Source organism: Mus musculus, chromosome 19, assembly GCF_000001635.26.
Source record: "Mus musculus strain C57BL/6J chromosome 19, GRCm38.p6 C57BL/6J".
Lineage (NCBI taxonomy): Eukaryota > Metazoa > Chordata > Mammalia > Rodentia > Muridae > Mus > Mus musculus.
This window is the reverse complement of record NC_000085.6, coordinates 8,061,723-8,332,708: the sequence shown is the minus strand read 5'-3', so window position 1 is coordinate 8,332,708 and position 270,986 is coordinate 8,061,723. Positions and strand designations below refer to the sequence as shown.

Genomic DNA, 270,986 nt, shown 5'->3' with positions numbered 1-270,986 from the left:
AAAGAAATCTAGAAACATTGATGCAAGCATCAGCAAGACAATACAAGAGATGGAAGTGAGAATCTTAGGTGCAGAACATCCCATAGAGGACATCGGCACAACTATCAAAGAAAATACAAAATGCAAAAAGATCCTAACTCAAAACATCCAGGAAATCCAGGACACAATGAGAAGACCAAACCTTCGGATAATAGGAGTAGATGAGAATGAAGATTTGCAATTTAAAGGGCCAGCAAATATCTTCCACAAAATTATAGAGGAAAACTTCCCAAACCTAAAGAAAGAGATGCCCATGAACATACAAGAAGCCTACAGAACTCCAAATAGACTGGACCAGAAAAGAAATTCCTCCTGACACATAATAATCAGAACAACAAATGAACTAAATAAAGAATATTAAAAGCAGTAAGGGAAAAAGGTCAAGTAACATATAAAGGCAGGCCTATCAGAATTACACCAGACTTTTCACCAGGAACTATGAAAGACAGAAGATCCTGGACAGATGTGATACAGACCCTAAGAGAACAAAAATGCCAGTCCAGGCTACTATACCCGGCCAAACTCTCAATTACCATAGATGGAGAAACCGAAGTTTTCCACGAAAAAAACAAAATTCGCACATTATCTTTCCACAAATCCAGCCCTTCAAGGGGTAATAACAGAAAAAAAAACCCAATACAAGGACGGAAACCACGCCCTAGAAAAAGCAAGAAAGGAATCCCTCAACAAACCAAAAAGGAGACAGCCACAAGAACAGAATGCCAACTCTAAAACCAAAAATAATAGGAAGCAACAATTACTTTTCCTTAATATCTCTTAATATCAATAGACTCAATTCCTCAATAAAAAGACATAGACTAACAGAATGGCTACACAAACAGGACCCAACATTCTGCTGCTTACCGGAAACCCATCTTGGGGAAAAAGACAGACTCTACCTCAGAGTGAAAGGCTGGAAAACTATTTTCCAAGCAAATGGTCTGAAGAAACAAGCTAGAGTAGCCATTCTAATGTTGAATAAAATAGAATTCAAACCTAAATTTACCAAAAAAGACAAGGAGGTACACTTCATACTCATCAAAGTAAAATCCTCCAAGAGGAAATCTCAATTCTGAGTATCTATGATCCAAATGCAAGGGCAGCCACATTCATTAAAGAAACTTTAGTAAAGCTCAAAGCACATATTGCACCTCACACGATAATAGTGGGAGACTTCAACATACCACTTTCATCAATGGACAGATCGTGGAAACAGAAACTAAACAGGGACACAGTGAAACTAACAGAAGTGATGAAACAAATGAACTTAAAGATATCTACAAAACATTTTATCCTAAAACAAAAGGATATACCTTCTTCTCAGCACCTCATTCTACTTTCTCCAATATTGACCATATAATTGGTCAGAAAACATGTCTCAACAGATACAAAAATATTGAAATCGACCCATGCATCCTAACAGACCACCATGGACTAAGGCTGATCTTCAATAACAACATAAATAACGGGAAGCCAACATTCATGTGGAAATTGAACAACACTCTTCTCAATGATACCTTGGTCAAGGAAGGAATAAAGAAAGAAATTAAAGACTTTTTAGAGTTTAATGAAGATGAAGCCACAACATACCCAAACTTATGGTACACAATGAAAGCATTTCGGGAAACTCAAAGCTCTGAGTGCCTCCAAAAAGAAACTAGAAAGAGTAAAAACTAACAACTTGACAACACACCTAAAAGCTCTAAAAAAAGGAAGCAAATCCACCCAAGAGGAGTAGATGGCAGGAAATAATCAAACTCAGGGGCGAAATCAACCAAGTGGAAACAAGAAGAACTATTCAAAGAATTGAACAAACGAAAAGCGGGTTCTTTGAGAAAATCAACAAGATAGATAAACCCTTAGCCAGACTCACTAGAGGGCACAGAGACACCATCCTAATTAACAAAATCAGAAATGAAAAGGGAGACATATCAACAGACCGTGAAGAAATCCAAAACACTGATATTAAGAGATATTAAGGAAAAGTAATTGTTGCTTCCTTTTATTTTTGTTGTTAGAGTTGGCATTCTGTTCTTGTGGCTGTCTTCTGTTTGGTTTGTTGAGGGATTACTTTCTTGTTTGTTCTAGGGCGTGATTTCCGTCCTTGTATTGCTTCTTTTCTGTTATTATCCTTTGAAGGGCTGGATTCGTGGAAAGATATTGTGTGAATTTGGTTTTGTCGTGGAATACTTTGGTTTCTCCATCTATGGTAATTGAGAGTTTGGCCGGGTACAGTAGCCTGGGCTGGCATTTGTGTTCTCTTAGTGTCTGTATAACATCTGTCCAGGCTCTTCTGGCTTTCATAGTCTCTGGTGAAAAGTCTGGTGTAATTCTGATAGGCCTTCCTTTATATGTTACTTGACCTTTCTCCCTTACTGCTTTTAATATTCTATCTTTATTTAGTGCATTTGTTGTTCTGATTATTATGTGTCGGGAGGAATTTCTTTTCTGGTCCAGTCTATTTGGAGTTCTGTAGGCTTCTTGTATGATCATGGGCATCTCTTTCTTTATGTTTGGGAAGTTTTCTTCAATTATTTTGTTGAAGATGTTTGCTGGTCCTTTGAGTTGAAAATCTTCATTCTCATTCACTCCTATTATGCGTAGGTTTGGTCTTCTCATTGTGTCCTGGATTTCCTGGATGTTTTGAGTTAGGATCCTTTTGCATTTTGTATTTTCTTTGACTGTTGTGTCGATGTTCTCTATGGAATCTTCTGCACCTGAGATTCTCTCTTCCATTTCTTGTATTCTGTTGCTGATGCTGGCATCTATGGTTCCAGATCTCTTTCCTAGGGTTTCTATCTCCAGCGTTGCCTCGCTTTGGGTTTTCTTTACTGTGTCTACTTCCCCTTTTAGTTCTAGTATGGTTTTGTTCATTTCCATTACCTGTTTGGATGTGTTTTCCTGTTTTTCTTTAAGGACTTCTACCTGTTTGGCTGTGTTTTCCTGCTTTTCTTTAAGGGCCTGTAACTCTTTAGCAGTGCTCTCCTGTAATTCTTTAAGTGACTTATGAAAGTCCTTCTTGATGTCCTCTATCATCATCATGAAAAATGCTTTTAAATCTGGGTCTAGATTTTCAGTTGTGTTGGGGTGCCCAGGACTAGGTGGGGTGGGAGTGCTGCGTTCTGATGATGGTGAGTGGTCTTGATTTCTGTTAGTAGGATTCTTACGTTTGCCTTTCGCCATCTGGTAATCTCTGAAGCTAGCTGTTATAGTTGTCTCTGTTAAAAGCTTGTACTTCAGGTGACTCTGTTAGCCTCTATAAGCAGACCTGGGAGGGTAGCACTCTCCTTGGTTTCAGTGGGTAGAGTATTCTCTGCAGGAAAGAACTCTTCTTGCAGGGAAGGTACAAAGATATCTGGTGTTCGAACCGGACTCCTGGCAGAAGTTGTGTTCCACTCACTAGAGGTCTTAGGATCCCGTGAGGAATCCTGTGTGGGCCCTTGCGGGTGTCAGGCAACTCCGCTGGCCAGGAAGCCCTGGGCTGGAGTGGAGTGGAAGGGGCTTTTGTCCCGGGTCAGGCCCGGGCAGTCTGCTTCCCTATGTACCGCAGTCTCAGGTTCCGCGCGATTGGATTGGGGCCGGCGCTGTGTTCCACTCACCAGAGGTCTTAGGATCCCGTGGGGAATCCTGTGGGGGCCCTTGCGAGTGTCAGGAACTCCGCTGGATGGTTTTAGCTCCCTTGTCGAAGATCAAGGGACCATAGGTGTGTGGGTTCATTTCTGGGTCTTCAACTGTATTCCATTATTCTACTTATTTGTTGCTATACCAGTACCATGCAGTTTTTATCACAATTGCTCTGTAGTACAGCTTTAGGTCAAGCATGGTGATTCCACCAGAGGTTCTTTTATCCTTGAGAAGAGTTTTTGCTATCCTAGGTTTTTTGTTATTCCAAATGAATTTGCAGGTTGCTCTGTCTAATTTGTTGAAGAACTGAGTTGGAATTTTGATGGGGATTGCATTGAATCTGTAGATTGCTTTTGGCAAGATAGCCATTTTTACAATGTTGATCCTGCCATTCCATGAACATGGGAGATTTTTCCATCTTCTGAGATCTTCTTTAATTTCTTTCTTCAGAGACTTGAAGTTCTTATCATACATATCTTTCACTTCCTTAGTTAGAGTCACGCCAAGGTATTTTATATTATTTGTGACTATTGAGAAGGGTGTTGTTTCCCTGATTTCTTTCTCAGCCTGTTTATTCTTTGTGTAGACAAAAGCCATTGACTTGTTTGAGTTAATTTTATATACAGCTACTTCGCCGAATCTGTTTATCAGGCTTATGAGTTCTCTGGTGCAATTTTTAGGGTCACTTATATATACTATCATATCATCTGCAAAAAGTGATATTTTAACTTCTTCTTTTCCAGTTTGTATCCCCTTGATCTCCTTTTGTTGTCGAATTGTTCTGGCTAGGACTTCAAGTACAATATTGAATAGGTTGGGTGAAAGTGGGAAGCCTTGTCTAGTCCCCCTGATTTTAATGGGATTGCTTCCACCTTCTCAGCATTTACTTTGATGTTGGCTACTGGTTTGCTGTGGATTGCTTTTATCATGTTCAGGAATGGACCTTTAATTCCTGATCTTTCCAAGACTTTTATCATGAATGGGTGTTGGATTTTGTCAAATGCTTTCTCTGAATCTAAGGAGATGATCATGTGGGTTTTGTCTTTGAGTTTGTTTATATAATGGATTACGTTGATGGATTTCCATATATTAAACCATCCCTGCATCCCTAGAATAAAACCTACTTGGTCAGGATGGATGATTGCTTTAATGTGTTCTTGGATTCAGTTAGCGAGAATTTTATTGAGCATTTTTCAATCGATATTCATAAGGGAAATTGGTCTGAAATTCTCTATCGTTGTTGGTTCTTTCTGTGGTTTAAGTATTAGAGTAATTGTGGCTTCATAGAATGAGTGGGATAGAGTACCTTCTATTTCTATTTTGTGGAATAGTATGTGCAGAACTAGAATTAGATCTTCTTTGAAGGTCTGATAGAACTCTGCACTAAACCCAATTGGTCCTTGACTTTTTTTGGTTGGGAGACTATTAATGACTGCTTCTATTTCTTTAGGGTATGTGGGACTGTTTAGATCGTTAACTTGATCCTGATTTAACTTTGATACCTGGTATCTGTCTAGAAATTTGTCCATTTCGTCCAGGTTTTCCAGTTTTCTTGAGTATAGCTTTTTGTAGAAGGATCTGATGGTGTTTTTGATTTCTTCAGGATCTGTTGTTATGTCTCCCTTTTCATTTCTGACTTTGTTAAATAGGATGCTGTGCCTGTGCCCTCTAGTGAGTCTGGGTAAGGGTTTATCTATCTTGTTGATTTTCTCAAAACAAGCTCCTCATTTGGTTGATTCTTTGAATAGTTCTTCTTGTTTCCACTTGGTTGATTTCGCCCCTGAGTTTATTTCCTGCTGTCTACTCCTCTTGGGTGAATTTGCTTTCTTTTGTTCTAGAGCTTTTATGTGTGTTGTCAAGCTGCTAGTGTGTGCTCTCTCTAGTTTCTTTTTGGAGGCACTCAGAGCTATGAGTTTCCCTCTTAGAAATGCTTTCTTTGTGTCCCATAAGTTTGGGTATGTTGTGGCTTCATTTTCATTAAACTCTAAAAAGTCTTTAATTTCTTTCTTTATTTCTTCCTTGACCAAGGTATCATTGAGAAGAGTGTTGTTCATTTTCCACGTGAATGTTGGCTTTTCATTATTTATGTTGTTATTGATGATCAGCCTTAGTCCATGGTGGTCTGATAGGATGCATGGGACAATTTCAATATTTTTGTACCTGTTGAGGCATGTTTTGTGACCAATTATATGGCCACTTTTGGAGAAGGTACCATGAGGTGCTGAGAAGAACATGTATCCTTTTGTTTTAGGATAAAATGTTCTGTAGATATCTGTTGAGTCCATTTGTTTCATAACTTCAGTTAGTTTCACTGTGTCCCTGTTTAGTTTCTGTTTCAGCGATCTGTTCATTGATGAAAGTGGTGTGTTGAAGTCTCCCACTATTATTGTGTGAGGTGCAATGTGTGCTTTGAGCTTTACTAAATTTTCTTTAATGAATGTGGCATCCCTTGCATGTGGAGCTTAGATATTCAAAATTGAGAGTTCCTCTTGGTGGATTCTACCTTTGATGAGTATTAAGTGTCCTTCTTTGTCTTTTTTGATAACTTTTTTTTTTTGGAAGTCGATTTTATTCAATATTAGAATGGCTACTCCAGCTTGCTTCTTCAGACCATTTGCTTGGAAAATAGTTTTCCAGCCTTTTATTCTGAGGTAGTGTCTGTCTTTCCCCTGAGATGGGTTTCCTGTAAGCAGCAGAATGTTGGGTCCTGTTTGTGTAGCCAGTCTTTTAGTCATTGTCTTTTTATTGGGGAATTGATTCCATTGAGATTAAGAGATATTAAGGAAAAGTAATTGTTGCTTCTTATTATTTTTGTTGTTAGTGTTGGCATTCTATTTTTGTGGCTGTCTTCTTTTTGGTTTGTTGAAGGATTAATTTCTTGCTTTTTGTAGGGCGTGCTTTCTGTCCATGTTTTGGTTTTTTTCTGTTACTATCCTTTGAAGGGCTGGATTCATGCAAAGATAATTTGTGAATTTGGTTTTGTCGTGGAATACTTTGGTTTCTCCATCTATGGTAATTGAGAGTTTGGCTGGCTATAGTAGCCTGGGCTGGCATTTGTGTTCTCTTAGTGTCTGTATAACATCTGTCCAGGATCTTCTGGCTTTCATAGTCTCTGGTGAAAAGTCTGGTGTAATTCTGATAGGCCTGCCTTTATATGTTACTTGACCTTTTTCCCTTATTGCTTTTAATATTCTATCTTTATTTAGTGAATTTGTTGTTCTGATTATCATGTGTCGGGAGGAATTTCTTTTCTGGTCCAGTCTACATGGAGTTTTGTAGGCTTCTTGTTTGTTCATGGGCATGTCTTTCTTTAGGTTTGGGAAGTTTTCTTCTATAATTTTGTTGAAGCTATTTGTTGGCCCTTTAAGTTGAAAAATCTTCATTCTCATCTACTCCTGTAATCCGAAGGTTTGGTCTTCTCATTGTGTCCTGGATTTCCTGGATGTTTTGAGTTAGGATCTCTTTGCATTTTGTATTTTCTTTGATTGTTGTGCCGATGTTCTCTATGAAATCTTCTGCATCTGAGATTCTCACTTCCATCTCTTGTACTCTGTTGCTGATGCTTGCATCTATGATTCCAGATTTCTTCCCTAGGGTTTCTATCTCCAGCGTTGCCTCACTTTGTGTTTTCTTTATTGTGTCTACTTCCCTTTTTAGGTCTTGGATGATTTTATTCAATCCCATCACCTGTTCGGTTGTGTTTCCTGCAATTCTTTAAGGGATTTTTGTGTTTCCTCTTTAAGATCTTCTACTTGTTTAGCAGTGTTCTCCTGTATTTCTTTAAGTGAGTTATTAAAGTCCTACTTGATGTCCTCTACCATCATAATGAGATATGCTTTTAAATCTGGGACTATCTTTTTGGGTGTGTTGGGGTGCCCAGGATTGGGTGGAGTGGGATTGCTGTGTTCTGATGATATTGAGTGGTCTTGGTTTCTGTTAGTAATATTCTTCCGTTTGCTTTTCACCGTCTGGTAGTCTCTGGAGTTAGTTTTCATAGTTGTCTCTTGTTAGAGCTTGTTCCTCAGGTGATTATGTTAACCTCTATCAGCACTCCTGGGAGACTAGCTCTCTCCTGAGTTTCAGTGTTCAGATTACTGTCTGCAGACAATCTCTCCTCCTGCAGGAAAGGTGACCAGATATCTGGTGTTTGAAACTGCCTCCTGGCATAAGTTGTGATCCACTCACCAGAGGTCCTTAGATTCCGTGGAGAGTCCTGTGGTGACCTTGGGTTTGTGCCCAGACTCTGTGCTCAAGGTACCCCGGTGATGGTGTGGACTGGAAGGGACTTGTGACCCTGGGCAGTCCGGGTTTTCTGCTTTTCTAATTAGTGCAGTCTCATGTCCCACGTGATTGGATTGGAGCAGAAGTTGTGTTCCACTCCCCAGAGGTCTTAAGATCCCATGGAGAGTCCTGTGGGGATTTTGGGGGTGTCCGCACACTCCACACTTAAGGTGGGAAGGGACTTGTAACCCTGGTCCGGCTGGGTTTTCTGCTTTCCTAATTAAGGCAGTCTCAGATACCGCACATTTGGATTGGAGCAGAAGTTGTGTTCCATTCACCAGAGGTCTTAAGATCCCATGGAGGGTCCTGTGGGGACCTTGGGGTTGTCCACACACTATGCACCCAAGGTGCCCTGCTGGTGGAGCGGACTGGAAAGGACTTGTGACCCTTTTCAGGCTGAGTTTTCTGCTTCCCTAATTAATCCAGTCTCAGATCCCGCACGTTTGGATTGGAGCAGAAGTTGTATTCCACTCACCAGAGGTCTTAAGATCCCGTGGAGGGTCTTGTGATGACCTTGGGCATGTCCCCAGACTCTGTGCCCAAGGTGCCCCAGTGGTGGCACGAACCAGAAGGGACTTGTGAGCCTGGTCAGGCCGGGTTTTCTGCTTCCCTAATTAATGCAGTCTCAAGTCCCGAGCGATTGGATTGGAGCAGAAGTTGTGTTCCACTCACCAGAGGTCTTAAGATCCTGTGGATGGTCATGTGGGGACCTTGGGGGTGTCTGCAGACTCCACGTCCAAGGTGCCCCGGTGCTGGCGTGGATTGGAAGGCCTAATATAGCTTTACATTATGTAAGAAATTTTTATTGTCTCTGCTTCAATAAAGAAGCTGAGAGTTTGAATCTTTCAGCGTATATTGTTTCCTAAGTGGAAAGTATTTTATTAGCTAATGCCTCTAAAGGGAAGTTTACTTCAAATCTTTGCTTTCACGAAATGAGCTTTAAAGTTCTGTGGAGTAGTTGTTGCTCCATAAGATTCAGAATCAATATCTTGTTTAACATTTAGCGTTTTAGTTATACTAGAAAATTGTGGTACAGAAAAAAAATCTAAGAAAGAAAAATTGATTTGCTTCAAAATTTTATTTTCAAAAGCTTCCTGGAGATGTTAACAATTGGCTAAGTCCTTCTGAGGAGACTGATTTGGAGGAAGAGGCTGCCTGATATGGCAACTCTGATTGACCACCCATTGCGAACACCGTGGCACGTTCTAGGCCCCCTCATTACCCCTCTACTCCTGGACTTTGTGCACCTGTGGTCATTCCACAGCCTCCACAAAATGATTACCTTTTTACAGGCCAAATATCAGCTATCTAAACAAATTTCCGACCTTAAAGAGTTCCTAAATTTACATAAATAGTTTGCCCATCTCACCACAGAGCTCTCTTCTCTTCAGGAGACTGTGAGACAGACCATTTTCCCTGGTCTATTGATGGCTCCGGTCCCTTTCCCTGCCATCTCTGACAGCCATCAGGCTCATTGGATGGCTAGCTAGCCGCATTCTCACCCTAACAAAGCCTCACAAAAATCTTATTCTAATAAAACCTCCCAGAGAGTTAGTTCAAAAAAATCCTTGGCATTCCCTGTGTTAACCCACCAGAGTGCCAAAGTGTCTTCCTCATCAGAGGAGGACCCCGCCACTGATACAGAAAATGGCGATGAGGATAAAAAAGCAAGTGATTGTGAAACTGAAAATGCGACTCTGGCAGCAGCTCCTGAGGACCTGCCACGAGAGATGACTTAGTATAAAAGATTAAAGCTTAAGCCTCTTAAGGGTCTGAATACTGCAGTCAAAAATTATGGTCCTAATGAATCTTTTACTGTTTCCATGCTTGAAGCTCTCTCCAGAGGGGGATACCTTACTCCCACTGAGTGGTTTAGAGTAACCCAGGCAGGTTTGTCTCATGGACAGTTTTTGTCTTGGAAAGCTGATTTTCTAGATAGGTGCCAATTTCTCACAAGGCAGAACCAGAGAGACTCCAAAGCGCCTGTGACTGAGTGGACTCTTGATAAACTCAGCGGACAGGGGAAATATGTGTCTGAGAAGTGCCAACTTAAATTCCCCAGCAGACTCCTGTCACAGGTTAATGAGGCTGCCCTTGGGGCATGGCAGGCTGTCCCTTCAAAGGGCTCAATGACTACCCCATTGATCAAAATTATTCAGGGAGCTCAGGAGTCTTACAATGAGTTTGTGGGGAGACTCTTAGAAACTGCTGAAAAGATCCTATGCCCTGAGGAAAATAATAGCAAGTTTGTAAAACAGTTGTAAAACAATGAGAATGCCAATTCTGCCTGTAAGGCTGTTCTTCAAGGCCAGACTAAAAATAAGACTCTTGGTGACTTCATGATACTTTTCAGTGATGTAGATACCTTCACCCATAGGATTTCACAGAGCCTTTCTCAGAGTGTGAATTTGGCTGTGGGGGCTGCCTTGCAAGCTGTTGGCCCTTCCAAAAGTTGTTTTAAACGTGGAAAGCCTGGACATTTTGCCAAACAGTGCCCCCTGACACAGGGCGTATCGACTGCTATACCTTGGCCCACGGGGGCAACACCCCCAATGCCTAATACTGTGTGCTCCAGGTGAAAAAGAGGCAAACATTGGGCGAATCAATGTCGATCCAAGACAAATGGCATGGGCCATCCTCTGCCACCCCTTCAGGGAAATGGCTTGAATGGCCAGCCAGGGGCCCTGAGACCCATCCATTTCCTGCCAGCCTCGGGGACCAGTCAGCAGACAATAATGTCTCAGCCTGTGGCTGCTCCATTCAATTCTTCAGAACAGCTCCAGGGAGCGCAGGACTGGACCTCTGTACCTCTACTAGTACATTTTTAAAACCTGAAGATTGTGTTCAAGCCTTACCTACTGGTGTTTTTGGTCCTTCTCCCCGTAATATGTTTTTTTCTCATTCTGGGACATGCCTCATCCACCATCAAGGGCCTCATTGTTCACCCTTCGCTGGTTGATAATGACTTTACACGAGAAATTAAGATTTTAGCTAGTTCCAGCTCAGGGTCAATCTTACTCCCTCAAGGACAGTGGGTTGAGCAGGATTTGCCCCTCCCATTGAACACCATTGAGCTCAGGAGTCTTACAATGTGTTTGTGGGGGCAGAACCTGGTTATTGGGAGGCATTGGGGGCCTCTCAGCCAGGGTCCTTGGATCTTTTCTGGGTCCAGATGATGTCTAGAGAATGTCCTACACTAAGCCTTAAGTTAGAGGGGCGATGGTTTGAGGGCATTGTGGATACAGGGGCTGATGCCACCATCCTTGCAAAAAATTACTGGCCTTTGGCTTGGCCACTTCAACTTTCCCTTACACATTTACAGGGCATTGGCCAGTCTAAAAATACCTTACAGAGTTCTAAAAATTTGACATGGGAAGATTCAGAAGGGAATTCTGGCACAGTGCAGCCTTTTGTTGTTGAAGCCCTGCCAGTTAATTTGTGTGGAAGAGATATTCTCTCTCAGATGGAAGTAATTATGTGTAGTCCAAATGAGATTGTAACCCAACAGATGTTGTCTCAAGGCTTTTTGCCAGGACAAGGCCTAGGAAACGAGGGTCAAGGCATTCCTACACCCATAAGCATTTCACATAAGAGTGATCTCATTGGGCTAGGTTATCAGTTTTTCTTGAGGGCCATTGCTCCCCCTGCTGCTGCTGTTGTTGCTTCCCACATCAAAATTTTAATTATACCTGGGTGATACTGAATGGTGTGGGAGATGTTGCAACCTCCACCTCCCATATTGCCGCCTTGGCCCACCCTGGAGGTAGATCTTTGCCGATTGGTGTTCAGGGCCAGTCCTGACTGGGGGACACCTAATCATTTCCTCCCACAGCCCAGGGCACTTGAATTGAAGGATTCCAAAACTGACCCTGGTTGCAGTTATTCCATCAGGAAAGCTGCCCTTGCCCTTTTAAAGTGGGGACTTTATGTGTGCCCTGGTGGACATAGAGATCAGTCCCTGGCCAGAGGGTGTGTGAATGAAAAGGATTTTATTGTGCTTCCTGGGGGTGTGAGACTACTGGAGATATCTCCTGGAATCCAACTTCCTCTTGGGATCTCATTACAGTTCAGAGGCGGTATCCAGTACAAGGGGTTTACAGCTGGGGGTGGGGAGGAGGATGTCTTTAAATGCCAAGTGTGGGGCAGATTCAGACCTCCAGGGCTGGTGTAACTTTTTGTTAATTACTTTTACAGAGGAAGGAAAAGGGTTCACTTGAGAAAATTCCAGGGGTTGCAGAGTGAGGTCTCCACTTTTATAAAGATGGTCCTGATCATGGATTAATCTTTAAAATAAAATTGCTCAAAACCATCCCCAACCAAAAGCTGGTTGCCATAGGACTTAATCCTATGTTTCACCCCATGGTTCCTAAAGAACATGTGGCCCCTAAAGGGACCGTTTCATCTTATACCGATGTCCCTATTACCTTCTTTCAACCCACACTCCCTGTAGGCTTGCCCTCCTTGGCAGAACTTATTGTTACCATGATTAATGCCTCACTACAGGTCATTCATGAGGCCAATTCTACCATTCTAGAGATTGTTGGATTTGTTATTCGTCCCAGCCTCCTTTTTATGAAGGAATAGCCCTTTTTGGAGAGGTGATTGCCACCAATGATACTTCCTTTCTGAGATGTCATCCGGAGTCTAAAGAAGGGCTGACTCTTAGCCAAATATCTGGTATTGGTCTCTGTCTTTTGGGACCCCAGATGCTTCCCCCCTTGCCCCTGTTTGAAGTGTGTAATCAAACCCTGGTTGTTCATAATACCTTTCAATATGCTATGGCTCCTAATAATACTTATTTTGCTTAATCGTCTGGTTTAACTACCTTTATAGTTACTTCCACCTTTCTAAAAGGCAGAGAATATTGGGTTTTGACAAAATTTCTCCCTCACTTGACAGTACACCTGCCTGATGATTTTCTAAGATTCTGGGAGAGAGGGTCCACACTTCCATCGAGGCACAGGAGAGAGCCAATCACAGATGTAACCTTCTCGGTTCTCCTTGGATTAGGAGCTGTGGGGGTAGGAACAGGGATTGCCTCCTTAGTGACCTCCAATCAACAGTATACCCAACTTGGTATGGCTATAGATAGAGATCTTCAAGAGATGAAGGCTGAGTTAAAGAACCTTAAAGATTCTGTTACTTTACTTTCTAAGGTAGTGCTACAAAATAGAAGAGGGTTAGATTTGCTTTTCCTCCAACAAGGAAGACGGTGTTCTGCTTTAAGAGAGGAATGCTGTTTTTATACAGATAAGACAGTGTTAGTAGAAGATAGCCTGAAAAGAGTGTTTAGAAAACAGAAAAAGAGAACGAGAAAAAAGTCAATCCTGGTACCAGAATTGGTTTTCCACTTCTCCATGGCTTTCTACCTGTTGCTCAGTATTTTGGGTCCTGTGGTAGGACTACTTTTGCTCATATCCTTTGGACCCTGGACATTAAGAAAATTAACAGAGTTTGTCAAATCACAGGTTGATGCTGCCTTTGGGAGACCAGTGTAGGTCCATTATCATTGTCTGCCGGTCAGAGATATTGATGTTTGGTCTGTGATAAGGAGTCTTGCCGGCGAGGACACAAACACAGGACACACACTCAGATTCTTCTGCAGCAAAGCTTTAATGCATCTCGAGAGAAAGATCATCAGCTTCTGGGGAGGAGGAGACCTAGAGCACAGGAAACCTGTCCCTTTTATAGCCCACGAAGAGCGGTTGGAGACGTGCCTCGCCCTGATTGGCTGCTCACCATCAGCCCAGATGACGCCACGGGAAAGGCAGGGCACAAGGAATGGAAAAATACCCCAGCACATGTGCAGACTACTTGTTTACCAGTTAGAACACCGGATGTCAGTGCCATCTTGTAATGGTGATTGCAAGGGTGGCTCCTCACATCTCCCCCTTTTCTTTTATATAAGAGCAATAGGCCACCCATAATGAGAGTGGAGGTAGAGGTCAAATCTCCAGTGTGCAAGCAAAGGGGCCTAACACAAAACCTCCTCCCAGGCTTGTCACCCGGAGGGGTCCTGGTCTGGTCCCGTGTCGTTTTTCCTGGGGGAAGGGCACTTGGACACTCAACCTTCATACAAGATGACATGTCTCCCTAGAATAAGCTCATTTTATGCTGCAGAGCCTTTCTACTGCAGTGCTAAGCCATGCAACTCTCTCGGGCTGCTGTAGCACACTCACTCTATACCGTGCAATGAGACTAGCCTCGTGGGGTGCAAGAGCTGAGTAGCCAGCAACCTATTGCTTAAGCATAGATAACCATATACCAGGGGAGGAATCGTGTTCTAATGCTGCAAGTGCTTGGGTTATCACCATCTTGTCCCTTTTTGTTTGAGCTTTAAGCTTACAGACCATCCAGAGCAAAAGCAACGCTCCACCACCTATGATCATGGCAATCAATCCCACCCCCACCCATTCCTTGAAGTAGGAGAATGCAGAGGAAATCTAGGTGGAGAAGCCCTCCGTCAGTGAAAGGTCGAGACGCCTAGAATTCACTTGTAGAATAGCAACTCTCAATTCTCGAAGCATTTGTTCAAATTCCATAGTCCAATTCTGTAACATATAACGAGATAAAGCTTTTGACAAATTTGCTGCCCTTGTAAAATTTTCATATTGAACTGAAGTAACACAAAGACCAGGTTTTTGTATTCACAACCTAATTGAGCCAACTGCCAGAGAATATCCACCTGCTCTTGGACTAGGTCGATGCGCTGATTTATCAGCATCAACCCTCCTTGTATCTGTGAGTTGGCTGTGGCCTGTTTATCCAAGGCCGTTGTGACCATGATAGAAAGCTCATTAATAGTTTGTGTTGTTTGCACAGAAGTAGATAGAGCGAGTGCCGAGGCCGTGACAGAGGCTGCGACTGCCGCGGTGGCCACCAGTCCAACTATAATAGCAGAGATACCAAAATCTCTTTTTCCTGGAAACAAAGTCAAGCTATTAGGGGCATCTACAGTAACAGGAACAAATCTAGGCATGTGGGTAACTAAAGCAAAAGGATATTTCTTAGCATCCCAGCATAGGGCATAAAAACATTTTTCTTGTGAGCAATCTATCTCTATCTGATTTTGATTTAAGCTTTTGCTACTTACCACCCACAGAAACGGGGGCCATATACATACCGGGGTGGCAGTAAAATTTACCTCTTTTTGTATTTTATATTGAACTTTGGAAGTGGTCCATTTAAAGTTCGAACGCTGTTTTTCATTCCTGCGTTGGGTACCCTTCCAGTCAAAAGTCATTTCTCCTTTTTCACTAGAACCTCCTCCGATCATTGCCATAGGGGCAAGATTAGTACAGCTTCCATTAACTCCACAAAGTAGCCACTGATCAAAAGGATTAGTATTACTTCGAAGGGGGTCCATATGACTAAAATAATATCCTGCAAAGGTATCATTATACTCTCTACTTATGTATGGTGAAAAGGAAAAATATTTCTCTACTGCCCAAGTATATCTTTTAGCTTGGCAGCCTGTCTAAGGCAGCATTACATCTTCCATGGACCCTTCCCTGCAAGAGGGTGCCATTCTAGGTTGTGAAGGCGGCTTATTTTTAGATCTTCCACCTTTTCGACTGGGCCACCATCCTCTAATAACTATGGTGTCAGCCTTCATGTCAAAAGCCGCTCCACCAAAGGAGGCTTTTTTTAACCAAACTGCTGATTGATTATACAAGGATATACATTGAGTCTTATCTTGTAATGAGGAAATTAGCACAAAGCACGGGCTTCCCTGTATAAAAAAGGTTCTATTTTCTTGTAAAGCCTGAATCTGTTCATCTAAGAGTAAATAAGCAATTCCCAGTTTTTTATTTGTAGTGAAAAAACGTGGAAATATTTGTGCGTTGTGCATAACTGGCATAGGAAGAGGAAAAGTTGACATAATTCCCCATCTGAACTCTCCATTTATACTAGGAACCAGAATCTCCAGCATTACAAGTATGATCCATCGACATCTTGGGATCTTGTTCTTGTGATTCATCGTCTAAGAGCTGAATCCTTCGAGTGAGGCGCTCTGGAATCCAAAAGGGATTATCTTCCTCCTGTGGAAAAACACAAATAGCTCCCCTGGATCTTATTAAAATAGGATCTGGGCCTTTCCATTTTCCTGTCAAAACATCTTTCTACTTTGCCATTTCCTTAGGCCTATCAGGTTCTGAACAGTGACGTTCAGCCGCAGTATGGCCTTGAGCATCAAGATTTAAAAAATTAAGAGTGAAGAGTGCCATAGAAACAGCTACTCTTGGTACTGTGGGTAGAGCTTCCTCGACTCCCCTCTTTTGTTTAATTAGGTAGGACTTGAGGGTGCAATGGGCACGTTCCACAATGCATTGTCCTTGAGGATTATAAGGAAGGCCAGTCTGATGCGTCACATTCATCTGATGACAGAATTGTTGAAATTTTTGAGAAGTATAGGCTGGTCCATTATCTGTCTTAAGAATTTTAGGTTGTCCCCAAGCACTCCATGCCTCGAGGCAATGTTGAATTACATGTGAAGCCTTTTCTCCTGCTAGAGGTGTAGCAAATACAATACCAGAACAGGTATCTATAGAAACATGTAAATATTGAAGTCTTCCAAAGAATGAGATATGGGTAACATCCATTTGTCAGACCTGTAAAGGTCTTATGCCACATGGGTTTATTCCCACATGAGGAACAGGCAAAAATTTACAGCAATTTTGACATTGAGTAACAATTTTTTTAGCTTCTTTTCTAGTTAATGAAAAACGACAACGAAAAGTTTTAGCTGTCACATGAAAGCGCTTATGAAATTCTTTTTCAGCTTCTGTCTGAGAAGACAGAGCAACAGCCACAATCTTGGTAGCTTTGTCTGCCAAATCATTTCCCAAAGACATAGGACCAGGAAGGCCCGAATTCACTCTGACATGAGTAATATAAACAGGGAATCTTCTATTTAATAATACCGATTGTATTTGTTGAAAAATATTGACAACCTTGCTGGAAGGTTTTATTACTCTAGCTTTCTCAAGAAGATTAACTGCATTAACTACATAAGAAGAATCTGATACAATGTTAAGCGGCCCTGGAAAGATTTTAAGAACCTCCAGTACCACTAGACATTCTACGATTTGAGGTGAGGTTTCATTATATTGTTTTGATACTACCTTGTTATCAACCACATAGGCACCTATACCAGTTTTTGACCCATCAGTATATACTATAATCCCATTTCTAAGCGGATCCTTAACCGTCACTTGAGGAAACACAACAGCTTGATTCTGAGCAAATTGTAAAATTGGATGTTTTGGATAATGGTTATCAATCTGTCCTGAAAAGGAGGTGACTAAAACTGCCCAATCATCAGATGTAGCTGCCAAGGTTTGAACCTGCGCTGCAGTATAAGGCACGATTAAAAGATTAGGATCTCGTCCAAAATGAGTGATAGCCGCTTTTATTCCTCTAAGCACAAGCTGTGCAACTGCATCAGGATACCAATCTATTATTTTAGCAGGAGATGCATTTGGATGAACCCATAATAAAGGTCCATTTTGCCACAAGACTGCGGTTGGTAATTGGGCTGTCTTAAAGACACACAAATCAAAAAGTTGTGATTTATCAATGCGTTGTAATTGAGCCTTTTGTAAAGCACTCTCTACCTTTTGTAAAGCCTGATTAGCAGCAGGAATAAGGGTCCTAGGGGAGGAGATATGACGATCTCCTTCTAAAATATCAAATAAAGGTTCTAACTCAGCTGAAGAAATCTTTAAAAATGGTCTCAGCCAATTTATATCTCCTAATAATTTCTGAAAGTCATTTAAGGTGCATAAATGATCTCTGCGAATTTTCAATTTTTGAGGAGTTATACTAGTGGGAGATATAATGGTTCCCAGAAATGTGCCTACTTCTGAAATTTGCACCTTCTCTGCTGCTATTTGTAATCCCCATTGTTCTAAAATTTGTATCAAAAATGGGTAAGATTCTTGCAAAGTCACCAGGTCCTTATGTGAAAAGAGAATGTCGTCCATATAATGCAAGACAAGTAAGGTGGGGAACCGATGTCTCACCGGTTCCAGGGCTGCCTGTACAAAAAGTTGACACATGGTAGGACTATTTGCCATGCCCTGAGGAAGTACCTTCCACTGAAATTGTTTATCAGGCTCCATATGGTTAAGGGCTGGAACAGTAAAAGCAAACCGTGGCCTATCTTGAGGACATAAAGGTATAGAAAAAAAGCAATCTTTAATATCTATAATAACAACTTTCCAATGTCTGGGCAGGGCAGATAATAGGGGCAATCCCCGTTGAATGGAGCCAAAAAGTTTCATTTGGGCATTAATTGCTCTAAGATCATGGAGAAGCCTCCATTTTCCTGATTTTTTCTTAATTACAAAATAGGTGTATTCCAAGGTGAAGTAGAGGGCTCTAAATGACCCAAGCGTACCTGTTCCTTGACTATTTTAGTTACAGCTTCTAATTTTTCAGAGGATAGAGGCCATTGAGTAACCCATACAGCCTCCTCTGTAAGCCATGGTATAGGCAGAGACTTCTCAACGGCCCCTAGAAAAAACCCAGACCTTGTCTCCCTTTATTACCTTCTTGAGGGATAGGTTTAAGTCTACCCTGCTCTTCTTTTCCTAATCCCTTTCCTTTCTTATAACCCATTTTATTCATGATTTTAACAGCTTGTGTAGAGTGACACATGGTAGGACTATTTGCCATGCCCTGAGGAAGTACCTTCCACTGAAATTGTTTATCAGGCTCCATATGGTTAAGGGCTGGAACAGTAAAAGCAAACCGTGGCCTATCTTGAGGCCTGACCTTAACAAATGAGTATTCTCATTTGAGTATTCTCATTCTCATTGGTTTAAAATGACTTCTTCCTTTCAAACCATAAGGAGTCTCGCCGGCGAGAACACAAACACAGGACACACACTCAGATCCTTCTGCAGCAAAGCTTTAATGCATCTCGAGAGAAAGATCATCAGCTTCTGGGGAGGAGGAAACCTAGAGCACAGGAAACCTGTCCCTTTTATAGCCCACGAAGAGCGGTTGGAGACGTGCCTCGCCCTGATTGGGGGCTCACCATCAGCCCAGATGACGCCACGGGAAAGGCAGGGCACAAGGAATGGAAAAATACCCCAGCACATGCGCAGACTACTTGTTTATCAGTTAGAACAACGGATGTCAGCGCCATCTTGTAATGGTGATTGCAAGGGTGGCTCCTCACATTGATGAAGAGGTATATGCTGAGCCCCCAGACGCTCCTTCAGCAGGCTTAGATTTCACCGCCTTAGATACAAAAAGCAATCCTTGATGCTTTGGCAAGCTATGGAGACATCAAGGTTGGAAATAGCATGCTGCCACATACCAGAGGCACACCCATGATAGGCTGTAGAGCACCTCAATTATTGTGAGTCCATAATCCAGGGGCCCACTCTGAGATAAGAGTGCTGGATGTGGTGGCAACTCACATAGCCTAACACAGAGACTCTACTCTCAAAAATCAATCACTTTGGGTGGTGGTTGTGGATACACTTCATGTAGCCTAAGTCAAATGCTCCATCTACCCTATGGACAAAGGCTGAAATCTCCATCTATAATGTAAAAGAGGGGGAGATGTTGGAGACTGACATTGAACCATAAGCCAAAGTTCCCCTCCCTTCTTGAGAAACTTCTGACCTTTTGAGAGATGTTGGAAACAGACACTGAGTCATAAGCCAAAGTTCTGCTCCCTTCTGGAGAGACTTCCAACCTTTTGAAATGACATTGGAGAACATCAAGATCAGATAATAGTAACTGTAAACTTCCAGAAAGAACCACAGGATGTTCCCTGAGCTAAGAAAGATAGCATGCTCCCGGGCAGTTGTGCAGAATCACCCCTGCCCCCGGGCCGAGGCACAGGCAAGTTTCTCCCTCTTTACTTCCTCCTTCTTACCGCTTTTATTCTGTAACTTTACTCACAATAAACAGACCTTGATAGGATTGTCTACTTGGTCTCCCTTTTCGTTCCCGCCCTTTTCTCTTTCAGGCAAGGTCCCCCTCGGGTCTCCAAATAACTGGGTCCCACGGGTCAGGACACTATACAAACAAACTCAAAGAAAAAGACCACATGATCATCTCATTAGATGCTGAGAAAGCTTTTGACAAAATCCAACACCTGTGCATGATAAAAGTCTTGGAAAGATCAGGAATTCAAGGCACATACCTAAACATAATAAAATCAATATACAGCAAACCAGTAGCCAACATCAAACTAACTGGAGAGAAACTTGAAACAATACCAGTAAAATCAGAGACTAGGCAAGGATGTCCACTCCCTCCCTACCTATTCAATATAGTACTTGAAGTCCTAACCAGAGCAGTTCGACAACAAAAGGAGATCAAAGGAATACAAATTTGAAAGGAAGAAGTCAAAATATCACTATTTGCAGATGATATGATAGTATATATAAGTGACCCTAAAAATTCCACTAGAGAACTCCTAAACCTGATAAACAACTTTAGAGGGCTGGTGAGATGGCTCAGTGTGTAAGAGCACCCGACTGCTCTTCCGAAGGTCCAGAGTTCAAATCCCAGCAACCACATGGTGGCTCACAACCATCTGTAACAAGATCTGACTCCCTCTTCTGGAGTGTCTGAAGACAGCTACAGTGTATTTACATATAATAAATAAATAAATCTTAAAAAAAAAAAAAAAACTTTAGGAAAGTGGCTGGATATAAAATGAATACAATCAAGGCAGTGGCCTTTCTCTACACAAAGGATAAACAACCTGAGACAGTAATAAGGGAAACAACACCCTTCAAAATAGTCACAAATAATATATAACAGCTTGGTATGACTCTAACTAAGGAAGTGAAAGATATGTATGATAAGAACAAGTCTCTGAAGAAAGAAATCAAAGAAGATCTCAGAAGGTGGAAACATCTCCCATGCTCACGGATTGTCAGGATTAATATAGTCAAAATGGCTATCTTTTCAAAAGCCATCTACCTATTCAATGCAATCTCCATCAAAATTTCAACTCAGTTCTTCATATACTTAGAAAGAGAAATTTCCAAATTAATATGGAATAGCAAAAAACCTAGGACAGCAAAATCTCTTCTTAATGATAAAAGAATCTCTGGTGGAATCACCATAAATTGTGATAAAAAGCAATAGTGATAAATGCTGCACGGTACTGGTATAGTGACAGGATAGGTAGACCAATGGAATAGAATTAAAGACCCAGAAATGAACCCACACACTTATGGACACTTGATCTTTGACAAGGGAGCTAAAACCATCCAGTGGAAAAAAGACTGCATTTTCATCAAATGGTGCTGGCACAACTGGCGGCTATCATGTAGAAGAATACGAATTGATCCATTCTTATCTCCTTGTACTAAGGTGAAGTCTAAGTGGATCAAGGAACTCCACAGAAAACCAGAGACACTGAAACTTATAGAGGAGAAGGTGGGGAAAATCCTCGAAGATAGGGGTAAAGGGGAAAAATTCCTGAAAAGAACAACAATGGCTTGTGTTGTAAGATCAAGAATTAAGAAATGGGACCTCATAAAATTGCAAAGCTTCTATAAGGCAAAAGACACCGTCAATAAGACAAAAAGGCACTAACAGACTGGGACAGAGTCTTTACCAATCTTAATCAGATAGAGGATTAATATCCAATATATACATATAATGAACTCAAGAAGGTGGACTCCAGAAATTCAAATAAGTCCATTAAAAATGGGGTACAGAGCTACACAAAGAATTTTCAACTGAGGAATACCAAAGGGCTGAGAAGCACCTGAAAAAAAAATGTTCAACATCCTTAATCATTAGGGAAATACAAATCAAAACAACCCTGAGATTCCACCTTACACTAGTCACAATGGCTAAGATATAAAATTCAGGTAACAGCAAATGCTGGTGAGGATTTGGAGAAAGAGGACCACTCCTCCATTACTATTGGGTTTGCAAGCTTGTACAACCACTCTGGAAATCAATCTGGTGGCTCCTCAGATGATTGGACATAGTACTGGAAGATCCAGCAATACCTCTCCTGGGCATATACCCAGAAAATGTTCCAATTGGTAATAACGACATATGCTCCACTATATTCATATCAGCCCTATTTATAATAGCCAGAAGCTGTCCCTCCGTAGAGGAATGGATTCAGAAAATGTGGTATATTTACACAATGGAGTACTACTCAGCTATTAAAAACAATGAATTCATGAAATTCTTAGGCAAATGGATGCATCTGGAGGATATCATACTGAGTGAGGTAACCCAATCACAAAAGATGTCTCTTGACATGCACTCACTAAGTAGATATTAGCCCAGAAACTTAGCATACCCAAGATACAATTTGCAAAACACAAAAAAATCATGAAGACCAAAGTGTGGATACTTCATTCCTTCTTAGAATAGAATAGGAAATAAAATACACATGTAAGGAGTTACAGAGACAAAATTTGGAGCTGACATTAAAGGATGGACCATTCAGAGACTGCTCCACCCGGGGATCCATCCCATAATCAGCCACCAAATGCAGACACTATTGCATATGCCAGCAAGATTTTGTTGAAAGAATCCTGATATAGCTGTCTCTTGTGAGGCTATGCCAGTGCCTGGCAACTACAGAAGTGGATGCTCACAGTCTTCTATTGGATGGAACACAGGGCCCCCAATGGAGGAGCTAGAGAAAGAACCCAAGGAGCTGACATGGTCTGCAACCTTATAGGTGGACCAACAATTTGAACTAACCTGTAACTCCATAGCTCGTGTCTCTAGCTGCATATGTAGCAGTAGATGGCCTAGTCTTCCATCATTGGGAAGAGAGGCCCCTTGTTCTTGCAAACTTTATATGTCCCAGTACAGGGGAATGCCTGGGCCAAGAAGTGGGAGTGGGTGTGTAGGGGAACAGGGTGGGGGGAGAGTATAGGGGACTTTCGGGATAGCATTTGAAATGTAAATGAAGAAAATATCTAATAAAACAATTGAGAAAAAAAAAAAGATTTGATAAATGAAACCTCATGTACCTGGAAAGGACATAGCCAATAGGACAAATCAGCAACCTGCAGATTGAGAAAAAAAACAATCTTAACTATATTCATATCAGAAAGAGGGCTAATATCCTAAATATATAAAGAATCCAAGAAGCTAACCACAAAGAAACTTAACAACACAATCAATTAATGGGCTAAAGAGAGAATTTACTAAACAGAGAATTTACAATGGTGAATCTTGAATTGATTAGAAACACTTAAAGAAATGTTTAAAGTCCTTAGTAATCAGGGAAATGTTCATCAAAATAATCCTGAGATTCCACTTTACACCAGTGAGAATGATTAAGATCAAAACCTCAGGTGAGGATGTTGAAACACTCCTTCATTGCTGGTGGGATTGCATACTAGTAGATTAGCTCTGGAAATCAATCTGGAGTTTCCTCAGAAAAATGGAAATAGATCTCTCTGAAGACCTAGATCTATCATTCTTAGGCATATACCCAAAAGGTGCCTCTCATTGCCACAGGGGCACATGTTCAACTATGTTCATAGCAGCCTTATTTGTAATAGGCAGAAGCAGAAATCAATGCAGATGTCCCACAAGGGAAAAATGGATACATAAAGTGTGGTTAATTTCCACAATGGAATACTATTCAGCTATTAAGGAGGAAGATATCACGACTTTTGAAGGCAAATGGTTGGAACTAGAAAATATCATCCTCAGTCTCCAAAAGACAGACATGGTAAGTACTCACTAATCAGAGGATATTAGCCAAAAAAGTACAGAATACCCAGGATACAATCCACAGAACTCAAAAATTAACAAGCTGAAGTGCCCAAGTGAGGATGCCTCAATCTCATTTGGAAATGAGAAGAAAGCATTCACAGGATGGGGGAGGGAGTGAGGGAGGAACTTGGGTGGGAAAGGAGAGGGAGAGATGAAGAGGAGAACATGATCAAGTATTGGGTGGGGCAAACAGGACTGAACACCCTGGTGGTGTTTGTTTTAAGGGCATGAAGTGGGGTCATGGAAAGTAGCTGAGCCTTGGCACTGTGTGTCAGGGCAAGGCTTACAAAAGAGAGCCAAGAAGAGGGACCTTTGCCATTTTGGAAATGGTGATATTATGTGGCAGCTACTAGGAACAGCATCTGTGAATAAATGGAGCCATCTGGATCTTAGAAGTCAGACAATGTATGCTTCTGAGGCTGAGGCCAGAAAGGTGGGCCCCTCGAGGAAGCACAGAGGATTATGAATGAATCCCAGATATTGAGCCTTTGATTTGTTTGTACAGTTGGTATTTGATTTTGCCTTATTGAAGTTATGCCTTGCTTCTTACCTCTTAAATTTAAAAAGGGAGTGCTTTTAAAAGGACATTTTATTTTTAATATTACAGTAACCTACAGTTAAGAAGTCTTAAACTTCTTTAATTTCTCAGATCAGTTGTCCAAGCTACTGCTGTAATATTGGCATATTGTAATCTGGGCATGATTACCTTTAAGAAACCATCTGCTCATTTTATTTTTCAAAAATGTATAACTTAAAATATCCAGTGAATATACAATTTAACATGTGTAAATATAAGCTCAAATTCTAGTCTTCATTCAGCAATAACACCTCTCTATCCATTTCTATCACTAAGTTGGATAGCTTAGATGTTTAGAAACATGTAATGATTAACCCATACTTCCTCCTTGCTTCCTCCTTTTTTTCCATGTCTACTTTTTATCTGCTCACTTGTGATCTTAAGTTTTTATGACTAAATTCAGAAGTGAGAACAGTGATTTTTTTGGTTTATTGACAGCTTGTTATTTGAACTTGGAGTTACTCTTTCTGGTAGACATTTTCTTGACACATTGAAGCATCCTTGGCTAGATCTCTCTAATCATACCTCCATGGACTTGTGTGCACTTTTGTTTATTACTGCACTGACCAACACTTGACTCATATTTCTGAAAGTTCACACAACTTATGGATCCTTTGGCTCTCTGATAGAAGCTCCCTTTTAGAATCCTAACAGAATATTTGATTTTTTCCAATGAAACTTTGTATTATAAAATTGCAGTTCACAGAGAAGGGGGTGCAGATACTTCTTACTCCCCACCCTAACCTGTCACATCAGACAATTTTGCCTGGCCCCTCCACTCTTGGTTTTTATGCCTATGTTACTAAGTCAGTACATTTTCCTAATCCAGAAATCCACATTATTTCAAATAATTTTTGATCAAACAGACTCTCTTTAAGATTAAGATGAAATGTAGCCACCAGTGGCTACATGAACTGGGTTCCTGAAAGGAAAACTGGGGTTGTATGGGAGATAGGGCTAGAAAAGAATGAAACCCAGACAAAGTTTCTGATCAAGGCCCAATGTTTACTTTTTGAGTCTGAAAAGTGGGGGTGGAACCCATCCCCCACCACTCTAGAATCTCGTGGCTTGTCAGGATCAGCTCAGCCTTTCAGCAGGTAGTAGTGTCTTGGAGGAAGCTGCAGATGTAGGAGAACAATAGACTTTACCTAGGTTGGAAGACTCACCCTAGGTGAGCTAGCAGGCTGTGGCATAAACAAGGTCTAAATTAGCCTGTTTAAGGCTGGGGGAGGGCACAATTCCTCCCCTTTTATTTATTAAAAATTAGCTGGACTGGAGCATAAGATTTACTTATGCTCCATGGTTCTGCCTGGGAATTATGGTGGCTGATGGTTGCATCTGTCTTAGGACTGAATCTATTGGACTCTTTCTAACCCATCCTGGAGAAGACATGCTGCTTGTTTGTATTTATTTGCACAAACATGGCCTTTTAGTGTTATGAACAAAACTGGCCTCTTGGCACATGTCTCTGTCTTAGGTTGATAAGAGCCATAGACCTATAGCCCATCCTTGACTGCCAGTCCTCATAGGAAACCTTTTTCCCATTTAGACCAAAGCCATGATATGCACTAAATGCATCTCTTCATAGCAATAAATAGCTGCTATCTGAGCTTTGCTGAAGGTGCGCCAGTATGGAGGTAACAGACCTTCTTGAAATGCAAAGTCAGAAGTTAAAAGCAACAGGATTAAGGTTGTCTGTGGAGATGTCCCAGGAACTCAATTCAGTTTCGAATTAGCAACAATCAAACCCAAGCTTGGGTCTCCTGGCGTGGGGGAGGTGGCTTTGAGAAACAGCAGAAAAACCATTACTTCACAGGAAATAGTGGAGGCTATGCTCCATGTTAATAAAGAATTTTAGCCATCATCATGATTGGGATCACACTTATTTGAAAACTCGGGATCTGTGTCCACTTGAACCAATCTTTCAGGTAGCAATCTTGTTCTGTCTTCTTTTTGTGAGTAAATCACAAACAGAACCTCTCCCTCGTATTAAAATGGGGTCTGGATCATTCCACATATTAATTAGGGGGCCCTGCCATTTAACCATGGCATATGAACTGGAAGTGACTGGATACCAGTGGCAATCTGCTGCAGACTGACCTTCAGCATCAGTTTGCAAGAAAATTAAAACAAATATGACAAAAGCAAGGTATGCTTTTGGTGACCTTGGGGGTGTAATTCCCCCCTTTTTGTTTTTAAAAGCCAATTTTTCAGAGTCAATGCACACATTCAACAATTCCTTGTCCAATTGGGTTATAGGAATTCTAGGTTTATCTTCAGTACCAAATTCCTTACAAAATGAAATAAAATTGTTGCCAGTATAGGCTTACTCATTATCTGTCTTAATGACTTTAGGTAATCTCATAGCATTAAAGGCTGGTAAACAATGGTCAGTTACATTTTTAGAGCTTCTCTGTTGGGAGCTATTAAGACAATGCTATTGTCCTGATCTCTGAATTGGGCCTCTCCCCCGGAGAAGAAAAGGGGGTCAAAAGCTGGCCACTGACACACCGTTCTGAGAACAACCACAGAATGTTCCAGCCCTAAGTCAGCACCTATGTCCTGATCACACCCTGATACCACAAAGTTCCTGCTTCCCTGTGTAACTGCCTAAAGAAAAATTTCTACTGCCCCACCCCTCCCGCTGATAAGTACTTGTACTTCCCCTTTTGCTTGTGCATTTAAGCCTTGGGCCTTTCTCAATATAGCGAGACCTTGATGCTACTCATACTGCTTCCCTGTGTCATTCATTACACAGGGTTCTCGTCTCTCTCTACCCCCCATTTGGTTCTTAGGAGAAGGTCCCCTTGAGACCCTCGAATAACTGGACCTGCTGGATGGGTCAAGTGGCGCCAGTCGTGGGGCATGAGTTATGACCACCCTCTGGACAATGGATTCAAGAGGTACCGCGTAGACAGTGAGACAGTTCCCCGCTACTTCGCTCAAGTGTCACGGATGTCGAGAAGTAAGCCTGGGCATAAAATTGTTGTCCCATTCACCATGGGGAATGTTCTGTCCAAAGAGACAGTTTTTATTCAAGAGATGAAGGGGTCTCTTTAGGAGAGAGGGATAAGAGCTAAAAAAAAAAAAAGGATTTAATGAAATCTTTTTGTTTTGTGAACGAGAGATGTCCATGGCTGGTATTGAATGGTCCTGAAATACACCCTTTAACCTGGAATAAAGTAGGCAAAGAAGTCAATAGTTTAATAAAACAAGGAGAAGATGTCCCTGAGTCCTTTTTTAGTTATTGGGGAATCATCAGAGACCTCCTTGAGCAGGCAGAAAAGGGTGGAGAGGGCACCCGCCTCCTAGCCCTTACTGAAGATTTTTTAGAAAACTCCTGATCCCTGTCTCACAAAAGTGAAACTGAGCCTCCAGCGAATCATCAGTCTCAGCAGTCTTGGCCGTCATCAATTATTGATGCCCCGGCCCCTAAGGACTCCCTGCCTTCCCCTCTTTCTCCCAAAATTACATTAGATTCTAGAAAAGGGGCTACTGCTCGACCCTCAGTTAGACCAAAAAGGATTTACCCCATTTTGTATAAGGAGTTGTCAGATGAACCCCTTGATCCTGCCTCGGAGGCAGAATTGGATGAGGAAGCCTTCAAATATGAACAAGACCACTATGGTCCCGGGCCCGGTGCCCATCTTACCATCAAGCCCTTCAATTTTACCCTCTTCTTTATTTGCCCCCTTTCCCCCTAATCCTCAGCCTAATCCTCAAGATTATATAAGGGCCCTAAGAGTCCTATGCGTAGTTCATTGCAAGACTGAAGGAAGCAGCTGAGAGAATTTTGGGACCTGAGGAAAGTGAGAGTCTGTTGGTCTAACAACTTGCTCTTGAAAACACCAATTCAGCATGTAGGGCTGCCCTGAGAGGTAAAACCAAGAGTTTAGATATAAATGGTATGATCAAGCTTTGTAATGAGGTAGATGTGTTTTCTCAACAAGTTTCTAAGTCTATTAACCTGGCCATTGGGGCTGCTCTACAACTAAATAGAGGAGAAAAAACTTGCTATAGATGCAACCAACCTGGACATTTTGCTAGAGAATGCCCTACACAAAGACAGAGCACTCTAGTCTCAACAATGCCTGCTACCCAACAAATGTTTCCCCCCCTCCCCTGGCCTTTGCCCTAAGTGCAAGAGAGGCCAGCATTGGGCATGAGATTGCCGATCTAAGACTGATATCACTGGCCACCCACTACCTGCAGTCCAGGGAAATGGCCAGAGGGCCCCCCTGCTGGGCCTGTCTCCCCTGATAACAACTGCAAACAACGCCCTACCCCCCATGGGAGATTGTGCAGGGCCACGGCAGTGAATGCAGTGTTGGACCTGTGTTCCTCCACCAGGATTATAACTCCTGAGGAGGGAACAGTGGTCATTGAAACAGGTGAATTTGGGCCCCCTCCCCAAAAGACATTTTTTCTCATCATCGGCCTGGTATCCAGACTTTTACAAGGCCTAACGGTGACTCCTACAGTGGTCGACACCGACTACCATGGGGAGATAAAAATCTTAGTCACTGCCATGCAGGGATCACTTACCCTTAGGGCTGGAGAGCGTATAGCCCAAGCCCTACCACTCCCAGTATTCGACCATTTCCCTTATATGAAAGAGAAGCAAGGACCATCCTCCCCGGGATCCTCAGAAGTCTACTGGGCACAGAAAATAACCGATTCACAGCCCATGCTGACTTTGTTTCTAGAGGGCAAACAGTTTCAAGGGCTCCTGGATACTGGGGCAGATGCGATAGTAATTTCCTTAACACATTGGCCTACAGCCTGGCCCTTACAGCCCTCTGCCACTCATTTAAAAGGCATAGGTCAAACACAGGACACTTTACAAAGCTCTAAACTGCTAACATGGTCAGAGAAAGAAAACAATACTGGAACTGTTCGACTCTTTGTGGTCAAAGGCCTTCCCGTAAATCTATGGGGAAGAGACATACTCTCCCAAATGGGGATGATAATGTTTAGTCCCAACGAGACTTTCACCAATTTGATGCTAAAAACAGGGTACCTCCCAGGGAAGGGTCTAGGGAAAGATGAACAAGGAAGGATTTCTCCCATTATGCCCACAACCAAAAATAATAAAAAGGGTTTAGGGGCAGACGTTTTTTCTTAGAGACCACTGCTCCTCCTGCATTCCAGGCAGACAAAATATCTTGGAAGTCCAATGATCTTGTCTGGATTGATCAGTGGTCTATGCCTCAAGAGAAAGTTCAGGCAGCCTTACAGTTGGTTCAGGAACAATTGAGACTGTCACATCTTGAGCCTTCTACCTCCCCGTGGAACACACCGATATTTGTCATAAAAAAGAAAAGTGGAGCCTGGAGGCTGTTACAAGACCTTCGAGCTGTAAATAAGACCATGATGCCGATGGGGACACTTCAACCAGGCTTACCATCTCCTATCGCAATTCCCAGAGGTTATTCTAAAATTGTCATAGATATTAGAGATTGTTTCTTTTCTATCCCACTTCATCCCCAAGGTTGTGTCCGTTTTGCCTTTTCCATTCCCATTGTAAATCACGTGGGACCAAATCCCCATTTTCAATGGCGGGTTTTACCCCCAGGGAATGGCTAATAGCCCTACCTCATGCCAGAAATACGTGGCACAGATTATTAACCCTTTGAGACAAGAATTCCCTGATGCCTATATAATACACTATATGGATGACCTGCTCATTGCCACAAAAGAATTACTCTCAACCCATGTGGTTGCCCAGGCCGTGGTTAGGGCCCTCAAAAGGTGGGGATTTGTCATAGCTCTTGATAAAATTCAAGTTCAGTACCCTTTTATGTTTTTACATTTTCAATTAGAACCCATTAGAGTACATTCCCAGAAATTAACTATCCACACCTCACAGCTGAGGACCTTAAATGATTTCCAAAAGTTGCTAGGAGATATAAATTGGTTACATCCCTATTTAAAATTAACTACCGGAGATCTAACGCCCCTTTTTGATATACTCCGGGGAGATTCTGACCCAGACTCCCCGCGAAATTTATTTCCTGTGGCCCTAGAGGCTCTCCATAGGGTAGAGTCAGCCATTATTCAACAAACCATGGGCTATTATAACCCCCTTCAACCCCTGTCTTGGATAGTCTTTTCCACACCCTTTGCACCCACTGGCCTATTATGGCAAGATGATAATACCCTTTTCTGGATCCATTTGCCAGCCACACCTTCAAAGGTTCTCCCTGTTTATCCTTCTCTTATATGTCAGGTGATAATCAAGATGGCTACCCGTCATTTTGGAAAATCTCCTGATACTGTTATTTTACCTTATTCTTCCGAGCAGCTTTCTTGGTTACAGTCACAATTTGATGAGTGGACTATATTATTATCCTCCTTTCAGGGAACCTTTGATACACATTTACCAGCCAATAGGTTGGTTCAGTTTTTGCAAACCACCCCTTTTGTCTTCCTCAAGGTTACCCAGCTGTAGCCTATATCCAAATCCTTAAATGTGTTCATTGATGGGTCCAGTAATGAAAGGGCTGCTATCATTGTCGAAGGATAATGCCAAAACATTGAGACCGCCTACACCTCGGCCCAGCTGGTGGAGCTCCGAGGAGCTTTACAAGTGTTTGAATCGGTCTCATCTCCCTTTAACTTGTATTCAGATAGCCATTATGTGGTAAGGGCTTTGAGAGCTTTAGAGGTGGTCCCTAGTATTCAACCCACCACTGCCACTTTTCAGATGTTTCTTAAAATACAACTGCTCATAAGAGATCGAGCCTACCCGTTTTTTTTTGTGGGGTATATTCGAGCCCACACGGGACTTCCTGGACCCTTGTCCCGGGGAAATGATCTTGTTGATCAGGCCACTAGGCTTACATGCCTTACTATCGAGCGTGACCCACTGTCACAGGCTCAGACAGCCCATACTTTACATCATCTCAATGCACAGACACTCATACTACGATTCAACATAACCAGGAAACAAGCCAAATTGTTAAACAGTGTAAAAATTGTCTTACCCTGTTGCCAGAACCACATTTAGGAGTTAACCCACGAGGTCTTGTCCCCGGAGAACTCTGGCAAATGGATGTAATTCACATCCCATCTTTTGGGAAGCTTAAGTTTGTACATGTGTCCATCGATACCTTCAGTGGGTTTTTGTGTGCCTCTGCCCACACTGGAGAAGCTACCAAAGATGTTATAAATCATTCATTGTATGCCTTTTATGTCATGGGACAGCCCAAAATTATCAAAACAGACAATGGTCCTAGATATAGCAGTCTTCAGTTTAAAAAGTTTTGTGCACAATTACAGATCAAGCACATTACTGGAATTCCCTCAAGGGTAGGGAATTGTTGAACGGGCCCATCAGACCTTGAAGAATACCCTGACTAAGCTCAGGGCCCAAGAGACTATCTACACCCTTAAGGGAAATTCAAAACAGCTACTGTCTCATGCACTTTTTGTGCTTAACTTTTTAACTCTAGACATAAGTGGTCGCTCAGCAGCTGACCGACTTTGGCATCTTAAAACCAGTCTAGAATATGCTCAAGCACTATGGAAAGATCCCCTTAGAGGGATTTGGAATGGGCCAGACCCCATCATCATCTGGGCAAAAGGCTCAGCCTGCATCTATAATTCCAAGGAAGGGGGAGCCAGATGGCTCCCTGAAAGACTAATTAAGCCATTTAATACCACCCAGGGTGGCGCCTGAGAAGATGTTTCCAGTTTTCTCTTGTAGGATTGCCCATATTTATGATGCTGGTCATGATGGCGACAGCCAGGCAAGCCCAGACCTATCAGGTTTTTAACTATACCTGGATTATTCAAAATCAGGCTGTTAACTCCAGCTCCAAGATTAGTGCCGAGCCACATTGGCCCGAGTTAGAAGTAGACATCTGTGTCCTCGAATTGGGTGCACATGCCGCCTGGGGCACCCCTGATTATTATATGCCTCAATTAACAGCAGTTAACACAGGTGATAAAAAGATTGATCCAGGTTGCAGCAGTGATATATGTCATACTGCCCTGGCCTTATAAACTGCAGGTATATATATATATATATATATATATATATATATGCAGGTATATATGTCTGTCCAGGAACTCATCGAGATAGATCTCTAAATTATAAATGTGGCTATGAAAATGATTTTACAGCGCTTCTTGGGGCTGTGAAACCACTGGGGATACCTATTGGACCCCATCCTCCTCTTGGGATTATATTACAGTTAAACGACTTCACCCCAATTCCAAAGTCACCTCCCCTGGAAAACAACCCCTTAATAGCTATTGTTCCCCCAATTCTTCTAGACAAGGGTGGTGCAACCCATTACAAATTGGCTTTATAACAGCCGCAAGGACTGCTGACTGGACCAAGAGAGGATTCTCTTGGGGGTTGCGTATGTATAAAGAGGGCACAGATTGGGGATTGACATTCAAGATTAAACTACAAAAGAAAATCCCCAACAAATATAAAGCAAATATAGGACCTAACCCCCAATTACATCACCCTAATTCCTCAAACAGTACCCGACTTCCAGGTACCCGCCCCCCTGTTCCTGCCCCAGGGCGTACTATGACCCTATTTCAGCCCACTTTCCCTGCGGGGGTCCCCCCCTCTTCCACTGATTTACTGTGGTCTATATTGAATGCTTCTGTTTTAGACTTGTTGGATAAGACACAAAGAGATAATGCGTCAGAATGTGAAGATTGTTGGATGTACTTTTCTGCTTCCCCGCCCTTTTATGAGGGCATAGCCTTATTTGGAAATTTTATCTTGCTTTCAGATGCCAGGCAGCTTCCTTTTGAGTCAGTTCAGCTTACCTTGACAGAACTTTCTGGGATAGAAAGTTGTGTGTTGGGCCCAGGCATGATCCGCCGCGGCCCTTGCTAGAGATTTGCAATAACACGTTTAAAGTAAATAAAAATGGGTTTTCTTATCTTCTTCCCCAAATGATACCTTTTTGGCATGTTCCACAGGCCTTACACAGTACATTATTATACAAGATTTTATAAATAATAGAGATTATTGTGTCTTGGTTCAGCTTTTTCCAAATTTTAGTATTCATAAGTCAGATGACTTATTAAAGTTTTGGGACCGAGGTGTCTCCTTGCCATCCTGCCACAAAAGAGAGGCTATCTCGGAGGTGACTCTTGCAGTCCTTCTTGGCCTGGGTGCTGCTGGAACTGGGACCAGAATTGCAGCCCTTATGTCATCTCAACAGAATGAGCACAATTACCATCTGCTCAATGAGGCTATTAGCCAAGATATAGAGAATATAAAAAGGGGCCTAGATAATCTTACTGATTCCTTGGGCTCCTTTTCAGAAGTTGCCCTTCAAAATAGAAGGGGATTAGATTTGCTCTTTCTACAACAAGGAGGCTTATGTGCTGCACTTAAGAAAGAATGCTGTGTATATGTTGATAAAACTGGATTAGTTAAAGATAGCATTGCCAAGGTTACTGCCAGTTTAAAAAAAAAAAGAAAAAGAGAGAGAGAGAACAACAAGAGTCATGGTATCAAAATTGGTTTTCAACCTCCCCGTGGCTTTTGACCTTGTTGCCCTCCCTTTTGGGGCCCCTATTGGGACTCCTATTATTGATTTCCTTCGGTCCTTGGGCATTTCAGAAATTGACCCGATTTGTTAAATCTCAAATTGATTCATCTATTTCAAGTGCATTTGTTTCAGTTCATTACCATCAGCTGGACGTTGGTGATAGCAAGCAGGTTACTGGAGAAGAGTCAGACGTGGATACCGCTTCATCACCCTCGTCTCGGGGAGAGAGACTCAATTTCCATAAAATGCTTAAGTAAGATGATCCCCCTCCCCCCTAAATTCAGCCATCAGTTTCATGCCATGAATCATTTATAGATTGCCATAGTCTGTGCTTCCGACATGGTAATATATGTTCTTGCCACATTGGAAACTAAACAGTCATCCCAGGCTAGACACATCGAAAAATTGGAACTTGAAGCCGTCGCCGGTGAGAGTTGTGAGACTAAGTACTACACAGAGATTAGTCTGGAAGCTGTTAGACAGTCTCTAAGAGGCATGTCTGATTGCATGAAGGTTGAGTGCCCTAGGGTCCTTCCTCCAGGAAAAACGGCACAGGAGCAGGTCAGGATTACTCTGGGTAAAAATTTGTGGGCCTGAGAGTCAATCCTGTCCATGGCCCCCTAACATTGCACACTGGGGATCATACCTCTACCTCTACCCACGGAGCTTGCTTCGTTCCTAAATCCCTTGGCTAGCCCTGGTTATACCCAACAGACTGGTACCGTTAATTCAAGCCTCATAGATGACTTGTCCTTGTGTCCTTTGTGGTTTTAGAGAATCACCCGGTGAGCAAACAGACATTTAGGTGGTCGTTCAAAATGTGGCTACAAATTTATTATACAATATGCCTTTATAAAAATATTAAAACGGGGGAGATGTTGGGAGCTATTAAGACAACGCTATTGTCCTGATCACCGAATTGGGCCTCTCCCCCCGAGAAGAAAAGGGGGTCAAAAGCTGGCCACCGACACACTGTTCCGAGAACAACCACAGAATGTTCCAGCCCTAAGTCAGCCCCATGTCCTGACCACACCCTGATACCACAAAGTTCCTGCTTCCCTGTGTAACTGCCTAAAGAAAAATTTCTACTGCCCCACCCCTCCCGCTGATAAGTACTTGTACTTCCCCTTTTGCTTGTGCATTTAAGCCTTGGGCCTTTCTCAATAAAGGAAGACCTTGATGTTACTCAGACTGCTTCCGTGTGTCCTTTATTGCACAGGGTTCTCGTCTCTCTCTACCCCCCCCCCCAATTTGGTCCTTAGGAGAAGGTCGCCTCGGTACCCTCGAATAACTGGACCTGCTGGATGGGTCACTTCTCCCATATGTAGGGAAGCAAAGAGGAATCCTGAACAAGTGTCAATACAAACACGTATATATTTCAATTTTCCAAATTCTGCATAATGAGTTACATCCATTTGCCAAATATTATTAGGCATAAGGCCTCATGTATTAACCCCTAAATCCAGAAATGGAGATAATGTAAGACAGTTAGGGCATTGTTTTACAATCATTCTTACCTGCTCCTTAGCGATCTTATGTCAGAGTCTTAAGGTATGGCTAGAAAGATGAAATTTATCATCATCACGTCTAGACAATGCAACAGCATTTGAAACTAAGGCCTCTCCTTTTAGAATTCTATCAGTGCAATCATTACTTGCAGCTAAATGCTGAAGAAGACCAGAATGAGCTCATATATGACCAATTTAAACTGGATTTTTTTTTCAAGCAAGAATGATGTTTTGCAATTGTGAAAAGAGAGATCCTGCTGGCTTATTAAAATTAAATGTACCACAACTTTCCAATAAAGGAACCGACTGTGCTACATATAGATTATCAGTAAAAAGATTAAAAGCCTGCTGATAGAGGCTAACATAAACAACTGAGGAACAGGATCTAACCAGAGACAACTACAACAACTAACTCCAGAGATTACCAGATGGTGAAAGGCAAACATAAGGTTCTTACTAACAGAAACCAAGACCACTCACCATCATCAGAACGCAACACTCCCACCCCACCCAATCCTGGGCACCTCAACACACCCAAAAAACTAGACCTGGATTTAAAAGCATATCTCTTGATGATGGTAGAGGACATCAAGAAGGAGTATAATAACTCACTTAAAGAAATACAGGAGAACACAGCTAAAGAGGTAGAAGACCTTAAAGAGGAAGCACAAAATTCCCTTAAAGTATTGCAAGAAAACACAACCAAACAGGTGATGGAATTGAATAAAACCATCCAAGACCTAAAAAGGGAAGTAGACACAATAAAGAAAACCCAAAGTGAGGCAATGCTGGAGATAGAAAACCTTGGAAAGAAATCTGGAACTATAGATGCAAGAATCAGCAACAGAATACAAGAGATGGAAGAGAGAATCTCAGGTGCAGAAGATTCCATAGACAACATTGGCACAACAACCGAAGAAAACACAAAATGCAAAAAGATCCTAACTCAAAACATCCAGGAAATCCAGCACACAATGAGAAGACCAAATCTTTGGATTACAGGAGTAGATGAGAATGAAGATTTTCACCTTAAAGGACCGGCAAATATCTTCAACAAAATTATAGAAGAAAATTTCCCAAACCTAAAGAATGACATGCCCATGAACATACAAGAAGCCTACAGAACTCCAAATAGACTGGACCAGAAAAGAAATTCATCCTGACACATAATAATGAGAACAACAAATGCACTGAATAAAGATAGAATATTAAAAGCAGTAAGGGAAAAAGGACAAGTAACATATAAAGGCAGGCCTATCAGAAAAACACCAGATTTTCACCAGAGACCATGAAAGCCAGAAGATCCTGGACAGACGTTATACACACCTTAAGAGAACACAAATGCCAACCAAGGCTACTATACCCAGCCAAACTCTCAATTACCATTGATGGAGAAACCAAAGTGTTCCATGACAAAACCAAATTCACACATTATCTTTCCATGAATCCAGCCCTTCAGAGGATAATAACAGAAAAAAAAAAATACCAGGACAGAAATCACACCCTAGAAAAATCAAGGAAGTAATCCCTCAACAAGCCAAAAAGGAGACAGCCACAAGAACAGAATGCCAACTCTAACAACAAAAATAAAAGGAAGAAACAACTGCTTTTCCTTAATATCTCTTAATAACAATGGACTCAATTTCCCAATAAAAAGACATAGACTAACAGACTGGCTACACAACCAGGACCCAACATTCTGCTGCTTACAGGAAACCCATCTCAAGGATAAGACAGACACTACTTCAGAGTGAAAGGCTGGAAAGCAATTTTCCAAGCAAATGTTCTGAAGAAACAAGGTGGAGTAGCCATTCAAATATCGAATAAAATCGACTTTCAACCCAAAGTTATCAAAAAAGAAAATGTGGTACATTTACACAATTGAGTACTACTCAGCTATTAAAAAGAATGAATTTATGAAATTCCTAGGCAAATGGTTAGACCTGGAGGTCATTATACTAAGTGAGGTAACCCAATCACAAAAGAACTCAAATGATATGTACTCACTGATAAGTGGACATTAGCCCAGAAACCCAGAATGCCCAAGATAAAAGTGACAATTTGCAAAACCCATGAAACTCAAGAAGGAAGACCCAAGTGTGGACTCTTTGCCCCTTCTTAGAATTGGGAACAAGACACCCATGGAAGGAGTTACAGAGACAAAGTTTGGAGCTGTGACAAAAGGATGGACCATGTAGTGACTGCCACATCCAGAGATCCATCCCATAATCAGCCTCCAAACGCTGACACCATTGCATACACTAGCAAGATTTTGCTGATAGAACCCTGATATAGCTGTCTATGAGGAGACTATGCCCGGGCCTAGCAAACACATAAGTGGATGCTCACAGTCAGTTAAAAGATGGGTCACAGGGCCCCCAATTGAGGAGCTAGAGAAAGTACCCAAGGAGCTAAAGGGAACTGCAACCCTATAGGTGGAACAACATTATGAACTAACCAGTACCCCAGAACTCTTGACTCTAGCTGCATATGTATCCAAAGATGGCCTAGTCGGCCATCACTGGAAAGAGAGGCCCATTGGACTTGCAAACTTTATATGCCCCAGTACAGGGGAATGCCAGGGCCAAAAAGTGGGAATGGATAGGTAGGAGAGTGGGGGGAGGGTATGGGGGACTTTTGGGATAGCATGGGAAATGTAAATGAGGAAAATACCTAATAAAAAAGAAAAAAGGAAAAAAAAATAAAATAAAGTTAAAAAAAAGATTAAAAGCAGCATTTACAGACTAAAAACATTCAGTATCACTGTAGGTTCTACTAAATGAGCTGGGACCCCAGGAGCCTCTATGACTACCTATTGATTATTCATAAGAAATGTTCAACATCATTAGTCATCAGGGAAATGCAAATCAAAACAACCCTGAGATTCCACCGTACACCAGTCAGAAGGGCTAAGATAACAATTTCAGGAGACTTCAGATGCTGGTGAGGATGTGGAGAAAGAGGAACACTCCTTCATTGCTGGTGGGACTTGATGCAAACTGCAAGAGGATTTTTTATTCCAAGAGCCCTCGATGACCCACAGTCATACACCATGCAGGGGTAGAGGACCGTGGGCCCACAGTAGCTGGGTAAGAGGGTATTTAAAGGAAGGAACCACAACCCCAGGGAGTGGGGAGGGCATCGTTGGAAAATACCAAAAATACCAGTTAAGAGTCACCAGGAAGTGCAAAGTCACAAGAGTCACAAGGAATACCTGGTAATTGTGCAGGTTATTTCTCAAGACAGTTTCTATGAGTCTCTAACAATAGCACATTTGCATAGGGGGTTCCATGAATGGTCAGGGTGGTCCTTTTTGAACAAATACTCCCTGAACCCAGGAAGTAGGTGGGTTGAGGAATGTTGATATCTGTTTTATGATTAGAATGCCTTGGAGCATTGAGTCACAAAGGTCACATTCTCAAGCCTGGGCCTAAAGGCCTAGTTTTTATGTTTCGCTTTTTCAGACACATGTTCATAGTAGCCTTATTTATAAAAGCCAGAGGTTGGAAAGAACCCAGATATCCTTCAACAGCGGAATGGATACAGAGAATGTGGTACATTTACACAATGGAGTAATATTCAGCTATTAAAAACAATGAATTTATGAAATTCTTAGGCAAATAGATGGAACTAGAAAATCATCCTGAGTGAGGTAACCCAATTACAAAAAAACACACAGGGTATGCAATCACTGATAAGTGGATATTAGCTCAAAGGTCCAGCATTTTAACATTGAACAATGGAGTTCTGATAAACTGGAAAAGCACTGACTACTGTTACCAGTTATAAACTTAAGATTTTAAATTTCCTCTGATTATGTTCTGTAGCAGAATTTATCAGAACCATTGTACCTGGTATGAATTCCAGAGTGATGACAGCTAGGCTTTGAAAATAGACTTTTGTCAGTGACTGTTATCTAACTTTAAAAAATTATTTTATTTATTTACATTCCAGATGTTGCCCACCTCATTGTTCCCCCTATAGTTCCTCATCCCATTCCTTCTTTCCTGGAGCTTTAAGTTTCTCCAGGATTAGGTGCATCTTCTCACACTGAGGCTAGTTCATCCAGGTGTTCCTCTGCTATATATGTCATGGGGCCCCATGTCTGCTGTATGGTTGGTGGCTCAGTCTCTGGGAGCTCCCTGGGGTCCAGGTTATTTAAGACTGCTAGTCTTTCTATTGGGTTGCCCTACCCTTCAGCTTCTTCAATTCTTCCCCCAATTCAACTATAGAGGTCTCTGACATTAGTCCAATGGTTGTGTGTAATTATCTAAGTCTGCTTAAGTCAGCTGCTCTTAGGGCCTCTCAGAGGATAGCCATGGTAGGGCCCTGTCTATAAGCACATCATAGATACCATCAGTAACAGTGTCAGGTCTTGGTGTTCCCTAACCCCTACAAGATGGAGATTTTATAGAGCTATTATTTTGATGGATTCTCACAGCCTTTGCATAACTTAGTCTTGAGATATACCTGACAAACCAGAACATGTGAGACTTGCTTAAACTGATGGTTCTTTTAGGACAACGCCTAGACCAGATAAGAAGTTCTGATATGCAGAACTTGACTTGCTAAAGGTGCCTTTTGTGTAACAATTAAGAGGCTCTGCAAAAAGTGTTTGGAGTTCAGTCTTTGAGAGGCTGATTCCCTGCTACACGAGAAGGCTAAACTCATCCTGCAGTGTCTTTACTTCTTCGATCAACCAACTAATCAATCAATCAATCAATCAATCCCATGTAATGAAGAATAAGAAGAATCTTTCCATAATGGACTTAAAGATGCTTCTTATTGGGCTCAAACATCTCTTTCCATTTTATATACAGACATCTCTCAGTACAGAGAAAACTATGTTCATTCTTCATAACCCAAGGCATAGTTTGTGAGGAGTGGGTGTGGCAGCAGTCCCAAGAAGGAGCCAGGGACTGCAGCTAAGTCTTATGACTTGCACCTGACTTCCTCATACACCTGAAAATAAGCCACAACCATCGTGAGAGCTGCACAGGTGCACCAGGATACTGCTGAATCCATTTTGGTGGAGACATGCCCCTGCTGCCCTGATTAGCTGAAGCTGCATGCCTGGTGAGGTGACATGGCCTGCCGTGAGTGGATGAGGGCTGAGAGTATATAAGAGTGAGAGGCCCGGGTCAGGGAGAGAGAGAAAGATGGAGAGAGAGAAAGATGAAGAAATAAAGTTGAAGCGAGAGGGATGAAGACTGAAGTTTTCTGAATAAACTGCTGTTAGAAGGACTGGTGGTCATGTAGTTCTTGCTGGTTGAGAGCAGATGTGACAAATGGTGGCCCGTATGGGAAACTGACTCCCCCACAAACGAGTTCAGAACTTTCAGCAGTTAGTGTTTGCCGGCAGGGTAAGTTCATGGTAAGTGAAACTTACGACCCCAGGAGTTTGGGAAGGACCTCGGATAAAATAGAGGCAAATATAAAGTTGCCAGGAAGCAGGCACAAAGTAACCCAGGAGTTTTGGGAAGGACCTCGGATAAAATAGAGGTGAATATAAAGTTGCCAGGAAGAAGGCACAAAGTAAAAATGAAAACATGGGAGCGTCCTCATCGCATCCGATTTCTTTAGCTCTTCAGGAGCTCCTTAAGTCTAAAGGTTTAAAAATTCAAAGAATAACCATAGAAAAGTTTCTTGATGAGTGCAATACTGTCGTGCCTTGGTTCGCCGTCTCAGGCAACCTCACAGTTGCCTTCTGGGAGAAGCTAGGTAGGGACTTAGATGTTGCCTGGGAGCAGAGGATCTTGAAGGGAGGCATGAAGGCAGTGTGGAGGATAGTAAGAAGCTGTTTGGATGATGAACGCTGTTGCAGGGCGCTAGAAGGTAGCCAGCAAATTCTGGAGCAGTTAAAAGAGGAGAGGTTGTTACAATCTGAGAAGGCCGAGACATCGTCAAGCAGCTCAGAAAGTGAAACAGAAGAGGAATTAGAGCGATTGGCAAAGAGAGTGGAAAAAAACAAATTGTACCCTGACTTGGCTAGGCAAAAAGGGGAGAAGTCGAAGGAAGAGGGAAATGAGAATGAGAAAGGAGACACAGTATCATCAGGTGGACAGAAAGGACAAAACAAGAGTCAAGGCAGAGGAGGAATGTGAATTAGCTTCTGCTCCCCCTCCCTATGCCTCCTCGACAGCCGCCTATGGGCGGACCTTCTGTCTGGAGGTTTGGAGAGAGGTTAGACTCTCCTTGCTGGGATGTCCTATTTTCACCGACCAAGCAGGGCAATGAAATTTCACAGACCAATCATGAGCCTCTAGATTTCAAAGTAATCAGGAATTTGGCTGAGTCCGTGCGGACATACGGCCTAAGTGCCTCCTATACTGTGGCTCAAGTAGAGGCCTTGAATAGACACTGCATGATGCCGTCCAATTGGGCAGTCTTGGTGAAGGCATGCCTTTCACCTGGGCAGTATTTAGATTGGAAAGCCTTCCTTATTGAATTTACAATAAACAGGCAGTGGCTAACGTTGCTGCAGGAAATCCAGCATGGGATAGGGATATGCTGCTTGGTCAAGGTCGCTTTGCACAACAGACAGGATATCCAGTGCAGGTGTTTGAGCAGGTGAATCAGATTGCCATAAGGGTGTGAAAATCATTGCCCACTGGTGTTGACGGTGTTGCAGAACTCCAGAGAGGCAATGAGACGCTGAATCAGGTAAGAGAGGAGCGCTCTCAATTGGTTTGGGAGAGAGAGTCTGTTTGTGTGTTTCCACAGGACCAGATGGAACCTCTTTGGGTGCTGGAGAGGTTGGTGAGACGCTGCAAGAATGAGGCTCCTGATCCAGTTGTCCCTGTGGATGTGGTGGATGATCCCACAAGCACAAACGATGGAGCCGAGATGGGAAATCCTTTCAGTGTTCCAGAAGCTGATGCCAGTTCTACATGATGTTCAAGTTTTCCCACACTTTTTTGTTAGATCCCTGAATACCCCTTAAAGAGATAGCCCCTATAGAAGGCAATGTTAGTATTAAGTTAAAGGGTATTTTGTTTTTGTTTTTGTTTTTTTGTTGTTGTTGTTAATCAGAATAAGGAAAATAGTGATTGTGTTCAGCTTTATAATCAGTCTGCAACTTGGTTTGATAAGCCTGATTTTAATCATGGCTTTCTGGCTATCTATCCCTTGCTTCAGGGCTGATGAGCAGGGATGGGAGCCCTGGGATGTATGCTTGTAATAGTGTGTGTGTTGTGTGTTTGGCGTATGTGTCAGGTGCAGAGTGTGCAGGCCCGCACTTTTGCCATGGTAGCACAGGCTTTTGCCGCAGTGGAGGCGGGACAATTTCCTCAGATTCGGTTTGCCGCTCTAAAGAAATAATGCTGCGTTATGCCATGGGTTGCGAGGCTAAGCACTGCACAGAGGATAGCTTGCTGTTGGCATCCTGTGGAAGGCACGTCTGATTGCATGAAGGTTCAGTGTCCTAGTTCCCTTCCCCCAGGAAAAACACACGGGAGCTGGCCAAGACCTCTCTGGGTCATGAGCCCAAGGGATGGTTTTGTGTAGGGCCCCTATGTTTGCAAACTGGGGATCAGACCTCTACCTTCACCCATGAGGCTTGCTTGCAGCAATCAAGATCTGGCCATAGATTAATCAGCATCCTAGCCTTCTGATGCACCTGCTGCATGCAAACAGGACAATCTCCCCAGGTGTGGCTTGGCATGATAGAGAAGTAGTCAGTGACGGATAAGACTCCCTGGGCATGTCACCAACCTAAGACAGGGATCAAACCAATGCTGTTTTTTTCCCAAGGACGGGTAAGGGGCATTGCTGCAGGGGTCAATCCAAGACAGACATTCTCTCTGCCAAAAAAGAAAAAAGGAGGAGATGTGAGGAGCGGGTGTGGCAGCAGTCCCAAGAAGGCGCCAGGGACTGCAGCTAAGTCTTATGACTTGCACCTGACTTCCTGATACACCTGAAAATAAGCCACAACCATCGTGAGAGCTGCACAGGTGCACCAGGATACTGCCGAATCCATTTTGGTGGAGACATGCCCCTGCTGCCCTGATTAGCTGAAGCTGTGTGCCTGGTGAGGTGACATGGCCTGCCGTGAGTGGATGAGGGCTGAGAGTATATAAGAGTGAGAGGCCCGGGTCAGGGAGAGAGAGAAAGATGGAGAGAGAGAAAGATGAAGAGATAAAGTTGAAGCGAGAGAAATGAAGACTGAAGTTTGCTGAATAGAAGACTGAAGTTTGTTGTTAGAAGGACTGGTGGTCATGTTGTTCTTGCTGGTCGAGAGCAGATGTGACAATAGTTCTTTAAATAACTGGAAGATATGAGTCTATCCAGCTTTCTCACAGGCAGCTGTTAGTGACCTTTTCTACAATGTGGATTTCAGTATAGATTACAAAGAGGGGCAATGTTAATATACCTAAAACATTTATCTATTTTGTAAACTAAAATAAAAATCATGTAAACTTTATAGAGTCTAGGGAGACATAAACCTTGGGTCCCCCTCTCACAGATAAGACTGACTCCAGATAGGTGCTTTTTCTACAATGTGGATTTCAGTACAGACTACAAACAGTGGTTATGCTAATATACCTGAAGCTTCTATTTTTGCAAACTAAAACAAACAAACAAACAAACAAACAAACAACTTGTAAATTTTAGGGAGTCCAGGGAGTCTTAAGACTTAGAATCCACTCTTACAAATCAAATGGACTCCAGATAAGTGCAGCCTGTTTTCCCACCTGCCTATTCCTAAGGGTATGTATGATCTCTTACCACTCCCCTGTTCTTGGAACTCCTCCTTTCCCCAAACTACCAGAACTGTCACCTGAGAGCTTGAAATGCAACACTTTCCTTAAGTTCCTAAACTTTAATCTCTGTACCTAGTCAATATCTGCCTCAGCAGTTTTTCACTTGACCAACAGACTCTATCTAGGAATCAGTGTGGAGTACAAACTGTTTCAAATGTCTTCGAGCCCGATATTTGCTGAATGCTGAGGTGAACCAGTCTAGCTGATGTAATTGCTCCCCGTTTCTTCATCTGGATCATTGACCCAGATGCTTTTGATGAATGCTCAATTGCCTGAATCCCCTCCAAGTCTTTGACTAGCAATCCAGCTTTCAGTAGTAAATAGCTACAGAAGATAGTACATCATCCTTTATCCCTGAAATTCACTGGCATAGGGAACAAAATGTTCCCCTATAATGCTTATTGGTATTTAACAGGAAATGTACCTGTTAAGACCAAATAGACCCAGACCTATCAACAATATTTTTACAATTTGGAAACTTGTAGGGTGGGGTTCATGCTCCAAAGGCACCACTCTATTCCAATTTGCATTAGGCTTATCTTTAACCTTATACTGTTGAAAACAAGAGTAGGTTGCAATATTAAATCTTTTGGTGCTTTTTTGATACTCAAATTGCCCTTTCAGTATCTCCTTTTCTTTGCCTTTTCACTTTAGAATTTTACAACTGTGATCACTAATAACCATTGTTAAGGCACAGGCAATTCTACTTGCCTGCTCTCTAGGACCTAGCAATTGGTTCATCTGCCCCTGCTGCAAGAATGCCAGGTACAACAGGTGTTCTAGGTGTGTGCTGCAGATAAATCTACCATCAGTCATACCAGTTTTATTTCTTTGTGTTCCCTCTCTCTGTTGTCCCTGTGTGCCCTTTATGCCCCCTTTCTGTCCTCATAGCTCTCTCACTGCTGACTGTCTGTCTGTCTGCCTGCCTGCCTGCCTGCCTGTGTACACATCCACTTGTCTGCTTTTATTCTTTGCCAGGTCCTCACTCTCCTTTCCTCCATCAATAAATGTCTTTTGTATCAGATCTTTTGTATAGTGAATTTTTTCAGGCGTATATATGGATAGCCTGCCAAAGATACCCCCTAGCTGTATTATATTTCACAACAACCATGCAATAGAATCAATGTTAGGTTCTCTTGAAAACTCTGACAATGATATTAGTACAAAACCTTTGAATTTGACCTCTGGCAGATTTCTAGGTAAGGGCAGGAAACAGACACATTCTATGCAAAACATCAAAAGAATTGTCACTATCACAGTAGCTAATATTTTTGCCTTCTGTAACCTCTTGAGCTGAGCCTCCATAGTCCTCATTAATGTCAGCACTGTTGTCTTCCAAGCTTAAATATGAGCAAATACTAAGTGGAGCTTAGTAGATACTAAGATATGATATTTTCTAGTCCAAAGTCTCTCAAATTTTCCACAATTCTCCAAAAACCTGAATAACCAGGCCTGTGACAGAAATAAACCAACTTCTGCTAACAACTTTTGTCTTAATTAATTTTTATCCATGTGAAGCAACACCAGAACAAAGATAACCAATAGAACAACATATTTCATTTAGAGTTTGCTTACAATGTCAGGGCATGAGTCCACATTCATCTTGAAAGGAGCCTGGCACCATACTGGCAGGCAAAGCACTGGATCAATAATTAAGAGCTTATATCCTTATATGCAAGGCCAAGACACAGAGGGACAGAGAAAAGCTCATTAGAAAGGGAATGACCATTTTCAACCTCTAAACCAACCCCCAGTGAAAAATGTCCTCCAACAAGGTCACATATCTTAATTTCATCAAGTTCAATCTACTGAAAACCAACCATTCAAACATATGAATCTGGGAGGGGCATTCATATTTGAAACAGCATGTAGACCTTGTTTTACTATGGAGGAGTGTTTAACTAATTTAATTTTAATTTTTTTCTTAACTCTTTTAACAGTCTTCAATATTAAACACGATATACTGAATAAAAGTTAAAGTGGGTCAAGTTGGAGCCTTATAAATAGGATGTTCTGCAATGCATAAAATGTTATAGTTTAAGTTTTTATTTTCTGAGATTTGCAGATCAATGTCCATATTTGCCCATGAGGCATTGTTTAAACAAAATACTTTTAAAAGTAAATCTTTCATAAATTCATTCTTTTAATAGCTGGGTAGTACTCCATTGCATGAATGTACCACATTTTCTGTATCCATTCCTCTGTTGAGGGGCATCTGGGTTCTTTCCAGCTTCTGGCTATTATAAATAAGGCTGCTATAAACATAGTGGAGCATGTGTCCTTTTAAAAAAAATATTTCTTTTAGGTATTTTCCTCATTTAAATTTCCAATGCTATCCCAAAAGTCCCCCATAACCTCACCTCCACTCCCCTACCCACCCACTCCCACTTTTTGGCCCTGGCATTCCCCTGTACTAGGGCATATAAAGTTTGCAAGTCCAATGGGCCTCTCTTTCCAGTGATGGCCGACTAGGCCATCTTTTGATACATATGCAGCTAGAGTCAAGAGCTCCGGGATACTGGTTAGTTCATAATGTTGTTCCACCTATAGGGTTGCAGATCCCTTTAGCTACTTGGGTACTCTCTCTAGCTCCTCCATTGCAGGCCATGTGATCGATCCAATAGCTGACTGTGAGCATCCACTTCTGTGTTTGCTATGCACCGGCATAGTCTCACAAGAAAGAGCTATATCTGGGTCCTTTCAGCAAAATCTTGCTAGTGTGTGCAATGATGTCAGCGTTTGGAGGCTGAATATGGGATGGATCCCTGGATATGGCCGTCTCTAAATGGTCCATCCTTTTGTCTCAGCTCCAAACTTTGTCTCTGTAACTCCTTCCATGGGTGTTTTGTTCCTAAATTCTAAGAAGGGGCAAAGTGTCTACACTTTGGTCTTTGTTCTTCTTGAGTTTCATGCGTTTAGCAAATTGTATCTTATATCTTGGGTATCTTAAGTTTCTGGGCTAATGTCCACTTATCAGTGAGTACATATTGTGTGAGTCCCTTTGTGATTGGGTTACCTCACTCAGGATGATGCCCTTCAGGTCCATCCATTTGCCTAGAAATTTCACAAATTTATTCTTTTTAATAGCTGAGAAGTACTCCATTGTGTAAATGTACCACATTTTTTGTATCCATTCCTCTGTTGAGGGGCATCCGGGATCTTTCCAGCTTCTGGCTATTATAAATAAGGCTGCTATGAACATAGTGGAGCATGTGTCTTTTTTTTACCAGTTGGGACATCTTCTGGATATATGCCCAGGAGAGGTATTGCGGGATCCTCTGGTAGTACTATGTCCAATTTTCTGAGGAACTGCCAGACTGATTTCCAGAGTGGTTGTACAAGCTTGCAATCCCACCAACAATGGAGGAGTGTTTGTCTTTCTCCACATCCTCGCCAGCATCTGCTGTCATCTGAATTTTTTATCTTAGCCATTCTGACTGGTGTGAAATGGAATCTCAGGGTTGCTTTGATTTGCATTTCCCTGATGATTAAGGATGTTGAACATTTTTTCAGGTGCTTCTCTGCCATTCGGTTTTCCTCAGGTGAGAATTCTTTTTTCAGCTCTGAGCCCCATTTTTTAATGGGGTTATTTGATTTTCTGGAGTCCACCTTCTTGAGTTCTTTATATATATTGGATATTAGTCCCCTATCTGATTTAGGATAGGTAAAGATCCTTTCCCAATCTGTAGGTGGTATTTTTGTCTTATTGACGGTGTCTTTTGCCTTGCAGAAGCATTGCAAGTTATTCGGTCCCCTTTGTCGATTCTCGATCTTACAGCACAAGCCATGGCTGTTCTATTCAGGAACTTTTCCCCTGTACCCATATCTTCGAGGCTTTTCCCTACTTTCTCCTCTATAAGTTTTAGTGTCTCTGGTTTTATGTGAAGTTCCTTAATCCACTTAGATTTGACCTTAGTACAAGGAGATAGGAATCGATCAATTCGCATTCTTCTACATGATAACAACCAGTTGTGCCAGCACCATTTGTAGAAAATGCTGTCTTTTTTCCACTGGATGGTTTTAGCTCCCTTGTCAAAGATCAAGTGACCATAGGTGTGTGGGTTCATCTCTGGGTCTTCAATTCTGTTCCATTGGTCTACTTGTCTGTCACTATACCAGTACCATGCAGTTTTTATCACAATTGCTCTGCAGTACAGCTTTAAGTCAGGCATGGTGATTTCACCAGAGGTTCTTTTATTCTTGAGAAGAGTTTTTGCTATCCTAGGTTTTTTTGTTATTCCAGATGAATCTGCCGATTGCTCTTTCTAATTCGTTGCAGATTTGAGTTGGAATTTTCATGGGCATTGCACTGAATCTGTAGATTGCTTTTGGCAAGATAGCCATTTTTACTATATTGATCCTGCCAATCCATGAGCATGGGAGCTCTTTCCATCTTCTGAGATCTTCTTTAATTTCTTTCTTCAGAGACTTGAAGTTCTTATCATACATATCTTTCACTTCCTTATAGTCATGCCAAGATATTTTATATTATTTTTGACAATTGAGAAAGGTGTTGTTTCCCTAATTTCTTTCTCAGCCTGCTTATCCTTTGTGTACAGAAACGCCATTGACTTTTTTGAGTTAATTTTATATCCACCAACTTCATTGAAATTGTTTATCAGGCTTATGAGTTCTCTGGTGGAATTTTTAGGGTCACTTATATATGCTATCATATCATCTGCAAAAAGTGATATTTTGACTTCTTCCTTTCCAAATTGTATCCCCTTGATCTCCTTTTCTTGTCTAATTGCTCTGGCTAGGACTTCAAGTACAATGTTGAATATGTAGGGAAAAAGTGGACAGCTTTGTCTAGTCCCTGATTTTAGTGGGATTGCTTCCAGCTTCTCACCATTTACTTTGATGTTGGCTACTGGTTTGCTGTAGATTGCTTTTATCATGTTTAGGTATGGGCCTTGAAATCTTGATCTTTCCAAGACTTTTAATGTTTCCTGGTTCTTTAAATTGGAAAGCTTCACTCTCTTTATTTTTCTTTTTCTTTTTCTTTTTCTTTCTCTTTCTCTTTCTCTTTCTCTTTCTCTTTTTCTTTCTCTTTTTCCATTTTTATTAGATATTTTCTTTATTTACATTTCAAATGTTATCCCCTTTCCTAGCTTCCCCTCCAAAAATTCCACCATCCTCTCCCCCCCCCCGAACCCCGCTCCCCAACTCACCCACTCCTGCTTCCTGGACCAGACATTCCCCTCTACTGGGGCATAGAACCTTACTCCCATTGATGACTGACTAGGCCATCTTCAGCTACATATGCTGCTAGAGCCATGAGTCTCTCCTTGTATTTTCTTATTTGGTGGTTTAATCCCAGGGAGCTCTGGGGTTACTGGTTAGTTCTTATTGTTGTTTCTCCTAGGGGGGTTGCAAATCCCTTCAGCTCCTTGGGTACTTTCTCTAGATCCTTCATTGGGGACCCTGTGCTCTGTCTAATGGACAACTGTGAGCATCCACTTCTGTATTAGTCAGGCACTTGCAGAGCCTCTCAGATGACAGCTATATCAGGCTCTTGTCAGCAAGCTCTTGTTGGCATCTCCAATAGTGTCTGGGTTTGGTCGTTGTATATGGGTTGGGTGCCCTGGAGGGGCAGTATCCGGATTGTCACGCCTTCATTCTCTGCTCCAAACTTTGTTCTATAACTGCTTCTATGGGTATTTTATTTCCCCTTCTAAGAAGGATCGAGATGTCCAAACTTTGATCTTCCTTCTTCTTAAGTTTCATGTATTTTGCAAATTGGACCTTGGGTATTCTAAGCTCCTGGTCTAATATCCACGTATCAGTGAGTGCATATCATGTGTGTTCTTTTATGACTGGGTTGCCTCATTTAGGATGATATCCTCCCGGTCCGAACATTTATCTAAGAATTTCATGAATTCATTGTTTTTAATAACTAAGCAGTACTCCATTGTGTAAATGTACCATATTTTGTATCCATTTCTCTGTTGTGGGACATCTGGGTTCTTTCCAGCTTCTGGCTATTATAAATAAGGCTGCTATGAACATAGTGGAGCATGGGTTCTTATTACAAGTTGGAGCATCTTCTGGGTATATGCCCAGGAATGGTATTGCTGGATCTTCTGGTAGTATTATATCCAATTTTCAGATGAACCGCCAAACTGATTTCCACAGTGGTTGTACCAGCTTGCAATCCCACCATCAATGGAGGAGTGTTCCTCTTTCTCCACATCATCACCAGCATCTGCTGTGGCCTGAATTTCTTATCTTAGTCATTCTGACTGGTGTGAGGTGGAATATCTGGGTTTTTTGATTTGCATTTCCCTGATGATTAAGGATGTTGTCCATTATTTAAGGTGCTTCCCAGCCATTTGGTATTCCTTCATTGAGAATTCTTTGTTTAGCTCTGTACCCCATTTCTTAATAGTGTTATTTGGTTTTCTGGATTCCGGCTTCTTGAGTTCTTAATATATATTGGATATTAGTCCCCTATTGAATTTAAGACTGGTACTAAGTCTGTACCAGTACCATGCAGTTTTTATCACAATTGCTCTGTAGTACAGCTTGAAGTCAGGCATGGTGATTCTACCAGAGGTTCATTTATTGTTGAGAATAGTTTTTGCTATCCTAGGTTTTTGTTATTCCACATGAATTTGCAAATTGCTCTTTATCTTTGCCAATCTGTTGCTTGCCATTTTGTGTAATTTAATGTATCCTTTGCCTTACAGAAGATTTGCAATTTTATGAGGTTCCATTTGTCAATTCCTGATCTTACAGCACAAGCCATTGCTGTGGTCACCACTGTCAGGGCACTCACAGGTCACAGGTCAGCCTGTCACATTGGAGGCTAGCATGCTCTTGCAGCAGTCTGTGAAAAAAGCAGAAACATTCCCCCTTTTCCCCACATTAAGTATCTGAACAGGATCATGCCATGTGCCAATAAGTGGATCCCTTTATCTCATGAGTATGCCTGATTATAGGGTGCCATAGACACTCAGAGAGATGTTTGGCATTTAAATTAAAAAGATATAGATTTAATACTGTTTCCTTGAGAATTATAGAAATCTCAGTAACACGGATAACATTAAATTGTTGACAAAACATCTCAAATGCTTGGCTGTGATAGCCAGTTTTAATTTGATTTGGAACACCAACTTTAAGAAAAAATCAACACAGGCAATGACTAACTATACTTTTAGTTGCTTTTCTTGTTAAAGCAGTTGTAATTAGAAAGACTAAAAAGGTATCACTAGTCACATGTGCATAATTTTATTTTTCTAAAGTCAAAAATGAGCATCTATTTGCAATAATTGATTAAGTATAAGTCCTCAAGAATTAACACCAATGTTTGGAACAGGTAGAAACTGAGGACACTGAGAGCAAATCTTTACAATATGACATGCACCTTTATTTATTTATTTATTTATTTATTTATTTTAAATATCAAATTATTATTTCAAGCCATTACTATTTTGATGATGTAAAGAATGAGATTATATGGTTAATTATTTTTGTATAAGATCCATAATCTACCTGGGATATAAATCTAGCATGGCATTGCCTTAAGAGGTCTTTTCCAGGCAATCTTCAAGATTTTAAAACACCATCTACAGCACATAATTTAATTATCTGTGCTGGACCAGGTAGAAACTCAAAAGAATAAACATGTGATCCAATTCACATATATTTTTGTCCCATATAAGGGTTGTTTTTAAATACAGTAAATGGGATGCATGCATGTATGAATTTATAGAAGATACAAAAGCATGCATATAAGCAATTAACTTATTTTTAGGATGAATATCAATTTTATTTAAAATGATGGTATGCAATAGGTCAAATATCAATATTCTGCAATAACCAATTGCTGTTTGGAGCAAGGAATTCTTAATTCTTAATTAGCACCACAGCAGCCTTATAATAGGATGTTAAAACTTTGAGGTGAAGAAGGATTATTTTACATTAATGTTTATTCTTGCCAAAAATAGCTATGGACACATTTAATAACAATAACTAGAATATGTAGCTAATATTTGATTACCACCAATTACAATCGATACCAATAGATTACAGAAGTTTCCTCTACTTTCTGTTAAATCCTTTTTGATTCTCTCCAGTTAATTTGAATCTCACTTGATAGCACCTAACAAAGACTTAGTTTCTCCTGTGGTGAATTTAAGGTGAGGTCTTAGCCAATTAACATCTCCTGGAAGCTTTTGAAAATAAAATTTTGAAGTAAATTTGTACCAATTTTTCCAGTATAACTAAAACCCTAATTATTAAAAAAATATTGCCTCTGAATCTTATGAAGCAACAACTATTCCCCAGAAGTTTAAACTTTCCTTTAGAGACATTAGCTAATAAAATACTTTCCACTTAGGAAACAATATATACTGAAAGATTTAAACTTTTTGCTTCTTGTATTGAAGCTTGGACAATGAAAATTTCTTACATAATATAAGACTATATTAGCCATACCTAGGGGCAAAAACCTCTAATAGTCACTAGTTTACTAGAAGTAAACTCTTTACAAATAGAAAAAATAAACTTTCAAATCTATAATAATTTTATATGAAGTAGGCAAGCTATCTTGTAATGCCTTTTTAAGTTTTATAGCCTGATTGACCTTTTATAAATCTTGAATTTAGACTTTATTATAAACAACACCTGGGTAGATCTGAAAGGAAAATGTTGTTTAGCAACCTCCCTGAAGGCAGGGAGGGGTGAAGTTTCAAGAACTTCCCTAGGCTCAGTCTGCAAAACACAAGAAACTTTGCACAAATTTCCCTGAGGCTGCTCTAAGCTTTGTATCAACCCAAATGTATATATTTTCTAATCTGAGCATCTTGACCCTCCTGCAATGAGGACAGATTCCAGAGGAACAATTTAACTGTCTGTTGATGCCTCTGGTTTTGGACAATCTTTCTTAAGATGACTTATACCTTAAACATTTTCTTTTATGACCTTTTATGGTCCTGCAAGGCCGCAACCATAGCCAAACTGATTGTGTGAGGGTCTAATTTCTGCACAAAGACGAATATATCTAGTTAACTCTGCCTTGCTTTGTATGGCTGAATGGCCAAAGTGAGCAGCATTAGCACTCTTATAAGATGATTACTCTTGTAATAATCTTAATTATGAGTGAGTTAAAAATCTTAAGCTTTTGATTAAACTGCAAACTGCAGTCAATGGGACACTGGCCATTTTAACCATAATTTTTAAGTTTCCGTTGCAATATTAGAATATATCTCTAACTTTTGGTAAGTAAGACCCAATTTTAACAATTTATTCTCCTTAAAATCAATACTAGAAACATCACGATCACGTTATAAAGTTTGGCTGCCAATTCATTAATGCATGACAGTTTAAATTTTAATGTTCCATTAAAGAGACATTGTTTTAAAATCTTATCTCTATAAGTCTACTTTTTAGGATGAGAATTACATAAAATATTATCTCAATTTAGAAGTATCTTTAGAGGAATAGTTTTCTGGGCTGGTTTATGTCAGGTGCTTTTGTTTGAAAATGACTCTAGCCCTGAGTTACTACTTTTAAGTTAACTTTGTAACCAGTGTTACATCTTTTTAATCATACCCAAATAACTTATAAGCCAATTCTCTATGACCAAGATATGCAGATCATATTTATACCTTTAAGACCAATCAAAACCAAATGAAGTGGCTACAGGAATCTTATAAATTTAGATCAATCAAAGAATTTTACGTTTTATAGCTATACTTATAAGATAAAAAAGCGATTCGTCATTTGCTAAACACAATAATCACAAACTTGCAGAGAATTTTTTAGGAAAAAATGACTATCAGCTTATTTGCCTTAGAACTAAGAGGTTGCAGATTCCTTTTCTTTAAAAAACAGTTTTTTTTTTTTAAAGCAGGACCTCTCTTGCTGTGCTTGATTTATGGCTAAAGTAAGGGGCCTCTCTCAGCTTCCTTTGTGCAAACTGAGAGTGAATCAGCAGGTAAAGTTTTAACCATTTATTTTTATTTTATTTTTTCAACATGAAACATAAAATAGTCAGTCATTCAGACAACGAAATAATCATTCAGATAACTAAACAAAGGACATACATGAATTGACACGTGATTGGTGCACCAAACATTAGACAATTTAAAGAGGGTAGAGAATTTCTCCTGTAGGTGCCAGAGAGAATAAAACAGGGCGTCCCCCGATTTCTCTCTGTCCCTGGGAGAGTTCTAAAATCCATTTTCTTTTATCCTTTCCTTTCCTTTCTTGCTTGTAAGAGGCAGGTTGTCAAACCAAGATTAAAATCCAAAATTTTCTAACAGCTTCTGGCAAGCATCCAAAACTAATTTATTTAATCTGAGGGCAAATTTTTGAGAAAACACACAATCTCTATACACTAAATGTCTCAAGTAGCCTAAAAGTTTACCATGCTGAATCTTTTTGAAGCCATCATCAGTCCAAACTTAGTCATATATTTTGTAGCCATCTGCAAAAATGCTCTCTATTTTCTGCAACCAGCAAAAATACCATTTATAGAATGAATTATATATGTTTTAGGAGATGACTTCACTTCCAATAAAGCCTTTTCTACGAATTTTTAGCACAATGTAGGTTTGGGAAATTGTAAATAAGGTAACAGTAAGAAGTGACCTATATTTTGACCTTTATGAAGTCTCTTTTTATTGTTTGACCATAATTTAACCATAACTTTTAATTTTACCTAAAGTATCAGAATCCACAACTAGAGGTTTTTCTTATAACTGGAGCTGTGTCCTATAATGAGCTCCACAGTTTCTGGACGGGGCTAAGAGACTGCCCCTTTAGTTTTTTGTCTTACCTGCTTCTTAGTGAGCAGAGTCCCATCCTTATGGGACTTTGATTTACATTCAATTTTCCAGTGTTTGTCACAATGCTGGGAGGGACCCAAAGGAATGCTCTTCTTGTCTCCTGAGAGACTTTTACAATCTTTTCCCAGGTACCCCGGTTTTTTCCAACCAAAACATGTAATTCCATAAGTAGCGCCGAACTTCTTCTCTTTCCTTGCTACAGCATAAGCTATCCCCTGAATTATGGCTGGTGAGGTATCTATACATGCTTTAATATAATCTTGTAGGGAACTTGTCTTACAGATTGGTCTGTTCAGGACTTGGCACAAGGTATTCATGTTTTCCCAAGCCAATTGTTTTATTAATATATCAGTCCCTTCTGAGGGAGGAAGTATCCTACCTGCTTGCTTCCAATCCTCCAATGTTAAGCTTCCCTCCTCTGGAAACCAGGAACTGATTTTTTGCACGAAATTATAAAATTTATCCGAGACCTTTAGGCTTCTGCCAGACAACATGTGCTTAAAGACTGACAGAAACAATGTCTTCCCTTTTAACTTTTACTGACCCATAATAAAACTTACTCATCTCTTAACTGATGTACGAATCAGTTCGTCTGCAGCACGGTCACGACGAGATCCTATCTTTGCCTGAGAAAATAAAGAATAGAAAGAAAAAAGAAAGAAAAATGAGTAAAGACTAACCTGCTTTGGTGTCCCTTGTTCAGGCGCCAAACCTGCCGCAGACCCTCGGGGTCCCTGTGTCTGCGTGGAACGGGTCTCTCGAGCAGGTGGGCAAAGCGTAGGAATTGACAAATAGATGCACACAGGAGAGGTTGTGTAGAATCTGAATGTAATGTCTGGTCGAGCATTAGACTGTTTTATATTACAGCGAATTATCAGGAGCTACAAATCACAATAAGACAAGGTACACTGAAATTTACCAGATACAACAGAAAGGAATTTGTAGGAACTAGAAAAATGTTTACAATAGAGATTACCAGCCCTGCCTAGGATCAGCCTAATGCCAGGCAAGAATTTCACACTTTAGTGTTAATAGCACCAGGGGGTTTTAACTCTTGACAGACCTCAAGAATAATGTAGTACCACGGACCCCTAAATTCTTAGGCCTTGTAAAACCTTATCTTGTCTGGAGAATTCCCCATATATCAGGATAGTATATCAACTTGCTCTTGGCATGGAATGTAGCCTGTACTAAAGAGTTTTATCTCAGTGAGATTCCCAGGCTCTTTCTGCAGACCAATTGAGTTAATGGCTCTGTCTATTGTAATGCTTAATTAGTTACTGAGTAGGTTAAACTATGTTGCTGTAAACTGGGATCTTGGAACACTGGGAGAGGCTTTAGCTATGTCAAAATTCAATCTTAAAAGGCACTTATAATAGGGCAATGCTTAATAGAGGGCACGTGGATCCATACACTAGACTAACGCGGGAGTGGAAAATTAATTTTATGGGTTAGGGGGCTCGCCAGACTCCAGGAGGGAGTTTCCTTGAAACTCTTTTCCTCATGGTCAGCTTCCAAGCTTCCGCTTGTCAAACTGACTCCACCAGAGTACGTGGCAGAGACAGGGTTTCTCTGTATAGATAGCCCTGGCTGTCCTGGAACTCACTTAGTAGACCAGGCTGGCCTCGAACTCAGAAATCCACCTGCCTCTGCCTCCCAAGTGCTGGGATTAAAGGTGTGTGCCACCACCTCCCAGGGAGTACATTGTTATTAGTGCCTTAAAAACAGAATAGTGACTGTCCTTTTTATAGGACTGGGAATTAAATACTTTTGTGGGTAGCATTTGAAATCTAAGAGGTGCATGCATGTTTTTTAGAGAGTAATTTTAGAGACAGTTAACAAAATATGTTCATTATGGATATAATATTTTGCTTGGTCTTACCTATCCCCTGGGAATTGCTCATGATGTAAGTTATATTTAGTAAAGTTAATTAAATCATAGTAAAATCTTTACATTGATGGCAACAAAGGCTGTGATTTCTGGAAACAAGAAAGTTGAAGTATGGTTTATATGCACCTGGCATCTTGTCCAGCATTCATTGCTAGGAAGTAGAAATGGAATTAATTGTTTATCAAATTTCTATCAATGATACCAGTTCAGTGCTCAGAAAAATCTTAGTCACCATTCAAAGATGTTAAGATAATTTAACCTGCTTTGATATAGCAGCAGATTTTAAATTTCAGTGTATACATTGTATGTACATACACACGTGTGCACACACACATTTAAAGAAGTTGATTTTTGTGTTTGGGAAAGATGCTTTAGACAATGTGGCAAGTGACTATAAGTGAAGGATTTCAATCTGGTTTTCATGTAGAGGGTGGAAACCACAGTTTAATGCCATGGTAAACCAGGATAGTTCAATCCATATGAGTAGTCTAAGAATCCCAAATTTATTGCTAAAAGTTGTATGTTAAACTCTAGTCTGTGCTTTTTTTTCTGCTAGCTTCATTCAAGTCTCAGTGTGTTTTGTTTGACCATGAGTAGAAGTCCTCATTCCTAGAAAAGTAGAATTCAGGCAGGAAAGGAGATTGATGCTCCCAAGGTTTACCTTGGGTCATCTATCATTAATTTATTATTAGCATCCCCAAAAGAGTTATACAGCGAGTATACAATATTTCATGTTTGACTTATCAACATTAACCCTAAGATACATCAAAGCTGAAGAAAATGATGTAATAAGTAATCAAAATACTGACAAATGTTGGGAGCATTATTTTTCAAATGCTAAAAATATTTAGTGCAAACCAAAAATACTAATGAGATTTACAGGCACTGTATATATAATATGCAAAGGTTTGTAAAGGCTTTCTGGGATTTTTTGTGTTTTAAAAAACTATCAAATATATTTCTTACAAATATAAAGCTTCCTTCTCCCATCTAAGAGCAATTAAAAATCTTTGAAGTTTATCAAAACTCAATACAGAACACAGGTGAAACAGACAAATTCATTTTCGTTCTGGAAAAGAATAACAACTCAGTGTTTAAGATGTCAAAAGACATAACAAATACCACTGTCTAGAAACCATTCGGAAAATAACTGTCATCAATGCCTTTGTTCTTCAAAAGTCACCATCCACAGCTGAACAATTTCTATTCAGATACCCTATTGAAGAATGGGTCAGAATCCATCGTTGTTCAAATTCATTAACTGTGTCTTGCATCTTCATTAGCCTTTGTCTTGGACACTTCCTCTGTCTTGGAAGAGTCCTTTATTTTCTCTCTATCCTTGGATGCTTTGGAAGTTGAAGTCTTCTTGCTCTTCTCCTTTGCTGTATTCTTTGAGGTCTCTGTAGTTGAGGGGCAGCCACCCAAATCTTCTGAGAGGGCATCAATGGGGTCCCGGTCCTGATCAGGTTTCTCTGTTTTCTTAGTCAGTGGCTTCTCTGGTTTGTCCTTCCCATCATTATCCAAGAGATGCCTATATTCAGGGGGGATGGTGTCGTCTCTTTCTCCCAGTTTCTCGCTTTCTCTGCTTTGACTTTTTTCCTTCACTTTATCATCTAGTGGTTTCTTCTCATCTAGATCACGCTGTCTTTATCCAAGACTGTCAAAAAGTACAACCAAGGCATCATCGAGTCTTTATCTCTCTGCTCAGTTCCAGGCAGTGGGACTGCTGCATGGGTGCTTGGAGCAGGTGTCTGGGAAACACTTCAGAAATGGCAGCAGAAAGTTTGGCATCTTCAAATTCAAGAGACGATATATTTGCCAGACTGGAGAAGTCCTGAGATGACACATCAAGAAGGAAGTCATCGTTTAAGGGTGCAAGTTGTTCCTGGGATTCTTTGGGCAGGAGTGGTTTTCCATCCTTATCCTTGACTTCTTCTAGTCAATAATCAGGAGGCACCGTTTCTTCTTTTCCACCAAGTTTTTCGTGCTCTTCTTCTTTAGCTTTCTCCTTGACATTATCCTCCACAGATTTTTCATATTCTGGATCTGCTTCCTTTGTCCCCAGGCTTTTAGCCAAGGCTTCAACAGCATCTTCTGGCACCAAGCCCTTCAAGGATTCTAGTTTGTGTGGTGCTGACAGTATACTGCACATGGAGGCCCAAGGCACAGTCTCCCTCAGAGGAGTTTGGGATGTGTCATTAGATTTCTTTTCAGCTGGCATAGATGGTTTGTCTTGATATGTAGATCAGCCAAAATCTGCTGAAAGCTCCCCAATCAGCACTGACTCACTCAGGCACGTAGATGTTTCTTCAGGCTCTGGCAATAGCGGTTTTCCATCTTTATCCTTTGCTGGTTTTAACCTGTACTCAGCTGGGGCTGTGTCCTCATCTTCACCACACTTCTCCTGTCTTTCTTCTTTTGCTTTTGCCCCTTTGACTTGTTCAGCTTGGCTAAAGTGGCTCTGAGGATGTGGCTGCTGGGTGCCCAGTGAATCTGACAGAGCCTGAAGAGCTTGATCATTTATGACCCCCTCTTCCACTTTCCTTTTCTTCTCCTCGGGGGGAACAGAACTTCTGGTCACTCCTACAGACTGAGCTTTGAAAATTTCCCCAGTAGACTTCTCTTTCTCACTTTGCTTTCCAGTTGAAGAATTATAGGTGAAATCAGATGACAAGGCATCTATAGCATGGTCAGACTCCATAGGTTTAAGAGAGTCTGGAAGAGGTCATGTGATCCCTTCATCTTTTTCTAAAAGTTTCCTATACTCTGGAGGAATAGTCCCTTCTTTTATACCCAATGCCTCAAGATAGGTAGAATCCATTGGGTCTAAAACTACTGGTCCAGTATATGGTGGATCATCTTTGTTAGTATCTTCACGTTCACCTAAGGTGTATATCAGGTCATCCAAGACAGCATCCATGCCTGACTTGTCAGATGGCTTGCTCAGTGTGGAGTGCATAGGTAAAGCTGGTGTGAATGATTCATGTTCTTTTTTCTTACCAACCACGTTGTACAAGGCAGTGGCCACAGTCCCACCTCCAGCCACAGTCTCTCCAGCAGCAGAAGGAACACTTGAAATTTTGTCTTTGATTCTGATGGTTTCTCTGACACCATCTGTTCATTTGATCTGGAAAGTGCTTTTTCTTTATGAGCATGCTTACTTCCTTTATTTGATGTGTGCTTGGAAAGATTTTTGGGCTCTGACCCTTCCTTTGACCATCCTTTTGACTTTTTCTCATAAACCACAGGTGGCAGGCAATCTCCTCTGCTTGACTTTACCTCTTTTGTTCCTTTCTCACTTGATTGTGACTTCTCAGACTCTGTTTTCACAGTCTTAGCTTCTGTGGTACTGATACTGGGAGAATTGCTGGTGGCAGCAGAGGAAGCTGTCACCTCTTTGGATCCTTTTTTTTCTCCTGGTTTAGAAGATGATCCAATATTCTTTTCATTAACATGTGTCTTGTACCACCAACTTGCAAATGCCATGGTGACAACTCTGACTTGCTCTTCTGGGAACCTCTCGAGAAAGCAAAACGTGCACCACGATGACTCTCCTCTTAGCTGAGACCTCTATTTGTGACTATTTTGAATGGTGTTGTTTCCCTAATTTATTTTTCAGCCTGTTTATCCTTTGTGTAGAGAAAGGCCACTGACTTATTTGAGTTAATTTTATATCCAGCTAATTCACTAAAATTGTTTATCAGGTTTAGGAGTTCTCTGGTGTAATTTTTGGGATTACTTATATAATCTATCAGATCATGTGTAAATGTGATATTTTGACTTCTTCCTTTCCAATTTGTATTCCTTTAATCTCCTTTTGTTGTCTAGTTGCTCTGTCTAGGACTTCAAGTACTATATTGAATAGATAGTGAGAGAGTGGGCAGCCTTGTCTAGTCCCTGATTTTAGTGGGATTGCTCTAAGTTTCTCTCCATGTGGTTTGAGGTTGGCTATTGGTTTGCTGTAGGCTACTGGTTTTCTGTATATTGCCTTTATTATGTTAAGCATGGACTTTGAATTCCTGATCTTTCTAACTTTTATTATGAATGTGTGTTGGATTTTGTAAAATGCTTTCTCAGCATATAATGAGATGGTCATGTGGTTTTTGTCTTTAGTTTGTTTATATAGTAGATTAGTTTGTTGGATTTCTCTATATTGAACCATGCCTGAATCCCTGGGATGAAGCCAACTTGATCTTGATGGATAATTGCTTTGTTGTGTTCTTGGATTCAGTTTGCTAGACTTTTATTGAGTATTTTTGACTTGATATTCATAAGGGAAATTGGTCTGAAGTTCTTTTTGTTTGTTGGGTCTTTGTGTAGTTTAGGTGTCAGAGTAATTGTGGCTTCATAGAATGAATTGGGTAGAGCACCTTCTGTTTCTATTTTGTGAAATAGTTTGAGAAGTTTGAAGGTCTGATAGAACTATGCACTAAACCCATATGGTCCTGGGCTTTTTTTTGTTGGGAGACTATTAATGACTCTTTCTATTTCTTTACAGGATATGGGACTGTTTAACTCGTTAATCTGATCCTGATTTAACTTTGGTAACTGGTATCTGTCTAGGAAGTTGTCCATTTTATCCAGGATTTCCAGTTTTGTTGAGTATTGGCTTTTGTAGTCAGATCTGATGATTTCTTTGGATTTCCTCAGATTCTGTTGTTACACCTCCTTTTTTATTTCTGATTTTGTTAATTAAGATACTGTCCCTGTGCCTTCTATTTAGTCTGGCTAAGGGTTTATCTATCTTGTTGATTTTCTCAAAGAACCAGCTCCTGGTTTGGTTTATTCTTAGTACAGTTCTTTTTGTTTCTATTTGGTAGAATCCAGCCCTGAGTTTGATTATTTCCTGAAGTGTACTCCTCTTGGGTGAATTTACTTCCTTTTGTTGTAGAGCTTTTAGGTGTGCTGTCAAGCTGTCCATGTATGCTCTCTCTAGTTTGCTTTTGGAGGCACTCAGAGCTATGAGTTTTCCTCTTTGGACTGCTTTCTTTGTGTCCCATAAGTTTGGATATGTGGTGACTTCATTTTCATTAAACTCTAAAAGTTTTATTTCTTTCTTTACTTCTTCTATGACTCAATTATCATTGAGTAGACTGTTGTTCAGCTTCCACATGTATGTGGGTTTTGTCTTATTTATGTTGTTTTTGAAGATCAGCCTCAGTCCATGGTGATCTGATAGAATGCATGAGGTTATTTCAATATCTTTGTATCTGTTGAGGCCTGATTTGTGACAGGTTTTATGGTCAATTTTGGAGAAGGTACCATGGGGCATTGAGAAAAAGGTATATCCTTTTGTTTTAGAATAAAATGTTTTATAGATATCAGTTAAATCTCTTTGTTCCATAACTTCTGTTAGTTTCATTGTGTCTCTGTTTAGTTTCTGTTTCCATGATCTGTCCATTGATGAGAGTGAGGTGTTGAAGTCTTCCACTATTATTGTGTGCAGTGCAACATCTGTTTTGAGGCTTACTAAAGTTTCTTTAATGAATGTGGACACCCTTGCATTTGGATTCTAGATGTTCAGAATTGAGAGTTCATCTTGGTAAATTTTACCTTTGATGAGTATGAAGTTTTCCTCCTTATCTTTTTTGATAAATTTAGGTTAAAAGTCAATTTTATTCAATATTAGAATGGCTACTCCAGCTTGTTTCTTGGGACCATTTGCTTGGAAACTTGTTTCCTATCCTTTTACTCTGAGGTAGTGTCTGTCTTTGTCCCTGAGGTTGGTTTCCTTTATGCAGCAAAGTGTTGGGTCCTGATTACATAACCAGTCTATCAGTCTATGTCTTTTTATTGGGGAATTGAGTCCATTGATATTAGGAGATATTAAGGAAAAGTCATTGTTGCTTCTTGTTATTTTTGTTGTTAGATATGGAATTTTGTTCATGTGGCTATCTTCTTTTAGGTTTGTTGAAAGATTACTTTCTTGATTTTTCTAGTGCATAGTTTCCCTCCTGCTATTGGAGTTTCCCTTTATTATCCTTTGAAGGGCTGGATTTGTGGAAAGATATTGTGTATATTTCATTTTGGCATGATATGCCTTGGTTTTTCTGTCTGTGATAATTGAGAGTTTTGCTGGGTATAGTAGCCTGGGCTGGCATTTGTGCTCTCTTAGGGTCTGTATGACCTCTGTCCAGGATCTTCTGGCTTTCATAGTCTCTGGGGAGAAGTCATGTGTAATTCTGATAGGTCTGCCTTCCTATGTTACTTGACTTTTCCCCCTTACTGCTTTTAATACTCTTTGTTTTGTGCATTTGGTGTTTTGATTATTATGTGTCGGGAGGAATTTCTTTTCTGGTCCAGTCTATTTGGAGTTCTGTAGGCTTCTTGTATGTTCATGGGCATCTCTTTAGGTTGGGGGAATTTTCTTCTATAATTTTGTTGAAGATATTTACTGGCCCTTTAAGTTGACAATCTTCATTCTCATCTATACCTATTATCCATAGGTTTGGTCTTCTCATTGTGTCCTGGATTTCCTGGGTGTTTTGGGTTAGATTCTTTTTGCATTTGGCATTTTCTTTCATTGTTGTGTCAATGTTTTCTATGGTATCTTCTGCACCTGAGATTCTCTCTTCTATCTCTTGTATTCTCTTTGTTATGCTTGCATCTATGGCTCCTGACTTCTTTCCTAGGTTTTCTATTTCCAGAGTGACCACTTTGGATTTCCTTATTGTTAATCCTTATTTCCTTATTGTATAATCCCTTTGTGATTTCCTTATTGTTTCTACATCCATTTTTAGATCCTGGGTGGTTTTGTTCAGTTCTTTCACCTGTATGTATGTGTTCTCCTGTATTTCTTTAAGGAAGTTATTTATGTCTGTCTTATAGTCCTCCATCATCATCATGAGAAGTGACTTTAGATCCATATCTTGCTTTTCTAGTGTGATGATGTATCTAGGACTTGCTTGTTTTCTATCGTATCTTCTACACCTGAGATTCTTTCTTCTATCTCTTGTATTCTGTTGGTGATTCTTGCATCTTTGAGTCCCAATCATTTTCTCAGGTTTCCTATCTCCAGCATTGTCTAACTTTGTGATTTCTTTTTTGATTGTACTTCCATTTTTAGATCCTGGATGGTTTTGATCAATTCCTTCACCTGTTTATTTGTGTTTCTTTAAGGGATTTTTGTGTTTCCTCTTTAAGTGCTTCTACCTGTTTACGTGTATTCTCCTCTATTTCTTTTATTGAGTTATTTATGTCCTTCTTAAAGTCCTCTATCATCGTCATGAGATCTGGTGTTAGATCATAATCTTGCTTTACAGGTTTGTTAGGGTATTTAGGACTTGGTATGGTGGCAGAACTGGGTTCTTATGAAGTCAAGTAGCCTTGGTTTCTGTTGCTTATGTTCTTGTGCTTGCCTTTATCCATCTGTTTATCTCTGGTGTTAGCTGGACTTGCTGTCTCTGATTAGAGCTTGTTCCTCCTGTGAGCCTGTGAGCCTATCACCTTGGGTGTCTCCACACTCCTTGAGGACACGTTTTCTCTGGGCAGTATTGGTGTGCAGAAAACTATGGCATAGTTAAGCTCCTGGGCACCGATGGAAACTGGAAGGATACTGTCCCCAGCTGCTCTGTAGGTTCTGCATCTGGAAATTCTGTTCTTATAAAACCTACTAACTTATGATAAATTGTTAAAGATGATTAAGACATGAAACTTAATAGTTACCTTAGAAATGATTAAATTATTTATTGTGTTCATAACTATACTAGTCAAGCCAAGTTAAACTGTAATTACAAGAATAAGCTTTATTTAGCCTACGACATATGTTTTCAAGGTGAAGCTGAATAAAATTAGTATGAAATCAGATATACTTAATAGATTATACTCCTTAAATTTTCCTGAGATCTTCTGATTGTGACATTTAACATTTTAAATGGAAGAATCTTCCTGAGATAGAAATGTCAGATCCTACAGGGAATCCAGGGAATCCTAAGATCACCCTAACAGTCAAGGTGGCACTGACTATTCCACCTATATTTTGGTATTACTAACTACTGGGGAAATCTTCCTCATGTCTCACCTTCTACCAGGGCTCTGCACAAGCTGTGGACACTGTTGAGTTGATTGCTCTACTTTGCCTGGTTCTCCAAGTTTCTCCTCCATAGGAAAATCTCTCATACCTATGTCTGAGAGCTACTGTGTGTGGCAGCTGAAGATCAAATTATCTTCTATATAACAACCAAAGACTGATCACTTCTCTTGATATAGCCATAGAGACAATGGTAGCCAAATCCACCATCTAGATAGTAGATAAGTTTCTATCATTTTAATTGACACACAGGCTTTTGGATTATACTTCCTGCTATAACTTATTCTTGTCAGAACTCTGATGGCAGTGATAGCTAGGCTAACTATCTTTGTAAGTTTAACAACACCAAGAAACCAGCTCTTTTCCCCAAAGCTGCAACTATCTTGTTACTTCATTTCATTATGTACCTTCAGGCCTTGCTTTTTCTAGAGCTACTATGTCTTCAGCTGAGAAAACCAGACAGGTTTGCCTTGCTAACTGGCTTGATATTAAAGATGGTAAACAGGTTTCAGATGTAACTTTTTACTATGTCTATTCAAAAGAACTTGCTTTGCAATGATTACTCTTAGTAATAACTACTTTATCTCTGGTAAGTGGTTAAAACTGTTTTAAGTTTATGTAAGTTCAGAGGGTCTAAGAAAGTGTTTTAAGGAACATAAATGCAAGTTTTAATGGTATAAGAAAGTGCTTTAAGGAAATAAAATGTTTCAGATTTACTCCCCTTTTTACATTATTGTTATAGTAATATTTCAAAAGTTCCAAGTTTTAACATTGATCAATGGAGTTCTGATAAACTGGAAAAGCACTGACTACTGTTATCAGTCACAAACCTGAGATTTTAAATTTGCTTTGGATGTGTTCTGTAGCAGAATTCATCAGATCCATTGTACCTGGTATGAATTCTAGAATGGTGGCATCTAGGCTTTCAAAATACAGTTTTGTTGGTGACTGCTATCTGTGTTTTAAAAAATATTTTGTTCACTTACAGTTCTCCTGTAGCTCATGTCCTGGTTCCCCCTCAAATAGTCACTCATTCCATTCCTTCTCTGCGTTGTCTCCGAGTGGGTGCTCCCCCTCAAGAGGCATTCCCACTTCCCTGGGGCCTCAAGTCTCTTGGGGATTAGGTGCATCTTCTCCCACTGAGGTCAGTCCAGGCAGTCCTCTGCCTTATATGTGCTGGGGGTCTTTCACCAGGCCATGTATGCTGTCTGATTAGTGGCTCAGACTCTGGGAGCTCCCAGGGGTCCAGGTTAGCTGAAAATGATGGTCTTCCTATGGGATTGCCCTACCTTACAACTTCTCTAATCCTTCCCCTAATTCAACCACAGGGGCCCCTAACTTCAGTCCAATGGTTGGGTGTAAGTATCTATGTCTGTCTCAGTCTACTGCTGGTAGAAACTCTCAGAGGACAACCATGCTAGGCTCCTGTCTGTAAGCATATCATAGCATCAGTAAGTTTCAGATCTTAGTACCCCCTAACCACCACGAGATGGAGATTTTATAGAGCTATTCCTTTGAAGAATTCTCATAGCCTTTACATAACTTAGTCTTGAGACATGCCTGGCAAACCAGGAAATGTGAGAGTTGTTTAAGGTGATGGTTCTTTTAGGACAAAACCTAGACCAGATAAGAAGTTCTGATATGCAGAAATTGACTTGATAAAGGTGCCTTTTTGTATAAAAACAAAAAGGCTCTGCAAAGAGGGTTCAGGGTTCAGTCTTTGAGAGGCTGATTCCCTGCTGCATGAGGAGGCTAAACTCATCCCAATTGTCTTCCTTTTTTCAACCAACCAACCAACCAACCAACCAACCAACCAACCATCTCATCCCATGTAATGAAGAATAACAACAGCCTTTTAATCATGGACTTAAAGGTGCTTCTCATTGGGCTAAAAACATCTCTGACACACACACACACACACACACACACACACACACACACACACACACACACATGTATATATACATATATGTGTGTGTATATGTATATGTATATATATATGTACATATCCAGCCCTCAGTACATAAAAAACTATGTTCCTTCTTCATAACCCAAAGGCATAGCTTTTTAAATAACTTAATGGCATGAACCTATCTAGCTTTCTTACCGACAGCTGTTAGTTGCTTTTTCAACAATGTGGATTTCAGTGGATTCCAAGGAGTGTAATGCTAACATATCTAAAAGATTTATCTATTTTGTAAATTAAAAAATCATGTAAACTTTAGGGAGCCCTGGCAGTCATAAGCCTTGGATCCACCTCTCACAGATCAAATGGACTCCAGATAAGCACAGCCTAAGTCTTCCCATCTGTCTATTCCTCAGCGTTTGATCTCTCACTCCCTCTCTCCCCTGGTCTTAGGACTCCTTCTCTACCCAAATTATCAGAACTGTGAACCTGAGAGCTCGAAATGTAACATTTTCCTTAAAGTTGTTAAACTTTAACTTCTGTACCCAGGCAATATCTCTCTGAGCAGTTTTCCACTTGACTGACAGACTCTATTCAGGAATCAGTGTGGAGTACAAATTGCTTCAAATAGCTTCAAGCTTTGAATTTTCTGAAAGCTGAGGTGAACTAGTGCAGCCGATGTGATTGCTCCCCATTTCTTCATCTGGGCCATCAAATCAGATGCTTTAGATGAATGCTTGATTTCCTGAATCCCCTCCCAGCCTTTGACTAACAATCCAGCCTTCCTTAGCCCTGGCGATTTCAGCAGTAAATAGCTACAGAAGTTTGTACATCACCCTTTAACCCTGAAATGCTGGAATGTCAGTTCATAAGGAAACTCATTTAGGCACAGGGAACAAAATAGCTCCCTATAGTACTTATTTATGTAACAGGAAATGTACCTGTTAAAACCAAATAGGCCCAGACATATCAACAATATTTTTACAACTTGGAAACTTGCAGGTTGGGGTTCATGCCCCAAAGGCACCACTCTATTCCATTTTTCATCAGGCTTATCTTTATCCTTATATCTTTGAGAACAAGAGTTGGTTTCAATAGTAGATGCTTTTCTGATACTCAAACTGCACATCTTGTATCTACATTCCCTTCCTTTTTCACTTTAGAATTTTGCAAGTGTGGTACTAATAAATATTGTTAGGGTAAAGGCAGTTCTACTGGCCTCTTCTCAAATGCTGGAATGTCAGTTCACAAGGAAACTCAGTTAGGCATAAGCAACAAAATGCCTTCCTATAGTACTTATTTATATAACAGGAAATGTACCTTTTAAAACCAAATAAACCCAGACCTAGATTTGAAAACTTGTAGGGTGGGGTTCTTGCTCCAAAGGCACCACTCTATTCCATTTTGCATCAGCAATTGGTTCACCTGCCCCTGCCATGAGGATTCCAGGTACACATGGTGCATAAGATGTGTGCTCCAGAAAAAACTACCATCAGTTTATTTTTTATGTTTCCTCTCTCTGTTTTTTCTGTGTGACCCCCTATAGCCCCTCCCTCTGTCTTCATGATCTCTCAGTGCTGTCTGTCTGTCTGTCTGTCTGTCTATCTGCCTGTGTGCACATCCACTTTTCTAACTTTATTCTTACCCCAGGTCCTGACTCCCCTCTCCTCCATCAATAAAGCTCTTTTGTACCAGATCTTTTGCATGCTCAATGTTTTTCAGGGGTTCATCTTGGTAGATCCTGACAAAGGTACCCCTGGCTATATTATATTTCATAACAGTCAGGCAATAGAATCAAAGTTGGGCTCTCTTAAAATCTCTGCCAATGAAATTAGTCCCAAACCTTTGAATTTGGCCACTGGCAGATTTCTAGGACAAGGACAGGAAGCAGGCACATTCTCTGCAAAATATCACAAGAATGGTCACTATCCCAGTTGCCAATATTATTCCCTTCTGTAACCTCTTGAGCTGAGCCTCCATAGTCATCATTAATGTCAGCACTGTTGTCTTCCAAGCTTAAATATGAGCAAATACTAAGTGGAGCTTAGTAGATACTAAGAAATGATGTTGTACCACTTTCTAGTCCAAAGTACCCAAATTTTCCGTATTTTTCCAAAAACTGCATATCCAGCCCCATAACAGGGATAAAACACCCTCTGATACCAATTTTTGTTATAATAAATTTTGTATCCCTGTGAAGAGAAACCAGAACAAACACAACCTATAAAACAACATATTTAATTTAGGGCTTGTTTACAATGTCAGGGCATGAGTCCACGTTCATAAAAAGAGCTTGGCAACAATACTGGCAGGCAAAACACTGAAGTACTAGTTACAAGCTTATATTGTTATATGCAAGGTGGAGGCAAAGAGAGAGAAAAGCTAAGTAGTCATGGAATGCACATTTTAAACTAGTCCTAGTGACAAACGTCCTTCACCAAGGCCACTCCTCTTAATTTCATCAACAATTTCCATACACTGAGAACCAAGCATTCAAACAAATGTGTCTGGGAGGAACATTCTTATTTGAAACAGCTTTTGTATGGTGTTTTGCATTAACTAATTTAACTTTAATTCTATTCCTTAACTCTTTTAGCAAGCTTTAATATTAAACACAATACATTGAATAAAAAATAAAATGGGTCACCTTGGAGCCTTTTAAATTGCATGTTCTGTAAGGCATAACATGTTATAGTTTAACTTTTTTGATTCCTGAGATTTGCAGATCAATGTCCATATTTGACCACGGAGCATTGTGTAAACAAAATACCTTTTAAAATAAATCTTTAACAAGTTCAATTGCTGAAATAGAAACAATGGTAGGAAGCTTGTTGACTTTAGAAGAAGCTAAAGAGAGAGAAGTTCATTACTAATGGCACGGACATTTTAAACTTTTGTTAGCTCACTAAAGGATAATTTTTCTATGACAGCAATGCAGAAGTTAGTAGGGACACATGAAGAACAGCTCAGGATCAACACTATTTAGGGTGTCTTTGTTAAATATAATTTTTAAATGCTTTGTACTAATACTTTTCTATAGGAAAGTATTATTTGTCCCTCTTTGTAGATAGTTATTCAGCTTCGATGGCCTTTCAAGAATTCATGAATCAAGTGGGAAGCTTAGGGAGATTCTAGATCTTTCATATAATTTTTCATTTCCTCCTCAATGCTATTGTGACACCTCATATTGCAATGGAGAACTTTACTGCGGCCATTCCTAGTCATCGCTGCTGAATCCCCATCCTTGACAATGACACTGCCTCTGATAATGACAGTAGGATCCTGAGCCAAGATGACCTCAGGATCTCTATTCCCCTGGACTCCGACCTGAGACTGGAGAAATGTCATCATTTTGCCCAACCACAGTGGCATCTTCATTTGAATAGCATGTTTTCCATATGTGACAGAGCCAGACACTGAGCCCTGTGTGGATGGATGGGTGTATAACAGGAGCAACTTCTTATCCACTGTGATAGAGGTAAGGCATTCCCCAAAATGGTTTCATTGTGGGGTTTTAGCAATAGTACAAATAGTGGATATTCAATTAGCTCAGTCTTCAACTTTAAGCCAACATTAATTACTGATATATTAAATGTGAACATTTCTCATTCTTCTAATATTTTATTCTAAGGTTGACCACAGTTTATGAATTAATTTATTTATCAGTGTTTTCTAGAATCTAAGTATGTGGACCACCTGTGTGCTTGGTACACTAAGAAGTAAGAAGAGGGTGTTGTATCCTAGGAAACTGAAATTAGAGATGTTTGTGAGCCACTATGTATGTGCTAAGAACTGAATTCTGGTTCTTTGCAGCAGCAGTAAGTGCTCTCTATTGTTTAGGTATCTCTTCAACCTAAATCTCTTCAATGAATTATTAATTCATTTTTAGCAAATCCTTATGTGCCTTCTTGGACATGTTATGACAGGACAGTGTTATTCAGCCTCAATTTAAAATTTAAAAGAAATGGGTGATTATATAAAACCACAAGGTCAGCTAAGGCTATTGCTCAAAGGAAGAGTGATTATGTTTCATGTGTGTGACTCAGGATCCTTTATCAGCCTTGTCTAAGAAAAGATATTATATTTTACCTCTATAACAGGATAGAATGTTTCTCATTGTTAGAACACTATATCACTTAGTTAAATACTCATTCTACCAAAAGTAACAAAAGAAAATAGGAAAAAAATAAGAGAGGGATGAAGAGAGAGGTGAGAGGCAGTCATTCAGGCTCTGTCAACAGCTAGTGAAATAATGTCAGAGTTTATATACTAGTATATAGGATCCCGAAAATTCCTTAAGTCAGATTGCATCAAGTATCTCTTCAATTAATTTGCTATTTTATTTAATCATTTATTGATTTATTTATTGTTTTACACTCCAGATTTTATTCCCTTCCTATCAGTACACATCACATAAATTTTCCCTATGCTCCTGTCTCCAGGATGTCCTCACCCTCTACCTGCCACCTATCCAGACCTCTAAACTCTCTGGGGCTGTTGTTTGCTGGTTCCAACCACAGCCATTTGGCACACTAGGCATACTCCAAATGAGAAATCCATAGAAATTGGGCTTTGAATGTGGTACAACAACAGCTAGGTAGGGAGTGTCAAAAATATGGTTTTATGCAGTCTCTTGCAAGTTAGGTGCATCTTCTCAGACTAAGCCCAGACCCAGCAATCCTATGCTATATATGTGTGTTGGGGGCCTCATATCAGCTGGTGTATGCTGCCTGGTTGGTGGTCCAGGATCTGAGAGATCTCTGGGGTCTAGGTTAATTAAGACTGCTGGTCCTCTTGCAGGGTCACCCTCTTCAGTTTCTCCCAGATTTTCCCTAATTCAAGCACAGAAATCAGCTGCTTCTGTACATTGGTTAGGTGCAAATATCTATATCTGACTCTTTCAACTGCTTCTTGGGTCTTTCAGAGGGCAGTCATGATAGGTCTCTTTTTGTGAGTGCTCCATAGTAATAGTGTCAGGCCTTGGGAACTCTCCTTGAGCTGGACCCCACTTTGGGCCTGTTGCTGGACCTTCCTCAGGCTCCTTTCCATTTCCATCCCTGTAATTCTTCCAGACAGAAACAGTTATGGGTCAGAGTTGTAACTGTGGTATGGGAACCTCCTCCCTCACTTGATACTCTGTCTTCCTGCTGGAGGTGGGCTCTATAAGTTCCCTCTCCCTACTGTAGGTCATTTCATCTAAGATCCCTCCATTTGATTACTGACAGTCCCTCGCCTCCCTGGTCTCTGGTGCATTCTTGAGGGTCCCCCCAACCTCCTACCTCCTGAGGTTGCCTGTTTCCATTATTTCTGCCTGTCCTCAGGGCTTCAGTCCTTTTCTCATACCCAGTACCAGATAAGATGCCCTCTTCCCCCTCCACCCTCTGACCACTCTCTCCCAGGTCCCTCCCTCCCTTCCCATTTGTGATTTCTTGCTTCTCCCTCCCAAGTGGGACTGGGGAGTCCTCACTTGGGCCCTTCAGTTATTCTGTGGCTGTATCTTGGGAATACTGTATTATGTTTTGGCAAGTATTCACTTATTAATGAGTATGCATGTCTTTTTGGGTCTGAGTTACCACACTCAGGATGATATATTCTAGTTTCATGCATTTTCCTGCAAAAGTCAGGATGTCCTTGTTCTTAATAGTAGTATTAATGGAGTAGTATTCCATTGTGTAAATGAACCACATTTTCTGTGTCCATTCTTCTGTTGTGGGACATCTGGGTTGTTTCCAGTTTCTGGCAATTACAACCAAGGCTGCTATGAACATAGTGGAACATGTGCCCCTGTGACATAGTGGGCCATTTTTGGGTTTATTCCCTGATTTTGAGAGTGGTTGTACTAGTTTGCAAACCCACCAGCAACGGAGGAGTGTTCCTCTATCTCCACATCCTTGCCAATGTGCTGTCCCCTGAGCTTTTGACCTTAGACATTCTGATTGGTGTAAGTTGGAATCTCAGGGTCATTTTAATTTGCATTTCCCTGATCACTTCAAACATTTCTTTAAGTATTTCTCTGCCATTCCAGATTCCTTTGTTGTGAATTCTTGGTTAATTTTATATCCCATTTTTTTGATTGGGTTGTTTGGTTTTTGGTTGTTAGCTTCTTGAGTTCTTTATATATTTTTGATATTAGCTCTCTATTGAATGTGGGGTTACTGAAGATGTTTTCCCAATTTGTAGTTTGCTGATTTGTCCTATTGACTGTGTTCTTTGACTTACAGAATCTTTCCAGTTTCATGAGGTCCCATTTATCAATTCCTGATCTTAGAGCATGAGCCATTGGAGTTCTGTTTAGGAAAATTTCCCCTGTGCCAATAAGTTCAAGGCTCTTTTCCATTTTCTCTTCCATTAGATTCAGTGTATTTGGTTTTATTTTGAGGTTCTTGATCAATTTGGACTTGAGCTTTGTGCAAGGTGATGGATATGGGTCTATTTTCATTTCTTTAAATACACAGACAGCAGTTAGACCAGCACCATTTATTGAAGATGCTTTCTTTTTTCCATTGTATATTTTTGGCTTCTTTGTCAAAGATCAATTGTCAGTAAGTGTGTGGTTTTATTTCTGGAACTTTAATTCTATTCCACTGACCAACATAATCATCTCTGTACCAATACCATGCACTTTTTAATCACTATTGATCTGTAGCATAGCTTGAGGTCAGGAATAGTGATTTCCCTAGCCATTTTTTTATTGTTAAGAATTGTTAATTTTTATCCAGCCACGTTCCTGAAGTTGTTTATAATCTTTAAAAGTTCTCTGGTAAAAATTTTGGGGTCGCTTATGCATACTAACATATAATCTGCAAATAGTGTTATCTTTGTTTCTTTTTTGCCAATTTGTATCCCCTTGATTTCTGTTGATTGTCTTATTATTCTAGTGAGAATTTTGAGTACTATATTGAGTAGATTTGGGGAGCGTAGGAATACTTGTCTTGTACTCAATTTTGTGGGATTGCTTCAAGTACGTCTCCATTTAATTTGATATGGACTACTGGTTTGCTGTAAATTGCCTTTATTATGTTTATGTATGGGCCTTGAACTCCTGATCTCTCCAATACTTTTAGCATGAAGGGTATTGTATTTTGTCAAATGCTTTCTCAGCATCTAAGGAGATGAACATGTGATTTTTTTAATTGAGTTTGTTTATATAGTGGATTATTTTAATGGAATGTTGTATATTGAACCGACCTCGCATCCCTGGGATGAAACCTACTTGATCATGTTGAATGATGGTTTTAACATGTTCTTGGATTTGGTTTGCAAGGATTTTGCATAGTTTTGCATCAATATTCAGAAGGGAGATTGGTCTGAAGTTCTCTTTTTTCATTGGGCCCTTGTGTGGTTTAGGTATCAGAGTAATTATGTCTTCATAGAATGAGTTAAGTAGTGTTCCTTCTATGTTAATTTTATGGAATAATTTGAGGAATATTGATATCAGGTCTTCTTTGAGGGTTCGGTAGAATTCTGTACCAAAGCCATCTGACCCAGGACTTTTTTTGGATGGGAGGTTTTTAATGACTTCTTCCATATTCTTAGGGGATATGGGACTGTTTAGATAGTTTACCTGCTCTTGATTTAACTATAGCACATGGTATCTGTCTAGAAAATCACCCATTTCATCTATATTTTCCAGTATAGGCATGTGTAGTAGAATCTGATGCTATTTTGAATTTCCTTAGTTTCTCTTGTTATGTCTCCCTTTTCATTTCTGATTTTTTTAATTTTGATACTTTCTCTGTGCCCTTTAGTTAGTTTGGCTAGGGGTTTTCCTCTCTTAATGATTTCCCCCAAGAAACAGCTTTAGGTTTTGTTGATTCTTTTTATCCTTTTCTTTGTTTCTATTTGGTTGATTTTGGCCCTGAGTTTGAGTATTTCTTGTTGTCTACTCATATTTAAGTATCAATTATATCACAATTTACAAGGTGCTAATACAATAATTTCTGAGCCAACTGATAATGATAAATGCTTTATTCCAATTATCTAACCTTATGATGCCACAACTGCTTGTAGGTGGTAAATGCCACGCAGGTTCACGTCTACAGCCATCTTTCTTTTTTCTCCTACCCTGAGACACTCCCTCTCTCTCTGTAACTCTTAGCTCAACTCCTTTTACCCTGTCCAATCATAAACTGACCCTGTACAAATATAATTGGAAAGGGAAAATTCTGTAACACTTCTTGTACATTTATGGCCATCTCTCTCTTTAAGTTGGGGATGTTTTCTATGATTTTGATGAACATGTTTTCAGGTCCTCTGACCTAGGAATATTTGCTCTCTTCTATTCCTATTATTCTTACATTTGATCTTTTCATTGTGTGCTGGATTTCCTGGATGTTTTGTGTTAGGAGTTTTTTATGTTTTAAATTTTCTTTGACCCGTTTCCGCAAGGGGTTTGCAGTCAGAACGCAGGTGTTGTGAAAGCCCCCAATTATTCAAAGCAAAAATGGGAAAGGAAAAGACTCATATCAACATCATAGTAATCGGACGTGTAGATTCCAGCAAGTCCACCACACCGGCCACCTGATCTACAAATGTGGTGGAATCAACAAGCGAAGCATCGAAAAGGCTGCTGAGATGGGAAAGGGCTCCTTCAAGTACACCTGGGTCTTATACAAACTGAAAGCTGAGCGTGAGCATGGTATCACTATTGACATCTCCCTGTGGAAATTCAAGACCAGCAAATACTATGTGACCATCATTGATGCCCCAGGACACAGAGACTTCATCAAAAACATGATTACAGGTACATCCCAGGCTGACTGTGCTATCCTGATTGTTGCTGCTGGTGTTGGTGAATTTGAACCTGGTATCTCCAAGAACGGGCAGACCCTCGAGCATGCTCTTCTGGCTTACACCCTGGGTGTGAAACAGTTGATTGTTGATGTCAACAAAATGGATTCCACCGAGCCACCATACAGTCAGAAGAGATACAAGGAAATCGTTAAGGAAGTCAGCACCTACATGAAGAAAATTGGCTACAACCCTGACACAATAGCATTTGTGCCAATTTCTGGTTGGAATGGTGACAACATGCTGGAGCCAAGTGCTAATATGCCTTGGTTCAAGGGATGGGAAGTCACACGCAAAGATGGCCGTGCCAGTGGCACCACACTGCTAGAAGCTTTGGATTGTATCCTACCACCAACTCGTCCAACTGACAAGCTTCTGCGACTGCCCCTCCAGGGTGTCTATAAAATTGGAAGCATTGGCACTGTCCCCGTGGGCCGAGTGGAGACTGGTGTTCTCAAACCTGGCATGGTGTTTACCTTTGCTCCAGTCAACGTAAAAACTGAAGTCAAGTCTGTTGAAATGCACCATGAAGCTTTGAGTGAAGCTCTTCCTGGGGACAATGTGGGTTTCAATATAAAGAACGTGTTGGTCAAAGATGTTAGACGAGGCAATGTTGCTGGTGACAGCAAAAATGACCCATCAAAGGAAGCAGCTGGCTTCACTGCTCAGGTGATTATCCTGAACCATCCAGGCCAAATCAGTGCTGGCTATGCTCCTGTTCTGGATTGTCACATAGCATGCAAGTTTGTTGAGCTTAAAGAAAAGATCGATCGTCGTTCTGGTAAGAAGCTGGAAGATGGCCCCAAATTCCTGACGTCTGGTGATGCTGCCATTGTTGATATAATCCCTGTCAAGCCCATGTGTGTTGAGAGCTTCTCTGACTACCCTCCACTTGGTCATTCTGCTGTTCGTGACATGAGGCAGACAGTTGCTGTGGGTGTCATCAAAGCTGTGGACAAGAAGGCTCCTTGAGTTGGCAAAGTCACCAAGTCGGCCCAGAAAGCTCAGAAGGCTAAATGAATATTACCCCTAATACCTGCCACCCCAGTCTTAATCAGCTGTGGAAGAATGGTCTCAGAACTGTTTGTCTCAATTGGCCATTTAAGTTTAATACTAAAAGACTTGTTAATGATAAGAATGCATCATAAAACCTTCAGAAGGAAAGAATGTTTTGTGGAACATTGTTTTGTGTTTGGCAGTTTTAAGTTATTAGTTTTCAAAATCAGTCCTTTTTTAATGGAAACAACTTGACCAAAAATCTGTCACAGAATTTTGAGACCATTAAAACAAGTTTAATGAGAAAAATTTTTTTCTTTGATCATTGTATCTAAATCTTTTAATGTATCTTCTACACCTGAGATTCTATCTTCCATCTCATGTATTCTGTTGGTGTTACATCTTTTCTGTAATTCCTGACTTCTTTCCTAGTTTTTCCATTTTAAGTGTTGCTTCCATATGTTTTCTTTATTGTTTCTACTTCCACTTTTAGGTTTTGGACTGCTTTGTTCAATTCCTTCACCTGTTTGATTGTGTTTTACTGTATTTCTTCAAGGGATTTATTTGTTTCCACTTTAAGAGCATCTACCTGTTATCCTGTGTTTTATTGTATCTCTTTTATTGAGTTACATACATCCTTCTTAAAGGACTCTATTATCTTCACAAGATAGGTCTCCTTCCTGATTTTCAGGTGTGTTGGTGTATTCAGGACTTTCTATGTTGGGAGAACCAGATTCTGATGACGCCAAAGTATATTGGATTTTGTTGCTTGTGGTCTTATGCTTGCCTCTTTGCATCTGGTAATATCTGCTGTTATCTGGTCTGGATACTTCTCTCTGGAGTCTTTCTCCTGTGTCCTTGAGTTGGTGCAAGTCTTCTGGTAGGCCTGTTGCCCTGTGTGCAGCAGATCTCCTGGCAGGCCTTCAGAGGGTTGGGTCTTCAGAGGTGTATTCAAGCTGTTGTATTGCATCTAGCTTTTTTCCTAAGAGGGCTTTACCATGTGGGGTCTCTTATCCTGTGTGCAGCAACATTCCTGGGAGGCTCTTAGACTGTGGATTCAGTTGCATTGTGTGCAATAAAACTCTCCATAGGCCTTCAGAAAGTTCAGTCTTCAGGGGAGCTGATAAGCTGGTGATCTGCCCTTGTGGAAGGTGTAGGACAGTTGATTTCGGGGTGAAGAGGGTTGCACTATGATCTGTACTGAGTTGGCTGGGCTCCTTGGGTTCCCAGCTCCTGTGGTTGTTTGAGAGGATCCCTTGCCTATTGACCTCTGTGCAGCAAAACTCCTGTGATGCTTTCAGACTCTGGGGTCTTTACAGGAGCAGAAAATCTGGTAATCTGCCCTGGTGGAAGTCACAGACTAGAAGCTTTTTGTAATATTCTTCTGCCGAAAATTTCATTCACAAAATTAATAATTGTAGTGGAATATGTTAGTGATATATATATATATATATATATATATATATATACATATATATATATACATATATATATATATATATTATGCTTAATTCTGATATTTAGTATATGTATTTTTGATAATTTCTCTTTTATCTATTCATTATTCTCATATTCACCTACAGAGAGTGAGAGGAACATAAGGATGATGGTAGAATATATATGAGTCTTTTCTCTTCCCTCTGTCCCAAAATCCTCAACTACTTTTTTCCCCTTTGTCATATGTGTGTATTGGTAGGATCAATATAGTAAAAATGGCCATCTTGCCGAAAGCAATCTACAGATTTAATGCAATCCCCATCAAAATTCCAACTCAATTCTTCACAGAGATAGAAAGAGCAATTCTCAAATTTATCTGTAATTACAAAAATCCCAGGATAGCTAAAACTGTTTTCAACAATAAAAGAACTTCTGGGGGAATCACTATCTCTGACCTTGAGATACAAGCTATACTACAGAGCACTAGAGATAAAAACTGCATGATCTTGGTACAGAGATGAGCAAGTAGATCACTGGAATAGAATTGAAGACCCAGAAGTAAACTCATACACCCATGGTCACTGGATCTTTGACAAAGAAGCCAAAAGCATGCAGTGGGAAAAGGCAGCATTGTCAACAAGTGGTGTTGTTTCAACTCGTGATTTGCATGTAGAAGAATGCAAATTGATCCATTTTTATCTCCTTGTACAAAGCTCAAGTCCAAGTGGAACAAGGACATCCACATCAAACCATTTATGCTGAATCTGACTGAAGATGAAGTGGGCAAAAGCCTCGAACACATTGGCACATGATAATTTTTTATGAAAGAACACCAAAGGCTCCTGCTCTAAGATCAACAATTGAAAAAATTGAAATGTATCTTTAAGGCAAACAACACTGTCAAAAGGGCAAAACGACAGCCTACAGATTGATAAATGATCTTTACCAACCCTGTATCTGATAGAGGTATTTTCCAAAATATACAAAGAACTCAATAAGATAGACTCCAGAGAACCAAAGAACTCTTAAAATATAATGGGTTATAGGGTTAAACAAAAAATTCTCAAGTGAGGCATCTCCAATGGCTGAGAAGTATCAAAAGAAATATCCAACCTTATAGAAGCTTTTCAGTTTCATGAGGTCCCTTTTATCCTTCTTTATCTTAGAGCATGAACCATTAGAGTTCTGTTTAGGAAATTTCCCCCCATGTCAATGACTTTGAGGCACTTTCTCATATCCCACAGTAGCAAAGATTTACATTAATGGATTTTCATATATTGAAGCTGTGGAGAACCTCAATAACATTTACCATCATAAGATGGCGCTGGCTCCGCAGTGCCTTATGCCACCTAAACAAAGAGCAAGCTATGTGCGCATGTACTAGGAGCAAAAGCCCGCCAAAGTCACTAGCCCATCCCCAGGGTATTTGAGATCGTGGGTAAAGCCGCCAGTCGTATATAGACACGTCACACCAGAGGGTATTTAAGCAACACGTTTCTGAGCCTTTTTGCCTTTCTCGCCAAGATGTAATAAAGAGTATCTATAGAAGGATCTTGTGTCCTGTGTGCGTTCCTGCGGGTGAGAACAAAAGCTCAAAACAAATCGTGCCGAAACCCGGGAACGCCTCACCATGGCTAGTGCCAAAGAGAAGGCCCTGTGCTCCATTGGAGAAGATCCAGAACCATGGCGGAGGTAAACTCTGAGAGACATGTACAACACATGCCAGAAACAGAGTGGTGTAAAGAGCTCAAAAAAGGGAGCACTTAGATAGGGGACAGAGATGCCCCTGGGGAAAAAGGAAGGAGAAAGAGACAAGAGTAGAGGCACACCTTTCAGAGCCCCATGGGCAAGCCGCTGCTTCTGCGGACTTGGGTGAGAAGTGCCAAGGGTGGTGGGGACAAAAGAAGAAATAGCTGTGGGGGGAGAGAGTGGTGCTATGGCAAGTGCAGGCCATGAGTGCAGGCAGCCTCTGAGGTGCACGGGTGCTTGCCTGCACTTCCCTTGCATCCTGTCTGTTATTAACTGCTTTCATTTTAAGAGTTTTTTTCAAGCTGCTAAGTATCTGCCTGTTTAGGGCTTATGTCCAAAGGTAAGGAGCATCAGGAAAGTAAATAAGAAAGGTGCGCAGCGCACATCCAGCCGTGCTGGCAGCGCGCAGCGAAAACTCCTCCACCCGCGGGTCATTTCCCCCGCCCCTTTCCTGTGTCCCGCGCTCTGGTGGCGGGCGCAGGGGGCAGGACGGTAGAGCCGCGCGGGCGGGGCCTGGGCAGGGGTCGGCGGGGAACTACCCCCCCACACCCCGGCTGGCGACCAGGCGCCAAGCACACTTCCACCATGGCGGTGCACCACGACTGGCTCCTGGACGGCTGGAAAGGCCTGGTGGAAAAGGTGGCTGGGGGGGGGGGGTGTCTCCGCGCGCACGCCTAACCATCCCACTCCGAGTGTTTGCTCGACAAATCCCAGGGCCCAGAAAGCCAGATGCCTGTCGCCGCACACTCTCCCCCCATCCCACCTGTGCGGGCGGGGGGCCGGGCCGCCCCTCCCACGGCGCGACCTCTCACCCATCCCCCCTCCCTCCCTGCGTCCGGCGCAGGGGACAGTGCGGTGGAGAAGTGTGGGCGGGGCTGGGGTCGCCAGGCCACAGCTGCGGAACCGCCCTCCCCACTCCCTCCCCTGCTCTGCCCTGTTACCCTGGCATGAGAGGCCTTACCGCCACAGACTTAGAGGCAAAAGGTAGAGACCCGCGGCTGCCCGCTGGGCTTGGGCAGGGCTGCCAGAGGCTGGCGGCAAGAGAGGCGGAAGAGATGCGTGGCTCGCCGCCATAGTCACCAAAGAGCTATATCAGTGGGTGGAGCAGCTGAACAGTAAACAGCCACTGTGCAGCTTAGCTCTAGTTGGGATTTCTGTGTCCATTTGAGACACTGAGTTATATTCTGTCTGTGTATTGTCTATTTGGTGCACCAGAAATTGTCCATGTCTATCAATTCATGTTTGTCTTTTGTTTCGTTGTCTAAATGATTGTTTCGTTGTCTGAATGACTGACTGTTTTGTGTTTCATGTAAAAAACAAAAAATAAAACGTGGATCTGCTGGCTGTAGAGCAAAAAGCGCTGTGGCTGAGAGTCAGCTCTTAAAGGGACAGGCAGCCTTTTGCTTGTAACAGAAAGTTTGCTTAAAATCGAAAACTCGGGTTAGAGTCATTTTAAATAACAAGAAAACAGGTCGTGTACATAAACAGTGTACAAAGGATGGAATAAATAGGTTTAAAAAGAAATTATCAGACATTTGCTCAAAATGTGAAAAAGAAAGATACTGAATAGATAATTACAGATCAACCAGAGTTATAACAGAAAGGCCAATACCTCAGCTTAAAATGCAACAGCAAAAAACCTCAAATGCATGGAGCATTCCAGACACCACAAATGGGGTGCCAACCTATTCCCTCAGATTTTAGAGGTCCCTTACAGTGGGCCTACTAGTAGTTGGGTAGGTCCTCTTCTGCTTTGAAATACATCCCAGAGTTATAGGCTCAGATTATGAGGGACAAGTTAAGATTATGTGTTCTGCACCCCAAGGTATTGTGGCCATTTCTCCTAGAGATCACATTGTTCAGTTGTTGATCCCTCCTAGTTGGCATAACATGTCCTCTAGTAGCCAGAATCTCAGAGGGGATAAAGGACTTGGTTCTACAGAAACTAATGTGGCCTACATATCTTTAGATTTGGATAATCGTCCCACTTTACAATTACAAATAGAAGGAAAACTGGTGGCCTGCTTCTTGGCCTGTTAATCAATCATCAAATAGCTTACAAGGATTAAGATATGAGGCTTCCCACCTATAAGTACAAAATCTTTACATTGGAAAGATAAAGAAGGAAGGTCAGGGCTTTTTCAACCTTATGTACTCCCTTTACCTGTATATCTATGAAAAAGAGATTACTCTCAGAAAAACAAGAAAATGATGAGAGAAATGGATATATACCTGAACTAGGCCTTAGAAACAACTTACAAGGTAGAGTTTCTCCAGTTAAAAAAGCAGCTAAAGAATTAGTACTAGAACAATTAGACCTGGGACATGTGGAACTCACACAATCACCCTGGAATTCCCCTATTTTCGTTGTAAAGAAGAAATCATATAAGTGGAGATTGTTACATGACCTAAGAGCCATTAATGCACAAATGTAAGTTATGGGTCCTATACAAAGAGGACTCTCCCTACTCTCTCAGCTCTACCTAAGGATTAGAGAATTATAGTGGTGGATGTTGAGGATTGTTTCCTTTCCATTCCATTAAGTGGAAAAGATGAACCTAAATCTACATTTACCTCTTGCACGCGCTCGACTGGCCAGGAAGAACAACGCTGCAACAGGATCCTTCTGCACACGTTTATTGGGAGAGCTTGATTGTAGAGGCAAAAAGACTTCGAGCCCAGAACTAGTGCTGCTTTTATAGGCCTAGGAGGGGCGTGTCTCACACCCAGATTGGTTATGCACTAAGCCTCATTTGCATGTTCCTCATCTGATTGGCTACTCTCTCTCAGTACCTTACAGAACCTCATTATCATACCTCATTTGCATGTCTCACATCTGATTGGTTATACTCTCAGTACCTGACAGAACCTCATTATCATACCTCATTTGCATGTCTCACATCTGATTGGTTATACTCTCAGTACCTGACAGAACCTCATTATCATACCTCATTTGCATGTCTCACATCTGATTGGTTATACTCTCAGTACCTTACAGAACCTCATTATCATGCCTGGGCCAGGCAGTGTCTTTGCAAAAAACTTTACTGCATATGTACACATTGGTTGTTTGTCCAATCTTATGCGTGGTGGCCAGCAGTAGTCAGTGCCACTCAGCAACGGCACATGTGGCTTCCCACATCTCCCCCTGTTTGTTTTAATAAAATGAGGCTGGACTAGGCCTGTGCAATTATGCCCATCTGCCGTGGCTCCTGTTTTAGGTCGTTCCTCTAATGTCACAGCCTTACCCGTCATAGGGTAACCCTATTGCCACCGGGCCCCATGTCTTAGGTTGGACTGTGCACGAGGAAAGTTGCCCGTCTCTGGATACCGCAGTGCTGTGTGACAATAACTGCTAAATGACCTAGGGCGAACTCTGTAAAAGAGGCCAGCCAAAAAAATGAATTAGTGGGGAAATCATGATCACCCTATTGATGAGCAAGGGCTGATCAATGATCGTTGAGTCTCTCTCATCTAATCTCATGCTGACTAATTCTTGAGCATAGATAACCAAATTTCAGGGGAGGAGCCGTTTTTAATAGCTAAAAGTGCCTGAGTTATAATCACCTTGTCACGTTTTTGTTGGGTTCTGAATTTGCATACCAATCAGAGCATGAACACCAGTCCACAGCATATGGCAGCACCAAACAAAATCACTCCCACCCATTTCTTAAAGTAAAAAAGCAGAGGTAAGCCAAGAGGTAAAGTCTCCGAGGGTCACTGGTTCCACTCTGGTCCCATTAAGGTTCAGGATCTGTATCTGCAGCCTCATCTGCAACCTTTCCAGCTCCTGTGACCAGTTCCCCTTCAGGTAATTCGATAGGTCTGTACTTTTAATAAAAGAATTATTAATGTACCTATTGGGAGTAATGCATACATGCGATGTGGATGCCACACAACTCATTTGTATGACATCCATCATCTGTATCATGTCATGTTGTAAAATATCCACTCTGATTCACTAACATTAACCCTGAGGTGATATGAGAATCCACCCTTTGTAGGGTAAGCAATGCTTCAGACGTTTTTTCTGCTATCTGACTTATAGTGTCAGCAGTATTAATTTGATCTGCCCAATTAGATATAATCTTTTTCTTAAAAATATACAGGGTGTAAAAGGTTTATCCACATTATGCACAAAGCATAATGTATAATTTAAATGAAAACTAGTACTCTTATACACCCGTGGTTCTTGAGGAGTTTGTCGTGCATAAGGCACATCTAAAAAACATTCCTTTGCAAAAAACAAAGGCTAGGTAGAAGAATTGGAATGTACCGGTAAAGGTACTGGCCATGATCTTACTATGGCCCATAAAGGTATACTTATCCTGGTTTCAATCATCAGGAGCAGGAGAATCATCTTGGGGTTCATCTTGCTCTTTCAGGGTCCTTGTCAGTCGCGTCGGGACCCAAAGTGGATTTTCTTTACCCTGTGGAAAAACACAAATAGCTACCCGGGACCTGATTAAGATAGGATCCGGGCCATACCATTTATTATCAAAAACATTTTTTCATTTGACCATTTCATTGGGCGATTGAGGCCATTGTCCATGCCTTTCAGCTGGTGATCTTTCAGCATCATCTAATTTTAGAAAATTAAGAGTAAATATTGCAAGGGATAGAGCCATCTTTGGCGTCATAGCCTCTATTTCCCCTTTCTGTTTTTGCAAATATTGTTTCAGAGTGCAGTGGGCTCTCTCAATGATGCCTTGGCCCTGTGGATTATAGGGCAATCTAGTAATATGTTTTACTTGCATTTGTTTGTAAAATTGGCTAAATTTAGAAGAAGTATATGCAGGACCATTATCTGTCTTTAACACTAGGGGCTTGCCCCATGCAGCCCAAGCCTCTAAGCAGTGAGATATGACATGAACTGCTTTTTTCACTGTCAAGGGAGAGGCATGTAGGATACCAGAACTGGTATCGATGGATACATGTACATATTGTAATTTCCCAAAAGATGGGATATGCGTGACGTCCATTTGCCAAACATCTAGGGGTCGCAATCCACGAGGATTAACACCCACGGAAGGTGCATTAATAAATTCTACACATTTACCACACTGTAGGACAATATCTCGGGCTTCTGTTTGTGTGAGCTTAAATTTTTGTTGTAATGTAGAAGCAGGGACATGATAAAGCTGATGAAAATTCTTAGCACTTTCTATAGAACTTTGTGATAGGAAAACCATGTCTCTGGTGGCTGAGTCAGCAATTGCATTTCCCTTAACCATAGGTCCAGGTAATGATGTATGTGCTCTAATATGTTGAATATAAAAGGGATGCTTACGCATCAAAATACAATTTTGTATTTTCCTCAAAATTTCAGATACTGGACTAGACTGCTTAAAATTTCCGGCAGTCTCTAATGTTAGAACCGCATTAACTACATAAACAGAATCAGAGATAATACTTATGGGCATAGGAAATCTTTTAAAAACTTCTAAAACCACCAAACATTCTACCAATTGAGGGGCTCCTGGTGTAAATTGCAACCTTACAGCCTTTTCATTGATTACATAACTTCCAATTCCTGTTTTTGATCCATCTGTATAAATATCAATGGCTCCCTTTATAGGGGTATTAGCTGTTACCTTTGGAAATATTACTGGATGTAATAACATAAAATGTAATAACGGATGTTTAGGATAATGATTATCAATTAAACCAGAAAAACTGCATCTAAGAATGGCCCATTCATCTATAGTAGCACACAGTATTTGCATTTGTGCGACAGTATAAGGGACAATTATGCTATCAGGCATTTTTCCAAAGTGAGTAATTGAAGTTTTTATCCCTTTGTGTGCCATGTTTGCTACCATGGTGGGATAATGCTCTATAGTCTTATTAGGGGATATATGTGGATGTATCTATACTAAAGGACCATCTTGCCATAACACAGCAGTTGGCAAATTTATGGTTCTTAATATGCATAGGTACAAAGGTTCTTGCTCATTTATACGATTTAACTGTGCTTTTTGGATAGCTCTTTCCACCTTCCTAAGAACATCAGAAGCCTCAGGTGTTAACTGTCTCAATGAGGTAATATGTGATTCTCCTTCTAAAATTTGAAATAAAGGTTTTAATTCCGAAGTAGGGATCCTTAAATAAGGTCTACTCCAATTTATATCTCCTAATAATTTTTGAAAATCATTTAATGTTTTTAGATGATCTTTTCTTATACTAATCTTTTGTGGGGTGACACATCGTAAAGTAATAGTGGCTCCTAAAAAATGACTAACATTAGACTGCTGTACTTTTTCTGGTGCAATAATCAAGCCATTATTTTTTAAAGTTTCATTAAGCAAGCCATAAGCTTGCTGTATACTTTCTTCTTCAGGTCCACAAATCACTATATCGTCCATATAATGACAAATTTTTAAGGAGGGGAAACCATCCCTAACCGGTTGCAAAGCTTTTCCTACATATAACTGACATATTGTAGGGCTATTTGCCATTCCTTGGGGTAATACCCGCCATTGGTACCTTTTATCAGGCTCCATATGATTAATAGAAGGCAAGGTGAATGTAAATTTAGGTTTATCTTTCTTATTTAATGGAATGGAAAAGAAACAATCCTTAATATATACTACTATAATTCTCCAATCTTTAGGTAGAGCTGAGAGTAGGGGGAGTCCTCTTTGTACAGGACCCATAACTTGCATTTGTGCATTAATGGCTCTTAGGTCATGTAACAATCTCCATTTACCTGACTTCTTCTTTACAACGAAAATAGGGGTGTTCCAGGGTGATTGAGTGGGTTCCACATGTCCCAGGTCTAATTGTTTTTGTACTAATTCTTTAGCTGCTTTTAACTTCTCAGAGGGTAAAGGCCACTGAGGCACCCATACCGTGTCCTCTGTACGCCATGGAATGGGCAAAGGCTCCTCAGTGGCCCCTAGAAAAAACTCAGCCCTTTCTTATCTACTTTTTCTGTGGCTTTAACTGGTGAAATTTTACCTTGTAAGTTTTTTCCAAGACTTAGTCCAGGTATATATCCCATTCCTTTTATCATTTCCTTGCTTTTTTGAGAGTAATCATTAGTCAATATAAAGTTCATGGCTGACAACACATCTCTTCCCCATAAGTTTACAGGTAAAGGGAGTACATAAGGTTGAAAAAGCCCTGTTCTTCCTTCTTTATCTTTCCATTGTAAGGATTTTGCACTTATAGTTGGGGTAGCCTCATATCCTAATCCTTGTAAGCTATGTGACGATTGATTAACAGGCCAAGAAGCGGGCCACCAATTACTGGATATAATGCTTTTATCTGCTCCTGTATCCATTATACCTTGAAAGGTTTTTCCTTCTATTTGTAATTGTAAAGTGGGATGATTATCCAAATCTAAAGATATGTAGGCCACATTAGTTCCTGTAGAACCGAGTCCCTTATCCCCTCGGGAATCCTGGCTACTAGGGAACATGTTATGCAAACTAGGAAGAATCAGTAATTGAGCAATGCGATCTCCAGGAGAAATGGCTACAATACCTCGGGGTGCAGAACACATAATCTTAACTTGTCCCTCATAATCTGAGTCTATAACTCCGGGATGTATCATCAATCCTTTAAAGCAGAAGAGGACCTACCCAACAGTAGGCCCACTGTATCCTTTGGTAAGGGACCTCTAAAATCTGATGAAATAGGTTGGCACCCCATTTGAGGTGTAAGAATTACTCTGGAGGTGGCACAGATGTCCAATCCTGCTGAACCCGGAGTGGCTCTCCTCGGTCTCTGAGTGGCCTCATGGACACTGTGGTCTGAAATGCCCCATACATTTGGGGGCCCTGGGGACGGGGGCCCCTTACCCCGTTTTTTGGCTGTTGCACTTTAAACTGAGGTATTGGCCTTCCTTTTATATCTCTGACTGATCTACATTCATTTGCCCAATGTCTTTCTTTTCCACATTTTGGGCAAGTACCTGGTTCTGTCTTTTCAAACCTACTCTTTCTACCCTTTGTACACTGCTTTTGCATATGACCTGTTTGTCCACAATTATAGCAGGTTATTTCTTTTGCTTGCGCCATCAAAACTGCGGCAGCCAGCCCTGCATTTGAAAGAGGTCCTCCTATTTCTCTACAGGCTTTCATCCATGCTTGTAGCCCTTTCCCTTTCCATGGTGTGATAGCATTTCTGCATTCTTTTGTACATTGCTCATAAACTAATTGTTCAATTAATGGCATTGCGGCCTCAGCATCACCAAATATACGTCCTGCCACTTCCATCATGCGAGCCACAAATTCAGAGAACGGCTCATTAGTTCCCTGAATAATTTTTGTCAAGTTACCAGATACCTCTCCTCGATTAGGCAATGCTTTCCAAGCTTTCACCGCTGCCTGATTAATTTGATCATAGACCTGCACTGGGTATCCTAATTGATTGTTTGTCCATATACCCTGACCTGTAAGCATTTCAAAGCTCCATGCTTGTTGCCCTGCAGTAGCATTAGCACGGGCCTGACTCAAACACAGATCATGCCATATAGACTTCCAATCTAGATACTGTCCCATCGTAAGACATGCCTTTACCACACTCATCCAGTCAAAAGGAGTCATGGCATTGTGAGCCAATCTATCAATTTGGGACTGAGTAAATGAGGCATTAACTCCATAGGTCCTTACTGACTCTGCTAGCTCTTTTACTTGTTTATGCGATATTGGCTCATAATATCGCTGTTGAGCATGATCCTGAAAAACAGGAAAAGCCTGACATATTTTTTGCAACCCTTTAGGAGTGCAAAAAGAGTGACCATTGCTAATTGCTTTCTTATCTGCATAAGGCGGAGTAGGTGGGGGAGCACTGAAACTCCTCCCTATTGGACCAGATCTTTCTGCCTCATACTCCGCAGCAGCCTCCTTCAAATCTTTCTCCTCTCCTGTTGATAATTCGGAATCCTCTGAGCTAGACAATTCTAACGACTCAGAGTCCTCGAGAGGAGGGTAAATTGACTTAATTTTCTGCTTTTTACTATTTTTTATACTATTTTTTGTATCTTTACATTTTGGGAGTTGACAATTAAAGCCATGATATAAGATCAAGGCAAGAAAGATAGCAACCCCAGCAACAATTATCAGATCTATTTCGTAGGAGAGCATGCCTCTCACATTAATTTCTTTCTACTTACCGGTACCGCCGTTCCTCAGCTGAAGAGTTCTGAATCCACTCCGGATCCTTCTCAGCAGTCTGTTTTGCAGGAACACTTCATTACCACCGTTCCCCAGCTGAAGAGTTTTGAATCCACGCCGGATCCTTCTCAGCAGTCTGTTTTGCGGGAACCTTTATTAACTGCTCCTTCCCCGTGATGCAGTTCTGAATCCTCCCTGTAGCAGGGGGTCTTCACTCGTGCCTGAAGATGTTTCTTGTCCTGGGTTTCGGCACCACTTCTTGTGCGCGCTCGACTGGCCAGGAAGAACGACGCTGCAACAGGATCCTTCTGCACACGTTTATTGGGAGAGCTTGATTGTAGAGGCGAAAAGACTTCGAGCCCAGAACTAGTGCTGCTTTTATAGGCCTAGGAGGGGTGTGTCTCACACCCGGATTGGTTATGCACTAAGCCTCATTTGCATGTTCCTCATCTGATTGGCTACTCTCTCTCAGTACCTTACAGAACCTCATTATCATACCTCATTTGCATGTCTCACATCTGATTGGTTATACTCTCAGTACCTGACAGAACCTCATTATCATACCTCATTTGCATGTCTCACATCTGATTGGTTATACTCTCAGTACCTTACAGAACCTCATTATCATGCCTGGGCCAGGCAGTGTCTTTGCAAAAAACTTTACTGCATATGTACACATTGGTTGTTTGTCCAATCTTATGCGTGGTGGCCAGCAGTAGTCAGTGCCACTCAGCAACGGCACATGTGGCTTTCCACATTTACCTTGCCTTCTATTAATCATACGGAGCCTAATTAAGGGTATTAATGGTGAGTATTGCCCCAAGGAATGGTAGGTGGCCCTGCCATATGTCAGTTATATGTGGGAAAGGCTTTGCAGCCAGTTAGAAATATTTTCCCCTCTTTAAAGGTATGTCACTATATGAATGATATTGTAATTTGTGAACCTAAAGAAGAAAGTATACAGCAAGCTTATGGCTTGTTTAATGAAATTTTAAAAATAATGGATTGATTATTACACCAGAAAAGTACAACAGTCTAATGTTGGTCATTTTTTAGGAGCCACCATTACTTTACGGTGTGTCACCCCACAAAAGATTAGTATAAAAAAAGATCATTTAAAGACATTGAATGATTTAAAAAATTATTAAAAGATATAAATTGGATTAGACCTTATTTAAGGATCCCTACTTCAGAATTAATTTCAAATTTTCAAATTTTGAAAGGAGAATCACACATTACCTCATTGAGACAACTAACACCCGAGGCTTCTAAAACTCTTAGGAAGGAGGAAACAGCTACCCAAAAGGCACAGTTGAGTCATATAAACGAACAAGAACCTTCGTGCCTATACATATTACGAACCATAAATTTGCCAACTGCTGTGTTATGGCAAGATGGTCCTTTAGTATGGATACATCCACATTTATCCCCTAATAAGACTATAGAGCATTATCCCACCATGGTGGCAAATATGGCCCATAAAGGTATTAGAAGTTCTATTACTCACTTTAGAAAAATGCCTGGTAGCATAATTATTCCATATGCTGCTACATAAATGCAAATATTGTGTGCTACTATAGATGAATGGACCATTCTTAGATACAGTTATTCTGATTTAATAAATAATCATTATCCTAAACATCCTTTGTTACATTTTATGCTATTGTATCCAGTGATCTTTCCAAAGGTGATGGCTAATACCCTCAAAAAGGGAGCTACTGATATTTATACAGATGGATCTAAAACAGGAATTAGAATTTATGTGATCAATGGAAAAGCTGTGAGGTTGCAATTTACACCAGGAATCCCTCAATTGGTAGAATGTTTGGTGGTTTTAAAAGTTTTTAAAGGGTTCCTTATGCCCATAAATATTATCTCTGATTTTGTTTATGTAGTTAATGCTCTATTAACATTAGAGACTGCCAAAAATTTTAAACAGTCTAGTTCAGTATCTAAAATTTTGATGAAAATACAAGATTGTATTTTGATGTGTGAACATCCCTTTTATATTCAACATATTAGAGCACATATATCTTTACCTAAACCTATGGTTAAGAGAAATGCAATTGCTGATTCAGCCACCAGAGATACAGTTTTCCTATCATAAAGTTCTATAGAAGGTGCTAAAAATTTTCATTAACTTTATCATGTCCATGCTTCTATATTACGACAAAAGTTTAAGCTCACACGAACAGAAGCTCGAGATATTGTTCTACAGTGTGGTAAATGTGTAAAATTTATTAATGCACCTTCCATGGGCATTAATTCTTTGGATCGTGACCCCTAGATGTTTGACAGATCGATGTGACTTACAATATGTACATGTGTCCATCGGTACCAGCTCTGATGTCCTATATGCCTATCTCTTGACAGGGGAAAAAAAGTTCATGTCATATCCCACTACTTAGAGGCTTAGATTACATGGGGCGAGCCCCTAGTGCTGTTGACAGACAATGGTCCTACATGTACCTCTTCTAAATTTAGTCAATTTTACAAACAAATGCAAGTGAAACATATTACTAGATTGCCCTATAATTCACAGGGTCAAGACATCACAAAAAGAGCTCATCGTACTTTGAAATAATATTTGCAAAAACAAAGAGGGGAAATAGAGGCTATGACACCAAAGATGGCTCTATCCCTTGCAATATTTGCTTTTAATTTCTTAAAATTGGATAATGCTGAGAGATCACCAGCTATAAGGCACGGGCAATGGCCTCAATCACCCAATGAAATGGTCAAATGGAAAAATGTCCTTGATAATAAATAGTATGGCCCGGATCCTATCTTAATCAGATCCCGGGGAGTTATTTGTGTTTTTTCCACAGGGTGAAGAAAATCTACTTTGGGTCCCGATGCGACTGACAAGGACCGTGAAAGAGCAATATGAACCCCAAGATGATCCTCTTACTCCTGATGATTGAGCCCGGGATAAGTATACCCTTGTGGGCCAAAATAAGATCATGGCCAATACCTTTACCGGTACATTCCAATTCTTCTACCTAGCCTTTATTTTTTGCAAAGGAATGTTTTTTTAGATGTGCCTTATGCACGATAAACTTTTTAAGAGCCATGGGTGTATAAGAGTACTAGTTTTCATTTAAATTATACATTATGCTTTGTACATAATGTGGATAAACCTTTTATACCCTGTATATTTTTAAAGAAAAAGATTATCGCTAATTGAACAGATCCCATTATCCAAAATAAAGTGAGCTCTAGAGTTTAATGCTTTAACACAATTTGCTCAAGGGACACAACCAAAATCAGGTGATGTTAAAAATAATGTAACTTCATCTATAAACATCACCACTATCATGATAAAGAAAAATGTGACTATTCCCATAAGATCACGATAGCCTGTTGGCAATGCTACTGCTATATGCAGCATGCCTTGGTGTCATCCAGACCTCGCATTTCCTATAGTTTTTTCACCTTGTCAATCAAATGTTTTACCTCAAAAAGAATTAGCAAAGGGTTTCGTTTTGTCATCACCATTTGATTATGCTGTAATGTATGGTAAAGGAGATGCTACAGGAAAAGAAAATATTTGGTCATATTGCCAATAGATTTTAAGTAATGAGGCAGATGTTAGTACCAGTTTGTCAACCTTTGCACTGTTGACTGGAACCTTTAATGAGATATTGAATGTTTCTGCCACACTTTCCAATATCTCTACTCATTTGGATAAGAGTTATCAGAAATATGACTACTCCTCCAATAGAAGTCTGCTTCAATTTTCCATGTTTCTTTATATTGGCTGAATTTCAATATAATACAAAATGGTTAGATTGTACAAATGTCACTTGTTTTTTGATACAATGCTGGAATGAAACTAATTTCTTAGCCTTAGTGGTATATTTACCAACTTTTGTCCCTGTGCCTGTTGAGGCAGATCCAAAGAAGTTCCCAATCATGAGTCTTGTCCGGCGAAAGAGAGATTTTGGAATCACAGCCACCACTGTTACTGCCATTGCAGTGTCGGCAACATCCGCAGTTACTACAGGAATTGCTATGGCCTATCAAGTCAATATTGCTGATACCATAAGTCAGATAACAGAAAAACATCTGAGACATTACTTACCCTACAAAGGGTAGATTCTCATATTGCCTCAGGATTAATGTTAGTGAATCAAAGAGTAGATATTGTACAACATAACGTAGAACAGATGATAGATATCATACAAATGAGTTGTATGGCATCAACTTTACAATGTACATTACTCCTGTTGGGTATACTAATAATTCTTTTATTAAAAGTACAGATCTATCAAATTATCTAAAGGGGAACTGGTCGCAAAAGCTAGAAAGGTTGCAGACGAAGCTGCAGATACAGATCCTGAACCTTATTGGAACCAGAGTGGAACCAGTGACCCTTGGAGACTCCACCTCTTGGCTTACCTCTGCATTTTTCTCACTTCAAAGAATGGGTGGGGGTGGATCTGTTTGGCGCAGCCCTGTGTTGTGAATTAGTGTTCTTACTATGGCTGGTCTGCAAACTCAGATCTCAGCAGAGACGTGACAAGGTAGTGATTGCTCAAGCACTTGCTGCCATAGAGCAAGGCACCTCCCCTGAAATTTGGTTATCTATTCTCAAGAATTAGTCGGCATCTGAGTTCTCTGCCTTTGTATCCCACAAATTTGTGGATACATTGCATTGGGATAAGAGTAGCTCAACGATCATTGATCAGCCCTTGTATATTGCTGAGGTTTCCTCATTGCATGTGATAGGGTGATCATGATTTTCCCACTAATTCATCTTTTGGCTGGCCTCTTTTGTAGAGTTCACCCTAGGCCATTTAGCAGTTATTGTCACACAGCACTGTCCAGAGACAGGCAACTTTCCTCGTGCACAGACCAACCTAAGACAATGGGGCCCAGTGGTAATATGGTTACCCGATAACGGGTAAGGCTGTGACATTAGAGGAACGACCTAAAACAGGGGCCACAGCAGATGGACGTAACTACAGAGGCCTAGACCAGCCTCATTTTAATAAAACATAAAGGGGGAGATGTGGAGAGCCGCAATAACATTTACCATCATAAGATGGCGCTGGCTCTGCAGTGCCTTATGCCACCTAAACAAAGAGCAAGCTATGTGCGCATGTACTAGGAGCAAAAGCTCGCCAAAGTCACTAGCCCATCCCCGGGGTATTTGAGATTGTGGGTAAAGCCGCCAGTCGTATATAGACACGTCACACCAGAGGGTATTTAAGCAACACGTTTCTGAGCCTTTTTGCCTTTCTCGCCAAGATGTAATAAAGAGTATCTATAGAAGGATCTTGTGTCCTGTGTGCGTTCCTGCAAGTGAGAACAAAAGCTCAAAACAGAAGCAACTTTGCATTGCAGAGATGAAGCCCTTAGTTAGTTTGGCTAGGGGTTTTTCTATCTTGTTATTTCTCTCAAAGAACCAGCTTTTGGTTTTTCTTAATTCTTTGTATACTTCTCTTTGTTTCTATTTGGTTGATTTTAGGCCCTGAGTTTGACAATTTCCTGCCATCTACTCCACTTGGGTGTGTTTGCTTCTTTGTGTTCTAGAGCTCTCAGGTGTGCTGTTAAGTTGCTAGTGTAGTATCTCTCCAATTTCTTTACCAGGGCACTTAGCACTATGAATTTTCCCCTTAGCACTGCTTTCATTGTGTCCCATAAGTTTGGAATACAATGCTGTGTCCTTATTTTCACTGAATTCTAGGAAGCCTTTAATTTCTTTCTTTATTACTTCCCTCACCAAGTTATCATAGAGTAGAGAGTTGTTCAGTTTCCATGATTATGTGGGGTTCCTGTTGTTTACTTGTCATTGAAGTCCAGCCTTAGTCCATGGTGATCTGATAGGATGCATGGGATTATTTCAATATTCTTGTATTGGATGAGGCATGCTTTGTAATCAATTATATGGTCAATTTTGGAGAAGGTACCATGAGATCTTGAGAAGAAGGTATGTTCTTTTGTTTAGGGTGAAATGTTCTGTAGATCATCTGTTAAATCCATTTGGTTCATAGCCTCTATTAGTTTCACTATGTCTCTGTTTAGTTTCTGTTTTGATGACCTGTCCATTAGTGAGAATTAGATGTTGGAGGTGAGGACATTCATATGATACATGGGATTAGAAATCTGGTGTACCTGGTGAATTGACCCTGCAAAATCAGCATTGGTTATGAAGAGACCAGGACCCTGACATGAAATCCCTGTTTTACCTGGACAATCAGTGCTGCTCAGCAGGGGCTGAGATCGTAGCTGTGAATAAGAAGGGACCAGCATTATTATAGGTGAAATCTTCTGGTAAGCAGAACTGTGTGAGAACCACCCACATGATACTGATTTGGATACAAGGGAGCTTCTAGATTGAATGGGTCAAGGAAGTGCAGTGGAGGCTTGGTACTGTTAAAAGTCAGGAAAGGCTGTTTTTGCAGGTCAGCCTCAGTTGTGGTAGAGACTCAAGTATATTGGAGATGCCAGGATTGTGGTATAACCAACAAGGCATCAAAACATGTGGAAGAGAATCAGTCTAGCACAGTGGTTCTTAGCCTTCCATGTCTGTGACCTTTAAATATATTTCTTCATGTTGAGATGACAACCAACCATAAAATTATTTTTTTTCCTACTTCATAATTGTAATTTTGCTACTTTTTAAAAATATAATGTAAATACCTGTATTTTCTTATGGTCTTTTGTGACCTAGTGAATGGGCCATTAGATCCTCAAATGGAGCCTGACCCACATGAGGAGAGCCACTGGACTAGATTATAAGACAACCTGTGTGTGACAGTTGGCAAATTGATATAAATAGCACTGTTCAAGCCCTTTGAAGCCTGGAAGATCATAAATCCAAGATGTCTGACATTTAGCTATAGGATTTAATTTACTCTGTTGGACATTGTTTTTACTGTGATTCGCCTTCTCTCTTGGAAAGCAAAACTATTTAAAGTGTTTAAAAAATTAAAGACTATTGTTAGCTTAGATGTTTCAAAACCTACTTATAATAAATGGTCTTAAATTAATACATGTAATCTTCACTGTAGGTCACAACCCAGCACAGGTAGAGGGAGTTTTTGATCTTAGCCATTCTGACTGGTGGTGTGAGGTAGAATCTCAGGGTCATCTTGATTTGCATGTCCCTGATGACTAAGAATGTTGAACATTTCTTTAGATGCTCCTTGGCCATTTCAAATTCCTCAGTTGAGAATTCCTTGCTTATCTCTGTACCACATTTTTAATAGGGTTATTTGGTTGTTTGGAGTTGTACTGGCTAGTTTTGTGTCAACTTGACACAGCTGGAGTTATCACAGAGAAAGGAGCTTCAGTTGAGGAAATGCCTCCATGAGATCCAACTGTAAGGCATTTTCTCAATTAGTGATCAAGGGGGAAAGGCCCCTTGTGGGTGGGACCATCTCAGGGCTGGTAGTCTTGGTTCTATAAGAAAGCAGGCTGAGCAAGCCAGGTGAGGCAAGCCAGTAAAGAACATCCCTCCATGGCCTCTGCATCAGCTCCTGCTTCCTGACCTGCTTGAGTTCCAGTCCTGGCTTCCTTGGTGATGAACAGCAGTATGGAAGTGTAAGCCGAATAAACCCTTTCCTCCCCAACTTGTTTCTTGGTCATGATGTTTGTGCAGGAATAGAAACCCCGACTAAGACAAATTGGTACCAGTGGAGTGGGGTATTCCTGTGACAACCTGACCATGTTTTGGGGAGGACTGTGGAAGGACTTTGGAACTTTGGGCTTGAAGATCCATCCATTGTTAAGACCTCTGTCGGATGTTGTGTAGGAGCTTGGAAGATAATGTTGAGAACACTGCAGAAGTTGGAGCTCTGGTGTGTGAAATTTCAGAGGGAAAATTAAAGACTCTTTTCAGGGCCATTCCTGTTTTGATTGTGAAGATTCTGTAGTTCTGGTTAGCTGGGGCTGAAGAATCAGCTGTGATTAACAAGATACCAGAACTACTAAAGCAAAAACTTTGCATTACTGGGACTATTGATGCTGGTTAGCTGGAGCTAAGAAATTAGCGGTGATTAAGAAGAGACCAGCATCATTGAGGTGACATCTTCTGGGAAGTATTTTCTGAAAGCACAGTGGCTGTGTTCCAGATATAGCCAAAGTTGTACCTTGTGCTGTGGCTGGACTTGGTAATGTGTAAGGGTCACCCAGGTGGTACTGGTTTTGAAGGCATGAAGGAGTTGAGCAGAGCAGCTGAGGCTTGGCACAGTGAGAGGCCATGGAAGGCCATTGGTGAAAGTGCAGCCTCAGTTGCAATTGATGGCCCAGGACTGAAGGGGTCATGCAGTGTTTTGGAGATGCCAGTACCATGAGATGACCACCAAGAGCAGCAGCAGCAGTGGAGTACAGGCATCTGGAGCCTAGAGGATGACTCGTGTGCTACAAAGGGCCTGGCTGGAGAAGTGACCCAAGCCCTTGGAGGAGCCCAGAAGATCGTGAGTTGGATCCCAGACATTGGACAGTTGGAGATTGACTTTTGCTTTTGATTGTGACTGTGCCCTGATATTTTCCCTCTTGAAGAAAGAAACTGTTTTAGTGGAGCCCACAGTTAAGAGACTTTTAATTGTAAAAAGACTTTGGATTTTAAAAGAGATGGATATTTTAAAGAGATTGAAATTTTAAGCATATGTAAAGACTGTGGGACTTTTAAAGTTATTTAGAATGGGGATGAATAAGATTGTAAGGGTTGAGGCTTACTAGTGATGTTTTTGTGTGTCAAGTTGACAAGGGGTCAATTGTACTGGCTAGTTTTGTGTCAACTTGACACAGCTGGAGTTATCACAGAGAAAGGAGCTTCAGTTGAGGAAATGCCTCCATGAGATCCAACTGTAAGGCATTTTCTCAATTAGTGATCAAGGGGGAAAGGCCCCTTGTGGGTGGGACCATCTCAGGGCTGGTAGTCTTGGTTCTATAAGAAAGCAGGCTGAGCAAGCCAGGTGAGGCAAGCCAGTAAAGAACATCCCTCCATGGCCTCTGCATCAGCTCCTGCTTCCTGACCTGCTTGAGTTCCAGTCCTGGCTTCCTTGGTGATGAACAGCAGTATGGAAGTGTAAGCCGAATAAACCCTTTCCTCCCCAACTTGTTTCTTGGTCATGATGTTTGTGCAGGAATAGAAACCCCGACTAAGACAGGAGTCTAACTTCCTTAGTTCTTTTTATATATTGGATATTAGCCCTCTATTGGATGTAGGATTGGTAAAGATCTTTTCTCAATCTGATGGTTGCCGTTTTGTCCTATTGACAGTGTCCTTTGCCTTACAGAAGCTTTGCAATTTTATGAGGTCCCATTAGTCAATTATGGATCTTAGAGCATATGCCATTGTTGTACTGTTCATGAAATTTTCTCCTGTTCCCATATGTTCGAGGTTCTTCCCCACTTTCTCTTCTATTAATTTCAGTGTATCTGGTTTTATGTGGAAGTCCTTGATCCACTAGGACTTGAGCTTTGTACAAGGAGATAAGAGTGGATTTATTTGCATTCTTTTACATGCTGACTCCCAGTTGAACCAGCATCATTTGTTGAAAAAGCTGTCTTTTTCCCTCTGGATGGTCTTAGCTCCTTTGTCAAAGATCAAGTGAACATAGGTGTATGGGTTCATTACTGTGTCTTCAGTTCTATTCCATTGCTCTATTTGCCTGTGTCTGTATCAATACCATACAGTTTTAATCACTATCGATGTCCTTCAACAGAGAAATGGGTACAGAAAATGTAGTGCATTCACACAATGGAGTACTACTCGGCTATTAAAAACAATGAATTCATGATATTCTTAAGCAAATAGATGGAACTAGAAAATATCATCCTGAGTGAGGTAACCCAATCACAAAAGAACACACATTAGGTATCTACTCACTGATAAGTGGATATTAGCCCAAAAGCTCGGAATACCCAAGATACAATTCACAGAGAACATGAAGCTCAAGAAAAAGAAAAACCAAAGTGTAGATGCTTCAGCCCTTCTTAGAGGGGGGAACGAATACTTACAGGAGGAAATATGGAAACAAACTGTGGAGCAGAGACTGAAAGAAATGCCACCCAGAGACTGTTCTAGCTGGGGATCCATCCCATATACAGTCACCAAACCCAGACACTATTGGAGATGCCAAGAAGTGCTTGCTGACAGGAACCTGATTTAGGTGTCTCCTGAAAGGCTCTGGAGAACCTGACAAATACAGAGGGGGATGCTCTCAGCCAACCTTTGAACTTACCATAGTGTCCCCAATGGAGGAGTCAGAAAAAGGACTGAAGGAGTTGAAGGGGTTTGCATCCCCAAAGGAAGAACAATATCAACCAATCAGACCCCCTAGAGCTCCCAGGGACTAAACCACCAACCAAAGAGTACACATGGAGGGACCCATGGCTCCAGCCACATATTTGGCAGAGAATGGCCTTATTGGGAATCAATGGGAGGAGAGACTCTTGGTCCTGTGTAGGTTCAATGCCCCAGTGTAGGAGAATGCTAGGGACGGATGGTGGGAGTGGGTCGTTCAGTGGGAGAGCACATTCATAGAGGCCGGGGAAGTGGGGAAGGGATAGGGGTTTCTGGAGGGGAAACCAGGATTGGGGATAGCATTTGAATTGTAAATAAAAGAAAATATCCAATGAAAGAAAATAAAAAACAAAAAACAAAAAAAGAAGGGCACACCTTTTTGTCTTACTATTCTTACTCATAAAAATCTTGGTACTTTATTCATTACATGAACTGTAATTATACAATTGTTTTATACAGAGAACTATATCTAAAATGCAAATAATTTATAGATGAAATTTGATAAATATGCCATAAGAATGCTGTTATTGACCTACTAATATTAAGGAACATTTATGTTTGCCTTCATTTTTTTGTTGAATCTATTTTTTATTTATTGTGTGTATGTACATGCATACATACACATTCATTCCTGCACATGCACATGAAGTTGTTAACAACTCTTTAGGGTCAATCCTCTAGGGCCACTACTTTGGTCCTTGGAATTGAATCCTCCTCCTCTGACTTGGTAGCATGTGTCCTTACCTGCTGAGCCATCTTACCAGTCATATAGAGAAAATGTCATATAAATAAAGTCTAAAACTTTTGGTGAATTCTTCTCTATGAGCTAAAATTCCCTTTTTCTTGTTTGTTGTTGTTTTTTTTTGAGAATTGCATACATGAATATATATTTATCTAGTCTTCCCCTATTTCCTCTCCTCCATCTCCTTCCTTTTCGTTTCTTCCACTTCTCTCTACAGCTTTATTTACTCTTTTTAAAACCCATTGAGTCCACTTAGTGCTGCCCCTGTGTACAGGGTGTAGACTCTACACTGTAGAGCCACCCAGTAGAACATGGACAGCCTTTTATGGGCAATATCTGAAGAGAACTGACTCTCCTTTCCTAAGCTATCAACTGAAAATAGTTTCTCAGATAACTGTAGAAGTCTATAATACCTTCCCCCACTTCTTTTGGAATGTTGATTGGAGAATGTTGTTCAGTCCTTATACATGCCACCTGGGACCAACTTTTATATATTGCCTTCAGCTGGAGTGGGCTCATCACTTTATAATCAGCACATGTAATGCTTGAAAAAGTACTATTTAAACCAGCTTTTGCTATTTGATACAACTAGAAACTGTTGCCATGAACAACTGGGAAAGAAGTTTCTAGGATGTCCCAATATTCATTTTATTAGGACAAACTGACATTCATGCCTAAATCCTTGATTAACTCCTCTACTCTCCAGGGCAGATCATTCTTGCTACTGTCTTTCTGTCCTGTCTGAAGATTGTGATGAATTGCAGTAGGATATCCATAAGTTGACACAAAGCTTATTTACCCTAGTGAAAGAGATCTAAATGTATCAAGTATATATGTGTGGTCCATTCCATGGCTTAACTTGCCATAAGCCAAATGTAATCTGTCCATATGAGACAGAAACCTTTACATGGTCTTGGTATGTAAGAGCTGACCAGGAAAAATAGCTGTATGTGGGCTCTGCTTGGTACCAGATTTTCCAGTATTTAGCTTAGCGCTGACTCTATGGAATATCCTGTGGTACCTCCCAGGACTGCCAGTCAGCAGGTAGGCTTTGCCTGTAAATTTGCTGAGGTTTGGGAACTCGTGGTAGAGGCAATATTTTGACCAACTGTCTAAGAAGGTCCAGAAATTCAAAACTCAGTTCTTTGCCTAGAGATCAGGTGTCAGCCTGCACTATCAATGACTGTGCTACACAGAAGGAGGTATTTGCAATCTAAAGCTTAGACTTAATTCTGTCTGCTTTCATATATTGGGGTTCACATCTTCATAGTGCAGTTCTCAGTGTTTTGGGAAATGTAACATGCTTACTTCTTTCTATCCTGCTTTATTCAATATGTCTTTTGTTGTTATTAACATTTAGTTTCTTACCTATATTCCTTATTCTTCTAAAGGTAGTTTGTATGAGAATAGAAGTTTAAATTGTGTGACTGTTGGAGGTTTGTGAACATGAGTGTCTTGGTCAGGCACATCCTTGCTGCACCATACTCTTCTATTCCTTTCATTGCTGGTATTCAGTCTGGCAGTTCCTCCAAAACTTCAAAATAGTTCTACCTGAGGACCCAGCTATACCACTATTGAGCATATACCCAAAAGATGCCCAAAAATATAACAAGGATACATGATCCACTATGTTCATAGCAACCTTCTTTATAATAGCCAGAAGCTGGAAACAACCCAGATATCGCTCAACAGAGGAGTGTATATAGAAAATGTCTACACTTACACAATGAAGTACTACTCAACTATTAAAAATGATGACTTCATGAAATTCCTAGGCAAATAGATGGAACTAGAAAATATCATCCTGAGTGACTTAACCCAAGTCACAAAAGAACACACATGATATGTATTCACTGATAGGTGGATATTAGGCAAAAAGCTCAGAATACCTACCATAAAGCTCACAGATTATATGAAGCTCAAGAAGGAAGACCAACATATGAATGTTTTAGTCCTACTTAGAAGAAAGAACAAAATAATCATGGGAGGTAGAGGGAGGGAAAAAACTGGGAAGGAGAGAGGAGGGGGGAGGAAAAAGGGGCAGGATCAGATGGGAGGAGACAGCAAGAAGTACTGAAGGTCAGAAATTTGAACAGAAGTGTGTAGCAATGAGGGATTGGGGATAAGGGGTAGCCACTAGAAAGTCCAGATGCCAGGGAAGCAAGAGGTTCTCAGAACCCAAAGGGGATGACATTAGCTGAAATACCCAACAAAAAGGAGGTAGAACCTGTAGAGGTCATATCCAGAGGTTAGGCTAGGTGAGGCCACTAACACATCTCAAAAATATTAACACATAATTGTTCCTATCAAAAGAAAATGCAGGGACTAAGAGTGGAGCAGAGACTGAATGATGCTATCTAGAGACTGACCCACCTACAAACCATCCCATCTGTAGACACCAAACCCAGACATTATTAGTGATGCTAAGAAGCACTTTCTGATAAGAGCTTGATATAGCTGTCCCCTGAGAGGCTCTGCCAGAGCCTGACCAATAGAAATGCAGATGCTCACAGTCAAGCATGGGGCTGAGCATAGGACCCCAGTGGAGGAATGAGGGCAAGAACCAAAGAAGCTGAAGAGGTTTGCAATCCCATAGGAAGAACAACAATATCAACCAAACAGACCTCCCAGAGCTCTCATGGACTACATTAGCATCGACCTCCTTCCTAGGACTCCTGGACTGTTGGAGTTTTCTCTGTGCTTTTGTCTATTGTGGTATGTGTTACTTCCTGTTATTTAACTGAATATTATCATGGTGTCCCTTTTCTCAAATGTGGCAAATCTTCTCCTAATTTTGTGAAAATAAAATTTGTAGGGGACACCATTTTAGATGATTTACATTTCTGATAAAACCCTCATTCTACGTGTGGGTTTGTAGCGGGTCAGACTCCAGATGGATGGACAGACTTACAGACTGAAAAGCCTCCCAGGAATCATGTGCTGTTTTCCTTGTCTTGCTTGGGATATTGTTTTTCACTTCCTTGAATATAAGTGAACTCTTTGGGGGTGTTAAGGACATTCTTTTATTCAATGTGCCCTGTGTAATCTTTGTGACATTTAAGAATTAAGGGCAGAATTGTCTTACTTAGGATTTTAATTGCTGTGAAGAGACACCATGCCCAAGGCAACTGTTATAAGGGACAAGGTTTAATTGAGGCTAGCCTGTGGTGGGAAGCACGGCAGCATTCATGCTGTCATGGTGCTGGAGGAGCTGAGAATTCTACATCTGTTTCTGAAGTCAAACAGCAGACTGGCTTCCAGGGAGCTAGGAAGAGGTCTTAAAGTCTATTCCTATAATGACATAATTCCTCCAACTTCCCCCTGAGCCAAGCATATTCTAACCACCATATTCCACTGTCTCATCTTCTGTGTTCTGTTGGTGATGTTTATGTATGTAGTTCTGTTCACCTTTCCTAGATTTTCCATTTCCAGAATTGCTTCAGGTTGTATCTTCTTTATTGTTTCTATTTCCATTTTTCAGATCTTGGAGAGTTATGTCCTATTCTTCACCTGTTTGAGTTTATCTTTCTGCATTTCTTTGTTTTTGTTTGCTTTCTTTTTAATACTTCTATTTGTATGTATTTTCCTGTATTTCATTAAGGAATTTGATCATTTCCTCCTAAATGTCTCTATCATCATTATAAATTTGGATTGAAGATCAACTTCTTGTGCTTCAGCTTCATAGGCTATCCAAGGTTTGTTGTAGCAGGATAGCTGGAAGCAATTTGAAGCAGTTTGTACTACACAGTTGATTCCTAGATACTGTCTGTTGGTCAAGTGGAAATCTGCTGAGACAGATATTGACTAGGGTCCAAGGTTAAAGTTTAGGAACTTTGGAGTTCTGTGGTTTATAATTCTGATAGTTTGGGGAGGGGAGGAGGCCAAAGTGGGGGGATGGAGAGAGAGAGAGAGAGAGAGAGAGAGAGAGAGAGAGAGAGAGAGAGAGGCAGGTAGGCAGAGACAGACAGAGACAGAGAAAGAATCAAATTCTCAGGGATAGACAAGTGGAGAAGCTTAGGCTGTGGAGAAGCTTAGGCTGTACTTCTCTGGAGTCCATTTGATCAGTGAGAGGTGGATCCAAGTCTTATGGCTCCCTGGACTCCCTAAAGTTTACATGACATTTTCTTTTCTTTTTTTTTTTTTTTAGTTTACAAAATAGACAAAAGTTTTAGGTATATTGGCATTACCACTCTTTATAATCTGTACTGAAATCTATGTTGTAGGAAAAGCAGCTAACAGCTATCTGTAAGGGAGCTGGAGTAGACCCATGACTTCCAGTTATTAAAAAAGCCCCCATATTCCTCTGGCCATTTTCTACAGTAATCTTTTGTCTGGTCAAAGAGAAAGCAAGTATAGAGATCATAATATTTAGATGGGGTAACAGATATAGGGATGATAGCAATTTGGATAATTTCCTGTCATCCGGCTATGGAGCAGTTTCTTGGCCCTATTTGGAAAGATTGTTATCTGTGGGAGTTTCTTGGACTTCAAATCTTCAGATGTAAGGGCTACCCTGAATGGAAATGAACAGCAGGGTAAGGCTGAGAAACACCTGTCTAATCCAGCGAGGTCAAGCTCAGCTGCTGGAGTGGAGTCTCATTTTCTGGGATTGGGGACAAGATGGGTGGTCTCAAAGTCCTCTGGGATTTAACAGAGCATGGTCCTGTTAGGGTTGATGTGTATGAAGAAGAGTCATCTTTAGGTGGAGGAATGAAAGATTTGAGGTGAGACAGATGGACCCAATGAGTGAGTCCCTCGAGTTTAGCAGCTGTAGCGGTTACGAGGATTACCTTTAAAAGGTCCTGTCATTGTGTTACCTCACTCAGGATGATGCCCTCCAGGTCCATCCATTTGCCTAGGAATTTCATAAATTCATTCTTTTTAATAGCTGAGTAGTACTCCATTGTGTAAATGTACCACATTTTCTGTATCCATTCTGTTGAGGGGCATCTGGGTTCTTTCCAGCTTCTGGCTATTATAAATAAGACTGCTATGAACGTAGTGGAGCATGTGTCCTTCTTATCGGTTGGGACATCTTCTGAATATATGCCCAGGAGAGGTATTGCTGGATCCTCCGGTAGTACTATCACAAAGGAACTCACACAATATGTACTCACTGATAAGTGGATATTAGCCCAAAACTTAGGATGCCCAAGATATAAGATACAATTTGCTAAACGCATGAAACTCAAGAAGAATGAAGACCAAAGTGTGGACACTGTGCCCCTTCTTAGAATTGGGAACAAAACACCCATGGAAGGAGTTACAGATATAAAGTTTGGAGCTGTGATGAAAGGATGGACCATCTAGAGACTGCCATATCCAGGGATCCATCCCATAATCAGCTTCCAAACGCTGACACCATTGCATACACTAGCAAGATTTTGCTGAACGGACCCAGATATAGCTGTCTCTTATGAGACTATGCCGGGGCCTAGCAAACACAGAAGTGGATGCTCACAGTAAGCTATTGGATGGATCACAGGGTCCCCAAAGGAGGAGCTAGAGAAAGTACCCAAGGAGCTAAAGGGATCTGCAACCCTATAGGTGGAACAACATTATGAACTAACCAGTACCCCAGAGCTCTTGACTCTACCTGCATATGTATCAAAAGATGGCCTAGTCGGCCATCACTGGAAAGAGAGGTCCATTGGACATGCAAACTTTATAAGCCCCAGTACAGGGGAACGCCAAGGCCCAAAAAATGGGAATGGGTGGGTAGGGAAGTAGGGGGGGAGGGTATGGGGGACTTTTGGGATAGCATTGGAAATGTAATTGAGGAAAATATGTAATAAAAATATTTAAAAAGAAAAAAAAAAGGTCCTGTCATTTGGGAGACAGGGGTGAGGACTGATGATCTGGAGGGGATAGAAGGACTTCATCTCCAATGTTGCCAGGCAGTGGACAGGAGACAGTGTATGGCCACGGGTAAGTGGTAGTCAGCAAATTTCCATAGAAGAGAACAGAGGTGGCAAAGTAATGGGGTGAGTAAGATGGTCTAAGAGGGGAGAGCATTTAGGTGAGAGATCAGGAGTTAGGACTGGATGTCTATACAAGAGTTTAAAGGGTGAGATGAGGAGAAGTCAATTGGGGGTGCTTGTAGCCTGAACAGAACCAGAGGTAGGAGTTTTACCCAATCAAAGTGAACTTCTTGTGACAGCTTAACAAGAGTGGTTTTTAAAGAGTGGTTAGTTCTTTCTACCTTATCTGAAGATTGAGGGTTGTAGGGAATATGAAAATGCCAGGGGACATCTAGGGCCTTAGATACAATTTGAGAAACTTGGAAAGTAAATTTGGGACCATTGTCTGATTGGAGAGAGACTGGGACACCAAACCAGGGGATGATCTCTTGGAGGAGGAGATCAGAGATTATCTGAATCCTTTTATTAGTTGTGGGAAATGCCTCTATCCACCCAGAGAAGGTCTCTACCAAAACCAAGAGGTACTTGGCACATCTGACAGTGGGCATGTAGGTAAAGTCAAGTTGCCAGTCAGTTCCAGGAAGGGAACCTCTAGCCTGGTGGGTTGGAAGAGGGTGCTATGATACCCTGAGTTGGATTCTGATATCTGACAGATTTTGCAAGAAACGGTGATAGATTTTAAAAAGCTTAGGTCCTCAGGAGTAGGCTGTAGGTAGGTCTTGATAAAAGAAGACAATGCTTGGCTATTAGGATGAAAGAGTTGGTGAAGATAGGACACAGTTTGATGGGTGTCAGGGGGTGAAGTGGATATGTAGGTTGTAGTATAAGAATGTCCTGGGGTGGATGAGACAAGTCTAGTCACCTAAGGGCCACAGTTATAGTTTCCTTGTCAGCTTGGTTGTTTCTCTTGGAGACAATAGAGTCATCCATCTGGTGGGATCTACAGTGAACAATCCCAATAGCTGTGGGGAGATGGGAGGCCTTTAGCATGGCCATAATTTGGTTTGCAATAGTTACTGATCCTACTTTTGTGGTAAGTAAACCATGTTCCTTCCAGATAGCAGCATGGGACAGGAGGATATGAAAAGCATATTTGGAATCTGTGTTGATGTTGAAGGATTTTCCCTGTGCAAGTTGAAACACACGGATAAGGGCTATTATTTCAGCCTGTTGATTGGTGTTATGAGCAGGAAGGGACTGTGCCTCCACCACCTTGGTTTCTGATACTATGGCATAGGCAGCTCTTCTGGCCACTTCATGTAAAAAGGAGCTGCCATCAGTATATCAGGTAAAGATGCCCTGAGGCAATGTGCCCTCCTGTATGTGTAAGTTTCAGTGCAGGAGTGAGATAGGGAGTGGTCAGTATTTGGTCAAGGAAGAAGATTGGAAATATTAAGAGGTGGGCATGATTGGAAGGTGAGTGTGGGGTCTTCTATTAGAGCTACTTGAAGAGAAAGAACCCTGGAGGGAGATACAGTCTATAAGCCTTTATATGTTAGGAGCTGTGACAAGTTATAAGAAGAGAAGACAGTTATAGGTGACCCAAAGCTTAGTTTTGTTGACTCTCAAATAAGGAGTTCAGTGGCTGCTAAGGTGCCACGCACACTCCTGTGAAGTCTGCTTGGCAGGCCGAGAGGCCTGGAAGCCCTCATGATGCAAAGAGTTTCACAGAAACTCACCTCCTGGAGTTTTGGCATTCTCATTAACCCATATACTCATACCCTATTCCCGAGTTAGTCTGGTGTATGGATCCACGTGCTCTCTTTTAGTATTATCTTATTATAAGTGACTTTTAAGATTGAATTCTGACATAGCGAAGACTTCACCAGTGTTCCAATGTCCTAGAAAGTCCTTGAGCTGACCATGGGCTTGGAATTCAATGTTGCCTATTCAGTGACATTCAAAATTGCCTCTGGTATTACACTATCACTTAGAATAAAAGCCACGTTTCTCCCATCTACAGGAATTTACAATGGTTTAGGAAGTAGATCGGGCTGTGGTTTTAGAGTATTGTATTATTCATGAGATGGTTAACTAGAGTGGAACTCCCTAATTAGAGCCATGACTTGGGTGTGAAAGCCCTTGCCTTAGGAGTGTAAAGACCTCACACCTGGCTTCTAAGACTATAGCTGACCTTAGATAGGGCTGACTTTGTCTCAGTTGTTTTATTGCCTAGTTCCTGCCATTTTTTGTGTTTACATTCCTCTGTTTTGTGTAAGAGTCATTAAGCATCCAGTAACCTCATTTGTACCTTGCCGATGTGTCACCTAACTTCCCTATTTTCTTCTGTATATAAAGTTTGATGCTCAATTTGACAAATTACATTCAGATTCTACACAATCTTGCGTGTTGGTCTGTCTGTCATTTGCCAACTCCTTGCACATCTGCACCCAGAGACATGCAGACAAAGGGACCCAGAGGGTCTGCGGTACTAAGGTCCAGATACAAGGTGCCCATCCCTGGATGTTTAGATCATTTTTTTGACAAGTATGTTACAGGTGCAAAAGAGGGTCCCAGTTGGTGACCTAAAACTCCAAGGGCAAATCTCTCTTTTTCAGTGACATAGAAGGAAAAAGGATGAGTTAGATCATGGAGTTGTAAGGCTGGGGCCTTAAGGAGAGCCTGTTGAAACCTTTGAATGGCCTTGGTAACAGGTTTGAGAAAACGTTTGCTGCTTCATATAAGAGGCAGGAAAGGAGGGAAAAGAAAGGAACCCAGGAAGGAAAAAACTAACTATTCCTAGGAATGATAAAATCTCTTCCTTTGTAGAAGGAACAGTTAGAGACCAAATCAGATATTTTCTATATAAGGTAATAGCTTTGTGGGTTGGGGTAATTGTTAGTCCCACATACATGACCTGAGGAGTTGAGAGTTGGACTTTAGAAGGTGAGACCCTGTAACCTGGACTAGAAAAGAAATTTAGAAGAGCAGAGTTGTCAGCTTGGCTAATATCTAGAGAAGGGCTGCAGAGAAGGATATCATCTAAGTAAAGCACAATCTTAGATTTAGGGAGAGATAGAGTAATTCAGAAGCTGGGGCCTGGCCAAATAAGTGTGGGCTGTCCCTGAATTCCTGAGGTATAACAGTCCAGGTAAGTTGGGTAGAGAAGTGGGTTTCAGGATCTGTCCAGGTAAAGGTTAATATGTTCTGTGACTTGGCATCTAGAGAAATAGAGAAAAATATATCCTTGAGATCCATGACTGAGAAATGGGAAGTCCCTGAGGGTATAGTGAAAAGAAAAGTATAGGGTTATGCCATAACAGGATGGAGGGGAACCACTGCAGAATTAATGCACCTGAGGTCTTGAACCAGGTGATAAGTATCATTAGGTTTCTTAACTGCTAGTATATGGGTGTTAAAGGAGGGGAAGAGGTGGGACAAATGAGTTTTTTCCTTAAGGTCAGAAATGATAGGCTTTAAGTCCCCTGAGGATCTGGAGAGAGAGCAGGTGGGGTATTGAGCTTGGGTGATGTACCTGCTAGAGTCCAATAACTGGAAGACAACAGGAGAATGATGTTGAGCAACAGAGGGATGTCCCAAACTTTGGAGTCCACATGAGAAGCTGGTAAAGGAACCAACATGTTAGTGCTATTAGGTTGACTGGCTAGAAAAAGGAGCAGAGTGACTGCTGTCGAGGTTGAGTTTAGGCGAATGGGGAAAGCAAAGGAAATAGAGGCTCCCAACTTAGCTAAAATATCCCTTCTCAATAAGGGGACAGGACATGTTAGCACTACCAAAAAGGAATAGGTGAGAAGTACACACCTAAAAATGCAATTAAGTGGTGGGGTCTGGTGAGGAAGGTAAGACTGTCCACCTACCTCAACGAAAGGAAAATGTGAGAGGAAGTGGGTCCCCAAAACTACCAAATAAGTGGCCCAGTGACCAAGAAGAAGGAGATGGGCTGTCCACATACCATGATGGCTACCTGGGTCTCCCTGCTAGTGATGGCCATGGTCAGGTTGACAAAGCTTGGGCCTCTTCAGTCGTCCATAGTCAAGCCTAGGAGACCAGCTAGAGGGTTACCTGGGAGTGATGCCCCTCTCTCTTGCATGGCATGAAGGCAATTGACAGTACAATGTCCCTCCTAATGGCACCTAGGATATGGCCCCTTTGTTTGCAGAGGGTAGGGAAAGCCCTTGCCCAGCGACCTTGTTGACCACATCTATAGCAGGGGCCTGGTGGTCTCTGAGCCTTAGAAGACTTGAAGTCCAAGGCAATAGCTGGGACTTGTTGGGAAGCCTTCCCGAGCATGTGGCATTTTTGTTTGTGGGCTTTCTCATCTCTCTCATGGTACACCTTGAAGGCCAGCACAAAAACTTTTGCCTATGGAGTTAGGGCAGTTCTCCAACTGCCTAAGTTTAGCTTTTATGTTGGGGTAGCTCTGGGAATAAAAGTAGGTCACCATAAGTTGTTTACCTTCTGAGTCTTCAGAGTCCAGATTAGTGTATTGTAATAAAGTCTTTGTGAGGCATTCTAAAAATTGGGATGGGGTTTCCTGTTTGTCCTGGATAACCTCTTGGAGTTTTTCAAACTTACTGGTTTTAAGGCTGCCTCATAGAGACCAGCCAGGAGGCAGATTATGAATCTATCTCTGGCTAAAATACCACCTATGGAATTATAATTCCATCAAGGATCTTTGTCCGGTACTGCCTCAGATCCGTTTGGATATGTTTTATCTGTTTGATGAATTTTGTCTGCATGTATTTTTGCCTGTTCCCAAACTTTCTAGCATTCATCAGGAAGTAAATTATTAGTAAGGATCATATGTATATCATGTAAGATCAAAGTATAAGATTGAGTAATGTATCTGCTGTCACCTGGATTTTTGACCTTAGCCATTCTGACTGGCGTGAAGTGGAATCTCAGGGTTGTTTTGATTTGCCTTTCCCTGATGATTAAGGATGTTGAACATTTTTCCAGGTGCTTCTCAGCCATTCGGTATGAGAATTATTTGTTTAGCTCTGTATCCCATTTTTAAATAGGATTATTTGGGGCAAATACAGAAGTGGATGCTCACAGTCATCTATTGGATGGAACACAGGGTTCCCAATGAAGGAGCTAGAGAAAGTACCTAAGGAGCTAAAGGGGTCTGCAACCCTATAGGAAGAACAATATGAACTAACCAGCACCCCCAGAGCTTGTGTCTCTAGTTGCATATGTAGCAGAGGATGGCCTAGTCGGCCATCAATGGGAGGAGAGGCCCTTGGTTTTGCAAAGATTATATGCCCCAGTACGGGGGAATGCCAGGGCCAGGAAGCTGGAGTGGGTTAGTTGGGGACCAGGGCAGGGGGAGTGTATAGGGAACTTTTGGAGAGGAAACTAGGAAGGGGAATAGCATTTGAAATGTAAATGAAAAAATATCTAATAAAAATTAAAAATATAAAAAGAGATTGAGTAATATACTAGAACTCTTTAATAAAGGCAGAGGAGTCAGAGGTATAGAAATACAGTCTGATTTTTATTTGAGAAAGTTAACTCAGTGAGAATTGAACATGTACTCTGACAAGATCATCTACCCCAATAACTTCCCTCAGAGGAAGGTCCAATCCTGGATCAGGTGTCTCTGGAGAGGAACAACTTGGGGGTTTGGCTGTGGCCCTAGAGCGAGTAATAGGAGGGGTGAAGGTTAGTGCCAATGCAAGATGATTGGAGCAACCTGCAGCTGGCACACGGGGATGGGAGGGCTCTGGTGAGGTGGAGCTAGTAGGCGCTGGAGTATCCTGGTAAGAAGGAGAAACTGAGGTGGCAGTTTGGGTTTTCATATTTATTTATTTATCTATTTATTTATTTATTTATTTATTTATTTATTTATTTATAAATTTAGATATTTAGATATTTTCTTTATATACATTTCAAATGATACCCCAAAAGTTCCCTGTACTCTCCCCACACCCTGCTCCCCTACCCACCCAACTTCTTGGTTTTTGAAGGCGTGGAAACAGGTCTGAAACAGAAGGGAGGCGGCTTATTAGCTGTATCAAGGGTTGTTGGATTTGCTCAGAGTTCACGTGAACCAATCAAGCTGATATGATTGCTCACCATTTCTTCATCTGGATTATTGAACCAGATGCTTTTGATAATGCTCAGTTGCCTGAATCTCCTCCCAGCCTTTGACTAACATTCCAGCCTTCCTGGGTCCTGGCAATTTCAGCAATCTAGAAACTTGTGGAGTGGGGATTCTTGCCCCAAAGATAACACTCTATTCCATCTTGAATCAGGCCTAGCTTTAATCTTCTTCTATCTTTGAGAACAAGATTTGGCTTCAATATTAGATTTTTCTAATGCTCTTTTTGTACTCAAACTGCATGCTCTGTATCTCTTTTTGCTTGCATTTTCACTTTAGAACTTTACAAGAATGATCAATAATAATCATTGTTAGCACACAGGCAATTCCAGTGGTTTGCTCTCAGGGATCCAGCAACTGCTTATGCTATCACCTGCTCCTGCCACAAGTGTGCCAGGTATATCAGGTGTATCAGGTGTGCTGCAGATAAAACTAACACCAGCCACACTAGCTTGATCTCTCTGCATCCCCTCTCTCTGTTCTCCCTGTGTGATCCTCACTGCTCTCATGGCTCTCTCGTTGCTGTCTGTTTATCTGTCTGTCTGTCCATAAATCTACTTATCTGCTTCTATCCCTTCCCCATGTCCTCACTCAACTGTCCTCTACCAATAATCCTATTTTGCACAAGATCTGTGGCTTGGCAAATTTTTTCAGGGGTCCACCATGGCTTGGCCTGACAGCACTATATTCCATAACAATTATAAAATAGTATCAAAATTAGGCTGTCTTGAAATCTCCATCAACAGATTTAGTCTAAAACTTTTCAATTTAGCTTCAGACAGATTTCTACGACAAGGGCAGGAGGTGGGAACCTTCTCTGCAAAATATTACAAGAATGGTCAGTATCCCAGTTTCTAATATTGTTTCCATTAGTAACCTCTTGTGCTGAGCCTCTGTATTCTACATTGATGTCAGCATGAGTGTCTTCCAAGCTTAAATAGGAGGAGATATTATGCCCCAGTTGCAATGTTAAACCACTTTTCTAGTCCAAAGTGCCCAAGTTTTTGATATTTTTCCAAAAATTTGGATAGTCGTGCCTGTCATAGAAACATACCACACTTTGCTACCAACTTTTGGCTTAGTTAATTTTCTATCTCTGTGAGGAGACCCCATAACAAAGAAAACTTTTAATTTAGAGCTTGCTTACAGGATAGAGCATAAGTCCACTTTAATCATAGAAAGGAGCCTGGCAACAGACTGGCAGGCAAAGCACTGGAGCATAGTTAAGTGCTTACATCCGTATCTGCAAGACAGTGGCAAAGAGAGAAAAGCTCATTAGGAATATAATCCTCCAATCCTACCCAAGTGATGAATGTCCTCCACCAAGGTCACAAATTTTAATCTCTTCAAGCAATTCAATCTACTGAGAACCAAGCATTCAACATATGAGCCTGGGGAGAGGGGGGTTCTTATTTGAAACAGCATGTGAACCATGCTTCATCTTAAATAATTTAACTTTAATTCTTTTTTAGGGGTGGGTGGGTTTCGAGACAGGGTTTCTCTGTGTAGCCCTGGTTGTCCTAGAACTCACTTTGTAGACCAGGCTAGTCTCAAACTCAGAAATCTGCCTGCCTCTGCCTCTGCCTCCCAAAGTGCTGGATTAAAGGCATGTGCCACCATGCCCATCAACTTTAATTCTTTTTCTTAACTCTTTTAACCAAATTTAATACTCAACACAACACACTGTAAAAAATAAAATGGTTCACTTTGAATTCTTTTATTTTTTTTAGATATTTTTTTATTTACATTTCAAATGTTATCCCCTTTCCTAGATTCCTCTCCAAGAATCCCCTATCCCCTACCCACTCCCCATGCTCCCCAATCCAGCCATACCCGCTTCTTGGCCCTGGCATTCCCCTATACTGGGGCATAGAATGTTTTTGAAGTCCTTTAAATTGCACATTCTGTGGTGCATTAAATGTAATATGTTAACTCTTTTATTGTTTTCTGAGATTTGAAGACCAATGTCCATAGTTGACCATGGGAATTGTGTAAGCAAAATTCCTTTAAAAATAAATCATTAACAAATCCAATTGCAGAAATAAAACATTAGTAAAATGCTTACTGACTTTAAAATAATAGGCTCCATACCTAACATTTAGCTCACTAGAGGGTAATGCGACTCTGACAGCAATGCAGAAGGGACACATGAAGAACAGCTCAGGATCAACACTATTTAAGGTGCCTTTGTGAAACATAATTTTTTAATGCTTTGTACCAATATTTTTTTACAGTAAAGTCTTTGTCTCCCTTTGGAAATAGTTATTCAACCTCAATGTCCTTTCAAGAACTCCTGAATCAAGTTGGAAGCCTAGGAAGATTCCAGATCCTTCAGATAGTTTTTCTTTTCCTCCTCAATGCCATTGTAGTACCACATATTGGAATGGAGAACTTTACTGCAGCCATTCCCAATCATCGCTGCTGGGTCCCCATCCTTGACAATGACACTGCCTCTGATAATGGCAGTAGGATACTGAGCCAAGATGACCTCCTGAGGATCTCCATCCCCCTGGATTCCAACCTGAGACTGGATAAATGTCGTCGTTTTGCCCAACCACAGTGGCATCTTCTTCATTTGAATGGCACTTTCTCCAATGTGTCAGAGCCAGACACTGAGCCCTGTGTGGATGGTTGGGTGTATGACAGGAGCAACTTCCTTTCTACCATTGTGACTGAGGTAAGTCATTCCCACAACGAATTCATGATTGTGCTGTCCCAAGGGCACAATAGTAGATATTCATTTAGCTCAGTCTTTGTGTTTTAGACATTAATTACTGTTATACTAAATGTGAAACATTTCTCATTCTTCTAGTATTTTATTCTAAGGATGATGGCACATTATGGCCTATTTGAGAGAACTTTGTAGCATGGTTTACAAATCATTAACCTTAGATACAGAGAGTTTGATTAAGGTTATAGAGAAAGGTAATCTTAACGGATAGTAGAAATAATATTGTATGCAAAAGGAATGTTGAAGTGTAAGATAGGGCTATAGAGTAATATCAGGATTTATGGTGAAGGCTTAGAGCAAATGGCACTGAGTAGCTATAATCTCTGAGTTGGTCATTTCTTCTTTTCTAGTGGGACTTGGTATGTGAATCTCAGGCACTGAATTCTGTCACTAAATTTTCATTCATGATTGGCCTATTTATAGGGGGTATCATATGTGGCCATCTGTCAGACAGGTGAGTGTGTTTAAAATGCTCCTACCCACTCTACATGCACTTTTAGCAGCTGTCACTCATTAGACATGAAGTATTGGTTGTATATTATACTGTTCTAGTTCTGACACTGAACCAATAAAAGAAAAATCTATGAACAGTGTTCAAGAGGCAGAAAGTTCCCTTCCTCCAGGTCAAGGCACATGGCTCCCTTCCTCTAGGACACTGAACTGAGTAGATGTGATGCCAAGTGAAAATAATACAGTATTTTAGTTGCTTGATAACAACAAGCAGAATGCCTTTGGATGCCTGTGAAATATACAGCCAAGTGTGATTAGGGGTTGGTTGAAGGAGACAGTAGTCTGAGTCCAGCCATCTCAGGGATAACATCTTCATCTTGCTGCCAGGGTCAAACTAAGTTCATGTTTCCAGGCCAGAAACCAACTTTTATCATGTTTGTCCAGATGTTTCATGTTTGTCTGTTAACCAGTAAATTACAAAAGAATGTAAAAAGGGAAACTGCCTGTTATCTATACAAACATAGAGGTATATAAAGTCATAAAGGTATATAACTTATAGCCTGTCATAGACTTAATTGACTACATGCAGCTTGTTCACTCATTTGTTCTCTAATCATATTGAGTTATGTGCTAGATGCCCAGAATGGGGTCTGATCTTCAAGGCTCTGAGTCAAGGACCTGGTAACCTAGATAAATCCCAACCACACATATTTACTCCCTTCCAGTGACTGGCTGGCCCCAGTTAGTAACAAAACCTTAGTGGAAATTCCTTTCTCAACCCTTTGCGTCAAAATATGACTAGATAATGCTACAGCCACCCTGACTCCCCCCCTCCCTTTGCTTTTTGGCTTCATCCTTTAAGAGTGATATATGATTTCCATTCGAGGACATGGTTCATATCCTGAGTTGACCAACTGCTTGAGTGATCAGAGAATACAGCCTTCATTTTAACCTCACTTTTTGAAGTAAATTTTTTCAGATTCTCCCTGAAACCAACATTTGGAAGTTATACCTATCTCTTCTATGCTTGCTTCTACTGACACACCTTTCTGACACTTACAGAATCCATACTATTATGTGATTAGGCAAGTAAATACTGAAAAGTTTAATTGTGGAATAAGAAACAGCATCTTGTGCCTGATAATATTTTCCTTAAATTGACAACTGTTTCTGCAAATCAACTTGATTCAGTTTTCTTCCTGTTATATAGACACTCCTTAAAACAAAGTAGGTTGAAGCAAAACTGACCCAATTGCATATTTTGTGATAGGATGTTTACTGGGAGACAAAACAAGGGATGTTCTAAGGGAGGTGAAACATTCACTCTGCAGGGAAGATTAGTGGGTAAACAATCAAATAACTTAAAGAAGTCCCTGAATTGACCAGATCAGTTAGTCCCCTCCTTTTTCATGCATGTCTAAGTAGAAAGTATTTCTCAGAGACACTCTCAGACATGCTGATCTGCCTAGAAAGGGCTCAGACCAGCTGAACACTCTGGAAAGACAGAATTCATTAATGTTACAAAGTTACCAGGAAGAGGCTCAAACTAACTGTTACCAGCAGAGGCCACCCACCAACCTGTTGAACTATCTGTGGCCAGACAGGACACTGTGTTTCCAGCTTTCATGAGCTATCTCCCATGCAGGATGTGTTTGGTGATAGAGCTGTCTTTGATTCATGTTACTCCTTTAAGGAACTTCTCCCCTATCTTCATTTGAGTAGTATAATAAAACTGATTGTTTCAGCAAGTTAGACTTTTGTGTTATCTTTTCTCTAGACTCTTTTCAGTTCTCTAGCTGAAGTGAATACATGTTTGTTTATATCTTTCAAAAATAGTGTCTCATAATGCTCCGATGGAGCAATATTAGTTTCTTCTTTGAGGAGTGTCAATACTCAAAAACGGGGTGGGGGGAGTACACTTAATGACAGTTTTGGAAATATGTGATAACACTTTAGATAGTGTAATATAATGAAACAGAGACATTAGAAACTGCTGAAGTTGGGGCCTGGTTCTTCCTCCTAGCCCCATGCTCATAGAAATAAGACTGAGACTCAAAATCTATTTACAAATACCTTGACCATACAGCTATGCTCTTCTATGACTATACTGTACCCAAAGATAACCTAGTTATTTTAATCTGAATTCTACCACGTGGCTGTTTACCAGTGCTCAGGTATCATTCATCTATCTCCTCACATTTTTTTCTGGGCCGATACCACACCCTGGCTATATGCCCAAATCCTTTCTATCTCTCTCGTAGGACCAACCCTATTTCCTGCCTAAACCATAGGCCATAGGCTTTTTAACTGACAGGTGATATATCCATACAATAAACAATATAGTCTGTCTACAAGTGAAGAAATAAAACAGAATTTTTTTTATTGTCCAATAAATGTCTCCTTGGGTAACTTCCACCCACATCCTGCATCTGTAGAGCAAGGTACCATGATGTACTAAAGACTATAAATATTAAAATATACATTACTACTTGACTGTCATTTTAACTTCGTTGTTTAAAAACAGGAGTGCACTGATTTTTTTAAATCTAAAATCAATAAAACATTTAGATTATGCCAAATCTATGCTAATATTGGAATATGTATTGATAATCTAAATGGTTTTTTTTCCATTTTTTATTAGGTATTTAGCTCATTTACATTTCCAATGCTATACCAAAAGTCCCCCATACCCACCCACCCCCACTCCCCTAGCCACCCACTCACCCTTTTTGGCCCTGGCGTTCCCCTGTACTGGGGCATATAAAGTTTGCGTGTCCAATGGGCCTCTCTTTCCAGTGATGGCCGACTAGGCCATCTTTTAATACATATGCAGGTAGAGTCAAGAGCTCTGGGGTACTGGTTAGTTCATAATGTTGTTCCACCTATAGGGTTGTAGATCCCTTTAGCTCCTTGGGTACTTTCTCTAGCTCCTCCATTGGGAGCCCTGTGATCCATCCATTAGCTGACTGTGAGCATCCACTTCTGTGTTTGCTAGGCCCCGGCATAGTCTCACAAGAGACAGCTACATCTGGGTCCTTTCGATAAAATCTTGCTAGTATATGCAATGGTGCCAGCGTTTGGATGCTGATTGTGGGGTGGATCCCTGGATATGGCAGTCTCTACATGGTCCATCCTTTCATCTCAGCTCCAAACTTTGTCTCTGTAACTCCTTCCATGGGTGTTTTGTTCCCAATTCTAAGGAGGGGCATAGTGCCCACACTTCAGTCTTCATTCTTCTTGAGTTTCATATGTTTAGCAAATTGTATCTTATATCTCGGGTATCCTAGGTTTGGGGCTAATATCCACTTATCAGTGAGTACATATTGTATGAGTTCCTTTGTGAATGTGTTACCTCACTCAGGATGATGCCCTCCAGGTCCATCCATTTGGCTAGGAATTTCATAAATTCATTCTTTTTAATAGCTGAGTAGTACTCCATTGTGTAGATGTACCACATTTTCTGTATCCATTCCTCTGTTGAGGGGCATCTGGGTTCTTTCCAGCTTCTGGCTATTATAAATAAGGCTGCTATGAACATAGTGGAGCATGTGTCCTTCTTACCAGTTGGGACATCTTCTGGATATATGCCCAGGAGAGGTATTGCTGGATCCTCCGGTAGTACTATGTCCAATTTTCTGAGGAACCGCCAGACTGATTTCCAGAGTGGTTGTACAAGCCTGCAATCCCACCAACAATGGAGGAGTGTTCCTCTTTCTCCACATCCATGCCAGCATCTGCTGTCACCTGAATTTTTGATCTTAGCTATTCTGACTGGTGTGAGGTGGAATCTCAGGGTTGTTTTGATTTGCATTTCCCTGATGATTAAGGATGTTGAACATTTATTCAGGTGCTTCTCTGCCATTCGGTATTCCTCAGGTGAGAATTCTTTGTTCAGTTCTGAGCCCCATTTTTTAATGGGGTTATTTGATTTTCTGAAGTCCACCTTCTTGAGTTCTTTATATATGTTGGATATTAGTCCCCTATCTGATTTAGGATAGGTAAAGATCCTTTCCCAATCTGTTGGTGGTCTTTTTGTCTTATTGATGGTGTCTTTTGCCTTGCAGAAACTTTGGAGTTTCATTAGGTCCCATTTGTCAATTCTCGATCTTACAGCACAAGCCATTGCTGTTCTGTTCAGGAATTTTTCCCCTGTGCCCATATCTTCAAGGCTTTTCCCCACTTTCTCCTCTATAAGTTTCTGTGTCTCTGGTTTTATGTGAAGTTCCTTGATCCCAGAATTCTTTTTAAAGAAGCAGGTTAATAAAGTCACTGAAGTCAAGGAGTACTAAGTTTTAACAACAAAATCAATCAGGAAAAGTATATATGCACAATGGAAAACTGAATTTCAGAATTTCTATATTTAATGATTCTTCTTTTGGAAAGAAACAACAATGCTACCACCAATGGCTTGCCATCTAAAGCATTAATTTTAGAAATTACTATTTCCTGTAACAATATATAAGATTTATTTTAGAACTCTATATAATATTTAAGCCAACCAACCTTTATAAATGGACATTTAATTATTTTTACTTAATATGTCATTTATTTATTCATTCTTTTTCAATCTAAATGGAGTCATTTTTACAGAAGACATGTATGTCATGTAAGTACTTGTCTTAGGGTTTCTTTGCTGTGAAGAGACACCATGACCAAGGTAGCTCTTTCTTTTATTAGATATTTTCTTCACTTACATTTCACATGCTATCCCCAAAGCCCCCTATAACCTATGCCCACCCTACTCCCCAACCCACCCACTCCTGCTTCATGGCACTGGCATTCCCCCGTACTGGGGCATATGATCTTTGCAAGACCAAGGGCCTCTCCTCCCATGGATGGCTGACTAGGCCATCATCTGCTACATATGCAACTAGAGACACATATCTGGGGGGGGGGGTACTACTTAGTTCATATTGTTGTTCTTCCTATAGTGTTGCAGACCCCTTTAGCTCCTTGGGTACTTTCTCTAGCTCCTCCATTGGGAGTCCTATGTTCCATTCAATAGATGACCGTGAAATCCACTTCTGTATTTGCCAGGCACTGCCATAGCCTCACAAGAGAGAGCTATGTCAGGGTACTGTCAGCAAAATTTTGTTGGCATATGCAATAGTTTCTGGGTTTGGTAGTTGTATATGGGATGTGTGGGGCAGTCCCTGGATGGTCCTTCCTTCTGTCTCAGCTCTGAACTTTGTGTCTGTAACTCGTTCCATGGGTATTTAGTTCCCCATTCTAAGAAGGAAGGAAGTATCCACACTTTGGCCTTCCTTCTTCTTGAGTTTCATGTGTTTTGCAAATTGTTTTTGGGTATTCTAAGTTTCTGGGCTAATATCCACTTATCAGTGAGTGTGTATCAAGTGACTTCTTTTGTGATTGGGTTACCTCACTCAGGATGATATCCTCCAGATGCATCCATTTGTCTAAGAATTTCATAAATTCATTGTTTTTAATAGTTGAGCAGTACTCCATTGTGTAAATGTACCACAGTTTCTGTATCCATTTCTCTGTTGAGGGACATCTGGGTTCTTTCCAGGTTCTGGCTATTATAAATAAGGCTGCTATGAACATAGTGGAGCATGTGTTCTTATTACCAGTTGGAATATCTTCTCGGTATATGCGCAGGATATACCGATTGCTGGATCTTTCGGTAGTACTATGTCCAATTTTCTGAGGAACAGCCAGACTGACTTCCAGAGTGGTTGTACAAGCTTGCAATCCCACCAACAATGGAGGAGTGTTCCTCTTTCTCCACATCCTCGCCAGCATCTGCTGTTACCTGAATTTTTAATCTTAGCCATTCTGACTGGTGTGAGGTCGAATCTCAGGGCTGTTTTGATTTGCATTTCCCAGATGATAAGGATGTTGAATATTTTTTTAAATATTCCAATTTTTGATTAGATATTTTCTTTGTAAACATTTCAAATGCTATCCCAAAAGTTCCCTATACCTTCCCCCTGCTCTGCTCCCCTACCCACCCACTCCCACTTCTTGGCCCTGGCATTCCCCTATATTGGGGCATATAAAGTTTGCAATACCAAGGGGCCTCTTTTCCTAGTGATGGCCAGCTAGGCCATCTTCTACTACATATGCAGCTAGAGATACGAGCTCTGGGGTTACTGGTTAGTTCATATTGTTGTTCCACCTATATGGTTGTAGACCCCTTTAGCTCCTTGGGTGCTTTCTCTAACTTCTCCATTGGGGGCCCTGTGTAACATCTTATAGATGACTGTGAGCATCCACTTCTGTATTTGCCAGGCACTGGCATGGCCTCATACGAGGCAGCTATAACAGGGTCCCTTCAGCAAAATCTTTCTGGCATATGCAATGGTGTCTGGGTTTGGTGGCTGATTATGGGATGGATCCCTGGATGGGGTAGTCTCTGGATAGTCCATCCTTTCGTCTTAGCTCCAAACTTTGTCTCCATAACTCCTTTCATGGGTAGTTTATTTCCTATTCTAAGGAGGAATGAAGTATCCACCCATTGGTCTTCCCTCTTCTTGATTTTCTTGTGTTTTGCAAATTGTATCTTGGCTGTTCTATGTTTCTGGGCTAATATCCACTTATCAGTGAGTGCATATCTAATGACTTCTTTTGTGATTGAGTTATGTCACTAAGGATGATATCCTCCAGATACACCCTTTTATCTAAGAATTTCATAAATCCATCGTTTTTAGTAGCTGAGTAGTACTCCATTGTATAAATGTACCACGGTTTCTGTATCCATTCTTACGTTGAGGGACATCTGGGTTCTTTCCAGGTTCTGGCTATTATAAATAAGGCTGCTATGAACATAGTGGAGCATGTGTTCTTATTACCAGTTGGAACTTCTGGGTATATGCCCAGGAGAGATATTGCTGGATCTTCTGGTAGTATTTTGTCCAATTTTCTGTGGAACTTCCAGACTGACTTCCAGAGTGGGTGTGCAAGCTTGCAATACCACCAGCACTGGAGAAGTGTTCTTTCTCCACATCCTGGCCAGCATCTCCTGTCACCTGAATTTTTAATCTTAGCCATTCTGACTGGTGTGAGATGGAATCTCAGGGTTGTTTTGGTTTCTATTTCCCTGATGATTAAGGATGTTGAACATTTTGTTCAGGTGCTTCTCAACCATTCATTATTCCTCAGTTGAGAATTCTTTGTTTAGCTATGTACCCCATTTTTAATAGGGTTTTTTGATGTTCTGGAGTCCAAGTTCTTGAGTTCTTTATATGCATATTTGATATTAGTCCCCTATCTGATTTAGGATTGGTAAAGATCCTTTCCCAAACTATTTGTGGCCTTTTGTCTTTTTGACAATGTCATTTGTCTTACAAAAGCTTTGCAATTTTTGACGTCCCATTTATCGATTCTCAATCTTACAGCACAAGCCATCACTGTTCTGTTCAGGAATTTTCCCCTGTGCCCATATCTTCGAGGCTTTCCCCCACTTTCTCCTCTATAAATTTCAGTGTCTCTGGTTTTCTGTGGAGTTCCTTGATCCACTTATACTTGACCTTAGTACAAGGAGATAAGAATGGATCAATTCACATTCTTCTATATGATAGCCACCAGTTGTGCCAGCACCATTGGTTGAAAATGAATGGTTTCTCACTGGGTGGTTTTAACTCCCTTGTCAAAGATCAAGTGACCATAGGTGTGTGGGTTCATTTCTGGATGCTCAATTCTATTCCATTGGTCTACCTGTCTGTTGCTGTACCAGTACCATGTAGTTTTTATCACAATTGCTCTGTAGTACAGCTTGAAGTCAGGCATGGTAATTCTACCAGAGGTTCTTTTATCATTGAGAATAGCTTTTGTTATCCTAGGTTTTTGGTTATTCCAGATGATTTTGCAATTTACCCTTTCTAATTCGTTGAATTAATTTCTAATTGGTGAAATTTTAATGGGGATTGCACTTAATCTGTTGATTGCTTTTGGTAAGATAATCAGTTTTACTATATTGATCCTGCCAATCCATGAGCATGGGAGATCTGTTTTGATTTCTTTTTTAGAGACTTGAAGTTCTTATCATACAGATCTTTCACTTCCCAAGATAACTCTTAAACAGGACATTTAATTTTGGCTGGCATATAGATTTAATTATTTAGATATTTATATCTATATAATTATTATCTATATTTAGATCCAAAGGTAGGCAGAAGATTATTGTTTGCTGCAGGCAGCCAGAAGGAGACTCTCTTTCATACTAGGTAGATCTTAGAACTGAGACCCCAAAGCCTATGCCCATAGTGGCATACTTTCTTCAACAAGGCCACAACTACTCCAGCATGGCTATACCTCCTAATAGGGCCTTGTTCAACCACAAACACATAAACAATATGATTAGCTGGACGAGATTTTACTCTGAGGCCACACATCCTTTAATCTCTCTATCTTCTTGAGCAAAGAATTCAGCTCCATTCCACTATCTGGTGCCCATTTAATATTTGAACCATACATTTTGTATTTTTTCTTTCTCAGCTTGTGTATTTTCATCTAAATGCTCTTCATTAGTTTGACATTTCATAACCAGACAACAGAAATTATACCTGGGTTTTTGAGATTTCCTTTGCTAATGCAATGAATCTAAATCTCTTTACTTTAGCCTCAGGCAGACTCTTTGAACCAGGGCAACATGCAGTCACATTTTTCACCAAAATATCACAAAATGGTCTCTGGGCTACAGATTAACATTATTGTCCTCTAAAACCTCTTGAGTCAGGGTTTCACAGTTCAAATTACTCTCAATACCAATGTCTTCCATATTCCTACTAGGCCCATTCAACCCAACTTAAAGCATTCCACTGATTTCCATAATCCCATATTCCCAAATCCACATCCCTCTAAACAAAAACATGGTCAGTCCTGTCACAGCAATACCACACTCCTGTTACCAGCTTCTCTCTTAGGGTTTTATTGCTGTGAAGAGACACCATGACCATGGAAATTCTTAATAAGGACAGCATGTAATTGTGACTAGCTTGTGTCAGGCATTTAGTCCGGTATCATCCTAGCAGGAAGCATGGCAGTGTCCAGGTAGACATGGTGTTAGTGAAGGAACTGATATTTCTATATCTTTATCCAAAGGCAGGCAGAAAGAGAATGTCTGCTGCAGGTAGCCAGGAGGAGGATTTTTTTTTTCCACACTAGGAAGATCTTGAGCATTGAGACCTCAAAGCACACCCCCACAGAGAGTGCATTTATAAATACATTCCTCCAACAAGGCAACATATATTCCAACATGCCCACACCTCCTAATAGTGCCAATTGCCCTGGTCCAAGCATATTCAAACCACCACAGTACTTATGAGATTAAGTGTATAATACATGTTATGATGTGACTAAGCTGTTGAGAGTTGCAAATAACACATCGGTTTCCCAGTTCCCATTTGTTAGCACAGCTGCTCCAATAAATTCAGTACAAATGATTTGTTCAATTCGACAGAAAACAATGCATTTCTCATATTCTGGGTAACTCAAAATTTTGTTTTCCTATGTTAAATCATGCCTCTTTGGTGTTTCTTCATTCTCAGTGTTGCTCATTTCTCTGAAACTTTCTAGATGTATCTTGCCCTGCATGATGACTGTCTTATAGTCTGTATTGCAAAATGGAATAGGAATTTCAAGGTCAATACATTCTAATTCACCAAAAGTAGCTTTTACAAAGGAACAGGTCAAATATTCCTGTGATATTACTGTAGCCATGACCTCTGCAGTACTAAACTTCCAAGTGCTGGCTTAGGTACCTACTTTTACAAGTCTATTTGTGTTTTGTACTATGCTCATGTGTCCACCAAAATCTCAGGTTTTTGAACAATTTTTACTTTAGCTAATGTCGGTGTTTTGGGAGGACACAGAACATTTGGTAATGGAATTTCCCTGGAGGAATTGGGTTGCTTGAGTACATATTGTGGGAAATACCTATTTGAAGTCTGGTATTTTACTGTTTCATCCTCTGTATGAGTCATCTATCTCATGTTCATGGTACCATACTGACCAGATACCATGTTTTATTTATTGTGTATCTGCTGGTACTCTAACAAAATATGCGTTTTTTCCCTTAAGGAGCTTTTAACAGGTATCTTGTCATATCAATGAAACACATCAGTCATAAATATGCTATGTACATTATATCTTTATGATATGTTATAATACCAACATAGTATTTTATCATATGGCATGAGTTAATAAAATTGCTGATAATAAATTGAGAAAAATATTGTTTAACTATATATTTATTTATAAAAACAAAAAATCTTTTGAGTTCATGCACTCTCTGTTATTTACAATTCCTTATTATTTATAATTATAGCTGTCTTGAAGTCTCAAGCAAACTGAATTGTTCCCATAATCTAATTTTTTCCTTTTCTCAGGTTTGGGAGGAAGTTCATTTTAACATGTGCTTTATTACAATTTGCCATCACTGAAACCTGTGTAGCTTTTGCTCCCTCCTTCTTCATCTACTGCTCACTTCGATTCCTGGCAGGAATGTCTGTGGAACCCATATCAGTAAATAGTCACTTGCTCAGTAAGTCAAAGAGTTTGAAATGGGACCTTGCTCAAACTAAGGTCTTGACTCTCAAATCCCTTTCAAGTCAATGTATCTTTTTCTTTCAGTGTTAGAATGGACAAGCCCTAAATTCCTAGCCATGATGGCAGTGCTTTCATCTTGTGCTCCTAATATTGGATTCATGATATTGGCAGGACTGGCTTTTCTATTTAGAATCTGGCATCACCTCCAGCTGACAATGTCTGCGCCAATATTCTTCTTCCTTATACTCACAAGGTATGAGTTATCTTTCCTATTCTATGTTACGGAATTCTGTGACAGTAATGAACAGGTATAAGGACATAAGAAATGCATTTATCTTTGGTCTACACCTGACAGTGTGAGCTCCTCTTTGCAATTATCGGAGAGGAGAACAAGAACCAATGTCAGATAAAATGGAGGAGACTGAATTCTGCCTAAATGTGAGGTAAACATTAAATAAATTTATAAAATCATATGTTACTGTGGGAGGAGTTACTGGTACATTGAAGAGGATTCACTTCTTTATCAAAAATTTTGTTTAAATTCAAATTCTGTATTTCACAAATTAGCTAGATGAAAGGTATGATAACATCTAATTGAGTTCATATTATAAATAAACATTTAATATTAAAGAAATTATATTGAAAATATTGGATATGTTACCCCGATAGAAAAAATTTTATACTATTTGGTAGTTAGGTGCTACTATGCAGAGTTTAAGTTTCTCTGGTAGAAAAACAAAACAAAAACAAGAGTAGCAATGAATGCAGCCTGAATATTTTTCTTCTTTCTGTCTGTCTTTATGTGGTGGCTATTCTTGGTTGTCTACTTGACTGCATCTATAATGAATTAAAATTCATAATTGAAAAGTACACCTGTGAGAAATAACTTTTTCTAGGTTTGAAGTGGGTGAATTCACTTCTAGTCCAGACTTTTGAAGTAGGAGGACACATATTTTTGATTTGGATCTTGAGACAAGAAGACACTTTTAATCTGTGCCATACATTCTGCTAGAAACGTACAAAAGGACATGGAAGAAGAAAGGGTTTGCTTTTTGCCTGCTTGCCCTCACAGTGTTAGCACATCTATTCCTGGAATTGGAGATTACCTCTTTGGGATTTCAGAATGTCCAGAAGACCAGCTTTGTGGGACTCACTACTAGATTTTTTGACTTTCCATTCACAGCTAGTCATTGTTGAATTAGATTTTCTGCAGCCTGTAAATGATTCTAATTAATCTTATATATATATATATATATATATATATATATATATATATATATATATATGTACATATAATATGCTTATTTTTTATTTATTTGCAATGCTAGGGCAGCTATTCTTTTTAAAACCTAATCCTCCACAATGGGAAGTCCCAGATAACATGTCAATCATTAATTCTTTTTTTAATTAGGTATTTTCTTCATTTACATTTCAAATGCTATCCCTAAAGTCCCCCACATGCTCCCCCATCCCCTTGCCCACCCACCCACTTGCACTTCTTGACCCTGGCATTTCCCCTGTACTGAGGCATATAAAGTTTGCACGACCGCACCACTTCTTGTGCGCGCTCGACTGGCCAGGAAGAATGACGCTGCAACAGGATCCTTCTGCACACGTTTATTGGGAGAGCTTGATTGTAGAGTCGAAAGACCTCGAGCCCAGAACTGGTGCTGCTTTTATAGGCCTAGGACAGGCATTCTCTCTCATCTGATTGGTTAACTTGTCTCTCATCTGATTGGTTAACTTGTCTCTCATCTGATTGGTTAACTTGTCTCTCATCTGATTGGTTAACTTTTGTCAATTCTCAAAACCTCACCTTGGCAAAAGAACCTTTTCTGGCTATGTATGTGTGGTGGCCAGCTGCAGCCAACTGCCACTCTGCAACTGCCACTCTGTAACTGCCACTCTGTAACTGCCACTCTGCAAGGGCTTCCCACAGCCCACCCACCCACTTGCACTTCTTGACCCTGGCATTTCCCCTGTACTGAGGCATATAAAGTTTGAACGACCAATGGGCCTCTTTTTCCACTGATGGCCGACTAGGCCATCTTCTGATACATATGCAGCTTGAGACATGAGCTCCGGGAGGTACTGGTTAGTTCATATTGTTGTTCCACCTATAGGGTTGCAGATCCCCCCCACCCCCAGCTCCTTGGGTACTTTCTCTAGTTCCTCCATTGGGGGCCCTGTGATCCATCCAATAGCTGACTGTGAGAATCCACTTCTGTGTTTGCTAGGCCCCGGCATAGTCTCACAAGAGACAGCTATATCTGGGTCCTTTCAGCAAAATCTTGCTAGGGTATGCAATGGTGTCAGCGTTTGGAAGCTGATTATGGAATGGATCCCCGGATATAGCAGTCTCTAGATGGTCCATCCTTTCGTCTCAGCTCCAAACTTTGTCTCTGTAACTCCTTCCATGGGTGCTTTGTTCCCAATTCTAATAAGGGGCAAAGTGTCCAGACTTTGGTCTTTGTTCTTCTTGAGTTCCATGTGTTTAACAAATTGTATCTTATATCTTGGGTATTCTAAGTTTCTGGGCTAATATCCACTTATCAGTGAGTACATATTGTGTGAGTTCTTTTGTGATTGGGTTACCTCACTCAGGATGATGCCCTCCAGGTCCATCTATTTGCCTAGGAATTTCATAAATTCATTCTTTTTAATAGTTGAGTAGTACTCCATTGTGTAAATGTACCACATTTTTTGTATCTATTCCTCTGTTGAAGGACATCTGGGTTCTTTCCAGCTTCTGGCTATTATAAATAAGGCTGCTATGAACATAGTGGAGCATGTGTCTTTATTACAAGTTGGAACATCTTCTTGGTATATGCGCAGGAGGGGTATTGCTGGATCTTCCGGTAGTGCTATGTCCAATTTTCTGAGGAACAGCCAGACTGACTTCCAGAGTGGTTGTACAAGCTTGCAATCCCACCAACAATGGAGGAGTGTTTGTCTTTCTCCACATCCTCGCCAGCATCTTCTGTCACCTGAATTTTTGATCTTATTCATTCTGACTGGTGTGAGGTGGAATTTCAGGGTTATTTTGATTTGCATTTCCCTAATGATTAAGGATGCTGAACATTTTTTCAGGTGCTTCTCAGTCATTCGGTATTCCTCAGTTGAGAATTCTTTGTTTAGCTCTGAGCCCCATTTTTTAATGGGGTTATTTGATTTTCTGGAGTCCAACTTCTTGAGTTCTTTATATATATTGGATATTAGTCCCCTATCTGATTTATGATAAGTAAAGATCCTTTCCCAATCTGTTGGTGGCCATTTTGTCTTATTGATGGTGTCTTTTGCCTTACAGAAGCTTTGCAATTTTATGAGGTTCCATTTGTCAATTCTAGATCTTACAGCACAAACCATTGATGTTCTATTCAGGAATTTTTCCCCTGTGCCCATATCTTCGAGGCTTTTCCCTACTTTCTCCTACAGAGCAATTGTGATAAAAATCGCATGGTATTGGTATAGCGACAGACAAGTAGACCAATGGAATAGAATTGAAGACCCAGAAATGAACCCGCACATCTATGGTCACTTGATCTTTGACAAGGGAACTAAAACCATCCAGTGGAAAAAAGACAGCATTTTCAACCAATGGTGCTGGCACAACTGGTGGTTATCATGTAGAAGAATGCAAATGGATCCATTCCTATCTCCTTGTACTAAGGTCAAATCTAAGTGGATTGAGGAACTCCACATAAAACCAGAGACACTGAAACTTATAGAGGAGAAAGTAGGGAAAAGCCTGGAAGATATGGGCACAGGGGAAAAATTCCTGAATAGAACAATCATTAATTCTATTTTTTTTTTTTTTTTGGTTTTTTCGAGACAGGGTTTCTCTTTATAGCTCTGGCTGTCCTGGAGCTCACTTTGTAGACCAGGCTGGCCTCGAACTCGGAAATCCGCCTGCCTCTGCCTCCCAAGTGCTGGGATTAAAGGTGTGCGCCACCACGCCCAGCACAAACAATCATTAATTCTTATAAGACACAAATTGTTGAAAGGGGCACCAGCTCATTTGTAGAGTTTTGCTGTCATACTTTTTCTTGTGCCAGATATTAGAATTGGAGATGCTGTTGGTAAATTAGATGAATTAAAGGCAATGTGTTTAATTTTGCTCCTGAGGCGGCAGATGCCAGGGGGTAGTGACACTGTTTCACCAAAGACAAGGTGATTGTACTTATTGATATGGACAGTGTGGATGTTTGAATAGGTATGGCCCCCATATGTAGCTGTTGTATTACATAGCTACATATGAATTAACTATGTTCCCCCCAAAACTGTGTCTGCACTAGTGTCTGCATGTAGCTTTTGGGAACCTGCACCAAATTGATTCTGATTGGTAAATAAAAATGCCAATAGCCAGTAGCTTGGGAGAACAGGCATAGGCAGGATTTTAGGGCTTCCTAGTCTTGGGACCAGGAGGAGAAAAGGAAGAAGGAGATATACCATGCTGGGCAGAGTGTGTGAATAAAGGAGAGACAAGCAGCAATGTGGTAGAAAAGCAAGGAGAGGACCCTAGGCTCTGGGGTAAGAAAGTATGGCCCAGAGGGCACCGTATGTGGCTCCAGAGTGCCCAAGATAGATATAGAATTGATAAGTAAAAGCTCAGGATTAACAGAATGGATAGTGGTCCAGCTATTGAGCTGTTTAAGATGTATTAAACTAAAAAGGCTGTGAGTGTCTTTCATTTGGGAACATAGACCATTGAGGCAGGTAGCACAGCCACCACCTGGATTCATTATAAATTATTTCAATGGATGGCAAACAACATGTTAGGCAAGAACTCACTTTTAAAAATTAATTGGAGATTCCCAAATGGGATAGACATGCCTTCCCCTTAAGTTTAGAAGGAAGGGAGAACTGGTTTCTCAGTGGAACCAGGCATGTGGTTCCTTCTAACACCTGTGAGTTCTGAGCTCTTGCTGGGACAGGCAGCTGCAGAAGACATGCTTGAATAGGATAGGAATGGAGGAATTGATGGAAATTTAAGAAGGTAAGGCTTCACAAGCCTTGGCACACAGATTCTTGGAACACAGGAATTCTGGGGTAGCTTAGCATGGTATTCATTCATAAATTTGCCCGAGAATATGCTCATAAAGAAAATAGAAGGGAATTTAATTGAAGTTAAATACAAAAGAAAGGATGTTAAGACAAATTATATAAAGAAAAGGGGACATAACTATATATCCACAGATACCAATCTCCTTAGAAGGGAAGAATAAGGGAAAATGGCATTATTTTAAGGATAGAAGAGGGAAATAGTGGTAACTGCTTTAAGTTCTTTTAAGTATACATGGGAAAATAAAGAAATTCAGGCCCTGATGTCAAATGTAGGAAACAAACGCATGGAGATAAAAGAGAAACCTTATATCAAAACAGATGATAATAATTGTTAAAAAATGTTTTAGTTGCTTTGAGTTGTTTTAATTATCAAAACGAAGGTGATATCAATGCCATTACTAATCTTCTGTGAAAGAGGTCATAGTAAGGAAGACCGTAGGGAAAAGGAGGCTGCTAAATTGAACCGATTGATTTCTGGTTTCTGGACCAAGGACATGCTATTTTGGGAGGGAGGCTCTGTATTTGTGTTAACAGGAAAGGATACAAGGCTTTGGACCCCTTTCAAAGTAATATGGATATGATATGATAGGCAAAGACCTCCTTAAATCTTTGCTACAGACAGGAAAGAGAAATTCTAGAAGACCAAACAGGAGAGGTAATGTGAATTGCTGATCTCTCCACATGGGAACAGCCCTAAAACTGGCTTAGACATAAAAATGTCTCTAACCAAAATTTCAGCTAAATCTTTTTTAGAAAATTTACATGCAAATCATTACCCTCCCCCCAAGTACCCCCTCCCACAGTTTCTGATCCCATTCCTTCTTCCCCTTGGCTCCTAGAGGGTTCTCCCCTGCCACCCAACTCCCCCATCCCTGAGGCCTAAAGTCTCTCAAGGATTAAACTCATCTTCTCTTAATAAGGCCTGACCAGGCAGATCTCTGCTACATTTGTGCAGGGCCTCAGACTGGCCCTTGTATGCTCATGAAAGGTGGGTGAGCCTCTGGAAGCTTCCTGAGATCTGAGCAAGTTGTAACTGGTGGCCTTCCTATGGGGTCGCTTTCCCCTTCAGCTTCTTCAATCCATCCCCTAATTCAACCACAGGGGTCCCTGACTTCAGTTCAATGGTGGGTTTAAGTATCTGTTTCTGTTTTAGTCAGCTGCTAGAAGGGCCTCTCAGGGGCCAGCTATGCCAGGCTATCATCTGTAAGCACATCATAGAATCAGTAATAGTGTCAGGCCTCAGTGCCCTCCCGTGATATGGATCCCAAGTTGGGCCAGTCATTGGACTGCCTTTGCTTCAATCTCTTCTCCATTTTTGTTCTTTCAGTTCTTTTAGAGAGGAACAGTTCTGGGCCAGAAGTTTTAACTGTGGATTAGTAATGCTATCTCTCTGCTTGAGGCCATGTCTATTTACTGGAGGTGTATCTTCCAGTTCCCTTTCCCCAATGTTGGGCATTTTGACATAGGTCATATTCATTGAGTCCTTTGAGTCTTTTGCCTCCTGGGTCTCTGCTAATTTCTATAGGATCACCCACATCTCCCTGAGGCTGCTTATCTCTATTCATTATCTTGTCCCTCTGGACTTCTCTCCCCTTGCCTGGCAAACCTAATGATGTTCCCCCCTTCTCCCCTCCCCCTCCCTTCTCACACCCAGATCACTGCCTCCCTCTGCCTCCCTCTTATATCTGTCTCCCCTCTATTAGATTCAGTGTATCTGGTTTTATGCTGAGGTCCTTGATCAACTTGGACTTGTGCTTTGTGCAGGTTGATAAATATGGATCTATTTTCATTCTTCTACATATAGACCACCAGTTAGACCAGCACCAATTATTGAAAATAATTTCTTCTTTCCACTGTATGTTTTTGGTTTCTTTGTCAAACATCAAGTGTCCATAGCTGTATGGATTTTCTTTTGGGTCTTCAATTCTATTCTATTTATCAACCTGTCTGTTTTTATAGGAATATCATGTGGTTTTAATCACTATTGCTTTTTAGTACAGCTTGTGGTCATTGATGGGGATTCCCTAGAAGTTCTTTTATTGTTGAGAATTGTTCTGGTTATCCTTTTTGTTTGTTTGTTTATTTGTTTGTTTTTCCATATGAAGTTGAGAATTGCTTTTTTCATGTCTATGAAGAATTGTGTTGGAATTTTTATGGGGATTGCATTGAATCTGCAGATTGCTTTTGGTAAGATGGCTGTTTTCACTATGTTAATCCTACCATTCCATGATTATGGGAGATGATCTTTCTATATTCTGACGTCTTCTTTGATTTCTTTTCTTTTTCTTTTTCCTCTTTTTTTTCTTTTTAAGGGATTTGAAGTTCTTGTCATGCAGCTCTTTCATTTGCTTGGTAAGAGTTACATCAAGATATTTTATAGTATTTGTGGTTGTTATGAAGGGTATTATTTCCCTGATTTCTTTCTTAGTCTGTTTATCATTTCTATAAGGGAAAGTTACTGATTTGTTTGAGTTAATTTTATATCCTGACATTGTGTTGAAGTAGTTTATCAGCTATAGGAGTTCTCTGGTGGAATTTGGGAGGTCGCTCATACATACTATCTTATCACCTGCAACTGGTGATACTTTGATTTCGTCATTTCAAATTTGTCTCCCCTTGATTTCCTTTTGATCTAATTGCTCTGGCTATACTTTTGAGTAGTATATTGAATAGATAGGGAGAGAGTGGGCAACCTTGTCTTGTCCTAGATTTTAGTGGAATTGCTTCTGGTTTCTCTCCACTTAATTTGATGTAGGCTTTTGGTTTGCTATGTATTGCTTCAATTATGTTTATGTATATGCCAGGATTCCTAATCTCTCCAAGACTTTTACTATGTGGGGCTATTGTATTTTGTCAAAGACTTTTCCAACATATGATGAGAATATCATGTGCCTTTTTCATTGAGTTTGTTTATATAGTGTATTATGTTCATGGATTTTCATATTTTGAACCATCACTGCATTCCTGCAATGAAGCCTACTTGATTGTGGTGAATGATGGTTTTGATGTGTTCCTGGATTCGGTTTGCAAGAATTTTATTAATTATTTTTGCATCAATATTCATAATCAACATTGGTCTGAAATTCTCTTTCTTTGTTGAGCCTTTGTGTGGTTTAGGTATGAAAGTAATTGTTGCTTTATAGAATGATTTAGGTAGTGTTCCTCAGTTTCTATTTTTGTGATATAGTTTGAGGAGTATTTGTATTATCTCTTTTTAGAAGGTCTGGTAGAATTCTGTAATAAAACAATCTGGCCCTGGGCTTTTTCTTTTTCTTTTTCTTTTTCTTTTTTTTTTTTTTTTTTGATTGAGAGATTTGTGATGACTAATCTATTTCCTTAGAGGTTATGGGACTATTTAAATAGTTTATCTCATCATGATTTAACTTTGGTATGTGGTATTTGTCTAGAAAATCATCCATTTATATAGATTATCTATTTTTCTTTTTTAGAGCATATACTTTTATAGTAGGTTCTGATGATATTTTTTGAATTTTTCTTAGTTTCTGTTGTTATGTCCGTTTTTGTTTTTAGTCTGATGGCATTTACACTATCCAGATAAGCTACAGTTTTTTTTCCAACCTTTGGCAGACTTTTCTGAGCTTTATAATAGGGTGGTACATTATTCTGGCCTTCTTTCTTCTATTACTTAGAGTCATTTTCAATTTTATTAATTAATTTTCCAAATTTTTCTTCTAGGTCTGAGTTCATTTTTAATACTCCTTCACCTTGTATCTCTAATATTTTAGCATTTCCCTCATTTTGATTCATAAATTTCTTCCATCTCTCCTCTAATGTTTGATTTCATGCATCATCTCTTTCCCTTTGTTTCATCTTTGATATCTCAGTATTTTCCTCAGTCTAATTTATGAATTTCTTTAATTTATTCTCTAATACTTGCCTCTATATTTCATTGTTCTCTTCTCATCTTTTAGATATCTTAGTAAATTCCTCCTTCTGATTTAAAATTTCTGAAATATCTCTTTTAATGCTTTTCTCCATATTTCACTTTTCCATTTTCTTATCTTTTAGATATCTTTGTATTTTCCTCATTATGATTTATAATTTCTGAAGCTTTTCCTTGAAGGCTTGTGAACATCCTTCATTCTTTTCCTTTTCCTGCTTCTCTATGGCCCTCTTCTTCGAGATGACATAGGAAGCCAAAATGATTCTGAGGATAAGAATGAGGATGGCCAATGCAGTGATCATAATCAGTAATGTTTCACTTTCATTCAGTCATCTATCTCATTCTCCTTTGTTTCCATCCTTGATCTATTCACAAACTCAATACATAATCTCCAAGAACCTTGTGTTATTATATGTCTCATCTTCATATGCCCTCCTAGTCTCTCAAATCTATGAATTTCAGACTACTTATATTTATGTATGAAATTTTGCATCCAATTCTTTCCCTTTAAACATAAAAACAGAATTTCTACCTTCTCTTAAGTTTTCTTGTGTTTGGATTCCTTTTATATGTATTTTGTCTCCCTCTGATGTTCAGTTCAGGACACTACAGTGATTGGTCTTGTCCTAATCCTTTTGCTCACTGGGAGGGGTGGAAAGTTCCTTCAACTGGAAAAACCAGCTTGAGGCCATCTGAGTCCTGGAGTACTGTGCCATCTTGCTTTGTTGGGCTGAGTCAGCACTTGTGACCTCCCCCATCTCTGGGAAGATGGTACCTGTTTCAAGTGGGCTGTGGTGTCTTACATGCTTTAAGCCTTAGCACAGGTGTTTTGAAAGTGCAGGTCCAAAATTGGCCAGCTGAGCCAGTCTATAGCCAGGTTGCATGCCAATCTGGGCTCTGTTGCATTTGGCACAGTCCTTGTAGACTAGCTGTGCTAGCATGGCAGCACTATGCTACCACCCATGTGAGCACAATTAGCTGTGAGCTGCATTTCACCTGTCTATAAGGGGAGGAAGGGAGTCCAATGTCTGGTTGCTAGTGTATTTTAGCAGCATGGGGATTGGTCTGCCAGCATTTGTGCACGGCAGGGTTCCTCCTCCCTCCTGCACCTTTTTGACAATTTATTAGTAAGCTGTAAGCACTATGCTTAGCAGGTTCTGAGCTATTGTAATCCTTCTACCTGTTAAAACCCACCCTAATGTCAATCACTTGCCAATCTAATGTCTCTCTGCCTTCTACTCTAACTGCCTGCCCTCAGGGTGAACTTCTCTTGGCTACATGCTCTTAGTTCATCCTGTCTGATGAAAACTTCCTAGTCTTTCTGTCTTTTCTTTCCTCCCTTCTGGTCTTTCTTGAGACCCCTCACTTGATTCTAAGCCCTTCCTTCCTATCCTTCTGCCCATTCATAAACCTGTGCCATTTATTAACCAATCATACATTAATGGGGAGAATTCTTTACAGTACATTGGTTAATATAGTGCCCTAATATCAGGTTATAGTCTGGTCTGGGGAACAGTATTCAGGTTCTGAGTACACAACACACAAGATGAATCCCAACAGGATCTCTTTCCTTACCTCCTTTTAAAAAGACTTAACAATTACTACCACAGGGTCATCAATATAGGAATATTTGATCAGAAGTGACTCTACAAGGTGACCACAGACTTACTACATAAAGACAAACTTATACAGAGAACTACAAACGACTCACGTGCCACACATTTCTTTTCATCCACACAACCTGTCAGTATTATTGTGTGTCAGGAGCCATCTAGGAAAAACTAAGGGTAGCAGATGTCCTTCCTAGAGGTGGTTCACTTTTTTGCATGGACTAAGGTGGGTAATCTCTGAGAGGCAAGTCAAAGAGACTTTATCTCCGGATTGCTTCTTGCAGCTGTTATTCCATTCCTATCATTATGAAATTAATTTAACAATCCCTAGGCATTAGCCAACCCTACTGAGCTGATTTCCTGCAGATCAACATAAAGATTAACTTTCATGAATTAATGTTGTTTTGATGAATTAATGATTTTATAGAGTTCCTGTTTGATTCAAATAATCTTAGAAAGAACGTTTTAAGGGGTGGTGTTAGTTGTTTTGCTAAAAAGATGTAATAAAATTAGAATCAAGGCTATAATGTGCCCACTCCTCATACTAGTAAGTAAGGCTGCATAGTAAGAAGTACAATGAGCTTTCGTAATTACACTAAAAATCAAGATAATCTTAGGACAAATTTATATTCAAGGCAAAACATTCATTCTAGGTTAGATACAAGGATGAAGCCACGGGTGTGCTCTATGATAAGACAAGGTCATATGAAACTGTTCTTTGAACTTATAATGAACTTTTATAGTGAAGCACTGCTTTGAACTTAATATTATCATCCTTTTGTATCTTCCATGTTTTGTAAAATTTTATGAGGTAATTTTCTAAAGAACTTTTTTCTAGCATGTATAAAAAGTCTAGAGAAAAGAAATAAATTTGGCTGTGCAGTGGTGGCACACACCTTTAATCCCAGCACTTGGGAGGCAGAGGCAGGTGGATATCTGAGTTTGCGGACAGCCTGATCTACAGAGTGAGATCCAGGACAGACAGGGCTACACAGAGAAACCCTGTCTCAAAAATTGTAACCTCCCCTCCCCCTCAGCCTGAAATCTGGCTGATCAGGTTTGACTGTTAGCACTAGGAGAGCATCAGGAGTGGAGCCTGCCACCCTATCATTCTGCCACTCCCACTGCTACTACCTGCTGCCTAGCTGTTCTGGAGCCAACACGTGGTCGCCTGAAACTGGACTCCGAGGATGATTTGGCAGAAATTGGCCCCTCCCCCTTCTTCATAACCCCGTGTCTCCGAATAGTACACTTGAACCTTGATCAGACTAATGTCTTGGTTCCATCCTTTCTAGTACCGCTTAGTTCCCTCTTTTCTTCCAGATTCCAAGATGCCTCCCAGGCTAGAACCCAGACACGTGGGCCGCTGGTCGGCCTCAACAAAAAACAAACAAACAAACAAACAAACAAACAAATTTGGTTGTTTAGAGGGCTCTGCTCCATTCATCCATCCATCCATCCATCCATCCATCCATCCATCCATCCATCCATTGAAATGTTTGTCTGTTTATATTTATGTATGTAGGTATATGTACACACACACACACACACACACACACACACACACACACACATGTCTGTGTGTAAGCATGCATGGACACTTCTGGAGTTGATTGAGACAGATGGTTGGGCCTGCTAGAAGGTTTTTGTATGAATGTATGTGTGTCTGTGCATACTTGTCTGTGTAAAGGATTCTAATTATTTTTCACTTGTTGTAGCATTTTATCTATGAGGTAATTATTTTATACACAGAAAACTTTTGTCTATAAAAGGTGATATAGTCATTTTTAACTTCTTCCAGTTTATGTGCTTTCTGTGTGAATGACTCTCTCTTTCCTCTCTGGTTCACAAAGAGTAAACCAGCTTGATCAGTGAGGGGCTCCTGGCTGCCTGGCCAGAGAAGGGAGCACTATCAATAAATCCTTTACTTAATTCCCTGCTGTTAAGCAGCAAATGTTAATTGCCTGAAGCCATTGGCTTCTTGGCCCCATAATAATGAATCAAGGAGAGTAAATATTATTTATACTAAGCAACCTTTACTCTCACAAAACCAAACTTGCCCCTCCACCTTCACTCCACCCCTGTGGGCTGCCATCTAGAGAGAACCAGTGCTGGGACAAGTTCCCATCCCTTATATATGCTTCCATCCCGTAAATGAAAAGCAGAACCAGTTTGCTTTGCTTGACAAGTCAGCAGCTGATTAGAAGAAATTATGAATGCAATTTGGATGATATAATTAGTATACAAAATTTATACAATGTTTTTTTTTTTTTCAAGACAGGATTTCTCTGTGTAGCCCTAGCTGTCCTGGAACTCACTTTGTAGACCAGGCTGGCCTCGAACTCAGAAATCCACCTGCCTCTGTCTCCCAAGTGCTGGGATTAAAGGAGTGCACCGCCACTGCCCAGCTTTTTTTTTTTTAAAGATATATTTTTTTATTATATGTATGTACACTGTAGTTGTCTTCAGACACTCAGGAAAGGGTGTCAGATCTCATCACGGATGGTTGCGAGCCACGATGTGGTTGCTGGGATTTGAACTTGACCTATGGAAGAGCAGCCAGTGCTCTTAATCACTGAGCCATCTCACCAGCACTATTTTTTTCTTTTTTTAAAGTTTTTTTTGTTTTTGTTTGTTTGTTTGTTTTTTGTTTGTTGAGACAGGGTTTCTCTGTGTAGCCCTGGCTGTCCTAGAACTCAGTCTGTAGACCAGACTGGCCTCAAACTCAGAAATCTGCCTGCCTCTGCCTCCCCAGTGCTGGTATTAAAGGCATGTGCCACCACACCCAGGCCAATGCTTTTCATTTAGAGAAAAGAACACATTATTACATGATATTTCCTATACCCTAACAAGGAAGTTGGTATATGTTTGTGGAAGCATCCCTCATAGTCTAGTTCCATGCTTCACAGTACTAATGTATATCCAGGTAGAGGGAGATATATCCCCACTAGGGATCTTGATATGCATTTCAGAAGTGCAGTTCATTATGTGGCTAACTCATTCCTCACTTTTAATGAAGGTATTAGATGACAAAAGATTTTGATGATGGATATATCAGAATGTTTTAGGTCAATCAAAGAACAAAATTTTGAAGGTTAAATTTTGTATGGAAAATAACAACGCAAGAATTGGTTCTACCTCCAATATCTTCATTGACAGGTGGCTGTCAGAGTCAGCTCGGTGGCTGATTTTGATCAACAAACCCCAGAAGGGATTAAAGGAACTTAGAAAAGTTGCACACATGAATGGAATGAAGAATTCTGGAGACCTAACCATGGAGGTAAGCATAATGGGTGATGGTTGTGACATAAAGGAAATACAGGCTTGACATTTGTATGAGTTAGTGCCCAAGATGCTCTATGATGTCATTAAGAACACTGCATGTGAGAGTTTCATTCTAATGAGACTGAAAGCACTGATGTTTTAACTCATTTGTTTCTTGAATTCAGTTTGTAAAATTCTTCTGCAGAGGATTTCATTCACAAAGTAACTGTTTTAGTACAATGTTAGTGATATATACTAGTTTGCTACATTTAATATATCTAGATAATATATTTTGATGATTCCCACTTTATCCTTTCGTTAACCTCACAGTACCCTAGAGAGTGTAAGAGGAACATAGGAAGATGGGGGGATAAAAATAAGTCTTTTCTTCCTATGGGTTTACAAACCCCTTCAACTCCTTTAGTCCTACAAAAATATCAACCAAACAGACCCCTCAGATCTCCCACAGACTAAGCCATCAACAAAGGAGTACACATGGCTCCAGCTGCATATGTAGCAGAGGATGGTCTTGTCATGCATCAGTGGGAGAAGAGGTTCTATGAAGGCTCACTAGATGTACCAGCATAGGGGAATTGAGGGCAGGGAGGTGGGAGTGGGTGGGTGGGTGGAGGAACACCTTCATAGAAGCAGGGAGAGAGAGGATGGTATAGAAAGGGGGGAAACTGGGAAAGTAGATAACATTTGAAATGTAGATAAAGAAAATATCCAATAAAAGAAAAGGCTTTTCTTCTTCCCAAGAAGTCCCCAACTACTTTCTCTCTGTGTGTGTCTTTTATTTTTTTGGTGAATTAAGAAGATAAATTAAGATTTCTTAGAGGATCCATTTATAGGGGCATGGACAATAAATAAAGGGCTACATTACTTTACAAACCTCTCCCTATCCAGAGCAATCATTAATCATCTCTCCTATCTCAGGATGATGGGTTTTATTCAATGAATTTTGGGTCAGTCTAGTGCAGATAACCACAGCTGTTTAGAGTGCAACCACCATGTTATGCCTAGAATACAGCATCACATATCATCCCATACACAACTTTAGACCTTGTATTGTGTGAGAACTCTCTTTCAATATGGTCCCTGATCCTTGCAAATAGTGTTGTAGACATCTAGTTTAGGACTTACTCATTTAATAATTCATCATTTTAATTTTCTGAGGAATGGCCACTTTCAGCTTTGGAGTAACTTTCTCAAACTGTGGAAAGAAGACTCTCTGATCAAAACAGAAAACAGCATTAACATATGATTAATTTATGATTAATATATGACTAATATATGATTAATATATGAACATGAACTGAAAACAGCATTACTATATGATTAATATATGGAAATGAACAAAATCATTAGAAGGCCATTCAACTGGCACACAATTTCCATATAGATAAATACTGAATTACCTCTACTACTAGGGCCCAGGAGTCTATTGTTGAATAAAATGATGTAGAGCACTGTCTAGCATCAGCCTGCATAGCAACTTTCAGTGCGGTGAGACTAAACAGCAGAGAATAAGACTCCAGGTTAGTTCTAGCTTAGTTTTTATATGTTCAGCAACCAGAAGTTGTGGTATATTCAGCAATTGACTCTTAACATTCTTTCTAATTGAATATTACTTATACATGTGTGATCATTAATATCAGAAGATATTCCAACTTGTAATAAGGACACATGCCCACTATGTTTATAGAAGCCTTATTTATAAAAGCCAGAATCTAGAAAGAACCCAGATGTCCCTCAACAGAGGAATAGATACAGAAAATGTGGTACATTTACACAATGGAGTACTACTCAGCTATTAAAAATAATGAATTTATGAAACTCTTAAGCAAATGGTTGGATCTGGAGGATATCATTCTGAGTGAGGTAACCCAATCACAAAAGAACTCACATATATGCACTCACTGATAAGTGGATATTAGCCCAGAAACTTAGAATACCCAAGATACAATTTGCAAAATACATGAAACCCAAGAAGAAGGAAGACCAAAGTTTGGATACTTCATTCCTTCTTAGAAGGGGGAGCAAAACAGCCATGGAAGGAGTTACAGAGACAAAATTTGGAGCTGAGATTGAAGGATGGACCATCCAGAGACTGTCCCACCTGGGGACCCATCCCATAAACAACCACCAAACCCAGACACTATTGCATATGCCAGCAAGATTTTGCTGAAAGGACCCTGATATAGCTATCTCTTGTGAGGCTATGCCATTGCCTGGCAAATACAGAAGTGGATGCTCACAGTCATCTATTGGATGGAGCACAGGGCCCCCAATGGAGGAGCTAGAGAAAGTACCTAAGGAGCTGAAAGAGTCTGCAGCCCTATAAGAGGAAAAACAATATGAACTAACCAGTACCCCCAGAGCTCGTGTCTCTAGATGCCTATGTAGCAGAGAATGGCCTAGTTGGCCATCAATGGGAGGAGAGGCCCTTGGTATGGGAAGATTATAAGCCCCAGTATAGGGGAATGCCCGCGCCAAGAAGCAGGAGTGGATGGGCTGGGGAGCAAGGGGAGAGGGGAGGTTATAGGGGATTTTTGTAGAGGAAAGGGGATAGCATTTGAAATGTAAATGAAGAAAATATCTAATTAAAAAAAGAAAACATTTTTTAAAAATACTAATTGTAAATTGTAAGCACCTAAAATCACTGGTGGATGATCTGCCAAACATGCCTACAAGGACTTATATATGGTTATCTTCATGGTTATCAGCATGGTTATCTTCATCAGTAAAATTGGCGAGAAATGAGCACCTTAAAGGAAGACAGCATTGTTCCCTGTGATTGCATCCTGAGGAACTTAAGAAGAGGCAGCTAGCTGAGAATAATATTCAATTTTCTCTTATTCTTCTTCTTGCATACATACACAATGAAACTATTTGCCTTCCAAATTCCTTTAAGCTTACTTGAAATTACTACATAATTGATGTATGTGGCAAAATAATCTTTTTCTTTTTTAAAGATGTTTTTGTAAGGTTATCTTATCCCATCAACAGGAACACTAACTAGTAAAAAATAAAAAGTGGCATTAAGAATGAGGTTTTTGTCACCATAAAGCCCATATGCATTCTCAGTGCCTTTGAACTTGTTAAGGAAGGAATATAGAAATATTAGAAACTCAGTAGTGAAGAGACCTTGGATATTCTATAAGTATAACTCAAGGAGCCATTCCAGTGCCTTTTGGGAAATGGGAATGATGAAAGAAGCAGAGCCAGTGGAGGTAGAAGCCATGAATTTCTGAAGGGCACACAGGCTCTATCAAAGAAGAGTGATCAAACAAGTCAAAGTTTACAGCCAAGGCATTATTAGCTAAGAGTTTGCATCGCCTGCAGTGAGACATCATGCTTCACACCAGACAGAAGGAAAACAGCCATGAGTGCAAGAGTCCAGTCATCAAATGATCCAACTTATGAAAACACAGAAAACCTCTAAAAGGAAGGAGTTTAAACTGAGGCCCTTGACCTCAGTTCATGGGGATTCATGTTCCAGGAAAGCAGCTACCCAGGAAATTGTTTTCATGGGGGGTAATACATGGAAGGGCAGACTCCACTTTGAGCTACTGACAGAATGTGAATGTGTGACCACATAATACTGGCTTTGCAAACATGAAATGAAAATAGAGTGAGTCAGGGAGTGAGTACAGATCCAGGCTCTAAGAGCAGCAGAGGCCTTAGGATGTGGGGCATGGCAGGAGGCACTTGCAGCATTCCTTCCAAGAGCACTGCATAAAGCTGTGAAGTTGAGTATTGGGCTGAAATGGAGATTTTTGGATGTTCTAGATGCAAGAACCACAGGAGATCTGTTGCAGAAAATTGCATGCATGAAGTATAACTGTCTCAAGATAAAAGTTACATGTGCTCAAAACAATATAGTTAGAGAATAGTTAGAGAAGTAGACTACCTAATCTCTTAGAACCAGGACATTCTGTTTTGGACCACAGGCCGAAAACATGAAACTTGTGCTGAAAATTCTTATGTCAGCTTGAAAGGCATAATAGAGGTGTCTGAAAGGAGGGAGCCTTACTTGAGAAAACTGCTCTGGATTTAAGGCATTTTCATTTTCTTTTCATTTTTGTTTGTTTGTTTTCTTTTTTTGATTTGGTTCTTATTTTTTCAAGTTTTATTATATTACTTATTCACATGACAGTCGTTGTCCACCCTCCCTGTTTTCCTTGGACCTTCCACAGTTCTTCATCCCATTCCTTCTACACGCTTCCAAAAGGGTGCTCTCTTGACACCAGCCACCAGGTCTCCCTCTTCCAAGAGGCCTCAAGTCCTTCCAGGATTAAGTATATCTTCCCCACTAAGGCCTGACCAGGCAAACCTCTGCTATATCTGTACCAGGGGCCTCAGAATACTCCTGATAGGTGGGTCAGTGTCTGGGAGATCTTTGAGATTTGAGTAAGTTGAGACTGCTGGCCTTCCTATGGGGTCACTTTCCCCTTCAGCTTCTTCAATCCTTCCCCTAATTCAACCAGAGGGGTCCCTGACTTCAGTCCAATGGTTGGGTGTAAGTATCTGCATCTGATGTTGGGTGAAAGTCAGCTGCGAGTAGGCCCACTCAGAGGTAAACCATGCCAACCTCTCACATTATAGCATCAGTAATAGTGTCAGGCTTTGGTGCCCTCCCATAAGATGGATCACAAGTTGGGCCTGTTGTTAGACCACCTTTCCTTCAGTTACTTTTCTTCTTTTTTTTAAATTTTTATGAGATATTTTCTTCATTTACATTTCAAATGCTATCCCCAAAGTTCCCTATAACCTCCACCCACCCTACTCCCCTAACCACTCACTCCCACTTCTTGGCCCTGGTATTCCCCTGTACTGGGGCATATAAAGTTTGCAAGACCAAGGGGTCTCTCTTCCCAATGATGGCCAAACAGGCCATCTTCTAATACATATGCAGCTACAGACACGAGCTCTGGGGGTACTGATTAGTTCAAATTTTTGTTCCACCTATAGGGTGGCAGACCCCTTCAGCTCCTTGGGTACTTTCTCTAGCTCCTCCATTGGGGGCCCTATGTTCCATCCTATAGATGACTATGAGCATCCACTTCTGTATTTGCCAGGCAATGGCATAGCCTCACAAGAGACAGCTATATCAGGGTCCTTTCAGCAAAATCTTACTGGCATATGCAATAGTGTCTGTGTTTGGTGGCTGATTATGTGATGGACCCCCAGGTAGGGTAGTCTCTGGATGGTCCATCCTTTCATCTTAGCTCTAAACTTTGTCTCTGCAACTCCTTCCATTGGTATTTTATTCTCTATTCTAGGGAGGAATGAAGTATACACCCATTGGTCTTCCTTCTTCTTGATTTTCTTGCGTTTTGGAAATTGTATCTTGGGTATTCTAGGTTTCTGGGCTAACATCCACTTATCAGTAAGTGCATATTAAGTGACTTTTTTTGTGATTGGTTTACTTCACTCAGGATGATATCGTCCAGATGCATCCATTTGCCTAAGAATTTCATAAATTCATTGTTTTTAATAGCTGAGCAGTACTCCATTGTGTAAATGTACCACATTTTCTGTATCCATTCCTCTGTTGAGGGACATCTGGGTTCTTTCCAGCTTCTGACTATTATAAATAGGGCTGCTATGAATATAGTGAAGCATATGTCCATGTTACCAGTTGGAACTTCTTCTGGGTATATGTTCAGGAGAGGAATTGCTGGATATGCCAGTAGTACTATGTTCAGTTTTCTGAGGAACCTCCAGGCTTATTTTCAGAGTGGTTGTACCAGGTTGCAATCCCATCAGCAATGGAGGAGTGTTCCTCTTTCTCCACATCCTTGCCAGCATCTGCCATCACCTGAATTTTTGATCCTAGCCGTTCTGACTGTTGTGAGGTGTAATCTCAGTGTTGTTTTGATTTGCATTTCCCGGATGATTTAAGGATGTTGACCATTTTTCTCAAGTGCTTCTCAGCCCTTCAGTATTCCTCAGTTGAGAATTCTTTGTTTAGGTCTGTACCCCATTTTTGAATGGGGTTATTTGAATTTCTGGAGTTCAGCTTCTTGAGTTTTTTGTATATATTGGCTATTAATCCCCTATAAGATTTAGGATTGGTAAAAATACTTTGCCAATCTGTTGGTGGCCTTTTTGTTTTATTGACAGTATCTTTTCCCCTACAGAAGCTTTGCAATTTTAGGAGGTCCCATTTGTCGATTCTTGATCTACAGCACATGCCATAGCTGTTCTGTTTAGGAATTTTTCCCCTGTGCCCATAATTTCAAGGCTTTTCCCTACTTTCTCCTCTATAAATTTCAGTGTCTCAGGTTTTATGTGGAGATCTTTGATCCACTTAGACTTGAGCTTTGTACAAGGACACAAGAATGGATAAATTCGCATTCTTCTACATGATAACCACCAGTTGTGCCAGCACCATTTGTTGAAAATATTGTCTTTTTTCCACTGGATGGTTTTATCTACCTTGTCAAATATAAAGTAACCATAGGTGTGTGGGATCATTTCTGGGTGTTCAATTCTATTCCATTGGTCTACCTGTTTGTCCCTGTACCAGTACCATGCAGTTTTTACAATTGCTCTGTAGTTCAGCTTGAGGTCAGGCATGGTGATTCCACCAGAGGTTCTTTTATTGTTGGAAATAGTTTTTGCTCTCCTATGTTTTTTGTTATTCCAGATGACTTTACAAATTGCCCTTTCTAACTCAGTAAAGAATTGAGTTGGAATTTTGATGGAGATTGCATGAATCTGTGATTGCTTTTGGCATAATAGCCATTTTGACTATATTAATCCTGCCAATCCATGAGCATGGGAGATCTTTCCATTTTCTGAGATCTTCTTCAAATTCTTTCTTCAGACACTTGAAGTTCTTGTCATACAGATCTCTCAATTCCTTAGTTAGAGTCACTAAGGTATTTTATATTTTTGTGACTATTGTAAAGGGTGTTATTTCCCTAATTTCTTTCTCATCCTGTTTATCCTTTGTGTAGAAAAAGGCCACTGATATATTTGAGTTAATTTTATATCCAGCTGCTGCACTAAAGCTGTTTTTCAGGTTTAGGAGTTTTCTGGTGGAATTATTAGTCACTTATAAATACTATCTCATCATCTGCACAGAGTGATATTTTGACTTCTTCTTTTCCAATTTGTATCCCCATGATCTCCTTTTGTTGTCTAATTGCTATGGCTAGGACTTCAAGTACTATATTGAATAGGTAGGGAGAAAGTGTGCAACCTTGTCTAGTTTCTGATTTTAGTGGGATTACTTCGAGTTTCTCTGCATTTAATTTGATGTTGGCTACTGGTATGCTGTAGATGGCTTTTATCATGTTTAGCTATGGGCCTTGAATTCCTGATCTTTCTATGACTTTTATCATGAAGGGGTGTTGAATTTTGTCAAATGCTTTCTCAGCCTTTAATGAGATGATCATGTGATTTATGTCTTTGAGTTTGTTTATAGAGTGGATGGATTTCCGTATATTAAACGTTGATGGATTTCCGTATATTAAACGATCCCTGTATCCCTGGGATTAAGCCTACTTGATCATGATGGATGATCATTTTGATGTGTTCTTGGATTTAGTTTTTGAGGATTTTATTGAGTATTTTTGCATCGATATTTATAAGGAAGAATGCTCTGAAGATCTCTTTCTTTGTTGGATCTTTGTGTGGTTTAGGTATCAGAGTAATTGTGGCTTCACAGGATGAACTGGGTAGAGAACCTTCTGTTTAAATTTTGTGGAATAGTTTGAGGAAAGTTGGAATTAGATCTTCTTTGAAGGTCTGATAGAACTCTGCACTAAACCCATCTTATCCTGGGCTTTTTTGGGGGGGGTTGGGAGACTATTTTATTTGATATTAGAATGGCTACTCCAGCTTTTTTCTTTGGACCATTTGCTTGGAAAATTGTTTTCCAGCCTTTTACTCTGAGGTAGTATCTTTCTTTGTCTTTGAGGTGGGTTTCCTGTAAGCAGCAAGATGTTGGGTCCTGATTGTGTAGCCAGTCTATTAGCCTATGTCTTTTTATTGGAGAATTGAGTCCATTGATGTTAAGAGAAATCAAAGAAAAGTAATTGTTGCTTCCTGTCATTTTTGTTGTTAAAGTTGGGATTCTGTTCTTGTGGCTGTCTTCTTTTAGTTTTGTTGAAGATTTACTTTCTTGCTATTTCTAGGGTGTAGTTTCCATCTTTGTGTTGGTGTTTTCCCATTATTATCCTTTAAAGGACTGGATTGGTGGAAAGATATTGTGTGAATTTGGTTTTATCATTGACTACTTTGGTTTCTCCATCTATGGTAATTAAGAGTTTTGCTGGGTATAGTATCCTGGGCTGTCATTTGTGTTCTCTTAGGGTCTGTATAACATCTGTCCAGGATCTTCTGGCTTTCTGACTGTGGGTTGGTAACACTGTCCCTCTGCTTGAGGCACTGTCCATCTACTGGAGATAGACTCTTTGAGTATCCTCTCCCCAATGCTGGGCATTGAGTTCTTAGATTCCCTCAACCACGCCCAATGGTGCTGATCTCTTTTTATTCTCTTAGTCCTCTGGGCTTCTCTCCTGCTCCCTTACCCTCTCACCCTATTGGGTTGCCCTTTCCCCCTCTCCCTGCCTCCTTCCACCCAGATCCCTGCCCTCTCTATCTCCCTTGTTTATTTCCATCCCCCTTCTAAGTGGAATCGAAACATTCTCATGTGGGCCTTTCAGCCTATTACACTTTTTATTGTCTGTGGGTTGTATCCTTGGTATTATGAACTTTTTGGCTAATATCCACTAATCAGTGAGTATATACCATATATGTCTTTTTGGGTTTGAGTTACGTCATTCAGAGTATTTTCTAGTTCCATCCATTTGCCTGCAAAATTCATGATGTACTCATTTTTTGTAGCTGAATAAGTATTCCATTTGTGTAAATGTACCACAATTTCTATATCCATTTTTCCGTAGAGGGACAACTGGGTTGCTTCCAGCTTCTGGGTATTGCAACTAAGGCTGATATAAACATGGTGGCTGATGTGTACTTGGGGTATGGTGGGGCATCTTTTGGGTATATGTCCAAGAGTGGTATAGCTGGGTCTTCAGGTTGAACTTTTCTAATTTTCTGAGGAACCTCCACATCGATTTTCAGAGTAACTGTAGCAGCTTGATATCCCGCCAGCAATGCAAGAGTGTTCCTCTTTCTCTACATCCTTGCCAAGCATGGGTGCCACTTGAGTTTTTGATCTTAGTCATTCTGATTGGTGTAAGGTGGAATTTTTTCAGAGTCAGTTTGATTTGCATTTCTATAATGACTAAGGACTTTATACATTTCTTTAAGTGCTTCCTGACCATTCAAGATTCTTCTGTGTTATATTCTCTGTTTAGCTCTGTAACCCATTCTTTATTAGGGTTATTTGTTTTTTAGAGGTTATCTTCTTGAGTTCTTTATATATTTTGGATATTGGCACTTTATCAGATGTAAGGTTAGTGAATTTTTTTCCCAATATTTTCTCCTTCCATTTAGTGGCTGATTTATCCGATTGATGGTGTCTTTTGCCTTACAGAAGCTTTACAGTTTTATGAGATCTCATTTATTAACTATTGATCTTAGAGCCTGACACATTGGTATTCTATTCTGGAAACTTCCCCTTTTCCAATGAGTTCAAGGCTCTTTCCCACTTACTCTTCTCTTAAATTCAGTATATCTGGTTTTATGCTGAGGTCCTTGATCCACTTGGATTTGAGCTTTGTGCAGGGTGATAAATATGGATCTGTTTTTATTTCCCAACATACAGACTGGCAGTTAGACCAGCACCAATTATTGAAGATGTTTTATTCTTTCCACTGTATGTTTTTTTACTTCTTTGTCAAATATACAGTCCATAGCTGTGTAGTTTAACTTGTGGGTCTTCAACTCTATTGCATTGATTGACCTGTCTGTTTTTGTACCAACACCATGCAGTTTTTAATCACTATTAATTTGCAGTACAGCTTGAGGTCAGGGATGGTGATTTCTTATTTCTTTTATTGTTGAGAATTGTTCTGGTTATCCTTTTGGTTTGTTTATTTGGTTTTTTTTCCATATGAAGTTGAGAATTGCTCTTTTCCTGTCTGTGAAGAATTGTGTTGGAAATTTGATGGCAATTGCATTGAATCTGCAGATTGCTTTTGGTAAGATGGCTGTTTTCACTTTGTTAACCCTACCATTTCATGAGTATGGGAGATGATCTTTCCATATTCTGAGGTCTTCTTCTATTTCTTTTCCTAGGGATTAGAAGTTCTTTTCATACAGATGTTTCACTTGCTTGTTAGGAATTACACCAAGCTATTTTATAGTATTTGTGATTGTTGTGAAGGGTGTTGTTTCCCTGACTTCTTTCTTAGTCTGTTTATCATTTCTGTAAAGGAAAGCTACTGATTTGTTTGAGTTAATTTTGTATCCTGACATTGAATTGAAGTAGTTTATCATCTGTAGGAGTTCTCTGGTGCAATTTTGAGGGTCACTTATGTATACTATCATATAATCTGCAAATAGTGATACTTTGATGTCTTTGTTTCAAATTTGTCTCCCCTTGATCTTCTTTTGTTGTCTAATTGCTCTGGCTAGAATTTTGAGTAGTATATTGAATAGATAGGGAAAGAGTGGACAACCTTTTCTTGTCCCAGATTTTAGTGGGATTGCTTCTAGTTTCTCTCCACTTAATTTGATGTAGGCTTTTGGTTTGCTATGTATTGCTTCAAATATGTTTATGTATATGCCAGGATTCCTAATTTCCCCAAGAACTCTACCATGCAGATCTGTTGTATTTTGTCAAAGGCTTTTCCAACATCTGATGAGAATATCATGTGTTTTTTCATTGAGTTTGTTTATATAGTGTATTATGTTCATAGATTTTCATATGTTGAACCATCCCTGTGTTCCTGGGATGAAGCCTACTTTATCATAATGGATGATATTTTTGACATATTCTTGGATTTGCTTTGGAAGTATTTTGTTGAGTATTTTTGCATCAAGTTCATAATTGAGATTGGTCTGAACTTCTCTTTCTTTTTGTGTGTGTGTGGTTTATGTATCGGAGTAATTGCTGCTTCATAGAATGATTTAGGTAGTGTTCCTTCTGTTTCTATTTTTGTCATATAGTTTGATGACTATTTGTATTATCCCTTTTTTGAAGGTCTGGTAAAATTATACACTAAGACCATCTGGCACTGGGCTTTTTTTCTTGGTTGAGATATTTTTTTGAATATTTCTATTTTCTTAGTGGTTATGGGGCTGTTTATATAGTTTATCTCATCACAATTTAACTTTGCTACATGGAATCTATCTAGAAGAATCATCTGTTTCATTAAGATTTTCTAGTTTTGTACAGTATAGGCTTTTGTAGAAGGTTCTAATGAGCTTTTGAATTTCCTCAATTTCTGTTCTTATATCTCCCTTTTCATTTCTGATACTGTTAATTTGTATATTGTCCCTGTGCCATAAATTAGTTTGACTAAGGGTTTATCTATCTCATTGATGTTATTCAAGAACCAGCTCTTGGTTTTGTTGATCCTTTGTATCATTGTCTTTGTTTCTACCTGGTTGCTTTCAGCTCTGAGTTGGACTATTTCCTGCCATCTACTCCTCTTGCCTGTATTTGCTTCTTTCTGTTCTAGAACTTTCAGACGTGCTGTTAAATTGCTTGTATGGAATCTCTTCAACTTTTTTGATTAAGGTACTTAGTCCTATGACTTATCCTCTTAGCACTGTTTTCAATGTGTCCCATAAGTTTTGGTATTATGTGTCTTCATTTTCATTTAATTCTATAAATCTTTGATTTCTTTATTTATTTCTTCTCTGACCAAGTTATTGAGCAAAGAGTTGTTTACTTTCCATGTAGGTTTTCAGTTGTTTTTGTTGTTATTGAAGCCTAGCCTTAGTCCATAGTGATCTGATAGAATGCTTGGGGTTGTTTCAATCATCTTGTATCAGTTGAGGCTTTTTTATACATGATTATTTGTTCCATCTTGGAGAAAGTTTCATGAGGTACTGAAGACAATGCATATTCTCTTGTTTCAGGGTGAAATATTCTGTAGATATCTGTTAAATCCATTTGGTTCATAACCTTTGTTAGTTAATTGTGTTTGTTGAGTTTCTGTTTCAATCACCTGCACATTGGTGCAAGTGAGGTGTTGAAGCCTCCCACTTTTATTGTGTGAGGTTCAATCTGTGTTTTGAGCTTTAGTAATGTTTTTTTAACGAATGTGGGTACCCTTGCATTTTGTTGCAGAAATGTTCAGAACTGAAACTTTCTCTTGCTGCATTTTTCCCTTGATGTATATGAAGTGTCCTTCCCCATCTCCTTTGATAACTTTTTATTGAAATTCTGTTTTACTGTATATTAGAATGGCAACTCCAGCTCTTTTCTTGTGACCATTTATTTGGAAAACTTTTTCCACCCTTTTTCTCTGACACAGTGCCTGTCTTTATCACTGAGATGTGTTTCTTATATTCAGCAAAATGCTGCCTCCTGTTTATGTATCCAGTCTATTATTCTGTGTCTTTTTTATTGATGAAAGATTTTAAAGAGAGATGATTGTTAGTTTTTGGTATTTTGTTTCTAGAGGTGGTACTATGTGTGTATGATTCTTTTCTTTTGTGTTTATTGTGAAATGTTGATTTCTTGTGTTTTTTGAGGTATCTTCTTCATATTGGAGATTTTTTTCCAATATTCTCTATAGGGCTGGATTAGTAGAAAGATATTGCTTTGTTGTTGTTGTTCTTTGTTTTTTGTTTTTTTGTTTTTGTATTGATTTGGTTTTTTTTTTTTTTTTTTTTTTTTTTTTTTTTTTTTGACAGGGTTTCTCTGTGTAGCCCTGGCTGTCCTGGAACTCATGCTGTAGACCAGGCTAACTTCTAACTCAGAAATCTGCCTGCCTCTGCTCCCAAGTGCTAGGATTAAAGGCATGTATCACCACTGCCTGGTTAATATATTGTTTAATTTTTTTCATGGAATATATTGGTTCTCCACCTATGATGATTGAGAGTTTTGCTGTGTATAGTATCTTGCTGTGGCATTTATGTTCTCTTAGAGTCTTATGACATTTGCCCAGGATCTTCTGGCTTTTAGAGTCTCTTTTGAGAAGTCTGGTGTCATTGTGATAGGACTTCCTTTATATGTTACTCAGCCTTTTTGCCTTACTGTTTTAAATATTCTTTCTTTCTTTTGTGCATTTGGGGTTTTGATTATTATATGAAGGGAGGAATTTCTTTTCTGTTCCAATATCTTTAGTGATCTCTAGGCTTCTTGTGTGTTTATGGCCATCTCTTTCTTTAGGTTAGGGAAGTTTTCTTCTATAATTTTGTTGAAGATATTACTGGCCCTTTAAGTTGGGGATCTTCATTCTCTTCTATACCTATCATCCTTTAGGTTTGATCTTCTCATTGTGTCCTGTATTTACTGGATGTTTGGGGATAGGAGCTTTTTGTATTTGCAGTTTCTTTGACTTTTGTATCATTTTTTTCTATGGTATCTTCTATATCTGAGATTCTTACTTTTATCTCTTGTATTGTGTTGGTGATGCTTGCATCTATGACACCTGATCTCTTTCCTAGGTTTTCTATCTCCAGAGTTGTCTCCTTTTGTGATTTCTTTATTGTTTCTATTTTTAGACCCTGAATGGTTTTGTTCAACTTCTTCACCTGCTTTATTTTGTTTTCCTGAATTTCTTTTTTTTTTCCCTTCCTGTTTTGGGTTTTTATTGGATTCTTTTTTTAAAAAATTAGGTATTTCTTCATTTACATTTCCAATGCTATCCCAGAGTCCCCCATAACCTCCCTCTCACTCCCCTACCCACTCACTCCCATCTCTTGGCCCTGGCCTTCCCCTTTACTGAGGCATATAAACTTTGCAGACCCCCGGTATGGCAGTCTCTAGATGGTACATCCTTTCGTCTCAGCTCCAAACTTTGTCTCTGTAACTACTTCCATGGGTGATTTGTTCCCAATTCTAAGAAGGGGCAAACTGTCCACACTTTGGTCTTTGTTCTTCTTGATTTTCATGTGTTTTGCAAATTGTATCTTCTATCTTGGGTATTCTAAGTTTCTGGGCTGATATCCACTTATCAGTAAGTACATATCATGTGAGTTCTTTTGTGATTGGGTTACCTCACACAGGATGATGCCCTCCAGGTCCATCCATTTGCCTAGGAATTTCATTAATTCATTTTTTAAAAAAGCTGAGTAGTACTCCATTGTATAAATGTACCATATTTTCTGTATGCATTCCTTTGTTGAGGGACATCTGGGTTCTTTTCAGCTTCTGGCTATTATAAATAAGGCTGCTATGAACAAGGTGGAGCATGTGTCCTTCTTACCAGTTGAAACATGTTCTGGATACATGCCCAGGAGAAGTATTGTGGGATCCTCCAGTCTTACTATGTCCAATTTTCTGAGGAACTGCCAGACTGATTTCCAGAGTGGTTATACATGCTTGCAATCCCATCAACAATGGAGTGTTCCTTTTTCTCCACATCCTCACCAGCATCTGCTGTCACCTGAATTTTTGATCTTAGCCATTCTGACTTGTGTGAGGTGGAATCTCAGGGTTGCTTTGATTTGCATTTCCCTGATGATTAAGGATGTTGAACGGTTTTTCAGGTGATTCTCAGCCATTCAGTATTCCTCAAGTGAGAATTCTTTGTTTAGCTCGGAGGCCCATTTTTTAATGGGATTATTTGATTTTCTGGAGCCCAACTTCTTGAGTTCTTTATATGTATATTGGATATTAGTCCCCTATCTGATTTAGGGTAGGTAAAGATGCTTTCCAATCTGTTGGTGGCCTTTTTGTCTTATTGACGGTGCCTTTTGCCTTACGGAAGCTTTGCAATTTTATGAGGTCCCATTTGTCAATTCTCGATCTTACAGAAAAAGCCATTGCTGTTCTATTCAGGAATTTTCCCCTGTGCCCATATCTTCAAGGCTTTTCCCCACTTTCTCCTCTATAAATTTCACTGTCTCTGGTTTTATGTGGAGTTCTTTGATCCACTTAGATTTGACCTTAGTACAAGGAAATAGCAATGGATCAATTCACATTCTTCTACATGGTAATTGCCAGTTGTGCCAGCACCATTTGTTGAAAAGGCTGTCTTTTTTCCACTGGATGGTTTTAGCCCACTTGTGAAAGATCAAGTGACCATAATTGTGTGGGTTCATTTCTGAGTCTTCAATTCTATTCCATTGGTCTACTTGTCTGTTCCTACACCAGTACCATGCAGTTTTTTTTTTTTATCACAATTGCTCTGTAGTACAGCTTTAGGTCAGGCATGGTGATTCCACCACAGGTTCTTTTAACATTGAGAAGAGTTTTTGCTATCCTAGGTTTTTTGTTATTCCAGATGAATTTGCCGATTGCCCTTTCTAATTCGTTGAAGAATTGAGTTGGAATTTTGATGGGGATTGCATTGAATCTGTAGATTGCTTTTGGCAAGATAGCTATTTTTACTATATTGATCCTGCCAAACCATAAGCATGGGAGATCTTTCCATCTTCTGAGATCTTCTTTAATTTCTTTCTTCAGAGACTTGAAGTTCTTATCATATAGATCTTTCACTTCCTTATTTAGAGTCATGCCAAGGTATTTTATATTTTTTGTGACTATTGTGAAGGGTGTTGTTTCCCTAATTTCTTTCTCATACTGTTTATTCTTTGTGTAGACAAAGGCCATTGACTTGTTTGAGTTAATTTTATATCCAGCTACTTCACTGAAGTTGCTTATCAGGTTTAGGAGTTCTCTGGTAAAATTTTTATGGTCACGTATATATGCTATCATATAATCTGCAAAAAGTGATATTTTGACTTCTTCCTTTCCAATTTGTATCCCTTAATCTCCTTTTGTTGTTGAATTGCTCTGGCTAGGACTTCAAGTAGTATGTTGAATAGGAAGGGAGAAAGTGGGCAGCCTTGTCTAGTCCCTTATTTTAGTGGGTTTGCTTCTAGCTTCTCACCATTTACTATGATGTTGGCTACTGGTTTGCTGTAGATTGCTTTTATCATGTTTGGGTATGGGCCTCGAAATCCAGATCTTTCCAAGACTTTTATCATGAATGGGGGTTGGATTTTGTCAAATGCTTTCTCTGCATCTAACGAGATGATCATGTAGTTTTTGTTTTTGAGTTTGTTTATATAGTGGATTACTTTGATCAATTGCTGTACATTAAACCATCCCTGCATCCCTGGAATTAAACCTACTTGGTCAGGATGGATGATTGTTTTGATGTGTTCTTGGATTCGGTTAGCGAGAATTTTATTGAGTATTTTTGCATCGATATTCATAAGGGAAATTGGTCTGAAGTTCTCTATCTTTGTTGGGCCTTTCTGTGGTTTATGTATCAGAGTAATTGTGGATTCATAGAATGAATTGGGTAGAGTACCTTCTGCTTCTATTTTGTGGAATAGTTTGTGAAGAACTGGAATTAGATCGTCTGTGAAGGTCTGATAGCACTCTGCACTAAACTCATCTGGTCCTGGGCTTTTTCTGGTTCGGAGACTATTAATGACTCTTTTTCTTTAGGGGATATAGGACTGTTTAGACCATTAACCTGATCCTTATTTAACTTTGGTACCTGATATCTGTCTACAAATTTGTCCATTTCATACAGGTTTTCCAGTTTTGTTGAGTATAGCCTTTTGTAGAAGGATCTGATGGTGTTTTGGATTTCTTCAGGATCTGTTGTTATGTCTCCCTTTTCATTTCTGATTTTGTTAATTAGGATGCTGTCCCTGTGCTCTCTAGTGAGTCTGGCTAAGAGTTTATCTATCTTGTTAATTTTCTCAAAGAACCAGCTCCTTATTTGCTTGATTTTTTAAATAGTTCTTCTTGTTTCTACTTGGTTGATTTCATCCCTGAGTTTAATTACTTCCTGCCGACTACTCCTCTTGGGTGAATTTGCTTCATTTTGTTCTAGAGCTTTTAGGTGTGTTGTCGAGTTGCTACTGTGTGCTCTCTCTACTTTTTTTTTTTTAAGGCACTCAGAGCTATGAATTTCCCTCTTAGAAATGCTTTCATTATGTTCCATAAGTTTGGGTATGTTGTGGCTTCATCTTCATTAAACTCTAAAAAGTCTTTAATTTCTTTCTTTATTCCTTCCTTGACCAAGGTATCATTGAGAAGAGTGTTTTTCAGTTTCCACGTGAATGTTGGCTTTCCATTATTCATGTTGTTATCGAAGATCAGCCTTAGTCCATGGTGATCTTCTAGGATGCATGGGACAATTTCAATATTTTTGTATCTGTTGAGGCCTGTTTTTGACCAATTATATGGTCAATTTTGGAGAAGGTAACATGAGGTGCTGAGAAGAAGCTCTATCCTTTTGTTTTAGGATAAAATGTTCTATAGATATCTGTTAAATCCATTTGTTTCATACATTCTGTTAGTTTCACTGTGTCCCTGTTTAGTTTCTGTTTCCACGATCTGTCCATTGATGAAAGTGGTGTGTTGAAGTCTCCCACTATTATTGTGTGAAGAGCAATGTGTGCTTTGAGCTTTACTAAAGTTTCTTTAATGAATGTGGTTGTCCTTGCATATGGAGCATAGATATTCAGAATTGATTGTTCCTCTTGAAAGATTTTACCTTTGATGAGTATGAAGTGTCCCTCCTTGTCTTTTTTGATAACTTTGGGTTGGAAGTCGTCGATTTTATTCGATATTAGAATGGCTACTCCAGCTTTTCTTCAGACCATTTGCTTGGGAAATTGTTTTCCAACCTTTCATTCTGAGGTAATGTCTCACTTTTTCACTGAGATGGGTTTACTGTAAGCAGCAAACTATTGGGTCCTGTTTGTGTAGCCATTCTGTTAGTCTATGTCTTTTTATTGGGGAATTGAGTCCATTAATACTAAGAGATAATAAGGAAAAGTAATTGTTGCTTCCTATTATTTTTGTTGTTAGAGTTGGCATTCTGTTCGTGTGGCTGTCTTCTTTTAGGTTTGTTGAAGGATTACTTTCTTGCTTTTTCTAGGGAGTAGTTTCCTTCCTTGTTTTTTTTTTTTTTTTTTTTTTTCTGTTATTATCCTTTGAAGGGCTGGATTTGTGGAAAAATAATGTGTGAATTTGTTTTTGTCGTGGAATACTTTGGTTTCTCCATCTATTGTAATTTAAAGTTTGCCTGGGTATAGTAGCCTGGGCTGGCATTTGTGTTCTCTTAGTGTCCATTTAATATCTGTCCATGATCTTCTGGCTTTCATAGTCTCTGGTGAAAAGTCTGGTGTAATTCTAATAGGCCTGTCTTTTTATGTTATTTGACCTTTTCCCCTTACTGCTTTTAATATTCTATCTTTATTTAGTGCATTTGTTGTTCTGATTATTGTGTGTTGGGAGGAATTTCTTTTCTGGTCCAGCCTATTTGGAGTTTTGTGGACTTCTGGTACGTTTATGCGCATCTCTTTCTTTGGGTTTGGGGAGTTTTCTTCTATAAATTTCTTGAAGATATTTGCTGGCCCTTTAAGTTGAAAATCTTCATTCTCTTCTACTCCTATTATTTGTAGGTTTGGTCTTCTCATTGTGTCCTGGATTTCCTGGATGTTTTGAGTTAGGATCTTTTTGCATTTTGCATTTTCCTTTATTATTGTGCCAATGTTCTCTACGGAATCTTCTGCACCTGAGATTCTCTCTTCCATCTCTTGTATTCTGTTGGTGATGTTTGCATCTATGGTTCCAGATTTCTTTCCTAGGGTTTCTATCTCCAGCGTTGCCTCACTTTGGGTTTTCTTTATTGTGTCTACTTCTCTTTTTATGTCTAGTATGGTTTTGTTCATTTCCATCACCTGTTTGGATGTATTTTCCTGTTTTTTTTTAAAGGCTTCTACCTGTTTGGTTGTGTTTTCCTGTTTTTCTGTAAGGACTTGTAACTCTTTAGCAGTGTTCTCCTGCATTTCTTTAAGTGAGTTATTAAAGTCCTTCTTGATATCTTCTACCATCATCATGAAATATGCTTTTAAATCCGGGTCTAGCTTTTCGGGTGTGTTGGGGTGCCTAGGACTGGGTGATGTGGAGTGCTGCGTTCTGATGATGGCTAGTGGTCTTGGTTTCTGTTAGTAAGATTCTTACATTTTCCTTTTGCCATCTGGTAATCTCTGGATTTAGTTGTTATAGTTGTCTCTCGTTAGTGCTTGTTCCTCTCCTGATTCTGTTAGCCTCTATCAGCAGACCTGGGAGACTAGATCTCTCCTGAGTTTCAGTGCTCAGAGCACTCTCTGCAAGCAAGGTCTCCGCTTGTAGGGAAGGTGCACAGATATCTGGCGTTCGGACCTGACTCCTGGCAGAAGATGAAGGCCTGAAACAGGTCCTTTCCCAGACTCTGTTAGCTTCCGTAGTCCATGCTCTCACCTGCACAGACTAGTCTCAGAGGGATCTGGGAACCAAGATGTCTATCCCAGGTGCTCCCCAAGGCCCTCCCGGGCGGGGTGGACACTTCCCCTCCTACAGGGAAGGTGCCCGGATGTCTGGAGCCTGACACGGGGTCTGCCTCAGAAGCTGTCCTCTAGGACCTTGGGGGTGTCCACTGACAACGCGCCCAAGGTGACCTGGTGCTGGCACCAACTGAAAGGGATTTGTGATCTTGGTTAGGCCGGGTTTTCTGCTTCCCTAATACTGCCTCAGGTCCTGTGCAATTGGATTGGGACAGAAGTTGTGTTAGACTCACCAGTGGTCCTGATATTGCATGGAGAGTCCTCTAGGGACCTTGGGGGTGTCTGTCAATACCATGTCCAAGGTGACCAGGTGCTGGTGCGACCAGAAGGGATTTGTCACCCTCCTGTATTTCCTTAAGGGATTTATTGGTTTCCTCTTTAAGGGCTTCTACCTGTTTAACTGTGTTCTCCTGTATTTTTTTTTAAGAGAATCATTTATGTCCTTCTCAACATCTATCATCTTTATGAGATGTGATTTTAAATCGGAATCTTTATTTTCCAGTGTGTTGGGGGTATCCAGGGCTTCCTGTGGTGGAAGAACTGGGTTCTAATGATGCTAAGTAGCCTTGATTTCTATTGCTTTTTATCTTGAGCTTGCCTTTCACCATCTAATTATCTCTGTGTTTAACTGGTATTATTGTCTCTAACTGTAGCTTGTCTCTCCTGTATGCCTACAAGCCTGTGATCTTAGGTGTGTCAGCACTCCTGGGAGACCAGCTTTCTCCAGATGGGATTTGAGTATGGAGAGCTGTGGCACAGGTTTATCTCTGGGCAGAGATGGAAACCAGAATTATCAGGCACATATTTCTTTAGGTTGGAAATTTTTTCTTGGCATTGTAGCTGGGTGACTTCTATTCCTATCATTGTTAGGTTTGGTTTTGTTGTTTCTGTTCTTACTTGTCCTTTAGTCATCTGTTTGTCACTTGTGTTGGCTGGATGTTCTTGTTGCCAGCAGGACTCCTCAGGGAGGCAGACAGAACCTGACAATGGATCTGAGGGAATAGAACCTTGCATCCCTCTACTGGCTATGCCAGGAATTGCTGGGAAAATGGTCTAATCTGGATGTCTTTGGGGTCCCTACAGTCCTCCTCAGGACTCCTCCGCAGGATGCTCCTGGAGGCCTGCAAGGCTCCTCAGGATGGCAGGATGAGCTGTGTTCCATGTGCCAGTGATCAAGGGACCATATATAACTCACCTCTGTTGGCTGTGCCTCAGGTGGACCCCACAGGATACCCCTTCTCTTTTATCCTTCCAAATCCTCCTATATACCTCCTAACCTCCTTTTAATATTCAAAACCTTTTTTGTTTGTTTTTGTTTTTTGTTTTTCAAGACATGGTATCTTTGTATAGCCCTGGCTGTCCTGGAACTCACTTTGTATAGACCTGGCTGGCCTTGAACTCAGAAATCTGCCTGCCTCTGCCTCCCAAGTGCTGGGATTAAAGGCGTCCACCACCACGCCCGGTTATTCAAGACCTTTTTAACCTTGCTTTTATATACATTCATGTTATGTGCATATGTTTATATTCCTAGATACATAAGTAAAATCTAATCAGTTTGTATGATTTCTGTGCTGAGCATTTGGTATCCTTTTCTCAGGGGAATATTATTTCTTCCTCTCTCAGCATTTCTTTCTTTCCTGTAATTCTTTCTTGGACAGTTTAGGTTTTGAGAACATTCCCTAGTCCAATTTAGCATGTTTGTTGTCTTGTCCAGTTTATTTTTTTGCAGTCAACATTGGAGAGACTTTCTTGGTGTTGCTTCTGACAGTTATAGATTTTGTACTTTTAAATGGCTGCCAGTTAAGGGACAAGGCCACCCACCTATCTCAAAATTTTTGACCCAGAATTGGTCCAGTCTTAAGGTAATGCAAGGACAAAAATGGAGCAAAGACTGAAGTAAAAGCCACCCAGAGACTGTCCCAACTTGGGATACAGCTCATGTGCAGACTCCAAACCCTGATACTATTGCTGATGCCAAGTTGTGCTTGCATACAGAACCCTGGCATGGTTGTCCTCTGAGTGCCTGCCTGAGACAGATATAGTTATTCACAGCCAACCATTGAACTGATCCTTCTCCCCTTGGAAGAATTGGGTGGGGGACTGAAGGAGCTGAAGGAGATTGCAACCCCCTAGAAAGAACAATAGTAGCAACTAAACTGATCCCTCAGAGCTCACAGGGATGAAGCCACAAACCACAGAGCATACTTGGGTTGGTCTATGGCCAATGCTATGTATGTAGCAGAGGACTGACTTGTCTGGCCTTTGTGGGAGAGGATGAGCTTAGTCCTTTAGAGTATTGATGCTCTATTAAAGGGGAAGGCTAGCTGCATGAAATAGGAGTGAGTGGGCGGAAGAGCACCTTTTAAGAGTTGAGGGGAGGAAAAATCGAGTGAATCTCTATTCTTCTCGATTCTAGATCATGGAGGGAAGGGGGCAGCATTTGAAATGTAAATAAATAAAATAATAAAAATAAATCTTAAGAAAACTATAAAGATTGTGTATCTGAACTGCATGCAGTTTTGTTGCCAAGATTAAATACTCATGAGACTATTCAGAAAAGAGTAAGGCTAGATCTTAGGACTATAAAATGGTGTGTTTGAATTTCAAGTTAACAATACTGTGAGCTCTGGTGGTTAATTTTGTTTTCAAACCTGAAAATTATCAAGACTCACTTGAGATATTACACTATAGCTACACATATAAGGGACTATTTAGCTTAGTGTAGATTATGAAAATTCTTGCATTATTATCTTGAGTGGTTTAACTGAAGTAAAAAGATCCTCCCTAAAGGAGGTGCAGTAGCTCTGAACTTGGGACTTGGATTATAGAAAACAGATGAATTTAGCTGAGCAAAAAAAAAAATCTATCACCTTCTGTGTACAACGAAAATACTGCCTAAATGCTGCATGACCTTGAAATTTTTGTTCTCAATTCATTCAGTTAATAAAATAAATTCAACCTCATATATGTTTTTATATCATAGTCAGTATATAGCTGCATTTCTCCATTAATCTCTATTGATAACACTGCTGGGATTTTCTATCCAGCATCTAAGAACTCCTCCAAATTACCCACCAGAGTACAACCAAATATCAAGAACAATACAGTCAGCTTTGTCTGAGCAACAACTCAGACAAATATATATCTTGTATATATTTTCTATGTTGGTTACTTTTACAATACCATGACTAAAATTCCTGGCAGAAACAGGGAAAAAGCCTCAGTGTGTGTCATGATTCAGGGTTTAATTATAGTGGACAGACCATGACAGCATTTTTGGAAGCAGGTATTGAGGGCAGAGGATTCTCACATCATCAAGCCAGCATTCATGACTGCACTTGAAGGCCAGATTATAAGTGACCTATTTGACAGGAAGACTCTACCACTAAAAGCTTATTGCCCTCCAAAATATCACCAGCATTCCAAAATGAAACTAGGAGATTCAGTCTACTTGTTTTCTGAACATCCTTAACTAAATTCTAGACATCATAAAGACAGTGATTTGTGTCTTCCTTTAAATGCCATGCTTTCTAAGGTAAAATAAAGAGCCCTGCAAAGAATTATTTTTCCTGAATCTATTTTCAGTCATTCAGAATCAGTGGAAGCCCAATATAAGTACCATTAGCATTGAAACTCAATGGTCTAAATAAAACTTGAATTTTATGTTAAATAACTCTTCAATTATTTTCCTTTCTAACCTTTATCTACAGCTCCAAGGACTCCTTTAATGTTCATTAAGCACCTATAATCCCTTCTTTAATACTCACTGTAGAAATCCCCTGAGTGTCTTTTTGTCTCCTGGACTTTCATTTCACTCTAATTTTTGGGTGTAAATTTATCTTTGATGTTTATATTTTCAGTATGTAGAACAATAATAATTATTGATCTGGTCTTCTACAAGTGTCCAGAATACCCCAGAGTTCTCATCATTTTGTGACAACTAAATAAAGTGTTGATTTTATTTTCAAAGATTGTGAGAACAAGTATGAAGGCAGAACTTGAGGCAGCAAAGACTAAACCTTCTCTAAGAGATTTGTTCCATACATCCATCCTACGTAAGCGGATATGTGTCCTGTCCTTTATAAGGTATGCTTACAATGTGCCTATTGAAATAGTGTACAGACAAATTTTCTCACTGACAGATTTGAGGTAGAATATGACAATTTCTGCTGCTAGAAGTAATCAAAGAGTTTTGAGTATATGGAACTTACTGTGCAGTGAGGAGTGTGTGCACGCAAACTTCCTGCCAGGCACATTACCATGGGCTGATGGTGAGAATGCCAATCACAGTATAAACTTGGATGTTGTTACTCCCCAGTTGCCTGGTTCCACTCAAATAAATATAAAAATTCTAATATAGTTTACATAAATACATTTAACTCAAGAACACATGTAGATATAAAGACAGAACCTTCAACCACAAACCTGCTAATATTTTCCAAAACTTTAAGAGTGATTATGTGCTTCCTCACCATACAATGATTTTTGGTGTCTATAAAATTATACCCTAGAACTAAAAATTCCAAAAAGCCAAGACGCCTTCATAGTCAAACTACTAGAACTTGATTTCTTGTCTAATAATATTAAGATCTGTTGAAAATCAATTCCAAACCTTGTGATACCCCATTTTTCTTTTCCCACCACAGACTTTTCTTTACAGTATCAATTATTGGCCTGGCAGTTCACCTCCAGCACCTGAGTTCTAATATTATCCTGTTGCAGTTTCTCATTAGTGCATTGGCCATACTAGTCAGTGTTATTGGACCTTTTGTACTTAATCACATTGGCCGTAGAATAACCTATCTGGTTCTCATGTCTCTGAGGGGAATCTTCATTATGATTGCTGTATTTGTACCTCAAGGTAAGGAAAGAGTTACAGGTAAGCAAAAAAAAAAAAAAAAAAAAGAAAGAAAGAAAGAAAGAAAGAAAGAAAAAGAAAAGAAAGGAAAAAGAAAAAGATAAAGAAAAAGAAAAAGAAAAAGAAAAAGAAAAAGAAAAAGAAAAAGAAAGTTCTGCTATCTCCCCAGGATTTATCATCCCTTATCTAGTATAGATCAGAGCACTAATCAAACAATTTCTGGTGGCCATGGTGGAAATTTAGGGCACGTGCTCTATTAAAGTACTGGATAACAAAAGAAGTCAAAATTCAGAAAAGAACATGTATTACAGTTAAAAGTGTCTAGAAGTGGTATCATTTATTCCCACTATAGATTATTCATTTTTGGTCATTATATTTTGTTATTCTAGCCACATATGTTTTAGGCCTTATAATTATCTCCAAGATTGCACAAATAAGTCTAACCAACTGTATGTGCTATGCCACTTGGGTTGCTAATCAAGAAAATCATTTTTAGTTGTGTTAGAATATAGCAAATGTGCAGAGAAGAACAAGTAGACTGAATACTAAAAATCTCAAGACTAAGTTATGTACATACAATTAATAAGTAGTGGTACCCATGTGCTCAACTAAGTTTACTAAAATGCAGTATTGTAATATATTTTTTAAAATCACATGATGTGATAACCCTTGAACTGTCAGTTTTTCTCTCTCTTTGTCTCATTCACTGTTCTATTTCTGTGAAGAAACACCATGATTAATGGAAAGTCTCATAAAATAAAGCACTTAAAAGAGGTTTGCTTAATATTTCAGTGATCTAGTTCACTATTTTCACAAGGAAAATGGCCACAGGAAAGCAGGGATCTGGTAAAGCAATTAATATTTAAAACCTGATTCATAGTCCAAGAGAGAGACTGGCCTGGGATGGGCTTTTGACACTTCAAATTACAACCTACAGCCAGGCAGTGGTGGGACACACCTTTAATCCCAGCACTTGGGAGGCAGAGGCAGGCGGATTTCTGAGTTCGAAGCCAGCCTGGTCTACAGAGTGAATTCCTGGATAGCCAGGGCTACACAGAGAAACTCTGTCTCAGAAAACCAATAAATAAATTAATTAATAATAAATAATCCAACCTACAATATAATTCCTACAACAAACCTACCTGTCATTCAATACTTTTCCAGTAGTCACACTGGCCCTGGTGACTAAGCATTCAAAATTATGGATCTTTGAGGGGCCATTATTATTATTATTATTTTAAATATTATTTAATCTTTTATTTACACTCCAGATTTTATTGCGTTTCCAGTCCACAGAAATGTTCCCCATTCCATACCCCTTCCTTACCCCCTGTCTCCATGAGGGTGTCCTCCCTTCTCACCCTCAACCCGCAAGACCTCTAAACTGCTTGGGGCTTCCAGTCTCTTGAGGGTTAGGTGCATCGTCTCTGACTGAACACAGACCCGGCAGTCCTCTGCTGTATATCTGTTGGGGCATCATATTACCTGGTTCATGCTGCCTGCTTGGTGGTCCAGTGTCTGAGAGTGTCAGGGGTCCAGGTTAATTGAAACTGCTGGTCTTCCTATAGTGTTGCCCTCCTCCTTAGCTTTTTCCAAGCTTTTCTCTAACTCATCCTCAGGAATCAAAAGTTTCTGTCCATTGGTTGGGTGCAAATATCTGCATCTGACTCTTTTAGCTGCTTGTTGGGTCTTTCAGAGGGCAGTCATGATAGGTTCCTTTTTGTGAGTACTCCATAGCCTCAGTAATAGTGTCAGGCCTTGGAGCCTCCCCTTGAGCTGGTTCCTACTTTAGACCTGTTGCTGGACCTCCTTTTCCTCAGGCTCCTCTCCTTTTCCATTCCTGCAGTTCTTTCAGACAGGAACAATTATGGGTCAGAGTTTTGACTGTGGGATGGTAACCCCATCCCTCACTTGATGCCCTGTCTTTCTGCTGAATGTGGGCTCTACAAGTTCCCTCTCCCGACTGTAGGGCATTTCATCTTCAGGTGCCTCCCTTTGAGTCTGAGAGTCTCTCACCTTCCATGTCTCTGGTGTATTCTGGAGGGTCCCCCTAACCTCCTACCTCCTGAGGTTGCCTGTTTCCTTTATTTCTGCTGGCCCTCAGGATTTCAGTCCTTTTCCCCCAACCAATACCAGATCACGTACCCCTTCCTCCCTTCTCCTTTCCTGCCCAGGTCCTTTCTTCTCTCCCCACTTGTGATTCCTTTCTTCTCCGCCCCCCCCAAAGTGGAATTGAGGTGTCCTCATATGGGAAAGGGGACACTCTTATTCAATCTACCACTTCCAATCTCTGAGCCTCATAGGCATTCAGTCAAACTTCAAAAGTCCCAACAGTCTATTGCTGTCTCCACACTGTTTAAAACTCCAAAGTTTAAGTATCTTCTGAGAGTCACATCAATCACTTAACTCTAAGCTTTTATAAATTTAAAATAAATAGCAGATCATATCCAACATACCAAGGCTCAGGTTATTCATTAATCTTCCAAAAGTGAAGAAATAGAGAACAATGAGGCGCTACTGTCCCAGTGCAAATAAAAACGTGCAGGGCAATCTCCAAACACTCCATTTTCATGTCTGATGCCAAATGCCCTTTTGATTCCAAACTCCTTTCATCCTTGTTTGCTATAACCTATTTCTATGTCTTGGGTTGGTTCCACTCCTGCTCTGCAGCTCCCCTTAGCATGTATGACTCTAACACCTTGAATTCTCAAATGAAAGCCAGCGTTCACTTTCACTTCAGACTATGGTCTCTTTTGGTCTCCATCAGGGAACTGCCTGACACATGCTTGCAATCAGATGATTTCTTCAGTCATGGAGGTATATTTCACCAACCCATTTTAACACCCTTGACTTTCAGTCTAGATGCAATTGGCTAAGCCTATCAAGTTTGGCCATTTGATGGTGATGGAACTTGGCCCCCTTATTCAATTATATCTGCACCAGCTTTCTTTTCATCATGATATCCATTACAACTTAAGATTTTCTTTAAATTGAAATCTGGAAGCATAGCTAGTTTAGCTATTATCCTGAGGTTATCAATCCATTTATTCTACTAAGCATTAGACTGTTCTTTAATTTTTTTAACTCCTTAAGAACCAGGCTTAGCTCTATCATAGGTACTGGCAGTCATTTTCTTCTCAAACTACACATTTTACATTGTTTTATTTCTCTGTTCTTTCCTTTTCATGTAGATCTATATAATAGTGACCATGAATAACCAAGTAACACAATCAATATTAGGCTGTCTTGTAATCTGTCAGAGTTAATTAATAGTTAGTTAACTATTTAGTTTTAAGCACGCTTTTTCAGAACAGGGACCAAAAGCAGCAACATTCTTTGTTTCCAAATCACAAGAATGGTCTCTAGCCAGTTACTAGAAAATTTCCCCTTTGAATCCTATTGAGCTTGACCTCTGCCATTTAAATAAGCCTTAGTAAAGTCATCCATTCTTCAACTACTATGTCCCACTAAGCCTAACTTAAATCATCCAACCAATTTTGTAGTCCAAGTCTCAATGTTTTCAGTATTGTTTTAATAAATAGTGTGGTCAAGCCTGTCACAAATATAGTCAACCAAGTCCCTTGTACCAGTATATGTTTTAGCGACTGGTCTATTTTTGTGAAGTAATATCATGACCAACCAAGGCAGCTCTTATGAGAGAAAGCATTTAATTGGGGGCTTGCTTGAAGTTGCAGAGGTTTAGTCCAATATCATGGCAGTAAGCATAGTGGCAGGGAGCATGGAAGGAGGCAAGTGTGGTACAGAGAGACAGGGAAAAGCTTCATCCTAATCCAAGGCTGAGGGATATTGGGCCTGGCATGGGCTTCTGACATAATTCCCACCCCCCAGTGACACACCTCAATGACAAAAGCCACATCGTATAATGTTTTGAATCATTCCAAAAAGTTTTGCACCCTGGTACTAAGTATTCCAATAAATGAGTTTATGGGGGGCATTCTTCTTCAAACAACCGTACCACTCAGCACATTCTAGTGTTTGAAGTTTTCATGAGACTGTTTTTTTCTAAATTAGATATTTTATTTATTTACAGTTCAAGTGTTACCCCCTTTCCTGGATTCCTCTCCAGAAACTCCCTACCCCATCCTCTCTCCCCCTGCTTCTATGAAGGTGCTCACCCACCCACCCAGCCTGGCATTCCCTTACATTGGGTCATTGAGCCTTCCCAGGACCAAGGGCCTTTCCTCCCATTGATGTCCAACAAGGCCATCCTCTGCTACACAGGCAGCTGGAAACATTAGATCCTCCATGTGTACCCTTTGGTTGGTGGTTTAGTTCCGGGGAACTCTGGGGGCTCTGGTTGGTTGATATTGTTGTTTTTCCTATGGGTTTCAACCCCCTTCAGCTCCTTCAGTCTTTTCTAAAACTCCTCCATTGGGGACCCCATGATCCATGGCATGGTTAGCTGCAAGCATCTGCCTCTGTATTTGCCAGGCTCTGAAAGAACCTCTCAGGAGACAGCTATATCAGGCTCCTATCAGTAAGCACTTCTTGGAATCTGCAATAGTGTCTAGGTTCGGTGTCTGTATATGGGATGAACCTCCAGGTGGGCCATCTCTGGATGGCCTTTCCTTCAGTCTCTGCTTCACACTTTGTCTCCATATTTCCTCTTATGAGCATTTTGTTTCCTCTTCTAAGAAGGCCTGAAGCCTCAACACTTTGGTCTTCCTTCTTATTGAACTTCACATGGTCTGTGAATTGTATCTTGGGTATTTGGAACTTCTGGGCTAATATCCAATTATCAATAGTGCATGCCATGTGTGTTCTTTTGTGATTGAGTTATCTCACTCAAGATGATGTTTCCTGTTTGATCCATTGGTGTAAGAATTTTATGAATTTATTGTTTTTAATAACTGAGTAGTAATCCATTGTGTAAATTTACCACATTTTTTTTTATAAGTTACTCTGTTGAAGAACATCCAGATAGTTTCCAGCTTCAGGCTGCTGTAAATAAGGATGCTATGAACATGGTGGAGAATGTGTCCTTGCTATATTTTGGAGTATCTTTTGGATATGTGCCCACAAGTGGTATTGCTGATCCTCAGGTAGTACTAAGTCCAGTATTCTGAGGAACCTCCAGACTAATTTCCAGAGTGGTTGTACCAGCTTGCAGTAGAACCAACAATGGAGGAGTGTTCCTCTTTCTCTACATCCTCACCAGCATCTGCTGTCATCTGTGTTTTTGATCTGCCATTCTGACTGGTGTGAGGTGGAATCTCAGGATTGTTTTGATTTGCATTTCCCTGATGACTAAGGATGTTGAACATTTCTTTAGGAGCTTCTCAGCCATTTGTTATTCCTTAGTTGAGAATGCTTTGTTTAGCTCTGTATCCCATTTTAATAGGGTTATTTGGTTCTCTCGAGTCTACCTTCTTGAGTTCTTTGTATATATTGAATATTAGCCCTTTATCAGATGTAGGATTGGTAGATTCTTGGGACTTTTGTTTTCAACTAGGTATTTCCTTTATTTACATTTCAAATGTTATTTCCTTCCTGGTTTCCCCTTTGAAAATCCCCTATCCCCTCCCAGTACCCCCCTCCCCCTCCCCGCTCACTAACCCACCCTCTCTTGCTTCTTGGCTCTGTCATTCACCTACACTGGGGCATAGAGCCTTCACAGGACCAAGGGCCTCTCCTCCCATTGATGACTGACTAGGCCATCCTCTGCTACATATGCAGCTGGAGCAATGAGTCCCACCATGTGACTCTTTGGCTGGTGGTTTAGTCCCTGGGAGCTCTGGGGGTACTGGTTAGTTCATATTGTATTTTCTCCTATGGGGCTGCAAACTCCATCCGCTCCTTGGGTCCTTTCTCTAGCTCTTTCATCATGAGACTTCTAAAATGAAGTTGGAAAATAGTTCTAAGAAACTTTCTTTGAAAGGTATCCAGAGTCTGATATTGTCCGAGAAGAAATACTTATTCTTTTTTCTTGAGGAATATGCCACCCCAGCAGTATTGGCCTCCAGGTTTATATGACACCCTTTTATTTTATTCCATATTTAGCATGGATTTCAATGTCCTATGATTCTTTAAGAGTTTATATTCTTTCCTGATTCACCCCATGACAGTCTTATATTGTGCATGAAAGACCATTGAGACTCTAGAGAGGAAATATGAAAGTGGATTCCCCCTGGACTCACCACTCTCTGAAATGTGAGGGAATGAACACAATTGTTTAAAAGCTTTGATTCTCCACAAATCATCATGAATAAATTAGTCACTTTTCTCAACATACTAGCCATTCTTTTCTCTGTGCTGGTTTTCCTCTCTGTTTTATATATGCAAACACCTCTGAGGATGGTATAATCATTTGGGAATTGAGAACTATAAATTACTACAGCCACGCTGAACTAACCACTGCCCTTGGTCTTCCTTTCTCTAGAAATGCAGACCCTGCGTATTATTATGGCCACATTGGCAGGAGGAATTTCTTCTCTATGTGTGGGTGTTAGTCATCTTCATACAAATGAGCTACTCCCAACCACACTAAGGTACAAGTTTCAATTCAGTCACAGAATAGACTTCTCTGCTCATTCTATATAACTAACGGAAGAAAAAATAAAGACTGGAAACCCGTCTAACCCATTACTTGTAAAGAAAATATTTATAACTTTTGTATCCTGGAATTTCACTTTATTTTGGGATAATTAAGTCTACTAAAGCACTACTACTTAGCATCTTATGTAAATATGTGGAATAAATAAATAGGTGTGTTTTATAAGCAACAGCATACTCTAAATTTCTTTACATTTATTATATTTATTTAAGGCAATTTCATACAGGTACAGAATATACTGTTATCATATTTATTTTCATTATTCTTTCTGATCATCTTATTATTTCTACTTAATTAATTCTTCTTTGTAATTGAATGCTCTCATACCCAAACTTTTAAATTACCATGCAACACAATTAGTTGCTTTGTAACATTATCACAGAGATGTTCTTTCTTTTGATTCAACTTTGCCAGTCTCTGATCCACACTTCTGCTGGTCCACTTCTAATGCTCAGTAAAACCTTTTATTTTCATGTCATGTTTATACTTAAACTCTTATTCATCTTGAGATGGGTTCTACCTCTTTTAATAGCTCCTTCCCAGTTTTAGAGCCTATATCCATAGCTCATATGTGTACACACACAATGCTAAAATATAAAATTTACATAAAATATAAATTATATAGCGTTGCTATTTGTTTCATTGTGTTGAATAAGAGTTTAAGTGTGTCTTCTTCATTTGAATCTGACAAAAAAATTACAAAATGAAACAAATTTGAGAAGGACGAGTAACTTTCCAAGATCCTTAAACTTAATTACACTGATTTCTGACAAGTCACAGGTTTTTAGATTTTTAAAAGTATCTGTATGACCCTAAGTCACAAGTTTCAAGTGTGTATTTTTACCAGATTTTTCTGTGCATTGTATTTTTGCTCCAAGGGCAACAGCTCTAGGAGTCATTGGATTCTTTGGTAATAGTGGATTATTCCTATCCCCCCTGTTTATGCTGGTAGCGACATACTATGCCAACTTGCCCTGGATCTTCTATGGAGGCTTCTCCATCTTCAATGCGTTTACTGTGTTTCTCCTTCCTGAAACCAAGAATCAGCCTCTTCCTGACTCCACCCATGATGTAGGAAATGAGTGAGTAAAACTTCTCAGTGCCCCTTAGGGGAATTGTTTGCTAATGTGCTGTGCTGAGGGAGGCAAAGCAACATTGAAGGACAGGATCAATTGTGTTAATTTAATAGTAGTTACTACCTTTGATTGGAACGTGTATCTCCTAAATATGTATAAACTAAAATAATTTGGAGTTATTTTAATTGTGGTCAGTATTTTGAATGAGGACAATTTTTTAATCAATTTGTCCTGTAGATTCAGAAGTCCCTAGAGGCTCTCTAGGTCACAAAGTCTACCTATGTTCAAGCTGTGCCAGCACAAATTTACTGGTTTTATTGGCTGGTAATATATATATATATATATATCAGACCCAGTTACCTTTCAACTCAGTGAATGCTGACAAACTCTATAGAAGTAATAGTCTGTATATTTGAGTATGCAATGTTCATGAAATAATTTAGGATAAATAAAAAACATACAAGACTAAAGAACCTGCCATAGATGACTATGCATCTAAGTGCTGCATGCTTCTATTCTCTATGACATTACAATCACCTTGGTTTCTCTAGAAATGAAAAGTTCAGGTAGAGAATAATGTGTAAGTCAATTAATGGATCTTAGCAAGGAAATAATGGAGTATTTTTAAAAACATTTTTTGTATTTCAAATGCTTTCTTACAAAACACATTTGGTAATCCCCTAATGACCAACATAGAAAGTACTAAATCGCACTCACAAATTACCAGAGAATTTATTTTACAATATTTACCAAAATCCTCCAGAAGTAGTCATTGTTACAAAGGTGATGAGTGTAAATAGATTATTCTGAGATGAACCTAGGGACAAACGCATTTTCTCCAGGTTTTACTGATTTTGTTTTCATGCTTATGTTTTTTGTTATTTATGTTCTAGTTGGAAAGAATCAAGAAAAGGAAAGAGGGAGGATCCCATCATTAAAGTCACAAGGTTGTAAGGAACTCTTGGAATTGTCATCTGATCAAAGAATAAGAGAAGAAAATGGTATTCAGAACATGGTGACGATTTTCCCAGGATCATTACTCAGAAGTATTCACTGATATTATCAAAAGTATTAATAACTCAAGATAAAATAGAAAACTGATCACATAGGAATTGCTGCAATCGATTACTATATGTTAAATACCTATGAGTAATCACGTAGGAGATTTGAAGAATTGGAAAGAACATTAAAAGATTTGAAAAGTACATTGAAAAAATCATACTTGACTATTTTTGCAATCATGTACATCTGTTTTGTTTTGGGATGGTATATCTATTCTATTTTTCCACTTCTGTGATATAATACCTGAGGAAATAAAAAGAAGTTATCCTTTTTCCACCAAATCCACATCACTAGCTTCAATTTATGGTTACTAGGACACACTTCAGCTCTAGTGTTAAACAGTAGTATGGTAGGAGGAGAATGGTTATTTCACACTGACAAGGAAGGTAAAGAGGTGGGAGGGAAAAAGAAAGAGGGAGGTTAGGAGGAAGAGAGAGGGAGGGAGAGAGGATGCAGGGAGAGAGAGAGGAAGGAAGAGGGAGAGATTGAAAGAGAGAAAACACACAGGAGAAGGAAGAAAAAGAAGGAAAGGGGCAACATTGGAGAAAAGTAACTGGATATGGCCACGAACAAAGTAGAATCCTGAAAGCAATGCTTCCCCAAATGGTTGCATCAAAGTAATGCTCCAACCTGCCCCTGCTCAATTTTCTGTTTCCTTGTAATAACAACAAATGGAGGGGACCAGTTCTTCAGTAGAGGAAACTTTTAGAGTCACTTAAATCCAGGTTATAAAAAGAAGATTGACTACATTTTATTATTTTTTGGTACTTTTCTCAATTTTTTTATTTAAACAATTTTCTATTAGATATTTTCTTCATTTACAATATAAATGCTATCCCAAAAGTCCCTTATATCCTCCCCCCACCCTGCTGTCAAACCCACCCACTTCTGCTTTCTGGTCCTGGTATTCACCTGTATTGGGGCATATAATCTTTGTAAGACCAAGGGCCTCTCCTCCCAATGATGGCTGATTATGCCATCTTCTGCTACATATGCAGCTAGAGACACAAGCTCAGGGGGTACTGGTTAGTTCATATTGCTGTTCCTCCTATAGGGTTACAGACCCCTTCAGCTCCTTGAGTACTTTCTCTAGCTCCTACAATATGGGCCATGTGTTCCATCCAATAGATGACTCTGAGCATCCACTTCTGTATTTGCCAGGCCCTGTCATAGCCTCACAAGAGTCAGCTATATCAGGGTCCTGGATAGACTACATTTTAATAACTGCTGTTCAGCACTATGGAGAACAGTGCAAAGATTGCATAGGTCTAAAAAAAAAGAATATGCATAATGAAGATCCAGGACAAAGCAAAGGATAGGTGATAAATGGCTTACAAAGTAGGACAATTATATTAACAGTACCAAGCCAATACACTGACAGCAGTGATACATTCCTTTAATCTGTTCATTTGTTTGTATAACCTGGATTGCTGATACAAGCCAGGCATAGAGAAAGAGTGCACTGTGAGTGGGTGAGGAAGAAACTGCTTAGTGCAAGGGGATAGTGGAACAAAGTTGATGTGAAAAGGAAGAGAAACAATATGGTGGGAGTAGAAAGCAGTGTGTGAATGGAATGGTGGATAAAACAGAGTGGCGATGAGGAAGAATAAGTAACAGTAAGCATCTTTATATTAGGTATTTTAAAACACTACTTTTTTCAGATGTATATTTCATATATATAACGCGTACATATATACACACATATTAATATATATGAAAACTGGAATTAACACATGTGGGGTGGGAAGAAAAAATGTTTCTCCCAAAAATTGCAGATTATAAAACAAAAATTTAATTGTAAACATGGGATAACTCAACTAAAATCATTAATCTCAATCAATTCAAGATTAATACCCCTCCCATTCACATATAGACCCTGGAGCAGATTCTGTGCTCCAGCTTTCACCCTGCCCACACTCAGAGACAGTTTGATCGAAAGGAGTTCTGACATCCCCAGGTTCACAGGTGAGTCTCCCACCACTGCCCCAATACATGGCCTAACTGTGACCCCCCCTCCCCAGGGCCCATAGGATTCAAGACCTCTAGTCCTGCTGGAGACACATTTTCCTTCTGGTTTGCACCTATGCTTGGGATCAGATTCTGTACTTAAGCTCCTATCCCCAGTCCGTCCACACCCAGAGACAGGTGACATCCAGGACTTCTGACACAGCCAGGCCACAGATCAAGTTCTCCATATGCCCTACCATACACAGTGACAGCCTGATCCAAGGAAGCCTGACATTAACTAGGCTCACAAGAGGGACAGGCTTGAGTAAGAGGCAGCAAGGCTTGTTAACAACAGACATAACCATATGGTGAGAGACAAGTGCAAGAAGATAAGCAATAGAAATTAATGCTACTTGACAACATACCCAGTTCTTCCACCAGAGCAAGCCCTGGGTACCCAAACATACCTGAAAAGCAGGATGGTGATCTAAAACCCAATCTTATGAGGAATTAAGTAGGGCTTTAAGTAGGACTTTAAGTAAGACAAAAGTAAGTCTCTTTAAGAATTTCAGCAGAACACGGGTAAATAAGTAGTCTATAAAGAGGAAACACATAAATCTCTTTAAAAAACACAAGTAAACACAATCAAACAGGTGAAGAGATTGAACGAAACCATCCAGGATCAAAAAAAAAAAAATGGAAATAGAAACAACAAAGAAAATACAAGTGGAGAAAACCCTGGAACTGGAAAACCTAAGAAAGAGATCAGGTGTCACAGATGTATGCATCACCAACAGAATATAAGAGATAAAAGAGAATCTCAGGCATAGAGGATACCATAGGAGACATTGGCAAAACAGTCAAAGAAAATACAAAGTGCAAAAAGCTTGTAGCCCAAAACATCCAAGAAATACATGACACAATGAGAAGACCAAATCTAAGAATAACAGGTATAGAAGAGAGTGAAGATTCCCAACTCAAAGGGCCAGTAAACATCTTCAACAAAATTATAGAAGAAAACGTTCATAATCTAAAGAAAGAGATGGCCATAAACATAAAAGTAGCCTACAGAACACCAAATAGATTGTACCAGAAAAGATTTTTTTCCCATTACATAATAAGCAAAACACTAAATGCATAGATCAAAGAAAGAATATTAAAAACAGTAAGGGGAAAATGTCAAGTAACATAAAAAGGTGGACTTATTTTAATTACACCAGACTTCTCAACCTAGACTCTAAAAGACAGATGATATTAGACAGATGCCACACAGACTCTAAGAGAACACCAATGCCAGTCTAGGCTACTCTACCCAGCAAACCCCTCAATTACCATACATGGAGAATCTAAAATATTCCATGACAAAGCCAAATTTAAATATATCTTCCCACTAATCCAGGCCTACAGAGGATAATAAAAGGGAAACTCCAACATAAGGAGGGAAACTATGCTCTAGAAAACGCAAGAAAGTAATCTCCTCAAAACAAACCCAAAAGAAGAGAACCACACAGACATAAATCCACCACTAACAACAAAAATAACAGGAAGAAACAACTAGTGGTTCTTAATATCTCTCATCATCAATGGACTCAATTCCTCAATAAAAAGATATAGGGTAACAGACTAGATACATAAAGAAGACCCAACATTTTGTTGCATACAAGAAACGCACCCCAGTGACAAAGATAGAAACTACCTCAGAATAAATAGCCAGAAAATATTTTCCAAACAAGTGGTCCCAAGAAATAATCTGGAGCAACAACATTAATATCAAAGAAATTAGATTTTCAAATAAAAGATACCAAAAAGATGGAGGAGGACACTTTATACTCATCAAAGGAAAAATCTACCAGTAGGAACACTCAATATCTAGTCCCCAAATGCAAGGATACCTACATCTGCAAAAGAAACATTACTGAAGATCAAAGCACACAATGAACCTTACACAATAATAGTGGAAAACTTAAACACCCCACTCTCACCAATGGACAGATCAGGGAAACAGAAACTGAACAGAGACATGGTGAAACTAACAGAAGATATGAACCAAATGTATCTAACAGATAGCTACAGAACACTTGACCCTAAAACAGAATAGTATACCTTCTTCTCAGCACTTCATGGTACTGTCTTCAAAACTGACCATATAATCAGTCACAAAACAGGCCTCAATATATAAAAGAAGAATGAGATAATCCCATGCGTCCTATCAGATCACCATGGACTAAAGCTGATCTTCAATAACAACAACATCAATGGAAAGCCCACATACACATAAAAGCTGAACAGGGCTCTACTCAATGATAACTTGGTCAAGGAAGACATAAAGAAGGAAATTAAAAGCACTGTGGACATTGGGCAAGTTAGAGGAAGAACACATGGTGATAGTTATAGTAAGGGACACTGCCTAGCCCACACCTGTGCTTTCCAGCTGTGTTTGTGTCACAGAAGCAGTTATTTTAAAAATCTGCTCCTTCTCTACCTACCTTCTCCCTTGGTTTGAATTCTCTGCTGGGTTTTTGTGGTTCATTTGGTGGCATCCTGTCTACTGCTAAAACTAAGTTCATAGATTTGGAGGGAATTTTTGGTTTTTATAAGAAAAAACTGTTATGTTTCCCGTGTATGAGATTCTGTCTGCTGTATTCTGTATTTTTTTTATATTTTATTTTATTTTTTTGACTAACTGTATGGAAAATTGTCAGTAAAGCCTTTGTCAGAGGATGAATTTTTAATCACGCCAGAGTCCTGGTCTAATCAGTCTTTTTTGTAAAGAATGGAAGGCTTCACTCAGAGCATGTCATATGTCATGTTTTTGGTACCACTGCTTCTAAAAGTTGTGCTGTGCTGGTCCTGTGTGGAGAGTCGTGCCATGAGCAATCACCATTATAAGATGGCGCTGGCTTCCACTGTGCCTAACTAGTAAACAAGCCTTATGCGCAAGTGCAAGAGTGAACTCATGCCTAGTCACTGCCCATCTCGCTGCGTAGTCATGGGGCGATGGGCGAGCAACGAATCAGGAGCTGTCACGCCACATCAGGTGCTGAAACGTCATGCTGCGGGCTATATAAGCAGCGCCATTTTCCCAGTTCAGGGTCTTCCCTCCTGATAAGTAAGCAATAAAAGCTTTGCCACAGAAGATTCCGGTTGTCCTGAGTGTGTTCTTGCCGGCGGGGACAAAAGCTCGGGCAATAAGTGGCGCTTAGGAACCCGGGAACTACCATCACACTGGCGCAAGGGAGATCCCTCGTTCGTGAGGTGGAACCAGAACTGCGGTACATTACAGCTTTATGAGGTATGTCTGGCCTTGAACTTTCTCCAGCGTTAGAAGCCTTTTTGTTCCTTTTTCACATGTCAACAAGTGGTTAAGGCAGGGCAGAGAATTCTGGACAAAATTCAAGACAGTCTATCAGAGGTAAAGCGGGGAGAGAGAGTAGGAGCAAAGAGGAAACATGTTGCACCAATTAAGCATACAGGCCTTTCCACGGGTCTTGAACCCGAGGAAAAGTTAATGTCAGGGAAGAATACCTGGGGAGAGATTGGAAGGAAGGAGAAGGAAAAAAAAAAAAAGAAAAAAGATCAATCAGCGGAGGTTTCTAGGAGAAGGAACTTATACCCGCCACTATATGAGTTTAAGTGGCTAGCTCTTAGTAACTCAGAATCAGATGAAGGACTTAGCTCCTCTGAAGAAACGGACTTGGAGGAGGAAGCAGTTCGTTAAGGGAGAAAGGTACCAGCAAGATAAAAAGCGAGTTACTCAGTCCAGAAAAAGGCAAAAAGCGGCTGGCAAAAGCCAGCTTGCTGCTCGGCCTCCGGACTGTCGGCTTCAGGGTCCTAGTGTACCTCAGCCCTATGTGCAGAGGTACCATTCAGAACCTTATGTGCAGAGGTATCATTCAGATTCATTCATTCCAAAAGAGGAACAGAGAAAAGTGCAGCAAGCGTTCCCAGTTTTTTAAGGAGCTGAGGGAGGGTGTGTTCATGCTCCAGTAGAATATATACAAATTAAGGAGCTCAGAGAAGCAGTTCGTAATTATGGAGTCAGCGCTAATTTCACTATAGCACATGTCGAAAGGCTTGCGAATCACGCTATGACTCCTGGTGATTGGCAGACTGTAGTAAAAGCTGCAGCCCCCAGTATGGGAATGTATCTTGAGTGGAAAGCCTTGTGGCAGGACTCCTGCCAAACGCAGACAAGGGCCAATGCCACCATGTAAGGGGACCAAAGAACGTGGACGTTTGAATTACTTACAGGTCAGGGACAGCATGCTGCTAACCAAACAGATTATCATTGGGGAGCGTACGCTCAGATCTCAGCTGCCGCTGTTAAGGCATGGAAGGCACTCTCTAAGAAGGGAGAGGCAAGTGGGCATTTGACCAAGATTACTCAAGGTGCACAGGAGTCCTTCTCAGACTTTGTGGCCAGAATGACGGAGGCAGCAGGGAGGATATTTGGAGACCCAGAAGCAGCTATGCCTTTAATTGAACAATTGGTTTATGATCAAGCTATGCAGGAATGCAGATCAGCAATCACACCTAGAAAGAGTAAGGGGATACAGGACTTGTTAAAGGTTTGCCGTGAGCTTGGAGGGCCGCTTACTAATGCTGGATTGGCAGCAGCCATTCTGCAGGGGAGGAGGTGCTCGGATTCAACTGAGCTCAAACTTTGCTTTAATTGTGGCAAACCAGGACATTTAAAAAAGGACTGCAGAGCCCCTATAAAAAGGACAGCACCAGGATTGTATACTAAATGTGGAAAAGGATATCATTGGGCTAAGGACTGTCATTCAATTAGAGATATACGAGGCAGGCTCTTGTAGCCTACAAGGTCTTATTGTCCACCCTGGAGTTGTAGATCAGTATTATAAAGGGGAACTTTAGGTTCTCTGTTCTTGTCCTCAAGGTGTCTTTTCTATATCACAAGGGGACAGAATAGCTCAACTAATAATTTTGCCAAGCCTACATAGCTGTTTTCCTTCCTCTGGTATTCCTCGAGCTGCCAGAGGAACTGGTTCTACTGGAAATGATTCTGCTTACTTAATAATGCCTTTAGATTCCGGGCCATCCTTGGAGTTAGTTATAGAAGGGAAACAATTTAAGGGAATTTTAGATACAGGAGCAGACAAAAGTATTATTTCTTCTCACGGGTGGCCAAAAACCTGGCCCGTAACTCAGTCATCACACTCTTTACAAGGGCTAGGCTATCAGTCCTGCTCCACTATTAGCTCCTGTTCTTTGAGCTGGCAAATGGATGTCACGCATATTTCCTCCTTTGGGAAGAATCAATATTTACATGTTTGCTAATCTGTCTAGGCAGATTTCTTTGTATCTTGCAGGAAATTGGTCTGAAAGATTCGATGAGACCCTTGAGGCCCTGAGAGCGGCTGTTCTCAGGATCAACTCGACACGAGTGGACCTGTCATTGACAGGGAGTCTCTCCTCCTGGATTTCATCTGCTTTTTCTTATTTTAAGGAATGGGTGGGGGGTAGGTTTATTTGGTGTTGCCACCTGCTGTGGACTTGTGTTTATGCTCTGGTTAGTTTGCAAGCTCAGAACCCAACAAACAAATGACAAGGTTGTGATTGCTCAAGCACTTGCAGCCATTGAACAAGGGGCCTCCCCTGAAATTTGGCTGTCCATGCTTAAGACCTAAATGGCATCTGAGTTCTCTGCTATTGTGTCCCACGGATTTGTGGATACATTGCACTGGATGTAAGAGACTCAACGCTTATTGATCAGCACTTATACCTTGCTGAGGTTTACTGATTCGTTTTTTGGCTGGCCACTTTTATAGAGTTCACCCTAGGTCATTTAGCAGTTACTGTCACACAGTACTGCAGTATCCAGAGACGGGCAACTTTCCTCATGTACAGACCAATCTAAGATATGGGACCCGGTGGCGATAGGGTTACCCTATGACAGGAAAGGCTGTGACATTGGAGGAATGACCTAAGACAGGAGCCACAGCAGATGGACATGACTGCAGAGGCCTAGACCAGCCTCAAATTTTAATAAAATAAAAAGGGGGAGATGTGGAGAGCCGTGCTGCAAGCAATCGTGTGCGTGCTGTGAGCAATCGCCATTATAAGATGGTGTTGGCATCCACTGCGCCTAACTAGTAAACAAGCCTTATGCACAAGTGCAAGAGTGAACTCATGCCTAGTCACTGCCCATCTCGTGGTGCAGTCATGGGGCGATGGGCGAGCAACAAATCAGGAGCTGTCACGCCACATCAGGTCCTGAAACGTCACGCTGCGGGCTATATAAGCAGTGCCATTTTCTCGGTTCGGGGTCTTCCCTCCTGATAAGTAAGCAATAAAAGCTTTGCCGCAGAAGATTCCGGTTGTCCTGAGTGTGTTCTTGCCGGCGGGGACAAAAGCTCTGGATAGTCCTACACAACTCTGTGCTATCAGGGCCCTACTCACACTTGTCTATCTTAGCTACTGTCCAGCAGGCTTACAAGGCACGGTCCCTGTTACACTACCCAAAAGCTGAGCCTGTTCAGAGGAAAGGCCTGGGCCTAAGACCTGTGCCAACAACTATAGGTAATTTTGTTGTTTTTCCCTGCCCTAAGTGTGTGCTTTAGTTTGGGCTATGGCTGTTGGACAGAGCACCCAATTATAAAAGCCTAGTTTTCAGTTGTGTAGTCTTGCATTTGGCAGGAGGAACACTGCAATAATGATGCAAATGGCTGTGGGCATGATGTGCCCAGGCTCCCTCTGGTTCCCTCTTTTAGTCTTACTGTATAGTTTAGGGTTTCCCCTATCAGTCATCTGCCTGGCTGCCAGGGGTCTTGGAGGTAAGGTGTTGGCAGGCAGGGTAAGCAGCAGCCAGACTTGTTAACTCTTCAATGTGCTTCCTTTGCTCTCAAGGCTGTGTCAGAGCGGCCTGTGCTGCAGTCAGACTTTAAGCTTTGTGGCAAACAGACCCCCAACTACACTGCTCAGTCTGCAAGGGAGTCAGTGCCAGGAAGATGCCCTTGATGAGTGACATAGTGTTCCATGTTGTGACCCAGACCTGAGGTAAGAAAATAGAACTCATTTGTGAGAAGTCACAGTTGTGATGGGATAGAGCCCAAATCCACATCAGCTTTGGTATAAAGGAACCAAACTGACAAGTCCTATGTCTGGGATGGGAAAGTGACCTGACGAATCTAGGCCCTGCCTTTGTGGTCTCAAATAGAAAGACAGATCAGGCAATGGTTGCCACCACAGATCACAGTCAGGCTTACAATGTGGCAGCTTGGTTGTCCAAGCCAGTCAGGCTGAGGAGAATGGAACCCTGGTTAGAGGTTCTAGCCAGGCCAGTGCTTCGGGTCTGGCCTACTCCCTGAGCCAGCACCTGTGACCCCTGGGCTCTGAGAAGGATCTTGAGGTTGTATGGAGTTCATGTTCCTGTTCTACAGGGACAGAAATTTAAGAGACTGGAGAAGAACAGGGAATTTCCACTCACTGGGCTTTGGCTGGTATTCATGAGAAAGTAAAGGCTCTAAAGCAGTGGTTCTCCACCTGTGGGTCACAACCCATTTGGCAAACTTTTATCCTCCAAAATATTTGCATTACAATTTGTAACAGTAGCAAAATTACAGTTATGAAGTAGCAACAAAATAACGTTATGTTTGGGGTAACCACAACATGAGGAAGTGTATTAAAGGGTTGCAGCATTAGGAAGGCTGAGAACCACATCTCTAAAGCATTTACATGAGTTTTTATCTACTTATGTATGGGGCCACTTTCTCTGGAGCTTGGAGTAAGTCAGTCTACCTGCTATACTAGACTACTTCAGTTCTTTGTCATACCAGCAGAAACCAGAGCTCATCCTGACAGACTGCTGCAGTTTTTCTTACAGGTCCTGAACAATGAACAGTGTCACAGAACAGTTGTTGTAGCACAGCTGGGTCCCTGTAACAAAGCAGGTTTCACCCAGGTACCTTTCCCAAGCAGAACCAGGTCACTTTATTAACCCCTTTGGAAAAGGGCACCCTTTGGCTCTGGTGATCATCTGTTTCTTAGTGAAGAACCACACCCACTGTAACCTTCTTCCTTGGGCCATCTTATCCATTTCCTTTTAGTCCTTAAGATGTTAACAGGTTCTGTGGCCTCTCAGTCAGCCCACTAGAGAAGGTGGGTCAGCGGCCAAGGCCTTGTTTGATCATGACATTGTCTCCCGTGAGAAAGCTGACAGCAGGTATCCAGTGCCTGAGATGTTGCATCAAGGCAAAAAACATGAGCAGAGAAAACCCCCTAATTGGTAGGTTTCATAGCCTGAGTCTTCTTAAGTGACTCGGGCTGTGAACCCTAGGAAGAACATGGAAGGTGGATGTTTTCTTCTAGCCTCATGAGGCACATTCCTCAGTGAGTGTTGTCAAGTCAACCAAAATTGTGCTTTCCTATTATATGTGCTCTCTACCTTGGGAGGCCTGTACTGCTCCCAGGAGCTCCTGGCAGAGCTGCAGCATAGAGATTTTACTGTTTTCTCTTCAGCTGCATTCAGGAGCAGCCATCAGCCTTCTAATGGCTGGTGTCAGCTAACCACTTAATGCCATGGCATGAAGCAAATGAGCGGCTGAGCCTTGGCTTGCTTAAAGGACCAGGATGTACTTCTTTGGTACTGGGTCACTTCAGTGTAACAGGTCCTGTTCTTGGTGTAGGAGGCTCTACCTACACCTGGAGAGTTTTCACTGTCTTGTGTTACTTGTTTACTTTATAAACAGTGCACTCTTCTCTCAGCAAAGAGAGAAGTGTTTCTTTGGCTGTGCAATACCTGTGTAACAGAAACAGAAGCTACAAATTGGGCAAAATCAGAGAGAAAATTAACTTTGTATTTATTTTGGGAAGGAGATAGGCAGGATGAGCAAAGCATGAGCCCCTGATGCTTTGTCAGTTTTAGACCTTGCCAATTTTTTTCCAAATCCAGCCTGACCAAGCCTCAAAGTACCCCTGAACTGTTAGGACTGAAAAACTGTCCAAGTCCCCCCTAATCTCAAACAAGGGGTGGCCAGAATGCTCCTTAAAAGTCCCACTCATGAGGGTAGAGATGTACCCCCTACCCCGGTCCCTTCTGCCCCCTTGTTATCCTCACAAAGCCTTCAGCAACTTCAGGCCAGGCTCAAGTGACTGAGCCACTGTCTATCCCAGGGGATTGCTGTAGGAAGGCTGTGTTCTCTCACTGTGGAGGGAGGGCTCTGCATTCCTTACAAGTCCTCTGAGGTCTGGCCAGAACTGAGAGGAGGAAAGGGAAATCCCACTTTGGTAAAAGAAAACAAGGAAAGGCCATAAACAAAGACAGACTTACAGTTTATTTGTAATTAAAAAAAAATAAACACACTTTACATTAAAGTAAAAGACCTTTGATTTGTAATTTCCACATTGGGGAGAAAGGGAAAGGGGGAAAAAGACTTGAAAAACTGAATCACAAAGAGGAAAGAAAGGGAGTGAATTTATACCCCTAATGTTCTCTCAACTCCACAAAAACAGGTTCCACACGACTGACTGCTGCCTGGCCACCAAAGCAGGGAGTTAGGCATTCCCAGTGCTCAGGCCATGCTGCCCATTCCCACTCTGGCACAAAGGAAAACAAATTAACTTGACAGCATATGAGGCAACAAAACAGGTTAAAAATCATATATACATTTATAATAAAATATTCTTAATCCTTATCAATTTTTTAAAAAATGAAATAAAAAGAAAGAAATTAAAGACTTTAGAATTTAATGAAAATGAAGGCACATTATACCAAAACTTATGGGACACAATGAAAGCAGTGCTGAGAGGAAAACTCATAGCTCCGAGTGCCTCCAAAAACAAACTGGAAAGAGCATACACTAGCAGCTTGACAGCACACATGAAAGCTCTAAAGCAAAAAGAAGCAAATACAGCAAAGAGGAGTAGATGGCAATAAATAATCAAACTTAGAATGGAAATCAACCACGTAGAAACAAAAAGTACTATATAAATAATCAACAAAACCATGAACTGGTTCTTTGAGAAAATCAACAAGATAGACAAATTCCTAACCAGACTTATCAGAGGGCATAGAGACAATGTCCAAATTAACAAAATCAGGAATGAAAAGGGAGACATAACAACAAAACTGAGGAAATTCAAAAAATAATCAGATCCTACTACAAAAGGCCATACTCAACAAAACTGGAAAAATGTTGATGAAATGGATGACTTTCTAGAAGATACCATGCACCAAAGTTAAATCAGGAACAGATGAACCATCTAAATAGCCCTATAACCACCAAGGAAATAGAAGCAGTCATTAGAAATCTCCCAGTCAAAAAAAAGTTCTGGGCCAGACGGTTTCAGTGCAGATTCTATCAGACCTTTAAGGAAGACCTACTACCAATATTTCTCAAACTATTCCACAAAATAACAGAAGGAACACTACCTAACTTGTTCTATGAAGCATGTTGGGATTTTGATGGGGATTGCATCAAATCTGTAGATTGCTTTTGGTAGGCTGTGCATTTTTACTATGTTAATTCTGACAAATCATGAACATGAGAAATCTCTCTAATTTCTGAGGTCTTTTTAGAATTCTTTCTTGAGTGACTTGAAGTTTTCGTCATACAGATCTTTCACTTGTTTGGTTAGAGGTCCCCCAAGATATTTTATATTATTTGTGACTATTGTGAAGGGTGTCTTTTCTCTTATTTCGTTCTCAGTCTGGTTGTTATTTGTGTATCAGGAGGCTACTGATATATTTCAGTTAATTTTATATACAGCTATTTTGATGAAGTCACTAAGTTCTCTTATAAAATTTTTGGAGTTGTTTGTGTATACTATTATATCATCTTCAAATAGTGATACCTTGACTTCTTTGCCTATTTTATCCTTTTTCCTTTTGTTGTCTTATTGCTCTGGGTAGATCCTCGAGTACTATATTGAATAGATATGAGGAGAGTAGGCATCCTTTGCCTTGTCCTTGATTTTAGTGGGATTGCTTCAAGTATCTCTCCATTTAATTTGTTATTGGCTGTTGGTTTGCTGTATGTCACTTTTAGTATATTTAGATATGGGCCTTGAATTCCTGATCTCTCCAATACTTTCAACATGAAGGGGTATTGTATTTTGTCAAGTACTTTTTTAGTATCTAATGAGATGATCATGAGATTTTTTTCTTTGATTTTGTTTATATAGTAGTTTATGTTAATGGAGTTTCATATATTGAACCAATCTTACATCACTGGGATGAAGCCTACTTGATCATTAGGTATTTCCTAAGGGCTCCCTGGTAGTGGGTTAAACAATTGATTAGAATTGCACTCGGGCATATTCGCCCCCTCACCTGGCTCCTAAGAATAGCTGACTTTAGATAGGGCTGATCTTATCTCAGTTGTAAACATTGCCTGGGTTCTGCCAGCTTTTACATATGCATTTCTCTGTAAAGAGCCATTATGCATCAGATAACCTTGATGTACTTTGGATAATGTACCACCTAGCTTCCTTGTTTACGTCTGTGTTATAAGTTTGATGCTCGCTTTGAGAAATTACATTCAGATCCAACACTCCCTTGTGTTAGTATCTGTTTGTCACTCACTGACTCCTTGCTCACCTGAGTAATGAGACCCTGATTTCTCCCCCGGACTGAGGGACTCAGATAGAGCCAGCCCATGACATTGTATGATAAGAATTTCAAGTCTCTGAAGAAAGAAATTGAGAAGATCTCAGAAGATGGAAAGATCTCCCATGCTCAAGGATTGGCAGGATTAATACAGTCAAAATAGCTATTCTGTCGAAAGCAATCTACAGATTAAATGAAATCCCCATCAATTCCAACTCAATTCTTCACAGGGTTAGAAATGGCAATTTGCAAATTCATCTGAAATAACAAAAAACCTAGGATAGGAAAAATTACTTTCAACAATAAAAGAACCTCTGGTGGAATCACCCTGCCTGACCTCAAGCTGTACTACAGAGCAATAGTGATAAAAACAGCATGGTACTGGTAGTGTGACAGACCGATAGATCAATGGAATAGAATTGAAGACCCAGAAATGAGCCCACATACCTATGGTCACTTGATCTTTGTCAAAGGAGCTATGAACAATCCAGTGGAAAGAAGATAGCATCTTCAACAAACCCTGCTGGCTCAACTGGCAGTTAGCATGTAAAAGAATGCTAATTGATCCATTCTTATCTCCTTATACAAAGTTCAAGTCTAAGTGGATCAAAGGAACCCCACATAAAACCAGAGACACTAAAACTTATAGAGGAAAAAGTGGGGAAGAGCCTCGAAGATATGGGCACAGAGGAAATTTTCCTGAACAGAACAACAATGGTCTGTGCTGTAAGATCAAGAATTGACAAATGGAACCTGATAAAATTGAAAAGCTTCTGTAATGCAAAGGACACTGTCAATAAAACAAAACAGCAACCAACAGATTGGTAAAAGATCTTTATCAATCCTTCATCTGATAGGGGTTAATATCCAATATATATATAGAACTCAAGAAGTTGGACTCCAGAAAACCAAATAACCCTATTAAAAAATGGAGTACAGAGTTAAACAATGAATTCTCAACTGAGGACTAACAAATGGCTGAGAAGCACCTGAAAACATGTTAAACATCCTTAGTCATCAGGGAAATGCAAATCAAAACAACCCAGAGATTCCACCTCATACCAGTCAGAATGGCTAAGATCAAAAACTCAGGTGACAGCAGATGCTGTTGAGGATGTGGAGAAAGAGGAACACTCCTTTGTTGCTGGTGGGATTGCAAGCTGGTACAACCACTCTGGAAATCAATTTGGCATTCCTCAGAAAATTGGTCATAGTTCTACCAGAAGATCCAGCAATACCACTCCTGCTCATATACCCAGAAGATGCTCCAAATTGTAATAAGGACACATGCTCCACTATGTTCATAACAGCCTTATTAACCATAGCCAGAAGCTCGAATGAACCTAGATGCCCCTCGAAAGAGAAATGGATACAGAAAATGTGGTACATTTACACAGTGGAGTATTATTCAGCTATTAAAAACAATGAATTTATGGAATTCTTAGACAAATAGATGTATCTAGAGGATATCATCCTAAGTGATGTAACCCAATCACAAAAGAACACACATGGTATGTACTCACAGATAAGTGGATATTACCCAAGAAGCTCAGAGTACCCAAGATACAATTTGCAAAACACATGAAACTCAAGAAGAAGGAAGGTTAAAGTGTGGATACTTGGATCCTTCTTAGAAGGGGGAATAAATTACCCATGGAAGGATTTACAGAGACAAATTTCAGAGCAGAGTCTGAAGGCATGCCTACCCAGAAACTGCCCCATCTGGGGATGCATCCCATAAACAACCACCAAAACCAGACACTATTACAGATGACAACAAAAGCTTGCAGTCAGGAGAGTGATATAGCTGTCTCCTGAGAGGCTCTGCAAGTGTCTGACTAATACAGAGGCTGATGCTCCCAGTCATCCATTAGATGGAATACAGGGTCCCCAGTGAAGGAGCTAGAGAAAGTACCCAAGGAGCTGAAGGGGTTTGCAGCCCCATAGGAGGAACAACAATATGAAATAACCAGTAACCCCAGAGCTCCCTGGGACTAAACCACCAATCAAAGAAAACACACGGAGAGACCCATGGCTCTAGCTGCACATGTAGCTGAGGATGGCCTAGTTGGCCATCAATGGAAGGACAACAATGAACAGAACAACAATTCTGTTTGTCCTATGATGGTTCTATGCCCCAGTATAGGGGAATGCCTGGGCCAGGAAGTGGGAGAGGTTGGGTTGGTGAGCAGGGAGGATCGGGAGAGGACAAGGGATTTTCAGATTGGAAACTAGGAAAGGGTATAACATTTGAAATGGGAATAAAGAAAATATATAGTTAAATAACAAAAAAGAAACACACACACACACACACACACAAAGTAAAAAAAGCTCCATGCCAAATTGGTGCTTCCCCTCTCCCTAGCCCCTTTCTCCCAAAGCAAGCAAAGCTTCACTAAGCAGGACCCCTGCCAAAATATTGGAGTACATGCCAAGTTATCCCTTGGCTTTCTCCCTCTGCTCAAAGTGGATAAAATGACAATTAATACTCCACTCATAATGCTGATTATAATGTAAGAATGTCGGGCATTTCCAGTTAATGCCCACACCACCATGGTTTGACTCCTCTCCCAAAGTCGTATTCCCATTTTAAACAGACATTTGTCCCCAAGCCCCATAGGAGCTCTACAAAAACAGTTCAGACAGCAAGGTATTAGAGCCAGGTGCACCTATGTCAGCTTCAAGCCTGAGACAAAATCACCCGGCCCTCTGACTTAAGACCCCATCCTCAGCACAACCTTGATACCTTGAGCATACCCCTTTCTAGGTCTACATTTCAGTAAACAAAGAGGTACACTCCTCTTACAAAAGTGGCTGGTACCCCCTCCTGTCTACCAGGCAGTGCTGGAACACAGCTAAAAGGCACACTGTGAGGAATGGGGGCTGCTGAGCAAGAGCCAGAGGAGTTCTGATAAACTGGTAAAACTGATATCAATCAAAAGGTTAGGGCTTCACATTTCCTTTGTTTGTCTTCAGTAGCAGAATCACTGTATCTGATATGAATTCTGGAGTGATGGCACCTAGACTTTGAAAATAGCCTTTGTCAGTGACTGTTATCTGAGATTTTGTGGTGTTGTTCTTTTGAAGGATTCTCAGAGACATGCTCTGTTGAAGGATTCTCAGAGACATGCCTGACACACCAGGAAGTCTGAGACTTACTTTAGGTGATGGTTCTTTCAAGACAATTCTAGATCACATGAGAAATTCGGGGACACAGAAATTGACTTGTTAAAGGTGCCTTTTGTGTAACAAAAAAGAGGATCTGCAAAATGTATTTGGGGTTCAGTCTTTGAAGGTCTGATTGCTCTGCTGCTTGAGGAGGCTAAACTCGTCCTTCAGTGGCGCTTTCTTTGATCAATCAGTGGATTGTCCCCGTAACCCAGAACACAATCTTCTAAACGGACTTAAAGATGCTTATCATTCGGCTAAAAACATCTCTATGTACCTAAAAAAGAATGTTTATGTTTTTAACCCGAAACCATGGCTTTTTTAATAACTGGAAGGCATGGGTCTACTCCAGCTCTCTTACAGACACCTGTTAGCTGCTTTTTCTACAACATAGATTTCAGTACAGATTATAAAGAGTGGTAATGCCAATATACCTAAAACTTTTGTATATTTTGTAAACTAAAAAAAAGTCATGTAAACTTTAGGGAGTCCAGGGAGCTATAAGACTTGGATCCACCTCTTACTGATCAAAAGGACTCCAGAGAAGTACAGCCTAAGCTTCTCCACAGATTAAGCTTCTCCACAGCCAAAGCTTTTCCACAGCCCAAGCTTCTCCACTTGCTTCTCTCTCTCTCTCTCTCTCTCTCTCTCTCTCTCTCTCTCTCTCTCTCTCTCTCTCTCTCTTTCTCTCTCTCTCTCTCTCTCTCTCTCTTCCCCTTCTCCTCTCCCTCCCTCTCTTGGGTGTCCTCCCGTCTGCAAACTATCAGAATTATAAACTCCAAATTTCCTAAACTTTAACTTCTGGCCCTAGTCAATATCTGTCTCAGCAGATTTCCACTTGATCAACAGTCCGCATCTAGGAATCAGCTGTGGAGTACAAACTGCTTCAAATTGCTTCTAGCTCTGGATTTCCTAAGAGTTGAGGTGAACCAGTGCAGCTGATGTGATTGCTTACCATTTCTTCATCTAGATTAAACTAGATGCTTTTGATAATGCTCAGTTGCCTGATTCTCCTCCCAGCCTTTGACAAACATTCCACCCTTCCTGTGTCCTGGCAATTTCAGCAGAAAGAAGCTACAGAAGATAGTATATAACCCTTTATCCTTGAAATGCTGGAATGTCACTTCATATGAAAACTCAATGGCATAGGGGACAAAATAGCTTCCTATACTGCTTATGGGCACACCAGGAAATGTACCTGTTCAAAGAAACAGACCCAGATCTATTAACATTATTTTTACAATCTGAAAACTTGTGGGATGGAGGTTCTTTCCCCAAAGGTAACACTATTCAATTTTGCATCAGTCTTATCTTTAATCTTTTTATATCTTTGAAAAGAAGACTTGGCTGCAATATTAGAATATCTGATGCTCTTTTTTATACTCAAACTGCATGTTCTATATCTCTTTTTGCTTGCTTTTTTACTTTAGATCTTTACAAGAGTGATCACTAGTAATCATTGTTAACATACAGGCAATTCCAGTGGCCTTCTCTCAGGGACCTAGCAACTATTTATGCCATCACCTTCCCCTGTCACAAGTGTACCAGGTATATCAGGTGTACCACCTATGTGCTGCAGATAAAACTACCACCAGCCATACCAACTTGATCTGTCTGCATTCCCTCTCTTGGTTCTCTCTGTGTGACTCTCACTGCCCTCATGGCTCTCTCACTGCTGTCTGTCTGTCTGTTTGTTTGTCCACACATCGACTTGTCTGCCTTTATCCCTTCTCCATGTCCTCACTGAACTGTCCTCCACCAATAAACCTCTTTCCACAAAATCTGTGGCTTGGTCAATTTTTAGGGGTCCACCTTGTCATAACCTGGTTGCATTATATTTCATAACAATTATACAATAGTATCAATGTTAGGCTGTCTTGAAATCTCTATCAATGAAGTTAGTCTAAAAGTTCTGAATTTAGGCTCTGACAGGTTTCTAGGACAAGTGCTGGAGGCAGGAACCTTTTCTGCAAGATATCACAAGAATGGTCACCATCCCAGTTGCTAATATTGTTCTCATTTGTAACCTCTTGAGCTAAGCCTCCTTATTCTACATTGATGTCTGTCTTAGTCAGGGTTTTTATTCCTGCACAAATATTATGACCAAGAATCAAGTTGGGGAGGAAAGAGTTTATTCAGCTTGCATTTCCACATTGTTGTTCATCACTAAAGGAAGTCAGGACTGGAACTCAAGCATGTCAAAAAGCAGGAGCTGATGCAGAGGCCATGGAGGGATGTTCTTTACAGGCTTGTTTCATCATGGCTTGCTCAGCCTACTCTCTTATAGAACCAGCCCAGAGATGGCACCACCCACAAGGTGACCTCTCCCCTTGATCATTAATTGAGAAAATGCCTTGCAGCTGTGTCCTGTCCAGCAGTACTTAGTTATTCCATGGGTCAAGGAGGAAGAGAACTTCAAAAGAAACAGGTGAAGAAAGGGAAGCAAGACCAAGCAGAGAGTTGTCAAAGTCTGTTTAATGGAGGCTTAAGATCCTGGTTATAAGCACACAATGAGAGAAAATAGGGCGGGGTCAAGGGGTATAGTAAAATACAGAGAAAGGGATGGACATCTGGGGCAGATGCTGATTGCAGGCTTCAAACATCTTGCAGCTTATCTTGGAATGTTGGCCCTAAAACAGTCCCGGGCAGCCTTCAAACATTCTGCAGTTTATCTTGGAGTGTCAGCCCTAACTAAACAGTCCCAGGCAGCCATCAAACATCTTGTAGCTATTTTGGAGTGCCATAAACTGTCCCAGGCACCAAATGGAGACATGGAGGAGGAGGTGAAGCTGTCTTAATCTAAGCAGTTCTAGGCGCCAAGTGGATACATGAAGGACGGAGTGAAGCTGGCAGTTTCAGGTGCCAGGTGGAGACAATGAAGGAGGGGGTGACATAATTCCCATCCAAGGGTCAGCCTCTTCTTCAGGATGAGAGTTGTTTCTGGTCTAGTTTCCCACAGTTTGGTCTCTCCCATCTCCCCCTTTTTTCTTTATTAAACTTGGGGGATGGCCATGAAAAGAGGGCCAGTCAAGTACCTGTTTTAGGTCTTTATCGTGGCATGCACCCACGTCCAGCACCGCAATAACTAGGCCTTTTCAGGTCCTAGGTGGGCAAGGGCCCTGTCTTAGGCTAATTCAGGTTGCAACCACTCCTGGCATCACGTCTTATTCCAATGACTTAATCAGGCCACTTGTAGTTGTGATGGGCACCCAGGCAGTGGACCCACAATAATCCCGTCATTGGGTCACATTGCAGCCAATAGGCAGTGTGTATCTGGCTTGTGGCACCACAAAATTCCGTCATTGATAATTCCACAGCTTATGGCCCTCAGCCAGTATAAGATCTGGAGGTCACCCCATCCATCATTGTCATTTCCACAGTTTATGGAACCAAGAAGGCTCTGTTTCTGCAGCAAGGGTAGAGAACTGAAGCAATGGCTGCCCTCACTGCACTGTTGGAAGACAGGTCTTTGGCTGAGTCTCAGATGTCTAGTTGATGGTAGTGGACTGAAACTGTTTTGTTTAAGGCAGAATCAATCTGTGACTTAATAAAGCTGGTTATTCGATTGAAGGCCCATGGACCAAAGGAGACAAGGAGGAGTAGTCCCAACACAGGTCCCAAGAAGGGGAGGAGAAAAGGCAAAGCCCCATTCCAAAAACTCCACATGGGGTTATCAAAAAGCTCTTTAAGTCTCTTCTGTAACTCCTCTTGATGTTTTCTAATTCTATCTCTAACTATGCCAGGTTTATTTGTATAAAAACAGCATTTTTCTTGCAGGGCCAGGCAAATACCTCCCTTATCTGCAGTCAAAAGATCAAGCCCTCTTCTGTTTTGGAGAACAACTTCAGCAAGGGAGTCTAACTGATCCTGAATATCTTTTTATAGACTCACATATCATATTAACTTCAGAGATCAACTGTAAGGAAAGCTTCTTGTATGAGTCTATGGCTACCCCTAACCCCGTAGTTCCCGATGCAAGAGCGCTAGTTATGCTGAGCCCCACCAGTAGGGGAATGAATTGGAGTGCCCTTTTATGTTGAGGGACAAAAGTGTCAAAGCTAGGAAGGAGAACGGGTTCATCACCAGGGAGAATATGGATATCGGGGACGAGCAGGGCAGGGGCACAGAGTCCCGTTCAATTTATGGGCAGAAAGGGATAAGCCATATTATCTCCACAAATGAAAACTCTGCCAGGGGGCAGAAACCAGCCTGGGAGGAATTAACTATAGTAGAGCAATAGGTAAAGTAGGCAATACCAAGATCAACATCAAAGGAATTATTTGGCATAGGGTCCCCAAAACAAAAAGAGGTATTAAACTCAGTAGGCTGAACCTTTAAAGGTTTTGTAAAACTGCAATTATGTAAGGTAGGGGAAGGCGGATCAGAGGTGTTGAGCAATGGAAAGGCCAAAGGCCACGTCACCCCCAAGCCCAAACATAACCAGCAATCCTCAGTGAGCATAGGATTGGTGGAATTCAGTACTTTGTGAGTAGCTTCAATAATATCCATGGTCTGTGGGTTCAAATCTACCCCTTTTGGCACTATCTTGAGCAAAGGGTTGTATTCTAGCTTGGGGAACAAATTCTCTACCTGATGTTGAATGATCAACTGAACCCTTTCTTCTCTAACCATGTCTGTCGGACCTCTGCCATCTGAGACATGAATAGGAGCACCACAGGGCCAGCAGGCTTGTTCACCCACTGGGGCTAGGCAGAAGGAGCCTGCATATTTATTGGACTTATAGCCAATGACACAGACATCGGAGTTCCAATTTCCCCCAGAAGGAGCCTGTGGAATATTTATAGAAAATGGCAGTAAAATACTTGAGGCCATTATGAAAGCATGTTGTGACCCGCTTGTAATAACCAGAATGCATTTGTAAAACAAAATTACATTTGGCGGGGCAGGTGCCATTTGGTCCCACAGGTTTGGGCTTTGGTTTATCACTGCAGCCCCACCATTCTTGTGCGCCACCCATATGTGAAGCACTCCACTGCAGAGTAGCGATCTGGTTGCCACAGTCCACCATAAATGAGGATCCACTAGAGAGTGTCAAGGGCCCATTATGATTGCCCCTACATGACTGGCAGGGCTTGCCATAAATGCCAGTCAGAAAAGTCAGTCTATCTGTGGGTTGTTCAAATCCATCTCTGACCGCAGCCAGGGAAGCCAAGGTGAATGTAACTATCCAAATCGCCATCTGGAAGATAGAAAAGGGGGAGCTTTCTCAGGGCTTTTCTTCCCTGGATGAGTTATATGGTTTTATTAGGCACTCTGGGAGCCGTCTAGCATTTTGGGCTCCTGAATCATAAATGCAAGCATGTCCTTTGCCCCATATAAGGACCAGATCTGGACCTTGCCATTTTTTGGACAAGGGATCCCTCCACATGGCTTGTGCATAATTGTTGGCAGTTGAAGGGTGCCAAAGGTGATCTTCGGCAGACTTGCCTACAGTGTCATATGTAAGAAAATTTAAGACAAATAGTGCATGATTCAAGAGGGTCTTCAACTTGCCTATTGGGGATATAGAACTCCTCCCCCAGACTGTAATTTAAAGAGCATATTTTTAAGGGTTTGATGAGTCCTTTCTACAATGCCTTGCCCTGGGGGTTATAGGGAATGCCAGTAATATGCTTGATACCCATTTGAGCACAAAACTGTTTAAAGCTGGAACTAGCATATCCCAGGCCATTATCTGCCTTGAGGATCTTGGCTTGTGGTGTAACCACCAAGCAGGAGAGAACATGACTGATAACATGTTTAGTGGCCTCCCCCATCTGTAAAGATGTACAGATAAAATCACTAAAAGTATCAACAGAGCCATGAATATATTTTAACTTTCCAAAGGGAGCATAGTGCGTAACATCCATCTGCCACAACTCAGCAGGAATTAGCATGTGGGGGTTGACTCCCACATGTGGCTTAGGCAAAAGGGTCAGGCAGCCCTTACGCTGCCGAACAATTTCTTGTGCCTGTTCGCCGGTGATGGAAAATTTAAGTCTCAAGGTATGGGCATTAAGATTGTGTAAATCATGGGCCTTTTGAGCGGCGGCAAGAGGAGTGGTAGACAAGGCAGAAGCCACTACCTGGGTAGCCTGATCAACTATATCGTTGCCTTCAGACAATGGCCCAAGCAGGCCTGAATGAGTACGAATATGGCCAACAAAAAAAGGAAAATTGCGGGCAAGGATAAGTTTTGGAAGTTTAGAAAACAACAGGGAAGCATTGGTTGAGGGGCGAATATTTGGAACAGGTTCTAGAAGAGGAACAGAGGTGGCCACATAAGCGCTATCTGTATACAAATTAAAAGGAGTTTCAGGAAAGAGTTCAAACACCCTAACAATGGCTGCCAGTTCAACAAGTTGCACCGAGGAAAAGTCTGTCATAAAACACGAGACCTCTCCACCAATGCTGAAGGCAGCCACACCTGAGGAGGACCCATCAGTAAAAGCTACCACAGCCCCAGCAATCCCACCTGGCTTTGTTCTCTTTGGGAAAACCACAGGTATCCTATGTAGGAATTGAACTAGTTTATCAGCAGGATAATAGTTATCAATCACACCTTGGGCCCCACAAGAAGAATGTTGTCTATATAATGTATAATATATAAGTCAGGGTAAGACATTCTGAAAGGGTCAATTGTCTGAGCCACATACTTTTGGCAAAGGGTGGGACTATTGGCCATGCCTTGAGGGATAACCCTCTACTGAAAACGGGACGGGGGGCGGGAAGGCCCAACACAATTGACCCATGGGAAGGAAAGCGCTTGCAATCGTCAGGGTGAAGAGGAATGGAAAAGAAGCAATCTTTTAAGTCAATGACTAATTTGACATCTCTCCTGGGAATAGCCACTGGAGAGGGAAGCCCAGGATCAAAAGCCCCCATGGGGAACATGGTCTTATTGACCACTCTAAGATCTTGTAACAATTGCCATTTGTCACTTTGCTTTCATATGACGAATACTGGGGTATTCCAAGGTGATGTGGAAGGCTCGATATGCCGAGCAGCCAACTGTTCCTGAACTAACTGTATGGCTGCTGACAGCTTTTCGATGGGGAGGGACCATTGGCCAATCTAGACAGGGGAGTCATCTTTCCATGTAATCTTGTCTACCTGGTGTGCAGGGAGAGCAATGGTCCTTAGGAAAAATGGGTATTATAGCCCAAGCCTGCATGATCTACCTTGGGGGTGGCCTCTATCGGTGTAGGCCTCCCTTGGCTGTTTTTACCTAGTCCCTGTCTAGGGAGATAGCCCTGGGAAAGCATTTGATGAGCAATAACTGCATTGGGATTGCACATAAAGACTTTTCATTTGAGAGAGAATATCTCTTTCCCAAGGGTTAACAGGTAGGCCAGGAGCAATGAAGGGCTGAATGGAGCCAGAATTTCCCTCATTATCTTCCCAAGTCAGCAGTTGTGAGCTCTGGAGAGTATTTTTTGATTGTCCAATTTCCTGCAAGTGGGTTAAAGAGGCTTGCAACGGCCAGGGGGTGGGCCAGGCACTCTGTGAGATTACAGTGGAATCAGTGCCTGAGTCTAAGAGGCCCTCAAAGCTCTTGCCATTTATCTTAAGGTGGAGTGTAGGGTGGTTCCTGGTAGTTGACTGGACCCAGTAAAGATCTGATGAGCGTGGCTGTGAGGAGCTACACTGTGCACCTATCACTGGGTGGGAGGTATCTAGAGGCAGAGGCAGGGCTTGAGCTAGGCGTTGCCCTTTGAATATCGATACTGGGCCCAGAGGGGCACTAACTAAAATCTTAATCTCTCCAGTATAATCATTATCTACTAGAGAGGGGTGAACCATAAGTCCCTTTAATGTGGTGGAGGCACACCCCAGAATTAAAAATTAAGTATTAGGTGGAGGAGGTTCAAAGACCCCAGAGGAAAGGATTTGGACGCCATCCTCAGGTGCTAGTATTGAGTTGGCGGGGGCACACAAGTCTAGTCCTGCGCTACTTGGTGTGGCTCTGTAGAGACTAGGGGCTGGTTTGGCTTCTGGCTGTTCCCCGTGGCAGGAAGAAACGAGATGGATTGGGGCCCTGGGGCTGGCTCCACCATCTGTTTTCCTGAAGGGGAGGCAGAGGATTTCCAGACATGTCTGTTTTAGATTTACAGGCACTAGCCCAATGTTTGCCCTTCTGGCACCGTGGGCAAGGGGTGTTGGGCGGTACAAGGTGGGCAGTGGCAGACCCTCCCCCCCCAAGGCTGGGGGACATTAACAAGAGGAGATAACAAGGGACAATGGCGGGCAAAATGCCCAGGCTGGCCACATTTAAAACAGCTTTTCTGTGGGCCAGTCTGTTGAAGAGCCACACCAACAGCCATGACAGGCTTAAGTGCTGCGCCCATCACAAGTTAGACTGTTTGAGACATCCTATGAGTAAAGGTATCCACATCAAGGCAGAGAAGAATTATTTCATTGAGGTCTCTGTCCCTAATTTTACTGCGCAAGACAGCCTGACAGGCTGAATTAGCATTCTCATAAGCCAATTGTTTAATAAGCTTATTTTCCACATCCTCATCTCCTAGAGTCCGCTCTGCAGCCTCAAGTAGACGACTCACAAATTCACTATAGACTTCTTGGGCCCCTTGAATAACTTTAGTTAGGGGAGTGATAACTGAGCCTTTTGCTGGTACTGCTCGCCAAGCACTAAGCGCTGCGTTGGCAGTTTGAGCCAGGAGATCAACAGGGAGGTGTTGCTGCTGTGCCTCTGCTGCATATTTACCTTGACCACTAAGTTTCTCGAAGGTCCAGGCAGTGCAGGGTGGACGAGGGGACCTCTGGTTACTGCAATAGACTGACAATGATCAAGGAAGTCAGCTTTTCACAACAGGAATTGCCCGTGGGTCAAAACAGATTGAACTACCTTAATCCATTCACCAGGAAGCATGAGCACAGAAAGAGTGTAAGGAGCATTTGGCCCATATGTTTGTACTGCAGTATTAAGCTCCCTCAGATCTTTAAAGTGCAGCCAGCTGGGCAGGAGCAGGCACTTGATCCTCAGCCTCGATTTCTGTTTCACTATCTCCCCCACTGGCAGCTCCGCCCTCGCTACCAGACTTGGAGAGGTCATCATTAGGAGGTGCAGCTGTGTTAACTGAGGGTACAATTTCTGTGGAGGCAGATTCGGCTTGGGCGGTTGAAGGGGAGTCCTCTGAAGTGGAAGTGGGCGGGTTATAGCTGGTGGCTCCTGTGGAGCGGGCAATTACAGGGAAAGCCAGCATTTTAGATTTTACACCCTCCCTGAGGATTTTTTCTTTTTTGTGCAGCCCGAGGCTGCGGCTGGGGCACGGGCAAGGATTGTTTCCTTAAGGGATGCCTGTAAAAAGGTGGGTGTACTGTTTCTGGAGCTGTAAAACTTCTTGTAACCCTGCAACTTGAGATGCAAGTTTGTCCCTGGCATCTATGAGAGTGGGGATGGGCAATGTTGGAGACCAGGGGGTGGGTGCGCAGATTGGCAGAAGGTAGGGAGGGATCCTGTATGGAGGGGCTGAAGCATGAGGCTTACTAGGACAAAGGACCTCTTCTTCCAAAGTGTCTGCGTCCGTAGGAACCAGAGGCCCCTCAGCCAAGGGTTTTTTTTAAAGACTGGATTGATCAGTGGCATTTCTATAGGAGACGGATCCACTGGGAGAGGAGTCTAAAGAGAAGCCTAAGGGGCTTCAGGCATGTCTGTATTTACTGAAGTGGGTTTCTTGTTGGGGAGGGAGCTCACTGAAGCCTCCCCAAACAAGGGGCAGAGACAGTATTCTACAACCAACAAAAGCTGCTGTTTCTGAGGATCATCAACCGCACTTTCTACTACGTCACGAATAAGTCCCCAGTAAGTGAAAATATTTGCAGGAACAGCATTGGGGTCCTGCCTGGTCAATATATCATTTAATGCTCGACCTAACCTTTGCCATTTTTTACGATGTATCTCTGCCCCGTCAATTATAAACCAGGGGCAAGCTTGATCTATAAAAATAAAAAAGTTTATCAAATCTTTTTTCTTAACTCAAACTCCCCTTTTCTTGAGTGAAGCTTTCAGGACTCTGATGAAGACTGCTTCCTTTGACAGTTTAGTTCCCATTTCTTAATGGAGAGGAATTACTCACCGAGGACAGCTTCTCCTATGAGTGGTAGGAGCGTTCCTCAAACAGCTTATTCTTCTAGTTGCAACGAAAATCTCTTGGAGCTAATCTCCTGGGTCCTTGCCAGGCAAAGCTCCATGCCTTGAACCCCACGTTCTAGGCGCCATCTGTCCCATTCAGTAGGACTTAGTTATTCCGTGGGTGGAGGAGGATGAGGCCTGCCAGAGAAACAGGTGGAGAAAGGGAAGCAAGACCAAGCAGAGAGTTGTCAAGGTCTGTTCAATGGAGGCTAAGAGCCTGGTTATAAGCACACAATGAGAAAAATAGGGAGGGGTGAGGGGGTATAGTAAAATACAGAGAAAGGGATGGACATCTGGGGCAGATGCTGATTGCAGGCTTCAAACATCTTGCAGCTTATCTTGGAATGTTGGCCCTAAAACGGTCCTGGGCAGCCTTCAAACATTCTGCAGCTTATCTTGGAGTGTCAGCCCTAACTAAAAAGTCCCAGGCAGCCATCAAACATCTTGTAGCTATTTTGGAGTAAACTGTCCCAGGCACCAAATGGAGACATGGAGGAGGAGGTGAAGCTGGCTTTATCTAAGCAGTTCTAGGCGCCAAGTGGATACATGAAGGACGGAGTGAAGCTGGCAGTTTCAGGTGCCAGGTGGAGACAATGAAGGAGGGGGTGACATAATTCCCATCAAAGGGTCAGCCTGATCTTCAGGGTGAGAGTTGTTGTGGGTCTAGTTTCCCAGTTTGGTCTCTCACACAGCTGGATCTCCTGGAGGCATTTCCCCAAATGAAAGTCCTTTCTCTGTGAACTCCAGCCTGTGTCAAGTTGACACAAAACTAGCCAGTACAATGTCACAGCATGAGTGTCTTTGAAGCTTAAATAGGAGGAGATAATATGCTCGACTTACAACATTGAACCATTTTTCTAGTCCAAAGTGCCCAAAATTTCAATATTTCTCCAAAAATTTGGATAGTCAGGCCTGTCACAGAAACATACCACACTTTGCTACCAACTTTTGGCGTAGTTAATTTTCTATCTCTGTGAGGAGAAACCATAAGAAAGAAAACTTAGAAAACAAAATACTTAATTTAGAGCTTGCTTACAGTGTCAGAGTGTGAGTGTCAGAGCTTGAGTCCATCATGTTCATCATAGAAAGGAGCCTGGCAACAGTCTGGCAGGCAAAGTGCTGGAGCAGTAGTTAAGTGCTTACATCCTTATCTGCAAGACAGTGGCAAAGAGTGAAAAGCTCATTAGGAATATAATCTTCCAATCCTCCCCAAGTGATGAATGTCCTGCACCAAGGTCACAAATTTTAATCTCTTCAAGCAATTCAATCTACTGAGAACCAAGCATTCAACATATGAGCCCGGAGGGAGCATTCTTATTTGAAACAGCATGTGAACCATGCTTCATCTTAAGTAATTTAGCTTCGATTCTTCTTTTTAACTCTTAAAACAAAATTTAATATTAAACACAACACTTTGAGTAAAAACTAAAATGGTTCACTTTGACATCTTTTAAGTTGCACATTCTGTAGTGCATAAATGTAATAGGTTAACTCTTTTATTAATTTTTTAAGATTTGCAGATCAAGGTCCATATTTGACCATGGGAATCGTGTAAGCAAAATTCCATTAAAAGTAAAATTTTAACAAATTCTGTTGCAGAAATAAAACATTAGTAGAATGCTTGGTAACTTTAAAAGAAGAAGCTCCATGCATGACACTTAACCCATTAGAGAGTAAGGTTTCTATGCCTGCAGTGGAGAAGCGATGAGGGACACATGAAGAACAACCCTACTTAGGGTGACTTTGTGAAATCTAAGTTCTTTTTAAATGTTCGGTATTAGACTACATGGAAGTATTATTTGTCTCCCATCGGAGATAGTCATTCAGTTCCAATGGCCTTTCAGGAACTCCTGAATCAAGTTGGAAGCCTAGGAAGATTCCAGATCCTTCAGATCTCTTTTGTTCTCTTCCTCGTAGGCCTTGTGGTACCTCATATTACAATGGAGAACTTTACTGCAGCCATTCCCAATCATCGCTGCTGGGCCCCCATCCTTGACAATGACACTGCCTCTGATAATGGCAGTAGGATCCTGAGCCAAGATGACCTCCTGAGGATCTCCATCCCCCTGGATTCCAACCTGAGACTGGATAAATGTCGTCGTTTTGCCCAACCACAGTGGCATCTTCTTCATTTGAATGGCACTTTCTCCAATGAGACAGAGCCAGACACTGAGCCCTGTGTGGATGGTTGGGTGTATGACAGGAGCAACTTCCTTTCTACCATTGTGACTGAGGTAAGTCATCCCCAAAAAGAAATTCATGATAGGGCTTTTCCAGTGCCACAGTAGTGGATATTCATTTAATTCACTCTTCAACTTTTAGCTAACATTAATTACTGACATATTAAATGTGAAACATTTCTCATTCTTCTAGCATTTTATTCTAAGGATGACCACAGATTATCACTGTTTTCTAGCATATATATATATATATATATATATATATATATATATATATATATATATCTCACATCTGTGCTTGGTGCACAAAGAAGTAAAAGGAGGGTGTTGTCTCACAGGAAACTGAAATTACAGATGTTTGTGAGCCACTATGATTATGCTAAGAACTCAGGTCCCTTGTCACGGCAATAAGTGCTCTCTATTGCTTAGGCATCTCTTCAACCTTAATCGCTTCAATGAATGTATGAATTCATTTTAAGCAAATACTTATGTGTCTTCTTAGATATGTTATGACAAGACAGTGTTATTCAGCCTTGATTTAAAATGTAAAAGAACTGGGCGAGTATATAAAACATCAAGGTCATCTAAGGCTATTGCTCCAAGGTAGAATGATTATGTTTCACATGTGTGATCCAGGATTCCATCTCAGCATTGCCACAGAAAAGATATTTTTACCTCTATAACAGGCTTGAATGTTTCTCATTATTGGAACACTGTACCACGTGGTTAAATACTTTTACCAAAAATAAGGAAATAAAAGTAAAGAAATAAGGGGGGGGATGCAGTCATTTCTAGGCTCTATCTATACCTAATGGAATTACATGAGACTTTATACACTGATATGTGTGATCCAGAAAAGTCCTTAAGTTTCTCAAATGATTGCACTTCATGACCTATTTGAGAGAACTTCTTAGTATGTTTTAAAATGATTAACAGAAGCTACAGAGAGTTAAATGAAGTTTCTTAGAGAAAGGTAACTTTAGCTGATAGTAGAAATAATATTGATTTCAAAAGCAACGTTGAAGAGTAAGATAGGGCTATAAAATAATATTAGGGGTTATGGTGAACGCTTAGGATAAATGGCCCTGAGTAGCTATAATTTCTGATTGGTCATTTTCTTCTTTTCTAGTGGGACCTGGTGTGTGAATCTCAGGCACTTAATTCTGTTGCTAAATTTTCATTCATGATTGGCCTATTTATAGGGGCTATCATATGTGGCCATTTGTCAGACAGGTGAGTGTGTTTAAAGTGCTCCCACCTACTCTACATGTACTTTTAGCAGCTGTGACCCATTGAAGATGAAATCTTGATTGTACATTATAGTGTTCTAGTTCTGCCATTGAACCAAAAAAAAAATCTATGAACAGATGTTCAAGAGTCAGGTCAACAAGACATTTTAGAAATAGAGAAAGAGTTAACTATGGAATCAAGACTAAGAAAAGCCACACCATTAATTTCATGGTCTTTACATATTTTATATAAAACAGTGTTGTCCTTGGTCAAGGCACTTGGCTCCCTTCTTTTTGGACATTTAATTGAGTAGATGTGATGCCAAGTGAAAAAAATACAGTATTTTAGTTGCTTGATCATGACAAGCAGAATGTCTTTTGATGCTTGTGAAATATACAACCATGTATATGTGATATGTTGGTTTAAGGAGATAGTTGTCTGAGTCCTGCCATCCCAGAGATAACGCTTCCATCTTACTGCCAGGGTCAAACTAAGTTCATGTTTCCAGGCCAGAAACCAAGTTCTATCCTGTTTCTCCAGATTTTTTTCTTTTTTTTTCTTTTTGTCTTTTAACCAGTAAATTAGAAAAGAATGTAAAGAGAGAAGTTGCCTGTTATCTAAACTAAGATACCCAAGTCATAAATGTATATAACTGATAGCCTGTCATAGACCTAATTGACTACATGCAGCTTGTTCATTCATTTGTTCACTAATCATTTTGAGTTATGTGCTAGATGTTGAGAATGAAGTCTGACCTTCAAGGCTGTGAGTCAAGGACATGGTAACTTCGATAAAGCCCAACCACATACATTTACTCCCTTTATGTGACTGGCTGGCCCCAGTCAGTGACAAAATCTTAATGGAAATTCCCTTTCTCCACCCTTTGTGTCAAAATGTGACTAGACAATGCTATAGCCCCCTATATCCCCGTTTGCTTTGTGGTTTCATCCTTTAAAAATACTGTAAAAATTTCCCTTCAACAACATGGTTCAGATCCTGAGCTGACCACCTGCTTGACTGATCAGAGAATTTTAACCTCACTTTTTGAAGTGATTTTTCTCAGTTTCTCCCAGAACCCAACATTGGGAAGTAATACCTATCACTTCCATGCTTGCTTCTGCTCACACATCTTCTGAGTGTTACAGAGTCCATAAGATTATGTAATTAGGCAAGTAAATACTGCAGTGAGTAATTGTGGAATAAGAATTGGCATCTTGTGCCTGATAATATGCTTTTTAAATCAACAACAATTTCTGCAAATCAACTTGATTCAGCTTTCTTTCCTGTTATATGGACATTCCTTAAAACAAATTAGGTTGAAGCAGAGCTGAACCAATCACATATTTTGAGACAGGATGTTTACTAGGAGATGAAACAAGGGATGTTCTAGGGGAGGTGAAACATTCACTCTGCAGGGAAGATCAGGAGGCAAACAATCAAATAACTTAAAGAAATCCCTGACTTGTTGAATGTAATATTAAAAAACAATACATATTATCACCAGCTATGCTCTAGTAACTTCGTTACTCCTCCCCCGATGAGAGCTGTAAGCCAGGGTCTTCCCAATTTCCTGCAGTTTGCCTGCCTCTGAACCTCTTGCTATCTTCCCATCCATCCTTCCCCTGTGACTAGCTGTCAAAAATCCCCATAACCAAGTAAAATGAAAACTCTAGAGGCTTGTAATTTATCATTCAGATTTGTATCAGTAAATTCTTAACCCACAAGATTCTTACATAATGAACTCAGAGCCAACTGATATTGATACAAGCTGCCTACCTAGATTGGACAGATTGTCAAATATTATTCTACTCTTTTATGATACTCATAGTTAGCTGTGGCTATTTAAAGCCATGAGGATCAGGCTTTTCCTCTCCTTCCTCCATCTATACTTTCCTCCTGTCCTCTCTGTCCCTATCTGTTCCATCTCTAAAATACTCAGCCTGCCTTCTTTCTCCATTGCCCAATCACAGGCTCTAGCCTTATCTTGTGCCTGCCCTCACCTGCATACAGATAGCAATCCACAACATATTTTGATACAGGATGTTCACTGGGAGATAAAACAAGGGATATTCTAGGGGAGGTGAAACATTCACTCTTCAGGGAAGCTCAGAAGTTAAACAATCAAACAACTTAAAGAAGTCCCTGAATTGACCAGATTACTTAGTCCCCTCCTTTTTCATGTATTTGTAAGTAGTAAGTATTTCTCAGAGACACTCAGAAACGCTAGAACGCTAGAAAGGGCTCAGACCAGCTGAACACTCTGGAAACACAGAATTCATTAAAGGTACAAAGTTTCCAGGAAGAGGCTCAAACTAACTGTGTTACCAGCAAAGGCCACCTACTAACCTGTAAACTATCTGTGGGCCAGACAGGACTCTGTGTTTCCAGCTTTCATGAGCTATCTCCCATGCAGGATGTGCTTGGTGATAGAGTTGTCTTTGACTAATGTTACTCCTTTAAGGAATTTCTCACCCATATTCATATGAGTAGCACAATAAAATTCATTGGTTCAGCAAGTTAGATTTTTGTGGTATCTTTTCTTTAGTCTCTTTTCAGTTCTCTATTTGAAGTAAGTAGATGTTTGTTAATATCTTTCAAAAATAGTGTCTCATAATTCTACCATGGAACAATATTAGTTTCTTCTTTGAGGAGTGCTACAGAAAATGTCAATACTCAAAAAAGGGGGGAGTATACTTAATGAGATTCTAGGAAATATGTGTCAAAACTTTAGATAGTGTGATATAATGAAACGGATACATTAGAGACTGTTGAAGTTGGGGCCTGGTTCTTCTTTCTAGCTCTATGCTCCTGGAAATAAGACTCAAAATACATTTACAAAAACCTTGTCCATAAAGTTATGTTCTTCTATGATTATATCATAACTAAAGATAACCCAGTTATTTCAACCTATATTCTGCCACATGGCTGTTTGCCTGTGCTCAGGTAACATTCATCTATCTCCTCACATTTTTCAGGGTCGATCTCCACACCCTAATTATATCCCTGAATCCTTTCTCTCTCTCTGTCATATGTCTAACCCTTATTTCTTGCCTAAGCCATAGGCTATAGGCTTTTTAATTGACAGGAGATACATCTATACAATACACAATATAGTCTGTCTACAAGTGAAGAAATAAAACAAAGAATGTTTTTTAAAAGAACTGGTTAATAAAGCCACCAAAGTCACAGAGTACTAAATTTAAATAACTAAATCAATCAAGAACAGTGTACATGAACAATGGAAAACTGAATTCCAGAATTTCTATATTTTAGTGATTCTTCTTTTGGAAAGAGACATCAAAGCTACCACCAAAGGCTTGCCCTTTAAGCATCGTTATATTTATCAATTTTATAAATGACTATTTTCTCTGAGGATATACAAGATATATTTATAGAAGTATATAATATTTAAGCCAACCAACCTTTATAATATCTGCCATCTAATCATTTTACTTAATATACTATTTATTTATGCATTCTTTTCCAATCTAAATTGAGTCATATTTACATAAGACATGTATGTTATATAAATACTTGTCTTAGTTAGGGTTTCTTTGCTGTGAAGAGATACCATTACCAATGTAACTCTTATACAGGACTGTTGTGGTAAATACAAGCTGTGCACCTAGATTGGGCATATCTACCACTACACTACCGTCTTCCCCATCTATGAGACCCCTTATAACTTGCGGTTTCTCCAGGCCAGGTTCTTCTGCTCCACTTTCCTTCTTCCTCCTCCTCCATGGTGTCTTTCTCTCTCTTTCTCTCCCAAAACCATCAGCTCCATCTTCCCCTCTTTCTCTGCCTGATCACTGGCTCTAGCCTTTATTTTATAAATTAAGGTGGGAAGAATCTTTACAGGAAATCACATGAGTGCTGACTCATTTCTTGTTTGAAGCCCCTCACAGGCGAATGAAATTAACATCAAATATAATTAGCCCCAGGGATATCTGCAACACAGGGCATTTAATTGTGACTGGCTTACAGTTTCAGAGATTCAATACATTATCATCATAGCAGGAAGCATGCCAGTGTACAGTCAGACATGAAGCTGATATATCATCATCAGAAATGCTGAACTGACCTGCCTGAACTCTTGATGTCTTGGTTTTTCATCTGGATCCAGTCAGGACACAGACATCAGAGATTAATACAATCGTTGGTGTGGACTTCTTAAAACCAACCAACTCCCCCATTTTCCCTACCCTTCCCCCTCCCTTCAAAAATATCTCAACACCCATATTAAATTTGAAGAATTTATGAAGAGTCGTTGTCTCAGTTTTCTAGGCTTTGGAGCTGAGGGTGGTTATTATAGGTCTTTCTAGGGAATGTAGGAATGGTCATAATTGGAACAGGGAGGAATATCTAGAATTGATTGCATAGCCATAATCTCATTTGGTAGAAATCTTCTTAATTGTTACTAAGCTGAAGTCATAATTTCTTAAATGGTATGTAATTTGATGCAAAATCAAAGGTTTTCATTGGTATAAAATTATTCTATTGATACTAAAAATTTTGATGTGCAGGGCTTAGACCCAGTCCTTCTATTGCTGTTATTATAAACAGATCTGAGATGTTTACGCCTGTGAGTTAAGGGCCAAATAGGAAATTCATGACTCTGAGTTTATTGTTAGGGTGTTTTCAGTAATTTTAATTAGAAATGGCTGATTGTAGAGAACAGTTCCGATTACTTCACATAAATAGTTAGTTTTCAAAAATGTCAGAAGTCCTCAGAATGTGACATTTAATGTTATTTATTCACTTGTTGTGATTAGTCTGCTCTTGACAGCTTTCTCTGTCTCGGATTCAAAGAAGAAACTGGGCATCTTTGAGTTACTCCAGTTGTGGCGAAACAGCCACAAGGCAAGAATTGCCTCACTTCATCTACAGACATAATACTGTCCAAAGAAAGGGCACAATTACAGCTCAGGACAGCTTAATTCTGCCGAGACAGTGTAGGCTAGGTCTTAATATCCCTGTTTCTCTAAGTCTGTCAGAAGATCCTTGCCAGTAGGTTGAAGACTGATGCTTCAATGTGTTGAAGTAAGGGACTGTTCAAGTAATCAGTAGGCTCTATAATTTGGCTAAGTTTTGGAAGCTGTGTTAGGCTTCCTATTAATATCAGTCATTCTTGAACTTATGATGGGGTTGAAAAACTACATAGTCTCCCAGCCAACCTAGGATTTTTACTTTGATAGGAACTGATTTGAGAGGATGGTTTTCAGATGGCATTCAATCTAAAGCCAAGACATAGCCAGGTGCAGAACTATAGACTTTTAAGTAAGGATAGATGACAGAAGTTCTATTTAATTAACAAAGACGATTTACTGGGTGTTATAAGTGGTCTCATAGATGGAGAAGATGGTAGTGTTGGCTGTATATTATGTAATATAAATCTCAAAATAAAATTTTAGTAACATCAAGATAACCTTTCTGTTTTATTCTGTGGAATCTAGTACTTCAGGGGGTCTTCCTCTATCAAATCTGATCCATATAACTCTGGAAGGTATAAATACCTTAATCACCTTTACAAAAATTCAAAGGCAAAACCCTTTCCTCAAATCAGCATATCCTTCAGTTGGTAACCAGGAAAACCTGTAGCTTTCCCTCTGTCCCAGAGGAACAATAAAACAACCACAATAATCAAAATCACACACATTTTAGCTTATTTAGGCTTTTCTAATGTGTCATATCAGGATATTAACTCAAAATTCCTATGGAGTCCACATTAGAGAACATGAGTCTCCTGCAGTCTTTATTATACCACCTTTAAAACAAATGATTCACACTCTGTCTATACCTGCTTATAAGAGGCAGCTTGTCAAACCAGGATTTATACCCAGAATTCCTGTGAAGCCTAAGTTAGACAGAGTGTGAGTATCTTGTAAGACTTATTAGAGCAATATCCCGTCATGTGGGATTCAGTTATTCGTGGGTGCGAGGGGGACTGCACACCTGAACGAAAATGGGAGGAAGGGGAAGAAAAGCCAAAGACCAAGTAAAGTTGTCAAGGTATTCGTTTATTATTCTGAGGTGCCTTGTATTAAAGCATACATCGCAGGGAATAGGGAGTGGTCGAGGGGGAATTTTACAAAGAACACAAAAGAGGGCATCTGCTGACATGAGGGCCAAAGTCAGGTGCCAGGCGGCGGGTACTCTGCATCTTATCTCCGGAACATAGATCCTCCTTAACAGCCTTGGGGTGTCAGGCCAGGCTCAGGCGTAACTTATGTTCTTGGAAGTCATGAGAGTCAGGAAGAGACAGGGAAGAGAGGACTATAATTCAGCTTTTATAGCCTCAGGTGCCAGGAAGGGAATAGTGAGGAGGGAGTGATAACCAGCTCCTAGCACGAGGCCATTTGGCCTGTCAGGGAGATTGTGAAGGGCTCGCTTTCTCACGGGATGGTCTCTGACATCTCCCCCTTCTGAATTAAATTTAATAAGTCCACACTAAACTGAGGTGATCAAATGATTTTCTCATCCTTGGATGAGTAGGTATTAACCATGGCTGGGGGGACATTGACCCGATTCCTCCCGTGGGTGCTGTCATGACCCACACTTGTGGCTCTTGGTATCTTTTGGGGAAGGGAGGCAGAGCCTTAGAAAATTTTTTTATTTGTAAATGAAACTAGATACCAACCTCCATCCAAACCAGGTGTGTCTCTCAGGCAACTCAGAAATGGTCTATTTGGACCTTCCCCTGAAATGCTTAGCTTGGACCCAGGCTGGGCCCATACTGGATTCGTATTATCATGAACCAGCCTGCACAGTTCTGAATTTTGTGCAGCTCCCAAAGGAAAATTGTCAACCTCAGATTCAGCAAGACCTCTACAAGAATTGTACCAATTGTAACACCACAATTTGTGACTCTTAAGCTATATTAGGGGCTGGAGGTCACCCTTTCTCGTCCCTATTATCTCCAAAGCCTGAGGAACCAAGGGGACCCTGCATTAGCAGCAAGGGTGGAAAATTGGAGACGAGTTGCTTTTTCTTCCTTAGTGGGAGGAGGATCTTCTTAGTCTGAGTCCTGGATATCCAGCTGATAGTAGTGGACTGCAACCGGCTTACTTAAACCAGCTTCAATCTGTGACTTAACAAAACTGATTAATTTTCTAAAGGCCTAGGGGCCAAAAGACAAAAGCAGTAAAATACCCATGAAAGGTCCCAAAAGGGTGGGAAGTAAGGTAATGAGCCAAGGAGAAGTGGAAAACCAATTTTTATACCAATATTCTTGTTTCTCTTTGTTGTGTTTTCTCTCTTCTAAACTAGCTCTAACTTTGTCTATGCTATCTTGAACTAAGCCAGTCTTGTCAGAATAAAAACAACACTCCTCTAATATCTGAAATTTCTGTTTTTGTAGCCTTAATATTTGTTATATCCTGTCTTATTGTTAAGAGCACTACTTCTAAGACATTAACCTTTGCCTCCAATTTTTTATCTAGAATAAGTTGTTAATATTCTTATGCATATCATTAACAAAATGAGCAGTATGCAGCTGTTGATCTAAAGCTGTGGTATATATTGAAGTTAAAATTACAATTAAAACAGTATGTCTTAAAATTGCTCATTTGACCTTTTCCAAGTTTGCATTCTCGTATTTTTAAACCAAGGATCATTTCCTAACTCTAACAGGCAGCAAAACATAAGCAGGTCTCTTTTAACAAAATCATAACATCAGATTCCTTATCTAAATTAGGATCTACACAATTTGTTAATTGACAACAATTACAATGAATGTGAAAAGACTTGTCAAGATTGGTGATCTTAACTCTTAAAATTATCTAACAATATAGCCTATATGTGAGGTACACAAGCTTTCACAGCTATAGGGGTGTTAGCCTGAATGGCCAAAAACAGTGTCTCTGATGAAATCTTGTTAAATACACTGTAGCAGTCCCTCCGCCTCACAGGTCATCATTTATAATTGTCCTCAAATTGACACCAGGTCAGCTCTCCTTGCTGTAGCCCATGGCGGAGATAGGAAGTTTCTTCATCTTGTTTGCAAGAGGCTGCTCTCCCTGATTCCTCTTTCTCTGTGTGCTCAACACAGTTTTCTTGTCATCACTGCCAGGGCACTCATGAACTCACACGTCAGTCTGTCACACGAATCATTTTGGAAGCTAGCATGCTTCTGCAGCATTCTGTGGGATAAAAAAAAAAAAACAGAAAAACTGTACTTGACTCCCAGCCACAGTGCAGAGTAACTTATCAGTTTCTGCTCTGCAAATTGAGACTGCTTTTTTTAACAAGTTAAACTAAATCAAAGGATGGACAGCCAGCAGATAAAGTTTTCACCATTTATATTTTTCAACATGAAACACAGAACAACAATCATTCAAAGAACAAAGCAAAAGCAAACATAAATAGACAGACACATGGACCGTTTGGTGCACCAAAACCAGACAATAGACAGTCAGGGAATAAAACTTGACGTCTCAAAGGGACCCAGATATCCTAACCAGAGCTAAGAATATCTCCATAGGAGCCAGAGAGGAAGCAGGACGTCTCCCGTTTTCCTTCTGTCCCTAGGAGAGCTCTGAAATAGCTTATTTTCATTTTCTTACTTTTTGCTAAAAGATCCCAAACAGGGGATAACTGCTTTTCTGAAACTTATTTTCTCTCTCTCATGTTCAGACTCTAATTCTTTATCTCCTTCTTCTGGGAATTCTGCCAGAGAAGGAAGAGGAGTCACAGTGATAGCTTCTGATAGTTACTCCTCAATAAGAAAAGATGGTTGCAGGGACCGCATAGGGACTCTCATTAGCTAGTTTATCATTTTAATCTCTACTTACCTTTCACCATTTTTTACAATGTATCTCTGCTTCATCTATAATAAACCATGGACATACCTGGTCTATGAAAATAAAAAAGTTCATCAAATCTGTCTGTTTAACTCTAACTCCTCTTTCCCTGGTTACTATCTTTAAGCCTTTAAGGAAGGCTGCCTCTTCAGATAGCTTATATCCCATTTTGTGGAGTGGAGATGAATCAACTCACCGAGGACTTCTTACTCCCATGAGCAGCAGAAGCGGTCCTTCACTACTTCTAAATTCGTGGGGTCTCAATGAACTTCCCTGGAACCTCCACTGGAAGGAAATACGATTCAAACCTCACCCTCATGTTGGGCGCTACTTATCCCGTCCCATGGGATTCAGTTATACGTGGGTGTGAGGGGGACCGCAAACTTGGAAGAAAATGGGAGGAAGGGGAAGAAAAGCCGAAGACCAAGCAAAGTTGTCAAGGTCTTCATTTATTATGCTGAAGTGCCTTGTTTTAAAGCATACACCGTGGGGAATAGGGAGGGGTTGAGGGGAAATTTTACAAAGAAAGAAGCGGGCATCTGCTGACATGAGGGCCAAAGTCAGGCACCAGGCGGCAGGTACTCTGTATCTTATCTCCGGAACATAGATCCTCCTTAACAGCCTTGGGTGTCAGTCTGGGCTCAGGTGTAGCTCATGTCCTTAGAAGTCATGAGAGTCAGGAAGAGATAGGGAAGAGGGGACTATAATTCAGCTTTTACAGCCTCAGATGCCAGGAAGGGAATAGGAAGGAGGGAGTGATAACCAGTTTCTAGCACGAGGCCATTTGGCCTGTCAGGGAGATTTTGAAGGGCTGGCTTTCTCACGGGATGGTCTCTGACAGAGCAATATCTTTATACCATCTTTAAAGCAATTAATTCAAACTTCCAGTAATATCTGCCTATAGGAATCAGATAGTTTTTAATTGTAAAGCTCTCTGCCTAGAGCAGCCATCCTGTTATACCATCTATCTGTTGTGCTCTCTACCTGGAGTCACAGACACTTATTTAATAATACCCAGTATAATATCTATCTGTTATGCTCTCTAGCTGAAGCCAAGACTTCTATTATTTAATACCTGTTCATAGTAGGTTATTAACACTGATCTCTCTACTTGGAGTCAGTGACTAATATTCCTATCTAGTTCTGAACTGCAGGTGAAGTTTCCCATCTTTAAGTATCAAAAGGTTATATTTCTCTCTTTATATCAATGAATTACCTGGTCCAGAGCCTTATGTACCTTTGTTTCCTGATTCTTTATTCACAGGGAGGAGCTGAGTGTAGAAAGACACACCTTGTCTGTGTCCCTGTTTAGGGGTTGGGGAGGCAGGTTGGGGAGGGAAGGATACAGGAAAGCGAACACAGAAAGGCTCTCTTGGGCATAGATGCTTCTCTGTCATTCTCTGTGAGCCCCTCAAACCCAGTAAGCTTCCTATCCACTGTGCTGCAGTCTATATGACTGCCTCAGCCCTAATCAGGGATTGGGGGCAGTGAATTTTTATCTCAGGTTAGTTGAGTTCAAATCAATATGTTGGGCACCAATTTGTTATGGTAAAACTCCAACCCAAATATGCCCCAGCAGTGAAAACACAACTCAATTAATGTGAATAAAAGCTGTGTGCCTAGATTAGGCAGATCTACCACTACACTACCATCTTCCCCATCTATGAGACCCCTTATAACTTGGGGTTTCTCCAGGCCAGTGCTTCTGTTCCATTTTCCTTCTTCCTCTTCCTTCATGGCATATCTCTCTCCTCCTCTCCAAAATCATTCAGCTCCATTGTTTCTCCACCCAATCACTGGCTCTAGCTTTTATTTTACAAATTTAGGTGGGAAGAAGGTTTACAAGAAAATCACCTGAGTGCTGACTCATTCCTTGTCAGTAATTCCTTGACTCATTAGCCCCTCACAGGCGAATGGTATTAATATCAAATGTAATTAGCCCCAGGGCTATCTGCAACACAGGACATTTAATTGTGACTGGCTTACAGTTTCAGAGGTTCAGTACATTATCATCATGGCAGGAAGCAGGTCAGTGTATAGGCAGACCTGATGCTAGAGAAGGAGATGAGAATTCTATATCTGTTCCAAAGGCAGGCAGAAGGATATTGTCTGCTGCAGGCAGCCAGAAGGAGACTCTCTTTCATACTGGGTAGATCTTAGCATTGAGACCTCAAAGCCTATACCAACAGTGGCATACTTCCTTCAACAAGGCCACAACTACTTCAGGAAGGCCATACCTGCTAATAGTGCCTTGTTCAATCACAAACACATAAACAATATGCTTAGCTGGATGGGGTTTTCCCCTGAGGTCCCACATCCTTTAATCTCTTTATCTTCTTGAACACAGATCACTTTCTTGTACCATACATTTTGTATTTTTTCTTTCTCATCTTGTGTTTTTTTTTTTATCTAAATGCTCTTCATAAGTTTGAAATCAAGTAACCAGATAACAGAAATTATTCTAGGGTCTTTTGAGATTTCCTTTGCTAATGCAATGACTCTAAATCTCCTTTCCTTAGCCTCAGTTAGACTCTGAACCAGGGTGAAAAGCAACCACATTTCCCCCTAAAATATTACAAAACACTCTCTGGGCAACGGACTAACATTATTGTCCTCTGAAACCTCTTGAGCCAGGGCTCTAATCACTCTTAGCGACAACATCTTCCATATTCCTACTAGGCCCATTTTGAGTTAAAGCATTCCACTGATTTCCAAATTCCAAAATGTCCAAATCCACATTCCTCTCGACAAAAACATGGTCAGGCCTGTCACAGCAATACACGACTCCTGGTACAATGTCGGTCTTAGAGTTTTATTGCTGTGAAGAGACACCATGTCCATGGCAATTCTTATAAATTTAATTTTGACTGCTTTGCTGTTTCAGACATTCAGTCCTTCATCATCATAGCAGGAAGCATGGCACTGTTCAGGTAGACATGGTGCTGGAGAAAGAACTGGAAGTTCTGTATCTTGATCCAAAGGCAGGCAGAAAGAGAATGTATTTTGCAGGTAGCCAGGAGAAGGCTTCCTTCCACACTGGGAAGATATTGAGCATTGAAACCTCAAAGCTCACCCCCACAGAAAGTGCATTTATAAATACACTTTCCAACAAGGCCACATATATTTCAACAAGCCCACACCTCCTAATTGTGCTACTTTCCATGGTCCAAGAATATTCAAACAACTGCAGTACTTATGATATGAAGTGTATAATTCAAGTTATGATGTGACTAAGATGGTGAGAGATGCAAATAACACTTATGTTTGCTAGTTCCCATTTGTTAGCACAGCTGCTCCTATAAATTCTATACAAATGATTTGTTCAATTTGACAGAAAGTATTGCATTTCTAGTATTCTGAGAAACTCAGAATTTTGTTTTCCTGTGCTAAATCTGTCTTCCTTTGTGTTTATTCATTCTCTGTGTTGCTCATTTCTCTGAAAATTTCTAGAAGTCTCTTGCCCTGCATCATGACTGTCTTATAGCTTGTACTACAAAGTGGCATAGAAATTTCAATGTCAATAGATTCATATTCAGGAAACGTAGCTTTTACAAAGGCACAGATTAACTATTACTAAGATGTTACTGTAGCTGTACTAAAATTCCAAGTGCTCGCTTAGGTACCTAGTTTTATGTATTTTATACTATGCTTATGTGTCCACCAAAATTTCATGTGTTTGAATATTTTGTACTTTAGCTAATTAAGGTGTTTTGGGAGGACACAGAACATTTGGTAATGGAGATTGCTTGGAGGAATTGAGTTGCTTGTGTACATATTGTGAGAAATACCTATGTGAGGTCTGGTATGATCTCCATTTACTGGTTCATTCTCTGTCTGAGTCATTTATCTTATGCACATACTGAACAATTACCATGATTTATTTATTTTGTATCTGTTGGTACTCTACCAAAATACTTCTACCTTAAGTAGCTTTTAACAAGTATCTTGTCATATCAATGAAACAAATCAGTAATAAATATGCTAAGTATATTATGTGTTATGGTATCTTTATGATATGCTATAATGTTAACATAGTATTTTATCATATGGCATGAGTTAGTCAAATTTCTGGTAAGGAATTGAGAAAAATATTGTTTAACTATGTATTTATTTATAAAAATAAAAAAATCTCTTGTTCATGCAGCCTCTATTATTTATAATTCCTTATTATTTATAATTATATCTGCTTTGAAGTTTCAAGCAAACCGAATTGTTCCTCTAATCTAATTTTTTTTTTCTTTTTCTCAGGTTTGGGAGGAAGTTCATTTTAACATGTGCTTTATTACAATTTGCGATCACTGAAACCTGTGTAGCTTTTGCTCCCTCCTTCTTCATCTACTGCTTACTTCGATTCCTGGCAGGAATGTCTGTGGAACCCATATCAGTAAATAGTAACTTGCTCAGTAAGTCAAAGAGTTTGAAATGGGCCCTTGCTCAAACTTAGGTCTTGACCCTCAAATCCCTTTCAAGTCAATGTATCTTTTTCTTTCAGTTTTAGAATGGACAAACCCTAAATTCCTAGGCATGGTGGCAGTGCTTACATCTTGTGCTGCTAGTATTGGATACATGATATTGGCAGGCCTGGCTTTTCTATTTAGAATCTGGCATCACCTCCAGCTAGCAATGTCTGTGCCAATATTCTTCTTCTTTATACTCACAAGGTATGAGCTTCCTTTCCTATGCTGTGTTATAGAATTCTGTGACAATAATGAACAGGTATAAGGACAAAAGAAATGCATTTCTCTTTAGTCTACACCTAATAGTGTGTGCTTCTCTTTGTAATTATGGGACAGGAGGACAAGAACCACTGTCAGATAAGACTGAGGGGACTGAATTCTGCCTAAACTTGAGGTAAACATTAAATAATTTTATAAAATCGTACACAAGTGTGACAAAAGTTACTGGTACATTGAAGGATTCGCTTCTTATACAAAAGTTGCGTTTAACTGCAAATTCTGTATTTCACTAATTAAGTAGATGAAATGTATGACATCTAAATAAGTTCATAGCATGAATAAACATTTAATACTAAAGTAAGTATATTGAACATATTGAATATGTTATTCTAGTAGAAAAATATACACTGTTTGTTAGTTAAGTTCTTTTATGCAGAGTTTAAGTTTCTTTGGTAGGAAAAACAAAACAAAACAAAACAAAACAAATCAAAACAAAATTAGAGTAGCAGTGAAGGCAGCCTGAATATCTTCCTATTTTTTTTCTTTCTGTCTTTATGTGGTAGCTATTATTGGTTGTCTACTTGACTATATCTATAATAAATTAAAATTCATAAATGAAAAGCACACCTGTGAGAGGTAGTTTTTGCTAGGTTTTAAGTAGGTGAATCTACTTCTAGTCCAGACCTCTGAAGTAGGAAAATACATATTTTTTATTTGGATCTTGAGGCAAGAAGACACTTAATCTGGGCCATACTTTCTGCTATACACCTACAAAAGGACATGGAAGAAGAAAGCTTTTGCTTTTTGTCTGCTTGCGCTCATATTGTTAGCATTCCTGGAATTGGGACCTATTTCTTTGGCATTTCAGAGTATACAGAAGACCAGCTTTGTGGAACTGACCAACTACTAGATTCTTGGACTTTCCATTCACAGCTACTCATTGTTGGATTAGTTTGATTGCAGCCTGTAAACCATCCTAATAAATCTCATATATATATGTATATATACATAGATATATATGTACACATATATGTATAATATGCATATATTGTGCTAATTTATTTGCAATGCTAGAGCAGCTATTCTTTAAAAACCTAATCCTCCACAGTGAGAAGTCCCAGAAGACATGTCCATCATTAATCCTTATAAGACACAAATTGCTGAGAGAGGCCCCAGATCATTTGTAGAGTTTTATTGTCATACTTTTTCTTGTGGCAGATAATAGTATTAGATATGCTGTTGGTCATTCAGATGAATTAAAGACAATGTGTTTAATTTGGCTCCTGAGGTGGCAGATGCCAGGGAGTAGCAGCACTGATTCACCAAATACAAGGTGATTATACTTACTGCAATATACAGTGTGATGGTTTTGAATAAATATTGCCCCCATATGTAGTTGCTGTATTACAAATGCTATGTTCCCCATAAAATGCTTGCACAAGTGTCTGCATGTAGTTTTTGGGAACCTGACCCCAGTTTGTTCTGATTGGTACATAAAGATGCCAATAGCCAATAGCTGGGGAGAATAGAAAGAGGCAGGAATTTAGAATTTCCAGGGCTTGGGACCAGGAGGAGAAAAGGAAGAGGTAGATAAGCCATGCTGGGTACAGTGTGTGGACAAAGGAGAGACAGAGGCTGCAATGTGGTAGAAAAGCAAGGAGAGGATCCCAGGCTCTGGGCTAAGAAATTATGGCCCAGAGGGCACCATAAATTAATCCAGAGTGCCCAAGGTGGTATATAGAATTAGTAAGTAATAACTCAGAATTAACAGCATGGAAGTTAGGTAGTGGCCCAGCTCTTGTACTGTTTAAGATGTATTAAAATAAAAAGGTCATATGAGTCTTTGGTTTTTTAAATTTTTTATTAGATATTTTTAAATATACATTTCAAATGCTATCCTGAAAGTTTCCGATACCCTCCCCCCCAACCTGCTCCTCTACCAACCCAATCCCACTTCTTGACCCTGGCATTACCCTGTACTGGGGCATATAAAGTTTGCAATACCAAGGGGCCTCTCTTCCCAGTGATGGCCTACTAGGCCATCTTCTGCTACATATGCAGCTAGAGATACGAGCTCTGGGGGTACTGGTTAGTTCATATTGTTGTTCCAGACTATAGGGCTGCAGACCCCTTCAGCTCATTGGGTGATTTTTCTAGTTTCTCCATTGGGGGCTCTGTGTTTCATCTTATAGAAGACTGAGCATTCACTTCTGTATTTGCCAGACACTGGCATAGCCTCATACGAGACAGCTATACCAGGGTCCCTTCAGCAAAATCTGGCATATACAATAGTGTCTGGATTTGGTGGCAGATTATGGGATGGATCTCCAGGTAGGGTGGTCTCTGGATAGTCCATCCTTTCATCTTAGCTCCAAACTTTGTCTCTGTAACTCTTTTCATGGGTATTTTGTTCCCTTTGTTAAGGAGGAATCCCCATTGTTCTTCCCTCTTCTTGATTTTCTTGTGTTTTGCAAATTGTGTCTTGGGTGTTCTATGTTTCTGGGCTAATATTCATTTATCAGTGAGTGAATATCTAATGACTCCTTTTGGGATTGAGTTAGCTCACTAAGGATGATATCCTCTAGATATATCCATTTGTCCAAGAATTTCAGAAATCCATTGTTTTTAATAGCTGAGTAGTACTCCATTGTGTATTTTACCACATTTTCTGTATCCATTCCACTGTTGAGGGACATCTGGGTTCTTTCCAGTTTCTGGCTATTATAAATAAGGCTACTATGAACATAGTGGAGCATGTTTTCTTATTACCAGTTGGACCTTCTACTGGGAATATGCCCAGGAGAGGTATTTCTGGATCTTCCGGTAGTACTATGTCCAATTTTCTGAGGAACCACCAGACTGACTTCAAGAGTGGTTGTAGAAGATTGCAATCCCACCTGCAGTGGAGGAGTGTTCCTCTTTCTCCACATCCTTGCAACTATCTGCTGTCACCTGAATTTTTGATCTTAGCCATTCTGACTGGTGTGAGGTGGAATCTCAAGGTTGTTTTGATTTGCATTTCCCTGATGATTAAGGATGTTGAACATTTTTTCAGGTGCTTCTCAGCCATTAGGTATTCCTCAGTTGAGAAGTCTTAGTTTAGCTCCGAACCCCAGTTTTTAATGGGGTTATTTGAATTTCTGGAGTCCAGCTTCTTGAGCTCTTTGTATATATTGGATATTAGTTCCCTATCAGATTTAAGATTGGTAAAAATCCTTTCCCAATCTGTTGGTGGCCTTTTGTCTTATTGAGTGTGTCTTTTGCCTTACAGAAACTTTGCAATTTTATGAGGTCCCATTTGTCGATTCCTAATGTTACAGCACATGCCATTGCTGTTCTGTTTAGAAATTGTTACCCTGTGCCCATATCTTCCAGGCTTGCCCCCACTTTCTCCTCTATAAATTTCAGTGTCTCTGGTCTTATGTGTAGTGATTGATCCATGTAGACTTGAGCTTTTTACAAGGAGATAAGAATGGATCAATTCACATTCTTCTACATGATAACCACAAGCTGTTCCAGAAACATTTGTTGAAAATGCTGTCTTTTTTCCACTGGAAGCTTGTAGCTCCCTTGTCAAAGATCAAGTGACCATAGGTGTGTGGATTCATTTCTGGGTCTTCAATTCTATTCCATTGATCTACCTGTCTAGCGCTGTACCAGTACCATGCAGTGTTTATCACAATTGCTCTGTAGTACAGCTTAATGTCAGGCATGGTGATTCTACCGGAGTTTTTTTTTTATTGTTGAGAATAGTTTTTGCTATCCTAGGTTCTTTATTATTCCAGATGAATTTGCCGATTGCCCTTTCTATCTGAGTGAATAATTGAGTTGGAATTTCGATCGGAACTGCATTGAATCTGTAGATTGCTTTTGGCAGGATAGCCATTTTTACTATATTAATCCTGCCAATCCATGAGCATGGGAGATCTTTCCATCTTCTGAGATCTTCTTTAATTTCTTTCTTCAAAGACTTGAAGTTCTTATACAAGCTTTTACTTCCTTAGAGTCACACCAAGGTATTTTATATTATTTGTGACTATCGTGAATGTTGTTGTTTCCCTAATTTCTTTCTCAGCCCATTTATCATTTGTGTAGATAAAGGCCATTGATTTATTTGAGTTAATTTTATATCTAGCTACTGCACTGAAGCTGTTTATCAGGTTTAGGAGTTCTCTGGTGGAATTTTTGGGGTTACTTATATATACTATTATATCATCTGCAAATAGTGATATTTTGACTTCTTCCTTTCCAATATGTATCCCCTTGTCTCATTTTGTTGTTGAATTGCTCTGGCTAGAACTTCAAGTCCTATATTGAATCGGTAGAGAGAAAGAGGGACCCTTGTCTAGTCCCTGATTTTAGTGGGATTTCTTTGAGTTTCTCTCCATGTAGTTTGATGTTGCCTACTGGTTTGCTATTGATTGCTTTTATTATGTTTAGGTATGGGCCTTGAATTCCTGATCTTTTCCAACTTTTATCATGAATGGGTGTTGGATTTTGTCAAATGCTTTCTCAGCATCTCACAAGATGATCATGTGGTTTTTGTCTTTGAGTTTGTTTATATAGTGGATTACGCTGATGGATTTCTGTATGTGAAATTATCCCTGCATCCCTGGAATGAAGCCTACTTTGTCATGATGGATGATCGTTTTGATGTGTTCTTAGATTCCGTTTGTGAGGATTTTATTGAGTATTTTTGCATCGATATTCATAAGGGAAATTGGTCTGAAGTTCTCTTCCTTCGTTGGATCTTTGTGTGGTTTAGGTATCAGAGTAATTGTGGCTTCATAGAATGAATTGAGTAGAGTGCCTTCTGTTTATATTTCGTGGAAATGTTTTAGGAGAGTTGGAATTAGGTCTTGAAGGTCTGATAGAACTCCCCACTAAACCCATCTGGTCCCGGGTCTTTTTTGGCAGACTATTGATGACTGCTTCTATTTCTGTAGGAGAAATGGGACTGTTTAGATGGTTAATCTGATCCTGATTTGACTTTGGTACGTGGTATTTGTCTAGGAAGTTGTCCATTTCATCCAGGGTTTCTAGTTTTGTTGAATATAGCCTTTTGTAGTAGGATCTGATGATGTTTTGGATTTCCTCAGGTTCTGTTGTTATGTCTCCTTTTTCATTTTTGATTTTGTTAATTAGGATACTACCCCTGTGCCCTCTAGTTAATCTGGCTTGTTATCTATCTTGTTGATTTTTCTCAAAGAACAGCTCCTGTTTTAGTTGATTCTTTGATTAGTTCTTTTTTTTTTTTTACCACTTGGTTGATTTCAGCCCTGAGTTTGATTATTTCCTGCCATCTACTATTCTTGGGTGAATTTGATTCCTTTAGTTCTAAAGCTTCTAGGTGTGCTGTTAGGCTGCAAGTTTATGCTCTTTCTAGTTTGTTTTTGGAGGTACTCAGGGCTATGAATTTTCCTCTTAGGACTGCCTTCATTGTGTCCCTTAAGTTTGGGTATGTTGTGGCTTCATTTTCATTAAACTCTAAAAAGTCTTTAATTTCTTTCTTTATTTCATCCTTGACCAAGGAATCATTGAGTAGAGTGTTGTTCAGTTTCCACGTGAATGTTGACTTTCTATTATTTATGTTGCTTTTGAAGATCAGCCTTAGTCTGTGGTGATCAGATAGGGTTTGTGGGATAATTTCAATATTTTTGTATCTGTTGAGGCCTGTTTTTGTGACCAATCATATAGTCAGTTTTGGAGGAGGTACCATGTGGCACTGAGAAGAAGGAAAATCATTTTGTTTTAGGATAAAAGTTCTGTAGATATCAATTAAATCCCTTTGTTCCATAACTTCTGTTAGTGTCCATGTGTCTCAGTTTAGTTTCTGTTTCCAGGATCTGTCCATTGGTGAGAGTGTGTTGTTGAAGTCTCCCACTATTATTGTGTGAGGTGCAATGTGTGCTTTGAGCTTTACTAAAGTTTCTTTAATGAATGTGGCTGCCCTTGTATTTGGAGCATAGATATTCAGAATTGAGAGTTCATCTTGGCATCTTGGTAGATTTTTACCTTTTTTTTTTTAATCTCTTTATAGCCATGGCTGTCCTGGAGCTCACTTTGTAGACCAGGCTGGCCTCAAACTCAGAAATCCGCCTGCCTCTGCCTCCCAAGTGCTGGGATTATAGATTTTACCTTTGATGAGTATGAAGTGCCCCTCCTTGTCTTTTTTGATAACTTTGGGTTGGAAGTCAATTTTATTCGATATAAGAATGTCTACTCCAGCTTGTTTCTTTGGACCATTTGCTTGGAAAATTGTTTTCCATCCTTTTACTCTGATGTAGTGTCTGCCCTTTTCCCTGAGGTGGTTTTCCTGTAAGCAACAAAATGTTGGGTCCTTTTTGTGTAGCCAGTCTGTCAGTCATTGTCTTTTTATTGGGGAATTGAGTCCATTGATGTTAAGAGTATTTAAAGAAAAGTAATTGTTGTTAAAGTTGGAATTCTGTTCTTGCAGCTGTCTTCTTTTAAGTTTGTTGAAGGATTACTTTCTTGCTTTTTCTAGTTTCTAGTTTCTGTCCTTGTGTTTGTGTTTTCCCTTTACTATCCTTTGAAGGGCTGGATTCGTGGAAAGATATTGTGTGAGTTTGGTTTTATCATGGAATACTTTGGTTTCTCCATATATGGTAATTGAGAGTTTTGCTGGGTATAGTAGCCTGGGCTGGCATTTGTTTTTTCTTAGGGTCTGCATAACATCTGTCCAGCATCTTCTGGCTTTCATAGTCTCTGGTGAGAAGTCTGGTGTAATTCTAATAGCCATGCCTTTATATGTTACTTGACCTTTTCCCCTTAATGCTTTTTAATATTCCATCTTTATTTGGTGCATTTGTTGTTCTGTTTCTTATGTGTCAGGAGGAATTTCTTTTCTGGTCCAGTCAATTTGGAGTTCTGTAGACTTCTTGTATGTTCATGGGCATCTCTTTCTTTAGGTTTTTGGGAGTTTTCTTCTATAATTTTGTTGAAAATACTTGCTGGCCCTTTAAGTTGGAAATCTTCATTTTCATCTATACCTATTATCTGTAGGTTTGTTCTTCTCATTGTGTCTTGGATTTCCTGGATGTTTTGAGTTAGGATCTTTTTGCATTTTGTATTTTCTTTGATTGTTGTGTCCATGTACTCTATCGAATCTTCTGCATCTGACATTCTCTCTTCCATCTCTTGTATTCTGTTGCTGATGCTCACATCTATGGTTCCAGAACTCTTTCTTAGGTTTTCTATCTCCAGCATTGTCTCACTTTGGGTTTTCTTTATTGTTTCTATTTCCCTTTTTAGGTCTTGGATGGTTTTGTTCAAATCCATCACCTGTTTGGTTGTGTTTTCCTGTATTTCTTTAAAGACTTTTACCTCTTTAGCAGTGTTCTCCTGTATTTCTTTAAGTGAGTTATTAAAGTCTTTCTTGATGTCCTCAACCAGCATCATTAGATATGATTTTAAATCCGAGTCTTGGTTTTCGGGTGTGTTGGAATATCCAGTACTGGCTGAGGAGGGAGTGCTGGATTCTGATGATGATGAGCGGTCTTGGTTTCTGGTAGTAAGATTCTTATGTTTGCCTTTCGACATCTGGTAATCTCTGGAGTTAGTTGTTATAGTTGTCTCTGGTTGATGCTTGTTCCTCCTGTGATTCTGTTAGCCTCTGTCAGCAGAACTGGAAGTCTAGCTCTCTCCTGAGTCTCAGTGGTCAGACTACTCTCTGCAGGTAAGCTCTCCTCTTGCAGGGAAGGTGCACAGATATCTGGCATTCAGACCTGCCTCCTGGCTGAAGATAAATGCCCAAAACCGGGCCTGTCCCAGAAGCTGTGTCACTTCTGTAGTCCACACTCTCACTTGAGCAAACTAGTCTCTGAGGTTTCCGGGACCCAAGATGACTTCCCTACCTGCTCTGACAGAGCATTCCTGGGAAAACACCTTTCCTCTGGTGGGAAGGTGCCTGGATGTCTGGAACCTGAAAAGGGGTCTGTCCCAGAAGCTGTGTAGCTTCTGCCTGTCACAGAAACTGTGTCACTTCTGTAGTCTGCACTCATGTGAGTTTTTTATTTGGGAACATAGACCATTTAGGCAGGCAGTGAACCACCACCCAGATTTATTATTTTATTTCATTTTTGTCTTTTTTCATTATTATTAATCATTCCATTAGTTTACATATCAAATGATATCCCACTACCTAGTTACCCATCCACCACTCCCTCCCCCCATCATCCCACATCCACTCCCTTCCCCTACCCTTTCCTTTATGAGGGTGCTCCCTCACCCACCTACCCTCTCCCACCCTACTACTATATTATGCTGGGGCATCAAACCTCCACAGGACCAAGGCCCTCCCCTCCCATTGCTGTCAGACAAGGCTATCCTCTGCTACATATGTATCTGGAGTCATGAATCCCTCCCTATACACTTCTTGGTTAGTGGTCTAGTCTCTGGGAGCACTGGTCTGGCTAGCCAATGTTCTTCCTATGGGATTGCAATCCCCCTCCACTCTTTTGATCCTACTGCCAGCTTCCCCATGGGATTCCTGAGCTCAGTAGATGGGTGGCTCTAAGCATCCACATCTGCATTTGTCAATTGCTGGCCAGACCTCCTGAGGAACACCCACACCAGGTTCCTGTCAGAAAGTGCCTCTTGACCATAACAACACTCTATGGTCTGGTGTCTGCAGACAGGATGGATTCCCAGGTTGGGCAGTCCCTGGATGGCCCTTCCTTCAATCTCTGCTCCATTTTTGTCCCCTTTCTTCCTTTGGACTGGCTTCACAAGCAACCAGATTCTTGGAACAGGGGAATTCTGGGATAGCTTAGCTTGGCATTCATTCATAAATTAGCCTGAGATTAGGCTCATAGGGAAAATAGAAGGGGATTTAATTAAATTTAAATACAAAGGAAAGGATGCTAATCCAAGACATATAAAGACAAAGGGGATATAGTTATATATCCACAGATACCAATCTCCTTAGAAGGGAAGAACAAAGGAAAATGGCACTGTTTTAAAGATAGAAGGGAGAAATAGTGGTAACTGCTTTAAGTGCTCTTAAGTATACATGGAAAAATAAAGAAATTCAGGCCTTGATCTCAAATGTAGGAAACAAATACATGGAGATAAAGAGAAAACCTATATCAACAGATAATAACAATTATTTAAAATTGTTTTAATTGCTTTGAGTTGTTTTAATTATCAAAATGAATGTTGTTATAAGTCTGGTGGTATTACTGCCATTACTAATCCTCAGTGAAAGAGGTCAGGTCCTACAAAAAAGGAGGTGGCTAAATTGAACCAATTGATTTTGGGTTTCTGGACCAAAGACATGCTGTTTTGGGAGAGAAGCTCTGTATTTGTATTGACAGGAAAGGAGAAAAGGCTTTGGATATGCCTTCCTGAGTAATATGGATCAGATATGATTGGGAAAGGTCACCTAGAGATCTTTGCTACAGACAGGAAAGAGAAATTCTAGAAGACCAAACAGGAGAGGTAACATGAATTGCTGATCTCTCCACGTGGGAACAGCCCTAAAACTGGCTTAGACATTAAAAAAAAGTCTCTAACCAAAATCTCAGCTAAATCTTTCTTAAACTTAACACACAAATCATGGCCTGCCCCCAAGTCCTCCATCCCACATATCTCATCCCATCCCTTCTCCCACTTGCCTCCTAGAGGGTGCTCCCCCACTACCCAAGTTCCCCCTTCCCTGGGGCCTAAAGTTTTCTCAAGGATTCAGCTTATTTCTATCACTAACGACCGACCAGGCAGATCTCTGCTATATTTGTGCCAGGGTTCTCAGAGCAGCCCATGTATCCTCCTGGTTGGTGGGCCAGTATTATGGGAGTTCCCAGGGGTCTGAGTCAGTAGACACTACTGGCTTTCAGATGGGGTCACTCTCCCCTTCAGCCATACCAGGCTCCCTTCTGTAAGTATATCATAACATCAGTAATAGTGTCAGACCTTGGTGCCCTCCCATAAGATAGATCCCAAGTTGGGCCAGTCATTGTACTGCCTTTCCTTCAGTCTCTTCTCCATTTTTGTCCCTGCAGTTCTTTTAGACAGAAACAATTCAGGGTCAGATATTTTGACTGTGGGTTGGTAACACTGTCCCTCTTCTTGAGGCCCTGTCTGTCTACTGGAGGTGGACTCTTGAGTTCTCTCTCCCCATTGTTGGGAATTTTTACTAAGGTCATGCCCATTGATTCCTTAGAGTCTCTCTCCTCCCGGGTCTCTGTTACTTTTAGAGGATCCCCACACATCCCGCTCCCAGGGCTACTTATTTCAATTTATTCTCTTGGCCCTCTGAGCTCCTCCCCACCAAACCTGGTGCTGTTTCCCTTTCCTCCTTCCCTTTTCCCACCCAGGTCCCTGCCTACCACTGCCTCCCTTGGTTATTTTCTTCCCCCTTCTCAGTGGAATTGAAACATTCCCACTTGGGCCTTTCAACTTGCTACACTTCTTACTGTCTGTGGATTTTATCCTCAGTACCCTGCACTTTTAGCTAATATCCACCAATCACTGAGTTCATACCATGTATGTCCTTTTGGGTCTGAGTTACCTTACTCAGGATGATATTTTCTAGTTCCATCCACTTGCCTGCAATATTCATAATGTCCTCATTTTAAATAGCTGAATAGTATCCCATTGCATGAATGAACCAAATTTTCTGTATCCATTCTTCCATTGAGGGACATCTGGGTTGTTTCCAACTTCTGGCTATTGAAAATAAGGCTGCTATAAACATAGAGGAGAAGGTGTCCTTGAGGTATGATGGGGCATCTTTTGGGTGTATGCCCAAGAGTGGTATAGCTGTATCTTCAAGTAGAACTATTTCCAATTTTCTGAGGAAACTCCAGATTGATTTCCAGAGTGGTTGTACCAGCCTGCAATCCCACCAGCAATGCAGGAGTGTTCTTCTTTCTCCACATCCTCGCCAGCATGTGCTGTCACTTGAGTTTTTGATCTTAGTTATTCTGTTTTGTATGAGGTGAAATCTCAGGGTTATTTTGATTTGCATTTCTCTGATGACTAAGGACATTGAACATTTGTTTAATCTTGCGCACGCTCGACTGGCCAGGAAGAATGACGCTGCAACAGGATCCTTCCACACACGTTTATTGGGAGAGCTTGATTGCAGAGGCGAAGTGACCCCAAGCCCAGAACTGGTGCTGCTTATATAGGCCTAGGAGAGGCGTTCTCTCTCATCTGATTGGTTAACTTGTCTCTCATCTGATTGGTTAACTTTGGTCAATTCTCAAAACCTCATCTTGGCAAAAGAACCTTTACTGCCTATGTATGTGTGGTGGTCAGCAGTAGCCAACTGCCACTCTGCAACTGCCACTCTGTAACTGCCACTCTGAAACAGCTTCCCACATCTCCCTTTTTGTTTTAATAAAATGAGGCTGGTCTAGGTCTGTGCAATTATGTCCATCCGCCGTGGCTCCTGTTTTAGGTCGTTCCTCTAATATCACAGACTTTCCCGTCATAGGGTAACCCTATTGCCACTGGGCCCCATATCTTAGGTTGGTCTGTGCATGAGGAAAGTTGCTCATCTCTGGATACCGCAGTGCTGTGTGACAGTAACTGCTAAATGACCTAGGGCGAACTCTACAAAAGAGGCCAGCCAAAAAATGAATTAGTGGGGAAATCATGATCACCCTATCGCGTGCAATGAGGAAACCTCAGCGATGTGCAAGGGCTGATCAATGATCGTTGAGTCTCTCTCATCCCAGTGCAATGGATCCATAAATCCGTGGGGTGCAAGAGCAGAGAACTCAGATGCCAACTAATTCTTGAGCATATATAACCAACCTTCAGGGGAGGTGCCGTTTTCAATAGCTAAAAGTGCCTGAGTTATAATCACCTTGTCATGTTTTTGTTGGGTTCTGAATTTGCATACCAACCAGAGCATGAACACCAGTCCACAGCATATGGCAGCACCAAACAAAATCACTCCCACCCATTCTTTAATGTAAGAAAATGCAGAGGTAAGCCAAGAGGTAAAATTGCCAACAATGATGGGTTCTATTCGAGTTCCATTAAGGCTTAAAATCTGGCATTAGATGTAAAGAATTGAGAAAACACCCGAATGTGTCAACGGCATGGTTTCAGGAACACAGAGCTCTTCAGTTCTCACTAGTGGGAGCACCTCCAGCCCTCCACAGGAACATCCACGTCCTCACAGCTCCACTTGTTTTGAATTGCTCTGGTCTGCCGCTCTGGGACCTGCAGCTGTTATCGATCCCGAGGAAACACAAACAGACCCTCTCTCCCAAACCAATTGAGAGTGCTCCTCTCTTACCTGATTCAGTGCCTCATTGTCTCTCTGGAGTTCTGCAACACTGTCAACACCGGTGGGCAATGATTTCCACGCCCTTATGGCAATCTGATTCACCTGCTCAAACACCTGCACTGGATATCCTGTCTGTTGTTGTGCAAAGCGACCTTGACCAAACAGCATATCCCTATCCCATGCTGGATTTCCTGCAGTAGAGTTAGTTGCTGCCTGTTCATTTGCAAATTCAATAAGGAAGGCTTTCCAATCTAAATACTGCCCAGGTGAAAGGCACGCCTTCACCAAGACTGCCCAATTGGACTGTGTCATGCAGTGTCTATTCAAGGCCTCTACTTGAGCCACAGTATAGGAGGCAGTTAAGTCGTACGTCCACATGGACTCAGCCAAATTCCTGATTACTTTGAAATCTAGACGCTCATGATATCTCTGCTCTGCTTGGTTGGTGAAAATAGGACATCCCAGCAAGGAGAATCTAACCTCTCTCCAAACCTCCAGACAAAAGGTCTTTGAGAGAGGTCCTTTCTGTCCACCTGATAACACTGTCTCCCTTCTTTTTCTTTTTTCTTTTTAAGCCCTTCTCCTCTTCTGACATACTCTCTTGTTGCTCTGTAAGGGTTTTCTGACCTGTCTTGACTGCCTCTACACACAGTTTCAAACAGTAACAGAGTCCATATATCAGAACAAACAAGACCAAAACTATCAGACCTACCCACAAAGGGTCAATGGGAGAAAAAAGCATAACTCATGAACCTTAACTTGTCCCAAAGCTGGGAAAAGAAATAAATATGGTGGCTTGGGGGGGCTCTGCCCCATCAATCCATCCACTCACCCATCCATCTATATGTATATGTCTGTTTGTTTATATGTTTGTGTGTATGTATGTATATATGTATACACACACACATATATACATATATATATATACATATATATATATATATATATATATATGTATGAATGTAGGTATATGTGTATATATGTAAGCATGTACGAACACTTGTGGAGATGACTGAAGGTTGGGCCCGCTAGAAAGTGTGTGTATGAATGTATGTGTGTCTGTGCATACTTGTGTATGTAAAGGATTCTAATGCTTTTATTTTATTTGTAACATTTATATCTATAAGGTAATTATTTTATACAGAGAGAACTTTTGTCTATAAAAAGCTAAAAGCCAGTAATAAAAGGTGATATAGCCGTTTTTAACTTCTGGTTTGTGTTTTCTCTGTGAGTGACTCTTTTTTTCCTCTCTGGTTCATGAAGAGTTAACAAGCTTGATCAGTGAGGGGCTCCTGGCTGCCTGGCCAGAGAAGGGGGCACTAGCAATAAATTCTTTACTTAATCCCCTGCTCTTAAGCAACAGGTATTAATTTGTCTGAAGCCACTGGCTTCTGGCTCTAGAAAAATGAATCAAGGAGAGTAAATATTATTTATACTAAGCAACCTCCACTTTCACAAAACCAAGTTTGCTCCTCTGCCTTCACTCCACCCCAGTGGGCTGCCATCTGAAGAAAACCCCAGTGCCAGGACAAGTTCCCAGCCCTTATGCAGTTGCTTCCACCATGCAAATGAAAAGCAGGACCAGTTTTACTTTGCTTGCAAGGACATATGTCAGCAGCTAATTAGAAGAAGTTACAAATGCAATTTGGATGATACAAAATTTATACAATGCTTTTCATTTAGAGAAAAGAACACATTATTAAATGATATTTCCTATACTATAACAAGGAAGTTGGTATATTGTGGGGCAATGGGCTATGCACAAACAGCCTGGTTTCCAGTGGAGCTGAGGTCTTGAACTCCAGTGGTACTGGATGGGTGGTAATTTCCATCTACATGGGATGGTAGGGTTTGACCATGTCTCCTGGAACCCTGGCTCTTGTCAAAGTTATCACCCCTACAGCCCCCACAAAAGAGGCATGTGGCTATCAGTCACGTAGACAATGTCCCAAGATTCTGGCCTTCTGGCTAGACTCCTCCCCACAGTTACCTAGCAACAGCAATATAACAAGACCACTATAAGAGGGGCTGCCTGGCCCCTCCTCACTCTCTTTAAGCTTTCTTACTATCTAGCTCCCCTTCTCTCTCTTTTTTCTTTCCCACCTCTCACTCTCTAAGATTTTACCTCTCTCTCTCTAAGCCTTCACCTTTCTTACTCTCTCTTTTTCTCTCTTTTCCTTCTCCCTTCTCTCCTCTTGGCCATAGCCAGTCTCTCTCTCTCTCTCTCTCTCTCTCTCTCTCTCTCTCTCTCTCTCCTCTCTTTCCTCATGCCTTTCTACAATAAAGCTCTAAAACCATAGATTGTCTCTGTTCATCAAGGCCTGGACTACAGACACTCACCTGTGTGGGAACCATCCAGTCCCCCTTTTCCCTCTGCCCTCTTCCCTTATCTCTGGGGCCTAGTGCTGCCCCAGGGCCCCTATTCTGTCCTCAGCTCCTCTGCCATATCCAGTGTGGGATGCTGGAGACTGAGAACCTGGAAACTGGAGCTTTCCCTTGTCAACCCCCACCATGTGGGGTCAGTGGCTTCACACAGCCAGATGCCCATCTGGGGCTGCATAGAAAGAGTCCAGCAGTCCTCCCGCATCCGCCTGCCCAGAGCACATGAACTCTGGCCAGACATGGGCTCTCTTCCTTCCACCTCTTCCCCTACACCCACGGCCCCAAAGTATATGTCCGTGGAATCATCCCTCATAGTCTAGTTCCATGCATCACACTACAAATGTATAATAGGTAGAGGGAGACAGATCCCCACTAGGGATCTAGGTATGCATTTCAGAAGTGCAGTGCATTATGTGGCTGAATCATTCTTCACTTTTAATGAAGCTATTAGACGACAAAAGATTATAGAGATTGATATATTAGAATATTGTAGGTATTCAATTAAAAAACAAATTTTTGAAGGTTAAATTTTGTATGGAAAATGACATTACAAGTATTGTTTCTCCCTCCAACTTCCTTGACAGGTGGATGTCAGAGTCAGCTCGGTGGCTGATTGTGACCAACAAACCCCAGAAGGGCTTAAAGGAACTTAGAAAAGTTGCACACATGAATGGAATGAAGAATTCTGGAAATACCCTAACCATGGAGGTAAGCATAATGGGTGATGGTTATGACATGAGGAAATACAATCTTCACATGTGTATGAGTTAGTGCCCAAGATGCACTATGCTGTCATTAAGAACACTGCATGTGAGAGTTTCATTCTAATGAGACTGAAAGCACTGATGTTTTATCTCCTTTGCTTCTTGAATTCAGTTTGCAAAATTCTTCTGCAGAGGATTTCATTCACAAAGAACTGTTTTAGTGGAATGTTAGTGATATATGCTATTGTGCTACATTTAATACATTTAGATATATATTGTCATTTTATCCTTTCATTAATCCCACAGTACCCTACAGGGCATAAGAGGAACATAGGATGATGGTGGGATTAAACTGACTCTTTTCTTCTTCCCAACAAATACTCAACTACTTTTTCTCTCTGTGTGTCTTTTATTTTTTGGTGAACTAATATGATACATTAAGATTTCTTAAAGGATCTATTTATAGGAGCATTGGACAATATACAAGAGGCTACATTATTTTAAAAAAATCCCTCTCCCCCATCTAGAACAATCATTAATCATCCATCATATCTCAAGATGATGGAACTTTATTCACTGAATTTCAGGCATGTCTAGTGCAGATAACCACAGCTGTTGAGAGTGCAATGGTCATGTCATGCCTTGAATACAGCATTACATATCACACTGTACCTAACTTTAGAGCTTATATTATGTTATAACTCTCTTTCTTTATGGTTCCTGATTTTTTGAAATAGTGTTGTAGACATCTAGTTTACGACTTACTCATTTAATAATTATTTAATTTAATAATCACTTATCTTCTGAAGAAGAAGCTTTTAGTAACTTTCTTAAACTGTTGAAAGAAGCTTCTCTGATCAAAACTGAAAACAGCATTAATATATGATTAATATATGAACATGAACAAAATCATTAGGAGACACTTAAACTGGCACACAATACCGATATAGATAAAAAGCTGAATTAGCTCTACTGCTAGGGCCCAAGAGTCCATTATTGAATAAAATGATGTAGACAATTGACTAGCAGCAGCCTACATAACAACTTTCAGTGCAGTGAGACTAACCAGCAGAGAATAAGATTCCAGGTTAGTTTTAGCTTGGTATTTATATGTCCAGCAACCAGAAGTTGTAGTATATTCAGCATTTGACTCTTATCATTCTTTCTATTTGGAATCCAGTCAAGATAGAGTGAGTAAGGTAGTACTGATCCAGTGAAGATAGAGCAAGTCAGGTAGTATTGATCCAGTCTCTAAGAACAGCAGAGGTCTTATGATGAGTGGCAGAGCAAGAGGCACTTGTACAAAGACACTGTCAATAAGACAAAAAGGCCACCAACAGATTGGAAAAGGACCTTTACCAATCTTAAATCTGATAAGGGACTAATATGCAAATATAAAAAGAACTCAAGAAGATGGGCTCCAGAAAATCAAATAACCCCATTCAAAATGGGATGCAGAGCTAAACAAAAACTTTAAACTGAGGGATAACGAATGGCTGAGAAGCACCTGAAAAAATGTTCAGCATCCTTAATCATCAGGGAAATGCAAATCAAAAGAACCTTGAGATTCCATCTCACACCAGTCAGAATGGCTAATATCAAAAATTCAGGTGACAGCAGATGCTGGCGAGAATGTGGAGAAAGAGGAACACTCCTCTATTGCTGGTGGGATTTCAAGCTGGTACAACCACTCTGGAAATCAGTCTGGCGGTTCCTCAGAAAATTGGGCATAGTACTAACGGAAGATCCAGCAATACCTCTCCTGGGCATATAATGAGAAGTAGTTCCAATAAGGACACATGCTCCACTATGTTCATAGCAGCCTTATTTATAATAGCCAGAAACTGGAAAGAACCCAGATGTCCCTCAACAGAGGAATGGATACAGAAAATGTGGTAAAATACACAATGGAGTAGTACACAGCTATTAAAAACAATGAATTTATGAAATTCTTAGGCAAATAGATGGATCTGGAGGATATCATTCTGAGTGAGGTAACCCAATCACAAAAGAACACACATGATATGTACTCACTGATAAGTGGATATTAGTTCAGAAAGTTGGAATAACCAAGATACAATTTGCAAAACACATGAAAATCAAGAAGGAAGACCAAAGTGTGGTTAATTCATCCCTTCTTAGAACGGGGAACAAAATACCCATGGAAGGAGTTACAGAAACAAAGTTCAGAGCTGAGACAGAAGGAAGGACCATCCAGAGACTGCCCCACCTGGGGATCCATCCCATAAACAGCCACCAATCCAGACACTATTGCATATGCCAGCAAGATTTTGCTGACAGGACCCTGATATAGCTCTTTCTTGTGAAGCTATGCCAGTGCCTGGCAAATACAGAAGTGAATGCTCACAGTCATCTACTGGATGAAATACAGGGCCCCCAATGGAGGAGCTAGAGAAAGTACCCATGGAGCTGAAGGGGTCTGCAATTCTATAGGAGGAACAACAATATGAACTAACCAGTATCCCCCAGAGCTCGTGTCTCTAGCTGCATATGTAGCAGAAGATGGCCTAGTCAACCATCATTGGGAAGAGAGGCCCTTGGTCTTGCAAAGATTATATTCCTCAGTAGAGGGAAATGCCAGAGCCAGAAAGCAGGAGTGAGTGAATCGGGGAGCAGGGTGGGGGGAGGGTATAGGGGACTTTCGGGATAGCACTTGAAATGTAAATGAAGAAATATCTAATAATTTTTTTTTAAAAAAAAGAAACACAATCTCTGAAAACTGTGTGAAAAGAGGCTTCCCATTAAAAAAAAGAGGCACTTGCACATGTCTGATAATTAGTACTAATTGTAAATTTTAAGGATCTTTCATCAGTGGCTGATGTTCTGCCAGACAGGCCTACAAGGACTTATTTATATTAAATTAGTCTGTGTGAATGACAGAATGGTTATCTTGATTAGTAAAATTGATTAGAAATGACTACCTTAAAGGAAGACAACATTGTTCCCTGTGATTGAGTCCTAAGGCACATAAGAAGAGGCAGCTAGCTGAGAATAATATTCAATTTTCTCTTCTTCTTCCTCTTGCATGCATACACAATGCAACTATCTTCCATCTCAAATTCCTGTTAGGTGACCTTCCTACCTGAAATTACTATACAATTGATGTATGTGCCAAAATAATCTTTTTCATGTTTAAAAACATTTTTGTAATACTATCTTATCACATCAGCAGGAACACTAGTTTAAAAAAATGGCATTGAAGATGAGGTCTTTGTCATGGTAAAACTCATATGCACTCTCGGTGCCTTTGTACTCATTGAGGGAAGAATCTTGAAATATTAGAAACTCTGTAGTGAAAAGCCCTTGAATATTGTAAGTGTGGCTCAAGGAGCCATTCCAGTGTCTCCTGGGAAATGAGAATGATGAAAGAAACACAGGAAGTGCAAGTAGAAACCATGACTTTCCGAATAGCCCACAGGTCCTTGACCTCAGTTCATGGGGATTCACATTCCAGGAAAGCAGCTACCCAGGAAATTGTTTTCATGGGGGGTAATAAATGGAAGGGCAGACTCCACTTTGAGCTGCTGACAGAACGTGAATGTGTGACCACATAATACTGGTTTTGCAAACATGAAATGAAGATAGAGTGAGTCAGGGAGTGAGTACAGATCCAGGCTCTAAGAGCAGCAGAGGCCTTAGGATGTGGGGCATGGCAGGAAGCACTTGCAGCATTCCCTCCAAGAGCACTGCATAAAGCTGTGAAGTTGAATATTCTGTGCTGAAATGGAGATTCCTGGATGTTGTAGACATCAGAACCACAGGATGTCTGTGGCAGAACATTGCACACATGAAGTATAGTTGTCTCAAGATAAAAGTTATATGTGCTCAAAACAATATTAGAAAAGCTGACTACCAAATACTTTAGAACCAGGACATTCTGTTTTGAACCACAGACTGAAAACATGAAACTTGTACTGAGAAGTCTTATGTCATCTTGACATACATAATAGAGGTATTTAAAGTAAGGAAACCTTACTTGGGAAAATTGCTCAATAAGACCCTGCTTTGAGGCATTTTTCCTTTTCTTTCCTTTTTTGCTTATTTGTTTTTTGTTGTTATTTTTTTCAATTTTCATTATTTTACTTATTGACATGCCAGTCATTGTCAAGTCTCCTTGTCTTCCTCCCACATTTCTTTATCCCATTGTTCATCTCCCTTGCCTCTGAAAGGGTGCTCCCCTGCCATCAGCCTCCAGCTCTTCCCTGTGGCTTCAAGTCTCTGCAGGATTAAGCAAAACTTTTCCCACTAAAGCCTGAACAGGCAGGCTGCTGTTATATGTGTGCCAGGGGCCTCAGACTGGCCCTTGTATGATTCTTGTAGGTGGGTCAGTCTCTGGGAGCTTCCTGGCATCTGAGTAAGTTGAGACTGCTGGTCTCCCTGTGGGGTCACTCTCCCCTTCAGCTTCTTCAATCCTTCCCCTAATTAAACCATAATTCAACTCTGACTTAATTCCAATGGTTGGGTATAAGTATCTGTTTCTGTTTCAGTTGGCTGCTGTTAGGGCCTCTCAGAGGACAGCTATGCCAAGCTCTCATCTGTAAGTACATCATAGAATTAGTAGTAGCGCCAGGCCTTGGTGCCCTCCCATAAGATGGATCCCAAGCTGGGCCAATCATTGGACTGCCTTTCCTTCAGTCTCTTCTCCATTTTTGTCCCTGCAGTTCTTTTAGACAGGAACAATTCAGGGTCAGATATTTTGACTGTGGGTTGGTAACACTGTCCCTCTGCTTGAGGCCCTGTCTATCAACTGAAGGTGGACTCTGAGTTCCCTCTCCCCATTGTTGGGAATTTTTACTAAGGTCATGCCCATTGAGTCCTTAGAGTCTCTCACCTCCCCGGTCTCTGTTACTTTTATAGGATCCCCACACATCCCACTCCCAGGGCTACTTATTGTAATTCATTCTCTTGGCCCTCTGAACTCCTCCCCACCAAACCTGGTGCCTTTCTGCCTTCCTTTTTCCCACCCAGGTCCCTGCCTACCTCTGCCTCCCTAGATTATTTCCTTCCCCCTTCTCAGTGGAATTGAAACATCCCCACTTGGGCCTTTCAACTTGCTACACTTCTTACTGTCTGTGGATTTTATCCTCAGTACCCTGCACTTTTAGCTAATATCCACCAATCACTGAGTACATACCATGTATGTCTTTTTGGGTCTGAGTTACCTTACTCAGGATATTTTCTAGTTCCATCCACTTGCCTGAAAAATTCATGATGTCCTCATTTTTATTAGGTATTTTCTTCATTTACATTTCCAATGCTATCCCAAAAGTCCCCAATACTCTCCCCCCAACCCCTCTACCCACCCACCCCCAATTTTGGCCCTTACATCTCCTGTACTGGGGCATATAAAGTTTGCAAGTCCAATGGGCCTCTCTTTCCAGTGATGGCCGACTAGGCCATCTTTTGATACATATGCAGCTAGAGTCAAGAGCTCCCGGGTACTGGTTAGTTCATAATGTTGTTCCACCTATAGGGTCGCAGATCCCTTTAGCTCCTTGGGTATTTTCTCTAGCTCCTCCATTGGGGGCCCTGTGATTCATCCAATAGCTGACTGTGAGCATCCACTTCTGTGTTTGCTAGGCCCCGGTGTAGTTTCACTAGAGACAGCTATATCAGGGTCCTATCAGCAAATACTTGCTAGTGTATGCAATGGTGTCAGCGTTTGGAGGCTGATTATGGGATGGATCCCTGGATATGGCAGTCTCTAGAAGGTCCATCATTTTGTCTCAGCTCCAAACTTTGTCTCTGTAACTCCTTCCATGGGTGGTTTTTCCCAATTCTAAGAAGGGGCAAAGTGTCCACACTTTGGTCTTCGTTCTCTTGAGTTTCATGTGTTTTGAAAATTGTAACTTATATCTTGGGTATTCTAAGATTCTGGGCTAATATCCACTTATCAGTGAGTACATATCATTTGAGTTCTTTTGTGATTGGGTTACCTCACTCAGGATAATGCCCTCCAGGTCCAACCATTTGCCTAGGAATTTCATAAATTTATTCTTTTTAATAGCTGAGTACTACTCCATTGTGTAAATGTATCACATTTTTTTGTATCCATTCCTCTGTTGAGGGGCATCTGGGTTCTTTCCAGCTTCTAGCTATTAAAAATAAGGCTGTTATGAACATAGTGGAGCATGTTTCTTTCTTACTAGTTGGAACATCTTCTGGATATATGCCCAATAGAGGTATTGAGTGATCCTCTGGTAGTACCATGTACAATTTTCTGAAAAACCACCAGACTGATTTCCAGAGTGGTTGTACAAGCTTGCAAACCCACCAACAGTGGAGGAGTGTTCCTCTTTCTCCACATCCTCACCAGCATCTGCTGTCACCTGAATTTTTCATCTTAGCCATTCTGACTGGTGTGAGATGGAATCTCAGGGTTGTTTTAATTTGCATTTCCCTGATGATTAAGGATGCTGAACAATTTTTTCAGGTGTTTCTCAGCCATTCGGTATTCCTCAGGTAAGAATTCTTTGCTTAGCTCTGAGCCCCATTTTTTAATGGGGTTATTTGATTTTCTGGAGTCCACCTTCTTGAGTTCTTTATATATTATGGATATTAGTCCTTTATCTGATTTAGGATACGTAAAGAACCTTTTCCAATCTATTGGTGGCCTTTTGGTCTTTGAAGTTGTCTTTTGCCTTACAGAAGCTTTGCACTCATGAGGTCCCATTTGTCAATTCTCGATCTTACAACACAATCCATTGCTGTTCTTTTCAGGAATTTTTCCCCTGTGCCAATATCTTCTAGGCTTTTCCCCACTTTCTCCTCTATAAGTTTCAGTGTCTCTGGTTTTATGTGGCGCTCCTTGATCCACTTATTTTTGACCTTAGTACAAGGAGATAGGACTGGATCAATTCTCATTCTTCTACATGATAACCAGCAGTTGTGCCAGCACCATTTGTTGAAAATGCTGTCTTTATTCCACTGGATGGTTTTAGCTCCCTTGTCGAAGATCAAGTGACCATAGGTGTGTGGGTTCATTTCTGGGCCTTCAATTCTATTCCATTGGTCACTTTTCTGTCGTTATAACAGTACCATGCTGTTTTTATCACAATTGCTCTGTAGTACAGCTTTAAGTCAGGCATGGTGATTCCACCAGAGGTTCTTTTATCCTTGAGACGAGTTTTTGCTATCCTAGGTTTTTTGTTATTCCAGATAAATTTGCAGATTATTCTTTCTAATTCATTGAAGAATTGAGTAGGAATTTTGATGGGGATGGCATTGAATCTGTAGACGGCTTTTGGAAAGATAGCCATTTTTACTATATTGATCCTGCCAATCCATGAGCATGGGAGATCTTTCCATCTTCTGAGATCTTCTTTAATTTCTTTCTTCAGAGACTTAAAGTTCTTATCATACAGATCTTTCACTTCCTTAGTTAGAGTAACGCCAAGGTATTTTATATTATTTGTGCCTATTGAGAAGGGTGTTGTTTCCCTAATTTCTTTCTCAGCCTGTTTATTCTTTGTGTAGAGAAAGGCCATTGACTTGTTTGGGTTAATTTTATATCCAGCTACATCACCGAAGCTGTTTTTCAGGTTTAGGGGTTCTCTGGTGGAATTTTTAGGGTCACTTATATATACTACCATATCATCTGCAAAAAGTGATATTTTGACTTCTTCCTTTCCAATTTGTATCCTCTTGATCTCCATTTGTTGTCGAATTGCTCTGGCTAGGACTTCAAGTTCTATATTGAATATCTATGGAGAGAGTGGACCGCCTTGTCTAGTCCCTGATTTTAGTGGGATTGCTTCAAGCTTCTCACCATTTACTTTGATGTTGGCTACTGGTTTGCTGTAGATTGCTTTTGTCGTGTTTAGGTATTGGCCTTGAAATCCTGATCTTTCCAAGACTTTTATCATGAATGGGCATTGGATTTTGTCAAATGATTTCTCCACATCTAACGAGATGTTCATGTGGTTTTTGTCTTTGAGTTTGTTTATATAATCGATTACGTTAATGGATTTTCATATATGAAACCATCCCTGCATCCCTGGAATAAAACCTTCTTGGTCAGGATGGATGATTGTTTTGATGTGTTCTTGGATTCGGTTAGCGAAAATTTTATTGAGTATTTTTGCATCAGTATTTATAAGGGAAATTGGTCTGAAGTCCTCTATCTTTGTTGGATCTTTCTGTGGTTTAGGTATCAGAGTAATTGTGGCTTCATAGAATGAGTTGGGTAGAGTACCTTCTACTTCTGTTTTCTGGAATAGTTTGTGCAGAACTGGAATTAGATCTTCTTTGAAGGTCTGATAGAACTTTGCACTAAACCCATCTGGTCCTGGGCTTTTTTTGGTTGGGAGACCATTAATGACTGCTTCGATTTTTTTAGGGGATATGGGACTGTTTAGATCATTAACTTGATCCTGGTTTAACTTTGGTACCTGGAATCTGTATAGAAATTTGTCCATTTCATCCAGGTTTTCCAATTTTGTTGAGTATAGCCTTTGTAGAAGGATCTGATGGTGTTTTTGGATTTCTTCAGGGTTTGTTTTTATGTCTCCCTTTTCATTTCTGATTTTGTTAATTAGGATGCTGTCCCTGTGCCCTCTAGTGAGTCTGGCTAAGGGTTCATCTATCTTGTTGATTTTCTCAAAGAACCAGCTCCTCCTTTGGTTGATTTTTTGAATAGTTCTTCTTGTTTCCACTTGGTTGATTTCGCCCCTGAGTTTGATTATTTCCTGCCTTCTACTCCTCTTGGGTGAATTTGCTTCCTTTTTACTAGAGCTTTTAGGTGTGTCGTCAAGCTGCTAATGTGTGCTCCCTAGTTTCTTTTTTTTTAATCTATTTTTTCCATTTTTTATTAGGTATTTAGCTCATTTACATTTCCAATGCTAAACCAAAAGTACCCCATACCCACCCCCCACTCCCTTACCCACCCACTCCCACTTTTTGGCCCTGGTGTTCCCCTGTACTGGGGCATATAAAGTTTGCAAGTCCAATGGGCCTCTCTTTTCAGTGATGGCCGACTAGGCCATCTTTTGATACATATGCAGCTAGAGACAAGAGCTCCGGGGTACTACTTAGTTCATATTGTTGTTCCACCTATAGGGTTGCAGTTCCCTTTAGTTCCTTGGGTGCTTTCTCTAATTCCTCCATTGGGGGCCCTGTGGTGCATTCAACAGCTGACTGTGAGCATCCACTTCTGTGTTTGCTAGGCTCTGGCATAGTCTTACAAGAGACAGCTATATCTGGGTCCTTTCAGCAAAATCTTGCTAGTGTATGCAATGGTGTCAGCGTTTGGAAGGTGATCATGGGATGTATCTCTGGATATGGCAATCAATAGATGGTCCATCCTTTTGTCTCAGCTCCAAACTTTGTCTCTGTAACTCCTTCCATGGATGTCTTGTTCCCAATTCTAAGAAGGGGCAAAGAGTCCACACTTGGGTCTTCCTTCTTGAGTTTCATGGATTCACTTCCAAATTTTGTCTCTGTAACTCCTTCCATGGGTGTTTTGTTTCCTATTCTAAGAAGGGGCAAAGTGTCCACACTTTGGTCTTGTTCTCTTGAGTTAAATGTGTTTAGCAAATTATATCTTATATCTTGGATATCCTAAGATTCAGGGCTAATATCCACTTATCAGTGAGTACATATTGTGAGAGTTCCTTTGTGATTGGGTTACCTCACTCGGGATGATGCCCTCCAGGTCCATCCATTTGCCTAGAAATTTCTTAAATTCATTCTTTTTAATAGCGGAGTAGTACTCCATTGTGTAAATGTACCACATTTTCTGTATCCATTCCTTTGTTGAGGGGCATCTGGGTTCTTTCCAGCTTCTGGCTATTATAAATAAGGCTGCTATGAACATAGTGGATCATGTGTCCTTCTTACCGGTTGGGTCATCCTCTGGATATATGCCCAGAAGAGGTATTGCTGGATCTTCTGGTAGTACTATGTCCAATTTTCTGAGGAACTGCCAGACTGATTTCCAGAGTGGTTATACAAGCTTTCAATCCCACAAACAATGGAGGAGTGTTCCTCTTTCTTCACATCCTCGCCAGCATCTGCTGTCACCTGAATTTTTCATCTTAGCCATTCTGACTGGTGTGAGGTGGAATCTCAGGGTTGATTTGATTTGCATTTCCCTGATGATTAAGGATGTTCAACACTTTTTCAGGAGCTTCTCTGCCATTCGGTATTCCTTGGGTGAGAAATCTTTGTTCAGTTCTGAGCCCCATTTTTTAATGAGGTTATTTGATTTTATGGAGTCTACCTTCTTGAGTTCTTTGTATATATTGGTTATTAGTTTCCTGTCTGATTTGGGATAGGTAAAGATCCCTTCCCCATCTGTTGGTGGTCTTTTTGTCTTATTGACGGTGTCTTTTGCCTTGCAGAAGCTTTGCAATTTTATGAGGTCCCATTTATCCATTCTCGATCTTACAGCACAAGCCATTGCTCTTCTATTCAGGAATTTTTCCCCTGTGCCCATATCTTCAAGGCTTTTCCCCACTTTCTCCTCTATAAGTTTCAGTGTCTCTGGTTTTATGTGGAGTTCCTTAATCCACTTAGATTTGACCTTAGTAAAAGGAGATAGGAATGAATCAATTCGCAATCTTCTACATGTTAACAGCCAGTTGTTCCAGCACCATTTGTTGAAAGAGCTGTCTTTTTTCCACTGTTTGGTTTGAGCTCCCTTGTCAAAGATCAAGTGATCATAGGTGTGTGGGTTCATCTCTGGGTCTTCAATTCTGTTCCATTGTTCTACTTGTCTGTCGCTATACCAGTACCGTGCAGTTTTTATCACAATTGCTCTGTAGTACAGCTTTAGGTCAGGCATGGTGATTCCACCAGAGATTCTTTTTATCCTTGAGAAGAGTATTTGCTATCCTAGGTTTTTTGTTATTCCAGATGAATCTGCCGATTGCCCTTTCTAATTCGTTGAAGAATTGAGTTGGAATTTTGATGGGGATTGCATCGAATCTGTAGATTGCTTTTGGCAAGATAGCCATTTTTACTATATTGATCCTGCCAGTCCATGAGCATGGGAGATCTTTCCATCTTCTGAGATCTTCTTTAATTTCTTTCTTCAGAGACTTGAAGTTCTTATCATACAGATCTTTCACTTCCTTAGTTAGAGTCATGCCAAGGTATTTTATATTATTTGTGACTATTGAGAAGGGTGTTGTTTCCCTAATTTTTTCTCAGCCTGTTTATCCTTTGTGCAGAGAAAGGCCATTGACTTGTTTGAGTTAATTTTATATCCAGCTACTTGATTGAAGCTGTTTATCAGGCTTAGGAGTTCGCTGGTGGAATTTTTAGGGTCACTTATATATACTATCATATCATCTGCGAAAAGTGATATTTTGACTTCTTCCTTTCCAATTTGTATCCCATTGATCTCCTTTTGTTGTTGAATTGCTCTGGCTAGGACTTCAAGTACAATGTTGAATAGGTCGGGAGAGCGTGGACAGCCTTGTCTAGTCTCTGATTTTAGTGGGATTGCTTCTAGCTCCTAAGTGTTTACTTTGATGTTGGCTACTGGTTTGCTGTAGATTGCTTTTTATCATGTTTAGGTATGGGCCTTGAATTCCTGATCTTTCCAAGACTTTTATCATGAATGGGTGTTGGATTTTGTCAAATGCTTTTTCTGCATCTAACAAGATGATCATGTGGTTTTTGTCTTTGAGTTTGTTTATATACTGGATTATGTTGATTGATTTCCGTATATTGAACCATCCCTGCATCCCTGGGATGAAACCTACTTGGTCAGGATGGATGATTGTTTTGATGTGTTCTTGGATTCGGTTAGCAAGAAATTTATTGAGGATTTTTGCATCGATATTCATAAGGGAAATTGGTCTGAAGTTCTCTATCTTTGTTGGGCCTTTTTGTGGTATAGGTATCAGAGTAATTGTGGCTTCATAGTGAAGAATAGAAAATTACTGGCCTCTTGTGAAAACATGAATTTTTTACCTCGGAGCCCACCCCCTCCCATTTAGAGATTGTTCCCATAACACTCCTAAACTTTTCACCCCAAAACTCCTCACCCTAAAGTTCGAACCCTCCCAACTAAAAACTGTTCCAAGAACATTTTTGAGATAAAGGCCTCCTGGAACAACCTCAAAATGAACCAGGTACTCCTTAGTTACGTAGGTTCCTTGATAGGACATGACTCCTTAGTTACGTAGATTCCTTTGGCAGAACTCCCTAGTGATGTAAACTTGTACTTTCCCTGCCCAGTTCTCCCCCTTTGAGTTTTACTATATAAGCCTGTGAAAAATTTTGGCTGGTCGTCGATTCTCCTCTACACCACTAGGTGCCACTAGGTGTATGAGTTTCGACCCCAGAGCTCTGTGTGCTTTCATGTTGCTGCTTTATTTCGACCCCAGAGCTCTGGTCTGTGTGCTTTCATGTTGCTACTTTATTAAATCTTACCTTCTACATTTTATGTATGGTCTCAGTGTCTTCTTGGGTACGCGGCTGTCCCGGGACTTGAGTGCCTGAGTAAGGGTCTCACTTCGGGGGTCTTTCAATAGAATGAGTTGGGTAGAGTACCTTCTGTAGTGGCTATTCCTGGTTGTCAACTTGACAATATTTGGAATGAACTACAATCTGGAATTGGAAGGCTCACCAGTGACCCTTATCTGGAGGCTTGGAGATCCTTATCTGGATCTTGGTTTGAAGATCTTGAGCCATAGTGGCTATGGATTCCAGAAGATTGACTCTCCGAGTTTAAGGAACACACCTTTAATCTGGGCTACGCCTTTCATCTGGGATTAAAGGTGTGGTGGAACACACCTTTAATCTGGGCTACACCTTCTGCTGGAGACAATATAAGGACATTGGAAGAAGGGAGTCTAGCTCTTGCTCCTTCGCCTGCTTGCTTCGTGAGACTGAGTAACTGCTAGATCCTTGGACTTCCATTCACAGCTGCGACTAACAATTGTTGGGAATTGGGCTGCCGACTGTAAGTCATCAATAAATTCCTTTACTATCTAGAGACTATCCGTAAGTTCTGTGACTATAGAGAACCCTGACTAATAAACCTTCTGTTTCTATTTTGTGGAATAGTTTGTGAAGGACTGGGATTAGATCTTCTTTGAAGGTCTGATAGAACTCTGCACTAAACCCATCTGGTCCTGGGCTTTTTTTGGTTGGGAGACTATTAATGACTGCTTCTATTTCTTTAGGGGATATAGGACTGTTTAGATTATTAACCTGATCTTGATTTAAATTTGGTACCTGGTATATGTCTAGAAACTAGTCCATTTCATCCAGGTTTTCCAGTTTTGTTGAGTATAGCCTTTTGTTGAAGGATCTGATGGTGTTATGGATTTCTTCAGGATCAGTAGTTATGTCTCCCTTTTCATTTCTGATTTTGTTAATTAGGTTGCTTTCCCTGTGTCCTCTAGTGAGTCTGGCTAAGGGTTTATCTATCTTGTTGATTTTTCTAAAAAAAAAAAACAGCTCCTCGATTGGTTGATTCTTTGAATAGTTCTTGTTTTCACTTGGTTGATTTCACCCCTGAGTTTGATTATTTCCTTCCTTCTACTCCTCTTGGGTGAATTTGCTTCCTTTTGTTCTAGAGCTTTTAGGTGTGTTGTCAGGCTGCTAATGTGTGCTCTCTCTAGTTTCTTTTTGGAGGCACTCAGAGCTATGAGTTTTCCTCTTAGAAATGGTTTCATTGTGTCCCATATGTTTGGGTATGTTGTGGCTTCATTTTCATTAAACTCCAAAAAGTCCTTAATTTCTTTCTTTATTCCTTCCTTGACCGAGGTATCATTGAGAATAGTGTTGTTCATTTTCCATGTGAATGTTGGCTTTCTATTAGTTATTTTGTTATTGAAGATCAGCCTTAGTCCATGGTGATCTGATAGGATGCATGGGACTATTTCAATATTTTTGTATATTTTGAGTCTTGTTTTGTGACCAATTATGTGGTCAGTTTTGGAGAAGGTACCATGAGGTTCTGAGAAGAATTTATATTTTTTTGTTTTAGGATAAAATGTTCTGTAGATATCTGTTAAGTCCATTTGTTTCATCACTTCTGTTAGTTTCACTGTGTCCCTGTTTAGTTTCTGTTTCCAGGATCTGTCCATTGGTGAAAGTGGTGTGTTGAAGTCTCCGACTATTATTGTGTGAGCTGCAATGTGTGCTTTGAGCTTTACTAAAGTTTCTTTAATGAATGTGGCTGCCCTTGTATTTGGAGCATAGATATTCAGAATTGAGAGTTCCTCTTGGGAGATTTTACCTTTGATGAGTATGAAGTGCCCCTCCTTGTCTTTTTTGATTACTTGGGGTTGGAAGTCGATTTTGTTAGATATTAGAATGGCTACTCCATCTTGTTTCTTCACACCATTTGCTTGGAAAATTGTTTTCCAGCCTTTTACTCTGAGGTAGTGTCTGTCTTTTTCCCTGAGATGAGTTTCCTGTAGGCAGCAAAATGTTTGGTCTTGTTTGTGTAGCCAGTTTGTTAGTCTATATCTTTTTATTGGGGAGTTGAGTACATTGATATTCAGAGATATTAAGGAAAGTAATTGTTGCTTCCCATTATTTTTGTTGTTAAAGTTCTTGTTGCTGTCTTCATTTAGGTTTGTTGAAGGATTATCTTCTTGCTTTTTCTAGGGCGTGGTTTCCGTCCTTGTACTGGTTTTTTTCTGTTATTATCCTTTGAAGGGCTGGATTCGTGGAAAGATAATGTGTGAATTTGGTTTTGTCGTGGAATACTTTGATTTCTCCATCTATGGTAATTGAGAGTTTGGCTGGGTATTGTAGCCTGGGCTGGAATTTGTGTTTTCTTAATGTCTGTATAACATCTCTCCAGGCTCTTCTGGCTTTCATAGTCTCTGGTGAAAAATCTGGTGTAATTCTGATAGGCTTGCCTTTATATGCTACTTGACCTTTTTCCCTTACTGCTTTTAGTATTCTATCTTTATTCAATGCATTTGTTGTTCTGATTATTATGTGTTGGGAGGAATTTCTTTTCTGGTCCAGTCTATTTGGAGTTCTGTAGGCTTCTTGTATGTTCATGGACATCTCTTTCTTTAGATTTGGGGAGTTTTCTTCTATAATTTTGTTGAAGATATTTGCTGGTCCTTTGAGTTGAAATCTTCATTCTCATCAACTCCTATTATCCGTAGGTTTGTTCTTCTAATTGTGTCCTGGATTTCCTGGATGTTTTGAGTTAGGATCTTTTTGCATTTTCCATTTTCTTTGATTGTTGTGCCGATGTTCTCTATGGAATCTTCTGCAGGTGAGATTCTCTCTTCCATCTCTTGTATCCTGTTGCTGATGCTCATGTCTTTGTTTCCAGATTTCTTTCCTAGGGTTTCTATGTCCAGCGTTGCCTCACTTTGTGTTTTCTTTATTGTGTCTTCTTCCCTTTGTAGGTCCAGTATGGTTTTGTTCATTTCCATCACCTGTTTGAATGTGTTTTCCTGTTTTTCTATAATGACTTCTACCTGTTTGGTTGTGTTTTCCTATTTTTCTTTAAGGACTTGTAACTCTTTAGCAGTGTTCTCCTGTATTTCTTTAAGTGAGTTATTAAAGTCCTTCTTGATGTCCTCTACCATCATCATGAGATATGCTTTTAAATCCAGGTCTAGCTTTTCAGGTGTGTTGGGGTGCCCTGGACTGGGCGAAGTGGGAGTGCTGGGTTCTGATGATGGTGAGTGGTCCTGGTTTCTGTTATTAAGATTCTTACATTTACCTTTCGCAGTCTGGTAATCTCTGGCGTTAGTTGTTATAGTTATCTCTGTTTAGTTATTGTTCCTCTGGTGATTTTGTTACCTTCTATCAGCAGACCTGGGAGACTAGATCTCTCCTCTGAGTTTCAGTGGTCAGAGTAGTCTCTGCAGGCAAGCTCTCCTCTTTCAGGGAAGGTGCACAGTTATCTGGCATTTGTACCTCCTCCTGGCCGAAGATGAAGGCCCAAAACAGGATCTTTCCGAGAAGTTGTGTTGCTTTGGCCTGTCACAGAAGCCATTGTTTCAGTAGTCCACACTCTCACCTGTGTAGACTACTTTCCGTGGAGTCCTGAAACCAAGATGGCTTCCACGGATCCTGAGGCAAAGGCCTCCCAGGCTGAGTGGACACCTGTCCTCTGGCCAGGAAGGTGGCCGGATGTCTGGAACCCAAAAATGGTGCTGCCCCAGAAGCTCTGTGGCTCTCACCTGTCCCAGAAGCTGCTAGCCTCTGTAGTCCACACTCTCACCTGTGCAGACTGCCCACCGCGGAGTCCTGGAACTGAGATGGCTTCTGCGGAACCTGAGGAAGAAGCCACCCGGGCCAGGAGTACACCTGTCCTTTGGCCAGGAAGGTGGCTTGTTGTCTGGAGCCGAAAATGGCGCCACCTCAGAAGCTCTGTGGCTCTTGCCAGTCCCAGAAGCTGCTAGCCTCTGTAGTCCACACTCTCACCTGCAGAATGCCTGCCGCGGAGTCCCAGCACAAAGGTGGCTTCCGCAGAACCTGAGGCAGAAGCCTCCCAGGCCGGGAGGACACCTGTCCTCTGGCCCCAAAGGTGGCTGGTTGTCTAGAGCCAAAAATGGTGCCCGTCACTTGAGTTTTTGATCTTAGTTATTAGTTTGGTATGAGTTGAAATCTCAGGGTTATTTTGATTTGCATTTCTCTGATGACTAAGGACATTGAACATTTTAAGTGCTTCTCAACCATTTATAGATTCTTCTGTTGTGAATTTTCTTGTTTAGCTCTATATCCCAGTTTGTATTCAGGTTGTTTGATTTTTTGGAATTTACCTTTCTGCATTCTTTACATATCTTGGATATTAGCACTCTATCAGATGTAGGGTGAGTGAAGTTTTTTTCCCAACATTTTCTAGTTCCATCTAGTTGCTGATTTAACCTATTGATGGTGTCTTTTGCCTTACAGAAGTTTTTCAGTTTTTTATTAGATAGTTTCTTTATATACATTTCAAACGCTATCCCGAATATTCCCTATACCCTCCCTCCTCCCTGCTCCCCTTCCCACCCTCTCCCACTTCTTGGCCCTGGCACTCCCTTGTACTGGATCATGTCTCATTTATCAACTGTTGATCTTAGAGCCTGAGCCATTGGTGTTCTGTTCAGGAAACTTTCCCCAGTGCCAATGAGTTTGAGGCTCTTTCCCACTTACTCTTCTATTAGATCCAGTGTATCTGGTTTTATGTTGAGGTCCTTGATCCACTTGGACTTGACTTTTGTTCAAAGTGGTAAATATGGATTCATTTTTATTCTCCTACATGCAAACTGCCAGTTAGACCAGCACCAGTTATTGAAGACATTTTCTTTTTTTCCATCGTATGTTTTTGTCTTCTTTGTCAATGATCATGTGTCCATAAATATGTGGGTTTACTTTTGGGTCTTCAATTCTATTCCATTGATCAACCTGTCTGTTTTTGTACCAATACTGTGCGTTTTTACATCACTATTGCTTTGTAGTACAGCTCGAGGCTAGGGATGGTGATTCCCCAGAAGTTCTTTTATTGCTGAGAATTGTTTTGGTTATCCTGTTTTGTTTGTTTGCTTGGTTTTTTTTTTTTTTTTTTTGATATGAAGTTAAGAATTGCTCTTTTCATGTCTGTGAAGACTTGTGTTGGAATTTTGATGACAATTGCATTGAATCTGCAGATTGCTTTTGGTAAGGTGGCTGTTTTCACTTTGTTAACCCTACCATTCCATGAGTATGGGAGACCTTTCCATCTTCTGAGGTCTTCTTTGATTTCTTTTCCTCAGGATTAGAAATTCTTGTCTTGCAGATGTTTCACTTTCTTGGTCAGGGTTCCACAAAGATATTTGAGAGTATCTGTGGCTATTGTGAATGGTGTTGTTTCCCTGATTTCTTTCTCAGCCTGTTTATCATTTGTGTAAAGGAAGGTGACAGATTTATTTGAGTTAACTTTATATCCTGCCATTGTGCTGAAGTTGTTTATCAGCTGTAGGGATTCTCTGTTGGAATTTTGGGGTGGATGATGTATACTGTCATATAATCTGCAAATAGTGATACTTTGACTTCTTTCTTTCTAATTTGTTTCCTTTTGTTCTCTTTTTGTTGTCTAATTGCTCTGTCTAGGCCTTTGAGTATTATATTTAAAAGATAGGGAGATAATGGGGAACCTTGTCCTGTCCTAGATTTTAATGGGATTGCTTCTAGTTTCTCTCCTCTGAATTTGATTTTGGCTCTTGTTTTGCTATATATTGCTTTTATTATGAATAGTTACATGCAAGGTTTTCTGATCTCCCCAAGACTTTTGACATGAGATGTATCCCGAGCTTTTGTGTCCGCCGGCAAGAACATGCTCAGGACAACCGGAATCTTCTGCGGCAAAAGCTTTATTGCTTACTTCTTCAGGAGCAAGAGAGAGAATGGCAAAACCCCGTCCCTTTTAAGGAGAATTATCCTCCGCCTAGGATGTGTTGCTCCCTGGTTGGCTGCAGCCCATTGGCCGAGTTGTCATCACAGGGAAGGCAGAGCACATGGAGTGAAGAACTACCCTGGCACATGCGCAGATTACTTGTTTACTACTTAGAACACAGGATGTCAGCGCCATCTTGTAATGGCAAATGTGAGGGCGGCTCCCCACAGAGGGGTGTTGTATTTTGTCAAAAGACTTTTTAGATGTCTGATGACATATGTGATCATGTGTCTTTTTCCTTTTTTTAACCCTTTAAAACATTAATTATTCCATTTATTTACATCTTAAATAACATTTCACTTCCTGGTTAACCGTCTACCAACTTCCCATTCCATATCTTTTTTCCCTCTTCCTCTTTGGCTGTATGAGTGTGCTCCCCTATCCACCCACAATCTTCTGCCTAACAGCACCAGCATACTTCTATGCTGGGGCATCAAACCCTTTTGGAACTATGTACTTTCACTCCCATTACTGTCAGGCAAGCCATCCTCTGCTACATATGTATATGGAGCCATGGATCCCTCCAGGTACACTTCTTGGTTGGAGGTCTTGCATCTAAGAGAACTGGGTTGTCAGGCCGGCCTATGTTGTTCTTCCGATGGGGTTGCAATCAGCCTATGCTCCTCCAGTTCTTTCTATAGTCCCCCCACCAGGTTCCCTGAGATCAATTTGGTGGTTGCCTCCAAGTATCCACATCTGTATTGGTCAGTTGCTGGCCAGACATCATCCACACCAGGTCCTCTCATCAAGTGCCTCTTGACCATGGCAACTGTGTTGGGCTTGGTGTCTGCAGACATGATGGATCTCCAGATGGAGCAGTCCCCAGTTGGCCCTTCCTTCAGTCTTTGTTCCATTTTTTTATTTTGGACAGGAACATTTCTAAAAAATTTGAGATGGGTGGGTGATCCTATCTCTCAACCAGGGGCTGTGCTTATGCACTTGAGGTGGTCTCAACAGGTTCTGTCTCCCTCTTCTCTGTGCATTTCAGCTAAAGTCATCACAGTTGGGTCCTGGGATCTTCATATTTCCATGGTGTATGGGACAGTTCAGTGGCTATCCCCAGTTCCTCATCTTCCCTGCTATATAATTTTGGTTGATTTTGTGATCTTTTGTACCTCTCTCACATATCCTCCAGTTCCTGAAATGCCCCTTTGTTTCCTCCCCCTTTTCTTTCCCTCCCAGGACCCCTCTTCCTCCAACTTTCCTCAATGCAGGACTGAAGCAGCCACACCCTAGTCTTCCTTCCTTCTAAGATCCATATGGTCTGCAGGTTATATCATGGGAATTGTGAGCTTTTGGGCTCATATCCACTTATCAGTGAGTACTTACCATGTGTGTTCTTTTGTGTATGAGTAACCTCACTCAGTATTATATTTTCTAGTTCCATCCACTTGCCTGCAAATTTTATGAAGTCATTGTTTTTAATAGCTGCATAGTACTCCGCTGTGTAAATGTATCACATTTTCTGTATCCAGTTTTCTGTTGAGGGACATGTGGGTTGTTTCCTGGTTCTGGATATGATAAATAAGACTGCAATGAACATAGTGGAGTATGTGTCCTTGTTATATGTTAGAACATTTTTTGGGGGTTTATGCCCAATCGTGCTATAGCTGGGTCTTCAGGTAGAACTATTTCCAGTTTTCTTAGGAACCACCAGACTAATTAATAAAATGTTTTGACCAGCATGCAATCCCACCAGCAATGGAAGAATGTTCCTCTTTCTCCACATTGCCACCAACATCTGCTGTCACCTTATTGTTATTTTAATCATTCTGATGGAGTGTGGTTGAATCTCAGGGTCATTTTGATATGCATTTTCCTGATGACTAAAGATATTGAACATTTCTTTAAGTGCTCCTGAGCTATTTGAGATTCATTGGTTGAGAATTCTCTATTTAACTCTTTGTACTCCACTTTTGAGTAGAGTGATTTGGTTCTTTGGAGTCTAACTTCTTAAGTTTTTACATATTTCGGATATTGGCCCTCTATCTAATGTAGGGTTGGTAAATTTATTTTCCCAATCTGTGGGTTGCTGTTTTGTCCTCTTGATAGTGTCTTTTGCCTTACATAGGTTTTCAATTTTATGAGGTCCCATTTGTTGATTGTTTATCTTAAAGCATAAGCCATTAGTGTTCTGTTCAGAAAGTTTTCCCTGTGCCCAAGTATTCAAGGTTCTTCCCCACTTTCTAGTCTATTAGATTCAGTGTATCTGGTTTTATGTGGAGGTTCTTGATCTACTTGGATTTGAGCTTTGTACAAGGAGGTAAGAATGGATCAATTTGCATTCTTCTATATGCTAACCACAAGTTGAACAGCACCATTTGTTAAAAAAGCCGTCTTTTTTCCACTGAATGGTTTTAGCTCCCTTGTCAAAAATCAAGTGACCATAGATATGTTGATTCATTTCTGGGTCTTCAACTCTTCCATTGATCTACCTGCCTGTCTCTGTACCAATACGACACAGTTTTTATCATTGTTCTATAGTATAGCTTAAGCTCAGGGATGGTGAGTTCTCCAGAAATTTTTCTAGTGTTGAGAATAGTTTTTGCTATCCTGTTTTTTTCTTATTCCAATTGAGTTTGAGAATTGCTCTTTCTAATTTTATGGGGAATTGATTTGGAATTTTGATTGGGATTGAATTGAATCTGTAGATTGCTTTCAGTAAGATTTGTTTCTTCAGGGATTTGAAGTTCTTGTCATACAGATCTTTCACTTGTTTGGATAGAGTCACACCAAGGTATTTTCTATTATTTGTGACTCTTGTGAAGAGTGTTGTTTCCCCAATTTATTTCTCAGCCCTTTCTGACTTTTAGTAGAGGAAGGCTACTGATTTGTTAGAATTAATTTTTTATTCAGCCACTTTGTGAAAGGTGTTTATCATCTGCCAGAGCCCTCTGGTAGAATTTTTTGGGTCACTTACATATATTATCATATCATCTGCAAATAGTGATACCTTGACTTTGTCTTTTCTAATTTGTATATTTTTGACCTCATTTTGTTTTCTAATTGCTGTTGCTAGACTTTGAGAACTATATTGAATAGGGAGGGAGAGAGTGGGCAGCCTTGTCTTATCCTTGATTTTAATGGGATTGCTTTGAATTTCTCTCCACTTAGTTTGATGTTGACTATTGGTTTGCTGTATATTGCTTTTTTTAGACTTAGGTATGAACCTGGGATTCTTGATCTTTCCAATACTTATCATGAATGGATGTTGTATTTTGTCAAGGGCTTTTTCAGCATCCAATGAGATGAATATGTGTGTCTTTTTGTTGAGTTTGTTTATATAGTGAATTACATTGATGGATTTCCATACATTGAACCATTCCTGCATTCCTGGGATGAATCCTACTTGATCATGTTGGATGGTCATTTTGATGTGTTCATTGATTTGGTTTCTGAGAATTTTATTGAGTATTTTTGCATCAATATTCATAAGGGAAATTGGTCTGAAGTTCTCTTTCTTTGTTGGGTCTTTTTATGGTTTAGGTATCAGAGTAATTGTGACTTCATAGAATGAATTGGGTAGTGTTCCTTCTATTTCTATTTTATGGAATAGTTTGAAAATTTCTTCACTAAAGCCATCTGGCCCTGGGATTTTTTTTTTTTTTTTTTTTTTTTGGTTGGGAGAATTCTAATGACTGCTTCTATTTCCTTGGGGTTATGGGCCTGTTTAGATGATTTATCTGATCCTGATTTAATCTTTGTTCCTAGTATCTGTCTAGAAAATCACCCATTTCATATAGGTTTTTCTGTTTTGTTGAGTGTAAACTTGTAGTAGGATCTGATGATTTTTTTTTTTAATTTCCTCGAGTTTTGTTCTCATGTCTCCCTTTTCATTCCCGATTTTTTTTTTTTTTAATTTGGATACTGTCTCTGTGCCCTCTGGTTAGTCTGGCTAAGGGTTTATCTGTCTTGTTAATTTTTTTCAAAGAACCAGTTTCTAGTTTTGTTGATTCTTTTTGTAGTTTTCTTTCTTTCTACATGATGGATTTCAGCCCTGAGTTTGATTATTTCCTGCCATCGACTCTTCTTGGGTGTATTTGCTTCTTTTTGTTCTAGAGTTTTCAGATGTGCTGTTAAGCTGCTAGTGTATGCTTTTCCAGTTTCTTTATGGAGGCACTCAGGGCTATGAATTTTGCTCTTAGCACTGCTTTCATTGTGTCCCATAAGTTTTGGTATGTTGTGCCTTCATTTTCATTGAATTCTAAAAAGTCTTTAATTTCTTTATTTCTTCCCTCATCAATTTATTATTGAGTAGATAGTTGTTCAGCTTCCACATGTATGTGAGCCTTGTGTTATTTTTCTTGCTGTTGAAGACCAGCCTTAGTCTACTGTGGTCTAATAGAATCTATGGGATTAATTTAATGTTCTTATATCTGTTGAGGTTTGTTTTGTGTCTGAGTATATGGTCAGTTTTTGAGAAGGTAACATGAAGTCTGAGAAGAAGGTATATTCTTTTGATTTAGGGTCAAATGTTCTGTAGATATCTGTTAAAAGCATTTGGCCCATAACCTCCTTTAGTTTTACAGTGTCTCTTTTTAGTTTCTTTTTTTATGATCTGTCCATTGGCGAGAGTGGGATTTTGAAATCTCCTACTATTATTGTGTGAGGTTCTATGTGTGCTTTGAAGTTTAGTAATGTTTCTTTAAAAACTGTGGATGCCCTTGAATTGGGGGAATAGATGTTCAATATTGAGAATTTCTCTTGGTGTATTTTTCCTTTGATGCATATGTAGTGTCCTTCTCCATCTTTTTTTTTTTTTTTTTGATAACGTTTGTTTGAATGTCTATTTTGTTGGTTATTAGAATGGCTATTCCAGCTTATTTCTTGGGACCAATTGCTTGGAAATTTTTTTCCTAGCCTTTTATTTTGAGGTAATGTCTGCCTTTGTCACTCAAGTGTGTTTCCTGCATGCAGCAAATTGCTAGATCTTGTTTATGTATCCAATTTGTGAACCTATGTCTTTTTATTAGGGAATTCAGTACTTTGATGTTAAGATATATTAGGGACCAGTGATTTTTTGTTCCTATTATTTTTGTTGTTAGAGGTGGAATTATGTTTGTGTGGTTTTCTTCCTTTTGTTTGTTTTGAAAGATTAATTTATTACTTTTTTTGGGTGTAGTTTCCCTGCTTTTGTTGGATTTTTCCTTCTCTTATCCTCTGTAAGGCTGGATTAGTGGAAAGATATTCCTTAAATTTGATTTTGTCTTGGAATACCTTGGTTTCTCCATCTATGGCAATTGCAAATCTTGCTGGATATATTAGCCTGGGCTGGTATTTTTTTTTTTAGGGTCTGTATTTCATCTGCCCACAATTGTCAGGGTTTTAGAATCTCTATAGTGAAGTCTGTTGTAACTCTGATAGGTCTGCCTTTATTTGTTACTTGACTTTTTTTCCTTACTGCTTTCAATATTCTTTCTTTGTTCTGTGTATTTTGTGTTTTAATTATTATATGACAGGAGGAATTTCTTTTCTGGTTCTCTGTGTTTGGTTTTTGGTAGGCTTCTTCTACATTTATGGACATTTCTTTTGTCAGGTTAGGGAAGTTTTCTTCTATAATTTTGTTGAAGATGTTTGCTGGCTCTTTGAGTTGGGAATCCTCACTCTCTTTTATACCTATTATTCTTAGGTTCAGTCTTTTCATTGTGTACTTGATTTCTTGAATGTTTTGAGTAGCTTTTTGCTTTTTGTATTTTCTTTGACTGTTCTGTCAATGTCTTCTATGGAATCTTCTATGCTGGATTTTCTCTCTTCTATCTCTTGTATTCTCTTGGTGATGCTTGCATTTATGACTTCTGATCTCTTTCCTTGGTTTCTAGCTCCAGGGTTGTCCCCTTTTTGTGATGTCTTTTTGTTTTTATTTTCATGTTTAGATTCTGGATTTTTTTTAAAATTCCTTGTCCTGTTTGATTGTGTTCTCCAGTATTTCATTTATTTATTTATTTATTTATTTATTTATTTATCTAGATTTTCACTATCTTTTTCTTACATTTCAAATGTTATCTTTTTTACTTGTTTCCTCTGAAGAATCCCCCCTCTCCCATCTCCATTCTCTGTGCTTTCATGAGGATGCTTCCCTTCCACCCACTCACTACCCCCTCACCACCTTGGCATTCCCCTACACTGGACATAGAGCTTTCACAAGCCCAAGGGCTTCTCCTCCTACTGATGCCAGACAATGCCATCCTCTGCTACATATGGGGCTGGAGACATGTGTCCCCCCATGTGTACTCTGGATGGTGGTTTAGTCTCTGGGAACTCTGAGGGGGCCTGGTTGGTTGATACTGCTGTTATTTCTATGGGCTCACAAACTCCTTCAGCTCCTTCAGTCCTTTCTCTAACTCCTCCATTGAGGACTCCATCCTAAGTACAATATTTGTCTGCAAGCATCTACCTCTATATTTGTCAGGCTCTAGCAGAGCCTCTCAGAAGACAGCTATATCAGGCTCCTGTCTGCATGCACTTCTTGGCATCCTTATAAGTGTCTGGGTTTGGTGTCTGTATATGGGTTGGATCCCCAGGTGGGGCAGTCTCTGGATGGCCTTTCCTTTAGTCTGTGCTCCACACTTTGTCCCTGTATTTCCTTTAGACAGGAGCCCTTCTGGGTTAAGAATTTGGAGATGAGTGGGTAGCCTCATCGCCGACCTAGGGTCCTTGACTAACCTCTGGATATGGTCTCTACCGGTTCTCCCTCCCCTTTGTTGAGCTTTTCAGCTAATCCTTGTTGGATCCTGGGATTGTCTTTCTTTCCTGGCATCTGGAACTTACAGGTTGCTCTCCCACTTTCCCATCTCCCAATGCTACACACCTCTGTTCAAATTCCTGATCCTCTGTATATCATCCCAGTCTCCTCCCATACATGATCCTGTCCCTCTTTTTCTCCCTTCCCCTCCTCTCTTCCTCCCAAGTCCCTCCCACCCTCTACTGCCTGTGAGTATTTTGTTCCCCCTTCTACAAAGAACTGAAACATTCACATTTTGATCTTCCTTATTCTTGAGCTTCATATGCTCTATGAATTGTATCTTGTGTATTCTGAGCTTTTGGACTAATACCCACTTATTAGTAAGTGCATACCATGTGTGTTCTTTTATGATTGGTTTACCTCTCTCAGGATGATATTTTATAGTTTCATCCATTTGTCTAAGAATTTTATGAAGTCATTGCTTTTAATAGCCAGTAGTACTTCATTGTGTTAGTATAGCACATTTCCTGTATCCATGTTGAAGGACATCTGGGTTCTTTCCATTCTTTAAGGGAGTTCTCTATGTCCTTCCTAATGTCCTTTGTCATCATCATGGGGTGTGATTTTAAATCAGAATCTTGCTTTTCTGCTGTGTTAGGATATCTAGGGCTTGCTGTTGTTAGGGAATTGGGTTCTGTTGAAGCCAAGTAGCCTTGGTTTCTGTTGCTTAGGTTCTTGTGCTTGCCTCTTGTCACCTGGTTGTCTCTGGTATTAGCTTATCTTACTATCTTAGACTTAGCTTTTCTCTCCTTTGAGCCTGTGAGCCTGTTGTGAGCCTGCTGTGAGCCTGTTGTGAGCCTGTTTTGAGACTGTTGTGAGCCTGTGGTGAGCCTCTTGTGAGCCTGTTGTGAGCCTGTTGTGAGCCTGTGAGCCTGTGAACCTGTGATCTTAGATGTGTCAGCACACCTGAGAGACCAGCTCTCTCTGGGTGGGATTGGGGTGTGGAGAGCTGTGGCACAGGGTTAGCTCCAGGCACAGATGGAAACTACTACTTTTTCAGAAGACAAGAGCTTGTTTCCCAATATCCACATTGTTGTCTCAAAGTTACTTATACTTCCAGCTCCAGGAGATCCAATGCCACCTTCTGGCCTACAGTCACTTCTATACATGATGCATATACACATTGAGAAAGAAGCATGTACATGGATAACAATGAAAATAAATCTAATAAAAAGTAAGCATCTTTTCCTGTATTTCTTAAAGGATTCATTCATTTCCTCTTTAAAGTTCTCTGTCACCATGATAAGATTGGATTTAAGGTCTTCTTGTGTTTTGACTGTGTTAACATATCCAGGGCTTGTTCTTGCAAGATAGTTGTACTCTGGTGGTTCTATATTGACATGTTTTTTTGTTTGTTTGTTTGTTTGTGTTCTTACCCGTCCTTTAGTCACCTGTTTGTCAATTGTGTCGGCTGGATGTTCTTGATGCCAGCAGGACTCCTCAGGGAGGCATGCAGAACCTGACAATGGATCTGTGAGAATAGGACAGTGCTTCCTTCTGCTGTCTATGCCAGAGATTATTGGGAAAATTGTCTAACCTGGATGTCTTTGGGGCTCCTGCAGTCCTCCTCAGGGAAGCAGGGTGCTCCCAGGGTCCTGCACGGCTCCTTAGGATGTCAGGATGAGCTGTTTTCCATGTGATAGTAGTCAAGGGACCACACATAACTCACCTTTATTGGCCATCCCATGTGGACCCCACTTTCTTCCCCTTCTCTTTTATCCCTCCAAATCCTCCTACATACCTCTTAGGCTCCCTTTAAAACTCATGACTTCTTTGCTTTGTTTTTATATACACTCATGTTATATGCATATATGTTTATATTCCTAGATAAACAAGTAAAATCTAATCATTTTGTGTGATTTCAGTGCTTACCATTTGGTATTGGAAACCACTTGATATCCTTTTCTCAGGAGAATGTTATTTCACCCTCTCTCAGCCTTCATTTTTTACTGTTAGTCTCTCTAGGACAGTTCAAGCTTTGAGGACTTTCCCCAGCTCAATTTAGCATGTTTGTTGTCTTGGCCGGTTAATTTTTAGGCAGTCACATTAGGGAGACTTTATGTGTGTTGCTTCTGAAAGTCATAGGATTTTGTATTTTTAAACTGTGTTAGAAATGTTCCAGTAGATAAACATGTCCCTCAGCTAAAGGATAAGACCATCCACCCAACTCAAAAATTTTGACCCAGAATTGGTCCTGTCTAAAGGAAATGCAGAGGCAAAAATATGGAGAAGAGACTGAAGGAAAGGACATCCAGAGACCACTCCAACTTGGGTTCCATCTCATGTACAGACACCAAACCCTGATACTATTGCTGATGCCAAGTTGTGTTTGCAGACAGGAGCCTGGCATGGCTGTCCTCTGAGAGCCTGACTGAGACAGATGCAGTTACTCACAGCCAACCATTGGACTGAGCCTGGGAACCCCTATAGAAGAATTGGATGACAGACTGAAGGAGCTGAAGGGGATTGCAAACCCCTTCAAGAAAAGCAGTAGCAATTAACCTGATCCCTCAGAGCTCTCAGTAACCAAGCCTTCAACCAAAGAGCATACATGGGCTGGTCTATGGCCTCTGCTCCATATGGAGAAGAGGACTGAGTTGTCTGGTCTGAATGGGAAGGGATGCCCTTGATTTTGTGGAGGCTTGATTCACCAGAGAAGGGAAAGGCTAGAGGGGTGAGGTAGGAGTTGTTGTGTGAGGAAGCAACTTCTAAAATATGAAAAGGAGGAGGGATGGGTTGAGGTACTCATTGGGGAGTAATGAGAAGAGGGACAGCATTTGAAATGTAAATAAATAAAATAATTAATAAAACGCAATAAAAATAAATCTTTAAAAAAGATTATAAAGATTGTATCTTTGAAAAACATGGAGGTATTCCCCCCCCCCAAGATTAAATGTCCATGAAACTGTATAAAAAAGAAGACGGCCAGGTCTGAGGACTTAAAAATGGTGTGTTTGAATTTCAAGTTAACAATACAGTGATATCTGGTGGTTAATTTTGTTTTCCAACTTGACAAATATCAAGAATCACTTGGGATATAGTCCCTATATGTATAGCACCATAGCTATACGTATAGGGACTATTTAGCTTAGTGTAGATTCTGAAAATTCCTGTGCATTATTATCTTGCTTGGTTGAACTGAAATAAAAAGATCCCACCTAAAGAAGGAGTAGTAGTGCTGAACTTGAGCCTTGGAATATAAAAAACAGATGAACCTAGCTGAGCAAAAATATCTATCATCTTCTGTATCCAACCACAACACGCCTAAATGCTGCATTATCTTGAAATTTTTGTTATTAAGTCACTCATTTCATAGTATGAATTCTACCTCATGAATGTTTTCATATCATGGCCAGTATGTAATCCTCCATTAATCTCTGTTCATAGAACTCTAGGGATTTTCTGTATAGCATCTAAGAACTCCTCCAAATACCCCAGCAGAGCACAACCAAATATAAAGAACAATACAGTCAGCTTTGTGCAACAACTTCACATATCTGGTATACATTTTCTATGTTGATTACTTTCACAATGCCATGACTAAAATTCCTGGAAGAAACAGATTAAAGAAAGAAAAATCTCAGTTTGTGCCATAAATTCAAGAGTTTAATTATAGAGGACAGACCATGGCAGAATTTGTGGGAGCAGGTATTGGTGACAGACTATTCTCACATCATCAAGACCAGCATTCATTACTTCAATTGAAGTCTAGATTATAAATATCCTATTTGACAGGAAGACTCTACCATCTAAAGGCTTATTACCCTCCAAAATATCACCACCAGCATTTCAACATGAAACTAGGAGATATAACTTTTTATATCATACTCAACTAAATTTTAGGCATCATGAAGACAGTGAATTGTGTCTTCCTTTAAATAGTATGAGGTTTAAGCTAAAATCAAGAGTCTTGCAAAGAATTATTTTTCCTGAATCTATTTTCAGTCATTCAGAATCAGTGGAAGCCCAACATAAGCAGCATTACCATCTAAACTCAAAGGTCTAAATAAATGAATTTTACGTTAAAAACCTCTTCAGTTGTTTTTTTTTTCTAATTTTTATTTCCAGAACCAAGGATTCTTTTAATGTTAAACAACCACCTATAATCCCTTGTTTAATATACTTCACTGTAGAAATCCCCTGAGTATTTTTGTCTTGTGGGCTTTCCTTTCACTCTAATTTTTGGCTGTAAATGTATCTTTGATGTTCATATTTTCAGTATAGAAAATCAATAGTTATTGGTCTGGTCTTCTATAAGTGTATGTAATACCCCAGCATTCTCATCATTTTGTGACAATTAAACAGACTCATGGTTTTATTTTCGAAGGTTGTGGAAGCAAGTATGAAGAATGAACTTGAGGCAGCAAAGAGAAAATCTTCTCCAAGAGACTTGTTCCACACACCCATCTTACGAAATCGGATATGTGTCCTGTCCTTTATGAGGTTTGCTTACAATGTGCCTATTAAAATAGTGTAGGGACAAATTTTTTTCACTGACAGATTTGATATGCCAATTTCTGTTGCTAGAAGTAATCCAAGAATTTTGAGTATAGCCACACAGAACTTACTGTGCAGTGAAGAGTGTGTACATCCAAACTTCATGCCAGGCTCATCACCATGGGCTGATGGTGAGAATGCCAAACACACTATAAACTTGGATGTTGTTACTCCCCAGTTGTCTCATTTCACTTCAAAGAAGATTTAAAAAAACTCCAATACAATGTACATAAATACATTGAACTGAAGAACATGTATAAATATAAAGATGGAACCTTCATTCAGGTGAGTGTATGGAAACACCCACCATGTATACTACAAACCCACTAACACTTTTCAAAACTTCAAGAGTGATTACGATGTGATCACTCATTACACAATGATTCTTGGTAGCTATAAAATGATACCCTAGATGTAAAAAATCCCCAAAGCCAAAATGCCTTCATAGTAAAACTACTAGAATTTGGTTTCTTGTTCAATATTATTAGCACCTGTTAAACATCAATTCTAAACCTTATGATATGCTGTTTTTCTTTTTTTCACTACAGATATTTATTTACAGTATCTATTTTTGGCCTATCACTTCACCTCCAACACCTGAGTACTAATATTATCCTGTTGCGGTTTCTCAGTAGTGCATTGGGCATACTAATTAGTGTTATTGGACATTTTGTTCTTAATCACATGGGACGTAGAATAACCCAGCTGGTTCTCATGTCCCTGAGGGGAATCTTCATGTTGACTGCTGTATTTGTACCTCAAGGTAAGGAAAGAGTACAAGGTAAGAAAAAAAAAAAACCCAAACCCAAAACCAAAAAGACTATGTTCTTCCATTTTTTTCAGGATTTATCATCCCTTACATACAATATATCTGAGTACTAGTCAAATAATTTCTGGTTGCCATGCTGGAAACTGAAGGCACATACTCCATTAAGGATCTGGATAAAAACAGAAGTCAAAATTTCGTAAGAATATTTATTACAGTTAAAAGTGTCTGGAGCTGGTGCCATTTATTAACATTATAGATTATTCATTTTTGGTCATTACATTTTTTATTTTAGCCATATATGTTTTAGGCCTTATAATTCTACCCCAGACTACACAAAAATGTCTGACTAACTGTATGTACTATGTATGCCAGTTGGGTTGTTAATCAAGAAAATAATTTTTAGTTGTTTTGGAATATATGCGATGTGCTAAGAAGAACAAGTAGACCAAGAATTAAAAATCTCAAGACTGAATTTACTAAATTAAGTAAAGTATATGTAATAAGTAGTGGTACTTATGTGGTCCATTCCTTTGCTAAAATGCAGGATTGTAATATGTTTTTTTAAAAAAAATCCCACGATGATGGGTTCTATAACTCTCTCTTAGTTTCTCTCTCTCTCTCTCTCTCTTAGTCACTGTCTATTTCTGTGAAGAGACACCATGATTAATGGGGAGTCTCATAAATGAAAGCACTTAAATGGAGGTTTGCTTAATGTGTCAGTGATTTAGTTCACTATCATCATAACAAGGCTCATGGTCATAGAAAAGCAGGGACCTGGTAAAGCAGCTAATATAAACATGATTCATAGACCAAGGGAGAGACTGGCCTGGGATGGGCTTTTGACACCTCAAATTCCAACCTATGATACAATTCCTCCAGTACACCTACTTATCATTCTATTGTTTTCCAATAGTGTCACTGGCCCCAGTGACTAAGCATTCAAAACTATGAGTCTTGAGGGGTCATTCTTATTCGAACTATCACTTTCAATCTCTGGGCCCGGTAGGCATTCAGTCCAACTTCAAAAGTCCCCTCAGCCGATTGCTGTCTCCACACTGTTTATAACTCCATAATTTAAGTCTCTCTCACACTCACAGCTATCTCTTAAATCCAATCGGTTGTAAATTCAAAATAAAAAACCTGATCACATCCAATATACAATGGCACAGAATGTTCATTACTATTCAAAAAGGAAAGATATAGACAATGTGGAGCTACTATCCCAAAGCAAATGAAAACCTGTAGGGCAACTCCAAACTCTGCACTTCCATGTCTGATATCAAATGCCCTTTTGATTCCAAACTCCTTTCATCCTTGTTTGCTGTAACTCATTTCTATGTCTTGGTTTGGTTCCACTCCTGCTCTGCAGCTCCCCTTAGCATGTATGACTGTGGCAACATGAACATCTTGAGGTCTCAAATGAAAGCCAGGGTTCACTTGCATAACTTCAGACTATGGTCTCTTTTGGTCTCCATCAGGGAACTGCCTGACACATGCTTGCAATCAGATGATTTCCTCAGTCATGGTGGTATATATAACCCCATTTTTACACCCTTGACTTTTAGTCCAGATCCAATTGTCTAAACCTATCATGTTTGGCTGCTTAATGGGGTTGGAACTTGGCCTCCTTATTTAATTATATTAGCACCAGCTTTCTTTTGGGGATGGTTTTATTTGCAACTTAAGTTTTTTAAAAACAGTTTTGAAAAGTTGGAAGCATACCTAGTTTAGTGCTCACACTGAGGTTATCACTCCATTTATTCCACTGAGCTTTAGACTTTTTTTAAAATCTCCTTAATAACCAGCCTTAGGTCTATTATAGTTACTGGCACTCATTTTCTCCTCAAACTATACATTTTGCATTATTTTTATTTCTCTGTTTGTTGGGCTGAGGATGTATGGGAAAAGGGAGGAGGGAGAGAACCCACATCTTGCCAGAGTTCCTGTGCTCTGGGCAGGAGGATGGGGGAGGACTGCCAGACACTTTCCACTCGGCCCTGGTTGGGCATCTGGCTGTGTGAAGCCACTGACCCCACTCGGTGTGGGGTGGACAAGGGGCAGCCCCTGGTACTAGGTTCTCAGTCTCCAGCATCCCACTCTGGATATGGAAGAGGAGCTGAGAATAAAATAGGGGCCACAGGGCTACACTCTCTGCCTCAGAGACATGGGAAGAGGGCAGAGGGAGAGAGGTTCAGACGCAGGCGAGAGTCCTAATTCCAGTCTGTGGCTGGAGCACAGGAAGGCCTTCCATTGGGAGATTAGAAACAGCTCATTAGAAGAAAGCCTATCCCATCGTCCAAGCACAGTGGGCCTTGATGAACAGAGACAGTCTATGGTTTAAGAGGTTTATTGTAGAAAGGCAGGGGGAAAGAGGAAAGGTAAAACCAAGAGAGAGACCAGCCATGGCCAAGAGGAGGGAAGGGGGAAAGAGAGAGAGAGGAGAGAAAGGAAATAAGAAAGGTGAAAGCTTAAGAGAGTAAGAGCTTAGAGAGAGAAGGTGAGAGAGGGAGGGAGGGGAGGAGGGAGGGAGAGACAGAGAGAGAGAGAGAGAGAGAGAGAGAGAGAGAGAGCAAGCAAACAGCCCCTCTTATAGTGGGCTTGTTAACTTGTTGTTGCTAGATAACTGGGAGAAGTCTAGAGTGAAGGCCAGAAGCTTGGGACATAGTGTTTGTGACTACTAGCCATGAGCCTCTCCTGTTGGGGCTGTGTGGGCAGTAACTTTGACAGGATCCAGGGGTCCAGGAGACATGAGGTGGGAATTCTGTCCCATGCAGGTGGGAATTACCACCACCAGGTTCTACTGGGTTTCAGAACTGAGCTCGACTAGAGACTAGACTGTGTATAGCCCAATGCCCCACAAATCCTCCTTTTATTTTTATAAAAAGGTGGGGGGTCACTGTGTGACTGTGTCATTTGTGGTGAAAATTTAAGGTGGTATGGAAGTATCAGAAGGAAACATATAGCCTAGAGAAGTAGAACAACTAAGCCAGAGTAGTAAAAAGGGTTAAGGGCAAGGGTTGGGAAGTCAAGAGATTATACAATCAATTAATTGTTTCATGGGCAGTACAGTTTGAACAGCTATAACATCAGTTTTGAACAGTAATTAATCTAGATAGACATTATGTTTTACTCACTATCATGTAACTTTCTCCAAGTTCAGTAGCAATTGGCTTTGGCAAGAGGGTTCATCTGTAGCTGGAAGGTCCCAAGTCTGTCTTTTGTGGGGATCAGCACCTGTCTCGGGAGTCTTTAGTCAGATGAGGTTTTTGGAGGAAGGCAGCTTTGATGTCTGTAAGTCTCAGGAGATAGTGTTGTCTTAGGTGGATCTGTGGCAGCAGGCACGATGTGGAGATGGACCTGTAGAGTAATTGTAACAGAGGAGCAGATCCCCAGCAGAGATCTAGTCTGTCTGTGTATAGCCCAATGCCCCACATCTGTTCTGTCCTTTTCATGTACATCTATATACTAGTGATCACTAATAACCTTGCGACACAATCAATATTAGGCTGTCTTGTAATCTTTTCTGTCAGAGTTAATTAATCCCAAACTATTTAGTCTGAAACATATTTTATTTTTTTCAGGGCAGGGACAAAAAGCAGCAACATTCTTTGCTTTCAAATCACAGGAATTGTCTCTGGCCCGTTACTAGAACTTTTCCCATCTGAAATTTATTTTGCCGGGTCCTCACCCCTCAAATAAGCCTTAGCACTGTCCTCCATTCTTCTACTAGTATAGCCCAGTAAGCCTCACTTAAATCATTCAACCACTCTTCTATTCTAAGTCCCAAATGCTTTCAGTAATGTTTTAATAAACAATGGTCAAGATATCCCAAATATGGTCAGCTGAGTCTATGGTGCCAGTATCTGTCTTAGTGACTGGTCTATATTTGTGAAGAAATATCATGACCAACCAACTCAACTCTTATGAGATCAAGCGTGTAATTGGGGCCTTGCTCGAAGTTGCAGAGGTTTAGTCCAATATCATCATGGTAGTCAGCATGGTTGCAGGAAGCATGGATAGAGAGAAGTGTGGTACAGATGGGTAGGTGAGAGCTTTATCCTAATCCATGGTTGAAAGATATTGGGCCTGGATTGGGCTTCTGACATCACAATTACCAACCCCAGTGACATATCTCCTTCACCAAAGCTACACCCTATAATACTTCTAATAATTGCAAAAGGTTCTATTTTCTGGTACTAAGCATTCCAACATATGAGTTTATGGAGAGCATATGTGTGTGTGTATGAATATATGAATTTATATATGAATATATATTCTTCTTATTTGTTTTTATTAGATATCTTCTTTATTTACATTTCAAATGTTATCTCCTTTCCCTGGTTTCCCTCTGGAAACACCCTATCTCACTCCCCCTCCCTCTGCTTCTTGGAGGGTGTACACCCCTCCACTCCTGCAGCCCTGCCCTGGCATTCTCCTACACTGGGGCATAGAGCCTTCACAGGTCCAAGGGCCTCTTCTCCCATTGATGCCTGATAAGACCATCCTCTGATACATATGAGGCTGGAGCCATGGATCCCTCCATGTGTACTCTGGTTAGTGCTTTAGTCCCTGGGAGCTCTGAGGGTTTGGCTGGTTGATATTGTTGTTCTTCCTATGGGGTTGCAACCCCCTTTAGCTCCTTCAGTTCTTTCCCAAATTCCTCCATTGGGGACACTGTGCTCAGTCCAATGGTTGGCTGAGAGCATTCACTTCTGTATTTGTCAGGTACTGGCAGAGCCTCTCAGGAGACAGTTATATCAGGCTTCTGTCAGCATGCACTTCTTGGCATCCACAATAGTGTCTGGGTTTGGTGACTGTATATGGGATAGATCTCCAGGTGGAACAGTCTTGGATGGCCTTTCCTTCAGTCTCTGTCCCACTCTTTGTCTCTGCATTTCTTCCCGTCCGTATTTTGTTCCCCTTTCAACAAGGATTGAAGCGTCCATACTTCAGTCTTCCTTCTTCTTGAGCTTCATGAGGTCTGTGAATTGTATCTTGGGTACTCTGAGCTTTTGGGATAATATCCACTTACTAGTGAGTGCATATCATGTGTGTTCTTTTGTGATTGGGTTATATCACTCAGAATGATATTTTTTAGTTCTATCCATTTGTCTAAGAATTCAATGAATCCATTATTTTTAATAGCTGAGTAGTACTCCATTGTATAAATGTATCACATTTTCTGTATTTACTCCTCTGTTGAGGGACATCTGGGTTCTTTTCAGCTTCAGGCTATTATAAATAAAGGTGCTTTCAACATAGTGGAACATGTGTCCTTGTTATATGTTGAAGCATCTTCTGAGTATATGCCCAGGAGTGGTAATGCTGGGTCCCCAGGTAATACTACGTCTAATTTTCTGAGGAACTGCCAGACTGATTTCCAGAGTGATTGTACCAGTTTGTAATCCCACCAGCAATGGAGAAGTATTTCTTTTTCTCCATATCCTCTCCAGAATCTGAAGTCTACTGAGTTTTTGATCTTAGCCCTTCTGACTGGTGTAAGGTAGAATCTCAGGGATGTTTTGATTTGCATTTCCCTGATGACTAAGGATGTTGAGTATTTCTTTAGGTGCTTCTTGGCCATTTGAGTTTCCTTAGGTGAGAATTATTTATTTAGCTCTGTTCCCCATGTTTTAATAGGGTTATTTGGTTCTCTGGAGTCTAACATCTTGAGTTTTTTTGTATCATTTGTATTGGATATTAGCCCTGTATTGGGTGTGGGATTGGTAAATTATTTTCCTAATCTGTTGGTTGTTATTTTGTTCTATTGACAGTGTCCTTTGCCTTACAGAAGCTTTTCAATTTTATGAGGTCCCATTTGTAGATTCTTGATCTTAGAGTGTAAGTCATTGGTGTTCTCCTTAGGAAATTTTGCCCTGTGCCCACGTGTTCAATGCTTTTCTCATTGTCCTAGAAGAAATTCTTATTTTTTATTTCTGATGAATTTGCCATCTCAGCAGTACAAGCCTCCAGTTTTATGACACTCTCTTGTTTTTTTTTCCATATTTATCATGGATTTCAATGGCCTATGATTCTTTTTTTTTTTTTCTATGATTCTTTAAGAGTTTGAATTCTTTTCTGATTCACCCCATGACAGTCTCATATTCTGCATGGAGGATCATTGAGTCCCTAGGGAGGAAATATGAAAGTGACTTCTGTCTGGACTCACCACTGTCTGAAACATGAAGGAATGACCACAACTGTTCAAAATCCTTGATTCTCCACAAACCATCGTGAATAAATTGGTCACATTTCTCAACATACTAGCCATTGTAGGATTTATTTTCTCTGTGCTGGTTTTCCTCTCTGTATTTTATACTTGCACACACCTCTGATGAGGTATTATCATTGTTATCTTTGTTTTGGGAATTGAGAACTACAAATTACTATACAAAAGCTGAACTAACCACAACCCTTGGTCTTTCTTTCTCTAGAAATGCAGACCCTGCGTATTATTGTGGTCACATTGGCAGCAGCACTTTCTTCTCTATGTATGTGTGTTAGTAATCTTCATATAAATGAGCTACTTCCAACCACATTAAGGTACAAGTTTCAAGTCAGTCACAGAATAACTTCTCCATTCATTCTATGTAACTAAAGGAAGAAAACTAAAGACTGGGTAGATATCTAACCGTTTAGTTATAAAGAGAATGTTTATAACTTTAGTATCCTGAAATTTCACTTTGTTTTGAGATATGTAAGTCTACCAAAGTACTACTACTTAGTATCTCATGTAAATAATGAAACAACTGAAAAGGTGTTTTTTATAAGCAACAGCACACTCTAAATTTGTTTACTTTTATTATATTTATTTAAGGCAATTTTATATGGGCATGGCATATATTTTTATCATATTAATTTCCATTATTCTCTCTGATCATCTTATTATTTTTACTTAATTCATTCTACCTTACAATTGAATGCTCTCATACCCTAAATTTTTTTAGGGTGTGTAGGTGAGGATACATTTCTTTAAATTGGAATACAATATAATCAGTTGCTTTATAACATCTCAGAGATGCTCTTCGTGCTGATTCAACTCCATCAGTCCCCGATCCACACTTCTGCTGGTCTTCTACTGCTCAGTAAATCCCTTTATTTTAGTCACCTTTATAGTCAAACTCTTATCCATTTCGAGATATGTTCTACCTCTTTTTGTATTTGCTTCCCAGTTTTAGAGCCTATACCCATAACTCATATATGTACACACATAAATAAAGCTAAAATATAAGATAAGTTATATATATTACTCTTTCTGTTTCGTTGCGTTGAATAAGGAAGTGTCTTCATGGTCTGAATCTGACCAAAAATATTACAAAATGAAATAAATTTGAGAAGGAAGAGTAAGTTACCAAGATCCTTAAATTTAATTGCACTGTTTTTTGTCAAGTAACAGGTTTTAAGGTTTTAAAAAGGATCAGTATGTTTCTAAGACACAAGTTTCAAGTGTGCATTTTTACCAGATTTTTTTTGTGTGTGTGCTGTATTCTTGCTCCAAGGGCAACAGGTATGGGAGTCATTGGAATGTTTGGTAATAGTGGATTATTCCTGGCCCCCCTGTTTATGCTGTTAGCAACATACTCTGCCAACTTGCCCTGGATCTTCTATGGAGGCTTCTCTATCCTCTATGGGTTTAGTGTGTTTCTCCTTCCTGAAACCAAGAATCAACCTCTTCCTGACTCCATCCATGATGTAGGAAATGAGTGAGTAAAACTTCTCAGTGTTCTTTAAGGGAGTTGTTTGCTAATGGACTATGCTGAGGAAGGTAAAGCAGCAATGAAAAACAAGATCAATTGTGTTAATTTATAGTGGTCACTATGTTTAATTGGGGAGTGTATTTCCTATATATGCTGATATTTGGGGTTATTTTAATTGTAGTCAGTATTTTTGAATAGGGACAAATAGTAACCCATTTGAACTGTAGATTCAAATGTTCCTAGAGGCTCTCTACGTCAGAGAGGCTACTTATGCTCAAGCTATGCCAGGACAAATTTACTGGTTTTATTGGTATTCTGTGTGTGTGTGTGTGTGTGTGTGTGTGTGTGTGTGTGTGTGTGAAACTAACAGTCTACATGTTTGAGTATGCAAAGCTCATGGAATAATTTAGGATAAATAAATAACATACAAACTAAAGGACATGCCATAGATGAATGTGTATCTAAGTGATTCATGCTTCTATTCTCTGTGACATTACAATTGCCTTGTTTTTTCTAGAAATGAAAATGTTCAGGTAGAGAATAATATATAGGTTAATTAAGTGGTCTGAACAAGGAAATTAATGAACTAGATTTTAATAGTTTTGAGTGTACTTCAAGTGCTTTCCTCCAAAACTCATTTGGTAATCCCCTGATAACCAACGTGTAAAGTACTAAATCTCTCTCATAACTTAACAGAGAATTTATTTTACAATATTTACCAAAAATCCTTCAGAAGTAGTCACTGTTTCAAAGGTGATGGGTGAAAGTAGATTATTTTGTGAAAGACCACACTATTTTTCCCCAGATTTTACAAATTTTGTTTTCATGTTTATTTTTGTTGTTGTTGTTGTTGTTGTTGTTGTTGTTGTTGTTGTGTGCCCTAGTTGGAAAGACTCAAGACAAGCAAAGGAGGAGGATTCCATCATTAAAGTCACAAGGTTTTGAGGAACTCCTGGAATTGTCATCTGATCCAAGAGAAGAAAATTGTATTCAGGACATGGTGACAATTTTCCCAGATGATTACTCAGAATTCTTTTTTGATATTATCAAACTTCTTGATAAATAAAGATTAAAAAGAAAACACAGATCACATTCTAATTGCTCCAATACATTATTATATGTCAAGTATCTATGAGCAATCCCATAATTGATTTGAAGAATTAAAAAGAACATTGGAAGAATTGAAAAGTACATTGAAAGAAATCCTGCTTGACATTTTTTGTAATCATGTACACCTATTATGTTTTTGGATGGTATATGTATTCAATTTTTCCACTGCTATCATATAATACTTGAGGAAATTAAAGGAAGAAATCTTTACTGTTTTCCCCAAATCCATATCACTAGCATCAGTTCGTAGTTACTAGGAGGCACTTCATCTCTGGTGTGAAGCAGTAGTATGGTTGGAGTAAATGTTAATTTCATACTTGCAAGTAAGGTAAGGAGGGAGGTAAAGATGGAGTGTGGGAGGGAAGGAGGGAGGGAGGGAGAGAATGGGAGAGAGAGAGAGAACACAGGAGAAGGAAGTAAAAGAAGGAAAGAGGCAACATTGGAAAAGAGTAGAGAAAAG

The 270,986-nt window shown here is 40.4% G+C and overlaps 2 protein-coding genes, 1 long non-coding RNA gene and 2 pseudogenes across 15 annotated transcripts; 3 read left to right on the top strand and 2 right to left on the bottom strand.

Moving 5' to 3' along the window:
- Nucleotides 1-43,059: 43,059 nt before the first annotated feature.
- On the bottom strand, nt 43,060-81,801 carry Gm41804. Of its 3 annotated transcripts, none has more exons than XR_877706.2 (3): nt 80,612-81,801; nt 55,413-55,478; nt 43,060-43,099 (listed from the first exon to the last, which is right to left on the bottom strand). It is a non-coding gene; the product is annotated as a predicted gene, 41804 (long non-coding RNA). The 3 variants fall into 3 exon arrangements; XR_877704.2 differs by lacking the exon at nt 43,060-43,099 and adding an exon at nt 50,614-50,914; XR_877705.2 differs by lacking the exon at nt 43,060-43,099 and adding an exon at nt 50,614-50,888.
- On the bottom strand, nt 57,705-60,312 carry Gm8184 (predicted gene 8184; annotated as a pseudogene).
- Gm7105 (predicted gene 7105) lies at nt 75,047-76,771 on the top strand (annotated as a pseudogene).
- On the top strand, nt 79,334-172,541 carry Slc22a29 (solute carrier family 22. member 29). Of its 5 annotated transcripts, XM_011247245.3 has the most exons (11): nt 79,334-79,593; nt 113,995-114,437; nt 114,842-114,945; nt 125,291-125,445; nt 125,535-125,703; nt 139,188-139,308; nt 162,664-162,779; nt 163,340-163,554; nt 169,952-170,060; nt 171,004-171,207; nt 172,095-172,417. In XM_011247245.3, the coding sequence occupies exons 2-11, from the start codon at nt 114,036-114,038 to the stop codon at nt 172,153-172,155; spliced, it is 1,656 nt and encodes a 551-aa protein (XP_011245547.1). In that variant the 5' UTR covers nt 79,334-79,593; nt 113,995-114,035; the 3' UTR covers nt 172,156-172,417. The 5 variants fall into 5 exon arrangements, with proteins under 5 accessions (XP_011245547.1, NP_001334355.1, NP_766364.1 ...); NM_001347426.1 differs by lacking the exon at nt 79,334-79,593 and having other exon boundaries at nt 113,809-114,437; nt 171,078-171,207; nt 172,095-172,541; NM_172776.3 differs by lacking the exon at nt 79,334-79,593 and having other exon boundaries at nt 113,809-114,437; nt 172,095-172,541.
- A 28,185-nt stretch (nt 172,542-200,726) lies between these two features.
- Nucleotides 200,727-270,751, top strand: Slc22a28 (solute carrier family 22, member 28). Of its 7 annotated transcripts, none has more exons than XM_006527179.3 (11): nt 200,731-200,773; nt 201,018-201,334; nt 202,410-202,513; nt 215,560-215,714; nt 215,804-215,972; nt 231,216-231,339; nt 260,781-260,896; nt 261,499-261,713; nt 268,154-268,262; nt 269,219-269,422; nt 270,301-270,751. In XM_006527179.3, the coding sequence occupies exons 1-11, from the start codon at nt 200,752-200,754 to the stop codon at nt 270,359-270,361; spliced, it is 1,596 nt and encodes a 531-aa protein (XP_006527242.1). In that variant the 5' UTR covers nt 200,731-200,751; the 3' UTR covers nt 270,362-270,751. The 7 variants fall into 7 exon arrangements, with proteins under 7 accessions (NP_001013842.2, XP_011245580.1, XP_030106844.1 ...); XM_011247277.2 differs by lacking the exon at nt 200,731-200,773 and adding an exon at nt 200,793-200,837; NM_001013820.3 differs by having other exon boundaries at nt 200,727-201,334; nt 270,301-270,500.
- The last annotated feature ends 235 nt before the right edge of the window (nt 270,752-270,986 follow it).

What these genes read in the sequence shown, in the direction of transcription:
- Slc22a29 (NM_172776.3), top strand. Translation starts at nt 114,036, where the DNA reads ATGTCCTTTCAAGAACTCCTGAATCAAGTTGGAAGCCTAGGAAGATTC. An exon ending in TGTGTCCTGTCCTTTATAAG is followed by an intron (nt 162,780 to 163,339) that starts GTATGCTTACAA and finishes TTCCCACCACAG; the next exon opens with ACTTTTCTTTACAGTATCAA. An exon ending in CTACTCCCAACCACACTAAG is followed by an intron (nt 170,061 to 171,003) that starts GTACAAGTTTCA and finishes TTTTGCTCCAAG; the next exon opens with GGCAACAGCTCTAGGAGTCA.
- Slc22a28 (NM_001013820.3), top strand. Translation starts at nt 200,933, where the DNA reads ATGGCCTTTCAGGAACTCCTGAATCAAGTTGGAAGCCTAGGAAGATTC. An exon ending in TGTGGCCATTTGTCAGACAG is followed by an intron (nt 202,514 to 215,559) that starts GTGAGTGTGTTT and finishes TCTTTTTCTCAG; the next exon opens with GTTTGGGAGGAAGTTCATTT. An exon ending in TTCTTCTTTATACTCACAAG is followed by an intron (nt 215,973 to 231,215) that starts GTATGAGCTTCC and finishes CTTCCTTGACAG; the next exon opens with GTGGATGTCAGAGTCAGCTC.